Source organism: Musa acuminata, chromosome BXJ3-9 (genome assembly GCF_036884655.1).
Source record: "Musa acuminata AAA Group cultivar baxijiao chromosome BXJ3-9, Cavendish_Baxijiao_AAA, whole genome shotgun sequence".
Lineage (NCBI taxonomy): Eukaryota > Viridiplantae > Streptophyta > Magnoliopsida > Zingiberales > Musaceae > Musa > Musa acuminata.
The window spans coordinates 831,028-1,109,043 of record NC_088357.1 but is presented as its reverse complement, the minus strand read 5'-3'; the positions used below and the strand labels follow the sequence as shown (position 1 = coordinate 1,109,043).

The window sequence follows — 278,016 nt, the reverse complement described above, 5'->3', positions numbered from 1 at the left end:
AGGTAAAAGAGCATCAAGTTTTCATTTTTGTTTATTGGAGAAAACCCCCAATTTTCTTTGAAAATTATTTAAGAGTAACATACTTCTTGAGCAAATTGATCCCAACACAACACGGTTGGGTTGGATCTGGTTTGCTCACAACACTGGTTGTGCCAAAAGTATCAGTTACGGATTAATAGTAAAGGGGCTCTCAGCCAATATGGGTGATTGCTGCGATATGAAATAAAAAATATGTATATCTATATATTATGTTTGATAGGTGAAGATGCGTTCGAGTAGGATTAGCATTGGGTTTCGGACCAACCCAACCCGGATTTCTAGCACAACCCGAGTCTTAATTGGATCGGATCAGTAACTCATAATACTGGTCCACTGACGGGCCGGGTGCGTTCCGTTCCTCCAACACCCAGACGCTTCTCCCCGTCTTTCACTTACACTGCCTCACTGCTTTCAGCGAAGTCACAAGTGGTGGCGGTATCGCTCTGCTGGATCAACGGATTGGAAAGTAAGAGCAGAAGACCACGAAGAAGCGACCCGAATCGACGCCCACTCCATTCTTCCCCCTTCTCCTTCCCCTCGCAACCCTAACCCTGACCCTGGCGCTCTCGATTCCGATCCCGAGACCCCGACCATAGACCGGAATCCTTTTAAGAGCTTCATCACCACCACCGGATCTCCGATCGGCGATGGCGGCGGCCGCGGCGCGGGCCGATGGCCAGGAGAAGGTGATCGCTGCGGCGAAGCACATCGTCAGCAGCCTCGCCACCTCGAAGAACGCTGCCGAGGACATGATCCGCATCCTTTCCGGCTTCGACAACCGCCTCTCCACCATCAATGACCTATTCGCCCCTTCTTCGGACCGCAGCGGCGGAGGCGCCGACGTTGATGGCTATGCCCGTGACCTCTCCGTGGCTGAGCTCCGCCTCGAGGCCGCCCAGAAGGTGGTTCTTCGCTGGGACGCCTCCGATTCCCTCTTGTGGGAATCCTGCCCTGGGGACGCTGAGGAGTACCTTGCCGCTGTCGATTGTCTCATCTCCCTAGCCGAACTAAGCACCTCCACCGGCGCCGGCGCCGGCGCTGCGGAAGACCTCGTCGGTCGTGCGGAGATTGCACTTCAGATGGCAATGTCCCGCCTTGGGGAGGAGTTCCGCCACCTGATGGTCCGCAACGCCGTCCCCCTTGACTCTAACGACCTCTGCTCCTCCATTCGCCGCCTCTCCCTCTCCTTCGCCTCTGACAGCGGTGATGCTATAGAGGACTTTGAGAGCTCTGTTGACGATGAACATCACCACCAGCAGCCAACACCGCAGCAGGAGGAGGGCAGCCCTGAGGATAGGTCTGGAAGCAGCCTGATGGATGATCGGAACTTAGATCTGATCCATCCTGAAGTTGTTGCCGATCTGAAGGCGATCGCAGACAGAATGATCGAGGCCAAGTATGACAGAGAGCACCGTCATGTTTACTGCACCGTCAGACGGGACATTCTCGATGAGTACCTCTCCATTCTTGGTGTCGATCGGATTAGCATTGAGGAGGTTCAGAGAATCGAGTGGCGGATGCTCGATGACAAGATGAAGAAGTGGATTCAGGCTGTGAAGATTGTCGTTCGTGTTTTGCTCTGGGGTGAGAGACGGCTCTGTGACCAAATTCTTGCTGCCTCGGAGGAGCTCAGGGAGGAGTGCTTTGCAGAGACCACCAAGGGGTTTGTCATGCAGCTACTAAATTTTGGGGATGCCATTGTGATATGTCAGCGATCATCAGAGAAGCTCTTTCGTATTCTCGATATGTATGAGGCCCTCGCTGATGTTTTGCCAGATCTCCATGCCCTATTTGCCGCAGACCCAAAGGACCTCATATGTGACGAGGCTGATGGGATTCTGAAGAGGTTGGGTGATGCAGTAAAAGGGACTCTCATGGAGTTTGGAAATGCAATTCAAAAGGAGCCATCTCGGAAGCCAACACAGGGAGGTGAGATCCATCCCATGACCCGTTATGTGATGAACTATGTAAAATTTCTTGTTGTTTACATCAATACGTTAAATATCCTTTTGGATGATGGTGGAGTGTGTGGCACTGACGAGGGTTGTTCTGAAGGTTGGGAGAACAAAAACACTGATGGAGAGAATTTTGAGAATATGACTCCATTAGGTCGTCGCATGCTTTTGATAATCTCATATTTAGAATCTAATCTGGATGAAAAATCTAAAGTTTATGAAGATGGAGCAATGCGGTATATATTTTTGATGAACAATATACTCTATATAGTCAACAAAGTAAAGGATTCAGAGCTTGGGAGGCTTTTGGGAGACCATTGGATAAGGAGGCATCGCAGCCAAATTCGGCAGTATGCCACAAGCTACCTTAGGACTTCATGGACAAAAGTGTTGTCTTGTTTGAAGGATGATGGATATGGAAGTGGGAGCTCGAGTAGCATCTCAAAGGTTGCTCTCAAGGAGAAGTTCAAGAACTTTAACATGGCATTTGAAGAAATATACAGGGTTCAGACGACTTGGAAGGTTCCAGATCCTCAGCTTCGAGAAGAATTGAGGATTTCTATATCAGAAAAGGTTATCCCAGCTTATCGCTCTTTTATGGGAAGGTTTGGTGGTCAATTAGAGGGCGGAAGGCATGGAAAATACATAAAGTACACGTCAGATGATTTGGAGAGTCATCTTTCAGATTTATTTGAAGGGTTACCAGGACTCACTCCGAGAAAAAAAACTTAGTTCACAGAAGGTAGCAGGTATGTTCTAAGTCTCATCAGGGGTCTTTTTGTGCAGACTTCAGGTATATTGCTGAATGTAAACTTGACAACGATGCTTTGTAGTCCTTGTATTGGTTATGCATAGTGATGGTTACTATATAGTTGTCATACTGACTTAATGTGTTGTGATAAAAATGCATATTTAAGTAAGCTGTAAGTGTGAAATTCTGGAAATTTCTAAAGTTTAAATCTATTGTCAAACAATCAAATGTTGACTGGTTCTGTTTAAATTATTATGGCTTGTTAAACTTTGCATTGCTTTTGTTGAGGAAATATCTGCTTCTGTTTAGTTGTCTTTACTTTCTTATGTGCCATTGTTTTGTACAAAGCTACAAAATGTATTCTTGCGGTTTGCATGATGAAATTTAACCAAAAAAATAAATGGGAATTTTAAGTTTGTTTCTGGTATTTGGTATTCTATGTTTCTGTTGCATCAAAACCAGTCTGTCAGGATTGATTTCATACCTAGTTTGTATTTCATTTCTTCAAAATTTGGGGCCTGTATTCTATGTACCTCTTTTGTGGAATCTCCATATTGTTATTGGTCATTTATCTTTTAAATTGATGATGAAATTTGATTTTTACTTTTTTATTATCACAATCAAAACATTTGCTGCACAATCTATGAACAATGATCTCCATACATGGACAAGTTTGTTCAGTTTTGGAGCTCCAGGATACGCAAGTAAAGGGACTGCAAATTCTGGAGTTGACTTCCTACCAGGACTTTTCTTCATGTTGTTGGTGAAGAATTTGTGTCTTGGTTCTCAATCTTCCTTTGTGATATCCATGTGATGTGGTGCAATACTTGTAGGAATAACAAGTGGATTCATAACTTGGAACTCCTTGGCTGATTCTGGAATTTCTTCTTCTTCATTGTCTTCGTCTTAATTTACATTTATTTTCAAAGTATCCAACAGAAAATATAGTAGATGGTGGATCGTTGCTTCTTTAACATTTGGATATAAGAAATCCATCCCATAAATCATCATCTTTGTCTACTGCCGTAGATCTTTTACTTTCCTATTTGTGAATATGCTATGGAACTTGTCATTCTCTTGTTTATATCAATGGGGTTGATTTTGATGATCAGAGCTTCCTTTCATGACACTTTCAAACGTTCTTTTGATGTTTGCAAAGCCTTTGTTCTCTCTTTTTTTTTCCAGATTGTTATTGGTTCTTGAATGTTGTCATCATCTTTTGTCATGAGGCTTTCATACATCCTTTTCATCGCTGCAAAGCCTTTGTTATTTTTCAACTTGTCATTGGTTCTTGAATGTTGTTTTCATCATTTGTCACTTTGTAGGATGTCTTTCAAGATCTGAATAGGACTTTGGCACTGACCAGTGTGTTGCCTCATGTTGTTGCTTGAAGCCATTTGGCATTCTTTGTTGTTGTAAGTATAATTCAGATCCAATGATTTAAAAAGCGTTAGGCACTAAAAGATGTCAAGGTCTCAAAATGCCCGAGGCTTTAAGCGTTCGCTCAAGCGAAGCGAGATGCTCTGAAATATTAAAATATAAAAAATATAATATAATTTATAAATATGATTATATAAAATTTTTTTTGAAACCCTAATAACAGTTCTAAATAAATAGAAATTAGTAATGTTAAAATCTAACTATGAACTATTATATGATAACAATAGTTAACAATCTACTGTTAACCGTAGATTATTTACTATTAACAGTAGTTCCAGGGGGAAAAAGAGTCACCGATAGTGGAAAGTGGGGAAGGAGAGGGCAGTGGTGATAGAGAAACTTTCGGACGACAGTAGCAACGGTGGAGGAAGCTATGGACGGCAACAACAATGACAGAAGCTGTAGACGGTGATGTCATGGGCGAAGGAAGCTTCTGTGGTGTTCGTCAGTGGCGGAGGAAGCTGTGATCCTCTCCCTCGACGGTGGATGGAGTTGCACACGGAAGTAGCGGCAGCGGAGGGAACTGCACACGAAAGCCAGGTTGTCGAACCCATTCATCAACGACAAAGGAAGTGTTGGTCCTGTGTGTCGGCGGCGGGGCAGCAGCAGCGCTAGGGTTTATGGCTAGGGGTTGTTGGGGGTGGGGGGTGGGTTGGGGTTTATAGTAATAGTATGTAGCTTAGTTAGTTCAATTGAACCAACTAGCTACTGTTTAACTGAACCAGACTTAAAAGTCTGATTTGATTGCTTCGTTTGAACTTTAAGTCTGGTTCGGTTGCTTCGTTTGAACCGGGCGCTCGCCTGAGGTGCCCGGTGCCTAGGTTCAAGCGAGTGCCCAGGCTGTGCTTCACTGAAGCGTGTCGCCTGGTCGAAGCCTAAAGCGCTCGGTCTTCGCCTCACCTCACCCGAGCGTCTAGACGAGCACCCAGGTGCCTATTTAAACCACTGCTAAAATCTAATCAGACTATCACTGAATTGGCCAAAATCAGTTGGTTTATAACTTCTGTTTTCAAAAATGTTGATTGTAAGGGCTGTGAAGAGTAAGAATCAGTACTGAGACTTGAAAAATAAAAATAAGAGGAAGATGAACAAGATATTGATAGCTCAAAAGCAAGCTTTTCACTGACTTCCAACTAATGGTTTTCCATAAAATCCAGCAATATCTCAAGGTATTTAAAGATACTAGTTAATAGCCAAATTGAATTGGTTTGACCCAAAATGGATCCCACAATTCTTGATAGGCCCACCGATGGATACTAGTAGTCCAATAAGGACATCCAGATCATACTTTTAGTGATATGACAAACTTTTGTCATCAACCAGTTCAAGTATATTTTTGATCTGATAGATAGCGATACACCTCATTTGACGTGGCAATGATGACTATCTGTTGTGTTGCAAGCTATCTAGCAGATTTTTGTCACATCTCATTTAAAACTGTGTAGCTGAGCTGGAAATTGTACATTGTTATGCTACACCATATGCGATGTGATAACTGAAAGATTGCTAACCTTGTTGATAGATTGTTAAAATCAAGGATTGAAATATCGTACCGTACCAGAGTTTCGACGTTCGCTCGGTATGGTACGATACTGTATATCGAGTGGTATATCGTTCGGTATATCGCTCAGTGTATATATATATATATATATATATATATATATAAGATTATAAATATTTATATATAAATATTTTTATAAAAGGCGATGTCGCCGAAAAAGGCAATGCGACGTCGCCTTTTATAAATAAATATATATATATATATATATATATGTATATATATATATATGTATATATGTATATATATGTATATATGTATATATATGTATATATGTATATATATGTATATATATATACATATGTATATATATATATATGTATATATATGTATTTCGTTCCGTCTGGTAATGGCCGGTCCGTGTACCGATCAGTTGACGGACCGGTATGTACTGCCTATACCATGCGGTATTATTCGAAACTGCATACCTTGGTTAAAATTATGCCTAACAATTCAACACACTCGATTTATTTTAAAGGTTTTGATCATGTTATGAAGTTTCAATAAAATCTAAGCCAAGGTGCTGATTCCAATGGGAGGTTCTCATTGTTGGTTGGATCATCAGTCTTGACCTTCTTGGTTGGAACACAATGGTTATGTCCGGTTTTACTTTTGTCCAATCTAATAATTGAATCAGGATCAAGAATTAAAAGTAAGAGGTCACTTTAGCACTGTATTTGTGACACCTTTTCACTTAAGACTTCTTAGTCAAACTCTTCTTGAATTACAATATGCTAAAATTTTATTTTCTTAGGTTCCTTTTGGTTTTATTAGGGTTTCATGAAGATTTCCCATGAGACATCATGAATTTAGCCTACCATGTTTAAAATCCCCTTCAAAAGTTTTCACTCCTTGGATCTTATCCACATAATAGTATAACTATATCTCAGCATTCAAATTCCCCTATGATCTAGTAAGAAATGTTCTCAAAATCCTATCCACTAGATGTTGATCTTCAAATCCTTGGACTCATTCCAAGAATCAAAGGTTATCCTTAGAATGTCCAAATCTAATATTTAGCAGATTCCCTTCCATATATCCCATGTTTGAAACCATTGACCAAACACAAAACTTGACTTACTTGAAAGTGAGCTTATAAGTTTTGGTCTAGACCCATCCCAGCCATTATTGGTAGGACCAATATGATTTGGTACATACCGGTTAACTGGCATATGGTGCATCAGCACAATACCTGTTGGCAAAGACCAAACAGGAATAGGGAGAGGAGTAGGAGGGAGGAAGAGGACGCATATTGGAGGAGGAATCAACAATGCTCGATGCTGGACGTGAATTGGCGGAGTGGTGATGTAGCAGGGGGTGACATCGAGGCGAGGGAGCAACAACGGTGAGGTGACAGAGTGGTGTCTGTGAGTTGGTTGAAGGAAGAGGTGAGAGTGATATGGAGAGAGAAAGGAAGACAGAGAGGAGGGTGACAGAAAAAAAAAGAATTAAAATCGTGACCTGACTTTTTGACCCTAATCGGACAGTAAGCTTTTGTTCAAATCAGAACGAGCAGCAGGTGGCGGTCCACATACTGGTTTTGGTTCACACCAGTATATATTAGGCGGCACGTATTGGTCTGCCTGGTATTTAAAACATTGCTTGAAACAACAAAATTGAACTTGGAATTTGGGTTCCTCCTTGGACCTCTTGGAATTTCCAATTCCTGTATCAAGAGGGCATTAAGGAACTTGTTATGATACAAAATTACACCTGAAGCCTTTTTTCTCAGCCCACAAGGCTCACCGATAATATTCTGCAGAAGTTGGAGCTTAATAGTCAAATTGAATCGATTTTGATCCAAAATGGAATCCCACAATTCTTGGTAGGCTCACTGATGGATACTGGTAGTCCAGTGAGCACATCCAGATCATAGTTTTAATGACATGACAACCTTCTGTCATCAATCTGTTCAACTATATTTTTGATCTGATAGCAACACACCTTATTTGATGTGGCAATGATGACTAATCATAGATGGGACGAGCGATGGCAGTATGACATTTCCAAATTAGGCAAAATTGAATCATATCTAGATTGAGTCAATCTAGGGGATGGAACTAGACTTGAGTCAAAACCAAATGGAGCTGCTCTTACTCTTTAAGAGGGCCGAGTTCCTTTGGCAGAGATGTTCAAATGTTGGATTAGAAATTTGCATGTATTGTCATGACTAATTTTTAGAGAATGTATGAAAGGTCTCTAGGGTCCTATTTGTATTAAATTAGTTATTAATTTCTGAAGAAATTTGGAAGTTCTCTAGAATTATATTTATATTAAATTATTGCCTAAAAACTGTGTTACAAATGTAGTATAGGTTAGACTAAGTATTTTAACATTGGCAATCTCACTTTTGAGTTATAGAGTCACGTAATATGGGGATTTTGTGGGAATATGAGATTAACTTTTCTTCCCACGAATTATGTGATAATAAACTCATATTTGAGGGTAAGAATCTATAAGTAAAGAGGGTACCTTTATATTTTTCTCCTTAATCAGTTAAGAGGGAATGACGTTCAAAAATATCAGTAATATGTTTCTCCTTGTCTTCTCTACCACTCTTCTTCTGCATCTTTTTCGTCTTCCGTCTCTTTTTCCTTTATATTTTTCTCTTGGAGGGTACCTTCTTTCCTTTAAGAAAAAGGTCGATAGGAGGTAAACATCATGCAAGAACTTTATGCAAAATTCCACAACTTTTGCTTAAGATTCTAAGCTACGAAAGATTTCAGGCTTCATTTCTTCCAGATTAGGTTAAAAAATGAATTTAAATGTTAGCTTTAGACCAGACAGTATAATATATTTCATCACTACATAACTCAGTCAAGATGTATATGCTCTGTACTTCCTCACAGGGACTCTTGAAATGAGCATTATATATGTCTTTATTTTTAGCATGATGAGCTAGTACATCTATATGTTATTATTTGGATGTATTGCATCAAAATAATATTCTGGTTCTTTCTATTTTAATCGCTTTTGAATATGGAAAAAGTAAAAATGTTAAACTAAAACATAAACTACTGATACTGTGAAAACGTTGGAATTGTTTCGGTTCAATCACCATTAAAATGTTTTAGTTTAATCGCCAGTCGAAACATCAGCAAAAACCTGAAGTTCAACCTCGGTCTCAATGACCTATGGTTGTAGAATGTGGACTTGATGTATGGTAGAGTCAAGACTTCCTAGGATTCCAACTGAATGCATAAGAGGCTAACTGTGCTTTTCGTTACATCTGTGATGATAGGATGCTTGGGGCATTAAGTTTTGATTAACAGGGAATATGCAATTGGGAAAACATGTTCAAGGGGATGTTCATATTACAGGATACAACTTTGCAGTAGTTGATGGGAAGACTAATTGTGTTTTATCTTTACGCAGTCCTAAAGAATTTTTTGGGTTTCATGTTAGTGGAGTTGGGTCAATTTTATTCCTTTGGAGGCGGTGCTTTCTGTAACATATTTCAGTATCTATATTTTAAAATGAAATGTGTGGTGGCAAGATAGATTTGAGGGTGTGTTGGTTAGTGATTCTTGAAGGAGATTCCTCATGTTTTTTGAGGTCTAATTTGACTTCTGGAATAATGATGTTCTGTATAAGAAATAAAAAAAAGATGATTGGTTTTGCTCCAGACCGAAGTACACCGAGTTGCAGTTTGAAAATAGTACATCAGATTTTGTTAATTGGTGTTTGAGCTCTGTGATGGACAGATTTCTTTCCAGATGACCAATTTTTAATTGAAGAATTGCATATGCTGCATTGGAGGCAACAGAGAGAGTTTGAGCTTGCCAAAAACCTTACTGTCTAACGTGCTCTTGGTTTTTTGAGTTGAGAATGAGTTGCGATGATGTTATTTGAACTTGCTGAGAAAAGCCGACCTTTGTGAAACTTATTGCGAGTTAAGGAGTAGTTGATTCAAATACATGGATGATGCATAATATTATTCTATTTTGAAGTGACCTGCTCTTTCGTGATTGCTTGCCTATTAGTTTGCTTCTTTTGGATCAGTATCAACTTTCAGTGCTTCGGTGATATGCAGCTCTGGTGGTGTTATTAGTTCTTTTATTATTATTATTATTATTTTGTATCTGATTCTATGGTTATCGTAGGCACAAAATTATATAGCCCAGAGCAATAGTTTTTCATGATTTTTTTTTTATTACAAAATTTTTTAGACATATGTAATGTAGTTCGATATGCCAATGTAGGAACGCCAAGAGTGTTCGCGTCAGTTTCCGAGAACATCATTTGTTTTGAATTCTTGTTCGGTTCTTTCTTCTCATATGATTATTTTTTGTTTTCGATACTGGTAAGTCTTAACATGCTGTCACATAGATAAGTAATCAAGAGAAAGAGAAGCTAAGCATGCTTGTGTTTGAAGAGGACAACGCCATCCTTTTGATCTTAAACTAATCTTTTGTTTATGTCGTATTCTTCATGGATGATACCTTTTTCGAACCATCTTTTTTATCTTTATTTTACATCCACGCCTATTCCAAAAAATATGATCAAATATTATATTTTTATATTTTTTTTACAGATTTTATATATATATATATATATATATATATATATATATATATATATATATATATATATATATATATATATATATATATATATATATATATATATATATATATATATATATATAGTCATTGCTTGTCTCACGTGTTTACTAGTTGAACTCGTCCATGGTAACGTAAGGCAAGCGGGCGAGTTAGGATTGCTCCGAGTTGTATCTATCTACATAGCTCTTCCATGTCGGCATGATATAAAGATGTGTGTCCTTGATGGACGACCATGATTCATCATCACGTGTAGGCCTCGAATGTGACCAGTCGCGAGATCAGGATCCGATAGGCCTCGAACGTGACCAGCCACGATATCAGGATCCGATAGACCACGACGACCCTTGCATCTGACTTTGTCGATTCATAGTTTTTGGTCATTTAGGATTGCTCAACCCTCTTAGAGTAATATCTCTCTTTTTTTTTCTTTTTTTTTTCCTTGGAGGAGAATTGATGGGGATCATATTACCACCATATCATTACAGTGGTCTAAGAAGATGTTGAGAGTTTTGGATTGTTACATCCAAGAAAGTCTAAATAATTACAAGCGCCTATTTTACATTTTTTATTTTTTTATTAGATTATAGTAGGATTTGAAAATGAGATAAATTTATATTAGCCCTGGACTTAGGCCTATATGAGTTATCTAAGAGGATGTCGTGCATACATCTTAAAATACACGTGATAGAGGATTTTGGAGTGGACGCATGTCTCTATCCTATGAAACCCTAATCTCCTCTCTTCTAGAATATATAGTATTCATACAATGGTAGATACTTATTCTCTTCCTATGGATCCCTACCCATCATTTTTCTATAAGAAAGTATGTGACACTCATCGACACTTATTTTCATCTCGTGGATTCTCACTTCTTTTCTAGAATGATACTTTGTGTTACTCATTCGAGGGACATCCATCTTAATAAAAGCATTGTAAACACTTTAGCCCATTTGGTCAATATGTAGACTAGGTAGACTAACATAGCAACATTAATAATTGACTCATGAGTATTTAACTATGACTTTGAGAGATCGCATTATAAAATGCTCATATTCTCAAGAGAAATTTTTTAGTTCAAGGCTTCTTTTTAAGTCGTTTAAGTCATGGTAAACTTCTCGAATGACTAATCATATATTTTAACTCGAAAATAATTTTTATAATATATTTTTGCCTAAAAACACTATCCTTACTCTCAGGTTTTTCTATCCTTATCGACTGTATTAATATAGATTTGATACTTAGTTAAATCCTCTGAATCTAAATTATCTTAAACATCAAAAGAGTTTTGTTGAGTACACTCTCCATGCAGTTTTACAAAATCTTGGAAACAGTCATTATAATGCATTTTTGTCTAAAAATACTATTCTTACTTTAAGATTTTTTTTATGGTTCTTCACGCTCGATTATATTCATATAAATTTGATACTTGATTAAATTCTTTTAATCTAAACTAACTTAAGCGAGGAGCTTCGTTGGATACATCTTACAAGATCTCGGCTCATATTCATCTTTGCTCAACGTCATATCAGTTAGAGATAGACATAAAATATAATCTTATATAGAAAACATGTCATACAGTACAATATGACCTTGACTATTTTTTATTTAATATTCATGTCAAACAACTAAATCTGAATTGAATTTCATGTAGAAAATAATCTCATTGTGAAACGAAGGTTTACTTTTGTTTTAGGGGTAAGAAAGATTACCTATTTAATGGTTAGAAAAAAATAACTACATCATATTGGAATGTTATTATTCACAAGAGTTTTAACTTCGTGAGGTGATCATAAAAACAAGTCAAAGGAAGCGGGAAATCTCTCTCTCTCTCTCTCTCTCTCTCTCTCTCTCTCTAAATTGCTATGGATTTAAGAGACGGATCTCCTCGTGCATGTATAGAATTGATGACAGTATAAAAAAATCCCAAGTTTTATGTCATAAAATTTCAAGAAGTAAGTTCGAAGATAACGCTATCAGATTTCAAACTACTAAATCTGAAGGCATCACAAGTTAATAATGTTTTGTAAACAGATGAATAACGTTTTGTAAATTGTATCTTAGCAAATTGAGATAATTAACTAGATTTTTTTTTTTGAGAATATTAATTAGAATCTATTAGGATTGTTAATTCCAATAAATGTGAATTACTGTTTTCATAAATTTAAAGAAATTTTGAGACTTGGATGGAGAAAATGAAGTCTTAGAGACAATTGTAAGTAAATAAACACAAGTGAGAGCACAAATATCTTTTGTGCATTTCTCATGTCTATTGGAAACATTAGATTGAACTAACAAAAAAAGGAAAACCGATCGATAAAATCTATAAAGGATTTAATAGTGCTGATTAAAGGATTATTCTTAGAATCATTTTTGAGTACTTTACAAATAGGAAAACTGTTTGCCACTGCACCTTTGAACTATGCTGCGTTTCTCTGTTAAGAATGAGCACATTGTACTTTTAATTATTATTTTCCTATCATCATTATTTCTCGTCATTATGATCTAATTGGATGTAACAAATTGAAATCACTAATAGCAGTCTCAACCATCCAAAAATGAAAAGAATGCATACGTATAAAGATGATTAGCCCGTTCCTAAATGCAAAGTCCACAATGTTCATCCTATAGTTGACAATTAATGCTGAAGCCATTTGCAAGCCTCTTCACTTGCAATCAAGAGAAGCGCATGTAGTCAAGTGTTCCTTGCTGCACCCAAAAACAAAAAAAACTACATGTACATAAAATTACTTGATCCAAGGCTAATCTACTCGAGTCACGTTTCTCCCATTATCTTCTTTGGAAGTTGAGCACTTTGATTGCCACAGCGAATTGGAATGCAAAAAGAGCAGCAAAACCAACAACCATCACCGCGACCACTCCCAAGAAGTCGTGCCTGAATCCGAAGAAGTCCCTCAGGAATTCAACCACAGTCTCGCCCGAGTCGAGCCTTTCGTGAACATCCCCAAACTGTGAAGTAACCAATCCATAGACCGTCCACGAAACAGGGCATGCCCAATAATACCATCTCCACCAAACAGCCATTCTCTGAGGTGACAACAGGAAAACCAGATAATTTAGGTTGCAGATTCATTTAGATAAACGTTAGATGCTTGTATGGGAGTAATGGAGCTGAGCTTACCGGTCGGGGGATAACAAATCCTGCAAAGAGATTCCATATTCCATAAAATGCAGAAGAAACTATGGCAGCAATGTTGTAGTTGGGAGTCAACCCTACTGTCATCATCCCATAGTATGTGAAGTATAGCATCGTGAAGGACAGGAAGAACAGGTACCAAAAGAATTTATCAGCTGTCCATTCGAACCCAATCATAGCATACACAATAACTCCATAAACGACAGATTGGATGAGGACATAGGGCACCTCAATTGCAACCTGCAAATGGAACGACTTGATTACACCACGATGGTTTTACATGACTACTGCAAGAAGCTCAATGATTTACATTACAATCACAAGTACAATCACAAGAAGCTTAAGGATAACTTCAGCTAGTTGACCTCATAGTAAATACCTGTCCAACTGCATACGGCAGTGCTGAATACATCCCTGCAGCTCTCTCTCTGTAAAAGACTGTCCGTTCGACAGCAACAACTGGTTGAACTGATGAAGCATATGTACACCCCATAAAAAGGACAGAAGCATAGACAGAACCCATTGCATTGAATAAATCTTGTCGTTTCTTCCTGAAATGAGTCATTTCAATGGTGCAATCCATTAATTTCAGACCAAGAGAAAGCAAGGTAGCAAGCACATGGATGACAAATAACATGAGAGCCAGTAGGGGTTCTAGAAATTCCTACCTCTTGCTTCCGAGATTCCAAAATATGGTTCCGAACAATAAGGCTATGACTACAGTAAAGAAAAACCTCACTGCGGTGTATGAAGGATTTCTCCAATATGACAATTTTTGTTTCCAGAGGCAAGCCATGCATTGTGTCGGAAAAGACCTTGAGTACTGAGTTTGGAAATAAAGATCACTTGAACCAGGTGGGGGAGTGCTGAGTTCTTTGATCAGCGCCTTGTTCCTCCTGTGATGCAAGACCAATATATAATTAGTCATGATTACAGTTCCTTTTTAAACTAACCTGAAGATGTGGTAGGTTAACGCACCGAAACAGTTCTGAATTCTTGTAGATATCACTAAAATTGACACCAAGAATGTCTTCCTGAGCCTCTGAAGTCACTTCCAACATCCATGTTGCAGGGTTATACCCATCTTTGATCTTCCTTACTCCTTTGACTCCCTAGATAAGATGACAGAATTTGTAACCACCCACTATATTACTGGAAGTATAAAGGAAGGCATACATGTCTAGTCTCTTGTTGTCTCACCTCAAAGTACTTAATTAAGTGACAAGAATGATGGCCTATTGGACCTACATAAATCTCTTCCCCACCTCTCTCCATAAGGAAAAGCTGCAATCAGAAAAGAAAGATATTAAAGAATCATGCATGTTGGCTGAGATTCAAATTCAACTCAGAACACTAGAATTTCGTGACCTTTTACCTCATCAAAAGCATCAAAAATATCAATACTAGGCTGGTGAATTGTGCACACTACAGTTCTCCCAGTGTCCACAGTGTTCCTCACAGTCCTCATGACGATTGCTGCAGCCCTTGCGTCAAGTCCAGAGGTAGGTTCATCCATGAATATTATAGAAGGGTTTGCAACAAGCTCAACAGCAATGGTTAGCCTCTTGCGTTGCTCAGTTGACAAGCCATTCACACCAGGTAATCCGACCAGTGCTTCTCTCAATGATTTCAGCTCAATAAGCTCCATGACCTCTTCAATGAACATCTGTAACAAATTAGCTATGGTAGTTAGTTCACAGGTGGATGGTACTCGGAAAAAAGCAGTCAGGATTCAACCTTTCTGTCATTGAAACTAACCATCCTAGTTGCAGAATCAACTTCAGCAGATAATCGCAGCCATGCCGAGTACACAAGAGATTCATAGACAGTCACGTGTGGTGAATGGATATCATTCTGTTCACAATAACCTGATACACGAGCAAAAGTTTCTTGCTTCTTGGGAAAGCCAGCTACGAAAATATCACCCTCTATGCACCCACCTGTCTTTCTCCCAGCCAATACATCCATCAGAGTAGTCTTACCAGCACCAGTTACACCCATCAGCGCTGTAAGAACTCCAGGCCTGAATGAGCCACTGACACCCTTCAGCAGAAGTAATCTATCCTCTTCGATGCCTTGTGCTCTCATTTCCTACACGCCAAAGGCACTCCAAAATAATGGTTATGCATGGAACTAACAATTTGGATTACTTGCACAGAAACAAGTTTCCTCCTCGAGAAAAGAAAATACCTGAGGCATGTCTACCGAGTATTTTATGCTGTCGAAGGTAATGGAAAGAGGTGTAAATGGCAGGACCATCCCTTTCCTGGCTTGGTTATCACCGGCAGTTAATACAGATGAGGACGCATTTGGATATATTGCAGTATTTCCTGCATTTGTTCAAACAACAGTTAGCTCAAACCAATAAAGGAGCATCTTTTAGTCTAAGCTCTTAGCATACTTTTAGATTTAGTGGGAGGATCAGGATTTCCTCTAGATGAAGGTTCAAAGGGAACTCCTGTTATATTCACATGTTTATCCCTCAATGCTTCTTCAGTTAAACTTGGCTGAGCTTTTCCATACGCTGCAAGCATTCAAAAGAATGGTTTTAAACACAGCTACTCTACTTTGAATTCGTTTTACAATGACATCAGCATGGTGTTTTCTTATCGATACTCACGTTTTAGATATGTCAAAGCAAGAGTGAAGAGACTGTTAAACAGTAAAACGTATCCAGCCAATGCACCTACTCCAATCCAATACCATTTTGCCTCTGGAAAAATTCCACGAGACTTCAAAATCATCACTCCCAGAGCCTTTTCTGATCTAGGCACAACCTGCAATTAAATTTCTGCAGAAATGAGGTCAAATGTTCTCTCAAATGGTTCGTTCTTCGGAGCAAGAATGTCTTCTCTTACTTGTTTCCAACTTTTTGCTAAGAACTCGTTTGTCGAGATTGAATTCTGTGCATACATTAGTGGTGAGATCCAGTAACCCCATATCCACCATTTCTTCACATCATCTGTCAAATAAGAGGCATAAAGTTCCTATCATTGAATCGAACCGAAGCTGGACAATGAAGTTGGTCTAGAATAGAATGACAGACACTAAGCAGAACATACCATGTGATAAGATGAATCCTCCAAGCACTGTCAGGACAAGCAGAGCAAAGGATGCTATCGTATTTGCAACTACCAAATTCCTACCTAGCACAGCCATGAATTTGAAGAGTCCAGAGGCCATCTGATTGACCAATAGGAGCAGCAAATACTGCTTAAATAGCCTGAAAAGAAGGCATTATGCCATTGAGTTCGAGAATCAGCAATATCAGATTTCAACTAGGACACATGAATTTCTACCTTGCAACGCTTGGGTCAAATCCTACAACATAGTAACTCAAGAACACGGAGACAGCAACTTCAATTAATGTTATAGGAATCTTCAAAATCCATGCTGGTAGAGCATAAGCCCATGCTGGATAAAAGAGATAGTCTCGTTGCTTGAAGAAAACAGGAAGCTTTATGACGGTCAAAGCAAGCTCAGAAAAGCCATTATACAAGTGAATTAGGATTAAGAAGTACAAGGCACCCATGTAAATCACCCCGTCATTGACTGAATCATGGTGCATGTTGGTTCTGAGGAATAGAGTCATCATGATAATTGCCATGATCATGAGCTGCAAGAACAAAATCAGAATGTGTTATGATTACAGAATCTATAGACTTATGGCCCTGAGCTGTGCAGAATATATTGCAAACCTGAAATGCTCTAAAAGCATATACAAAGGAATTTCTCTTCATCAGTAATAGCTCTCTCGACATGCATGCTTTCAAGAGTTCCTTCTTGCTGACACCATAGTTTGATGTGGACAGAGCAGCAGGGTGGCTTTTCCTCTTGTCAAATGGTACTGAAAGTTCTCTTCCAAGTTGCTGACCGACATGGAATGACTGGAATGCATCTGCAAATTCCCTGATAGGTACATATCTATAAAGTTCATTGGTTCGCACCCAATACTGCTGCTGATCTTTCATTGACGTTACCTGAAAATATCACCAGGAGTTTTATCATTATAGTGGGGCAAGCTACAAAGTCAACTTTTAAGTATCATGTTACAGTTTATTAACTTACCTCCTGCAAGAAGTCTGCAACGCCTTTCCTCTCAGGACATCTGAAGCCCATGGATTCAAAGAACTCAAGCACATTCTCACAAGGCCCTTGATAAACAATCTGTCCTTCTGAAAGAAGAATTATGTCATCAAAGAGTTCATACGTCTCTGGTGCTGGTTGAAGCAGTGAAATGACACACGTTGCGCTGAGAATGTGAACCGTTTGCCTGAGAGAATTCACAATTTGGAATGTGGTAGAGCTGTCTAGACCAGTGGATATCTCATCCATAAACAGTGCCCTCGATGGCCCAACAATCATCTCACCTGTGTAGTATTGCCAAATTACCAGACATCCAGCACAAATCAGCAAAGATCACCAACATAGGACATCATAGGAAAGATCAGACGCAATTTAAGAAAAGGTTTTGTTCTTATGATGAGTCTGCATATGGGAGTACCTGTGGTGACACGTTTCTTTTGTCCTCCAGAGATGCCTCTCAACATTTCATCTCCAATCATGGTGTCGGCACAGGATTCTAATCCCAAAACCTGTTGAAGTGCACAGAGAAAAAGAATAAAATGAAGGCACTCACTCATGTGATTCTGGGAAGTGAACTTGCTGCATGTGAACACCATGATAAACAATTGATACCTTTAGAATGTAATCAGTTATCACATTGGTTTCCTGTCCATCTATTGAAGTCGCCTGTGAATCAAGAACAGTTTGAATGAATTGAAAATCACATACCAGAATGACGATGACCATTAAATTCTTCAAATATCTACCCAGACCAATATAAATTTATTTCATAGAGATGAATACCAGAGAGCATCAATCTTGGAATCTGAAAAAGTTAACATCATAAGAAGATTATCTTATTTTACCTTCATGAAGATATCAACGTCAGGGTCTGGCTTGATGTTTGCAGCCTTCTCCCGTCTAGATAGCTCAGTTAACATATCTGTTCATAATGAGAATATATATTATAAGAAACAAGTTCAGTTCACCATGGAGCTGTTCATACCCAAATGGAAGGGGTGACGCTTACCATAACGAGAACCGACACCCTGGCACCTGGCAGAGAAAGCTAGGGTTTCACGCACTGTCATTTCCCCTACATGCAGATCATGTTGACTGATGTACGCAGCTGTTCGCCGAGGAACAAATTCGTCCATGTTATGGCCATTGTAAGTAACAGTTCCCGACACCTATTTTGTTGTTGTTGTAAATAAGGTTGATTGGAAATTTTATATTAGTTTCACATGAATAATTAGGGGATCATAACAAAGAGAAAAGAATGAAAAGATTCCTAAGAGAGGGAAATATCTTGACCTTAAGCTCTGAGTTCAGCTTTCCGGCAAGAGCCAACAATAATGTGGTCTTTCCTGACCCTGGGGGGCCTAGTAGCAATGTCATCCTAAAAATTGATGATAGAACAGTTAATGAAGCAAGAACATTAAGTCATACCAAAGATCCAGCATTTGTGAACCCCATTAAAGAAATGCTGTTTCAGTTACCTGTGGGGCTTGATGATGCCACAAACGTCATGGAGGATGCTTAATGGTTTTTTCTTGCTTGGTAGCAGATGAAGATAGTTAGCGAAGGCCTTGATCAAAGAAATTAAAGTGACAACACACATCAGATTTGAGGTTGAAGAATAAAAGGTAAAGGAACTTAACACTTGCTCACAGAAAACATCTAACATGTTATGTACCTCAACGGCATTAAGATACGAGTTAAAGAATGTTGGTAAGCCTCTGTTTCCAATGTAAGCATCAGCTACGATGTTTAGGTGCTGATAACGCACCTCAATGGTAGGAAATTCAAGTTCAACTCTGAAAGAATAGATTTGATAAGTAAAAGCATACAAGGAAGAACCAAGTGTATACTTCTACTTGGTGAGATAAAATCCATTGTTCCTCCAGAACATTAGTGATCTAACTTTATTTATTTGTTGGGCAGATTTGGTTGTCATTGAGGAAGAATACATTGTATAATATTTTCACCGTAAACTCTTTTTCATTGAAAAAGACCTCCTCCTCCGAAAAATCATTCTCTTCTATGTCAGGGGAGGGCTTCATGTTCTCTTCTTTAAATCCCCTCGAGATGGAAAAACCACTTTTATATCCACAATACCCTTGATTAGTAGGGAAGAATAATGGACAAAATCTAACAAGATGAGAGTTGAACCTTTGAGGAGTGATAGGTCCCCCTTTTTGTTTTTCTCTCAAAGATCATAGTCAGCAGTTCTCCAACACAGTAAATAAATGATTCCAAGATTTCAGAGAGAGAGAGAGAGAGAGAGAGAGAGAGAATCAAAATATATCTTTTTCTTTTATCTTTCAAGAACGAACTACAAGATTGAAACATCCAAAGAAATGGGTGGGCATGTCACCTGTGGATCCGCTCCCGGAGCTTCAACAGGAACCTCTCATTGTCCTCCTCAGCAACCCTAACGAGCCTCTCCAACAATCTCTTCCGCTCCTCGAGAGCGATGCGGTTGACATCGATCTCCCGGTGCTCTCCCTCACTCATCAAAAGGAGCCCCCTGCGAACCCGGTCGTAGGTCGGTAGCTTTTCGAGGGCCGCCCACTTGAGGGCCTCCTCGTCGTCCTCCCCGTCGCGGGAGAAGGAGCGCGAAAAGACGGCGTCCTCTCCACGCCTCCATATGGACGAGCTGTTTACCGTCGCGCTACCGCCTCTGTAGGCCTCCACGATATCCATGGAGAACGAGGTCTGCCGGGATTCTGCTACTCTTATGCGGCGAAAGGGAGATCGGGACGCACAAACGGGCTCCTCCGGGGTTCTGCTCCTGTTATGCGGCAACAGAGAGATCGGGACGCGGCGGTGAGTGGGGGGAGTCGTAGAGCCGAAGTCCAGGGAGGAAACAGACGAGGTTTGAATATATTTATATACTTAAAATTGCAGCTCGTCTTAGTCTTAACGGGCTAATTATAATTAGTTACTTTTAATATTTAGATTTTATATTTTAATAATTATATTGAATACATTTAACCATATTTTTCTTCACATCGTCAATTTTATTTATTAGACTCTACCTCACTTTAATTTATCACTATGATATTTTCGAATCGACAACGTAAGAAAAAATATAATTAAATATTTTATTTTTATGAGTATAAAAAATTAATATAATTTTTAAAAATATAAAGATTGATATATTAAAAATAACTAATTATGATTAATATGATTAAATATAATTTATTCTACTTAGGAATAAAGAGACAGCTTATTTTAGTGTGTAGGTGGTACTTTCTTTCTACTTTTGTTGTTTTCATAAGATTTTTAATATCCTTATCATTTAAGGTTTCCAAAATACATGTAGATACGTTATTGAGAAATAAAAAATTAGTTATTAAGCTAAATTTAGAAGAATATGCTGTTAAATGGATGGCGGTGATAATTAATGATTTATAAATAATATATATTTAGACAGTGATAACACATGTAGGAACGATACAAAAATGATAGACAAAAAATTAATTTTAACAATGAAATGATCAGTCGGCATTTGCATCGACATCAATGCAAATGTAAAACAATGAAAAAAAAAAAAAAGATGAGGGATCGAGGAAGAAGAAGAGAAGATAGAGGAGCATAAAAAAGAAAAAGAATGACAACAAAAGATGAGACAAAAGGAAAGAAAAGAAGATGACGACATAGATATCGATGCTCTGTATCTATGTCGACATCTGTCGGTACGGATCGACGAAAGTTCATAATTGTGAAAATTGAGGATGATAATTGATCAACATTATCAACAAATAATGATTGTCATCGATGATTACATAATATATATTATTTATTTTGTTGTATGTGGTTGAAATTTTGACATAGCTTTATTTAGTCTATCGAAAAAGAACAGGAGACGGAAATGGACGGTCATAATGGTATCAACCGTTTCATATTTGGTTGAAGGAGACCGAAGAAAGCCTACGCCATTGCACTCTTTTTTCCCTTCACGATTGACATCTTTTGGAAATCGGGTGATGTATCACATTCACCGAAATGGTTTGCGTGGGTGTGTTGGGAATTATAATACTATTACTAGTGCAGTGAGGTTGGTACTGTACTTGCAAACGGTGGCTACAGCGTGCCCCACGAGCTATGTGTATGTATCGTAACCATGCATGTGAGAGCACATGAAGGCAACGTCATTTCGTTATCTTCTAAATTATTTTTAGTGATATTGTTGTTATTATTATTATTATTGTAAGATTCTATGTAAGTCACTGAAGTCGTAGAGAACGGAAGAAGTGTGATCATGTTATATGGGCAAAGACGACAGAAGCATGCGTTGCTCGCACAGGGGAAGAGGAAAGGGCAGCAAGCGACGTTGCGTTTCCCAGAGGCGATGACTCACACCGACGCCGACCACCTACGGCTGTCGCGTTGACCATCTAGAAAGATTCTCCCCCATCAGAATCTATTTGGGCCATCACATGCTCATTTGATTAATTTAATTTGTAAAGATTTTATCGGATTATTATAAGTTACTAAGATTGCATGCCCATCTTCACTTTATTATTATAAATTAAAAATAAAAAAATATATCTCTCACTAATACGAAAGATTAATTAACACAAATTCAAACCCTCAAGTCGCATAGTGAGTCAAAGCGAATGAGGAGATTGGTGAGGGATAGCTCCTCCGCCTTGCTTAGGCCGGAGACAGTGCAATGGTTTGAGCCATGAGAGGGTTGTCAGCAGCACATATCCAAAGCCCCCCTGCAGAGGAAAAGAGAGGAAAGACCATCAGGTAATATTTGATGCAACTTGTAACATGGCAGTAATTCTTTGTTAAATGATCACCGTTGAAGCTGAAGATAATGTGAATTCTTTCTTTTGGCTTCTTGCTTTAATAAAGTGAAATTGTCTTTTCCAATTGCCTACCACTTAGGTGGGATGCCTCAGATGATGCCTTTTCCTACTTTTTCAAGGTTTGAGTCCATGAGGAATTTATAGTCATCTTTGAAGAAGCAGCTAACATATGGTCGTAGCAGATATCGATTGTCGCCTTTGATTTATCAGTAAATGATGAAACCTATGCAAAATGAACCTTACCATGGTCAGTAAATTTATAGTCATCTTTGTTTAGAGTTGACTAAACTGATCAACTACTGTTAATCAAGCAAAAAAAAAGGGAAACAAACTGCAACAATGTATGGTCAGTAACATCTAGGATTGGCAAAAAGGGGAAATCTCCTCATCTCTTGAATCAAATAACAGTGTTTTTATTGTTGAATCAGGATTTCAGTTGCATTGTCACGAGGCATATGTTTAAGTGCAGGAATTCTATGCCATACAGTCCATGTTGGCAAAGCATGAGTTCTGTGTCAGCACAATCAAATAGACCAAAGTCTATTTTCTTGTAGTGCGAAATTTCTGTACATGAAACCTTTTGACATTTTGTGGAGTCAAAACGGATTCTGTCATGGCCATGAGCTACTTGAAAGAAAATTGCCTCGTACAATCAACAATCTCCTTTGTTCTGGGAGTCATTTACTAGCTGAATGAGCCACAATTATCTATGGAATATATTAAATGGGAGAGGTAGGTTTGTTCGTCTAGAATTGACATTGAGCTTGATCAAACCAAGAATTTAGACTGTGTAAGTTGTTTGAACCAAATACCAGATCTAATCAACATGAAGATGTGGAGATTGGTATATCTAGTTGGCTAAAACCTTGTGTTCTTGTATCAGCTGGTAGCTATGATTTACGAATCAAGTTATTCCAGTCATTGCTTAGTTTACTAGTTCATAAGTAAGGTACACATATCTTGTTTCAAACATAATGCAAATGTTACTTGATGAGTCAGACTTGGAAAGCTTCGTTTTTGTGTTACATTTGTATACCTTCTTGCGAGCATAAGCTATGTATATACATGGATTTAAGCAAGGAAAGCACCAATGCTTTATTACCCAAGAGTTATCCTGTTGAAATCCTTGGTGCATAGTGATTGTTTGTCAGGTGAAGCTTCAGCCAATCTGCTGCTGGTTTTTGGTATATTCGACTTGCTAGAAAGAAATGGCTAGAAAGAAATGCCTCCTACATGGAATTTTGACGTTAGTGTCTGCATTGATTTCATCACAGCCTCATCTTTATTCTTTTGATTGTGGTTTGTTGTCTTCTTTAATCGGAAAGGTATGTGAATTGCTTCATAGGAAGTTTTGAAGTGATGAGGGAGCTTTTGACGGATGATGTGATGAGGACCGAAGACATGGCATCATATATTCTTCTTTTGTGACTATGCTGGCTGTTTTCTTGCGTGAAGTTTGCCGGTTCTTCTCTTCTTCTTTTCCCCATTTTCTTAACGCAAATTCTTTTCACCTTTTAGGATTTTTAGTTTGTCGGCAACATTTTGACACTCGAGTTCCCTTTGGAATTCTACAGGTTGACCATTCAATTTCTTGCCACTGTATGCTTAAAGCAGCACTCTCAAGTTTGTCTTTGAGTGTGTGGTAATCTTTCAGACAGTAACAAGACAGAGAGATCTAAGGTGGCCTTCAGTTTACTAGCTCTTGTGTTCAATGAGGACTATACTTGTTAGGTTTAGCACATCTTGTTGCATAAGTCTCGGCTTTTATGTATTCAATCCTCTTTTGTTGGCATTACTAACCGAGCAGCCGCCACAACCCAATCCATGTGTCATGTTGTGCTCGGAAGCAAAACCTTAGTGGGTTCCCCACCTAATTGTGGGACCTAATTTTGATGTGAACAAAGATGGATTGACTCCCTATCTAGTGCTTCGAATCACCACCATGTCTCTACTTACTTCAAAATTAATCTTCACGATTGATTTTGGTCAAAGGCACAGCATATGCTTTGGCAAGAATGCTTGAAGGCTTGCTTCCATTTGGATTATGAGTGTGCTTCACATGATGTTAGAAATACATGAGCCTAATATCATCTACATGCAAGTTGAAGATCAAGGTTTCGGATGCTGACTCTCCAAACCTCAAGCTAAGCAGCACATAAGATAACTGCAGGTGGCAGACCTACCATTTGTTGCAGCGATGATGAATCCGCTCATGTGCATCTCCTACTCACTCTTCTTGCAAGAGAAGTCAACAGGTAAGTAAGACTTTCAAATCTGGATTGCATTGACTTCGAAGGACAAGAAAACCCTAGCCTAGCCTGACTTGGCTTGCTCTCATGTTACCATAATGATTGTGTGCATGGATGGCCACCAACCAACCTCAATGTCCCCAACAAGGATGAGAAGCTGATGCTTAACGAGTAAGCTTCCAGGTAAAAAGGAGGACAGACCTTTTAATCTCGATGTTGCTTTGTTGCTAAAAGATGAATTATGAAGGTTGAGTGGAATGATTTCCATGCTTTTATTGTGTTCTTCTTCTCCATCATAACATCAGCAATGCAACTCTAGCTTCCATGCCTTTTGTCTTAAACTGATTATTTTGATTCCCTCAGAGCAAGCAATGCTTGCATATCATCTGAATGATGTTTTCATCACATGGTATCATGAACTCATGCCATCTGTTGTCTCCCACCATGTACCTCCTCCTCCCTCAGAACATCTGACGGATCATTTAAAAGGAGTACTGAATCAACACAACACAAGGAAGGGATGGTCTCAGACATGATGCCTGTTGGCTTCAACCGTGCCTCTGCTCTTCTCGGGCATGCAGAGCGTGATATAGTTTATGGTTTGCATGTGGACCGAGAGACGTGGATGCGAAGGAGGTGACTACCATGAGAACAGCACACCGGCATCCATGCAGGTAGCAAACTAAAGTGTCAAGCAACATCTTCACCATTTCCAAACCTTTTGTTAAACACTAAAGACGTTAAATAAATGTTTACTTGACGTAATTCCTAATCCCAAGCATTACATGTATATTGAATGATGCTCATCAAGCATGTGATAATTCGAGCGCACACACACACACACACACACACACACACATATATATATATATATATATATATATGTTCTCCGTGAATGACGAGTATGCGATATGTTCTTCTTTCATTGTTACTACAAGTTTCACAAAATCGTAGATGGATATTAATCGATGACCTATTAAGAGATCATCATTACTTTGAGATCGAACTGATATGCTGTGTTATTCCCTATCGAGTACCACCTTATTTCAAGAGAAGATTGTTCTTAAGCACAAGAATGATGTTTGGATAATGTTCCTTTAGCAAAGATCGTAACAACACCACACGATTGGTTTGGATAGAGGTCGACTTTGTGGTCTGATTAAATAATGAGACAAACTCCATGCATTGCTGAATGATGGTAAGCGGAGATGTAAGCAGATTGATGTCATGACCTGAGATCAAATCTTTCTATTGAGATTTGAATTACTAGATATGGATATGTATGGATTGACTTCGATCAGAGTTATCAAGAAGATTGGATCATCACTTCCTCAGGTCAATAATCTGCGTTGAATACCACCGGAGGAGGATGAAGTGACGGACACGGCCACGGCAAGCGGTCATCACTGTTGGCCACACCAACCCATGCATGGTGGACTGGTTGGCGAGAGACGACGACGCACGACGTCGTCTGCTTTCCATGCACGTAGTCGTCTGCTTCCCATGCACGTAACGTCCACCTTTGGAGCCACGCACCACGTGCGATCACGCACCTAACGAAGAAGGGAAGGGAACAAGAAGCCATATACGTGAAGCAACATCTCATCTCCCCCAATCCCTATTTGTTCCTGCATGCCCTTGTCTCCACAGTTCTCTTCTTCTTCTTCTTCCTCTTCGTCTTCTTGTTTCCGCCATCCGAATCCCGATGCATGCCGATGCTTGACTCTGAAGCTAACAGCATTCCTTCCACTCGAAGGTTTTGGCACAGAATGTGGAGCAGAGGGAACATGATATGGAATATGGAATGAGAATGAAGGGATCGATCACTTCATCCGTGCAGCTGCTGGGAGAATCCCCAGACATGTTCTATTGCATCGGCTTCATCACCGTATGGCTCCCAAGGTTCGACTCGGGCTGCAACTCGATCAGCCAATGGGAGTTGGACGACCAAGCGTGCGGCCAGGATATCTCTACTCCATCAATCACTTTTAATTATGATTAATGTTAATTAAGGATTATACTTTACATTCTTAATATCAATCATCATCGAGAATAATCCTATTACCTCAACTATAAATAATTCACTCTCACTTTTTTTTTTTTCTTTTTTGCATGTATGAAAATCCACTCGATTCGACTTCTCGAATATATCTTCTCGATCGATCCTTCATCGACGACGTCAGATAACAACATACGATTAATAATAAATGATAGATATACATATTAGATAATCCAAAACAATTGGGAGGAGCATATCCCGATCAAATGAAAACACGAAATGTTGTGGCCACGACACCCCGGTTGCATGTCCACACGCGTCTCTGGGGGTGGCACGTGTGGCAACACATGGAGGCACCCCAACCCGAGTCCCAAACCCGGCACAGGAAAAAGATGGCACAGCACGAAAGCAAAGCACATAATAAATAATACGAGTAATACAACACCACGAAACAGTACTGCTCCTTCCACCCTTTCTCGTCGCATTATCTTCCACGCATCCATGCACGTGACATGGAACAGCTGCTGCCCTCTGTGCCCTACCAACGACGCGCGGGCCTTATCCCTTAGGGTTGAAGGAGCAGCGGTACGTGGACAAGGCCAAGGGACTCGGTGAAAAGGGAAGGTGGGGAGGGGCGGGGCTACCTTACCTCTAAGCTCAACTATCTTGCGCTCCTTGCCACATGTCCCTAAGCCTTGGTAGACATGCTGCCCCACCAGAGCTCTGGAAACCTGCTTCCCGATCCAATCAGTGGGGAGTCGACGTTGCAGGTGATCGATTCTAACCCACCGATTTGATCCATTAGGTTTCTCTTGTCTCGAGGGGTTATGGGAAAGCTACTGTGAGAAGACATCATCTTCTATCATGACGATGAACACTAATCTTCTTGTAAGTGTGATTTGACATGAAGACAACGCCATATACCTAATCTTCTTCATCAGGAAGTGGCGAAGAAACATTTAAATTAATCTGTGTTCATCAGGCGTACAAGTACAAGTTTGTAGTTGGATTACCAGAGAGAGAGAGAGAGAGAGAGAGAGTCTTGCACTAGTTTAAACATGGGTATGATGTGAAGTTTTGGCATGATAAGATCAAGTCAGACGGACCTGATAAAGCAGTCAGCAAATGACAAGGGCTTCTCAACATAAAAGTAATGTTCAAGTGATCAGTTTACATGCCACCTACGCTGGAAATTAACAAGCACTAGTTGCTACTTTTGCAAAACTTAGCTTAATCGATGGGTAAGCTATAGATTAAGCCATCTTAGACGTAGCAATAGCACATGGAATTTTCATTCTAAGCATAAGTGTAATGTTAATTACTGTTCTTCCAATATATATATTAAGAGTAACATTACTGTTCTTCTTTAGTAAACAATAAAGAATAAACGGGAGAAGAGAGGGGGGGAAAAGTTGTATCCTTGGATTCCTTGTACCTTCACTTGTACATATCAGTCGTCACAGTAAAAACGAGAGAGAGAGAGAGAGAGAGAGAGAGAGAGAGAGAGAGCACTTTATTCCGGCGACAGGCTCACAAGCTTAACCCCAACGCAAAGGTGAGTTAACCTGGTCCACCTCGTGTGAGTAAAAAAGGGCTTCCTCGCGAGAAACATCACCCAAAGCATGCATCATCATCATGATATGTGTATGTATGTTGTGTATGTAAGAAAAGCTGGTCACAAGTCACGCACGCCACCTTCTTTCTTGGCTTCTCTACTTTCGCTTCTATTGAGAGACATTGGGGCCTACTCCAATGCCATATCCATTTGAGGTGTCAAATTAATTCTTCTTTTACCTACTTTGGTAACAATTAAATCATGTCCACAACCATAGTATATTTTGATATAAATATATATATAACAATTAATTTACCGCTGCGTTATGGTAATATAAAAACATTAAAATTATCGATGATATATACTACAATAATATTATCTAATGTATTTAAACCACCCTTAGGTAATATGATAAACATTTCTAATAATGATTGATACCCAGCCATTTCATTTCTCTTCTCACTATCCATCCCCACGTAAAATAATTACAACATTTAGCTTTTATGTTTTTTGTATCACACTCCATGCTAGAAAACGTTTTTAGATTTATGGAAAAGATGAAGAAATGTACGTTTTGTAACTATTTTTCCTCTATTGAAGTTCAAAAAAAGGATGAACACATAAACTTCTTTTTTTTGTTTTGTTTTTTTGCCTTATGTACAAAAACAGGAAAATACCAAAAAAAAAAAGACAACGAAGAAAGAACAAAAAAAAAAAAAAGAGGAGAAAAAGAAAAGGCCGACCTCACAAAGCTCCTGTATCGTCTCAATTAAATGCCAACTCACCACCGGCAGGCTCCGGTGGAGCTGCGCCGGCGGCAGCGTCGAGCCACCGATCCATGGGAGCGCAGTCGGCCTTGTGCGCCAGCTTCCAGTGGAGCGCCTGGCACGCCCTGGAGCAGTAGTTGACGGCGCCGCAGACGGAGCAGCGCCGGAACTCGTGCCGCCGTGTCTCCTGCCGCCCGCACCCGCCATGGGAGCAGAGCCTCAGTCCCTCCTCCCCCGTGCCGCTGGCGCCCCGCGCCGCGAACCATTCCACCATGAACCGGTTCGCCGGGTGGACCTCCGGCGCCGGTACGTTGCAGCCGAAGTCGCTCAGGAGGGAGCAGCCGGAGGCCAGAGCGTGGCGGTGAAGGTGGTGGTGCTGCCGCCACGCGGCGGAGAGGGAGGAGGAGTTGAGGACGGCGGCGAGCTCGCGCGCGTTGGCCTGGACGAGGAAGCGGCGGCCCTCGGCGACGTTCCGGCGCACGCCGTAGCCGTCCTGGAGGCAGTGGCCGAGCTCCCGGAGCGCGTCGACGTGGCCGAGGAAGGCCGCGCGGGCGCACAGGGCGACCCCTGCGTGCAGGTCCTTGTCGCCCTTGTCGCCCCCGCTGCCGTTGAACTGGATCACCGCCAGGGAGTACAGCGCGGCGGCGTGGGAGCCCATCGCCGACCGCGCCATCAGCGACGCGCCGCTCCCTCGGTTCTGCAGGCAGTAGAACCGAATCTGCACGACCAAATCGCAGCGCAGGATGAGATCTGTCTCCTCTAATCCCTCTCAAAATCCCTCCTTTATGGCAAGAACAGAACAGGGAGACGGCGCCTACCATGCCCAGGATGTAGCAAGCTTCCAGATTCCCAGCATCGGCGCACCGCTTCAAGAACCTGTGCGCCGATTCCGACCAGTTCTTCGCTCTAACCGCCAGCGATTGCGCCGACGCCTTGGCCAGCACAAGGGGATTCGAGCCCAATCCCTTCAGCCTCTTACAACTATCAAAACCAACCCCCCCAAAAAATCAGATTTTTATCACAAAAATCGAAACAAACGAGCCGAATATCCAACTCAAAAAAAAAAAAAAAAAGTAAGAACAGTACGTTATCATGATACTGATGAGATCGGAGGGGGAAGCCGCAGAGGCGCTGACTTTGCTAAGGATGGAAACGACAAGGTCGTCGGGGAGGCCGTCAAACAAGTCGGGCACGTCCTCAGCGACGCCCTCCGTGGCCATCTTCTGGCCGCCAGAGTCCGCTCCTCCTCCTCCTGCAGGGAGCCGTCGCCGCCTCTTCCGACTCCTCTCCTCCTCCTCCACCGCCCTCCACTGGCGCTCGCTCTGCGGCATGCGGTAGCAGAAGCCCCGTCTCGTCCGCATGAGTCTCACAAATCCTTCTCCGTGCGCGACGACGAGAGCAGAGGCAGAGGCAGAGGCGAAGGCAAGGTCGGGGGGACGGATGGATGGATGCAGCGAGATAAGGCTGCCATCCGTATATATATAGCAGAGAAGAAGGGAGACCAAATACTTGGACTGGGTTTGAAATGACGGTTTTGCCACTGGGAAATGGTGGGAATCACGTGCAGCTCACGGTCAAATGGCGTTGACCGGTCGCTTCGGTTGCTTCCCCGGGAGCATGCTTCAACCTCAAGCCTCGAAGCTTCGAATGCTCCCATGCAACTCTTTATCATATCCCTTCGATGCTTGTCCCCTTTCCTTTTGCCTTTCACTCTTCTTCTTCTTCTTCTTCTTCTTCTGTGAATTCTTCTTTTCCTCCAAAACATACATGGCTATTTTGGATAGCAAATTACTCCATGATCACATTTCATCCAAGATTCTCAATTAAAGCAAGCCTTTTAGGATGGATCATGATGATGAAAGAGATTTGGACAAACATTACAGCAAATAAATGTCAGCCTGCATTCCAATAATCTTTATTTTGTGGGAAAGGTGGTAAATGTTGGATTTATTTTGTGGGAGTGGATATATGTTTGGGAAGAAGACACAGATGAGGGAGGAGCTTCTTGCACTCTTATTGGGGGAGTGTGTTTATCTATCATCTGCAGGCCATTTGTTTGGTGGAGAGAATGACAGCTTAATCCAACTTCAACTCAATAATTAACAATGACTGAATAAATACAAAAAAAAATGTTTTAAGTGATTAGTAAGTCATATTTTAGGAATAATGAAAATAATTTTTTATTGAAATTTTAAGTTTTATTAACTCCTAATGGTGGAAGATAAGGAAAGTAGCACCATAATTTTATATCCATGTACTATTTTACTAGCTGGATAATGTGCCATCACTCTTGTAGATCTTCCACAAGACAATGCATCCAATAACTCTTAATTACCAATCCCTTTGCTGAGAGATAATTGTATTGCCTAAAGTTCACCAATGTTTGGTGCTGCATGAAACACATAAATCAATCCTGAAACATATATATATGTCAAGGGAAGGCTCCTATAATACAAATAACACCATTATATCAAATCATGAAATATTGAGAAACTATGATTGTGGCTTAATATATGAAATCTTTCCCTTACATTGTTATTTCTCTAAGATCCAATATGTGATTGTTGATGCAAGATTTGATTGCTTGTTATGCATGGCTCAATCAGGAGCATAATTGTGTAATCAACTTTCAAATATGAACTTTCAATAAGCTCATCTCTCACAAGAGAAACAAAACAGCAAAAATCAAGGAGGCTAATTGTTCTTTGTAGTCAAACCTATTCTCCACTGCAAGGTTGACTAAACAAACAGGTTTTAATTTCTTCAAGCAGAATGTGGGACTGTAGCTTAGTCTCATCTAAACGAGAGAATAATGTTGTCACTAATGCTCGGTCGAGCCACAGACATGCATCATTTTCTTTCTCTATGTTCGATTCTCCATCCGTCCCCATCATTGCATGCTCTCTCGCCTTCTTCCTTTGTGTTGTTTCTGTTCTCATACTCCTGGCTTCCACTTCCCAAGTCCATAAGCTATCCCAATTCCATGTATACATAGATATTTATTCCCATCTGCCCCCACTCGAGGAAGATATTTGGGATGCTACATTTCTCTTTGCGAAATGGATGGTAGAGAGATTTACACGCACCAATGGCATATTTATCGGATAAGGTATGCTCTATTAATTAAATGATTGGATACTAATATGTGAAATTGGAATGAGTCGATTAAGAAAATTGATTTATATCTTAATCGTTTCAAGAAATTGACACCAAACTGGAATTTATAGGCAAAGTCAGTCTGGTAATTATTTTGTGAAAAGATTATTGAAAAATAATGTTCTTTTTCGTGATCACATCAACATATGTCAAAGGAGAAATCACATACTATAAAATAAATAAAGACAGGAGTCGTCGGATTATTATTTCAGTCATAAGGGTGTTTTGTTTGGTGTATTAATAATATCATTCTAATAATAATTATAAATATCATCGGTGCTGTATTCGGATTTCACGTGTCGGTATGCCCGCCGACAGCCGCTGCGTTTGTCGACGTCAGCGGCGGCGCCACGGCTTCAGTTCGGGCCGCACACGTGTTTCGTCCGTCAACGTGGCGGCATCTCACATGGGGAGACCCCGCAGGGGTCAACGGTCTTCACGGAAAGCATAACGCCGGTCCGTCGGTCCGAACCACGTATTATTCATTCCTTGTTGGCTGGTGTTATCGAAGCTTCTTTGAGTGCAGGTTAGCCATCTTTGCAGGTAACGTGCGGCGTAGATAGGCACAGGAGAGAGCGCAAGATGAGGTAAAAGCTGCATCGGGATTCTACAGTAGTAATTAATGGCCATGGATCCCTCGTTTCATTCCTTCCTTCCTTCCTTGTGATCCCATAATCAACTGATCGAAGGAAAGATTCAATAGTTTACCATCTTCGAGAAGATTAAAAGCATTGCGAGGACTGCAAACGGAGGTGTGGGAATGGGCGAAGGGAGAGAGAGAGAGAGAGAGAGAGAGAGGAGGGATGTTGCTTGACGCACTTGACCTGTTCCCTGCATGGACGTGAGTGCAGGCACGTGATCCAGTGCTCCGTCGTCTCCTCCTCCTTGTCGTAAGTCCCAAGTTACGGGCCATGCATTGCATTCTCTTCTATTCTATGCATACATACATACATATATGGTGCTATAAAGCTGGTGATTGGTGAAGGAGGACGCAGCATTGAAGCATGGCTTGTGTCTCAAACTTTGCACCACATTTGATTTACCATTTCCCTTTTTTGGATCACTGGAAGAAGAGTTTGGATGAATATTTGGGAATTGGAAGATTATTTACTGAATGTAGTGTATGAAATTCTTTTTATTCTTTTTGTTATTAATTAATTATTCATTTATTTTATTTTAACTTTTATTGGAAATGCATGTTTCTGCTTTTTTTTTTGCAAAAAAAATCAGAAACAATAAATTGAATAAAATAAAAATAAAAAATCATGATCATCATATTGGAGGCATTTGCTATTAATTCCATGCTGATTTCTTTGGTCGATAAATTTCCTATTCTTCAAATGACAGGAAATATGTTTGTGCTTAATATAATTAGTTACATGTATTAGTTTGATCGGATGTACTAAAAATAATATTTTTTATTTATAAAATACAAGTAATGAGAAGTACTTGAAAACAACAAAATAGAAAAAAATTATAACTTTTTATCTATTTATTTATTTGTAATGTTGAAAAAATAAGTGAAAATATAATATTTAATCTCATGATACTATTACTAATAGTCGATATCCTTATCGACTAGACTTATTAACATCTTTTAAGTTTATCATATGAGGTTTCAAATTCATAATTCTTATTTAGTGGGTCAACTTCATTATGTTTTTGGCTTTAAATTAATTATATTGAAGTTAGAGAGAGAGAGAGAGAGAGAGAGAGAGAGTAGATGGATGTATGCCTTGATTTTTTTTCTATATGGGAGAATACATATAGCTATATATAATTTGAGTGCATGGAAATCTCTATAGGTGGTATTTTGGGGTCATGCGGATGGATATTTTGTGGAAGGTATCTTGACAATTACGTGACGGCTAAGTCGGAGGCAAGTGGGGAGAATTGGAGGAGCAAAAGTTATGGGAGTCCAAGTCAAGGATGAACTAACCACACCCACTTTTCTTCTTAGCTTTCCCTTCTTTTGATGACAAGAAGAAGATTGGGATGGGAAGGGGATAAGAACAAGGCGGTGGAGATCATGGGCCTCATGCTTTGGTGTCGAGGAGATGAAAGGGAGAAACATATCACATGTTGTGGTGGATTGGAGGCGGGGCTTTCCGTAAATCTATTTCCATCATCAATGTAAGGTTTAAGCTATCGTTGCAACTATGTTTTCGTAATCAATTTCTACTAATATATGCAGTCTTACGTCTACACTTAAGAGATTATTTTCTGAATCGTATCGAAAAGGACATGTCGATGTTTTGACATGGAAGAGAGAGGAAGACGAAGGCTTGGGATATGGTTGCAGGGTTTGATGGAGAACGTGTGTCAGGTAGAGATGGCTTACCTAGGGTCACTTATTTATGGGGCCGGGCCCAGCCCAGCCCAGTCCAGCCCATGACACGGACAAGTCATGATGGCCAATCGGATGAAGGATCCTGATTAGGATTCCCTATTCCACGTGTCGGCCGTTAACAGTCTCAGAAGCTCGCCATCCTATCTCTCTAAGATAAGCCCGGACCGCCGACGGAGCATTAAACGGGTGACCCCGTCCTGCACCTCTCACTACCACCAGTAGCAGAGGCAGTGGAGCTTCCATCATGGCATCGCTCTGTGCTTCCTCTTCTGCAGTCGCTGCAGTCGCCAGGCAAGTTCTTCATCATGTTCTGCAAAAATGTTCAGATCTTTCATGCTGTTCTTCTATGGATCTGCTTCAGGTCTCGGAAGAACGGAGCTGCTGCCGTTGCTGCAACCAAGGCATCATTTCTTGGAGGAAGGAAACTGAGGCAGGGGAAGCGGGCGGCACGGGCACAAACTGCACGCCGGGAGCTCTCGGTGTCTGCTGCCGCTGCACCTGAGAGGCCTCTCTGGTTCCCAGGCAGCACCCCTCCACCATGGCTTGATGGCAGGTGAAGACACTCTCCTCCTTCTTCCTCTTCGTTTCCCCGAACTGACATATTGGAGTTGCAGCCTTCCTGGAGATTTTGGCTTCGATCCTTTGGGTCTCGGTAAGTCTGAGCTCGTCGAACCCTTACAGACCACCATGTCATGGTGCTTACGGCAACAAAAGATGAATGAGTGGGTCTTCTTTACACGTGCAGGCTCTGATCCTGAGAGCCTGAGATGGAACCAGCAAGCGGAGATCGTCCACTGCCGGTGGGCGATGCTGGGCGCTGCCGGCATCTTCATCCCGGAGCTGCTCACCAAGATCGGCATCCTCAACACCCCCTCGTGGTACACCGCCGGTCAGCTGCAGTACTTCACGGACACCACCACCCTGTTTGTGATCGAGCTCATTTTGATCGGGTGGGCCGAGGGGCGGAGGTGGGCGGACATCATCAAGCCCGGCTGCGTCAACACCGACCCCATCTTCCCCAACAACAAGCTCACCGGCACCGACGTCGGCTACCCCGGCGGCTTCTGGTTCGACCCCCTCGGCTGGGGCAGTGGCTCGCCGGAGAAGGTGAAGGAGCTGAGGACCAAGGAGATCAAGAACGGGAGGCTGGCGATGTTGGCCGTGATGGGCGCATGGTTCCAAGCCATTTACACCGGAACAGGGCCCATCGACAACCTCTTCGCGCACCTTGCCGACCCCGGCCATGCCACAGTTTTCTCTGTGAGTAGATTCCACTGGATTCCTGTGGAGAAGATGAGTAGGTACATGATTCCATGTTTGACTCTGCTTCATGCTGCAGGCTTTCACCCCCAACTGAGCAAGGATTGGAGAAGCACACGATGCTGTCAAGATAGATGTTGTAATCCTTGTGTGTTCTTGAGCTGTGCTTGTAACGCTTTTTACCTTTCTGCTCATGTAATTATAAGCAGCAATGGACGGTTTACCAGTTGCTTCAAGTTGTTGTCTGTGGATTAGAACAGGTTGAGAGCCTTGGAGTGCTGGATGTGGAAAGATCTGTCACTAGTTTCAGAAAGAACAAGAAGAACATTACAATGAAGATGCAGTGTAGGAATCGAGGGGGATGCATCAATCTGAAACTAGAACTGCTTGCGGTAGCATCAATTCCATGAACAGATGAATTGGCAACTTTGATGCAAGTCAGGAAAAAGAGATCTAATATTTTGCTACCAACAGAAATGCATGCATGCCACATACTGATTGCAAAAGGAAATATAAACCAGGGTTTAAACAAGGCAGTCATCAGAAGCACATAACATTGGATGAAGATTTCCAAGAACAGATACTTGTTTAGGCTCAAATGGGCTAAGACAATGGTTCTACCGGATTGCAACCAAAACAGATGCTTGTTCAGCTATTTGATGTTTTCCCAGTCTGTCCATAAATAAAACATTCAACTTAATTCACTACACAAGTTTGATTAGATTTGACATGTGAATATGTAAATCAAAGAGGAAGTGCAAATGCATAAATACCAATTTAACAGTGAATAAATACCATATAAAGAGTAGAAGCAAGATTCAAACTTTGATTTGGTTATAATTAATCCAGAAGATGCTAGGAAAGGATCTATCCAAATCTAAACTTGATAGCCATAGACAAATTGATTATAGTGGTCTCTTTTCTTTTACCTAATCTTGAGTGCCATAATCAATTTGATTAATGGGTAGGCACAACAGGATCCAATCCCTGACTGCAAGATCACAAATGGTAATCTACTAAAAACATTTCACTGGAAAAGGAATACCAGTAGTCGTTGGATTCAAAAGCTGTGTTGGTCATTCATCGGGGGCAGCTCACTGACCCTGCAGCATATTGCATATTAAGTGTCAATAGCTCCAGCAGTTCCATGGTGGAGTGACTGATGAAAAGCTCAGAGACCAGTGCAGAAGAAGTTCAACCTTTAGAGGTGATTCATAGAAGGACACTGGTTTGATCAAAATATCCAGAGAATGTATGGCTAAGCCATACCTCAGGGAGAGACGGGGGATTGGAATTGGAAGGCTAACACAAGGGCAAGATGGATCAACCAAGGCCACTAACAAATGTGGGAGTAGAAAAAGATCTGGGATCTTGTGGACCAGCAGAATCCTCACAAGGATCTCTCCTTGCAACAACAACACCAGAAATTGCATTCAAGATCTCCATCTCAATCAATTCCAAAAAGAACACCAAAAACCAGAATAAACATCTCCAAGCATTTTCCTCATAATTTTTCACTGCTATTGTGTTATCTTGACAGTCGGTAGATCTGCCTTCTGGATGTTGAAGAAGCACAAAAAACCAACTCAAACTTGTCGAAACTCGTCGTGATGCCCATTGCTAATCAAACCTATGATTTTTGGTGCTTAAGAAAGCAGGATGTATGAGAAGAGTGTGAAGTCTGTATCAAATGGAAAAAGCAGCAAAGATGTATGAGAAGAGTGTGAAGTCTGTACCAGTCATTTGTATACCAAATTTTGTAACAACATTCCAACTAAGACTGACTTGATGAGGAGAAAGCTACAATCACCTGAGCATCAGATCAACTCAACGTATCATTAAGCATCACACACAGATAGATGATGGTATCATTCTACAAAAGAGTCGTCAACACGGAAACATCTGTTCACAGAATCAACACACGGAAGGAAAGAGAAGAGCCACTATCTTGCTCAAAACCTGAGCATATTTTCCATTAAATTATACTGTCAAGTTTATCAGTATAGCAAGAACCACAGCGAGTCAAAGAGAGAGAAAGAAATCCAAAATTATAGGCACCACCAGTTCATGGCCACGAATTACTCGATCTATACAAATACGCCTCTCCTGTCACGGAGAGCGGCCGGACCGCATGGGAACTTGAATCGGGAGCGGCCGGCCAGACCCGGACCCGCCGCAGCTCCTGCACAGCATCATGCCTGAGCCGGCGCAGGACCGGCAGCCGATGTCGCCGTCTGACCACCTCGAGCACAGGCACGCGACGCGGCCCGTCCCGTTGCACGATGGACACCGCGGCCACCCTCCCGCCATGGGGCGGTTCTCCACAACCGACTTCACGATGGCCGCCCCGGCCAGCACGCCCAGGCCGGTGGCCAACTGAGACACCAGCACCAGAGGACCCATCGGAGACACAATTGGGAGAGGAGATCAAGGGAAGGGAGTAGCATACACAACGATGCGGTGAGCTTGATTTTATTAGTAAGAGGAGGAAGAGGTCTACCATCACATGTGTTGGAGGGGAGTTGGTGGTTGCGTAGAAGAACACGTAAACGTGTTTGTGTTGATTTTGAAGACAGAATGATATTGAGTGGTTTGGGTTGCGTGACAGTCGGAAGAGGTGGGAGCGCAGCGGAGTGGGCGGCAAAGGCGGCTCGGCTCGGCCGCTGTCGTCTGGATCTGGACACGCTGTCTCCTCTCCTCTCCACGTGCTGGTAAACAACATTGGAGAATAGGAAGAAGAGGGTTCGTGTGATGGACTTGGGCTGTTGAACTGGTCATCGGGGTATCAATGAGCACCACCGTTTGACCGAAACAATTCGACACGCATAGCACAGGTTTAGTGTCAAACGTGCAGGCAGCATCATTCTTCTTTTTATTTCGATGATAAATATCGATCAATAGAAAAAAAAAATTATTTATAATAAATTTTTTAACATTATTCTTCTAATAACTTATCATAAACCTTATACTCTCGGTCTATAAATATAGACGAAATCTCTATAAACTAGATAAGACATGTTACATATTTCATAGAGACTATGATTGAGAGATAACAATCTAAATGATCCCGTGAAAAAAATAGAAAAAGAGAAAGAAAATCTAGTCCTCTTTATAGGTTAAAAATAATTTTGAATCTAAAAACGATATCCTTGTACATCACATAAAAATCACTTTTTAGATAACAACAAAAGATACATATCGTACAAATAAATATAATATTATTTTCTCTATTACATATAACAGTTTTTATGCTTACATATTTTACTTATCAAAACAAACTTCTAGACCTTTAAAGAGTGACAGTGAGTTCTACAATACATTCAATACTAAGACATCTGTACAATTATTGAATTTAATTAGATACACAAGTTAAATTAGTTGAAACTATCATAGATAGTTATTGGGAACTAGGACAACTTAAAAAGCTAAGGCTTTTGAATTATTGGTTACACCAAGTATTTGGCACCAGCCTTCTTTTTCGATTCTTACCAATCTGAAAGTGTTTCCTAATAAATTAATATTTTGATATTTATGAAAATTCAATCAAGATTTGTCTTATGGTATTAGATTCATAGGTTCAGATCCTATACTTTTTCTCAGTATTTAATTAAAAAATGGCCATACAGTACTCATTCTTTAAATTCAAAATTTCCACTTCTTAACAATGTGGAAATATTCAACCATATTTCACACTATCATGTTTGGTTAGACCAGGAACAATCTAATTCAATGCAAATTGCACAACAAATAGTTAAATGTCCCTGTCAACATTTTAGTGGTATTTTCCACATTGGATTGACTTAAATGAAAAGTTTTCTGGTTGCCAAACAGATTGCAACGTGGTTCATGTGTTACAGAACAAGCCATGGGTAGATCAAAAAAAAGGAACTGGATTGAAGCATAAGTAGGCCCTTTTCTATTATTACTTTGTATGATTTCAGTTATCAAGCTAATCATTATAGAAGGTACATCCTTGGTTTGTAAAAAGTAGAATATAATAAATCACTTAACTATATTGTTGCAGTCCACAAAGGTGAAGGGGTGATCCTTCACTTTTGTGGACTGCAACAATGAGACCTAATACAAGCTTTTGTTGGTGTTATAATGGACCAGCCAGCTTTCGTATATGATAAGGATCATCTACAAATGAATATTTACTCTACTTTGTGGGACAAAGAATCCATTCATTTGTTACCAAATTCATATCCTTCACTGTAGACTAGTCAAAACACCTCAAGTTCTCATATTAGAACCTTAATTATTCACTGCAGTAACAATTCAGAGGTTCTTTCGTCAGTCCCTAGTATATCTTCAAACATCAATTATCCATCAAATGAAACCTAACTAGTGTTGCCAAGGCATCTACAAACAAGCATATGGGCATTTCTTCAAACACATAACCGTCAGACGAAGCACCAATACTCACCTACTAGGCATTTCCACAAACATATGCCATTCAGTAAAGATTAAACCGCACCCATTAGTAGAAGAAGCTGTTCATTCTTTATATATACAATAACTAGCATGCAAACATTTCAAACCAAACACATTAAATCTAAAAAGATCAGAAAGTTTGCAAGAGGAGAAGAGTCGAGTCAAACCACCGAGACGACGATACATCTTCAGAAATCTTCATCCAACTTGAACACATGAATGTCTCCGTTTCCATTCAAGCTGGACATCACTGAGGCCTTCTGGTAATCTCCAACCCTCTTTTCGAAGAAGTTCGTCTTCCCTTGCAGCGAGATGAGCTCCATCCAGTCGAAGGGGTTGACCAACCCAAACATCTTACCATGACCCAGTGACTCAAGCAGGCGGTCGGCCACAAACTCTATGTACTGGCTCATAAGGCCGCCGTTCATCCCGACGAGGGCTACGGGAAGGGCGTCACAAACAAACTCCCGCTCGATGTCGACAGCGTCGGCAACGATGGCCCGGACACGGTCCTCCGACAGCTTGTTGCGGAGGAGGCTGTAGAGGAGGCAGGCGAAGTCGCAATGAAGGCCCTCGTCACGGGAGATAAGCTCGTTCGAGAAGGTGAGCCCCGGCATGAGGCCGCGCTTCTTGAGCCAAAAGATAGCGCAGAAGGAGCCAGAGAAGAAGATTCCCTCGACACAGGCGAAGGCGACAATTCGCTCGGCAAACGAGCCGGAAGATTCAATCCAGCGCAGGGCCCAGTCGGCCTTTCGGGCGACAGAGGGGACCGTCTCGATGGCTCGGAAGAGACGGGTCTTCTCGTCAGGGTCCTTGATGTAGGTGTCGAGGAGGAGGGAGTACATCTCAGAGTGGATGTTCTCGATGGCGATCTGGAAGCCGTAGAAGGCGCGAGCCTCGGGGAGCTGGACGTCGCGCATGAACCGGGAGGCGAGGTTCTCAAGGACGATGCCGTCTGAGGCGGCGAAGAAGGCAAGAACGTGGGAGATGAAGTGGCGCTCGTCGTGGGAGAGGCGATGCTGCCAATGGGGTACGTCCGGAGACAGATCCACCTCCTCCGCCGTCCAGAAGGAGGCCACCGCCTTCTTGTAGAACTCCCAGATGGAAGGGTAAGTGATGGGGAACATGCAGAACCGATCCGGATTCTCTGCCAGCAAAGGCTCGTACTCCTCTTCGCCGACGGCTGCAACTCGAGCAGCAGCAGATGGTGGCATCATGGCAGGCATGGTCGGGCGATCGAGAGCGGGAAAGAGGAAAACAAGGAGAGAAGGGTTTGCTTGGGCGTCGTGTCTACGCGGAGCAGCGATTGATATATAGCGAGAGACGGAGAGAGGGAAGGAGGCTTTTGGGAAGCGCGGGAGTTTTGGACTTTGGGAGGGGTTTCTTGGTTTTCAGGGGGAGGAGGAGAAGGGGCGCCGCTAATGCGCCCCCGAAAGGTGAGGGTACCGCGAGAACACTTGAGTTTGTCACCCCAGATGCCACGTCGAACTAAAATTTGTAGTGGGGGCCACAGATGCTGTCTATCAATCCATCGGGTGAGTAAGCGGTGGTACTCCGTCAGGCGTGCGTGTGCGTGGATGCATAGTCTTTATTCTTTATGTGGGTGGAAGGGGAGAAACGAAAGGGTAAAAGTGGGGCGTGAGTGAAACATTTAGCATCCGAAATGTATAGCATTTGTGTGTCACCTCCCCCGCCTTGTGATTGGACGGAGCAGTGAGTGCGCCACAGCGCGCGGTTCCTACAGCAAAGGCGGGAAAGCTCGTCACGATATTTCTGCAAACAAGGTAATAAACGGAGGAGGGCCCACCGACGAAGCAGATGCTTCCGTCTCTTAAAAACATGTTGACGTCTCAACAAAACAGAGACGGGTTAGTGGGTTGAAGTATTTAGTATTTACGACATGAATGAACCGGACCGGAATATCCCGAATCCGAACCCGCTAACTTCGGGTCGGGTTCGTTTACGATCACTCCGACCTCTCTATCCATGCGGTTTAATTTCTTGGCTTCCGGTCCGGTTCATTCATGGCTTCGGCTGCATCTTTCACGAGCAAACTCCTCCGTGTATCCATCCACCGAAAACATACGACCAGTACGTCAGACAGGATGATCTGCTCCCGATCCTCTCCTCTCTGATACCAGATCTCCGACCACTGCGAGGCAGCCCACAAAACCCCCAAGTGGGATCCATCAGCAGACGGTGGTGGGAGACCAATCGACCGGCCGGCCATCGCCATGACCACCCCGTCGATCCATCTTGGACGCCGAATCGATCGCCATCGTCCCTCTTGTACGCACGCAGGCCATGCAGCGCAGCAGAGTGGTGGAGGAGGAGGAGGAGGAAGACCGCGGCAGGCCCTTCATAATGTCTGGAGGAGCACGAGGTTGTGCTCCCCACCAATCCTCGAGGCCGATCCTTCACCTGCAAAGCCGAGAGGGGGGACCGAGGTTGTGGGTTTGGTGCTTGTCAATGGTGGTGGGAGACCATGGTACATGAATCATTGTCCAAAAAGGGGAGGAGGGCATCCCATCCCATCCCACCACCACCACCACCACCCATGCTGCTATCGGCCTCTCGTGAGAGAGCATCAGCTAAAAAGCTGAGGGCGAGAAGGTGGGCTGCCTCTCTCTCCTACCACATATGCCTCCTCTCCCGGCCCTCTAAAAAAGCAGCTGAACATCACCAACCCATGAGATGTGTGATGCTGCAGCTTTGCTTGCAATGGCAGATGTCGTGTGATGCGATCCCATGGCCGGGCGATGTCGCAGCAAGCAGGCAGCGGTTACAAGTGTCACCTCATTAGCTTTTCTTCCTTCTCCACTAAGTTGTGCTGCGTACGATCCCTGAGGTGTAGCGTGAGGTGAAGAAGACCCACCGAACCATCTCAACTAGATGTCGACTGGAAGCAGTGCCTATTTGTTGCTTGTCAATCCATGGAACCTTTGAACCTTCTCCGCAGCTCACAGAAGGATTGAACACGTAGATGAAGTAGAAAAAGAGGGAGTCCATGACATCAACCAGCCTTTTCCCTCTTGAAGCTTTTGTGCCCATGCATTCATTGCAGCCTCTCCCACTGCCAACCCGTAAAGTGCCAACCCCGGTGGCAAAAGCAAGCAAGCAAGCCCACGCATGCTTCGCATCAAATCCACAATGAACGAGGAACATACCTGAGATGGGGACCTGAAACGGTGATTCCTTCACCCAAGTCTTCTCTCACTCTCTCTTTCTCTTCTCCTGTTTCTCGCGGAGCTTTTCCCCACCCTTCTCCAAAGGAACCATTTGGGGGCTTCCGGAAAGGTAAAGATATATATGTGGGCATGATGGTAAAGTGGCGAGTGGGAAGTCCATGTATATATAGGGGGCTCCTCACTAAACCATGATCCTCTGCTCTTGGATGATCTCTCTTTGGTTCTCTGTGGAAGAGGAGAATCGAAGAGAAGTGCAGCTGCTGCCGTCCCCGTCGACCCGTCTTCCCTCCGAGACGCTCAACTCCTCCATGGCGACCGATGCTTCCGACCATCCTCTGCTCGATCTCACTCTGTCGATGAGCGTCGGCACGCAGCGGCCGTCTCCCGGTGAGGAGTCCCAGAGCCGTGCGAAAAGCCTGCAGGTATTGAGGCATCAAACTGCGGAGCAGATCCGACTTGCTGCCGCGGAGAATGCATATGCTGAGAGGATGAGGGAGGTGACGAGGATGGAGATGGAGTTGGCGGAGAAAGAGTATGCACGAGCTCGGCTGGTATGGGAGCGAGCCAGAGAGGAGGTGAAGAAGGTGGAGAGGATGAAAGAGATGGCGACCGGGAGGATCAACTCGGCGTGCTTGGAGATCACTTGCCACAGTTGCCATCAACGATTCCGGCCGTAGCGGAGGCCGGTCCGACGTGAGTCTTTGTCACTTGTTGGATTATGGGATCATTTATCGCGAGTTGATCGAAACTAAGGGTGTCTTTTAGAATAACAAAGTTGGTGTGGTGATATGAAAGAAGGCTGTTCCAATTGCACGATTGTCAAAAATGTTTCTAGTTGATATATGTATTCTATGGAATCGATGAAGCAGCGATGCGATCATCTTCACCAGAGAAGAGAATTTAGTGTTCTTGTCTCATAAATACGGTGCAAGTCTCATATCAATCAATAATGAAAGAGTGAGTAGGGGTCGCTGTATGTATGTAAACTAGCGACGACATCAAGTTTCTCCCTCGTCTTGACCCACCTCTTTCCTGCCCTTGCTCCCCACCTTCACACCTGCTATTACCTATCGAGTTGCTCCTTCCGAGGATCTGCATGCTACAGATCCTTCTCCGTAGCTACCTCAGGATGCCGACGATTCATCTTCTTTTTCGGATTCTTGACCTGCTGCAAAGGTCTCAACACCCACAATCTGGGCGGGCCTCTTCAGGCGTGCCGACGGCATCGATGCACCAAAAGTTCTCCGTAGGATTGGAAGAAAATTTAACTCGGTATACGGGCATCCTCAAATCTAGAGCTGATTTTGGGCAAGAAAGAAATAGATGATGCTTAGGTCTCTTAGCCTTTATGCATAAAAGGGGATTTCACTAATGTCATCTCTATTCATGCTAATTGGTTCACCTAAACTAATGAACAAATTGAGTCTGCTCGAATCTCTAGCGAACTAATTGGAATGACCACTGTGGAATTCGGCTGCCACAAACAATTATGTGGCGTCTCTCTTCAGCAAGTTAAGATCACAACGATTCAAGAAACATCAACTTATTTCTATCTCGTCATCTTAATATCCCGTCTGTGTCGGCAGTAAACGTTGGCCCCGTTAATGGTGTCACAGAGGGACACATTTGCCGTCTTTGAGCTGCATGGACAACCAAATAACCATGGCGTGGATGTGCAATTGGCTCGTGGCCGTGAATGCTGCAACAAGAGCTCTCCAACCATGGCAGTACGTAGCTTTTTCTTCAAGAAAGACATCAAGACTCACCTACTGAGTCGGTGATGCTGCAGTCTCACAGAACCGATCGGAACTGGAGTTGCCTTCGATCCTGAAATGCCACAGTTTCCCCTTGGTAGAAGCCAGGTTCTCATGACACAGGAACTCCCAAGAGTACCACTTCTCGATGGTGCGATCCGTGTCGTGAACGAGGACGTCCGTGCTCCGCCCAGCTCGCGCCATCACGGCGGCGGTGTAGATCGCGCCCATCCGCCCCGGCGCCTCCGGTCCGTCCCCGCTCGGCCCGTCGATGACCACCACGTCCCATCCGCTCTCGTACAGTACCTCCGGTAGCCCCCTCAGCGCTAGCTCGCAACGAGGTGCGCGCAGGGTTCCTGCTCCGTGTCTGCACGCGGGTCGTCTTCTCGCATGCTGGAGCAGCTCATACGCTCTCCTGGCTTTCTCGTGGTTGCCGAACGGGTACATTCTCAAGCCTTTGGATCGTCCAGATCTGAGCTTTTCCGGATCATCTTCGAGGAACACGGTGGTGCCTTGGCTGTTCAAGGTAGCAAGACCAAGAAACTGGGGTTTGTATCCGAAGATGAGAAGGTTGCAGGGGATTCTTCGGGCGATGATGTTTGAGACAAGCTGGTGCTCTTTGGGACTCAGGATGTCCTCACGAGGGCGATCGACGTCGTGTCTGGGTTTCTCGGGTGCATGAGGAGGAAGGTGTTCTGGAATTGCAGGGATCGAGGAAGTCCATAGAAGCTTAAAGAGCCTAACGATGGATAAGGATGAGAGAAGCAACAAGAAGATGAAGATGAGTTTCTTCGGCCACATGATCCTACCAATGACTCTCCCGACTGCCTCTACTCTTCATCTTTCTTCGGCTACTGGATTTCTTAAGAACCAAGGAACGAGTAGCTGTCTGAGCTTTGAAGCTCTCCTTCCGTGCTTGCTTAGAACTCGAGGAAAACAAATCTGACGCTGATGTTTGTTCTTGCCATCGTTCTATTGATGCTGAAGGTCGAGTGACGGAGAAGAAAGTTCTACCAATCGACCGATGCAGTCGCAAATAATTGTGGGCTCGTGAAATTTACCGGCACACAACAGCTGGCTTCGGCTGTGCCGTGCAGCAACCTTTCATCTCTCTCAGCTATGATGCTGATTTGCGATCAGAAGAGTGGGTGAAAAGACAGCTCGCTTTTCCCTATTCGTGGCTTCCAAAGAAGATATAATTGCTCAGATCGGAGACAATTCAACCCGTACTATTATTGCTGTCGGTGAAATTTATCTCACTATAAATTTTTTTTGACAAATTAACATAGAAATTGAGGTAAAAACACATCAAAATTAGTTGAATTGTGTACAGAGTTTTATCTGTACAATTTTGACCTTATATATATATAAAGGTACAATTCGCACGACCAAAATCGACACTGTTGGTTCGATCGCATTCAAGTCCAACATTAAACGGCAATCCACCAGTGCACGATCTGATGGTGGTGAGGTATGTCCAAGACAATACAGTACACACACACACCAAACTGCTGCACTTATCTCTACTCTGTGGATGCCATTTGATAGCATGGGAGTCACATGGTTTCTTATCCATAAGATCCTCCTCCCTTCAGAATTGGATTTCCCCCATCACTTCGTTGTCAGGAGTATTGACCAACCCCCTTAGTTTGCTTTCTCGATCGGACAATGGATTGGCTAAATCCCTTCCCGTCGTCTTGTTTCTCCACATCGCGCTTGGTTCATAATTAACATAGAAACAGGCTTCGTTCATTCAACCAAAATTAAAATCTTTAAGTCCAATCAACACATAAAGAAATCGTAATTCCTACGAAAAAAGATCGTAGAATAATTTAAGGTGCACGAAGAGAGATGATGCTGCGATTCCTACAAACCATGTGTGTCCGTCTGATCGGGAAGAAGTCCATCGATCTCAAAGCCAGCAAAACCTTCCTGCCTGAACTGCTGCAGGAAGGAGGCGTGCGGTACAACTACATGGCAGATCCAAGAGGTAAAGGAAGGAAGCAAGCGAGAAGTAGCAGATCAGCAGAAGGTCTCTGCGGTGGTGGTCTCGTTGGCTTTCACCGGCGGGATCCTGAAGTGCCACAGCCGCCCGGTGGCGCCCACCCGTTGCTTCTTGCAGAGGAACTCCAGCGCGTACGCCTTCTCCACCTTCCGATCCACGTCGTGGAGGAACACGTCGGTGTCTCCCTCCCCCCGCCGCCCCCGCGCCATCACCTTCGCCGAGTAGATCGCCGCCATCCGTCCCGGCGCCGACGGGAAGTACCCCTTGGGAGCGTCGATCATCACCACGTCCCACTCCCGCTCGTATACCTCCCGCGGCAGCCCCACCAGCGCCAGCGGGCACCCGCCGTTGCTCTGTAGCCCCGATATGCCATCCGCGGCTCCCGGCCGGCACTCCGCCTCCTTCCGATACCCCCGCAGCAGCTTGTCCGCCTCGTCCAGCCGCGTCCGGTACTTGACGTGGTGCGCCCGCAGCATAGGGGAGGTCTTGAGCACCAACTCGTACCACTCGGGATCCTCCTCCAGGAACAACGTGGTGCCGCCCGCGTTCATTGCCGCCCACATCCGGGAGTCCCGTCCCAGGCCGAAGACCAGGAAGTTGCAGGGCCCGCGCCGGCGGAGCACGTCGAGGGTCAGACGTATCTCCGCCCGCGACTGTTGCGGCACCGCCGAGGTGGTCGCGTAGTAGAGGAGCGCCTCCGCCAGCTGCCCCGTGGCGTCGGAGCCGCCGCCGCCGAAGGAGATCCGGGAGAAGACGGGGGAGATGGAGCAGAGGAGGCCGCGGTCGGCGCCGATGAGGAAGCTGGAGACGAGGAGGGCGCCCGCGACGAGGGCTGCCACCGCGGCCGCCGCGAACAGGGGCTTCTGAGGAAACGCCCGCATCGCCTCCCCTCGGCGATGGATGTTAACGGAGAAAGTCAAGCTATCGCTGCGCTCGCTCCTCTTTTCCCCTTAACCCATGTCACATGGATGGTGGCTTCCTTTCGTGACAGTAATACCCCTTTTGCTTAGAATCATTTACGATCGAGTGCGGTATAATCAATGCTAGGGCATCGAAGGCGAGGGGTTGTTTGTACTGACGTGTGAGATCACGACACATAGAGCGACGGATTTTGAGGACGCGTAGGACAATGATGGGCGGCGGAAATGATCCCCGTCTCACGAATTTGGACGGGTGAGAGAGCAAAGGCTGGCGTTTGAGGGCTGTGAATTTTGGACCAGCAGGCTGATCTCACGCCCCCACGTGAGCTGGCAAAGACAGATGTATGTATGACAAGGATCGATTGTATTTTTGTCATCCGCTCGGCACGAGCATGCATACCTCGACAGCTATGCAATTTAAGTGACGAGAGTCTGTGGGGTCCAGAATCCAGACCGATCAGCCTACTGGTATAAAAGGAGTGACGTTGCGGTTGGTGTGCAGATAACAAGGAAGATGACATGTTCTCCGACAAGAGAAGCCATGTATGTCTTTATGATAGGCAAAAACTGCAAGAAAGAGAGAGTAAGCACCGGCATGTCACCGACTCGGCCGATCTGTTCACCCACTTGCCATATTTTTGGCTTTGTAAAGGCAGACATAACTCGCCGGGGGACCAATCTCCATGGTTTGGGACGAACCGGCGGCGGTTCACGGTAATAACGCCGTCACGCAGAGCAGCTACCTTTCTCCGGTACGTACGTGATGCGATCTTTTAGCGAACACTTCCAAAGATAACGTGACACCTCTACTACGCGTTTATTCTCGAGATATCCTTCCCCGGTGACTCGGTGGGGCCCTCACGGCCGGTCCAACCATAAACCGGTATACTTTTGAGTTTTATATGGATACGAGGATGCTAGAAAAAGTGGAAGGAATTTAGTGAAGGTTAGGATCTATGATCGATCATCGAGATTCGGACTCGCGGAAAGAAGAACGAACGAACCTTCGTCGTCATGAACCATCAAAGATCGCTCAGCTACTGGTGGGGCCTGCCACGTCACGTGGTAGGGTGTCACCTCAGTACTTGATATCTGTGAGTATATTAAATATATAATAAATAGATCGAGTCGAGACGAGGCATCGTATAGCGTGCGTGGGACGCACTTAATAGTCGTCGAACGCCGGCTAACTAAAAGACAAGCTTTGTTTATTGGGGGGAGCGTCATGTGCACCGAGCAATCACCATTTTTCCCTCTTACCCTCTTGCATGTAAATATGTTTGTGTACTTATATGAAAGGACCCATCTCCTCGAAATTTGTTGGATTCATTGATACGGCCGAAGTCAACGTTGGCCGTGACCACGACAATCTATGTTCGTAGGGTCCTTCTCCATTTGGCCGGGTAGATCAAATTTTATTATGCATGGTATAAAAATTTATGATGATCATAGTTCAAATCATTTTGTAAATCAATTTTGAATTTTTAGGGATTGGATCTGAAATTTTGGTAGTAGCTACGCTTGTGGGAGCTATAAGCAAAAACAATAAATTAGATCAGCATAAATAAACAATCAATATAGAAAAATTTTTGAGAAACATAATCATTATGGAATGGTGAAATCTTGCCTCACTTAATGTTGGGCCAAAGCCCAATTTTCTCTGGGCCAAGAAAGTGCAACACAATATATGTCATACCAAATGGAGCCACGTGTCGTGTGGGCAAGCAAGTAGATTTCGTGTTTGTGTTTGATATCATTTCAATATCCCATTCAATTTGAACTCAAAACAATATAGAATTCGAGATATATTATCGAGGCATGCGATGCGTACGGCGTATACGTACAGAGCGTATGCTACCGGCGCCTTTGCAGTCGTCTCTCGGGTAAAGGAAAAGAAAGAAAGGCGCAGAACACAGAGGGTCGTACGTACGTTACAGCAGGCCAATCAACGGTTCTGATGCTGCCATCCGTAGTGGAATCAACGACCGCCTGTACCTTGTGTCGATGCAGACGCCAATCCCGACGAAGCACCATCAGACGGCTCCAAAACCTCCACCTCATCCCGAGTTACGCGATCAGTGCTGGAACCCGGTGTTGTCACGCGCGGTGACCCCCGCCATCGACGCAGGCAATAATGCATTCCCGTTCTTCCAAATATACCCTTGCGCAACAGTGTCCATTTTGCCTTCAAACAAGGGGCGGTTTCGACATGTCGGATAAAGTTTAAACACAGGGTCATGAAGTACCGCAACCTCCCCTCAGAGGCAAAACTGACTCGCCCTGTATCGAGGGGCGATGGGAACGCACGGAAAAGCTTCGTGCGAGAAGTTTACCGCCGTTTATCTTTAAAGTTCACGAATCTAAAAGCGATAACTTAACTCACCGACGGCAGATGTCAACTGACGCATATCGATTCGTGCAGTCGATGGATCATTTCTGCTAATTTGCATATTACATTAGCGACCACACTATCCCGCGCTCTCTTCGCTCTCCGTCCTCCGTGGGGTCGCGAGGGAAAGATAAAGGCGATAAAACCCTAATCCCAATCTCGAAGATTTTGGAGTTTGGACCGGCGGAAGGAGAAAGAGAGGAAGAAGAGGAGGGAAGCCAAGGAATGAAGAACCTTTACCCCAAAGGGAAGGGAAAGATCCACCCGTCACCGGCGGACGGTGGCGGGCCGTCGTCCCCGAGCCAGGATGTGCTCGCGGTGCTCAAGCTCCTCCCGGCCGCCATCCTGGCCCTCACGGTGGCGCTGACCTACCAGGATAAGGAAGTGCTGGCGTACCTGATCACCAGGTCCATCCATGGCCCGGCGACGCTCGCCGCCGGCGTGGAGCGTAGGCGGTGCCGTGGGCATCGGCCGCTCTTCGACTGCGGGTGCTTCGACTGCTACATCAGCTTCTGGTCGAGGTGGGACTGCTCTCCCGACCGCGAGCTTATCCACCAAGCCATCGAGGCGTTCGAGGAGCACCTAGCCAGCCTAGAGAAGAAGGCCGGCGGCAGGGGGCGGCGGAGGGAGCGGAGGGTGGTGGATAGAGCCGAGAAGGGCAAGAAGAAGAACAAGGAGCGGAGGAAGGCGGTGGTCGAGGAGGAGGAGGAGGAAGAGAAGTCGGTCGAAGAGTCAGCCATGGCGAATGAAGCCGCGAGTTTATCCGGCGAAGTCAAGGAATCATCGGATATTGTGGAGGCCGCGGCGGAGGAAAACGAGGAGGAGAAGAGCGCAGAAGAAGAGGCGCTGCCGGTGGGCTGCGAGAGGCGGAGGGGATGGCCGGACGTGATGGGGCTCTTCAACTCTCGTTTGTTGAGCCTTTGGGGTCCGGGCGTGTGAGGCTTTTTTTTTTTTTACCTTATCTTTGAACGAGGAATAATAATAATAATAATTAATAATTAAATAAAACAGAGAAAAAAAAAACTAGAGATGGGGGGAATTATATTTGCAGTTGTTGGTTTGGAATTTTAAGTTTCTGTAGTGGTTATGTCTCGAGTTGTGTAGAGTTCTGTAGTCGAGTATGCAATGTGTATGCGACTTATAGTTGACGAAGTAGCAGATGATGTTGGTGGTGTTCATCATCGAGAAAGATGCTGGACAATTCAGATGATAGTTAGATTGATAGATAACAAGAGGCATTCGAGCTTCATATATGGTATTGTAGCATTGAGGACGGCTTACACTACTTGCCCGCTGCCATGGCGTTGGTGTGTAATCCTCTCTCTCTCTCTCACTCTCTCTGTGCTATGATTTGCTGCTGGTTAAATCTGGTGGCCGTCGTGCATGAGGACGGGCTCGAAAGGCCCCATGGGATGTCACGGGACGTTGGATGGGAAGTATACATGTATCGACTGAGATGGCCATAACATCGTCTATAGGTCCATAAATGCGCATCTTTCGACTGTCTTTGTCAGGCATCTACTACTGGGTGGTAATCAATTCATGCATATGGCCACTGCACCAACACAGCATTCACAAGGATTCCCTCGGTGGTTCTGCAATCGCTCGAATGGACATGTAATGTATCTGATAAGTTTTCCTGGTCGTCGTCATTTAAATATAGCATCGAGGTCATAATTCTGAGCTGGTTTTCCTCCTCTTCGTTGATTATGTAGTCCATGCCAATGGTGGTTAAAGTTAAAGCATCAAAAACGTCACCACGACCATCACCTGATTTGTAGGTCTTATAATCAAACTTGGCTACTTCATTTATGCATCTAAGCATAGGACTTTGAGAGCCAATTTGTAGATGTCATTGCTGAGAAATCCTTTGTAAAAAATAAACTATTCGAAAGAACGATACTCAGTATGATAATGAGAATCTTTTGCTTAGTCCTTTTGTCGTTAAGCTATAATGAGAACTAATAAGGCATATTTCAGATCTTGACCACGTCGCACTCCCGCAAATCCAGCATAAGGGCCGTCTCCCTCCCACGCCAAGTCGAAGCTCGTACGAGAAGGTGTCCTCTCGACGAGTCTAGTCCCGGAAAACTCGGGACGGCACCGCACGGCATCGTTCCATGCATACCTGACGAATGCACAAAGGTACGAACTCACCATTCGGAGGGGGTCGGTCGCCACGCCAAATTCATATACGATCGATCTTTAGGCAATAGTATAAAAGCCCCCGACCAGCATCTGGCCATGGGAAAGAAAAAAGAGAAAAACTACTGATTTAATCTACGACGGACCCAAGTCGGGAATCTTCCGACCCGGGTTTGTGTGCAGGAACACAGCCATCCCAATCTCTGATCCAGCTCAGTCTTAACACTTCCTCCAACCGACAGAGAGACGCGCTCTCGAGCATCGAAAACTCGAAACATCGACTCGTGGATCAAGCCGTGTTGACTCCTCGATCACGATACATGAGTTCACCAACTTAAACCAGGAAGATACATAGGGGAGCTGATGCATCTCACCATTCGGCTAATAATTTTAAGTTGGGGATCATATCCACACGATGATTCTTCGTGTTCAAGTAATGACAACTACTCATAACGACATAAGTTCCTACGAGTGTAAGTGGTACATATTTCGAGAATAAAAGGCTCCGAGATACTTCCGGTCAATCTGGGAAGTATGCTCTCAACATAAGCCATGTACGTTCTAACTTAGGGTAGGAGCGGACACTCCCATCAGCTACGCTCTCCCAACCAAAGTCTTGCATGCCACACGTTCGACTTCCACTTACTCTCTTGTGATCCCAAACCAGGTCGACGATATCGCTTATATGACGATTTAAATCCAAGGATGCAATCTCAGGTAAAGTTGATCGAGATGCCAATACCGCAAAAAAATCATCCTTAACTGCAATCCAACTCTCGGGAACGATCGATTCCAGGATTCAAATGGAACACCAAAACGATGACCTTTATGATATGGTCATCCGGTTTTGATCGACAAATTTGACACTGTTTCCCACTTCCACACCTTACCAGAGCAGACATATTTGGTCAGTCGTCTTTCTGGCTTTAAAAGATCAAACTCTTCACGACCCATCTATATCTGTCGTCTTCAAAGATCATGTTGGCAAGCATAAATGTAGATAGGTTCCAAAGAAGTGTATGTAAAACGATCAAAAGTGAGAGAGACGATGTAGGAAGGTCATTTTTGCTGCCACTGTTTAGGTGAGATGGTGGTGTAGGAGGCTGGACCATGGTGTCAGGCAAAGGTGGTGGTGCATGCCCATCCGAAGTCACCGCCAAACCCCCCATCCGCGGCTTATCTTCTCGGTTATTTTTTGGTTGTTCGATTGTTTTGGGCGAGGGTTCCTGCGATGCCTTTTTTCTACCCTTTCTGCTATGTTTTCTAGTGTGATGTTGCCTTCTCTTGCAGGTCCTACTTCGTGCTATCTAGCTTTCAAACGATCACGTTAACCAGTTCATGTCGGAGCTACTTTTCCATTAGCTTTTACTCCTATGTAGTCTTCATGCAGGGAATCACACCAACTACGAGTACTCTAAACCCATGCTCCTAAAAAGCTACGTCACATCAGAACATTTTCGTTTAGCTAAATAATCAACGTCTATATATTTATTTTAATAAATACTATTTATGTGTCATGAAAATGTCACCTAATTTAGTCTCTTCATCATTTATCTTTTTTATAAAAAAAAAAATATTTAAAAATAATTAATTTATGTCGTCGGAGGGAACTCATCAAGCGATAAGAACAACATTATGAGTGGAATAAATGTGGTGATCTGTACGACACATTGACATAAACGTCAAGCCACGTCCATTCGACGCGAAGTGTGATGGCCAACTACTCAATCATGGGAGTCGTAGTCTTCTACTTAGTCCTGCTTGTCGATTGCATGCGGTGTCATGCATGGACCATAACATTTTGTCATCCACAAGCCCTGCCATCGATGCTACGTGTGCGTGAGGCCCAAGTATGTGCTCCGAATGTCGATGTATGGCATGGCTTTTTTTAGGTGTCTTAAAACACTTTCTCAAATCAGATAATACATATATGCAAGATCATCGCCATGCATATGTGTACTTGATAGGCGATGCATTGGATTAACATGTCGTAACCCATGCAAGAGTGGACATGTTCGCCTGCCGGTGGCAAACATCCATGGAATAGCTGTTACGAGTGCAAGCTGTCGTCTAATGGCTGATCTTTCGAGGGGAGAGGAGGACGTGCACTCTACTCTCCATCGACTGTGAGTCGTATGCTACTCCTTGTCGTCTCTCTTCGCCACCTACTGTCAAGTATGCTTCTTCCTGTCCTCGTGCATTTGCTTTGCACAAGTTGTGCTCCCGGCATAGTGAAGTGAACTGGAGTTGGATCCCACCGGAAAACGATTGTGCTCTTTCATTTGTTGGTTTAGCGGTTAATTAGGACTCTTCTTTTCGAGGAGGTTCTCGTTTCAGATTCCAATCGTCGAGGTGGGTTGACTTTGTAGCGAGAGATCACTCCCCCCATTGTTATCATAAGGATCGGAAAGTGATGTTGGTATCACCGAAAGCAGAGAGAGATCATCGCATTAAGTCACGTACCAAATCTGCTTCCATCGACAACTCGGCCGTAATGTGATCGGTTGTCAGTGATGTGAAGAAGCTAAGATTTGCACGATCGCTGTGCCATGACACTGCTAAATCAAACCTTCCTCCGCACAAACTAGTTGAAGAACCGTGACATCTCAAGCAGGAGAAGGAGATCCAACGCGCATGGGAGAATATAATACCCTATCTGGCTTATCCTCGCCATCCTACACCCATGCCGGGCATTGTTCATGCACGCTCGCAAGTGCTTGTGCCCTCTCTGAGACTGCACCGTCGTAGTTAGACCGCGTGACGTCGGTCTTTTGGACGTATGAAACCCCTACACGAATCAGATTCCTGTTCCTTGTTTCCTTCTCTACGTTTCCCTTCTTCACTCATCGTCCTCCACAGTATCTACCCTGATCATTGAGGTGCCCACCACTCCCTTACATCCCAGTCCCACTCTTCCTTTCCCTCCTTTTATTCTCCCTCGCCCTCCTTTCTTTCTCTGGGACAGCAAACGGCTAAGATGAAGGTGAGCGGCTCTTTCGACTTCTTCCCCTATGCACTTCTCTTAGGATCCGTAAATGAAGTCTCAAACTCATGTTCGATTTCTGGATCTGCTATGTTTCGATCGTCTTTCGTCAACATTTGGTTCAATTGCTGGCTTATAGAACTCGAGACTTGCAACTCGATGTTCCTGTACGTTCCTTCTATGGTCTGGTCACTAAATTGCGGTGGTGAATGCTCTGCTGCAGCTACTGGGTTGGATGCACCGCAAGTTTCGGCAGAACAGCGGCGATGTGTTAAAGGACTATGGCAGCGGTACGATTACCAGCTCCTTGTTATTCGTCTCATTGCGCACTATGTAGTTTCTTAATGTGTACCCACGGATACAACGTATTCGGGGACAGGGATCCCGACATGCGTACATTAGCTGGTTATAGGAGAATTGCCTAACCTACGCTGTCGTACGTGGGTTGCAGGCGGCACGTGCAATTGCCTCTCCGGACGTCCGTCTCTGGGCGAGGACCTCCACCGCCGCCGCCGCAGCCAATACGAACCCTTCAAGGCAAGGAGCCTCCGCCTGGAGGTGGAGGAGCTTATCGACGGCGGGAACGGTGGCGGCGGGAATGCGGCGATGGAGGAGTTGCTCGGGGGACTCCTCACTATCGGAACTTTAGGGTCCGGAACGGGGCCGATCGAGGACAAGGAGGAGGCGGAGGAAGAGGAGAATGAGGCGGGAAGCGAGGACGATGAGAAACAGTTGACGGTGTCGGCGGAGGAGGAGGAGGTAGTCGTAACCCCGGCGGCGCTGGAGGCGATCGCGGAGAAAGAGGCGGAGTCGACTACGGAGACGGACCTGCTGGTGGTGAGCGCGGAGCTGGAGAAGGTGCTGACGGCAGAGGCGGAGAAGGGCGGTGGCCGGATATCCTCCGCCCGTTCTAGCTACGCCGGGTCGGCGGCGTGCCCGCTCCAGGGGTTCTTGTTCGGGTCGCCAATCGAGGTGGCGGAGACGATGGCGACGGCGGCGGACGCGCGGAAGGAGAGGCGGGCCTCGCTGGGGGAGCTGTTCATGATAAGCCGGATCACGGAGGAGGAAGCCGGCGGCGGCAGCGGAACTGCAGAGCAGGTCAAGTTCGCCGGAGGGCACGATGAGGACGGGAAATCGACGGCTGAGATATGCCTGATGAAGAAGAAGATGACTAAACGCCGTGGCGGTAAGGGATCGGACGGTGGTGGTCCATCGAATGGTTCAACGGTGGAGACGAAGTTCCAAAAGGTACGGATCTCGAGATCACCGTTCGTATTTATAAGTATGAATCGGACGATAATAAATTCTGCTGCTCAAAATTAATTTGCAAGAAAATAATTTAGTAATTACAGAAATTAGTTCAAAAGTGCAAATTTAGTACAGGAATATATATATATATATATATATATATATATATATATATATATATATATATATATATATATATATATATTTGGCTGATCAAATTGCTGACGAGAGCAAAGTTTATTTGGTGATCTCCTCACAATTTAGACTCTAAAATACGAGCTGCTATTATCACGCTTCAGATCCTTCAGTTCTTTCACAAAAAGGTTCACCCCGAGAGCAGCATCATGAGTAAGAAACCTTCCAAGACCGGCAAGAACGAGAAGAAAGAGTACGCGCATCCGGTCGGAGGCAGTGAACCCGCCGGCACCGACGGCTGCACGGCGGCCTCCGCGAAAGTTGGCCCGTGCAGGAAAGAACACATTCCAGACCTCAACTTCTGCTACAACCCTCCGGCCCACGCTTTCGGTGGCAATGACTCCAACGGCAGTCGGGAGCATTGGATTAAGACGGATGCAGACTGTAAGTACCTCATCGGAATACTCATCTTTCTTAGGTTGAACTCGAATGCATTCTGGTCGATTTAGTCAGAAAGAATAATAACAATAATAATAATGGCTATTTGACAAACACTACTTAAAAGCATTTACAGTGGAAACACTTATCAAGTAGATAGAATATGATAGGCACATAAGGTTAGGGTTGTCTACTCGATCGAGTTGTTCTGCTTCTTTTATTGGATAAGCACATAGCACAGCTCATCACACGGGACAAAATTTGCCTCTGTAGATGAGTTGTCCGACCCCACAATATTGTTCTGTGAGATGAGAGAACTAAACAGATGTTTTGGCAAGAAAACAATTCACCAAAATCTGTTCAACTTACTTTTCCTCTTAATTCTGCTACTGATTCCTGTATTCCTTCGTCGTGCACCCACAGATTTGGTGCTAGAGCTATAGAAGGAGAGGAGTAATCTTTGAGTTCATGGATCCAAAAAGAAGTGAAGGATGTGTCTGTCTGTCTGGTAGCAGAGGGTCTGTGTCAAATCAAATAATACAAAACTTTTTTAAGGGTGTGCGGTGGTGTCTTCTGATGTGACTAAAAATAACGAAACAGTAGTAGCAGCCTATGTGAAAGTTATTTATACTTCTATTATCTACTCCTTATTTGTACTGTGTTTGTGTGTTGGATTGAATAGACTACTCCTAAGTTAAAAGTTCCATACAAGAATGGCTCCCATGCTTTTTTTGCTTCCTGTCGTCAGATTCTCTTCCTACTGCTGTTTTCATGCAGCCATCAAGTTTTATATGTGTAATATCTTTGCAAAGAATGGAAAGAGAGGTAGCAGCAGCTGTAAGATGTTGTGGAGGAAACAGTTTCTTTCTACAACTTTGATCTAAAGGATGTAGGGATTAGTAATACATTAAATATAGGGTGACAATTTAAATTAGTCATTGCTGTTGGAATGCAAAGTCATAAACCCAATCTGATACTAGTAGATTATTCAGCTTCTCTTCTCCATTGTATTATCATTGTATGTGTGTATTATGACCCTATTTGCTTGGAGTACAAGTACCAGAGAAACAAACATGTTTGTGGTACATATTATTGCTCTTCTCTCTCTCTCTCTCTCTCTCTCTCTCTTAACCTCAAAGGAAAAGACAATCATCTCCTCTCCTGGCAAGCTGCAATCAAAATCTTTGGCCTTCTGTGCTGTCCAAACAACACACATATATGTATTTTTTATATCCTCAGCTGGGTGACACAGAATAGTCAGAACAGATGGTCAACAATGTAGTGTGAGAAATTGCATGATAACTCACATTACAGACACCTAACAGATGATGCAATCAAGAGAATTTTAATTGCCCATCCGCATGTGCTTGACTTCTCATTTGGTTCTCTATTTTTGGAGAATAGAAAACACCATGCTGACAAAAGCTCTTACCTCACTTAGCTCTCTGTCTATTCTCATCTATGCTTTTGGATGAGTGCCACGGCATCATTTGGTGTTTACCTTAAACAAGGAAACCGATTGCTTAACCATACACACCCCATTGAAGAAGACCGTAGACAATGGATTGTCATGTTATCAAACTCAAAAGAATTGCATCATGTTGATACTATTTGGTGGGTGTGTAGAATTCTTGTAGGCTTTTATTCAAACTTGGATGACTATTCTCATAGTGTTGGAATTTTACGACCACGTGCGCCTTTAAAATATTCTTGGAATTCGGATGGGTCATCTCAATGACTAATTTATGTGCTTGCAATCCGGAGATTTACTTTGAGAATGCTAGCAATACCCGATTTTAATACTAGAAATAGGCTTTAAGTTGGATGGATAATATGTTTTTTCAAGTAAAATTTTTAGGTATTTTAGATCAATTATTTAGCAAAACGAAGAGATTGACGAAGATATTAGTTGCAGAATAAAATAGGATGATTAAAATGATAGGGGATGTCAGGTATCTTATGTAATCGTCGAATACTTTTTTAGATTAAAAAAAAAAATAGTCATGAGATTAATAATGATTTATTGTTTTGAGCGTTGAGTAATTAAAAAATAATATATACAAAAATTTTATGTTATTGAGATTAATGCGAGAAGTTACTAGAAAAGATAAAAATATATGTATATATTTTTATTCATTAACAATTAGATATCACTTCGATAGATAATTATTGTGATAGTATAAGCATATACTTAAGAGTAGTTAAAAGAAGTAAAATGATTAATATTAGTAGTAAGAGGAGAGCCACAAGAATACCTAAATTGAAACTATCAATTTAAGTACTCTAAGCTTAATTAAACATATGATGTTTTATAGATCCCAATAATAATAAAAGTTGTATATAGTCGATCTTAAATAGTTGAAACTTATTATTTTATTATAGTTATCGAACTAGATTATTCGACAAATCTGTTCATCTAAAACTTTGACTTGTCTTCTCTAGCCTCGCATGGATCAATTTAAAATTTATAGGGATTCGGTCAATTAGGATCCATCTAGATGAAAAAACTGAGACATTCATTTTGGTCAACATGAAACCACCTAACCCATAATATATTTGAAGTCTAAACAAAGATCAGAAGATTCATATGATTCTATATACCATCACATATATTATTACCACTCCAACGACTTATGTTTCAATTAATACTTACAACAATTGGGGTTCTCTCATAAGTACTTAAGCTTCGTATAGAATTGTAGCTCCAATTTGCCTTCTCATCATCATCTTTATCTAATCTAATGTTCTTGTCGATGTCATATGGGAATCGATGATGACGATGCTCGAGCCAAATCCTTTTTTTTTTTTTTAATGGTCGCTCAAATCCATTTTTTTCTTCTTCCCCTAAAAAGATTTTTTTCCCAAGAAAACAAGATAGAGACTCAAAAGAGTAACACGAAAACATCATATTATACTTGAATTTTGCTCGTCCATTAAGCTTAAATCAGTATGCACATAAGACTCGTAACATATTGGGTTCTTTCCTAACAAAATTAAGCTTCTAGGATTACTAAAAGAATCTAATCAAGATCTTTAGCAATTGTATGATTAAACTTCTTATGTTTGGTGTCATAGAATCGAGGCTTCAAACTCTTCTCTCAAGAAAAAATCCCTTCAAACCAATCAATACCACTTGGAATAATAACTTTTACGAAGACTCGAACGATTTCTCGAAAACTTGTTTTAGAAATAATATTGTTTTAATCTATCTAGTCTTACTCTTTCTTTCTTTCTTTCGGGATATATTCAAATAAGTTGAATATCTAAATAGTATATGACACATGCCAAATTGTCAATTCAATGGGATGGCTGCGACTTCCAACTCATCAGTACGGCCATACAAGTTCTGAGTTTTCTTCGCTTCATGAAAGACCATACAAATTTCTTGCTGCCATGAAAAAAGAACCGACCAACGTTTTATGTGTTCTGTGATGTTTGAAAATATTCATGCATGGCAATAAGCACTCATCTTCCTCGTTTAGAAGAGAGCGTCAACCCTGAGAGAAGTACTCCATCGAGAAGAAGCCATCATCAGCGGTAAGAAAAGCATCACGGGATGGTATGTGTTCTTCTTCTCCGTAGAACCAAATGAAAAGTCAAGCACATGGTTGGACATGCAAGATGGTTAAACAAGACGTTGTGCTGAGCATCCACCGAATGGGATAGGTACTGTGAATAGTCCATGGTCAAACTCATCGGTTTGGTGTAAGGAGGCTCTACGTTATCGGAGGAGTAAGGTTGAGTTTGGCATCATTCTAGAAACCTTCGTAAGAAGGAGCACATAATATCTTGATTTGATAAGTCTTATCGTATAAGATTGGGAATTGGGTTATGATCCATTAGAGCTACAATCCATTTCCGTCTTAATTAAATTAACAGTGTTTCTTGAAGATATTTAATATCGATTACTTCCAATCACTCTATTAACATATATCATATCAAACATCAATTCAATACCAAAAATTTAAACTTAAACCTCTCGGCACATCGTGTGTGCGTTTAATCTCGTACGTCAATATTTTCAACACTTCCTTTTACGTGACGATACGATATCTTTCTTTTAAATTTATCCTCATTCTTGGAGAAGTATATGCATGATTTATATGGTTTAATATAAAAAAAAAAATAAAAGAAAACTTCACAAGTGTCCACCTAAATGTCTCTTATATATATTTTTTGTATAATTATGGTATTATTATAATAAAAATCATCTTTTGTGGTTGGCAAATTAGCTAAATAATACTTTAAAAGTTGACAAGAAATGAGACAAGATTTCAAGATTAATTAACAATAGTAAAACCAAAACCTAACTAAAGTCAATTAGTAAGAAAAATATAGACAAAGATTTCATCTTAAATTATTCTGAAAGCAATACAAGTCGATGTATATATAAATCTCGGTTACGAAAAACTAAGATAATAATTGTATTAAGATGACATCTCGGTGTGATGTTTAGGGTCAACTAATTGAAATTTATAGTCTAAGATGCAACTCATATGTATGGCTTTTATGTGACCACACCAAGCTTCTTTCAGATAATCCAATAGCATGATGAGAATTCATCAGCTATTGATTAACGGATCAAACAACAAACAAATTCTTAGAGTTTTAGAAACTCCGACGAATTTAACTCTATGCGATGGATGGAAGATTTGTGTGTATCCATGCAATCTTCTCCTTCTCCTTCTCCATGATATCTCCGACAAGCCCAGAGATATCGCTCTTCTCCTTCTCCTCCGCCTTGCAACGGCACTTGCGATGGTAGCATACGCTTCGATGGCATCGATCTCATGCAAACCTTCGACCGCTTCCTCGTGAAACAACGTATGGTGATTCTCAACGTGGTCCTCGCGATCACCGCAAGGACGATTCCCCCTTCATGATTCTGCGTTGCGAGAAAACGCCGAAGGCTAAACGGACATGATGTTTCACGAGTCAGCGTCATGCATCGTTGGATCGGTACGTGCTGTATGCTTACCGTCAGGATGAACATGCCCTCAAAGTGCGTGATATGTTATAATTATTATAGTAAATTGAAGGTTCCGGCAGCTCTGGGAAGGGGAGATTGATATTCCAACTCATGTTGACTTGACGTAATGGTACAGAGGTTTGATAGTCGTCTCCGTGTACGATGACGAAGGACTGTGCGCTTGATTGTAGCAGCCACCTTCAGTAGACGCCCAGCTTTCTTGGCCACTAAAATTACGTGCCGTTCACGCCTCCTCTACCGTCGCCTCCATTTAGATGGCGACGTGACCAACAGCTCTTCATATCCAAAACCATAGCCGCCATCTATTTACCTTTCCAGTATTCCGTGTATTTATTACCTTCGCTCTTTCTCTCTGTCTGTAGAAAGAGAGAAGGAGAGCATGGAGAAGTATCCCATCCTATTTCCTGTGCAGCAATCGTCTTCCTCTTCTACTTCGTTTCCACAAACCTCCGAGATGCTCGGCAGCACCCACGTCTTTGGCAGTCTCCACGGTGGCAACTCGAGTGGTCTCTTGGGGCTGAAGGATTTTGAGGGCAGGGGTATGAGCCCGCAAGGAGACGGAGCTCACCACATGAAATCCTTGGCTTCGTCGATGGAGAACGAGACGAGGCCTGACAAGAAGAAGGAGAAGAAGGTGAGAAGGCCGCGGTATGCCTTCCAAACTAGGAGCCAAGTGGATATACTCGACGACGGCTATCGTTGGAGGAAGTATGGGCAGAAGGCAGTGAAGAACAACAAGTTCCCTAGGTTAGTCTCTCTCTCTCTCTCTCTCTCCAATCTTCTCAGAGGGAACTTAATATTAAGGTCAAAAAATGGGATGCAAGCAAGCATCCTAAACCACTGCAATTCCTCTATTTCTTGGAAGAATCACGATAGGATTAATGCAATCGATGCACGGTGAGCTGTAAAATTAAGGGAGAAATTGCTGTCTTTGAACGCAAGCTTTTCCTTCTAAAAGAGAAAGGCAAGTGTTGCACTCTTCTCATTCGATGGAAAGTTCAAAGAACCAAATGAGTGATCCTTTCTTCATCTTATCTTCTTCTAGGCGGCTGTATCATTTCTAGAGGACGACAAGGACTCCACACCGATCAATACTTTGGCAGACATCGTTCTCCTAAGGAATAGTTTTTTGGTGGTCAAACTTGACTATGAACACAATCCTGCCCAAGTTTTTTTGTTGTGCACGTATACGTCACGTCCATGTCTTATCTTTCCTCATGTGTGTGTATATATATATATATATAAAGAATCACTCGAGCGAAATTAGCTGTTCTTGCTATATTTGTAGGAATTATTCCTCGAATTCTATTCGTTGATTCTCCTAAGCATTTCTATTCAGCCACGACCTAAAGAACTAGAAAGGGATTCAGATGTATCCGAAACATTCTACTAATTTAGCCTTGTGATTGCGGGGATGTTTATGATCTATTCTCCCTCTTAATTTTTTTTCTTCGAAAAGAAAATTAGAGGATTTTATTGACTAAAGGAAACAATTGCATTAGTGTCTGTGAGAAGCAAAAAAAACCAAGTCGGAGGAAATTGAATTCCTCCAAAGATCAAAAAACTTGTTGATCGTTGCATGAGTGACGATCAAGTTAGCAACTTGGATCCGTCTCCCTTTTGCCGCTTCGACACTTGTTTCCATTTCTTTTCGTTTCCATGCTGAAATGATGCTCGATGTTATGTATCGCAGTTGATTGTCGACTCGACTCAGCATGTTTTCTTGATCTGGTTGCAGAAGCTACTACCGGTGCACGCATCAAGGTTGCAACGTGAAGAAGCAAGTCCAGCGACTGTCGAGGGACGAAAGCATCGTGGTGACGACCTACGAAGGAATGCATAGCCATCCGATAGAGAAACCCAATGACAACTTCGAGGACATACTAAACCAAATGCAAATCTACTCCAACTTTTAAGCTTACGAACAAAGAAAAAGAACTCATTGAACTCTCTGTAAAGAAGAAGGAGGTAGACATGTATGGTAGACGTACGTACGATAATAAGCCGTTTAATTGGGGTGCCACTTGTTCTTTTCTTGATGTATTCGTTCATTGCAATACATATATATGGCTTTGTTGATATTTGCTGATCATGAGACGCAGAAGGCGATGATGGAGAGAGCATTCAGGAGCATGCACGGAACATGGTTTTCTCGGCTGAAGGTGATCGATATCCACTCCTTTAATTGGCTACCATTGTCAAGGATCTTCCAACATGTCTCTTTGTCAACGAACAGAATTGAGGTTATGCTTGTTCAACTGCTTGAAACACTCCCTCTCTCTCTCTCTCTCCAGCTAAGAGAAACACTGCTATATAGCCTTCCATGTATTATAAATGTAGGTAAAAAAAGGGATGGTGGGCATCAACGAATCATAGGAAAGGATGATAGAGGAGAAGAATAGAGAGATTCAAAATCAAAACCTCTATTTCATATCAATCACTTGTGATTTTTCAAATTTCTCAAACTCCATTGTACTCTCTCTTAGTTAGCTCTATTCATCTCTCTCTCTCTCTCTCTCTCTCTCTCTCTCTCACACACACACACACACATACTCAATGCCGATGAAATCAAGAGTTCTACCTTAACTAAGACGAGAATCGATCTCTTATAGTTTAATTGATTACAGAATTTATAGACCTCGAATCAGGCACAAAGTTATCAGCTGATATTTCATATGAATCTGAAACCCAAGAATTGGGTAAAAAAAACCATACGTAGTATTACATATCAGAACGTCTAACAGTAAAATTAGCTATTATTTTGAAACAAAATAAAGATAAGAAAAAGTTTGAATAAACTTTCTAAATTATCAACTAATAAGGTTATTTAGTCTCAGTTGAGAAGTATGGGAACCAAGGGCTCATAAATCAGTCGGATCTCTCTTACCCTCAGATGTATTTTTGGAGCTCACAAGCTCCGAAAAAATAAAACCGTGCGGGTACACCTATCGTCCAATGCAGATAATTCCTCACGAACATATGAGCCGATCAATCAAATAATCCCTTATCAGATTGATGCTAAAAGGAGGTCCCGAGGCTTACACCTTGATTGAGATCACACCGACCGACCAAATAGTCTTTTATCATCGACCTTCTCCAACAATTCTATAGCAAAATAAAAATATTATGCAACTAGCATTTTGCGTCCATAACGTGTCCAAATGATTTAACCCTACATGTAGCGTATGCATGTCATTATCGATTTAACATTTTGCACCCATAAGGTGTCGAGAAAAATGATTTTGGGTTGTTTGATACCCCTGCAATCTCCTGCGTTGCTTCTGCATGTGGGGCATACCAACAGGCTTTTAATTTGAACTAAAAGCCCAACAAATCGTGGGAGAAGTCGAGAGGAGAGATGAGATGGATCAGCACAAGTAGCGAGGAATAAAAATGCAGGAATTTGTAGGCTGTGTCAGGATGTTGGTGTCGACGCTTCCTCTTTTCTTGTGAGTGCAGGGAACAAAAGCTGTGAACTTGGCAGCCTCGCCCAACAACAAGTCAAGTCTGAGATGCAAACATCGGAGGTCTTCATAATTACCTCAACAGGCATGGAACCACGAGGCCCTGCGACCCCATTCTCTGACTTAGCCGACACCACGACTATGTTCTCTAATACCCCTAAATTTTAGATTATATATATATATATATATATATATATAGTGGTTAATTGGATTTTCTAATTGGATATTAAATGAGAGAATTAGTAAGTGGAGAACTTGAGATATGGAGATGTATGGATATGTTATATCAAGATTCCTAAGGGCAGAGCAAATATACTAATTCCATACATAAAAAATATATAAAAATAATATTTTTATTGGTCAGAGAAATATTCGTCCACAACTAAAGTTTGATATTTGGTTCGTAGAATATGACAAGAAGGAATCTATCATATTAGCGAGAATCAAAATAAAAATATATTTTTTTTGAATACTTATTTTATTTTTAAATTATTTTTATTATTTAATATAGTGTATCTCTCTCTCTCTCGTAAGTTTATCGATTCATCTTATGATTTTTTAACTTGACATCAGAAAGATCTTATAAGAAGTCACTCGTAACGAAGATTCGGTTCTAACTCGAGTATTTTTTTCATAGGATAAAAAAAAAATTCTTGCACCGTCAAAATTCATTCAGGATAGGCTAACACTAATCATCAATTTTTTTTTATCTCTAACTAAAAAACCTGGCTACTTGTTGCAATTTCTGAAATAAACTTAGGGATGGATCCATAAAAACACACAACCATCAAGAAGAAGCTCAAGCAATCACATGGTGGTGTTATGACACAGTGAGATGAAACTTAGCATGCTGTTTTGGCCCCATAGTAAGGCTACCTTTGGCTACACCTTTTGTCTCATTTTCATGCTGTTTTTTTTTTCTTTCTTTCTTTCTTTCTTTCAGAGTACAAAATCCTCTCCAAAAAGATACAGTATGTGGAGGACACCAATAATGGCTTCACAGCTCCAATAATGAGCCACTCAAGCAAATGCTTGTTTCAACATGGAAAGCATTTGGCCATGTTTACCCCCCACTCTAACGCCACCCCACCCCAGTAGGAAGCTCAGAAGAACTGACACCCATTTGCACACCACCTCCATGTGGTCTCCTACAATGGCCTGACCGCAAGAGATGGCACTGTTTGATTGGACGCTCTGATCTTTAATGCACACGAGGCAAAGCTCACTCCTCCTCACCAACATGCCTGCTTTGTCAGCTAAGGCAGGCTTACAGCTCTTAGCTGCACCATCACATTGACCGTGTGATCAGATCGGTGATCACCAACGGAGAGCTGTCACTTCCATCATGCGTTAACCCAACCTAACTCGAGTCGCCTTCTTTTCATAAGGGAAACCTTTAGTGACATGTAAGAAAAGAGACATAAATATGCGTGCGATGTGATGGATGGATGATGCGCTGGAGTCAATTGCATCTTGAATTCTACGAAAGCAGCATCGTTTCGCAGACCTTAGGACGGACCATCACTTCCATTTTCCGCTGCAACCTGTAAAGTATGTTAGGGTGCATAGAGTAGGGAGTCCTAATCTTGTAATCACAAGGGAAGGGAGTCCGTCCATCATCAGGAATCTCCCATCTCGATGTGTGTCATCATTAATGCAACGCTTCACCATCGATTTACTAAAGTGCCGAATTAATTACAAGTTAGGCATACATAATTACCACAAAAATGAGATTAGCAAGGAAGGAAGGAAGGTAGCATCGCACCACCCAAAATCCAAACCCTCGGCCATAGGAAACGAAAATTTGATACTCTCGTTGAGAATGCAACCACGGAGAGTATATTTACATAAATTAGTACACTTTCTTGGTAAAGAGCGCCTTCAGGCTGAAGAGGGTACCGCCACCGTCGCCAGCGGTCCGAGCACGCGCGGTCACCCCATCCTTATCGTCACCCCTGCAGCTCCTCTGCCCTCGGTACCCTATGCACGTGTTCACGTTCATGTTGAGAACCCTGAGCCCCGGCCCGCTCGCTCTCTTACCGCCGGTGACCTTATCCCTGTCCCTCAGCTCCGGTCGCCGGATCTGCCACACCGGGCTGGCCCGCCCCACGGGAACCCCGCCCGGCCGCCCCGGACTCGCCGCCCACCGCCTCCCCCCCGCCGCCGGATGCTTGGAGGACTCCCCCCGCGAGTTGCTCCGGGAGCAGGGGGCGCTGCTGACCCGGCGGCCGGAGACCGACGCCCTCGGCCGCCCACCGCCCGCCGTGGCGCTCCCGGCTGACCGGCTCCGGGAGAATGGCCAGATGTTGATGTTCAGCTCCGCAGCGCCGGCGCCGGCCTTCCGCTCCTTCCGCCGCTCCTTCTCCTCCGCCGCCTTCTTCTCCCCGACCCTAAAGATGTCCTTCCACCGCTTCGACCCCGACGCGGGGGAGCAGGAGATGGAAGCCGCGATGTCCGCGGCGGGCGGCGGACGAGGAGGGGACGGATCCGGCGCCGGCTCAGGCTCCGGTTGACTTCCCGGCGGGGCATCCGTCTCTCGGTTAGGCTGGCGGAGGGAGAGGAGGTGGAGTGGGAGGAGGACGCCGTCAGCGAAGAGCTCGTCGGCCGTGAGGAGCTGCTGCGGGGGCTTTCCGACCGCCCAGAACTCGAACTCCGGAGACGAGGAGGCGCTGCTGCTCCTCCTCGGGCTTCCATCCGTGGATCCATCCATCGGAACACACACACACACGGAGACGCCAACGGAGGGAGGACGAGAAGAAGCAAAGAAAGCAGGGAAGGATTTATTTTGGGTGGGCAGAGAGAAAAATATGAAGAAGAGGCCTTTTTATTTGCTGTAATATAAATAATAAGAATAAGCTTTCTGTGGCGAAGTGGTGGTTGGAGCACACAATGTGGGAGGGAGACTGGGTTTGTTTGGTTTCCTACCGGTACTAATTACTGATGTTTCTCTACAAATCCAAGCATCGATGTCAAAAGGACTATCCATCTGTTGTCATCATTATCGCTAGGGTGGGCACATGGGTGGAGTGTGGCCCACACAATAAAGAGGCGGCAATCAATGCAGCGATGGGGAAGAGGGACGCCATGGGGATCCGGAAATTGGAGCGACAGCGAGACGATGGTGATGATCATGATGATGATCAAGATGATGAAGCGGAGGAGGAGGAGAGCGACAACCGAAGCGAGCTTGGGTGTGCGATCAAATCAACTGCGATGATGGATCATATCAACGCCACGTCAGCGGTCTCTTAGAATTTCTTCTCTATCAATTATCGGAGCACTATTTTCTTAGTTATTTTTATGCATATTTAATAAGATCGAATTTCGAAAAAACAAATCTCATAAATATTTTATGAATTATGATAAATAGTAAATTAATCAATATTTTTCACAATAAATAATATTTTTAAAAAAGAATTGATCCTCTTTTGTAATTAATGCGTATGAAATTGACGGGGCATTACAAATAGCGGTGCTTCACAGCATCAAATATCTCATGATTGCATGGTTCGCATGAGGCGTTGACGTTGACGCATCTCCGTGTTCTGTCCATCCGTTGCCGCTTCCTTTGTCAGCTCATTAATGGAGGCCACCTCAACTTTCACCATTCCTTTTAAACCTTTGTTCTCATGCACAAAAGCGTGTTGCGCTTTATACGTTTGCAAATGATATAAACCATATCATCTCACTTTCATTAATGCTTCATTTTCGATCTATTTATTCTCTTTGGCCGGCAGGGCATGGATCGGCAAACCAAGTGGTCGATCAGTGCCGCAGGGCATCATCGTCTTGCAGCTCTTGTGACAGACAGTCTCGCCATGCCTTTTGCCTCGATGATTCACCGGACGACGGTATGAAGATTTGGCAAAGTTGCTGTCGAGCTAAATAATACGATGATGATGGCATACAGATTTTACATGCATATAGTTACTGTGGCCTTTGTTGAGATCGAAAGCAAAGGACGTCGTCCTTTGCAGTATTATCGGTCCTTCTTCTTCTCTTCCTTTCTTTGTTTGCTTGTCGATAGAAAGTTGTGGGTGTTCTTCACATGCAGAAAGCTTTAGAGCTCTTTTACTTCTCTCATGCAAGTCCAATTAAAAGATCAATCGGAGATGCAAGGAATCGATGATAAGTTCTACTTGGATGACCATAGTAATTCCATAACTAATAATGTATTATAGACATAAGATTTCTCGAAGAGATGCGAGGCAATAACACGTAGAAAAACACCCTCATGCTTCATCTATCTTTATGGTGAAATGAACCAAGAAACATGTAAACTTCAATGACTTCCAGGGAAGAAGAGGGTAAAAAATGTAGCTTGAGAAGGTGGAAGATTCCAACCTCAATTGTATCCATCATCACACAAAAGTCTCCTACCAACAAACAATGCAGCATAGTGGTTGCCAAAGGCTGTCCATGAACAGTGTTACCAATTATGTGAGATGGAGAATGAGAGGAATATAATACAATGTTTTAAGTCACACATATGCCAATCAATCAACAAGTTCAAGTTGGCGCAGACCTACCAACTTAGTCATGGCTTCCATCACTGCTATTATGTGACATATTTTAGCTCTTTCAATGAGTGTGGGTTCCTCAAACTTATCCATGCCTTGATAGAACAGTTTGGATGTGTTTGCAATGATGAAAGGCCCAACCTAGGTTATGATGATGGAGAATCAATATGAGCAATCACAATATCATCATGATGGAGGCACTGGTTTGATAGATAGAAAGGAGGAAAATTTGCATCCCACCATCTCATCCTTTTGCTCATCTAAGGTTTTGGCTTAGATATGAAAATGGAAGATTGATATGGTCAAAAACCATTTCCATGTCTAACTCAACTAGCTGTAATCATATTTGTTCAGCATGGATGTAAATATGAGAAGATATACAAAGTTCTGGAATAAAAATTAAAATAGATATACATGTTTATGAATGGGTGCTAATTTTTTTTAAGTGAAACATTAGTCTGATGATGGTGATATACCGTATCAACTTATTAAAATTTGATGGTTCAACATCTTATTTGACAGAATTTAAGGATATTAGCTAACTTACGGTAAAGATTTTAATTATTGATAATTAAATACTTCAAATCCCGTGGAATCTTAAATTATAGTCTTAATAATTCTAAAAATTTATTCAAATATATCAACATTCAAAAGTGTTTTTTTTTTATAGATATTTTATCAAAACCCGAATCTAACTACAACTATTTGTCGAGGAACTTGAGGTCATCCAAAACCTAACTCATATCGACTATTAAGTATCGTTATGCGGCTTAAGCCTGTCACATATATTGGGTTACAAAAATATACGATACGTTAGCGTAGATGTTCGTTCTCCAACTACGAACCTTAGAAGACGAAAATGGAGGAAATTAAAATCGTAAGGATGTCAGCTAGTTTACACCTTCGATCATTTACGGTTGTAAAAAGAAAAAATCCAACTCCTCCACAAGAAGTGGCCAATAAACTGCCAATATTATTAGGGACAGGAGAATGAACTCATCCTTCTCTGAGACCACAAATCCATTGATCTGAAATGAACCGAAGAGCGACACCAGAAACATTCAGAAGACTACAACCACATCGGCACATATCATCATCATCATCATCGTCGTCGGTTTGTCGGTGCAGGTAATGGCGCGTGCGTCCCCAGTTACTGCTAGTAAATGGCCACAAGTCTCAAAACACCTATCTCAGTTGCAGCAGTAACCTAAATCACTTCCCATGTATCTTGTGGACCCTTCTCAGGAAAAGGATTGAGCTGCTGCCTGTGCACCTTAGCATTCAAGAGTCGAGCCAAGTGGAAGATTGGCTTCTGAATCTTATCTCCTTTCTTTTTCTTAATTTGGGTGGCTGACAATATACATCATGATTCTATACTGAAATTTTTTGGATCAGTAGAATATAGAAAGGAGAGGAATGTTTTGTCTTCTACTTGGCTCCATTATTTTTTAGGTCATATCAAGCTACCATTGTTTCTGGATTCAATAATGTTGACACCAACAACACAATAAAGTTTCAGATCTTTTACCACTATTGAACTCTGTGTGTGTGTGTATATATATATATATATATATATATATATATATATATATATATATATATATATATATATATATATATGAGATATAATTTGAACAGAAAAATCAAAGATATATAATTAAGCTAATTGAAAGAAAAAAAAAGGCTTGATAGGTAAAAGCTCCACATATGTTAGATATATTAATCATGGAGATTGAAAGATGATAAAAAATTGGATGCTGATCTTTTTTTTTATACAGCTTGCTCATCACTATCTGTCATATATGAAACACCTATATAATGCCATTTTGCCTTCATGCAATTGTGTGACCACACAGACTGTTTGTTTGTCTTATTCAACATTTTTCACATTCTACTTGCGATTCCCTAAATGTAGCGATATCTTTTCATTCTCTTTTGGAAGTAATAGAGAGACTCTCTCTCTCTCTCTCTCTCTCTCTCTCTCTCTCTCTCTCTCGTGGCCAAGAATTTCTTGCTTGAGTATAGTAGCTTATCGTTCTTCCTGTGCTAGTTAGTATTTACGCAACTCTTTCACTGTATGTGATTCCACTAGGCACTGACCTTGGGCTTCGTTCGGTGAGCTCAACTTCTCAGCTGGGCCGAGTCAACAAGCATATGAGATCAAGCTTCCTAGATCTAGAATTAAACCTCTTAGATCTTGTAGGAATCGTTCGCCACTCGATTCCTACAAGATTCTTCTCATGAATGTAGCATAGCAGATGGAAACAGTTAAAGACTCCGCAAAAGGAAGACACAAACTGAGCTACAAGTGGAAGAATTTTGATTAGCATTCAACATAGATCAATTACTGCCAACAAAAAGGAAAAGTTTGAGAGACTCCCTCCGACGACCCTTCCGGTACATGAAACACACTCTGACAGTGAAGATCGGTGTCAGCACCGCAAGCAAAAACCATACCCACTTGCTCATTCTCGACTCCTGAACAAGAAAAACTGGCCGGGGAAACATAGCTTGAAGCTTGAGAACTCGAATGTAGACCGAGATTGCCGTAGGGAAGACTTGAAAGCAGAGATTGATGCATAGGAATCCTACCAGCCGGCAGCATTTGGCTCAGAGCGATACCTGGATTTTGTGTCGATGATGACAGAAGAGAGAGAGCACAATCCGAATGGACTTGCTGTATTCTGTCACACAGAATTTTGCTGCTGCTCTCTGCTGACGGTGGTGTGTTCTTGAGTGGCTGCAGGCATGTAGATTGTGCCATGGTTGTTATGCCGAAGGCAGTGGCATCGTCTTGTATGAAAGGAAGCTGCCTCCCTTTTCTGTAGCTGCAGAAGGAGCCCGAGAAAGGTTGTTCATCGCCAACATGAAGGGGCAAGTGATTTCGATATAGCATGTCTTCAGGTTGGATGATTCCAGCCCAGTTGAGCTCCTGTATAGGAGCCGGAAGTACATGAGGATACACCAAGCACTTGCGACCTGCAAATACAAGCGTAAAATTCAGGAACTGGATAAATTCTAGCAGCAGAGAAGGGCAACGCATTAGATACCGGCACAGAAATGATGCGAGTTTAGACATACAATGATAAAATCTATTCTCACTAAATTCTTCTATATCGGAAACCCAAATATATACATGGTGGCAAGTTAGTTCTTTGCTCACAATGTAACATCTCAAATAAGAGCACAATTAACTTGTGAATATAAATGTATGCATGTACGTATGTATGTATGTATTTATCCACAAATTAATCTATATCTAATGTTATCAGAGACCAAAGCAAGACGATCTTCGATTCCTGAATTGCATGAAACTTAATCCAACCATGGAAACATCATCAATCACAGGCAATAAAACCACGCATAGGTTGGTGTTTGATTCCTTGAGGTTGGGAATCTGAACAAAAGAAAAATAAAATCTTTGGTGCAAATTTTAGATCCTACAAGCAGAAATGTTCCATGATTGTAGGATTTCTGGCACTCATCAGTGACACCATGGTACTAAAGTTCAATCCATATCAGTGTTTTGAAGGCACACCATGTATCGCACACAAGAACAAAAAATAGTCATACTTATATGCAACCGAGAATTTTCTAGCACTATTCAGACCTTGATGATTTGGAAACAATCTCGCAGGATTAATGGATTCTGGTTGGGACTTTCTTCGGCGCCTATTGTGTCCATCTAAACGTTTCCTACAGCTTCGCTTTACTTCATCAAACTCGACCAGTAGGTGAAACCTGCGGAAGCCAACGACAAGCAGTCACATACTGAAGAATTTTCTTGACAAAGAAAGAGCTAATAGAGCAATGGCATACTAATAGAGCAATTACTTCATAACAGGATAGATAGAAAAGCAAAAGTCTATCGATTTGCCCTGCAAAGCTAAGTTTTCGTGACTCGAGAACGAGAACTGTCTTGTCCTGTTCAGCAAACGCAGGTAGCTGAACTAAGTTGAACCTCGACATTACAGCGAAGAACAACCAAATAAAATTGTGTCCAACTCTACCAGAATTGCTATGATATGTAGTCCATACGTTCGGAATGGTCGAGTCCATTTGTCAAATAGAAACATCTACGGCCGATGAGTGGCGACCATTACTGGTCAGCTCAATAGGCTTCTCTATTAACATTTCAAGTACATGTAAGATTAGATTCAGATAAGAAAAACCTCAATCGGAATCAGATAAGAAAATTCATATTCTTATTTTCTAATTTGGAATATATGGAATTCTGTAACATACCAAGAAATCTCAACAGTCTGACATAAGTCAGTAAAAAATTCGAAGCTATTTGAAGACGCCACTGTCAACAAATGCTATTCATCGATGGGTGGGTGGGAAACGTATTTGAAGGTTCAGGGACTTCGACATGAACTTTGGAGGAACAATGATGATAATGGAGATAAACAATTGGCGAAGAAGGTTTAGACTAGGCTACTGGATATCAGCAATTGCTCAACAAAATCAAAGATTGGACGAGACAGAACAGGTCAATCATACTCTCGCAACATCATGTTCTTAACATCTTCATGGGGACTGGCACACTAGATTTGTGTCCGAATGAGGAGAATGGAAAATAACTCGATGAACAATGAAAAATGTTCTACTTGTATATAAGTTCTTCGTTCACTCACGGAAATCTTATAAAGGATCAGCACAACATACTGCTCGAATTTTGCTATAAACAGGAAATTGGCAATTTCAAAGGCAGTATATGAGAAGACTCAGAAGGAGACTGCTGTACTTGGAAGAACTGTAACGGATAATGGAGGATGCAGATTGTCATATGTTGTGAAGTCGATAAATGCAAAATCATGCACTGTAGGAAAACACAGAGGTCCTTCTTGCGAACAAAAAAAAAGGAAAAAAAATGCAACAAGGAAATTGGTGTAAAAGAACTGTGATCTGACATAGATATGTTCTTACATCAAATGCCAAAGCACTCACTGTATTGCCCTAAAAATTTGAGGACGGGTTCAAAAGAGAAGCACAAGATCAACATATTAGAGTCACCAGCATACTCTACAGGCCATGACACAGAAACTGAAGCTCGATAACTCAGAAAGCAGTACAAGTCCATCAGGGGTTTCGATCTCTGCAGTGATCGAAGGAAACCAAAACCAAGAAATGAGTCGATTGCAGTGAAATAACAAGCTCTCCTCATCGAGAGACCATGGCTTACGACATCCCGAGACCTAACAGAGCAGCTAGAAGAAGGATGATGACTTCACTCAGAACAGCATGTAGGCGAAAAATGGGCAGTCAAATTAACATCAACTGCGTGCAACGACATTTCAGGCGATACCTGCTGCACTGCTGACAGAAGCGTTGCTCCTGACCACCCACCATCACGATGGGAGTCTTGGAATGCGCCTCGCAGACCTTGTGGCGTCTGTGATACTCCCTGGAGTTGCTAAGATCGGATGTGCAGCCGTCGACGGAGCACGACGCGATCTGGCCGGCATTGCCCGGTGCTCGGGCTCTCTTCGACGGGCCGGAGGATGCTACCGCCATCGACATCGTAGGTTGGCTTCCCAAGCTCGCCGGTGACCTGAAATCACCCGAGCCACCAAGCTTGAGATCGACCGAGCAATCCCTTCCGCTACTTCGGCTCCCTAGACCACCGCAGGACGCGACCAAGGAAGCCATGTGGAGCTCTGCGTTCTGCTCCACCTCTGCGAAATCCCGTGAAGGAAGCTTGGGATTCCACTCCATGGAAGCGACCTCGCTGGAACACCCTTCCCTTCTTTTCTGTCCGACCGCACAATCTCAGCTACTCCCCTCACCAACCCGTCACCGAGACCAACTCCTCTGGTTCCTTCCTTTAATTGAACTGAACCGAGGCCAGACGGGAAGTCATCACGAAGAACAAGCGCTCAAGGTCAAAGAAACAAGAAGCAAAATGGAAAGGAAAATGTTAGGATTGCGCTATCACAATTTCAGCAACTCGTCGTTCGATCTCATTCGATGGCCAGAAAGAGGAAGAGGAAGAGGCAGAAGAAGAGAAGCCGAGAAGACTAGCAGGAGATTTCCGAAAGGGAAACAGCAAATCTAACAGAGATCTCGAGAGCCAAGGACCTCAAAGATGCAACAGGAGCAGGATGTCAGGTGATAAAAGAAAGGGGAGGGGAGGGGAGGCAGGAAACGGGCCAAAGTTTATGAACTGAAGACCAGTCAGAAGTCACAGACAACTGCATGCAATGGCAGTCGCAGACGACCGATCCGGCGCTCTCCAACCACTCGATCTCTGACAGGAATTCAATTATTCAACATCTAAACGTGAAGGGTAAGATAGAGAGTGTGGATGTGGAGAGGATGCAGATCTCCTCCTACCCAACTTGTCACACAAGATACGGGTCGCCTGTGGGTGAACATGAAACGTAGGCACCGAAGACACATGCAAGGGCGGAGCTAGCATCATCGGGAGGCGCGGCACAGTGACCTGGATAATGTATTCTATTCAGTGTATTTACAGGTGGAGAGAGAGGGTCGATGTACTCCGGCAACTCCAATGAGGACCCTGGCCCTGTTGCTGGTCTAAAGATCGCTGCAGATCTTTATGAGAAGGAAAGCGGGAAGAGGGATTAAAAAGACGAAAAGGAAAGAGAGAGAGAGAGTGACAGGGTGTGGTTGCTTTCAGCTTTTCGAGCTAGCTTGGGGAGAAGTACCACATTGGAACCACCGTGCTCCCTCTCGCCATGATATGTTTCTTTGGCCGTGGTATGTATGCTGTCTGTCTACGTCCGGGTCGTAATGCACATTACCTGATCTGATCGACCACATCAACCGATTGATTATTGACACGTGGAAGATCCACCAAGAAACACCACTTGTATTTTTCTGAATAAGGGAAAATAAATAATGGGTATCTTTCAACACTCCCCCCCTTTAATTTGACTCGATCAATTTTATAATATTTATTTATATAGGAGGGAAAATGAAACCTTTTATATATATTTTTATTTTGTAGAATGTGTCAACACTATTTTTGAAATTTTATATAATATATCTTTCGATAGTTACTTATAACAACTATTTTTTTCATTAATTCTTGTAATGTTTGATGCACTTTTTAGGATAGGTAGATAGAGTCATAAAACAACTTCAATTCATGAATATGTTTGGTCCTCGAATGACCCACCCCCTCTTAGACTATAATATTGGGAGATTGTAATATTCTCATGAATATTCTCAAAAGTTAGCTTTTGGGATATTAAAAACCACACAATTTGGAGCATCAGCATCATATCTCCATTACCTAAAAGCACATTTTATGTTAGATATTATGCTCATCATCTTTCAACAGTATGCCATGCTGCTTGAGTTGGAGCTATGGAAGGTTAATCATTGCAAGGACAAAGGCATCATCCTCTCCTGTGGTTTAGAACGAAAGTGATTTGGGCGATCTACATCAAGACATCTTCTTTTAACCTCCTCTTAGCCTATGGAGATGTATCCTTTCCTTTGTAGGTGTTTTTGGCTTTGAACGATGTACAAGTCCTATTCTATTAGCTTTCACCGGAAAGATCAACTGAAAAGCCTCATCCTCACTGCAAGACACGATCCAAAAGATGATGATACTGAGGTGCAAATAAAAAGATTGGAATTCCAACCACATGGACCTATTAAGTAGGAAAGTGGATCATCTATATTAATAATTTATTATGAATGATTCATGACGAAAAGCAAATGAGCTTCTGAGCTCGTTGTCAATACAAGAGAGACTGCATGCGTACGACACATTGCTAGACAGCATCTTCTCAATGCTGTTGTTGACGATTGATTCCACGATGATGTCTCCTCCCGTTGTTGATGGTGATTTTAATTTTTTTAACTTAAATTATATGTGTTATTATATTAATAATTTATTGTGAATCAGTATATCATGTAAATAGATTCTAATATCTATTAACTCGGACATTACGGGAGAGACTTACATACTATGTTTTTTAAAATATATAAGTTAGTTTAGATACCAATAGATCATAAAGACTTTAAGTGGTCCATAATTAAAATCACTATGGATAAAATAAACTTTAATTATTTTTAAAATTTAAATTATATATATTATTATATTAATAATTTATTATGAGTTAACATCCCATATAACATATGTTAACAAAGGTTCGATAGAAAAACTTATATATTATATTTTTAAAAATATAAGGATTATTTTAGATATGAGTAAACTAATATAAGTAATTCATGACTAAAACCATATATGTTAAATTAATTTTTTAAATTATTTATTAATTTTATAATTAAAATAATACATATTAAAAAGTAGGATATATACCAGCAATATATTAATCACCACTCTCTTTACGTGGATGCAGCATCTCAATCATCAATAAGTATGGTCGACAACCACCATCAATAAGGGGAAATTGTGTAAGGCAAATGGATTATTTAGTTTCCCTTATCGTACGTACACTATTCTCATATAATTCAATTAAAATACCACAGAATAAGGTGATTGATGTGCATATACATTATTTCTTGACTTGCGATTCAGCTCAACGTAAACATTTTCAAGAGCAACAATTTGTTCTCTTCTATTCTTTCTTCTCTCTTCTCTCTCTCTCTCTCTCTCTCAACTTCGAATAATAACTACAATAATCTCGAACTCACAGGATTGCGGAGAACCGAGTGGCCGGCGAGTGACCACGTCTACGAGATGCATTCCTCAGAAGAGCAAATTATATTAAAACCAATGATGTGACGCTGCAGTCCTCCGGCGATGCCATCGTCACTGTTCCCCGATGGACGTGATCTCACTTTCAATTAACTATGTCATTTCGTGCCCAACCCACAAATCCGGACCGGTGTTCTCTCGAGGCTCCCTCCTCCGCTTCGATATCATCGGTCGTCCTCACATGCCCAGAGTAGGCAAGTCGAGACGTGGCAACACCCCAGCCAAAGAACGGTCGTCTGGATCTTTCCATTGTTCTAGAGGAACAGTCTCTTAGATCTTCGCGTAATCTAATTAATCCCTCCAAGTGTCGGCAGCCATCACCTCATGTCTTCTTTTAAGGAGTCTCCAGATATTCCGCTTCCCGATGGGAATCTCGTAGATCCTTTTTATACTACACGTATTTGCCGCCTATCAGCTACAAAATGGCATGCATGAAACCGCACGAAATCTACTCGCTCCACCATCTCGAGCAAGGTAAGGAGAAACAACCGCAGCGGCAGATGAAGAAGACGAAGACCAAATGGGCCGAAGAAGGTCGAGGAAGGAACTGCTCATGGTCTGCACTATAGTTTGATATACCGAAATGATTTCCTTGGAAAAAACAAAACAATTGACACAATAGATGTAGTATAGAAAAAGGATGGAGAGGGTGAAAGGAAAGAGAGCGAGGTGGGGGTGATGAGATCTCCATGTTGGGTATATCTATCTTCATATATTGTTGATGGAGGAAGCCCTCGGCCCATAGGAAGGAAGGCATGAAGGAAGCCCTGGAACAAGGATTCCTTGATATGGTCATATCTAATAGATAGATCTCTTATACATAGTTTGATATACCGAAATAATTTTCTTAGAAAAAACAATAGCTGTAGTATAGAAAAAGGACGGAGAGGGTGAAAGGAAAGAGAGTGATGAGATCTCCATGTTGGGTATATCTATCTTCATATATTGTTGATGAAGGAAGCCCTCGAACAAGGTGACTTGTTATCCCTGAGATGGCTAAAGAGAAATCTTCGTGAGCTTGATATCGATATGGTCTTCTCATATGCACACCTGTTTGGGACCCAAACGATTAGGATCAATTAGGTCAAGCGATCCGTGATGATAAGAATTTCCAGGACCGTCTCGTACGTTAAGTGTGTGATGGATGGACCACTGCACATTATTATGGTTCACCGAAACATAGACGGTCATTGATGAGAGAGAGAGAGAAAGAGGGAGTTGGATCAGTATTCTGCTATAGCTTCCAATGGCGTGTGACAAAGAAGTGATGTGACATTCTTAAAGGTGAAGTGCCATGGAGAATAATGGATGTGGGAGATGACTTCGGCCGGTGTCTCGCCTTTTGAAGCAAGTTGAATTGACACCACATTAGCCAGCTCGTGTGGCGTCTCCCTCACACCATATTTTGCTTTCGGGAGTGTCATTTGCTTCCCTTCCATTCGATCTCTGTGTTTTCACCATTAAATCTCTGTTGAAAAAACAACTACTGTCAAAAGACAAGAGAGAGAGAGAGAGAGAGAGAGAGGATTGTGAATTTGAATTAAAACCAAAGTTCTGTCAAGTACTTAATCCAAGTAATTCGTGAGACGAATCATCATCTTTAAAAGAAAAAAAATATATAAAAATATATATTATTAAAACATGAATAGATAATTAGTATACTCGAAGACTACATGCATACCGATGTATTATTATATTATATATATTACTTCGTAGTATATATTAACCACATCGATCCTTAATTCTTAACAAAATTCGTTATCGCTTAATCATCGCATGGATATTGAGCGGACCGATCCGTTTGCACTTTGCCATCTTCTTTTTCTTCTGTTTCGCCGAGGAAGGATATGTTTCACGGGCACAAAAAATATTGGCAAGCCACGAAATCCGTAGACCACCAAAGCCCCGATTTATGTCACCGCACCTTTCACGACCAACAAGAAACCTACTACGTCGACTTACGGTAGTGAAATCGTGACTGAAGTCCTTACCGAGTCATGACATAAATCGTAACGATGGTCATGGACAGCATCACGAAAAGCTGTTGCCCATCGATGTCATCCTCGCGACATGATGTGACATGCGAGCGATGGTTTATCGCAGGCATCGACGACAAAAGTTGACGTTGATGGCAATTGCGCATCGGATGTGACCACACCAGCCGTTCGATCGCTTGCCTCCATCTTTTCTAATCGACGATGACGATGACGCGACGAATTAATTTACAAATCCCAAAATATTAGATCCAATCTGTCGCATCAGTATAATCGAAAATTAAAATTATCCTCTAAATTAACAACAATAATAATAATGTTGAGAGTAATTGTATGATCGTATCATTGGTGTGTTTTTTTTGGGCATGAATGATTGGTTCATGTTGTGCATGTTAGGACTGTCACTCATGTTTTGATGATCAAAACACAGTTAACACTCCTTACCTTTTTCTTTTTTCCTTTTTTTGCCATCATGAAAACTAATTCTTTACTCTATAGTAGTAAAATATATTATTATTAGTAAGTGTCGAAGATAAAATTTCATCTTAGAATCGGAATCTTAGTGTTAACTATCAAAGTCTTTACTAACTAACGTAACTAAAATTAAGTTAAATCTTAAATATAAATCCAATTCTATATATTCTCAATCTAAAGAGAAATCCTAGAAATACTCCATGTGTTTTTCTAACATCATTCTTGTACTAAAATTTTCAGATATATACATGATGATATTTATAGAATAAACAGACCCTTAGTATCCAAAATTGTATTTCAAACTTCTTCTCTTTGTCTCTATTTTTCCTCTTTCACTATTATTGTCTTATTATTTTTATCATAAATTTTAACTATAAATCATAAAAATATCTTATATTTTAACATACAACAAAATGGATATATTCTTATGTCAATTATGTCCATTGAAATATCTCTAAATTCGATACAAATCATCAGAAGCTATAGTTTTATCAAAGATTATGAAACCTGTTCAGAAAACAGTTTGCCTTCATCATATTTGGTACCAAGTGTATCTTTTCCAATAATTATAAAGACCAAAGGGGAAAAAAGAGTATCGAAACGACACAAATTCATGATATTTTGTGTCAAACTTTCACATTTATCAGCTTATATAACCTAAATCTCACTTTAATATTTTGTATAATAAGACAGTTTTGGTTTGAGAAAAAGAAGAAGAAGAAGAAGAAACCATAATGAAAAGCAAAAAAAACTATGTTCAAAGATGGAAGTAGAAAATACTTCTTTTCTGAGTTGGAGACTTTTCCTTGTGAATTAGTGCCAAGTCCACAAGCAACTAAATGTGTGTGCGATGCATGTCCTACACATAGCTCTCACTACCTTCTTCTTTCTTCTTCACATGAACAATACGAGACCTTCAAATAGGTAAAGTTCCAAAGCAGTGCAAGTACAATAATGGCTGTGGGAACCCTCTTTTGTTCCTCTGCGGATACTTCTCAGGAAGGTAAAAAAAGCGAAGTTACTTGTGACTTGGCTTGCACTATGGACTGATTGATTCCTAAATCCAAACCCATCACAAATAAAGCTTCATTGAGCTCATCTTCTCCAATCCATATTGGCTGCTCGACCTCAGTTTTCTTTCATTCTTTGTCATCGGAGGAACATGTTCTTCCTCGTAGTTCCACTTCTGAGAATCGACATGTAAAAACTATGCTTCCCCCAAAACCGAGTAAGCTAAAGATGGGGTCTTACGACTGACTATGTTTGTGTAAACGCATGCATGACACAAATATGCCAACACATATAGTCTTCTTGTATTCTGGCAAATTGTTATTTCTTCGATGACAGGTCCCTTAATAATATAGCAAAACAAGATTAATGGTTTACTCATTAACTATCATTAAAAAGATGCAATGCAACACATATTTCCTTATCTTAATTTACACCAAAATTGTTACTCCATTTTTGTCTGTTCCGTAGTCACGAACAAATCTATTCGGATCATGTAAATATATAACACTTATTTCTGATCTTATCGCTCTACACAATTTTTTTTTCTTTCCATTTTTGATATCAATTATGTAAATAGAAGCTAATATAAGAGTTCCCGAGTTCCCGATGATGATCGACTCGAGTAGCTCAAACAAGAACATATCGGAATTAGGGAATGGAACATAAGTTTCTTTATTTTTGACATGATATCTCCTCGGAGATAATACTGATTCTAGAATTTCCTAGATCTCTATATATATATATATCCACATATTAATGAATGTATTTATATTTTTTCTTCATTTTTTTCTGATGGAAAACAGAAAATGCATCGAAATAGATAAAGAAAAAGACTGTGGATTATCATTCAGCATCAAGTAAATTCTCATTAAAATCAGCATCGATTCAGATTAAACTGTAAGGTTAAAATGGTTTGACGGAAATTGTTACCATGTCAATCATATGATGTCTAACAATATTTAACCAAGCAAGATAAAGAAAGTAAACCATCTTTCTTATGAGCTACACACAACTCTCTCTTTTGTACACATCTCATCAAATAGCAAGTTTAGCTACATGTTTACGTCAACGCTTTACTCTCACCAACTCCTCTCTCTCTCTCTCTCTCTCTACCATCTTCTCATCAGCCAATCCGAAGCTGATGCATTCCCCTCCGTCCATATGTCCAAGGTTGGGTCTGCATGATTTGAAGGCCGGATCCGATCCAAGACCGACGGACCAGCACTTTTTACATCCCGCCTCATCGTTCGACACGTACCCCGTCCCGGGACCAACGACTTCAATTCCACTGCCACCGCCACCACTCCATGTCAGTAGTCCCGCACGTAGCGACTGACTCCTCTGCTGGTTTCCGCATAAATGTTAACGTGAAAATGCCTTAATCACCGTTAAAATATCGGTAAATCTCATCCTGAGCGTACGTTTCGTGACGGGAAGATATTTGCTGTGCGGAAAATGGGAATATGGGAGTTTCCGAGGGTTGAAAGGGTGAGGCTTTGTTAGAGGTCGCCTTCGTCTTCCACTCGCCTATAAATAGCAAATGGGGTTTGGTTTCCCCTTCTCTTCCTCAGCGCGAAAGCTCTCCTTTTTCTCCTCCTTTCTTGTTGTTGTTGTTGTTGTTGTTGCTGTTGATCTGGTTCTTTGAGGGGAGGGGTGGGAAGGCGGAGATGGGGAGGGGGAGAGTGGAGCTGAAGCGGATCGAGAACAAGATCAATCGGCAGGTGACCTTCGCGAAGCGGAGGAACGGACTGCTCAAGAAAGCCTACGAGCTTTCGGTGCTCTGCGATGCTGAGGTCGCCCTCATAGTCTTCTCCAACCGCGGGAAGCTTTACGAGTTCTGCAGCAGCTCCAGGTACGTTGGCGCGGAAACGTGACCTGACCTAGAAAAGGTTTGCTTGGCTTGATCTTGGGTCGCTCCTGTTTTGTTGCTTGGTATGATGGGTTTCCGCTTTGGCCGGTTTCCAAGCTTGGATCTTTCTTATGGGTTTCCGGTTTCGTGAAAGAAATGGAAGGTTGATTGGACCTGATGATGAAATAGCACAAGATGGTGCACCAAAGGATTTGTTTTCCGATTTGGTTCTGCTACTTTCCTAAAAGTTTCTTTCTCGCTAGGGACCTGTGGACTGGACTATTTTGATGTTATGAAAATGGATCAGGCCTCTAACAATGAGATCTTTTTTTGCTTGCACCAGAAAAAGAAGCCAGCAAATGATCTGCGAAATGAACTCGCTTCGTCCTTCTCTGCTTCTCTATAATAAGAAATCTCTTTCTTTACTTCAACCTTAGCTTAAATCTTCAGCTGCTAGGCCAGAAATCACACACAAAAAAGAAAACTTTTTTTTTTCCCCCCGTTCCTTGTGCTTTTCACCAGCTCTACTCGACGGAGATTTACATGTGGATCTTTCTGGGAAAGAGCAATTTAAGATGTTATAGTCGATGTTGTTCTTATGGCTATGGTTTAAGGTTTCCTAACATCTTCAGTTTTTTCTATCTATTTTCTGGTGATCTCTCTTGGCACCCAAAAAGATCGGCTTGACTAATTTCTTCGTCTACCTTTGGCAGTTAAGAGAAACGTTTAGCCGAAAAGAAAGTCCAGGTTTTCTCTTTGGATTTTCTACGTATTATTACCCTTCCACATGTTTAGGGTTTCCTTCCGTGTTGTTTGATTCTGATTCAAGACTATTCAAGTACAGATCGGTGTAAGAAGCACAGCATATGGCAAGTATATGCTAAAATAGACCTCGATTTCAGTATGTGACTTGATAATTCTTTCTTGCAGAGTTAAGGTTCCATCACAGCGTCACTGTAGCGAAGAATTTAGGGTTTTAGCTCTTCCTACAAAGAAACCGCCTCATCTATCATTCTGCTGAAGAAGTCATGGCTTTTGAGGCAAACTAATCATCTTCTTGTCCTTTGGTTTTCCGGATTCCTCCTTGCCGTTCATATATACATAGCAACAGTTAATCACACAATTGTTCTGAAGAAACTAGGGTTTTTTGTTCTCTTAGATCCGTGCTGCAAGCCATCCGCACATTCACATCTCTATGCCCTTACAGCTCTTCTGGAAATCGTCTCTCTTTTTTCTGGTCCTTTGCTGTCTAGATTTCAGCGTTTGGAACCAGGCAGCAGTAACCCTTTGGTAAAAGCTTGTGCTTTCGAATTGTATGCATGGCTTCGCCGCAGAATTTCTTTTCCTGATTTGATTGCTACTTTTCGCAGCATTTATTACTGTATTCTTATTTCAAGGTTGTGTTTTGTAATTCGAAATTTCGGAAGCCATATTATATGTTAGCCAGTTTTGAGAATTTTGATGAATAAAATAAACTATCTACATCAACTTATAATATTTTTTTCCCCAAAAGTTAAAATCTTTGACGCAACAACAATTATACACAGCTTTTCTCGATTTTTGGGAAGTAATTCACTGTAGGACTTCCAAATGATGCTTCATTCTATCTCCTGTTCATCATCTTGGATTTCAGCCAATATAGTAGTATCTCAAAAAGAACAAAAAGAAAAACTTCTTTGAGAATGAAAATTTTATCCAATAAAATCTTGAGTTTCATGTAAATTTTCATCATACAAATGGATACCGCCTTGTTTTTCTTGTCTTCTTGTAGTTTTTCAAATATGATGCACTTGGCAATCCGTTTCCTCACCTTTTTTAGAATCAGAGAACTAATTTGAAGTTACTGCTTATCCTCAATAGTAACTAACTCAAACACCATCTAAAAGTTAGGTTGAGATCCTGTTCATAGTTTCTAATGGCCTCAAAGTGTTCTGTGACTATGCCAGGATCAGTAGATTAAATTGTAGTGCAATAATAGGCCTAGATGAAGAACTGGGAGAAAGATATATATTCTCAATTATGTTATTGATTGAATTGATTTTTCACATCTTTACCAAATCTTATGCATTTACCAATCTGTTTCCTCCCCCCTTTTTTTTTAATCAAAGAACTAATTTGAAGTTGCTGCCTGTCCTCAATAGTGACTGCTCATACACCATCTCAAAGTTAGTTTGAGATCATGTTCATAGTTTCTAATGGCCTTAAAATGTTCTGTGATCATGCCGGGATCATTGGAATAAATTGTAATGCTATAGTAGGCCTAGATGAAGACATATTTCTGAAAATTATACTATAGATTGAATCGATTTTTTCATATCTTTTAATTTCCATTTGAAGAATACATATGATCAATATGTAAATGCTATAATCGCTGCATACTGAAGAGAATAACAAAACAAGTAAAGATAAAAAATCATTAACCACAACTATCTACTCTTTTTAAGAAGCTAATTCAATCTTTATAAATGAGTTCACTTTTTTTAAAAACCATTTTAGAGTTTTTAGATCCCCACACTTGCAGTTGAGTTGTATGAACACCAAATCATTGGCTGGTTTGAGGAATCCATATATCGATGTCTTGCAAATCTTTGAGATATTATTTACAGAAAGAGAGAAGAGTCGAGAAACTTTCACCTTTTATCATGATAAGAATATGAAGGGAGAAAATATATGACCATTGAAAATCTGAGAGTAAAAAATGATGAATGGATGAGAGAATAATGCAATATTTTACTCATTTTGCAACTTCGTATTCACTAAAAATTAAACATGTAGCTACATTCTTTTAAACAATAAATATTATGGGAAACTTTATGTTTTTCATTTGCAAATCATTCTTTTAAGTTTTGACAAAGTACAAAAGTTTCATTAGTAGCTGACTCTATTTTCTTTTCCTTTTTGATTGTGGCTACTGAATTTTTTTTTCCATAACGGAAAATGCATATTTTAGTATTTGATTGTTTTAAGTTGAACAAATGATCACAACCAACCATGATTGCACATATATATATATATATATATATATATATATATATATATATATATATATTATTTTTCATATGCTGTTTTCTATTCTAATGACTTGCTTTTGTTATTAATTTTACAGTATGCTAAAGACACTGGAGAGGTACCAGAAATGCAACTACGGGGCACCGGAAACAAATATAATATCAAGGGAGATCCAAGTAAAAAAGTTTTTGGATTCTAAGGATCAGCTTTCTTCTCTTCTTTTGCTTTACACAAAAGTTATTTTTCTCAAATTTGTTCTGTTGGATTTGGTCTATGAACGAACAAAAACAGGCTATAGTAGCCCATCAATTATGCAAAGTTTCAAGAAATTTTGACATTTGAAACCATTTGCCATCATGACATCGTATTAATTGTAGTTGATTAGCCAAAGAAGCTGGAAAAAAGGAAAAATGAACAACTAAATTCTATAGAGTTTTTTCAAAGTCCAACATTTCATCTAAGGTTGGATCTGAATACAAATACTATTAATTGTCATTGAATTCCTTTAAAACTCGTAAATTTGTATTGTTTCTATATTATATAAGATCATTGAAATTAAGTATGACAAGAAGATTGCAATGAGATCCAAGTTTCTCATATAGAACTATATTTTCAGAAAGTTGCAAAGAATTTCAAAGATATCCCAATGGGAATTTGCAAATGCTAGATAGATGGTTGATATGTTTATACCAGTTAACTTAAAAATTGATTGTATGCCATCATTTGCATCAAGTTGCGAGTGTTCTAATTTTTGTAATTCTTTGTCTTATCACATTGTGCTTATTTGGTGAAATGGAAGCGCCAAAAATTAAGAGATCATAGAGTAATAAATTTGCAATCCATAAAAAAATTTGAGGGCCACTGAGATATATGGGGGAAGTGGGTGTTCATGACTACCAACATAGTATTATAGTTTTCATTTGCATACCAACATAGTACTATAGTGTACATTTGTTTTAAGCTCTGAAGGTTTTTGCCTGTCCTCAAAGAATATCATCAATACCTTCTTGGTGCACCTTTCAATTGTAAAATTAGGGTTGCAATTTTAAACTATATAGAAATAACAAACAAAAATTAGTTACAGTTTGTGCAATTTGTCAACCTATTAGCCAAATGTGTGCTTTCTGCATCATCATTTAGAGGATAACACATGCTATTTTTGTTAGTTTGCATGCCTTCCATGAAATCTATTATACTGGTATACTGGTATTATACAATTTTAAGTTAAAAAATGATGCTAATTTTTAGGTTGGCAGTAAGTAGTAAAGAATTTTGCTAAAGACATGGTTATTTTTAAAAAAAATCTCATGATATGCAGGAGAGAAGTAACAAAAAACAAAAAAGAAGAAGGAAAATTAGTAGCAAATGAACTTGTAAAATTTGTAGTGAAATGTTGATGGTGGAATAGCAAATTTCTATTAGGTAAGGGATAATGTAGAAAAATAACGTTATGGTTTCCAAAGAAGCTTTCAGTTAACTACTCTTTTCTTTATTGTAAAATTATATAGGAACATATAAGTGGGCCTTTGATCATTTAATTAAAGTAGCACTAAATTCATTGTTCACTTTAGCTGTTCTTTTTAGCACAGTCAATTAATCAAGTTATGAAATCATTAGATAGAAAGAAATATGAAGTTATGGTCAGTAGGAAGGGACTTAGACTTCTATCACTAGAACCACTATCGATAATTCTCCCATTGGCCACTATTACTATATAGTCTTTGCTATTATCAAGGTTGGTAGACTCACGATCAACATTGGTTCAGGAATTGGACAAATCAAATTGGTAGGATCATTATTGGACAAAATATTTTTAATAATTGTAATATAAACTTGAAATATAAACATTCCTTTACCTATATGTTACCTAATTACGATATCTGATACTTTAAAATGTTACGAAAAAAATATTAAATAAGACAACATATATAAGAATACAGGACATTGAAGAATTTACCTGAGTCATGAAATTTCATGGCTTCTCACCTCCACATTTTCATTATCTCTAGTTATTTTCAGTTGTCTAGCATATACTCAGTTTATTGGCACAGTTTAGATCTTTTGCTCTTCCAAGTTTTGCTTCTTCTTTTTCTTTGTTGATACTAAAATTAGAATGTATTGGGTTATTGAGGAATCAACAAAGGACACAACATAGCAATATCAATTTCCAGATAGAGTTTAAATTTTTAACTTAATTTGTGGTTATTCAATTGGTCAAATCTTGGAAGTTTGTCATATATACGATCTAGTCAGGAAAGAATATGTGATGCACAAATGCTTCAGCATTCAAAGAGTTAAATGCCTCCTTTTCATTATGATGAATAATTCTTCATTTGCTTCCTTTTCATTCAAAGAGTTATATTCTTCCTTTAAATAATTTTTATATGGCCTGTAGTTTATAACTTGTTCTCCTTTTCTTTTTTAAGTTTTACTAGTATATTATTATGTTAATTATATAGCATCTTTTGGTTAAATATTCAGGATTTGATATTGAACCATCAGAATTGCCAGGAACAAAACTTGGGACCATTTTTCCCCTTCAAAGAGGAAAAGAAATTAGTCTTTTTGTGTATATAGAAAGACAATTAAGAAAAAGAAATAAGATAAGCATTTTCAATATGACTATTCAAACAAGAAACAAACTACCATAGCTTTAGAGATAAAAAGTTGGGAAAATGTGAGATTAAAGGGTAACATGACTATTCAACCAAAGAAATTCGAGGCTAGATTTTGTTGTTGACTTTCTTTTAGGTCCTATTAAAACTTAACTATGCTTCTTTTTTTTTTCGTTTATCAATGATACAAGTTAATTTCCATGCTAGGGAAGGTACATTAACATAAGTATTATACTTTTATGGCCCCTCTTAAAAATAGTTTCAAGTTCGACGACTGCCGCCCTGCTTAGGTGTTATATATATGTAACTATTAGTTTTTGAGGTGTATATACTTCAAAATTGTTTGGATTTTCATAATTCTTACCAAAATTTTGCTTTTCTTATTTTATAGATATAAACTGATTACATGGCAGAGAGTTACTTAGGTTGGAATGCATGTTTGTTATGTAAAACTGTGAGCAAGTTATATGTATTAGATAGATGGACATTCCTGTGGGTGTTTCTCTTATGATATATGAACTTAGAGCCATTAAAGCAAGGAAAGAAAATGAATGGACCTCACAGGCAGACCTTTGTCTTTCATTGCATCATCAAAATTGGTCATGTTCAGTAGCCATATGAGCTAGATTTTGCATTCACAGCAACAGCTTGCTGTAGTTGCTGAACTTTTCTCCATCCTGCTAGTTAAAGAAAAGTTGTTCTTTTGGATGTTTTTTTATTCTTGTCCCTTTCAAAGTTTAGTGGAGAAACATGCTAGTGAATGTTGGATGACAAAGCACATACAATTAATAAATCAGTAAGTGCTAATGAGAAATTAGCAAATGAACACATCAAAATGTGAATGTTCTCCGACCACATGAGACCTGTTTTTCTGATTATTGTTGATCTTATCCGTATTCTTGCAACGTCACATTTTCTCCCTTTTCTTCTCTCTTGTGCTTCTGCTGTAGTTCTGCATCTTTCATATCTTCTGGTAATTAGAGAATGAAATAATCTGATGTCTAACGCTTCCAGTTTATTCCATCTTTTATTGTCTTCAGGCTACACCCTTTGTTTATTGAATCTCCAGACAAGAAGCATTTCATTCCCTAGTTTGCATCAAATTCTAAAATCATAAACTAACATGGTAGTCATTTTATTTATGGTATCATCAGAAAATGCTTTGACTTGGGAGTCTAGTCGCCACCATTCTAAGGGTTCTTAGATGTAATACATGCTATCACACGAAACTGGACGAAGAAAACAGTTGAGATACTTTAGAGATTGATAGTAAACCTTAATTGCTTGTATAACTGGAAATTCTCGGATAGGTTGACCATTTTTTTCCTACATGATTTCTCAACAATCAGAATAATATTATTCAGCAAAATGCTGCAACAGTCTGTCTAGTGCCTTCAGATTTCGGATGTGCAAACCAGAAGGCTCATTGCAGTTGCAGCAGTATAGAAATATAAGTAGTTACTATGTAAAGGATGTGCTTCCTCGATGAATTATTTGTGTTTTCTAAGTTTAATGATGATGTTAAATTCAGGCAATGCTGCGAATTCACATCTTGTTTTGGCAAACGCAGACTAGCCAACAGGAGTACTTGAAGCTCAAGGCACGTGTTGAAGCCTTGCAACGATCACAAAGGTGAACTTCTTTTGCCATCCATCCATCAACCTTAGTCTTCCTTTCTCTTACTGGAATTTTGGAAGATCATCAAAAGGAGTAATTGTCCATTTTTAATCTTCTTCGCGACTATAGAAATCTGCTGGGGGAGGATCTGGGGCCACTCAGCATCAAGGAGCTCGAGCAACTGGAGCGCCAACTCGATGCATCGTTGCGACAAATACGATCGACAAGGGTAATGTTCAGTCTCCTGATAGAAGTTGTTGGTAGCGACACTTGATAGGCCTCACTTATATTTTGTTCATCAGCTAGTTAAGCGATTGTTAAGCAAATGCTAAACACATCAGCTATTAACCATGAACTTGTATGATCCTTTGACAGACGCAGTGCATGCTTGACCAACTTGCTGATCTCCAAAGAAGGGTATCATTGCAAAATGAAATGCTTGTGAGCATATTTAGTTCTTACTATGTTTTCGAGTAACATCGTTTTTGAGTTGTGACAGGAACAAATGCTCTGTGAAGCTAATAAAGCTCTGAAGATAAGAGTAAGAAGCATTCTGATGCTCATGCAATCTAATACTAGACAACAGTTGGCTCGCTAATGACTCGAGAAAGAGTATAGTATAGCATACACCGGTCATCACATTGTCATGGTTTTCATGTGTCATGCAGATGGATGAAGGAAACCAGGCCAATCAGCAACAACTGTGGGATCCTAATGCTCATGCTGTGGCTTACTGCCGCCACCAACCACAGCCGCAGGGTGACGGGTTCTTCCAACCCATAGAATGCGAACCTACTCTTCAAATCGGGTAACTCCTGCTCTTCTTCTTCTTCCGTCTCTCACACGATCGCTGTGTATGATGACATCGAAGGCAGAGCAGATTGTCTCTCCATCTCATGCTATTTATTATTGGAGTAAAGAAATGGTAGATTAGAGTACATGAACTAAGAAAATATTCATGACGAAGATTGAAAAAGAAAAGAGAACAGTCGTCACATTGATAAGGTTACAAAGTCGGGGTATTTGATGCATGTTAAACCTGCACAAGACAGTTTTGACTCTAAAACTCATATAACATCATCAATCGATTTCAAGAATGGTTGTGTGTTCCACAGGTATCATCCAGATCAGATGGCGATTGCTGCGGCAGCACCTGGGCCGAGTGTGAGTAGCTACGTGCCAGGATGGCTTGCTTGACAGCAAGATAAGACCGGCATTTCTGGGTGCCTCTAATTATGTGTTGTATGCTAGCGAGGAATGCTCCTATTTCTTGTGCTGATGATTGCTTATATAACTGGCAAACATGATGTCAATTACTGTCGGATGATCTATATGTTATTAATGACCTGCTATAAAGACCTCCTTCGGAGGGAGGTAGTCCCAAGCGTCGTATGTACTCGAATGCTATTTGGTTCTCCTCCTAAGTTGCTGTCAGCTATGATGATTTAGTTTCAAATGCTATTTGGTCCTTGTTTTACGGCGCAGGCAAAGCCCTCTTTTATCTCGCCATGCCCTTCCCCGTCCTCCGCACCGTGAAGGAGAGGGTCTGCTCACCATGAAACATGTGGTGGGGGCGACGACTTCTTCCACCACCCGATATCCACCGACAGCACAGAGGACACCCTCAATGGCTCATCATCGGAGACCGCCGTTAGTCTTCATCACATCACAGCTCGGTAATATGACCAACTTAGTCCCGTATCGGTTGAGGAGCAAGAGAACCAAGGGGTCATAAGACAACCGTGTATCTTTTAAGTTTAATTCCGCACACCCCCAAGGTGCAGCCGTGCGTTGTCGATTGAGAAATTGAGGAGTTAAAGACTCATAAGATAATCGTGTCTCCCTTATCCTTAAAGGCACTCTATCGTACTCATCCAAAATGAATAATCTCTCGAACCCCTAAATAGCAATAGGAATAATATCCCTTATTTTTTAATCTTAAATTATCTATCGACAGTCCAAAGATAAATAATTTGATCTCTTATTTTCATTATTATCACTTCATGAAAAAAATATTCATTTCCATTAATTGAAGTACCAGTCTCTATATATCGAAGCACCAGTCTCTAATCCTCTATCTTTGGGCTATCGATAGTCAATTTAAGATTAAAAAAAAAAAATACTATTCCATATCTTTGGGCTATCCGTAGTCAATTTAAGATTTAAAAAAAAAGATACTATTCCTATTACTACTTATTTATCAATAATTCAATTGATTTGTCAATAATTCGATCGTACTCATGTAAAACAAACAATCCCTCGAACCCTAAAAGATTCGATAACAATAGGAATAATATCCCTTGTTTTTTAATCTTAAATTGTCTATCAACAGTCCAAAGATAAATAATTTGATCTCTTATTTTCGTTATTATCACTTCATGAGAAAATATTCATTTTCATTAATTGAAGTACCAGTCTCTGATCTCCTATCTTTGGACTATCGGTAGTCAATTTAAGATTAATAAAAAAAAATACTAATTTATCAATAATTCAACTGATTTGTTAATAATTCATCGAAATGTGCTCACATGAACTATTAACAAATCAATAGCAATAGGAATAATATCCCTTTTTTTTAATCTTAAATTGACTATCGATAGCCCAAAGATAGGGGGTCAGAGATGTTTTTTGAAGCTCTGTGACTCCGAAAGGACAAAATCGTACGAGTTCGATCGCACTCACCCAAAGCAAACAATCCCTCATCGAGACAGACCAAATGATCTCCTATCAGATTGACGCCTACCGTGGGACCCGAGTGACCCAAACCCTCTTTGACTCCCAACTTAGTCCCACGTCGATTGAGAAGTGAGAGAGCCAAGGACTCATAAGATAATCGTGCCTCCCTTATCCTTAGAGGCACCTTTTGGAGCTTTGTGATTTCGAAAGAACAAAACCGTACGGATTCGACGGATTCGATCGTACTCATCGAACAATCCCTCAAACCCCCCAGGGTTCAATAGCAATAGGAATAGTATTCCTTATTTTTTAATCTTAAATTATCTACCGACAGCCCAAAGATAAATAATTTGATCTCTTATTTTCGTTATTATCACTTCATGGGAAAATATTCATTTCCATCGAATCGAAGTACCAGTATCTATATATCATTCAGAACTTGGTAGATGGCAGTGATGCACTCCACAAACACATACTATAAACCAGAGAGACAACCGAAGGAGATGACGCCTTTCTGGTCATTCGTTAATCACCGAAGCTACTGCTCCCGAGATGAGAGGAACAACAGCAAATCAAGCTCGGCATCAAGCTAATCTCCAAGAACATGTTTTCGTTGACCGTACTCCGACACGACACAACAACGCATCCTCCTCTTAGAAATCCAGATAGCACAAACCTAATTATGACCATCCATCGGAGGTGATGGTGGTGGCGTGTCAGCCGGCGTAGATGTGGACGCCGATGGCGATGAGGAAGATGGTGACGAGAGCGAAGTAGAGGATGGCGTGGACGAGGATGGAGAGGCCGCTCGTCTGCATGTTGCCGAACTCCACCACTCTCGCCCTGGCCGGAAGCTGGATCAGCAGCCCCGGCGACAGCAGCACGAACAGCATCACCGCCACCACCACCGGCCCCCAATCCGCCATGAACCCCTTTTTATGTTGTTCTCCCCTCGCAGCAAGAAAGCATCTTATAGAGACAGAGAGGGGGCGGTTGTGATGTCCAGTTATGCAAGAAAGTGGGCCCAACATGTGTTATTTTATTATGAGTCGGGTAGCGGATGCGTGTATACGAAAGAAACGAGCATAAAGGACGACAGAGGATGGTTCTGGAGCGCAACACGTGGAGAGCTGTGGGAACACGTGGTGGCGCAGGAGGTCCGACGCGGCTGTTCTCTCCACTCACCGATGGCCGACCTCACGTGACGCTTTGGATGATCCCCACGACACCACACAAGTCACGAATTTGCACGGTGTTGGTGGCTTGCCTGTGGCGGACACTAATCTCCACTGCACACGTCACTCTCACGCTTCTGTGGGACTCTGTCGTCGTGTTGTGCACCATTTAAATCGGGTTTAACGGACGAATTTAAATTAACGAGAGAATTCCCAAATAAAAAAAAATCGAGTTTTTTTTAACGAAAATTTTTTTTTACTTAAAATAATATTAGAAGAATGCTATTAGAAAATTTTAAAAATAAAAATAATAGTATGATCGATACCTCATTATCATATGATTAATACGTTCTTATCATATGATTCATATTTTTATGATCAATATTTTCTTTTCATATAACGATATCTCATTGTCGTAAAGTTAATATTTCAGTATTACATGATCAATTCGAAGAAGTATACGTCCGATGATTTGAAATGCCATGATCCTTTAATGAACTTTGGGATAGATTGAGGTACATACAAAACTAGGAATTATTGGGTTTTAGTTCAAGCAAGCAATAGAAAAATTACACATACTCTTCTTCTTCATGTTGTTATTCAAAAAACAATTACATAAAACAGTTAAACGAAAGGTTTCTTGAGATGCCAAAGAGAATAACAATGACAAGTATGCGGACTTAATACTGTGAAACCAAAGCTCTTTCTTGAGTTGATGCCAAAGAAAATGAGCAAAGAATCCGATTCGATTCCCCACTCGCCATAACGAAAGTTGTTGAGCATTATATCGATCGATGGAGAAAGATAGCTTTTCTAACGAATCATTCTCCATCCATCCACTCCTTAATGTTCAACCAAGTTGATTAATCTAATCGAGTGATCCTTCCTTAATCTAAGCCAGTTTTCCCGGCACACACTGATTTGGTATGCGTTGCATGGATCATATTCAATCCAAGTCTACATACAGCACACGTATAAAGGTGGATTCCATGAAATGATTGCGGCGTTCCCCAGCTTTCCCGTCGTCTCTGATGGTGCGCTGAGCATATTGGCATCCGAGGCGGTGGCTTTATGTTGGCTCCTTCTTCCTTCCTTCCTTCCTTCCTTCTTCTGTACTCATCCTTCTTCTGGGAGAGCCATGAAGGACTGGGCTCCCTCCATCATCGCCACGGCTCTGTTTGCGTTCCTGTGTCCGGGCGTCATCCTGCAGCTGCCGGGGAAGCATCGCCCGGTGGACTTCCTCAACATGAAGACCAGCGTCGTCGCCATCTTGGCTCATGCTCTTCTCTTCGGCTTGCTCCTCTTGCTCTTCCTCGTCATCTTGAAGGCCCATCTCTATATCTGAAACCCTTTCCCTTCCCCTTGTATCTTTCAGCTCGGAGATCTTAGATGGTTATCATCGTTGGAATATTCTCAAAACAGTGTTGTATCATCATCTTCTTCTTTTAATGCTCAACGCACGGACACCATCGACCGGTAATTTCGCATCATGAGATGTACAAATCAACACGCACACACACACAACATCTTGACCATTAAAATGTTTCTTGATGAATCTCCTAATGACATGCATTGATATGATTTTTAATTATAGCATTTAGTACAAGATGATAATGCAAGAGAGATATTATATGTAATTAATATATATATATATATAATTAATTATATGTAATTTTATAATTATTTAAAAAATATTAGAGGATATTTAAGTATATTTTGAAAAATAAATAAATTAAATAATAAATAATATGTAAATTAGTCTTTGTTAAGCTGTGTTTTAACCGACCTGCCATTTGGCGGCACGCAAGGAAGCAACCTTTTCTTTCCGTAAATCCACCCAACCTGGAAACACAGAGATGTACCTTTCCCGACCATCTCCATAGATTGGTGGGTGCATTGTGGGTGTTCGGCTTAATGGGCATAACATTTCATGTCAAAGCACTAAAATAAAATAAAATAAACTATTGTTTTCCCCTTAATTTGAGAATGTGAGCGGTGATGGAAGCCCTCCGTTCCGTTCGAAACGGGGATGAAGAGGCGCGATAATAGAAGAAGGACACCGTGACAGCTCGAGTCCTCCGTTCCCCGGTGTGCTCCTAAGCGCTTCCTTGCCCATCTCGCGGGAGATTTGGTACTTCCGGTGGGGATTCGGGCCAACCGGAGATGGACCGCCGAGGCCATTCGAGGAGGAGCTCGTCGTTCAGTAGCTCGCCGGCGAGGAAGAAGCAGCCAGAGATCGGGAACACCGGTTGGAAGGCGCCCATCCCTCGTTCTCTGTGCGCTCCCTCTATTGCCTGCCTTGATTCAATCGGTTTCTACTTACTTTTTGTTTCTCGCAAAAAATGAATATTCTTGTAATGTTTGTGTCAAATTTCTCCGATCGGTGGGTGGAACAGCATGATGTTTTCTTCGATCAATCATTTCGTTGTTCTAATCGTATGCCTCTACTTCTAAACGAATGCATAGAATCACATCAAGCTCTTGAAGAAGATGATTGTTGCGGAAATTTTTGGTCAAAACTTCTAATTCTTATCCTACTCTTTATCTGTTGTACTGCTAAATCAAGATGTTCGCTGATGATCATGATGCTTATGTTGTGAATAAAGCAGGTAATGTGAAGTACGTTCTTAAAATTTTTGGTAGGAGACTGTTAGATTTGTAACTCACCTTGAAATTGATGACATGGGATTAATCATATCGTCAGCTTCCTTGCTTACCTATGGGATGGTTACATTTGATGTGATAATTCAGTACTCTTATACAGCTCCTGTTTCTTCTGGAAGCAGGAGTTTGAGTGGTGACAGAACCGTGAAGAGGCTACGATTGTCGAAAGCGTTGACAATGCCTGACAGTACAACGGTGCTGGAGGCTTGCCGACGGATGGCTGCTTGTAGGGTTGACGCTGCATTGCTGACTGACTCAAATGCTTTGCTCTGTGGAATCCTCACAGACAAGGTTGTTATACCATATTTTCATTCATCAATTTTGGAAAATTAAGTCCCTTAAAAGTTTAGTGCTGGTTTCATATTGTTTGAATTGGAAGGATATAGCAACCAGAGTCATTGCCAGTGAGTTGGTGCTTCAGGATACACCAGTTTCGAAAGTGATGACAAGAAATCCCATTTTTGTTCTTTCTGACATGCTCGCAGAGGAAGCATTGCAGAAGATGGTCCTCGGTTAGTATTGACTTAAAACCATGGGGTATTTTACCTATTCCTATCAAGTTAAAGATTTTACTTCTTCTTCTTCTTCTTCTTCTATTTTCAGGCAAGTTTAGACATTTACCTGTCGTTGAGAATGGTGAAGTAATCGCTTTGCTTGACATTGCAAAGTGTCTATATGATGCTATTGCACGACTGGAGAGAACAGCTGAGAAGGGAAAAGCTATTCAAGTCACCGTGGAAGGGGTGGAGAAGAACTGGGGAACATCTATATCTGGTCTGTGTCGACAGAATATCAACAGCTAATGTATTGTTGATGAATATTCGTATGTGATTTTGCTGGTTTAATGCATATGTTTCTTTTTCACTCCCTCCATCTTCTACAGTTCTACTGTTACTCCCTCAACTTCTTTAATATTTGCTATTTTGTTCATAAAAAAGGGTATTGTTTCTATTTTCTTTTGTGGAAATATTTTATCTTCAATTTGATTACTAAAAATTTTATGTGTGAATTTCACTTTTATCCAGGGCCTGGTACATTTATTGAAGCTCTTCGAGAACGAGTATTTCAGCCATCATTGTCAACAATTGTTCAAGGGAACTCAAAGTAGGTAATATATTTTTTGGGAATAAACCATATCATTAACAATGCTTATGTTATAGATGATTGCTCCACAGTGCCTTTATCATAGATGTTTGTTCAGATTAAACATATTTCTGATTGAATGTCTTTAGAGGATGATCTTCTTATTGTGAAGTTCATTGTATTAGGCATCTTACAGTTTCACCAACTGAGTCAGTTTTAGCTACCACCAAGAAGATGGTTGAATTTCAAATGAGCTCTGCAATTGTAACCAGTGGAAATAAGCCACTTGGAATACTGACGTATGCCCTTCAGTTCTAAATCTAAGTGCGTTTTCTTGAACAGCATCATCTTTACTATCAACCCTGCTGAGAATCTTACTTCCTCCTTTCCTGTGTTTCTTCCATATCAGTTCAAGAGATATTCTGATGCGTGTAGCTGCAAAAAATCTTTCACCAGATACAACTGCCGTGGAGAAGGTATGTGTTCTGCATGGAGCTTATCATTGTGCAATGTTTTCTTATAAGCTTGTTAGATTAGTCCTGTAAGTCTCTGGCCATCTCCACGATCTGCATAATGTTCATCTAACTAGTAGTTAATCTTGATAATGTATAATATGGTAAATGGTTTAGTCCAACACTTCAGTTTTCTGATTATGTAATTCATCAGCATGCATAACTATTTTGAGCAAACTATGAGATTCTTATAATTAGAATAAGCTCCTGCGCTTCATATTTTTCTAATAAATAACACACTAGTCTTTGCCTTTGTTTGCCTAGAAAAAGATAAAAAAAAAACAGAATATGGTTGTAACTACTCTGCACAATGACTCGGTAGAAGATGAATTTATTAAAAGTTATCTGATTAAGACTTTTCCAATGTGTATGTGAAACAATTTAATAAAATTCCGCAGATGCTATTGTCTTTGGATTGAGAGAAATGAATCAAAGAGAAGTATGAGAATCAAAAGGAAAACTTTTCATGTATGTATTAGAAAATACAGTCAAGTTTCGGAGACAAGTTAGGAATTTCTTCTATGTGCCACCAGATCTTCAGATTTGGTCACTTCTTCTTGATCTTCGAATATTATAGTCTATGATTTGTTTGAGAAAAAAGAAAGAAAATTATACCCATGTCAACAAGGATGAGTGCCTCTCCCATGTGTGGAAAATGGCCATTTTGTTCCTCACTAAGAGGGCTTCCAACTATTAGGCTATGGCCTTGTGTCCCCACCATCAACCAGCAATTGCTTCATCATGTATAGTATCATATCCAAATTTGATGTTCACAAAGTGGCGTGGAGGGAGTTCCTGAGTTCTAGCTTAAGTTTGTAGCACGTTTTGTCTATGCACTAATTGTTATATTGTGTATCGCATTCTAATTAGAGCATTGCTTGTGATTTAATTATTGGCCTGTATGCTGACAATAGAAGTTTACAGAGTGGCAGACATATTTAAGCAAAAAGTGAACAGAGAGTTATCTTTAAGAAAGTGTCAATAACTTTTTGCTATTCCATTGGAATTTCAGATTGAGGTAGCAAGATATTGTTTCACAATCATCTTGGTGTGTTGTGGTAGATTGTTAAGACATACCATAACAAATGTCTTATGTTTTTCTTTTCTTTTCTTTTTCTTTTTATCTTTTTTGGATTAGAAGGCAGGACATAGAGTATGTTTCTTAATCAATGGTTCCTTTATTCCTTTATGACGAGTGTGGACCATATCAAAACCGGTGTTGTTGCACTGCGTTTGAAGCTTTATATATTGACTCGAACAAAGCAGACTGATGAAGCCTGTACCTAGTTAAATATTGGCCCAAACAGTGTAGACAAGTTGTTATCAGTTCTGTCTAGGCAATCATACAATATACTAATAGCAGTTCGTTTACTTAACATGTATGGTTCTCATATTTAGGTCATGACACCAAATCCTGATTGTCGAGGCATCGATACCTCGATCCTTGATGCTCTTCACACTATGCGAGCTGGAAAATTTTTACATCTTCCTCTTACAGACAGAAGTAAGCTTTTTCTTTTTATTTTCCTTTCTCCAAATCAGAAGAAAGATGGTCTTCAGAAAGATAGCATCGGACATATTATTATTATTAGTCTTTTACTGTTTCTTATATCTTTTTGTTCATTACAGATGGTAATGTTGTGGCAGTCATTGATGTACTTCATATCATGCATGCTGCATTAGCCACGGTAAGTAATATTTATACTTTCACTTTGGACATTCCTTTGACAGCTCGTTTGTCTCATTGATTGACTCACTAAGCATGATGGTTATACTCCCTAGACTGTATGGTATATACCATTCTACTAGTTCACCTCGATTATGGTTTATAGCCAGACAAGTTAAATAGTTCATCTTATTTATTTGTATACCATGGTTCGTCTTACGAGTTCGTACCAGTGTACTAACAAGTTGTCAGTATGATATGTACTGAACAATACCGGGCCATACCGAGCATACCGATAGATGGTATATGGGGGTATACTGATGTATCGCCCATACGGGTCCCCTATCAAATTAGTACGTACTGCCCATACCGAGCGGTATGTTTGGTACAGCGAACCTTGCTATAAATGAGAGTATATGGTGAAGAGTTAAACTGTTACAAATGGACCAGCCTAAAAGTTGGTCTTACCAAATATGATAGTTGGATCATGAGATGGTGGTAATCTTAAGATATGTGTGGAAGTTAATTACACATATTTATGTATATATGCATGTATAAGATTTTAGACCATGTTTGGAACTTATCTGGCTATTGCAAGATATGAATTTATCTCTTCCTTTTAACCACTGAAAATTTTCATTTCACAGTTGCTTCACAGTGCTAATTTTATGCATACTTATATCACCTTGCCCTTAAATGTTTATTTGAAAGTAAAGAATGTAAAGTATATGTATACATACATATATCTACAAGATTTCATATATCAATCGAACCAGTATGTACTGATCATTATGTACTGGTCCAACCAAGGACCAGTAACAACTTGTATGATTCATTACCAATTGGGATTTAGTTTTCTGTTAAATTTTGGTGCATTGGATGATACAAATTGGTATACCACTTGGTATACTGGTGCCATACTGGTCCAACTGATTATTAAAACCAGTAAGGGACCATGATTGAAATCATTATGTATGCATACACATATATGCATTTGTAAATATGCATATACATATAAATCAACACACACACACACACACACACACACACACACACACATATATATATATATATATATATATATATATATATAAAAGTTAATGCTGAATGGGACTGCTGGTTGTGGTAGATAAGCCATGCCATATCATAAAAATGAGTTGATCTGCACGTTAGTGAACTATATGTATTATGCGAATTGATTTATAATGATCTTGTCTGTGGTTTACTTAATGATATTACATCAAAGATTTGTTTTGTTTAAGTGATGTATATTTTAGTATATGAGATCAATATTTTTCTTATTTTACTTTTTATATTATCTGAGTGTGTGTTTATTTCAGCTACCAGAAGACACTGATGAAAAAGAAGTTGCTTTATTATTGATATAGAATGAGTATCGGAATTGAGCCCGAGTTCTTTCATACTCAATAGATCTGTCTGGAACTTGTTGAACATCAGTCCTGCCTTTGAGATCACTAAGTGCTCACCTTATTAGTGTATATTTGTCATTTTTTTTTTTTGCAGCTTGCGAATAAATTTACTTTGGACTAATTGCAATTTATTTTGTGCTACCAATTACAGTTAGCTAGCTGCTGACAATGTCAAGCCGCGACATTGATAGAATGTCAGATATATTTTGTCATATAAGAATTTGTACATTTCTCTGTCTATTGCATTGCTCATAAAAAAATGTGATCTTAAGTTGGTTCAGGATTTCCATTATCAAAGCATTCAATTTTTGGATGTTAACTATGTTTACCTAGCCTAACATATCTCCATGACAGTATTTAGTTACTTTATCCTATAATCAACAATCTGTGACTAGAATAAAAAATTTCAATTCTGAACAAGCTGAAACTCCTTGTATATCAATTCATTACATTAGGCCTTTGCTTTATTTAATTGAATAATTTTGATGTCTTGTTTATCATCAACAAGTTTGAAAGCACTTCTGCTGTTGGAAATGAGGCTGCAATTTCCGTAATGCAAAAGTTCTGGGGTTCTGCAATGGCCACAGGACCTTTGGAGGAAGATGATAATACAAGGAGGTAACCTGCTTTGATTACACATGGAAAATGCCACCTTACTTAGATATTCCTTCAGGAGGTCATTAGTTCTCAGTCACCAACTCTGGCTGTGTTCCAGTGAAGGATCTACAAAACTGACTTCTGAGGTTACTGACATGGTGGGCTCTTCTTACCCTTCTTCGAACCTACCTGATATGTTTTCTTTTAAGCTCGAGGATAACAAGGGCAGGATGCATAGGTTCCATTGTGGTATATTTGCTACTCTCATGGTCTTTTGAATGCATGTTATTAATTAATCTTGACGTTTTGCCTTTTAGACTGACAATATTAGCCATTTCCATTTCAGAAACACAGAGTTTGACATACCTCATCACTTCCATCCTTGAGAGGGTGGGCGATGACATCAACAAGAATCATTTGGCACAGATTCTGGTATGTGCAGAATGATTCACCCCCATTTTGTGTCAAAATGTATACTTAGCCTGATTTCTCATTTTCAGTATGAAGATGAGGATGGTGACAAGGTCATCCTTGCATCCGACAGTGACCTAGCTGAAGCTGTGGACCATGCAAGACTTGCTGGCTGGAAGGCATGACCACCCAGCATATTCTTTTCATACTGGTCTCAATAGCACACTGCATCCTTTATGATATTGACACACTGGATGATACACAGATCTGTACCATCCTGAGTTAGTGAATAAAATAATATAAATTATCATTAAATAGCCCATGGCTTCTGCTTTCAGTCATAAGCCAGCTGAAATTAATGTATCATGTTGGCTCTTGATTGACCTCAAATATGTTTTTTTTCTTGGCGCAGGGATTGAGGTTACACTTGGATTACTCCGGCACAGGAGGTGGGAAGAAAGGTGGAGGATCAAGAAGAATGGACTTGTTAAACATGGATGCCTGGGCAGCGGCATACAACATGGTTGCAGCAGGAGCTGCAGTCATGGCTGGCCTGGGTATGATGGCTTACTTGAAGAGATTCGGGTCATAAACCGCATCACCAAGCCAAGGAATTCCAAGCAGGGAAGAAGGTGAAACCAGGCAACGCTGGTGTAAAAACAACCTTTGGTCGAAGCCATCACCAACCAACCCAATTCTGACTTTGGATCTCTCTCTCTCTCTCTCTCTCTCCCCGTAATTTCCTTTGACATCTGCCGAACAAGTGTCAATTAGAAGTAGGAAACGTTTTCCTTGGTATCCTGGTGACAGCATAATGTTCTGCCTATTGTCGGGTGCTTGTCGTTCTCATTGTAAAATATTTGTGGCGCCCCTTCTGGATCAAGTGGGTATCGTTGTTAGCCATGTTATCAAGAACGTGGTTGGCTCCACTGTCTCTGGCCGTCTCCCTCGTGTTGTTGTTGCCTTTGTGTTCTTGGAAGGCACCTGTGGTGTTTTCGTTGATATTTCTGTTTTGTGGACTCCCATTAATACATAGTCTTTTATGGGGACGTATACACACACCCACTAAGGATCGCCATGATTTGCTTTGGAGACACGAAGAATGTTTACTGCATGATAACAAATCAAAATAGAAATTTGCATTCATTATCCTTTCATTAAGTTGTAAGTGATGTGTTATATAACTTGAAATCTTCATTTTTTTGTTTGTATAACTATTGTCATTTGACTCAGTAATGGTCAAATAGGGGATCGGATTAATCAAGCCAATAATGGATGCCGAATTTATAATTCAGGAAGAGCATAGATTTCAACAACATTTATGAAATCTGGGAACACTTAAATTATGGTAAGCATGCAGGTAGAGATAGCTTGATTGTTTTGACCATGACAGCGAATCCCCGCCCAATGGTTAAGAGATGTAATAATTTATGGATGTATTTATTAGTTTATAAGTTTCGAAGTTACAGATATACATATTATAAGGGACATAAACAATATTTATCACCATGTGGAGGATACGTGTGCAAGTTATTCTCGAAGCAAACCACACGCAAAACGTGATGGTGTTGTGATGGCCACCACCACCCACCGAGTCAAAGCCAACCATTCAACCACAATATTTCCCCCCCTTTTTTTTCTTTTTAATGTGAGAGAAAATAATGTTTATTTCAATGCTCTGAACATCAATAATAAAATTCTATGATTTTGTTCGGATAAAAATTTCATTCATCCGATCAATTAAAACGATTATAAAATCCTTAGTCATAGATACATTTATATAGATCGTCGATCAACGGGGATGGTTATTGATGTAGGAAATTGAGTTGGACATGAGCTCATGCGGAACAAAGCACACCACACACGTGTGTGTGTATATATATGTATTCTTGCGTTGAAGCAGACAAAGGAAAGTGAGGCAGCCCACCTTTCATCAGGGCTCATAAATATCAGTATCATCACCATCAGTAGTACCATTGAGACGACAAAACGTGGACAAATTCTCCGTCAGTGAAGCAGCAGCTACCATCAGAACTCAAACGCAGTGTTAACTCCATCTCCTTTCGTTGGTGTCGAGTGGGGGATCGAGGAGCGTCGGTGGACATCACCTTTAACATATTTTAGGAACGATTACCGTCGATGATAAGGTGTTGACATCAGATCCTCCTGTCTCCGTTATTTACTTTCATAAAAAAAATAAATTGTTTTTTAATCATTTGAATTCACATATTCATATAAAGTGATTCTATTGCATGTGACATTTGATTCTTTAACTGTGAACCAAAATATTTAAACGGGAGTTAACGTAGTATACTCATCAGACCCTTATAAATTAATCATACATATTGCTCATTTCCGATGTAGGACTAATGGGATGTTACAGATATTGATATTTCAAATTTAGAGGATGAAAAAGATTTTTTGATGACCTGACTTAGAAAAGTGATTTATGCAAACTTAATTTAAGGAAAAGCATGTTTTTTCTAAAAAAAGGAAGAAAAAAAAGAGTTTTCACCAAATTATATTTCACTAAGAAAATATTTTTTTTTTTGACGAGATTATTATCTCTAAAGTAGGATAATGATTGAGATTTGATAAGATTATTTAGTTTAATATTGATTGAGGAGTATAGAAACTAATGGTTCATAAGTTTGTTAGGTCTCACTTACCTACATATATGTCTTTTAGAGACGGACAAAATCGTACACGTACGCCCATTATCGATCGACCAAATGATCGAGTAAGGATTTAGATAGGCCAACACATGAGCCCACCCACCACCATCTTTAGATCTACACATTTGTTACAGTGTGACATTACATTACAGCTAATCCATTGTACTTAAAAGCAACTCTCTATGCGCCGCTCCGCTTGAGAGAGCCATCTTGACTTTTGCCTCCGTGCGTCAGTCTCCCGTCTTTTTCATTTTAAATTGACCTTGTGTTTTTTCACCTCCTCCTCTTCCTCCTCCTCCATCACCTGTTTCCTTTTGGTTCCCTCACCCCGTCCTCCTCCTCCCGGTGAATCGATCAGACCCCGAATCCCATCACTTCTTTCTCACCATCTCTGTTCGCGCCCCCTCCCGGTTTCCTCTCGATATCTAGGTTTTGATTTCGCTCCCCTTATCCTCTCCCTCTTCGCTCCATCGGAGCTGCGTCCGCCGGCTGCTAGCGTCGTCGGAGCTGATCCCTTGGCCCGGAGGCGATGCAGCACGGTACGAAGAGGATCCATGGCTTCCTCTTAGATAGACTGAAGTTTCTCTTTTCTTAGTCTTCTTGGGTTTGTCTTTTTCTGCTTGTTGACGTCGGATCGGTTCTGGTCTGGTACCCAATTTTTTTCGAGGGCGACTTTTGAAGAAATTTTTGAGGGGATGAATAGCTAAAGTAATTTGTTTGCTTTATGTTTCTGGTCTGGAATCGAAAATATGAGATTTTTGAAGAACCTTTATGAAGGACTTGCATCATCCTGTGTTGTTGTTGTTTTTCTTTTCGCTTTTCAGAGCAAAGTTTGTGCTTTGAGGATTGGGATCGCGCGTTGTTATTCATTGTTTCTTTCTACTGTCAAGTGGAAGTTGCTTTTCAATCGGGCACCTCTGTTTATATTGATTTGTCGAAGCGTGGAATTGACTTACTTAAATACGGCGTTCGTTGATTGCATTGAAAACGTTAATTGAATAGTTAAGCTAGCATCAGCGTGAAGCACTGACCTCTTGTTCACCTTCGTTCGCCTACTGCTGGTGTTACTCGAATTGGATGAGTGTCCATTTCTTTTGCTAGTAAACCTGTTAGATAATAGTTTGTCTTATTACAGGTTTTGATATTAATGTGCTCTGCCAAGAAGCTCAGAAACGTTGGCTGAAGCCTTCGGAAGTTTTCTTCATCTTACAAAATTATAAGCAATTTCCTCTCACTCCAGAGCCACCTCATCTGCCACCTAGTAACATGATACTTCTTATAGTACTTCTCAAGTTGTGTTTTTTTTATTAGATTTTCTATGCTTTCATCTGATGCCATTCTGTTTTCTCAACAGGTGGCTCTTTGTTTCTTTTCAATCGTAAGGTACTTCGATTTTTCCGTAAGGATGGCTATATGTGGCGGAAGAAGAAGGACGGAAGAACTATTGGGGAAGCACATGAGCGGCTGAAGGTTTGTTAGAAAATATCTGATACTCGTCTTTTGTGCAAATCAATCGATCAATCTGGTTCATATCTGATACTCATCTTTTGTGCAAATCAATCGATCAATCTGGTTCTTGATTGGACTAGGTTATTTGACAATCATTACTATCAGAATTGGACAACCTGGTACTTCATCCTCTAGTTAGAAAGACCTGTGCTTTGTGCTTTGTAGGCTTATGGACTGCTTAATGCTTCAATATGAACATTTTATTGTGCCAACATTTATAGCCTATCCGGTGTTTCCATTTTAGTAACTTTTAAGCTGAGAATCATACGCCAAAACCAACATTCCATATTTTGGGTTTCTTTTGGTGTTTTAGTTTAGTAATCATGTTGGTAGCAAAATCAGTGCTACTTGAGATGCACTTATAATGCAAAAGATATTATAACTATCTTCATTAGTTGTCATATTTCTATATATAGCCTAATGTTAAAGTTTTAGAAGTGTCTATTGAAGAGGGAGTATAACAACCCAACTTGGATAGGGTGTTCTGTATTACAAAGGGTAAACTATCATATTACCATAGGTAGCGTGGGATCTTTAAGATCACAAGCATTCAATTTGAAGTTATATGACTAGCATGAATGGTTACAAATGGATATTTTTCTTCTTTGTTTTTATAGAACAAGATTTAGGAGTTAACCCTATGGAATAATTCTACAATGGGCTATAATTCAGCTCCTGGGTTAAATTCCGGAGGGCCTTTGAGTTTTTAAGGATTACGATGGTTGTAGGATAGGTGGTGGAATGCTCGCATAACAGAGGTACCCCCCAAACTGACACATATCTTGGTGGGTGGTTTTTCGTTTGTAAAACATATTGGAGTTGTGGTATTTGGTCTAGCAAACTAGCTAATTTGTTGTATCAAATCATGATGGGCCTGTTATAAATCATTGGTAAAGTATATCCGAATTATGGGATTTGATCTAGCAGACTAAGCTAATTTGTGGTAATTGAGTCATGAAGGGCCTGTTTTGCATGTTCATGTCCATATCTGATTGTTCATGACATGTCTAACGCATGGAGTGGACCCAAAATAACATGATAAAAGTCATGATGGTTATCTATGATAGTCGTGATTTTATCATGTGACCTAGGTCATCATATCTGGAATGAAAAAGAAAGAGGATGAGGAATAAGAAGAAGAGTGAGAAATGGGCAGAGTTACAGAAATAAGGAGATCTCTAAAAGATATATAGTTGCAAAAAGGAGGTAAGAAAACTGTAAGTATGATTAAATACAATAGTTTCTTTTGCAAACTAGTACTGGATTTTGGAAGGACACTAATTGGCTTACTAAAACTAGGGAAAGGACATTTAGATTATATTAGGTGTATAAACATGAAGATCAATGTCAATGAAATTGAGACTAGGGAAAGATGGAGTTGTTAACTTAAACTTTCTGTAGATAATTTAGCTTTGGAGATAGAAAATAGTGATAAGATCAGAAACCACAGATTTGTCTATGGAATTAGAGCAAGTGAGAGAAAAAAAAAGCTTTGAAGAGTGTGAAAATTGATAAGAGCATTAGACCTGATGATATTTTTATTGAGCTTTAAATGTTTATGAACCAAGAGCAGTATAGTTACCTAGTTTATTAAATTAATATTAATAGTGGAAAATGCTTGATGAATGGAGAAGCCTTTTTGGTGCTAATATATAGGAAAAAAGGGTATTCATTTTGCTCAAATTTCAGAGGAATTAAGGTATATGTCAAACTATGCAGCTTTGGTAGAGTGACTGAACAAAAAATATGGTTTAAAATGTTCAGTTTCAAAAATTAGTTTGGTTTTGTATTTTGAAATTCAACTACAGGGGCTATTTAATTGGTATAATTTATACAAAATAAAAAGAGTAAGAAATGATTACACATGACTTTTATTGATTTAGAAAAGCCTATAATAAAGTTACTAGAGATCCTTTGTGTTGGGTTTTAATGAAGAAAACAAATCTAGCAGTTCTATTGATGTGATAAATGACATATAATTAGTGTTAAAATTATATAGGAGAGTTTCTGTTTACATTAAAATATAGTGTTATATTTTAGTTCTAAACACACTATAGAGACAAATGTTAAAAATTATATGTAGTTCCAAATTTACTTATCAAAATATGTTTTGTGTACAGACCCTCCAAAATAGCAAATATCACAAATAACCCTTTGAAGTTAATAAAATATCATATATAGCTAGTTTTTCCATTTATAAGTACATAACCATACAAAATTTCAAACTGAAATGGTATTCATGAATTTTTTTCAACTTCAGAGGCCGTTTGTAATATTTTGAAAGGCATTCATGGAAGTTTGTCAAATATAAATGGGTATCTCTGAAATCATGTGCGAAGCAGAGCATCTACGAAATTTTACTAATTTTTCTAGGCTATATATATGTATATATATATATGTATGTATATATACATACATGTATGTATGTATATATACATACATATATATATATATATAGCAACTTTAGCAATGTCTAAAAAAGAATATATAGTTAAGATGGTTAGACAAGAAATCCATAGAGTTCTAGGCAAGGTTTAACTTTTTGTGTCGATCGATGGTGTCGATCGGTCGGTGGTACGACATGTACTGCTCTGTACCAACAGATCGTGTGTTGGTCTGTCGGGGCATGCTGACAGTCCTAAAAAATCTCTAAAAAAATTCAAAAAATATCTGAATAATAATAAAAGTATAAATTTGATTTTTAAATTAGAACTAAATGCAAGTTTAGTTTAATTTCATAAAAAATATTCTAAATTAGGAAGGGATAACAAATTTATTTATTTTTGAGCTTTGAGGAGTAGCTTTGCGATATGTTTCGAATCGTTATTATGTTGATATTGAATTATCTATAAATATATAACTTGAATTGTTAGATTATGAGTTGAAACGTTAAGATTCAAATGAATCAAGTAATAAATGGATTGGTCGATAGATATACCTGGTTCTACCACCAAAATAAATAGTGGGACTCCACAAGTAGTGGTTTGAGGTCATCAATCCTATATATTTGTATATCAACATAGTATGTTTGTCGGACTCAATCTTAAAATTTCTCTCACCACATGGTATATTGATAGACCGTATACCATTGGTGCATCAATGTGGTGACAGTTATAGCCTGATCGTCTTGAACCACACATGTGCAAAGCGATTCTTAGGGCAAGCATGACTGTGGCATGTATTGGTGTGGAAGTTGAAAAATGCCGCAACTTCTACTTTCCTACTGATCTTTTACTCCGTATCAGAAGACCGATAAACCTTAGAAAAGAATGACCAACTATCATCATACTGTTGTTAGCCATAAGATCCTCCATAATATGATGGCTGAGAATACGACGAGCTTCGTTGTGTTTACGTTGTATAGGTTTTGTCGCATGTATAAATGTGATAACTACCTCCTTGAGCTGCATGATTTGAATCTTAGATGGTTTGCATAAGATGCTACTCTTTTATCACTATAAACATGTTAATCACCTACATAAAATTGACCCAATATGGGTCTAATTTCGATGAAATTCGTATTAAATCCACTAATCATGACATTAAAAATTATATTATTCCCTAATTAATCCTCTTTTACCAATATAAACATGTCAATCATCCTAATAGGCATTAACTACAAAGAATTGACCCAATATGGGTCTAATTTCGATGCAATCCGCTTTAAATCCATTAATCACTATATTAAAAAATTGTATTATTGCCTAGTTAGCTTTCTTTTACTATTATAAACATATCAATGACCCTAATAGGCATTAACTACATATAATAGATCTAATTATGTCATAAATTAACAAAAAACTAGAAAGAGAATGCATACATTATGATTGGAGTAATCCTCCTCTAAATGACGTGTTACAATGCCTTAGACGTCCCAAATGAGCCTCTAATTAATAAATTGCAGCTTCGCTTGAGTTGAAGATTTATAAATTGTGAGAAAGAGGGGGAGAGAGAGAGATTTGAGTGTGAATGAGTTAGAGAGAGTGTAAGAGTGAAAAGAAGTTGAAAGAGAGGGGAGGAATGGGCTTTAAAACCTATTCAAATGCTGCCAATGGTCAAATTGACCATTTGAATCAATTAAATCAGATCCGTCGGTCGAAATTCAATCATTATCGATCGACTGGTACAGGTCGGTAACAGTTCAATTTCAGACGTATGGCCTGATACGAGGGGGTGTATCACCCGATAACACCCCTTCCCCTCCCCCCCCAATTCAAACTGCCTAGTATAGGGCGGTCTACATCTTGGTTGCCCGTCGGATCGGTATGTACCACCCATACCGTATTGACTCTACCGAAATGACATTCCTTGGTTCTAGGTATCTTTGAACATTCAATAGGACTAGAAGATTGAGAACATATTATGAATGACCTTTTGGTGAGATGATTAAGGTAAAGATGTATCCAGAGATGTGTGATCATCATTTTCCCTTAAGATTAGAAGGGCTATTTTATAAGATAGTTGTAGGGCTAAGCGTGCTTCATGGATTAAGAAACAAAGTGCATAAAAAGTTAGCATGACTGAAACAAAATGGTAAAAATAATTACTAGAGAATATAGTATAAGAAATGTTTACATTCGTAAATAATGTGATGTAAACATTAGGATAAAATGAGAAAAATTCATTTAAAATGGTATGTGTGTATTCAGCTCTCCTCTGGTCATGTTGATATCATCTAAAATAGTTTCTCATTATTTTACCCTCCATCCGTAGTACTCCATGTTGTTCACATATGTTAACTTCTCTTATGTAAATAGAGTTGATCTGAGTCTAGTATACTACGTTATATGGGCCACTATAAGTGGGTACACAATAACAAGATATAGTGACCCAACCCTTTAGGGATGATTACATGGATCTTTTCCCACCATTAACAGTTCTATTAAGTGCAATGTCATTAACTGTTTAAGAGTAATCAATTTTTTAAAGTAAAATTTTCTTAGTATCTCCCTCTACTTCTCATACAAATAATCATAGTCGCTTACTCATCTAACAATGGTATGTATTGGTCTTCTTTTCATGTGGCCTATAAACAAGGTAAGCCAGTCAGGAATAGTCATGCTAAAAGTGGTACACGGATAAATAACAAAAAATTATTAGACATAGCACAAAAGAGATACCATTTGATTAGTGATATTACCCTAAATAAAGCTCAATGATCTGAATGGTTGGGACATTATGCCTTGTTTTTATTAAGTATTGACCTGTATAGGTCAATATAACACAATATTTGTGCCTATACTGGCCCAGTAGAGGACCAGTATGATTACTCGTATTGAGATTGAAATCCATGCTGCTGGTAACAGTATAATGTTTTTATAAACCTAACACTTATACTACTCTTAAAACATGTATATTTCTCCTGACCTGAATATATACCTTTCTAAGTTTGTTAATGAAATTAATCAGTCAATTCTTTTTTTGGTTTGCTAATGAAACTTGACCATTAATCCTTTTCTCCTAATTTTACTTTATCTTATTTCCATGTTGTGGTCCTTTTGCATTCATCCCGTGCAGGTTGGGAATGTTGATGCTTTGAGTTGTTATTATGCCCATGGGGAGCAAAATCCTTATTTCCAGAGGCGTATTTTTTGGATGCTGGATCCGTAAGTTTGCATTTTGTAGATCAGCATGAATCACTTAACGATTTTGTTAAATTTTCATTCACGAGATATTTTATTGCAGTTACAGTTCTGAAAATTACAACTGTAACTCTTTGATTGAATTCAGGATTATGCCTCCATTCAATAGCATTACAAAATCATGATTCTTGGACACCGAATTGGGTAGTAATCTTCTTCGAATTGCTACTTTTTATCTGGGCAACTTGAATGAACTTGGTTTTCATAGTTAAATAGAAAGTTGCTCTGAGTCGGCATTTGTGCCCACCATACTTTATGTCAATGCAACATGACTTGTTGTTGGTATCATGTATGTGTTTGACTTAGCTGATGCAGATTTGAATTAGTCAGTTCCCACCAATCTGCTATTTCCATCAATGTTACTATGCCATTATTGCTGGAAGATAGAGAAGAAGGGTTGGAGAGGCGAGTGATGAAAAGCAAGAGGCTTTGGGAACAATCTTATGACTTACTCAGAGGGGGGAGAAGTAGAAGATGCAAAGAAGATAAAGGAAAAAGAGAAGTGAACAAATATATAAATTAGTTATCAAAATCAAATACTAAATAGTACCTTTTATTTTAGTTGTGAAGTAACTATCTTGGAAATATTTTTATATAATTCTTAATATTATATTTGATTAGTTTTAAGTTAAAAATATTTAAACATATTTAATTATTTTATATCATATCTTGTATTAGTTGGACCCATATACATGCACATGTATTTTAGATTTGGGCTGCCCTTTTAAGCCATAATCCATGCCAAAATCAAGGATCTAAGGTGGCTGGATAGCTCTAGCTGAATTTTAAACCCTGCAAGAATGACGATTACGAAAAGCCATTTGTGTCATGAAATTCATGCGTTAGAAATAACAAGGTTCAAGACCTTGAGATATTTTCCGATCCGCTCATTATAATTTATAATTTTGATGTGTTGTTTTGCTTCTAGTTTTTGAATCACTTCTGGCATGAAGAACTTTGCAAGTAGTTATAATTTCTTAGTGGGATAACTCCATTTTAACTATATTATTCTTGACTATCAATTTACCATTGTTTTCATTTCCTTTCTTTGGCACCACATGAACGTCTTTAAAAGTGAGAATTTTCACTTAGGAATATTAATTGAACTCCTAATTAAAAGATGCAATCACCATTTTTATGAGTTTAAAGTTACTGATTTTCACTTAGGTGCTCCAGTTAACAAAATTCACTGTTCTGCAGGGAATCTGTCCTATTTCACTTTTTGTACCTGTCAAATGATATAAGTAATTTTCCTCTGCATGACATGATACTATGCTATGGTTTTCTAGAAGAAACAATATTAAGCTTTCTATAGATCTTTATAAATGTGTTCTGCTAATTATTGACCTGAATACTTTTATGGTATATGCATCAGTAAAGTAATTTGACATCTCTTTTCAGGGCATATGGACATATTGTTCTTGTTCACTACAGAGAGGTAGCTGAGGTTTGTCACTGACTCTTTTCAAACATGTTGGCTTTTACAAAAGAAGGTAGAACCATATGTGCTTTTCGGGAACGAAAAGCAAAAATATGATGCAAAGACTAGAAGGAAAAGGAGATAGCACATAACTAGGAAACGAGCACTTTTCATATTACTAGCATTTACAAATTGTTTTAATACAACCATACAAGTAGAAAGGATCAGCTGATGGCTATTTATGAGTTGAAATGATGTGGTTCCAAACTTGCATGTCGATATTCTCTTGTATGGCTTCATTAATCACTAGAAATCCTCCATTTTCATATAAACTCCCATTCATTTTGCTGTAATCTACTAGTCAACAAGCAACCCAACCAGAAATAACGTTCGCTACTAAGCTCAATCAAGTCTTGAATACCTGATGTTAGTGCATGTTAGTTGCAGAGAAACTAATGGAATATGGTTTTCCCTATAAAAACCTATTTTTTGAAGTTTGATTGTCACTATAACCAAAATATCCCTAGGAAAATTTTCCTTTCTGTTTCTCAGATTTTTTTTCTCAGAAAAGAAAAGAAAAGATTTCTCTTAATCGTTCTTTCTGCTTATTTTTTATTGTAATTATCCAAAAAGAAAGCAACTATTTTTTTCTTGCATTCAAAACTTGAAAACGAAATGAAAAAAAATTGTTCTCCGTTCCTTCTCTTGCTATACATACAAATTGTAATTTTGTATTTATTGTATCATTTTGTCTCATCGAAATCCCTTTTCTTCCGTTTTCCTTTAGAACCATATGGACCCTTGTAGAAGAAACATAATTAGAATTGGATATTGTAAAGCTAGTATGAAGCATACACTAATATAAGGGGTTGTTTTAAGGAGTATGTACAGAACTATGACACTATTGGTTAAATTTTGGTTAGCCAAGTACAACAAGGTTGCGAGTTTTTATGTTCATCTACTAGCAAGCATTACCTTATGATTCTTGTGATACAATCTCAGATACAATGTAAGACTTCCAGTAAAGGATATCTGAGGCTCAGTTTAGAAGAATTTTTTAGGGTCTGTACAGAGGGTTTTAACATCAAGACTGCGGTTGATGAAATGCACACAACGAGGTAGACTTAACCTCCAAAATCAACAAGAGACAAATTGGAAACTCCATATGATCTTCAAATAAATTTTATATGTGAACTCAAAATTCAAAGATATGATGATGAGAAAAGACATTTAAGATTTGTTTGCAAAACTTTGTTTGGCTTTTAAATAAATTTTATGTGTGAACACAAAATCCAAGATATGATATTTTAAAAAGATACAAAATATGCTTGCCATGGCCTGACATGCCATGGGGACAAACATAATTAAATGAAGTAACATAATATACCTCCATTATAGTATCAGTTGTCTTGTCACTTTGTAGCTCAAGTCCGTATATCACATCGTGGAGAGCTAGCGAAAATTCCGATTATATGGCCAGGTTAAACTGATATTAATATATGGGATTAAGATAATATACTGCACCATGAACCCAAGACTTGAAAACTGTGCATACTTTTTAAATGTATATTTCATAATTTAAAAGGAATGCAAAAAAATTTTTCCTGCATTGTTGTCCCATCTACAACCAATGATATTATATCAATATAAGCAGATGATTGTAATCATCAGCAATTTTAAAACTTTCCTTTTGTATGTGCTCACATCTCCCTTATTCTAGATGCTCTGTTGATTTAGGAAATTTTCATGAACTTATAGTGTATTGAATAAGATAAATTTTTCTGTCTGCCAACTAGCATATCAGATTTTATGTAAATCACTCTATTAGTTAAACTTGCCTCCGCTAGGAGTCTTATCAGCATAAAGATAACGATGATGACAATAATGGTTATAAGGACTCATGGTAGCTGCAAGGGCTTTGCACCCATCTCCAGGACAATTGTTTTTACTCTAGCCATTAAGGGATTTCTCTTGAAGTAGATAATGGCCCATCTTTTGTAGTCCGTGTTACTTTACCCTCAGTACAGATATCTCCAAAAACAAACATGACTCATTTATTTTGATAAATCTCCATGTCCAAGTGAAAGTCATGCAGAGTTCATTTACTGAACTACATGACTAGGCTGGCCTTGTGTCATTGGATTCTTTCTACAGGCGTCTTAAAATTGCTTGTTTCAATTTTATAAGTTCCACTTTGAATATTCTCTTTGACTCTTGGTTATACTGTTATATCTTCCTTTCACACAAAGTAATTTGAAAGTCAATAACTTTGATATGGTTGTTGATTTCGATTTTTTCACCATAAAAATGAGTGCTGAATCGTTGTTTACTTGTGTCATTCAGGGAAGATATGTTTCTGGATCAATCTCAAACTTTTCAACAGAATCTTGTTCAAACTTGAATCAAACCACTAGTATTATTAATGCCGATAAAGGCATTAATTCTGGAACTACTGAATTAAATGAACCGTATTACAGTCCAGGATCAACAGAAGAAGTTAGCTCCAAGTTTGTCTTAGAGAACTTTGAAGCAAACCGCAACAATCTATTGGATAGATTAGAAAACCCTGACAAAAAACCACAGCCCGAGGTCAACCAAGCATTACGGAATCTTGCAGCACAGTTGAGTTTGGATGATGATGATGATGATGACTCCATTTACTTTCGAGAAGTACTGCCTGCATACTCTACACAGAATGAGAGTACACTAGGCTTAGGACATTTACATTATGAACAAACAGAGTTTTCTCAGGCACATGAAAATCTTCTCCAAGGATTAGAGTTAAGAGGACATGGCGAAATTAATGAAGCTGAAAAGCAGCAAAGTTATGCCACTACCCAACTGCCAAAAGTTTTAGGTACTTTTATTTATCAATCAATTGTTGGATGTCCTTCACATATTTTAATATGTTGTGAAGTAGTTTCAGTGCTGCAGATTATCCTTTTGTTCCTACTAAATGGTTTTATGTTACTTGAAATGCTCAGTTCTGAAGAACAAATATATATATCCAATTCTAATGAGTTTGCTTTTCTCCCAGCAGGAATATTCTTGAGCACATAATTTCTCCTCATGGTGTAAACAAATTTAGTTGTATGTTTTCAAGTGTTTTTCCTTTCATGTTCAAATACTTCTTGGTACTAAGCTATGATAAGGAAATTGTGAAAAGTAACGCAAATGTAGATTCCATAGTAGCGACTTGCAGAGGTAAGGCTGCATCCATTGTTCCTCTCCAACTCCTGCATTGGCGAGAGCCTTGGGTGTTGGGCCATCTTTTTATAATATCAGATTCTACTTATCATAACATTGGTCTGACAGCAATTCTGAAACCTGTTGGATAGGTACAATATTGAGATACCAAGCAGTGCACCAACATTTATTGCTGGGTGTCACTTAAAAATAATAAAACCAATCATTATCTAGCAATATGTTTCATTATTAGGACTTTGTTAGGCCAGTAAATATTGATTGGTACCGTTTGGTATCACTATAATATAAAAATAATATATTTAGTGTAATTGATCTGTCTGGTTCATCATTGGTGATTCATTCGACTGGCAAAAATTGGTTGATATGTACTGATTTAATGGGAACTTTTACTCCATGACTATGACCAATTGACAAAACCTTACAAGTCTTTTCAAAAACTCCACACCGATAGCTTTATATGTTTTTGATTACGTCTTCCATTTTGGCTTAGAATTAATCTTGATAGGTGCGTAGGAGTTGTGCAAGCCTTTACATTGTTAGTCCAACCAAACAAGGGCCAACCAAGGTCATAATAGGTCAAAATAAACTCACGAAGATCTATGGTTGTTCTGACTTGAGTTTGGCAGGGGCCAAATATAAGCCATCGGTTTATGTCATATTGGTTTTAGATTTACGTTTATCTGTTTTTCTGGTTCTTTGTAGGTTTTTTATTTAATGGTGTTATTAGTGGGGCTAATTAGGGAACCTAAACAAAAGAGAACTGGTGGCTGACTTGTGAGATAGTTATCTTTAATTGGTTTTAGCTAACAAATACAGAGGATAAAATAATTTGAATTGGCTGTTTAAAGGGGATTTGCCACCAAAGAAAGCCTGTTGTTGCCTGTAGAAGCACAAAAATATTGATGATTGGGGCTGTTTTCTGGACTGGTATTAGTTTATTGTTCCAGCTGGTAGGTACTGTGGTGGTTTCAGCTTGCAAACAAGCAGAAAATCTACACTTTAGTAAGGATCGAGCTACATAAATGCACCAGGATGCCATATATATAGCATCATGGATACCAAGCTACTATTATTTTTTCGAACGCCTAATGAAGTCCATTCCACAGCTGGCTGGTTGACTATATAAAAATGCACTATTTTGTTTATAAATGTGGCCTCCCAAGAACAAAGCAACAATCATCACTAAAAATTTACTTGGTACTAGTTGAAATATAATTACAGATGAACCCAAGTTCCAAGTACATTAGTTACTTATGATTAACCTAATTTAATTTTGTGAAAGTTCCTTCCTGAGTGTGCACTGAAGCTCCATAAACGATCTGCCAAATTCATCTGATTCGTTCTGAATCAGTAATTGATTGTATCATAAGAACATTGAACCAAGTCTGATCATGCACTGAATCCTCCACCATCCATCCAGTGATTGACAAGAGACTAGAGTTCTAACTGCAAAGATCATGCTGGCTTACTTCTAGAACAGGATCTTGATGGTGTTTGAGCCTTTTTGACATGTGGCATGGCTTGTTGTGATGGAACCAAAAAGAAAATAAATTTATAGAGATCAATTAGAACCCATATCTTTGGCAGACAAATTCTCTGGCACTATCAACTTTAGCTGAAAAATTCCCTGCAGTTGCTGTGGGAAATAAATATCGAAGGCAACTCTTTGAAGAGATGGCCACTGCTAACTGACTGGTTCAGTTTGTTCAAATTCATCTTTGTTCTGCACACTTCTGAAGATGAAAGATGAAATTTAAAGTTTTAGCTTCTGCACAATTAGTCCTATACATAATGATTTGTGTCATTCAAAAAGTTAGCTTGCCCTGTGGCCTCTTAATGATATTTGACCCCATCAAATAATCTACACAGATGCAAATTTCTTGCTATGAATTTTAGAATTGTTCTTCTGGAATAGTATTAGTTCTGGTTGGTTTATTCTATGAAAGAAATGAAATTACATATCTTGCAATATAATTGCCATTATACAGTTGTAGGATTATTGAATTTGCTTCAATGGCTCTGAACATGTAATGCTATGTGAAATGAAACACCACCTGTGGTTGTTATCAAATAAATGTCCATTAGCATGGCCTCTCTCTGATTGTTTTGGTCTTAAATTCAGTATTCATTGTTACCATCAATACTCACTAGGATGTATAACTTTCTTCGAAAAATTACATATAACTCTGCAACTTGGCTAAGACTTTTGAGGCACTCAGTAAATTGTTCTGCTTTATGGGCATTTAGTTCTTAATATAACGTCAACAATTGCTAAAACTTCTGTTTCCCTGTTTGCTCGTTTTTGAGTTGCATAAAAATTATTGATAACTTTACTGTCTACCCCCAAACTAATGCATTGAAAGTTAGAATCAATAGAGGTTTCCTAAATATTTTATGCCTTGTTATTTTAAGTCTGACATGAGATGTATAAACAATTACTACTTTTCGGGTACTTGCAGAATGATTGCATATGCCTGCCAAGACGTTATTGACATGGTGGCATGCAATAATATCTCTAAGAAACTCTTCTGCTCTTATTTTCTAAAACACCTGAAACTAAATTGATTACTCATAATACACATCCAGGTGATCATGGAGCAAAACAAAGTGAACCACTATATCTGGAATCTCCCTCATGGACAGATGTACTGACATCGAGCTCGAGTTCTGCAGGGGTAAATCGCCATGGAAGGAACTCAAATTTCTTGGCTTTAAATGGCATTCTTGATTCTTCCATTCCCAAGGTAAGTGGACTTGAAGCTGAGTTGTCTGTTGTTTTTCTGCAGCCTGGATTGGTGAGGGTTCAAGTTGTATATCCTTTTCTTCCGCTGTTTTCAGTTTTTTCCTTTTTGGTGATAAATAATGTTTTTGTGACATCAGATTGCATGCTAGTTTTTGAGGAGTTGTTAAGTTTATAACCAAAAAATATAGTTATTGTTGTCATGTTAGACTAACAGAAGAGCTGGTTCATGGCATGCGGTCATCCTAGGTTCACAATTTAAGTCTGTAACTGTAATATTCTACATTTCTGTGTGAGTTGTGAATTAAGCTTTTGTGGTTTTCTGGTCATTACTTCTTTATGAGCAACTTCTGATATGGTTTGTTTTACAGGATACACTTCGTCCTTTTTTAGACAGGGAGAAAATATCTGCAAATTCATTTGTACCATCAGAAAATTTGGATTGTTATAAAGCAGTAGATCAGTCTAACGGTCATGAAATTTTGGAGAGTGACTTGCATCTCCAACTATCAGCTACTAGAAGGTTTCTGTTAGGGTCTGAGAACTCTATCGAATCACCATCCTCTGTTTCACATCTTAAAGCATCTGACATCCACCATACTTCTGGTGAAATTACTTATGAAGCAAGCAGTAGAAAAGAAAATAGCACTGATTGGATGGGAACTATTCCTGTAACTCCTGGAAACACCACATACACATCAGAATTCTCAAGCATGTTGTTCGATAATAATCATTTTGGAGCTTCTCTTGGAACAGATTCAAGTTTGACTGTGGCACAGAAACAGCGGTTCAGCATCCGTGAAATTTCTCCAGAATGGGCATTTTCTTATGAGAGCACCAAGGTATGCTTTTCTCACTTTAGAATTTGTTGGTTTAAGGTTGAGCTACCACAATACATGCGATATCACACAATTCTCTTTGTTGGTTTTATGTGTACAAAGTGCCATATATGCATAGATGTAAGTTTATTGTGAAATGCTTTGGTGTCTTAGTATCTGTTTAGTTTTATAATTTTTTAGTTTAACATGCTACCCTACAATTATTAATTTATATTGATTTTGAAATATTGGAATTTTAGATTATGCAGGCTGGAAAGATTTTCATATTTAGTCCTGATGAGCTAATGATACCTGTGCCCCTCCCCCACCCTCCCTCCCTCTTTTCTCTCTTGTTCTCCCTCCTTTAGTCCCTTCCCCTCTCAAATCACTATAACCATTGTTTTTCTATCTTTGTGATTTGAGTAACATACCATACATGTTTATGTGCTGACAGAACAACATGGTATGCAGGTTATCATTACTGGAGATTTTCTTTGCAATCCCTTGGAGTCTCCCTGGGCAGTCATGTTTGGTGACATTGAGGTTCCTTCTGAAATTGTTCAAGAAGGTGTACTTCGTTGCCAAACTCCACAACATAGTAGTGGCAAAGTCACCCTATGTGTCACATCTGGGAACAGAGAATCCTGCAGTGAAGTACGAGAATTTGAATTTCGTACTAAGCCTACCACCTCTAGCTCTGGAGATATATGTACAACTGATGCAGCAAAAAATTCTGAAGAATTGTTGCTCCTTGCTAGACTAGTACAAATGATGTTATGTGGATACGATGGTTCAACAATTGCAAAAGGTGCTATCGAAACTCAACTTGAGAATTCTAGAAAAGTGAATACAACAGATGAACGCTGGCAGCAAATCATTGAGGCACTCCAAATGGGCTGTGATATTTCACTAGACACCAGAGACTGGATCATGCAAGAACTATTAAAAGACAAGCTACAGAATTGGCTGTCATTGAGACATCAGAGCAATGAACAAACAGGTTGTTTGTTGTCAAAGCAAGAGCAAGGCATTATACATTTAATTTCTGGTCTTGGATACGAGTGGGGTCTAGGTCCAATTCTTGATTTTGGTGTTGGCATAAATTTCCGTGATTCAAATGGATGGACAGCCCTGCATTGGGCTGCACATTATGGCAGGTGTGTAGAATTGTTTATCTAACCATCTGTTATTGTCATACCTATTCTTGGATCTATATGGTTCCCCTCTCAGACCAATAGAATATTGTTACCATATATAGCAGGTTTCAATATTCTCAAGTCAGTTGTTTTTCTGGCAAATGTGCAGAACCAATAACAAAAACCTTATATTTCATACAAAATTTGCCTAAATCTTAATTAGTGAATTAAAAGTTCTGTTGCTGATATAGGTGGAACTTTCTTTTTACCTTTTGCAGAGAGAAAATGGTAGCTGCACTTCTTGCTGCTGGTGCATCAGCTGGGTTAGTCACTGATCCCACCACACAAGATCCACTAGGCAAAACACCAGGATTCCTAGCCTCTGCTACAGGTCAGAAAGGTCTTGCTGGATATCTTTCAGAAGTTGCTTTAACTAGCCATCTCTCTTCTCTCGTTATTGAAGAAAGCGAGATATCCAAGGGTTCTGCTGAGGTGGAAGCAGAAAGAGCTGTTGAGAGCATATCTCAGAGAAGTGTTGAAATACGTGGTGGAACTGAAGATGAACTTTCTCTAAAAGATTCTTTGGCAGCTGTCAGAAATGCAGCTCAAGCTGCTGCTCGCATACAAGCTGCCTTCCGTGCCCATTCGTTCAGGAAGAGACAACTAAAATCTGCTTGGAGTTGTGATGATTATGGTATGACCCCAGGAGACATACAAGAACTTTCAGCAGCGTCAAAGGGTCATCGCCTTTATCATGGTTCACATGATCATAATTTTGATAAAGCAGCTCTATCTATCCAGAAAAAGTACCGAGGTTGGAAGGGACGTAAGGACTTTCTTACTTTGCGCCAGCATGTAGTGAAGATACAGGTACTCTAAATATGATGTGTTATTCTCTGTTGTTTATAATCATCAGAGTTTGTTATTCAGTAGTTCTGTGCAAGCATGCATGCATCAATGGCATTCCTTATATTACCAGTGTTATTAAAATTTACATGGTACAAAGGCACAATTAACTTGGAGATTGTACCAGCTTATTTATGAATTACATTAAATGATAATTTGCAATAACAATTATATATCTCGGACGCCTGTTAAAATCTTATTACACGTGTTTTATTTGCAAATCAATTCTGGATGCTGAAGGTAGTCATGTTGGTAGTCCTTCCCGAAGTGGATTGAGAGACACCAAGTTGAAAATCTATTTGTTACTTGTTGATAAAATTTCTGACATGAGATTTTGATTGACACAAGAATTTTTCTGAATAAAGAATAACTCACGAAATATATGGAACAACTAAGACTCCTAAAAATCTTAATACTATTTAATAGTCATCAATTCTGAGTTATTCAAGTGGATGAGACTGATCTCCCACAAATTTGTTCTCATCTCATCCTGATAGGGATATTGTCTCAGTTTTGACATCTATGACTACTACTTTCTTTTACCTAGGTTCTTTTTTTATTATAATAGATTACTATTCTATTATTGAGTATCATATCTAGAATAAAGGATTTTTATATAGCATTAAAATTCAGTTTCCTGTTGAAATTTGATGTTTGATTGTCCTTAAGCAGATCATTCCTCATCTTACGTTCTGTTGTAAATGCAATACTAGGAAATGGGAGGTCTCTGAAATTTAATTGGGAAAGCAAATTGGATACATATATATTGCTTTTAATGGAATAAAGGCTTACAGTTCCCTCACATTCTTTTGTTTCATCAACTTTACAGGCTCATGTAAGAGGCCATCAAGTACGAAAGAAGTATAGAGAATTTGTTTGGACAGTTAGTGTCATTGAAAAGGTCATATTGCGGTGGCGTAGGAAAGGAGTTGGCTTACGAGGGTTTCGGGCTGAACCAGAAATGGTCCGTGATGAGGAAGAAGAAGACATAACTAAGATTTTCAGGAAGCAAAAAGTGGATGCAGCTCTCGATGAAGCTGTTTCAAGGGTTCTGTCGATGGTAGAGTCCCCTGACGCAAGGCAGCAGTACCGCCGCATGCTTGGGCGATACCACGAAGCCAAGGTAAAAAAACCAACCTAGATTGGAACCAGTTACGTGACATACATTGAAGGCCTAGATTTAACAGAGGTGTTTTATTCAATGACTTTATATTTGTTTGTACAATTCCCATGAAATCTGTCCATTGATCAAGTGAAATGATTATTATACCTGCTAAAGGCATCACATCTTGCAAGAACCATTCATTTTGAAAGCATGTACTATTCTTAATGGATTTCTTGCAAATTCATTTTACTGAATAAATTTGTCTAATAACTTTCCTGCACCTATGGTTTGATAAATGGGAGGAACATGAGCTGTAGGACAAAGATATCTAATTCAGTCTTCTAGTGCTTTACAAATTTATGTATATATTAGATAGCATGAGTTTATTTTTTGAAATTTCCTAAATCTCTAAAGTAGATATGACAAATCTGTGGCATACTGAACTTGTCTCTTACATGAATATGATACATGTTTGATATGTGTAGTCCACCGGAAGAGAATAAAAAATAGCAGAAATCCATTCCCCAAAAGAAAATGGAGAAAATAATGTTGTTATAGATCTCAAGTAACATTCCTAGAGTGTCCTGCTAACTTTTACTCAAGTTCCGTATCTTTTGTAATGCATTAAGTAGATTTCAAGCCATGTTTCTGATGGTTGTTTTTACACAACCTGCAGGCTGAGTTTAGCAATTCAGATGAAGCAACATCAAGACTTCGAGATGATTTAGAGGCCATAGACAATGACTTTATTTATTGACGCAGATCAACATCTTGCACTTACTAAATGATGTGAAGCTTGAGAGAATTTAAATGGTTGCTGTGTCGATAATTTTATGGGATTTAACAGCTTATACATAGTGTTTGATGTAAATTATATATACTGTTGTAGATATAAATTAATGACACAATAGCTTGTAAGGCAATTAGGGTGCTGCTTCTGATATAACTGAAATCTGGAAATGTGTTCTTTCTTGTATGTCTATTGAATGCAATGGAAAAATTATTTGTAATGAATCATAGATGGCTCTTTTGTCACTCTACTGTGGACAACATTGAGAGACGAAGAAAGGGTTGTGAATCTTATTTTGCTGCTGTAGCATCTGAGAATAGCCCTATACTATTCAGCTCCCCATATTCGGTGATTTGTGTCAGGTGAGATTTTGAGTTAACTGTCTGCTTTATTTTAACAAAGGACAGTTTCAATGTTTACCAAGGACTAAAAATTTGTTGCTACTATTGATCTTATCTGGAGACATGGTTGCAAGATGAGCTTAATGATATGGGGCATCTCAATCATTGGGGGGTGGCAAAATATTGATCTCAAAGTCCTTTGTGCTTATTAGATTAAAACCATGAATGTTGAGAACAAAGATAAGTTTACTTCTATGGTTATGAGCTCAATAGTCTACAACAAGTATTGGTTCGCTTCTGAATGTATCAGAAAACGTTAGAACACATTATGTATGTACCCATGGCTCATATTCTAAATGGAATAAGATAAATGGAAATAGATTATCTACATTAAAAATAAAAAGAGGAGGGGGATTTGTTGCAAATGCTAAGCATCGTAAAACGATCAAAAGTTAAAAGTTAGGATCAGAGTCAAAAACGCAAAATTAGGAATATGTATGAAGGAGGGCGTAGAGTTTAATTGGAGTTTTTGAAACTATTGACTTCAAATAAAAAAAGAGACAATTTTATCTAAAATGTGAGATTTTATCATCAATCATTTCATCTAAAAATTTAAAGATAAATTCTCAAAAAAAAAAACATCAAAGTTTTCTTCTTCTTTTTTCCCATAGAATACCATTTATTTCTAAAAGATGTGATTACCCTTTCGCTGTAGTCACTTTCTTCACTTCGTCGTGTTGTTAGCTATTGTGGCCACCTTCATCACCTTTTGAAAATTTTCTCCATGGTGATTATGTTGTCAGCAATGCTCTGCCACAATGATAACCCTTGTTGTAACGATTTCCATGATGACAACCTCCATGGTGATGAGCCTCGAGATTTCTCTCTCTTGATTCCCTTGACGAAGGCATGAATGCTAAGATGAAGGGAGGGAGGTCCTTGTCATGTTATAAAGCATGGGGCGTACAACATGTGCGAGGACCTTGCTGCCTCCCTTAGTCGTTGCTCTAGCCCGCCTCTCCCGATCATATTGCATAATCTCTCATCACCGACGACAACGTTCGTGACCTCAAGGGTGTCGAGCTCATTGTTATATGACTCTAAAAAGAGGAGAACGTCTTTACATATGAGGTTCGGGGGGAGGGAGGTGAGCGGGGGAAAGGTAGAATCCTCTTCAAAGATGTCAAGGATCCGGATCTCCATCACACCACGATAGTGTTCATATGGGACAAAGGAGACAATGATGCAATGGATACCAACATCACAATAAGTATTGGCATTGGCCACCAAGAATTGTGTTACGTGAATCCAATGATGTAACGATAGGTCAAGGACTCAATGTTCACATAGAAAAATCCTACCATTGGCCCTTGGTCCGACGACCTCAAACGGTAGTTGGAGATGGATGGTAGATAGCACAACAAGGTAAAGATGGCCACACTGAGCAAATGGATAATATCATCTTTTTAAAAAATAAAATGTGCTATATGAAAATTAATTAAAAAATTAAAAAGTTATCCAAAACTTAAAACCATAAGATGAGACATGATTTATATTATTCATCTTTGGCCTCACCTATAGACGGTCAGCCCAAATTTATTGGGTTTGACTTGTGTGTGGCATTCTTCCCCTGATACAATCTTAAATCTCTTGAACATTGACCTTTCATTCAAAAGTTTATGCCAGACAGACATCATCTCTATTCTTAACAAGCTTCGAGAATCCTTTATGCTGGACGTCATCTATATTCTCAACAAGATTAGAGAATCAATCCTCTTGGATTATTCTTTAATCCATACGAATAGAGAATAATTATTTTCATAAGATTAAGATGAATTCGAGTAAGGGATTTAAGAACTGCACAAGTCCTGCCAGGTGTCAGAATGGGGGGTCAGTTTGACTCATTAAACACATGCTTCGAATCCATCCTAGATTGCATCAGGTTCTGGGCCTCTTTTGTTCTCCAATCCATGGAACGTGCAAAGAACACGAATGAGAAGGTGGAGGTGGTGCACGAGGCCCTTCATCAACTCCTGGAGGAGCGGAAGCGACGCCGCAAGGAGGAGGAAGAGGAAGACCTACTCCTCTCCAACTTGCTCCTTCAGGTTGGTTCCCTTCTTCCTCCCATTCTGTAGAGACCGGCAATTGTGTTAACCTAAGCAATCGATTCTTTTGGAAACCCCCCACTCTTGGAGTTCTTTGGGAAAGGCACTCGCGTTCTCACACAAATGCTAGTATTCATTCCCTAGACAAACAGAAACCATTTATCGAAGGGGTTTCTGTGTGATAAGTTATTGTGTTCATCGCATTAATGCTCACTAGAAACCGATAGTTCAGAATAAGAGAAGAGAGATGCCCGATGTTGTTCTAACCATCATCTGAATCATAAATCAGAGTTTCCTTCCTTTGCCATGAATCTCGTTGATGAAAAGATAAATATCAAGTGTCCATCAGCTATGAAATCATCTGTATTGTTTCCCTGATGTCACAGAATTTCCCAGTGTATCGAACCATAACAAATGGCTTCTCCTTCATCTTACTGATTTCTATGTTAGCTCAAGACTCTGTTTGCAATTTGACTCTCCTGTGGATGTTGCATACATGTTACAGAATTTTCCAATGTATTAAATCATAACAAATTGTTTCTCCATGGTCTTATTAATTGCTAGATCAGTTCGAGATTGTGATTGCAATTTGACTCTTCTGTAGATGTTGCCTTACGTTTCACCAATGTATTAAGCCATATCAAATTGTTTCTCCTTCATCTTCTTAGTTGCTATGTCAGTCTGTAATTTGACTCTTCTGTGGATGTTGCATACATGCCTTAGAATTTCCCAATGTATTAAACCATAACGAATTGTTTTCCTTCATCTTATTATTAATTGCTATGTCAGCTCAACATTGTGTTGCGTACATGTCACAGAATTAATCAACTGTCTCTTCTGTGGATGCTGTATACCAGTTGGAATCCTTAGAGAAGGATGGCATAGCTACCGAAGGGACGAAGGAATCAGCTATCGAAGAAGAGCCTGAATTCTCCAAGCCTGTCAGCCAAAACTGTGAAAAAAGGGAGGTTGGCATGGATGAAATAGCAAGGGAGCTTAGAAAAGTAAAGAAGCAGAATCTCATTACCCATTGCCTTCTATCTGTCATGCTCGTCATTACTGCGGTATGGCAATTCAACGAGGTCTCCCTTCTGCTCGCGGTCTGGGATAAACTGAGCCACCCCCTCAGAACCGTCGGGGATGTGGTCAAGCGGTGTCTGAAAGGAAATGGCAAGAGGCCGCAGATTGAAGCACTTCCTTTGCCACCGATTGCTGTGCCAGAGCTGTCTAATGCGGATTTGCTGCCCTTGACTCTGAGAAGCGAGGAATGAATCTTGTGGGAACATTATCACCGTTGATGCATGTAAGCGTTCTCTTCGTCGCATGATACTTGGCCACCAATTGCCGTGCCAGAGCTACCTAATGTGAATTTCCCATCCTTGACTCTTGGCAGCGACGAATCGATCATGTGAGAGAATGATCAGTATTGATGCATCCAAGTGTTCTTCTCGTCGCATCGAATGCGACATTTCAGTTTCCTTGTGGATCTTGTGCCATTATCCATTTGAAACCTTGCATTGGACATTTCAGTTTCCTTGTGGATCTTGTGCCATTATCCATTTGAAACCTTGCATTGGACAATTTCAGTTTCCTTGTGGATCTTCTGCCATTATCCATCCGAAACCTAAGTATTATCTCAAATTGTGTCCAATTTAAATGTGTAAAGGACATACTTAGCAATCCAAGTATCACTTTTGTCCCCAGTGCTCTTTGCTAATGATCTGAGGCTGGCGCGAAGCAAGTAATGTTAGCAATAGAAATTGATACACCAGCATGCCTGCCAGAATGACAATTGTATCTGTGAATTCATATCCATTCTTATGGGAGACATTTTTTAGTAGGATTTTTTTATTAAATAATCCAGAAATTTGTTCATCGATATGGTTGTTTTCCATGCTTAGCAACTCTATTGGAGAGAAAAAGTATGTTTTATTTCCAATTATTAGTGTGTATGTGTGAATATTTTTGGGATGAGGTTAAGAACTTAAAGGAGTGAATATTATTTCCGTACATGTTTATGCATGTGTGTGTGAATATTATTTCCAAACATAAATTGCAATGAAGAAACTGAAACATCTTAAGAGTGACAACTGAGGTTGTCATGATCATTAAATAGGTTGTAAGGAGGAGTTCATTATGGACAATAAGATATATCGTGCGATTTCTTTACTAATTCAACATTAGAAATGAGACAATCACTTAAGATTCTTTTGTGGTCTAGTAATTATTTAATAAAAAAAAATGCTTAAAATCTTTCCAGATATTGTCTATTTCATAGGGTGAACCAGAAACTCTCTCCAGCTTACAACAGGAATGAACACAGGTAAATTACAAGTTGAACAGCATTCCAAGTAAGCAATTGTTTCAAAGCATGAAGCAGATGTTTGCAAATTGGCATCATGACGAGAAACACAAGTACCAATTTGAATGCACTCCAATCACATCAGCAGCAACCAAAGCAACAAGGGATAGTGTCACAAAGAACAGCAAATTCATGACTAATCTGCATATAAATGTTAACAGAATCAGTCTCATCAAACAAAGGAAGGTTCGGACACGAAGAAATGATCACAGTTTCACTCTTCTGTATCCATAAAAGATTCAAAATCATTTTCAAAAGTCCACCACCCAACCAGAAGGAAAATAAAATAATGAAAAACAACCATCCTTCTTCAAACCATGACCTATGACAACGGCATAGCATGTGCCACTCGGCCACTGCCGCCTCGTGGATATAGTTTAAAAGATTTCTCAAGCATAGTTCAGGCGGAATATGTCATTCAGCACATAGAAACTTCCCTGAGGTGTTGGCATCAGATGAAACATCTACAACAAAAACACACAAACCAATCAGTATCCTTGAGTAATAGAATCAATATGTCATCTGCTGTCATGAATCAATGCACGTAAACAAAATAAAAAAGATGCAAAACCATTACCTAAGCCAAATGAACAGAAAAAAAAAAAAAAAAAAAAGCTGACCAAGTTGCTTTGGCAAACTAAAACAACAAAACTCAATAATGGTAAGCACATTTTAAGTCAAGGACAACAGGATAAGTAGTAGGTATCAAATATCTAAAAGATACAATCTGTGGGTGGAAGAGGGCAGAGAAGGAGAGCAGGACAACAACGTTAATTAAGCTAAATCTTCAAAACATAATATAAATATTCTAAACTTGGCAGAAATGCTACAGTTTGTTATTTTTTTATATATGATTCTATTTTATGCATGAAACACCCATAATAGCCTTCCCTTAGAAGTGTCCCCAAATGTACATTTCACCAATACCATGAGGTAGAAATTGTTATCATGCTGTTAAGACATTTCTGGCATCCTTTTAACACACTGCATAGTTCTTCCATTTGACAACATGGAATATCCAAGCAAGCATCTCTCCTTAAAGGAGCCTCTAGATTCTCTTGATTCACAATGCATTTTAACTAGTAATTATTAAAGAAGAAACAAACAAGCATACATACAAATGATATTGGAATATCATGCTATGCAAGAGTGATAATATCAACACTAATGGTGATAACAATATGAAATACTCTACCCAAGGAATCATATTTCGGTTGTACTGAGCGGTGCAGTCAAGAAAAACATAAGGAGTGGTACTCGATCAATATTTTTTATTATTTTTATCTGGTGATACTGGGTGGTGTGGGTATGTATACCGCTGATATACCCAGTACTATACCAATTTGACTGGTTATTGAAATTGGTACCAGACCAAGCTTCAAATCTTTGATTCGTCCAATAGGCAAGAACCGGGCCATAGGAAAAAAGAACATAACGATATAACAGCAAGGCATGGATAAAGAAAAAGGACACCAGATAGTGCGTTTATCAGATAGCAAGATATAGGGCTTTCATCAATGATATTCCTGAAAATGGATTTGTGAACAAAACCTGCAACAGCTAAAGTGCAGATCAATATCTTTAAAAGAACTAACATCTAACTGAAAAGAAATTACTTCATCAAGTGAATTGAGAAACAACTAAAGTTTTGACATACAAGAGTTGAACACTGTATAAACACATGACAATAAAATACTAGTTTTCACATGATGTTGTACATAGCTTTAAGTGGTTGACAACATCAGACAACAACCTGATTAGACAACAGCCTGAAAGTAAGCATCTTTCTATTCAACTAATTTGGAAGGACTTAATAAGCATTTTGGACAAAATAACCAAAAAGGCAAGGGGTCCAACTATTTGATAAAATTCACAAACACCAAAGGAAGAATGGAAATGGATATGCATTGTTGATGACACTACATGGAAACTTGGACAGAGCAATTTTATGATATATTGGTAAATAGTTTTATTTGCATTTGGTGCTGGCTGGAATCTTACATGTTCACAACCAGAAAACCTTTCATTTCTCATCAAGAGAGATCCAATCATTATTCAAGATGTATTTAGATCAAACCAAAATTTTTCCTTTCCTTTGAACCAATAAGTGGTTTAACCGTGAACAAATTTTATGATTCATGTGAGCCAATTGTATGAACCATGTTGGTTACAGGGGAAGTACCAGTTTGAGGCAAAGGATTGACTATATTAAGTCAACTGATATCCAGCTTCTTAATTAGGATAAGAGAAAAGGAGTTTTGGTGGGATAAGCGAGAGGTTGACAACTCCTCTCTCATGTATGATGTTTTTCTCCTTTCTGCACATGATTTCTCGACTGAAGCTTCTCACTCCTCTATCTGCACCTTGTGCCTGATTTTCTCCTCACGTAAAGGTGATCAAGGTGTGTCACCAGGCTTTTCATTGGGTTTCAAGAAATTGAAACAACTTTAGTTATTCCTCTTCTTGATGGTAACAATAGGAAATTATAATAGAAAAGTAAAATAAATCATTTTCATACAGTGTTCTATCATCAGCTCCAGCCTAAAAATTAGATTACAAGATTCATCCAAACCAATGTTTGCACATCACAAAACTTCTTAGCAATTATCATGCAACAAACCGCATTTCCCAAAACTGTCACAAATATAGTCTACAATATTTGCAGACTTCAAGGTCTACCACTACACATGTGTTTTGTTACGAGATAAACGTTGCTTGATAGGTTTAAATAACAGAATCAAAAAGAGAAGAAGAAAGATATAACAAGTAAAAATAGAGGAAGAAACAAAATAGGAAACTAAAAGTATAAGAAATATCAGACTCTCACTCAAAATTATATAGATGACTTAATCAATATATACATAGAAATTTAAACCTGCTTGGGCTCTTAAGAACAGTTCATATAACAATAAAACAATTCTATATTAAATGGATTCTTAGTCAAACTCAACATAAGAAGACCAAAAGAATGTTGCATCTGATGTTTCTATTTTCTATCAACAAACAAAAATATAAAAATCAAGTGGAAATGCTTTACCAACACATAGATCAATCCTAGACCCAAGGAATGAATAAAACCTAATGTAAAGTCTCAAAGAACTTGACCCAATAAACCTTATTATCATCAAAAAGGAAAATAATTAACAAACAAATATAGATCATCAGATCTTTCTTTAAAATCGAAAAAAAAAGAGAAAAAACAACGGAAATCACGATCCATCAACCGATCAACATGGATATAGAATAAAGTAGACACGCCGATCTGATCGAATCAACCAATCGATAGACGAAAGGCGCAAACACAGAGAGAGAACATACCTGGCTGAACTTGAGGGTGTGGGACTCGCCAGCGAGCTGGAGGGAACCGCTGACAAAGACAAGCATGCCGCCGGTGGGTCCCGAGGGCTGGAAGTCGACAGTGGAGATGGCGTGGGCGCACTGCTGGAAAGGTAGGGAGGTGAGCTTGGCGACGATCGCGGCGGCGCCCTGAATCTTGTCGCCCTCGAAGGTGAGCATGGAGGCGTCGTGGTACAGGCCCGCCAGAGCTGCCCTGTTCCCGTCGAACGTCCGATAGTAGTGGTCAACGAACGCCTTCGCCACCGCTTCCGGATCCATCACCGCCGCCGAAGATACCTCTCGCCTTTCACACTTTCTCCTCAGCCGTAGAGAGAGGAGAAGCGGAGAGGCCGTGCGGCGATAGATACTTTGTCCACTGGTCCGGCCCCTGTTAGGAGGAACTATAAAAACCTAACAAGTCATCGGCTAACATCCTCCATCTGAACCTTCGAATCCAATTTTAAAACGTTACTACTTTAACAGCCCCTTTTTATTGCCTATTATTGATAATTTTTAAAAAATAATAAAATTTTATTTTAGTCACTTAAAAACTTTATATTGAAATATCTATATTATCATGAAATATTTAACTTCATTCTCTCATCGGTTTTACCAACATAGATACACCACATTTAGAAATGATATGAAAACAATAAATAAAAAAAAAGTAATTTTAATATCCTAATTACGATTTTAGTATTGGTGAACGACGACACCACTGGAGGCTACAAGTGGCTGTAATTGATGAGACACTAAGGTCTTGGAGGGAGAGGATGAGGAGGGAGGGCAATGATGAGAGATAAGATAAAGGAGAGAAGGAAGAGGATAATGCAAATGCTGAGCATTTGCTTTTGCATCGCTCGACATGCGCAACGGGGGAAGAAGGATGAGTGATGCTCGGCATCCCCACATCGTTTTGTATCACTCATCCTTCTTCCCTCGTTGCGCATGTTGAGCGATAAAAGGGGAAAGAATGATGAGGGATCAGAGAAGGGGGGAAGAAGGATGAGCATCACCCTTCCGTGCATCATTGTCAGTGCAATATAGAGCAATGTCACTCTACATCTGTGTTGATGTCAATGCGGATGTCAAGCAGCTCTTTTGTTGCTCTATAGATGCGTTGGCGTCAATGCAATTGTCAAGCAGCATCAACACAGATATAAAGCGTTGACATCTGCATAGTCCTCTTCCTCCTTTCCCTTTACCTCATTTCTCATCGTCACTCTCCCTCATCATCATCCTCCTTCTCGGGCAATAAACCACATAAGTCCCTATCGTTCTTATAGACTAGTGTGTCGTTCTCGCCAACCACAACCACCCACAACCGTCAATAACGTCGTCATCCGTCACTACTAAAAACATAATTAAGATATTAAAATTATTTTTTTGCCCATCATTTTTATGTCATTTTTATATATGTTATCATGTGCTATATCTTCCGTCGATATTTCAATGTAATTTTTTTAAATTTAAATATCGATATACTAAAGATGTCTAATTACAATGGATAATGGGTAGAGGAGAAGCAGAGAGGTCCTACGACGATAGATACTTTGTCCACTGGCCTAACCCCAATTTTAAAAGGTTACATATCTTTCGTCGATAGATACTTTGCCCATCATTTTTATGTCATTTCTATATATGTTGTCACGTGTTATATCTTCCGTCGATAAAACCGATGATGTTAGAATAAATAAAATTAAATATTTTATTTTCATAAGTATAAATATTTTAATATAAATTATTTAAATTTAAATATCAAAAATACTAAAGATGTCTAATTATGATGAATAATGGGTAGAGGAGAAGCAGAGAGGTCGAGGTCGTAATACTTTATCTACTGGCCTGACCCCAATTTTAAAAGGTTACTAGTTTGACATCCCCCTTTTAATGCTTGTTATTGATAATTTAAAAAAAATAACAAAATTTTATTTTACTATTTACTACCACTACGATCAATTTTACCGATAATTCAGCACTAAAAACAATCAGATTTAACTTCTAGAGATGTTAAGAAATGTGAGTGTTGACTGTTTTACTAAGAACAATCAGACTTACTAATCCCTGTCAACGACAAGAAGGTGAAAGACAATATGGCGATGAGGTGTCAGAAATAATCTAAACCATGAAAAACTAGTTCATCGTGGCATATAGTTGCCTCGCCCTGTGATCACATAGCTTATGAATGATCCCATCAACTTTATTTAGTGACGTGTTTGCAAAAAGATTATTGACGCAGTAAAGAGGACCACAGTTGCAAGAAAATGATACAACCCCCCAATTCCATAGCTAAAAATTCACACAACTACATAATCCAAATAATACACTGTCAAGTCGATGTTTTTCGCCACTCATAATTTAGTCAAACTTGACCAGAAAACAATTAAACATCCAAAAATTAGTACGCATAAACGTCAGTAAAAAAATATCAAGGATCAATTTCATGTACCTGAAAAATGTGGAAGCATGATAATCAATCCAGAAAGAGCAGTAGCTTTGCCAATCACAATGAACCTTCAAAACAATAAAGGTCATGTGGAGCTGTAGCTACATCTTTTTTTCATCCTAATGATGGGTTAGCAACAGAAGCAAAGGCTAAAAGTACACTAGTTGTTTTCTGTTTCCAGATGGACACTTAATAGATGATTTTGCATAATAATTTACATATCTCCCAAGATTCAATTTCCAGAGCACAAAAAGGAAAATTGAGAGCTTTGCAATGTCTGTCAACCTTGGCCCAGCTGAAGATCATACAGAACAAGGACTCTGCCACATTGCAATGTCAGTGATCAGATCTCGAAGTTGATCAATAAGAAGCTTGAGATGCTTGTTCTTGTTTTCGAGTTCCTACAACCATACAGTGACAGAGTTGAACAGACTTAGAGTATGTTTCTACATAATGTTTTAGTGTGAGAGTATGGGCCAATTCCGTGTTCAGATGACTGAGCCCATAAGAAGTCGTGGTCTAGGACGCCATGTTTTCCGCATTTCAACATTAAAAAATCTGAGCAGATCTAAATTTGGAATATACTTTAAAAGACAAAACTGAATGAATACGGTACGTAAGTGCATGATATAGAAATAAATTCTTCTGCAGAACTTGAAAAATAATGTAACAGCTGGCATATTAAAAAAAAGGAAAAAAATCAAGATCTTGAGGGTCATACTAATTTGCTAAACTTGTCATGTAACTTTGGTAATTATCTTTCTCCACTATTTTTTTTTTTCATTTCATCAGAAGGTGGAGATGACTGTAAAAGGAATTTTGGTGCAACAGATTTAAATCATCAATAGAGAATCTTTTGGTTCATTCTTCTCCAAATTGCACATTTCTCTCCTCACCTAATATACCTGATACTTAGGCAAGCAAGAAATTAGTAGATTCCAGTATAATTTTGAGAAGTATTATAGAACCACAGAGAAGAAAAGGATGGTAGCAGAAATATAAGTAATTTTTTAACTTTGATAGTTTGAGAAGAATGCTGTCAGTCTGAAGGTTCAAATCGACAATTTTTGCTAGCTGGTACAAATAATAGTCGTTATTGTTATGTCGATGTAGAACTCTTAGAATACAAACTCTTCAAACTACAAACATATCATAACCAATGTAAATGTGAACAACCTCTTTATGCAATAAGTGAATTCAAGTTCTCATGTTAAAGGCCAGAAAGATATGCCACCATCTAGCAGCACTAATTTATAAAATCAGAAAAACAAAATTCTTCCTGAAGAGCTACTACTAGGCTATAGTTAATTTTGCATCAGCTACAAAAGGTGATAGCATAAATAAGCTGCTTGAAATTGATACTAAGTCACAGATAAGCACAACTTTCAAAGCTAGGAAACTGGATTATCAACTGTAAATCCAACTTTATAACAGTGATTTAAAAAGCGCTAGACGCCAAAAAGGCACCAAGGTCCAAAAACGCTCGAGGCGCTAGACGCTCGCCCGAACGAAGCGAGACGCTAAAATATAAAAATATAAAATATAATTATTTAAAATTTTAAATAAAAATATGCTATTAAATTAATAAAATCTAAGATACAAAATGAAAATAATATATTATTAATCTAATAAATACAAATACTATTATTAGTATACTGTTAACAGTATACAGAAGGAGAAGAAGGAAGGGGAGTGTAAGGGGGTGCTGACTAAGAAAAGAGGAAGTGACGGCGGCAGCGACGGCGGGAGCGGGAGTGTAATGAGGCAAAGGCAGCGGGAGTGTAAGGAGGCAGCGGGAGCGGGAGAGGGAGCGAGAGCGGCGACAGCGGCAGTAGCAAGCAACGACAGCGGCAGCGGGAGCGGCGACAGCGGCAGTGGCAATGAGCAGGGTTAGGGTAGGGCAGCGACAGCTGATATCGGTGCTTTAGTTGGTTCGATTGAACCAACTAAAGCACCGGAGACCGAACCAGACCTAAAACGATGGTTCGGTCGCCTGGTTTAACCCAGGCGCTCGCCCGAAGCGCCCAGCGCCTGGGATCGGGCGAGCGCCCAGGCGGCGCCTCTTTGAAGCGCATCGTCTGGAAGTGAATCGAGGCACTCGGGCCTCGCCTCGCCTCGCCCAAGCGCCTAGGCGAGCGCCCGAACGCCTTTTTAAATCACTGCTTTATAAGATTATATATAAAATACAATGTCAGAGGTGATGCATCTAAACGAAAAATTTTGATTCAAGGTGGAGAAGAAACTTCCCAAGCCATCAACAATTATAATATAATGATAGGGGCAATCAACAATCAACCTAATATTTTGACCGTTCGTGAGCAGAACTTGGTCATTCATGTCTAAGATCTGGTCTCTGTTGATTTACTCGGTAACATACAAATTGTTTTACAGTATACCTGATGGTGATCTATCTCCAGAATCCACATTAGAGTGAAGCAAAATTAGTTTCAGAAGTATGAACCAAATACTCCAAACCATAAACACAGTGGACAGAATGTAAGGCAAGATTCAAGTCTCAACAAATACAACCTGTTCCTGTGTTTCTGCCATCTTACAGAAAGAAATACTACCAAATTGTAATACTGCATGGTACAGTTGGTCAAATAATGGTCTCTGAGTTACCACAAAATTAAACGTCGACTGTAGTATAATAAAATTCATCATGCTGAATAATACGATGCAAAAGTAAACAGGTAATTGTCTCATCTAGTGATACTTGATTATCATGATTTTACTTGATTGCTCCAGAGATCACGAAGCGCCATATTGCACTGTAGATAAAACTGGTGAAAGAAGCAAGATGATCAACTTCAATAAATTGGTTTCTTGTCCCATTACCAAGCTTTAACTTTGACACTTTAATGCATCCCTCCATAACGCAACAAGTCATGACAATAGGCTGGAGAATAAAATACACCTCCATTTACCCCATGCATTATCAACATCTTACTGCCAAATACAACCTCAGCTACCCAACAGTCATCTATTCGATCAAAACAAGCTACTTTATTACCTTAAAAAAAATCCTAGTTCAAATGATGTTTGATTCTTGATCTTTGAAATTCTAATAAATCATTGCAAAGATCTTCTGAGAACAAGTTCAATAAATTTGGATCAGTTTTGGGATTAGTACTGGAATTTCCGTTTGGGTCACTTGATATCAACTTGATTAGAATGTTGAATTGAAGTTTCAGTTAATAAAAAGGGATAGAGAATCCATATTAAGAATCACAAAATTTAGAAAATAGGAAAATTCACAAAATTTATGAAACTCATGAAATAGAAATAGTATAGGCAAAAGAGTTGCAAAATCAGTAGCATGAAAAAAAAACACAGAATTCTCTTCAACATGTCTTTCTTTCATTATTTTTTCCTATTTGGTTTGCTTCTTGCACATATTTGAGGGATATTGTCACAAGAAAAGGGGAGGTTGCACATAATGAATAATTGAAGTTTTCGTCTTGTTTCTTGGTTGTCAGGAGTCAGGACCATTGCTTTGCAAAAGAATCCAATTAATTTCACTCAGATATGCTCTCCCATGGACAAGTCTAAATTTGTGCTATTTTTCAAATCTAATCCAATTCTGAGACCCAACATCAAACCCATAAATAAAGATTTTCATGGTAGACTAAACAGATTTTGGGATTTACTCATTTCTTAAACCTTGTTTAGGATTTTTCAAACTCCTATATTTATGAAACAAAAATGAACATTTAACTGATGTAATCTCAAAAAACAATGAGAAAAGCATAACCACTCACTTGGGTAAGGCCAAACAACTCTTTACACCGGATGGTCTCAATAGCATATCTTTGTGTCTAGCACCAAAAAAGCATAGTTCACGGTATCAGCCAACGCCGATACAATACATCTAACTTGTGTAAGTATCATCTAAGACCAACCCTATTTTGGTTGATCGGCCTTATAGCTAGAAACAGATTGGATTTTACTGGAATGGATCAGACTAACCTGGAGCTGATTGATTTTTGTCCCACACCTCAAAAGGAAAAAAGGAGAAAGTGGAAATAAAGGAATGAAGCCAAAATAGAAGAAAATACAACCTGACTATAACTATGATAAAAATTACTACTATTTTGTTTGATATTTGTTGTAACCATAATATTTGCCTTTTGCTGCCATGCTGGCAATGTTTGTTGTCCAAATGAAAGAAGAAAAAAATCAAGAAAGAAAAGATATGGTTAAATAATAGTCTCTAACCTCTTAAGATAATAAAAATGCCATGAGATTCATGAATAATCTCAGGCTCCACAAGAACACTCTTCAGATGAAATTTTTAGTTGTCTTTCCATTACTCAATATTTCAACCATATGATGATCAGAGAAGCATTGGCGTTACAATGGGATCTATCACTGTCTTCAAACCTGAAATTGGATTAATTTTAAATCTTTTGTATGACAAATAAAATAATAACCTATATATTATAATCTTTGCATGATATGATCAATAATTTATTTTCTAACAAAATTACATGATAACTATATTTTATGTATAATTCTCCATTCATTTATTGTCTATAAATTCTTTTACATTTTTTATTCATGTGTTTAGGAAGTTGGATATTTTATGAAGTCTGAACATAAAAGGAATTTCTCGTATAAAATTTCAATGGCTAAACGTGAAAGATGAAATAGCAACCATCAAATTCTGCAAAACTGCCTTATGATTATAAAAGAATCTTTGATTGACTAAAAGGGAAGATAGCAATAAATAAATGAGAGAAACACTGATGTTGACATGCTATATAATTGATGAAGAGCATATAAATTGAAAGGTTGGTGCAAGAAGCAAAACTATTATAATAATTAAAATCATAAACCCCAGCAGTGTAAATTTTCTGTAAGGTCTGCACATATAACCACATAAATACCTTTCTTAAAGAAGATGCCCGCTCTTCCAGTCTCTCAAGTTCAACTGCATCTGCTCTGGAATCCAATGCACCTGCCTCCTGCGATTATCAACAACCAAGAAATCATTACCATTTAGAAACCGCAGAACCAAAATGACAGAAATCAGATTTTCAATAGTATATTTCAAAGGATGACAAAAAATCGTCTCGATACTGTGTCAGACACTTGAATCACAAATAGAATTCTTCTTCAAATATTCATCTAACTTTCCAATCTGTGGAAAACCTGAAACGGTTCAAACAGTTCAATTTATGACAAATTTTCACGAATTTTGGCATCGAATCACGGACCTGTGTGGCGCTTGGAATGGCGGCGATACAAGAACGAAGGGCAAGGACCGCAGACTTGTAGCGTAGCCGGGCCTCGTCGAGCACTCCGCCGCCGCTGCCGCCACCCGCTTCCGACGGGTGCGAGGAGTCTACTGGCGCATCGCCAGCACCTGCCAAGGCTGCGGAGGGATGGCCAGGGGAGAGCGTGGACCAGAGGACGGGGTTACAGAGCTCGTCATTCATGGAGGAGAGGATCTGGAACGCCGCGTTGATGGTCTCCTCCAGGTGCCTCTGCCCCTCGACCCCCAGCTCTTGCTTGCTCTTTGCCGCCATCAAACGATCTACAATGCCTCTCTCTCTCACAAAATCTCTCGCCCAAGCCCTATTTGACGTCCCGTCGATCTGGAAAACCCTAATTAATTCGAGACAAAGCGGGAAGACCCGGTGCTGTTTACTCATAAAACTACGCTGCCTCGCCTAGCCGCAAAAATACTCTTCCTAATCGCCTCAGGTAAGCCGAAAAATGAAAGTCTTACCTGCCTTTTGATTAGAGGAAGCAATACATCTAGAGTTGGTCCCAACATGAGGTCATTGCATTCTCCAATCATCAGACAGGTACTCCATTGGGGACACGAAGGTCGGGAAACCCTAGAGCAAGTAGGGGAACCCGCTCACCGATTCCATTTATGAATACTCGCCACGTAAGTAGAACAGTTTATTATTTTTTACTCTGGAGGAATACCAGACCTGGTAAATGAGACAAGTCTACCCGTGAGTCTTCCGCGTCATCGCTCTTCGGAGAGACGCGAGGTGAACCATCGACGATCGGAGAGCTCTTTCTTCGAAGACGCGAGGTGAGTTCGATCTTTGTTCAAAATAGAGATTTTCTTCTCCTTTTAGCGTTACTTTCCTGTTCCTTTCTTCATTTTGCTTCCCTTCTCTGATTGGACACAGTTCTCACGGAGAACCGAAAAGGGGGTTTTCTCCCTTTAAATATGTTACGTATATCCTAGCTTTTTCTTGTTAACGATAGATAGCAGAAAACATGTGAAGTGTTTATTAACAACGGTAGAGGAGACAGAATCTTGATGTAGAAATTTATATGACCATAATCTACAGATCTAGATGAACCTTAAACACGTCATGTAGAAATTGTATACCTGGAATTAATATTTTGCCAACAAATCTTTGGAATAAAGGTGGAATCTTGTAGTTGAGAATTGCGTTGGAAGCTTACAAAATAATTGACAAGTAGGGATATCAGTTAGATTCAAGTAGACTCTGAAGATTGACATGCGTCGAAACAAGGAATTCGATCTGGGGTATCAGACCTGTACCACTCCTGGCTCGGAACTAGAATCGATCTATCTGTAGATCCTGTATCCAAAACCACTGGACATAAGACTGTTTTTAAAGAGAAAAATTAACCTTCTTCTTCTTAATCGGAGCAAGCCCATTTGGTGAAGTCCCATAAAATATTCTATAATGGCTAACTAAATTAATGCTATATGTAAATCTAGTTCGACTAAAGTTGGAGTGATTAGACCCCACCAATCAATACTTTCAAAGGGTTTGAACATATATTGAAAACATAAAAGCATTTGAATTTTTTTAATTAATTTTTACGAGTATGACTACATATTGATTCTTCCTAGGGAGCCTCGTGCACTAGGCCCGTCCATATTCTTGGACTTTGCCAAGTTGCTAGCTACCAAACATTAGGAAAATTATGATGCTGCGATGCAAAACCATTTGGAAGCTTGATAGAAAAAGCAAAGGGTGGTGACCATATAAGGATGTGGAATGGAAGGTGGCTTACCAATGTGGAATTAAACCTATTCCCACATGTCACACTCCTCTCCATTTGCTAATATCTTTCTCCTTCCAAGCACTCGAAAATTAAAACCCAAAATGGTCATTTACAAAAGTCAATCTATTTAAAATTCATAATATATATAAATATAAGGGTATCAGTAAATAATCACTTGTATGATTGCCTATTTACAGGTGGAGATCTTCTCACATATTCTTTTAGCCTAAAGGAGTAGAGGAAGGAACTATAATACCTTGCTATTTTATGTTTAGTCCAATTCTCAACTAGCTGAGACTACTGTTTACTCTAGGGAAAACCAGTAATAGTTAGGTTGTATAGTAATCAAGAAGTCACCTATATGGAAGTTGGGCAAGAGACGTGAGTGGCTAGGATGAGGTAGATATCATCACAGTAAATTTCTGTTCGTTCCATAGTGCTAGGCTGGTCATGTGTGATACTCCTCTCTTCATTACTAATAAAGAACCTGCAATCAACTTTTTTCTGGAAATAAAGAGGACATAGATAATATTACTTAACCATCCAAGAACAAATTGTGATCTATATCAAGAAAGATGCCGCATCAATGCTGCACTTAGGAAAGACAAGAACAACAAGTCAATTAAGAGGCACTGAGTAAGTTCTTACCTGGTGTGGCTCAGTTGAGCTTCCCAAACTGGCTATCCAACATAGTATAGTACCTTTCTGGTCAATTAAGTTAATACTTTTCTGCATATCTGAAATTTTCTTGAATTCACCTTATTTTCAGAAATAAAAAGGAATAACACTATAAGTTTGTTCACTTCAAGTCTAGGCTTAGGGATGGGTTAGGTTGGACTGACTTGGATTGGATTGGATAGAAAAGTTATATAGGGCTAACTTGAACTTCATCGGACTCACCAGTGGGTCAGAAAATTCTTGATCTCAGCCTGACCCATGCAGATAAAGAATTGAGTTGGGTTGGGCCAAGTTTGGTTGAATCCTATCATCAAGAAACATATGACTGACCCATAAGTAACCTGACCGATTAGTTATTTCCTTGTAACTTCCATTATATATCTGCATCACTTACTTCACAGACTATTTCCGTGCAAGCTTCATTTCCAAAGAATTTTTTTTTGCAGTGCCAGTAACACCCAAGGATCATGGCCAAGCACCATCCTGATCTCATTATGTGTCGGAAGCAACCAGGGATTGCTATCGGTCGCCTGTGCGAGAAGGATGATGGGAAGTGTGTCATCTGTGATTCATATGTCCGTCCATGTACACTCGTGCGGATCTGCGATGAGTGCAACTATGGTTCATTTCAGGGAAGGTGTGTCATCTGTGGAGGAGTTGGGATTTCTGATGCCTACTATTGCAAAGAATGCACCCAACAGGAGAAAGACCGTGATGGGTGTCCCAAGATTGTCAATCTGGGAAGTGCCAAGACTGATCTTTTCTATGAAAGAAAGAAATATGGATTTAAGAAAAGATGATCTGTTTTCTCTTCTACTTAGGACTACTATGTTGTTAATGTTGTAACAACTATATGCGGAAGACTAAGCACTTGGTACACAATGCAGTTATGGGACTGTTTGAGAAAGATTAGAAAGGAACTATATGCATAAGCTGACAAATGATATTAAGTGCATTTTCTGTAGTTTGAATCATATATGAACTTTATATGCTTCTTTCTTTCTTTTTTCTCGATTGCTAAGACATGTTTTACCTTTTGGAAAGCGAATATTGAATTCATTTGCACACCATGTCTGGTTGGAACACTTATCCATCAATTCTTCAGTCAGGCCACGGCTGGCCCAAGAAGATCTGCCCATCCTATGCCTCTTCGGATATGTTAAGACCATTAGATCTTCCTTTATATTTTACCGAGTAATCCAAGCAGCATTCATTTCCTTACAGTGATCAGTGGTCAAGGAGTTGGTCAGAGCAACAGTAAAAGCATACCCCACCAGATGCAGGAAGGGCTGCAGAAGGCACAGTGTTTGCACACAGGCTCTCTTCTTCTCGGAACATGATGCTGCACATAGCAACAGGATGGACCACAAGTGCGATGAACAGGAGCTTAATTGTAGCCTTGTGAGCAAGTATGAATTTGTAGCTTTGTGAGCAGTGTTGTGTGAGGACAAGCCTGCTCAGTAGTAGTGGAGCCACAGAAGGGTCAGGATCATCTGCGGCAGTGCCTTCAATAGGAACCACACCACGCAATTCTTGCATCCAAAACATTTATTCGTCTGTGAGCAATCCTATTTTGAATCCGCTGCTGCTGTCACTGTTTGCCTGCGATGGAAAAGCCCTCTGAGCCCTTGAGTTGATGAGGAAAAGGAGAATCTCATTTTCTTTACCTTGTCTGACGAGAACTGTAAGTTTCTATTGTATGGTTGTTTTGAAACCCTGTTCGTCGCGATTTGCTCATGAAGAATGGTAGAGCTCTATTGTCTGTCTTCTCATCGTAGTTGCCTAAGGTCATTCCACCAAATAATATCCGGTGAAGGACTCCAACTATGCAAGGGAATGGGGTTGTCTTCCTTTGTTGAACCGAAAGGACTTGTCATTACGAAGCTGGTCTCATAAAGAGATGATACGAGCAATATAGAGGACAAGCAATCAAGCTGGTCGACAGGCACAGCTCACGTTGGCTTGTGATTTGTGTGGTGCGCTCCTTCGAGTCGAATGTCTCATCCTTTGCTCTCGTCGCATGCACCACTCGGGTGGCATCACCATTGCCCACAGTGCCGAGCTCCATGTGCTGCTACGGCTCAGAACCGGCGATGCCCTTCGCGCGGTACGTCCCTTGTTGTTCTCAGACGAGGAAAAGGTCACCAGAGTCGAGAACATGCTCTCTGTTTGGGTTACGAACAGATGATACAGCGACCTGCTACTGCTGCTCGCAATGATTAGCATTGGACTGGGAAGGAAATTTGTGTTAGAGAAGAAGCTATATAAAATTCGAAAGCTCTCACCGAAATCTCAACCCAACATTTGTTATGATGCTTAGCATTGGATACGAGGGAAATATTTGAGTCTTCGAAGAGGTTATGATCTTTATTTTGGAGTAAGTGCAGATCAAGAACACATATAATTGACAAGAATTAAGGGATGCAAGCCACGTTGGAGTAGACATTAAGATCCCAAGTATGGAAGATATGATCAAACATGCACGCTGAGGATGCAAGCATCGAACGAGTACATCATCAACGAGGCTGATCATTCACACATCAATGGATAGAAATCACAATGTAATACTTGTTTTCATCCTTCAAATAAATGGATACACGACGAATTGCATGTTTTAGTGGACTAATCCATATGATAGTCGTAGCAGTCTTTTCTCGAAACAACACGACTGCTAAAAATTGTAGTAATTCCATCACTGCAGCATTTGGAATTTACGGAATGTTTCTTTGCCAATATCCAAACTCTATAAGTAGGCACAAAAGTGTCATTTATGCATCATGTCGTAAGATATAAGAAATCTATGATAAGAAAATGAAAGAAAGCATAGGCTTGTAAGATATTGAGAGAGTAGCTTGAGCTTATATCTATCTGTTAATCTCTTTCCTCATTAAGCTAGACAAATTTCTCATGCACTTAATTCTCAGGAGCTTATCGTAAAAGTGCGGGTAGGAGAATTCCCATAACAATATATGAAGGTTGTGGTTGAGCCTAGCAAGAGACAAATTATTTTTAGTACTCAAATTAATGTGAGAGATCTATCCTAAGCTCAGGAGAAGAAAGTGTGAAGATTTGAATCCTGAGCTCGTAAATTGGAACCGGTGAAGCTTTGGTTTCTAAGCCCATGAAAAGTAATTGATGTGGATTTGGTTCTGAATCCATGAAGAGGAACCAAAAAGGTTTTGTTCTCAAGCATCAGAAAACAGGAATCCATGTAGCTTCTTTACTTGGTTCTTTGCTTACTGCACCTTTAATCCGATTAGCTAACTCATTACCAAGCTCTTCATATTTCTCATTCTAAAAACTTTGGAACTTGATGAAACAAGTCAAGTTTGATTTGAGTTAAACTATTGAGTTTCGACGAGTCGAATTAACTCGATTGGATTGATTCGATGAGATTCGAAGAACTATGATCTAAACAACAACTCGGTCACTATTGTAATGTAAATTCATTCTATTTACCAAGCAATCAAATAGTTAAATTATATTTGATTCGTCTTCAGCTTCAGCTTCAGCTTCAGCTTATATAACTTAGATTGAAGTCATGATGCAAAATAATTAAATTATATTGCGACTATCCAACAACTGATTCGATCACATCATATTAATTGAGATTGAGACATTATTTGGTCAACAAAAGCTGAGTACTTTCTTTCGACCTCAGCACAGGATATGAGATGATGGCCTCAACCTCAGCAGGAATGATTCTCTCATTATGACAACGATAATTCTTATTGGAATGGTGTAACTGTGTCCATCATGCAAAGTCCTACTCGAGAACTTGTTTTCTTCTCGAGTGATTCACTAAGAACAAAACCCTAAGATTTGAATCAAGATTGCTGTGTAAGATCGATCCATAGGGTTTAGAAAGCTCAAAACAAAGTTGTCTATGAAACAACATTCTCTGGACATGTGCAATTGCATGTGATCCTATTACTAAATGCTTTACTACGTACTGACTGTGTGGATGCATGCCCACTGAGAGACTCTCAAGTTAAGATTAGACTAATTTAATGACTAGACTAGTAGTTAACACTCTTCTATATCACTACTAATCTAAACCCATTCTTTACATATAACCCCCACAGGTGGAGTAGTATCTCAGATTGCACCATTTCCTTGCAGTTCAAGAAAAGAGGCAGCAGCATCACAACACCTTCACACTCATCGATTAAAGAATGGATTCCTCGATACAGCATCTGTTTCTTATTTCCATATGGTTGTGAGCTTACTGTTGCGTCGAAAGAATAGCAATTTGATAGAGAAATTCTTTTTCCAAAAAAAATAAAATGTCGTAAGAATTCTTTCATAATAGTTCTTCTTCTTCTTCTTTTTTCTTCTAATTTTCAGATAATATATATATGGATCGAATTGAGATCCTTCCACAGAGAGTAAGATGGGAGTGAATGTTGCTGCTGTACGGCTATTAAATTGCATGCTTGGCGACGCAGCAAACATGGAGAGATGGTGAGCTTGCAGCGGTGGAATCCACGCGACGAATGGCGTAACTGCGACCCTATCGTAAACGTTTACTACGTGAGCCACTGAACCACCGCGACCGCCTTTCTACAACCGACCATGTAAAGGGTCTCTGGTACGTGCACCGGCATGCGTTGTCCGGCTCTCACGTGCCTCCTCGCACGTGCCCGCTCTCGCCTTGCTGCCGTCTCCTGATATAACTCGGGACACGGGGAGGGAGGGAGAGCCGCGCTCGTTCCCATAGCAGTGAAACGCCTGCGGTGTCGCTTTCTGTTGCCGCCGTTGTCAGCTCGAGCTCCTCGCAGCGACTGAGCACCGAGAGAGGGATGGGGGAGGTGCAAAGCTGACGCCTTTTCCTTTTTGCGCGGAAGATTTCGGGTTTTCTTTGTTTGTTTTTGTGAGCCTCGGTGGATGATTTAAACCCAAAGATGCGAGCTTTCTTGCAGGAAGAGAAGAAGCCGGAGGCGGGGAAGAAGGAGGCGGCGGCGGCGGAGGAGGAGAAGCCCAAGGCGAAGGAGGAGAAGAAGGAGGAGGCGAAGGCGGACGACGGGAAGAAGGGCGGCGCCGGCGAGGGCGAGAAGGAGAAGAAGGAAGGAGGTGGCGAAGAGAAGAAAGATGGGGGTGGTGAGGAAAAGAAGGAGGACGCGCCGCCGCCTCCCCCGCCGCCGGAGGAGATCGAGATGCGCGTCTTCATGCACTGCGAGGGGTGCGCCAGGAAGGTCAAGCGCTGCTTGAAGGGATTCGAAGGTAACGAGGGTGTTACATCAGTCTGAAACTCAAGAATGTCTTTTTTTGTTCGTTTTCTGCGAGTGATTTGAATAAAAATCTGATTTTTTTTTTCGGTGATAAAGGGGTGGAGGGCGTGATGACGGACTGCAGGACCCACAAGGTGGTGGTGAAGGGGAAGAAGGCGGCGGAGGACCCGATGAAGGTGGTGGAGAGGGTCCAGAAGAAGGCCGGGAGAAAGGTGGAACTGCTGACTCCTCTGCCGCCGCCGAAGCCGGAGAAGAAAGAGGAGGAGAAGAAGGAAGAAGAGAAGCCCAAGCCGGAGGAGAAGAAGGAAGAGGTGAGTCGTTCTGTTTTCTGATACCAATCTTCTCTCTTTTGCCTCCGCCGTGAGTTCAAAACTGAAAACTGCATTTTTTATTTTTTTTCCCCTTCTCTTCACGCACAGCCGCAGGTAATCGCAGTGGTGCTCAAAGTCCACATGCATTGCGAGGCCTGCGCACAAGAGATCAAGAAGAGGATACTAAAGATGAAAGGTTCCCTCCCCTGCTTCTTCTCCTTCCTCTCTCTTTCCTGATCTTTAGGAAATACCACCTTTTTAGCAGAATCTAATCTCGTTTAACGAAGTTCCTTGTGCTTTAACTTTGTGATGATACTGATTTTTCTCCATAAGATTCAACTGCTTTTTGGTCTGCTGCATCTTTACAGGATGTATATTCTTTCTTTTCCCCTTTTGCTTCAGCTGCACTCAGACCCTGTTTCACTGAAATATTTGGCTCTCCATCTTGTAAAGAACCTTCACATCTCCATGAGAATTCAACAACCGGTATCTTTCAGGAGTAACCGAGGCTCTTTTTCTCAGGAACAGAAAACAAGCTTATCTTATTTCTCTCTTTTACCTGTAGTCCTCTGTGATTACGGTTTGTGGCTGAAGCTTCCTCTGCTTTTTTTGCTTTCTAATAATTCTAAGTTGGTGGAATCTCTCATCTTCTGTCCTGGTTTTCGATCGATAACGACTAAAAATCGGATTTTTCTTCCAAAACTCTGCGAATCGAGCAGGGGTGCAGTCGGCGGAACCGGATCTGAAAGCCTCGCAGGTGACGGTGAAGGGCGTCTTCGCCGCGCAGAAGCTGGTGGAGTACGTGTACAAGAGGACCGGGAAGCACGCGGTGGTGGCCAAGGAAGAGCCAGTGGACAAGAAGCCGGCGGAGGAAGAGAAGAAGGACGACGGCGCCGGCGGGGACGCTGCCAAGGAAGAGAAGAAGGCAGACGAAGCCGGGGGAGCCAATGCCGAGGGCGAGAAGAAGGAAGAGAAAGGCGGCGAAGGGGGCGGCGGCGGCGGCGGTGGGGACGAGAAGGACAAGAAGGAAGGCGGCGGCGGAGCGACGGAGGACGGCGCGGCGCCGCCCGCAAAGGTGATGGAGCTGATGCGAAACGAGTTCTACCAGTACTACCCCAGATACGCCGCGGGGTACGTGGGATACGCGTATCCCCCTCAGATCTTCAGCGATGAGAACCCTAACGCCTGCTCCGTGATGTAAAATAAAAATAAGAATAAAACCTTTTTTGTTGGGCGAAAAAAAAAAACAAAAGAGAGATTAATTAGTGTATAATGTGATGTTAATTCCACCTTGGAGAAACAGTACAAATATAAGTCTCTACCTTGTTTCGTTCGTTTCCGCCGCATTCGGGGGGTGGATGGCATTTACGATACGTGAGAGGAAACGGTGGTAGCTATGCATACATACATGGCCATGTGACCGTAACATGTCATGTCCGAAGGGAGGGAAGGATGATGACCCTGCATCGAATGGGACATGGTAACTTTTCATCCATCTCTGCCAAATGATTTGGAAATCTCAGTGTCTTCGATTGCCTGTCACCGTATGATGATATGGAGCAGGGTAGTCTCAGGTCCTGTACGCCGTCCGTCGTCGGGTACAAGTGAAGCCTCAGCTTTGTTCGTTTAGGCACACAGACGCGGGCGTTTGCGATGCCACCATCTCAAAAGTGACTGCATTTAATTGGCATTTGAAGGTCGGATAATTTTATAGCTCTTGGATGTTCCTCCATCCAGAATATATATATATATATATATATATATATATATATATATAGTAAGAGATGAAATCAGAATAATTGATAATATTGCTGCAAATTCATCCATTTCTTTTTTCCCCACACACTGACAACGCACGAAGGAAATGAATCCAAGAAAAACTCTTTGGCCATCTCCACCATCATCCGCAAGCGCTGTGTCGTTGTCAGCTATCAGATGATGGCAGTTGAATCAGATGATTAGATTCCCTTCCGAGCCAAAAGAATTCCGAGATCCACAGTGGAGTAGGGCAGCGTGGTAATTGCGTGACATGATGAAGCAACTTGACCTTGGCCATTAATGTACCCCGTCCCCCCCCACCTTCGTACCCTTTTGTCTTCGTTCCCATGAAAAGCCCCGTCAGCTTTACACCCAAGAAAAGCTTCGTTGGGAAACCCAACCCCAACCCCAACCCCAACCTATTGTTTCCTTCCTTCCACACACCACACGTTGATCATCGATCCATCCATCGTCTACTCTTCCCCCGTCCGATTATTAAGCATTTCAATTGATTCGGTGGAATCGCATTCGCATTGAATCCACGTCGATTATCGAAGTTCTACAAGAAACTTGATTTGGATACACCAACTTCTCGTCCTTGCAGTTGCAGTTTCATCCATCAACAAAAGTTGGCAAGACAAATCTACTGGTTTGACAAGGATTTCTGTTTTTGATGCAAAACAAAGTTGGCTGCTTCTTTAGAATTCTTTGGCTTACGGTAAACGTTCATACGCATCGAGAAAAGTTTGCTGTCAACCCTATCGGTTGCAGTGTCAACTCCGAGTAAAGATCACAATCATAGAGGTGGAAGACCTGTGAAGCAAAGGTTACTTTTAGGATACTAGTAGCAGATGAAACTACCACACCATCACATAGGTTTTTTTTTTTGCTTTGAATTTTGTATTACTTAACCACCTTTGGTGATATTATTTTTTTCAAGAAAAAATTATATAAGATTTTAATTACTCAATATTTGTATTAAATCAATATTTTATATAAAAAATTGATGCTTTATGTAAGATTTATTAATTTTTTTTAAAAAAAATTAAATTTTTTATAAAAATAAATATTATATATATATATATATATATATATATATATATATATATATATATATATATATATATATATATATATATATATATATATATATATATATATATATATATATATATATATATATATATATATATATATACATCATCAACGATAAGATATCTTGTTATTCTCGTTCTTTCGTCTCTTTGGCTAATAAGTTACTTTATGCATCCAACAAAAAAATTATTTTCTTGTGACCTATAAAATTATAACTTCCACAACATTGTAAAGTGTTTAATATCAAAAATAATAGTTTCAAATCAGAGATATTAAGAAATTTATGCTAGGTTACATGATTCTTTATAATTAGATAAGATATATAATAAAAATAATTAAATTCTGATGATAGATATTAGCTCACTAGCATGTCCTTATACGAGGAACTCGGTTAGAATATGTAATTGAGATATTATGATTTTAGATTTAAAAATGATGTCTTTACAAATCATATAAATTTTTTTTTTTCAGACGATATCAAAAGGTATACATTCTAATATTAATTTAATATTATTTAATTTTAATACTAACATAAAAAATTGTTTGCATTACATATTACATATTTTACAGTTACAATCTGAGCATTGGATGCTACTTATGGCGCGCATATATATCAAACGTCATCATAGCGTAGCAAAAGTTCTCAACACATTCCCACGAGTTGTTTGGATCGCATCTGTATATAGGATCGGCCATTGGAGACTGCAGTGGGGCCCATCGGTGGCTCCTCCTCCTTCCTGTCGTCGCACCTGTGAATAATATTAGCTCAGCAGCATCCGAGAACCATAAATGGAGATAACATGAGCATATCACGTGTACTGTTTCTCCTCCTTCCTGCAGAAGCAGGGTAGATTAGCTAAAAGAACCCCAGCTTGAAGTCTTCTCGGTGTCCGCAGGTGGAGCAACAAGACTTTCCATGCATCTGCGTGACGAACCGAGGAGATCATGGTCTTGCAGCCCACACCTGTGTCGACGATGATGTTGCTGAGAGCATGCACCCGCGTACGTACTTCCATCAGCATGTAGATATATACATCGAAAAGTTGCTTTCATTCCTTGCGTCGCGTGTGCTATTCCCCTACGTACTGAGATCAAATCCAGGGTATCTGCAGGCTTCCCAAGGCTCAGCAGACGCCAAACCTCCACTGACCGCCACTTTTCCTCTCGAAAGAAGCAGCGTGGGAGGGTGGCGTTTCTTTTTGCCTTCACAAGTTCCGAGGAGCCATGACAAGACTGTAGTGGCGGTGGTGGCGATGGTGGTGCCGGGGAGGGCGACTGCACCATGAGCGCCACATGGGTGCCGTGGTCGGCCTTCGCGATACCTGAGGCGCTCGATGGGTGGAGGGAGAGCACGAATCACGAGGCAGAAGGCGGGTGACTGGCGTCGTGTCGCCATCGCGATGGTCCCTGCCGCCGGCGTGCCGGCTACTGCAACGGATCTTGGCCGGATCCGCCCCCCCCCCCCACGTGACCTCTGCCCCGACCCTCCCCCACTGGCGCCCTCCATCGTACGGCCAGGATTCCTGTGTCCCCTGCCCGATGATGTCTGGTCCATCACACCGAACACCCGAATCACTGGCCGTTCCGCTGCCACGAGGCACTGGCCTTTTTACGTATCCGTCCCTCCAAAGTGTAGAAATAATAGCATCGTCCTCGCAAATTTTGATATTATATTGATTCTATTCACATATATTCCTCTTATTGATTCTACTCACATATATTTATTTACTCACACAACTAACCTCCACTATTATTTTTAATTAATTAAATAGGATATTTTATCGAGAAAAAAAATTTCATGATGATTTTAATTAATTAAGTAAAACATCGAACTATGATGATTTTAGTTTGATGGAAATATAATATCTATAAATAAAACACTGGATGAGTTAACCTAATCGTGATGAGTCTTGTAATACAGGATATGTGCTAAGAATTATTCCTTGAAGAAATTTCTAGAACAGGGATAAAAATTATGATCTTTCAATTAAAACTATAGGTTCCAGTAAATAATATAGTTTTGACTTTTTAATGGGGTTGGCACTCCTAAACCAAATATTTAGCCTCTACAAGGAAATATTTTGCATGAATCTATACTCTTTCTTCCATTATCCTCGTAACTTATCCACCTCTTATTTATAATTAGTCAAAACATGACTCACTCTGTCCCATTCCTAATGCTGCCTTCCTTTTTGCAAGTCAATTTGATATGATGTAGAATCAATATTATAATCGAGACATAAAAGGACGAGGTCAAATCTACTATATATATTTAGGTACTTAAATAATCCTTGAATCATGTGCAAATAGGAACAACTAGAAATTTAAATTTTAAAAAATAACACAAAGGAATCCTAATCGAGATTGAAATAAATATTGATAAGAAAATAATAAAGTTATATATATTTAGTGTGATATCAACTCACGTTTATCTCATTCGTCTTTCGGTGGAAGGGAAGGGAGCTTCTCAAACTAGTACAAGTTACTTCAAATATTCTATACAACTCATTCTCATTGTAAAACAAAAAAATGTTTATTTTTGTATAGTTAGATTAGCCAAGAGAGAGGTGATATTACGGTTGCAAGCTTAAACTTGCCAAGGCATTTCATATACCTTTAAATCTCCAAAAAATATAGAAAAAAATAAAGTACTTAAAAACATATATCAAATATTTGAAAATGAAAAATCAGAGTGATACCAAATTTTAGTACCAACCATAACAAATTTCAATCTTATTTAAGATCCATCTAAGATTTATTAAAACGATATCTATTCATGTAATTTACTACTTCGTATATCTTATCAAGATATATGTAATTTTTATAAAATAAATAAATATTTTTTTATCGATACGAGTGATTTATCTGTCAGCATAAAATTTATAATATATTATATATAATATAAAAAACTTTTATGCCATGAGATCCTATTTATTTATTTATAGACTATAGTTCCTTTCATTGAGGATATCTCCTATGTAATTCTATTATAATATAGATTTATTTTTTATTGATCAATATTATTATCAGAATCTAAATAGTTATATTATATATCTTATCTAATTATAAATAATTATATAATTTTTTTATTATCTAATTATACAGACAAGTTAGATAGACTTTTTTTTATTATCCTATAAATTTTTGTTTCCACATTATATATATATATATATATATATATATATATATATATATATATATATATATATATATATATATATATATATATATATATATATATATATATACGCTAAATAATTAAATGGATGAGCGGTGGGGGCGGTAGGTTCGTTTCCCGACGGCCGAAAGGGACGCGATTCCCTGGGGAATGGGGTGGCCCACTGACAGCCCATGGATCGGACGGTTGACAAAAGGTTCAGATTCCCCCACGCGGCATGTCGGTTGATCTGGCAGGGATGGTGGGCGTCACGTGGGGAGTGTACCCTCGCCTCCGATACGTCCATCATTGCTGAGTCAGATGGGCCCCATCATGTCCTTGGGTTTTCGTCTGTGGCGCCGTCTAAAGTTGGCAAGAGAATATTGGGAGATGGTAGAGAGAGGGTAAAAAGAAAGGAGTCATTCACATACTGCCATATTTAATTGATTGATAGTCGTTTCATTGTTATAATAATTATTTTTTATTACATTAAACTGTCTTAAATATACGATCCCAACATATGATACTGTTCTGATACCATTAATTAAAGCTTAAGATATTATGAAATAACATCTCCATTCGGGTGATGAGATGTCGAGGCAAGAATTGGATTTTTTTTTTTAATCTCTTCTGACATCATCATAAATTTTTAATGCTACCTAATTTCAAATTTGTAGCCTAATTATGTTTGTACGTTTAACTATTAAAATAATCTCATTGACAAATATAGTATATATTGATCTTTATCCTATATATATAATTAATAAATTCATCCATTAGGAATGTAAAATGTTAAATTCTCATATAGATTCTTGATATAATCATATATTAATAAAAAAAATTAATAGATTGAATTTATTTTATATAAAAAATATTCATCTCTAATCAAATCTGAACATGTGACATTCTAACATTAATAAAAGTAAAAAAATATCTTGATCGGTCAATCCAACTTCGCTAACATTAATTAAACGAAAAACATTCAAAGAATATTTTCTAGAAATATTTTTTTTAATATATGACATAATTATTGAGATCAGATACTTCTCACCCTCGCCTACTTAACCTAAATATCAAAGGGATCATGTTAATAACACTCTTCAATACTAGTCTTGATCTTAATAGCACAAGTTGACTCGATACGGTAAAACATATTGAGTAGATCCGAAGATTGCTATCATAAGTCAAATTATAACTAAAGTTGGATCGAACACCTAACCTAAGCCATTTGGCTCTAAAACTATCTTCTTGACATATTTTCTTCGATTATAAAGTGATATATGTTTTGTATATAAGACTCTTCTCTTCTTCTTCGTGTAACTTAGCAACGATTCTTTTTTCTATATTTTTAATAGTTGTATAGGTTTTTGAAGAATCGATAACTGCTCGTCCACTATTATACAACCTGTGTTTGTGTTGCCATTTTGCTCCCTTAAAGCCTTCTCCAAAAGCTTCAACTTTGACACTTTTTAGATTACTTTGTATCACTGTATGTTGACTTGTCAATAGTCTTTACACTATCCTAAATTCTACTGTGTTCAGACCAACTATTATAGCATTCGAAAGGAAGCTTTTGTTTCCAATAATCCATCAATTATATCACTGCAGCAGAAAGAATTATCATTCTAGATTTAATCACTCGGGGAGGTTAATCTACTTCGTAGTATAAACTACAAAATCAATTATATCATCATTTGATTTGACTCTCAAGCTAAATATCATAAATCGATCGAGTGTCTATTTATATATTTTATATTTTTAGATAATTTTATATTTTTTTTCGTATATTTATATTAAATATATATTATTTATATATCAAAGAGGGAATGGAGAGAAAATAAATTGCATATCATTGTTGATATTACCGTATTAGTAAAAAAGAATAAGGTTCTCTTTTAACCTTTGAACTATAAGAACCTATGTAGTTTCAGACTCCACCAACTTGTATTATCTTGTTCTCCACCTTTTTAAAGAATCCATATTATCTCATTTCTAATAAAGTGATAAAAGATTACGATAAAGACACATAGAATAGTATCCTTGTATGAGTAATTGATTTGATTTTATAATTTGAATGTATGATTAAGAAAATTTTCTTTCTCTAAACCTGTATAAATACTCATCATCTCAATGAATGAAATCTATCCCTTTCATAACATATTCATCAATTCTACCTGATATCAGAGCTCCTTTTGCCTTAGCAAGATTTCCCTTTTCTCGTTGTCCGATGATAACAATCCCTCTTCTTTGCTAATTTGTTGTTGTCGATTTCTTCCTTTGCTCAACGATCCTTCTCCTACGCTAATATCGTTCACAGATCTATAATCATCGATACTGCTTGTATATTTGATCTAACTTCAATGATTGCCCCTGCTCCATTCCAACAATCGTGGTGTTCTTACTCACAGATCTAACCTCTTTCTAGAGTGATAATTTTTTGATCCTTTTCCTACTTGTTCTCGTTATCGATCTACACTAAGACATCTCGTTGATCTATTATCGTCACTGTAATAACAATAATGCCCTCTCCTTAGCGAACTATCATGCGAACAAGTTCTTACAAATCTCTTTACCGACTTCGTAGCAAATCTCCCCATCGTAACAATCTTCCCTGCCTCCTTAGATCCGTCGATCTTCTCAAGAGCCTCGTTCTCAAATCATAAATTGATTGAAAATACAAAGAATATAATAATATCATTTGATATGTATCTCTATCATTTTATTATTATTATAAAGAATCTTGACTTTATAGCCTTTTACTTCATTCACCAAACAAGCTCATCTTTATTTTTCTGTATAGGGTTAGAGATGGAGGTAGATCTTGATTCTAGGGTTTTGTGATGATCTAACAAAGATTGATTTACTAACATTTGTTCTTAGGGGCTATGTGAATTTATCAAAGATTGATTTGTCACATGCTAATAATATATATGATGAACCTTTGGCTAGGTAGAGTCTAGGCTCCTGCTCATAAAGAACACAAATAGATTCTTGATCACATCAAAAAGGCATATGAATATGTAATCAATTCTGTGGTCATATGATCGGATGGAAAAACTGGCCCTCCTGTTCTCATATTCACATCATTCACCACAGTGTACATGCTTGCAAAACTGTATTGGCATTCGATGCCTGCTGCTACTACTTTTCCTTTAATCGATGGGTACGATGGAATTCTTTTTGGGTGGGTGCGAGGTTAGAGAAATATTCATGGAATATCATGAACATGACCTTACAGGACTTTGTCACCATCCGTGGAAATGAGCATGGCGTCGATGGGTGGTAGACAAAAGCCTTTATTTATAATGATGAAGACAAGAACAGATCCTCGAGTGTGATGGGAAAGCAAAGGTTTTTGTTACAAAGAGGAGATATTGGTGGTCAATCATGTCCGGTGGATGGAAAAGAAAAAGGTTGTGATGTGAAGAGCATAGGTTGGCCTTTACCCATCAATTACTACTGTCCATTCTCTCATTCGGTGATAGAAACCTCCTCATTTATCGATGGATGTTTTGCACCAACCAAAGTGTCAAACCACCATATCCTTTTCTTTTCTTTTTTTTTGTCTCCCAAAAAAATAATTATGAATTGGTTACAAAAAAAAAAAAAAATCTGATGCTGTGATTTTCATATCTTGAATCTCAAGCCTTGGAATGAATAGTGGTCAATGAAGTTCAAATATTTTCCAGTTACATACATAGAATCACAAGCATGTACTGATCATCAAGTTCATGGCTTGCTGAAGCAAATCATATTGCAGCCTAGCTAGTAATGAACTTTGGCATAACATATATACATTCCTTCTATTTAAATTGAAGGTTTTGATCTCCTCTCATGGGAGGGAGAGAAGATAATAAGTTTGTTTGTCTTTTGGAGGAAACAAAAAATCACTGATTACCTGAGATTTTTATTAAGAGATTAGAGGGCTTTTTTTTTTATTGGTTTAACTATAGTTTGCCGTCAAAGTAAATCATAACATGGAATTACTGTCTTTTACTTGTACTTTTTGCTGAAATGAGACTACTCCTACAGCAAGAAACACATGGTCACGCTTGAGCTGATGAATCAAAACAAAGCAGGAATTGATTACATTAAAATGATTGCAGGGACAGCATTTGTTTCGATTTTCCGTATAATTAAAAGGAAATTGTGTGCTTCCTTTGATTTATGTGTGTCGAAAAGCAGATGCGCATGAAAGAGTCTCTTGTCACAACATGAGCTCCGTTGTCTTCTTATTCTTAGCTCCTTATCTCTTATGATTCCAATGCTGCTTTCTCACTCCTACTGCTCTCCTTTTTCTTTTCTTTTGCATAACTTCTACTGTTATCTTTGGACCAGTCAGATGACATTTGTAATCCTTTGATTCAGTACGACAACAAATAGCAATAAAATAGTAAAATTTTAATTATTTAAGATCGATTTAAGTTTTATAAAATTTATATTCTTAATTAAATTAAACATATTTAATTTTTTAGTAAAATCTTTCTAAATCTCATTCTCTCTCTCTCTCTCTCTCAGTGTATCTGTTAATAGTCTCACATCTTTCAACTACAACATCTTTTAAGCCTCCCTAGCACATATATGTAAACCTCATTCTATCCTCTATCCAGACTACACATAATTATTTATGATTAAAAAATATATTTTTAATCTTTCCTAATAAATAATTCCATGCATCAATCAATCCTTGAATCCTTTGATTCAGTAGAAAAGCTAAACAGTTTTAGGCAATGTTGCAACACCAGGTTGAGACTCCAATACTTACAGAAGAGCGTAAATAATGAATGTTCTCAGGTTGGAAACAGTGAATGTGTTTTAAATGCAAGATGTTAATTTGTTGCCTTGGCTTTCCAAGGTATACCATGGCGTTCTCCATGCTGCATGTGATCTTATAAGCCCAGCCCATCACACTGTGGTGAGAGGAGGCCGAGCGGTGAGGGAGCTCAGCTCACGGGGACAAGTCACTGTGCCGGAAAGAAGATGAACGGGTGCAGCTAATTGCAAGGTCTTCTTCATGGAAGAATGAAGAAGATTGTGGGCAAATCATGCATCAAGAAAATGCAAGAATATATATATATATATATATATATATATATATATATATATATATATATATATATATATATATATATATATATATATATATATGTATATATATAATCACAGACAGACACTAATATATTATATCGATACTTCTCAATCTAACAAAAGATGCTGAGGCATCAACATTCTCTCTCCCCTTAAATGAGATGATGTTATGACGAAAGAATAGATGATGGAATCACGAAGCTTTTTTTTAACGTTATTTTAATTTCCGAATTGATGTTATAATCAATTTCTAGATAAATATATTTCTATATGGATTATTGGAACGAAGAGAAGACTTGCCTTTGCTATGAAATGGATACTTTCTCTGTAACGTTAGCATGAAAAAAAAGAGGAGGAATTTAGAGAGTCATGACAGTTAAGAGTGGCAGCATAGAAATCACATTATATTTAGTTGCTAATAAGGTGGTCAAAAGATGATTTGATAGTAGAAAAGTTGGAACGAAAAGAGTATCCTTTTGGACATTCCATACGGACAAATCTTCTTCTAAAGAACAATTTAGATATGCTCATATGATACTGTCAGTATCTATGCACATAATTTGTCAGTCAAAAGATTAATAGATTTGCAACTAACGAATGAAGCACGCTCTTTGGATAGATATCATTGGTTTCTTTCCAGGCATTTTACGTACAACATCAAGTAGGGTTACCTACTCGTCACATAAAGAAAATTGTTTCATGATGCCAACTGACGATACTAGCAAATGGAGGAAAGATACAAGCAAGAAGAACTTGATTCGACCGTCTGCTATTCGTAGGTCATACTGAACACGCACGCAGTTTGAAGGCAGCAGGCCGTAGGCAATTGTGCTTTCTTTAGTTCTAAGTTGCGGACGACTCATCGGAACTAATCAGACATGGATTCGGTCTGATATCGGCGGTTCTTCTGGATTTGGACCTGTTGGGACCTGACGCTGGATCTGTTTACTCGGTTCACGACGACGGATTCGTTTGACTTGTTCACCTGCTTCGGCCAGAGCCGGTGGTTCTTCTGGATTCGGACCTGAAGGAACCAGACGCTGGATATGTTTTCTCGACTCACCGGAAACCGGTGGTTCTCTTGGATTTGGACCGGAGGGAACCTGACGCTGGCTCTCCACTATGCTTTCCATCTCCTCGTCTTCGTTCACGAGGAGTCGTCGACGGTTGTCGACTTCATCCGACCTATGACGGGACGATAAGCTTGGCTCCTCACGAAGAAGCCTCCTCGCTGCTGCAGCAGTACTACCTGCAAAAAGCGCCAAGACCATCACAACACAAAGCCTCGCTCGTCGCTCCATACCTCGGCTATACACGGTGGGTGGAATTCCTGATGCAGCGGTAGCATATGAAACCACGGTCTTGCTTTTATATACGACTATCGAGAATCTCGTGCTTCTGCCACTGGTTTTCTGATCTCTGATGCGGTCAATATCCGCTTCTACGTATGGGACAATCTTTGTTTGCCGAGCGGATCCCTTTTGCTTTGTTTCTGGCCATCTTTTATGGTCTTCCTCATCCACAGCCACAGTTGCGCTGTACGAAGACATGTATTCCCAATGGGAATACTACCTTGTCATGGACGTCAGCGAAGCAAACAAGGCGAGTGGGAAGCAGGCCAACGTAGGTAGGTTGGGAAAGATGCAGAAGTCCGCTGAGACGCCTGTGATACGCTGCGCAATCATTGCCTGCAAGTCATCGCAAGAGACGTCGCGTATGGAGAGAAGATTCCTTCCTACATCGAGCCCTCACCAAGACAACTTCATCCCATTACGCGGTGTTTGTGACGACGGCCCACCCATTCGTTAATCATTCAAAGCATCTACCATTGCTCAAAGGATCCACTGACAATTACATCTTACAACATTTCTCCTTTGGGGGGCTTTGGGATTTGCAAAATGGTATTAACAAATAATAAAGGTTGAGTTATTAAGTTCTTGTATGGGAATATTGATCAAAAGAATTTTGGGTGAAATTTATTGAATTAATTAATATTATTATTATTTTTTTGGGTTGAAAGTTATTGGAAGGAGCATATGTGGAGGATCATAGTATTTGGATGGAACATATAAGTTATATCAAAATGTATAAGTGCAAATGTATCTTTTTCTTCATATTTTAAAGTGTATATACATTAAAAGGACATTATAATTTTCCAATATGAATGAGTTGGTACCACATCCTTTTCTTTTCAGCCAAATATGCTAATTAACGTCGTAGTCACACAACTGCCGACTAAGTTGCATATCACTAGTGTATAATCTTACTTCGTGATCCAGTAATCCTAATGGATGATCCCTACCAACTTTGCTTGGGAGGCTGTTTTGCATCACCACAACCACTAATTATGCTGCAGCGGTGGAGTTTCCTCCATCCAAGAGTTCACGGACATGCGCGGTCAAGGAGAGATGCAAAGCGCGAGTGCAACTGAGCTTTCCGATCATTGCCCGACCAACACAGAAGGCGTAGCAGAACCTCCGGCGGACGAGATCCCTCCATGGGAGCAGCAGATAACAGTGAGAGGGGTGGTGGTGGGAGCCATGTTAGGGACCTTCTTCTGCATCGTCGAACACCACTTCAATCTGAGGGTAGGCCTGGCGCCGTCCATCAACCTGGCTGCTGGACTCCTCTCCTACTTCTTCATTTCCCTGTGGACGCGCACTCTCGAGAAGCTGGGATTCGAGGTTGCTGCCTTCACCAAGCAGGAGAACACCATGGTCCAGACCTCCATTGTGACCTGCTATATGCTTGCTTTTAGTGGTAATCAAGTAGTAACTCGGTGCCCTCTTATTTCCCGATTGCTTGTCATATCTACTGCCCTACGCTTCCACTGACCGACCAGGCACCAGCTACCATTCCTTTGCTGCTGCACTAGTGAATTGGTTTCCATGCTAAAGTAGTTCTTTAGTGACTTCCGCTTGCTCAATATGTTCTTGATGTTGTTCTTATCGGTTTTAGAAGATGTAGATTCTTTAGGTTAAATGAATCTTAATCATCGTCAGAATAGTATATTTAGGGTGAAGACTCCACTTCTTATCGTGTGTGATTCATCAAATCAATATTAGATCTCTACTAAGGATATTCTCGACTTCATCATGTATAGTTTAGCGAATATGTATATTTTAGTTCTAATGAGTCATGTGAAAACAGGATTTGAAATGTTGCCTGCTGATGTGGTTATGCCATCACCCTCCCATCGATGCTTACATTTATGTGTCAGGTCCACCTCGTTTATTTCTTTGACCGCCGACTCCTATTCCCAAATATAGTGTATCGATAGCTTGGCCTTTCACATCCATCAAAAGATAAAGGTGTTTGTGCAAAGCTATCGACGTGGAGTCGACGTCAAGTTAGCTTAGAAAAAGCGATAAACAAATTGCCTGCTTGACATACATTTGAGGTCTTTTAAACTCCTTCAAATTATGATTATGAGAAAGCTTAGATGCTACTAATACGAGCTAAATGACAATATAATCTTAGTTCCGTTGCAACTTTTTGTGAATGGTCAGCTGGATATTGATGCAAGTAATGTAGCAAAAACATAGGTCTATCCATCAAAATCGTTCAAGTTCCTAAATTATTTACTATTTAATTTTTAATATAATTTGGTCGTCAAAGCTTTATTATTATTATTATTATTATTATTATTATTATTATTTGTAGATGAGGATGAAATATTGGACGGTATCATCACCGTCTAAGCGTCGTTTAGACGATTGGTTTCATCACAAATTATGAAACAAAGAGCCTCAATCATTATTCGGTAACAGTACCGGATGAGTCACCACACGACCAACTACCAGCCAAACGGAAACGCTGACAATGACCGCTTCAGCCGTGACGTCGACCGCCAGAAGGACCAATCGTGTTCCGTCTTTCCTTACGCCGCTGCTACGCTCTGTTCCGAGGAAACCCGCACAACCGTCCTATCGATTCCCCCTTCCGCATCGATTTCTCCACTGCCCACGGTCATCACCGGCGAAGCGATGGGAATGGAGGTGGGCTCCGCGGTGGAGATCTCGGAACCACTCCTGCCGCCGGAGAAGACGGGGGGCCTCGTACACGCTGAAAAGATCCCACCTTGGAGGGAGCAGATCACCGTCAGGGGCTTGCTTGTGAGTACCCTCCTGGGGGCTCTGTTCTGCATCATCACCCACAAGCTCAATCTCACGGTGGGAGTGATCCCGTCGCTCAACGTAGCCGCCGGCCTCTTGGGGTTCTTCTTCATCAAGAGCTGGACCGAGCTTGCATCGAGGATTGGAGTCTCGGCGAAGCCCTTCACGAGGCAGGAGAACACGGTGATCCAAACTTGCGTCGTGGCCTGCTATGGATTGGCCTTCAGTGGTAACTGCTAATGTCGTTTCTGTATTGGGATTTGTTGTTCCTTTTTCGTCGCGTGTCGAATTTGCAGAAATAGGGCTTTTATTTCTCCCCTGCTTTCTTTTCACGTTCTCTTTGATCTTGGCGATGCATCCGGTGATTGGTGTTGTTTTGTGATGAGGCTACGTTGTCGGTTCGCATGGTTAATATGTTTCTGGGGCTATCACAATCTTCTAAAGTTCTGTGTTAGCTGTTGAATGGCACAGTTGATCCTTGTGATTGTGGTTTATGGGTTAACATTTCAGTTAAGTATAACTATTAACCAACATCTCCTTCACAGGGGGGTTTGGGTCGTATATGCTTTCAATGGATCAAAGGACGTATGAACTCATAGGAGCTGATTATCCTGGTAACAGAGCAGAAGATGTTAAAAATCCTTCCTTGAGTTGGATGATTGGTTTCATGTTTGTTGTGAGTTTCCTCGGGCTATTTAGCCTCGTGGCACTACGTAAGGTATTTGCAGCTATAATTTTATCGGAATTTGGTACTAGAACTTAGTTGTGTTGTTGGATGCATTCTATGTATAATGTTAGTTGGGATTTGTTGCAGTGAAATATGCTTTATGTTGGAATATGTTTCATGGATCATGTTAGCTTCTGATCATCATTTTTCTGCTAAGGTATTCCACCACCAATTTGTTGACTGAGGTAGGTAAATAAAGCAGTGCTGCTTTTGCTTTGGTTCCATACACATCTGACGTTCTACATAGTTATTCCCATAACTAAGGAATCAAATATTGGTAAAGAGATCTCAACAGAACGAAAGTTAGCAGCAAGACAGATATAAATTAGTCTATACAAGGTTTCTGCAATTGGGTCCAGTTCAGGATTGAAGAAGGAGATCAAATCGTTGCTTTAATTTTAGTTGTGTTAAATACCACATGATGACTAAAGAGACCCAGCTTGGATCACAAATTGATCAAAGGTGGTTTTAGGCTGGAATAGGCCCTGTAGATTCTCAAATTGACTTAATTTGGATTCATCAAGAACCGTTTTGTGACATGAAGCATATTTGTCATTCTGTTGTTGTCATCACCGAGTCTAGGTAGGACTCATTAACTATCACACTCAATGATTGCTACGACTAAGTGAATATCTCTCTCTGTATAGAATGTATAACTTTTTAGCTTTATATGGTTCAACAATGTTCCAACTTTTTGGGGTTGGTTACATGGATCTTTTCCCTCCAGTAGCTCTAATTGGCATTTCGAATTTATTTTTTTTACTTCTGTTATGCTCAAACCAATGCCGAGGAGCTTCATCTTTATTGTCCATATTTCATCTATTCTGCATGAAGAAAAATACTAGAACATTCAACTATCAACATGACGAAGTATACATACTTAGGAATTAGAAAATATATTTTCTAACAATGATTACCTGTATTGACCCTTCTTTTCCTTACTTTTTCCATTGACCAAAACGAATAAGCTTTAAGAAAAAGAGACGTTAACATGCAAGGTAATATAGAGTTTTTTAGTATTGAAATTGACCAGTGATTTCATTTCATAAACTTCTGTCTGTCATAGACAAACTTAATATATTTGAAAATGGATTAGTTTTAGCTTTTAGTGTTTCATATGAAGTATTTATGTACATGGATTAAATTTAGGTTGTTGAAGCCATGAAACCTCTCCGTAATTAGATTACATATGTTTGAAATGAACTTAATAACTAAATGTATAATTAGGTTTCTGTCTGCAGTAAATATAGACATGCTTGTACAAGTTTATTCATCAATCCAATAGCTTGGCTAGAATGTAGTACGCAAGGAATATGGAGATGTATGACATTGAACCTGTCATCATAGCAGAGATATATATAATTTGGTATTGTTTTGGAAATTGCGTAAGACAATTAGTTAGGAATTGTATTGATGTATTATTGCAGTTTACTATTTTTCTGAAAAACTTTTATTCCAAGAATGCAAATTTCAACATTTGGATTTACTATCTTAACTTTCACTTTACAATTTCTTAGTCCAATGCACTGTTGGATTTTCTTTTGTTTGCATAGAATAAAGTTCTAATCAGTTGTTATCTGCTAGCCTTGAAGTTTCTTTTGGACAACAAGAGCCTGATAAGATGAATAAATGGTTACTAAGTACTGTTGTTGAAAAGCCTTAACTGTTTGGTCTTACAAGCTCTCTGGTTTCTTGATACAGAGGCTGAATAAATTTTTCGTTTGGCAGCTTAAAGAAGCTTTATATTATTATTTTTTTTCTACCTTTGGGGAAACCAATTTAGTTCAACACAAATCAATACATTGTAAGTATCATTTTATAAAAGGCGACAGAAAGCTCGGGGTGATTATCCTTGAACCTCATTTGTGAGAGTAGATCTCATAACGGTCACTTAGACCCTTTCTCATGTCAACTTCTTTGTTGTCTAATGCCTATAAGATTCTAAAATCAACAATCATCTATTGCTTTCAGCCAAAAAAAACATCTATTGCTTGATGATTACCAGAGGTTTTAATCATTTAGAAATTTAGTATGTCCCATCTCAAGTGGTGTTTAAACCTTTTCTTTAAAGGTTTTATTGACATTAATAAAGTATCATTCCCATATATTTACTTGTTATGATGTTGCAGGTTATGGTAATTGACTACAAGCTTACATATCCTAGTGGGACTGCTACAGCTTTGTTGATAAACAGTTTTCACACTACTACGGGAGCAGAGCTTGCTGGGTATATCTATTTCCTTGTGCATCTAGCTTGAGATTAACTATGTTGAGTGCTATTCAGGCACAAGATAGATAATGTAAATGTATGATTTTTTTTTTTCTTTCATTTGATATGACTTTCATGCACTAAATGGCCTCAGAAACATCTCAAACATTCTAGAAAGCAATATAAACAAAGCTTCCACTAGGAAATTTTGGTAGCTTATTTGATTTACTCTGAAGTTTGGTTTTAAAAAAAAAAATTCTTGCAAGGTTGTTAAGTAGTAATGATAAGTTAATTAAGATCCATATCTAATGACATTAAGATATGACTTTCATGCACTAAATGGCCTCAGAATCATCTCAAACATTCTAGAAAGCAATACGAACAAAGCTTCCACTGGGAAATTTTGGTAGCTTATTTGATTTACTCTGAAGTTTGGTTTTTATTAAAAAATATTCTTGCAAGGTTGTTTGGTAGTAATGGTAAGTTTATTAAGATCCATATCTTAATGACATTAAGATATGAAATGGATTTGTTGGGAGAACACAGAATAGTAGCTAACTGCTTCCGAGAACTTTATAGTCAACGTTGAAATTGTTGATGAGATTGTTTAAGATAGTAACTCTTGCCTTGAGTAAGAGAAACATCCATCAAAATGTTAAAGCTGCAACCAAAAAAAGGATCGTAGTGTTATCTGCTGCAAACACTATATGTTTGAAAAGAAAATATGCCATTATTTTTCTACAAAGAAGGTGTTCCATGAGAGTGCCATCATTTTTCTTCTGACCCATGACAGAGGATGTATGCAAGGTAGATGTGCTAATCAAAATTTGAAATTAATAATCCATACACATTGTTTGATTTTCTCCTCTTCCTTTGTATGGTAAAGTGGTGATTGGCTTCTTTATTCTGTATGATCAACTTTCAAGCTCATTTTTGAAGTAGGCCGGGATTTTCGGAGCTTCTCCCAGCTCACACTATGGTAGCAGAGGTACCACCGTTAAGATCTAGGAGTGTGAGCAGCACGAGCTGAAAGGCTCTCATACTGTTTTGGGGGCAGGGGGCATAGATGCCAAACCTGACCCCTATCCATCATCGTAGAAGCTGTCCATTTGAAAGATTATGGTTCTCGGGTATTCAATCAATTCATCCTCCAAATCAAGGGGAGAAATAATATTAACAGTTGTTGCTATATTGGTTTAGGTTTTTTAGTTCCTTCCACAGTTAAGTTGCAACATGCAGAAACAAGAAGATAACTTCTCTAGCAACATGGACTCCATAATTTTCATTAGCTAGACATGTTGATTATTATGTGATATACTGCAGGAAACAAGTTCGTTGCCTGGGAAAGTATCTGAGCATAAGTTTCTTCTGGAGTTGCTTTAAATGGTTCTTCAGTGGTGTAGGAGATTCCTGCGGCTTTGACAATTTTCCCAGCCTCGGACTTGCAGCATTTAAGAACACGTAAGTGTTTCTGCCTCAACTTTTGTCATTATTTTTTCTTTGCATTTGCTAAGTGAAAGTACAAAGAGAAACATTGGATTTTCTGGCTGCATCGTCAATGGCTTTGATCTTATGCTTGTGTCTTGGTCTTTGTTTAGTAGAATATCTTAGCTAGTTTATATATGAATTGACTTTAACATATCTGTTTTTTCCATGTAAGAATCTTTTCTTTCTTGTTTCACCTTAACTGAAAATTTGGAGAATTTATGACTAAAAAACTGTTTGATGTAGGGCTTTGCGTATACACCACTGCAAATCATAATATTTACTTTTGCAATTATGTACTGTGACTGTGTGTGCTTCGATGCATGTGGGAGAGGAGGGAAGGGTAAAGGAGAGTTGATGCAACATATTACATTGCTACAATCAAGTTTTTGATCGTGTCAAATGAAAATTTAAATATTGAGTTTCTACTTTGATGAACATGATTTATAACATTTAAAAAGCTTAGACACAAAACATCATGTGGTTTTAGTACTCTTTTATTTGTTCATCGAGCTAACAGAAAATTAAATGTGAAACTTGCATTAAAGTATGTTATTAGCTATACTGATTGAGGATCCAAAGAATCTTGCCTGCCAAATGTTTGTCAATTCACCTGAATCATCACTCAAATAAAGAAGAAGAACATTAGATATTTGTATATAATGCTGGCTGTTGAGGGATGACAATGGATTTGCATGTCTATTTTTAAACCTCAAATTATTCTCTTTGGTAGTGCAAATGCTAGAAAGAGATCCAATTCAAGCAAGAACCTCTATACCAGAGAGGAAGCACTCATCTATGTTCCATCTGATTATGGTTTACATTCCTCAATGCAGATTTTACTTTGATTTCAGTCCAACATATGTTGGATGCGGTCTCATCTGCCCACACATTGTTAATTGCTCTGTCCTACTTGGAGCTATCATATCTTGGGGTTTCCTTTGGCCGTTCATCGCCACAAAAGCTGGGGACTGGTATCCAAATAACCTTGGTAGCAATGACTTTAAAGGCCTCTATGGATATAAGGTATGACAAAATTTTAGTGTTCTATTTAAATATTTGCTACAGAGTCATGAGGAAATTTCCTATCTATATGAAGCTTTAAAAAATATAAACAAGACATGAGTTCGATGTTGTAGAACTTGTATGGAAGTATGGAACTGTTATTAATGTTCATCAACTTTGTGCTAAGGCATTGAGAACAATTACAAGTAAAGAGTTCGGCACACTTCGCTATAGTAAAGCTGGTCCTGTGGTTGGATTAATGAGAGAGGCTGGCTGAACTGAAAAGAATTTGCACCCTTAACACTCAGAGTTGGTTGTTTATCTTCAATTCTTGATTTTTTTCATCCCTAATTTAAATAATATTTTTTTATTGCTCATTTTTATGATTAATTTGGCATGAGTATTTCTAGGTTTTTCAAATCTTTCTTAAAAGACACTACCAACCAGACTGACATGGTGTTCAATGGGTAGCATAATGTGGCTTACCAAAGAGGCCTTAGAGTTTTTTTTTATTTATTCAGTAGATTTGTTTTTTATAAGTGAAAAGGAGAGAGGAAGAGTGGTGGAAATTGGTCGAGGGAATAAATAAAGCTCTATAACTTTCTTACAAAAAATTATTTTATCAAGGCAATTTCCAATGTAATTATTCTCTTACACACTCAACTTCATGAATCTCTATTTATTTATACTAAAAACATTTATTAAAATGGTTTCATTCAAAGTCATGCACTATTGAAATATTCATACATCATTTCATAGTATCCCTATTTAACATACTTTTAATACATCTATTTTATGGTGTCTCTTTTCCAATATAAGATGTAAGATAAATAAATTAAGTTTATTGTTCAACCATTCTTGCTAGGCAAGTATACTGGATTGGACATTAGCTTCTATTGCTGAGTGAATTTGATTAATCGCTTGTAAGAATTTCAATTAACAAAAAATCATCTCAAGGCTTCGAGGGACATGGGCTTATATAAAGTTCCAGAGTGATAAGTCCATTGATAACTGCATCTCAAGGCATAAAGATGGAATTTTCCCTTCAAATTATTTACCTCAATTATCTCCAAGAACCTAGGTTTGATATATTTATCTAAATGTGGCACCACTTGGTTGTTTTGACCTTGTTCTTTGACCTTATATTGATTTTGTTTGTTTTATATATTTTAAAATTATTTCATGTCAATGGAATTAAATTTTATCAAATAGGGCACTTTTGACTTGCTAGTTTTTTGTCTAGCCTATTACATGAGTAGCCATTTACTCAAGTTTCTAATATCAAAATTTAACTTTGTTCCAGGTTTTCATTGCTATCTCTCTTATTCTTGGAGATGGTCTTTACAACTTGATAAAAATAGTAATCATAACTATCAAGGAATTCTTGAATGCGTGCTCAAAGCAAACAAGCCTTCCCCTTGTAGTGGCTCATCAAGGTAACCTATTTCATTGATGTATTATAGATGCACTTTTTTATTTTAACCTGTATAAACAATAATCCCACTTATTCTGAAAACTGAGACAATAATAATTATTTTTTATATTAACCTTCTTTAGTGGACATCACACGACAAAATGAAAGAACTGAAAATATCAACTAGAGGTCTTGATCTTTGATAGCAAGTTTATGAGGTAGAATCTTGCATTCGCCATGTGCCTTTGCAAAATGAAAAAAAAAAAAAAAGAGACTAAAAGAAATTAGAAATTGAAAAAGGCCTGTTTATTAGATTGGTTGCATGCAGAACCAGAGGCTCATGCCACATACTAACAAAACAACTGGAGTTTTGTAATATATAACATGAGTTTACTTGTAACAACTTGACCTGACAATAGTTCTTAGAAAAACACTGCTCAAAGATATTTGTCTTGGAGCAGTATTGGATGAATTACGGTAAACATGATTGTAACCAAAAAGTCTTCCTGCAGATGTTCTGTAAACCAATCCTTTACAGAAGATCCAGTTACTACCATGTAGTTTGTGCGCATTATCAGATGTTCACAAAATATTACATTTTAACTTTACGTCTTGATCTCTGCTCTATGTAGATGATGAGAGTTCGAAACTGCTAATGGAGGAAAGGCTGCGGAATGAAACATTTGTGAAGGACCGCATACCATCCTGGTTTGCAGCCTCTGGTTACATTGGTCTTGCTGCTATATCCACTGCAACGATACCGTGCATCTTTCCGCAGATGAGATGGTACCTAGTCCTTGCATGCTACATTGTTGCGCCAGCACTGGCCTTCTGTAATTCCTATGGCACTGGTCTCACTGATTGGAGCCTTGCGTCAACCTATGGGAAGATCGGACTTTTCGTCTTCGCCTCACTAGTCGGAAGCAAGGGCGGTGTCATCGCTGGGCTGGCAGCATGTGGTGTTATGATGTCCATCGTGTCTACCGCTGCCGATCTGATGCAGGATTTCAAGACAGGTTATCTTACCCTATCCTCTCCTAGATCCATGTTTGTATCCCAGTTGATTGGCACAGCATTAGGTTGTATCATAGCTCCTCTCACTTTCTGGCTCTATTGGACTGCTTTCGATGTCGGAGCCCCTGATGGAGTGTACAAGGCTCCATATGCAGTCATATACCGAGAAATGGCTATTTTGGGTGTCGAAGGCTTCTCAGCGCTGCCAAAGCACTGCCTGGAGCTCTGTTGTGTGTTCTTTGTTGCTGCGCTTGTGATCAATCTTATGAGGGATGTGACTCCGAAGAATGTATCCAGTTATATTCCGATACCGATGGCAATGGCAGTGCCTTTCTACATTGGAGCATATTTTGCGATCGACATGTTCGTTGGGACCGTGATACTGTATGTCTGGGAATGGCTGAACCGGAAAGAGGCTGAAGACTATGCCGGAGCGGTGGCTTCAGGCTTGATTTGTGGTGATGGAATATGGACCGTTCCATCTGCAATCCTGTCGATCTTTAGGATTGATCCCCCAATCTGCATGAACTTCACTCCTAGCAGCTGAACAAAGGGCAGAGCTGCGTCTGTGGTTGCCATAATGTAGAATGTATGCCACCGTGCCATCCGTAAATGGACATAGCATTTGATGGGCTATTGGTATCATCAGTTCAATTATGCATGTACGAATCAATTGTCATGCGTCAAATAAAATATCTGTATAAGCTTATAATTCTTTCGGGAAAGGTAATTCGATTATATTTTTCTGAAGAACAGTTGTGCCTATTTTTGTGGTTCTGTGCAGTGCCAGAATGTTTCCGCAGCGACAAAGAGGGGATTTGAACGTACTTGTACTTCTCTCGAGGGTTAAAAGCTAGAATTAGACTGCCGCAGGGATGGCGGCGTCTCTCTCTGTGTTGCCTTTTCCTTCTCCTAATTAATCTATTAGTTTTCTCTATGTGGCGCGTGTCCCCCGCTCACACCATTCAACCTGTCTCCGGATCCAGAAACGCACCTCCTCCTCGCCTTTTTAACTCACCTTCTTCTAATTTGTCGGTGATCAAGACTTCTCGCCCTTGTTCTTCCTCGATCCACTGGCCACCTGCGATCTCCCTCTCGCAGCATGGCCATGGATATATGATCGACAGGTTCTTGAACTAGTCCTACCTGCCTAGTACTTCTTCAGGCTTTTGTCGTCCTTACTTTCCTCTCCCTTCGCCGAGGACATGACCCACGAGGTGGTGGTCATCACGGGTGCCTCCTCCGGCATCGGCGAGGCAAGTGTCGTCATCCCCCTCTCCTCCCTACTTTACCTGCGACCTTTCAGTGGTGCATTCACATGCATGCAACAAAAAAAAAAGAGAAAGAAAGCATTAATCTTATCTTCTAGATTGTCAACATATCTTCTGGAAGAATATATAATTTTAATCAGAATTTAATTAATTTTTAATATATCTAATCCTAAGTTAATTGTGTTATATAATCTAATATGAATTGCTCGAAGATCGCTTTGGGGAAGTGACATGTCGCCGCAGGTGACCTGTTCCGATGCCTCAGGTCGAAGCTTGTGTGTGGTGGTGGTGGTGGTGGTGGTGATGACGACGATGGGCAAAGGAGGTGATGAGATTAATAAAGAGAGGTCGAGTGATGATTTCAAGCATCGATCGAGTAGAAGTTTGTGTAATGGAAATCACAAACTTGATCCTTTGTGATTTCTTGTTTGATGATTTGGAAATCTTTCGTTTTTGGGTGAAAGAAATGACGTGTCCAACTGAGACAGCTTCTTTCCGAGTCATATTTGGAGGTAGCAATAAATGATGTTGACTTTACAGAAAGCAGTAGCGGATCAAATTATGGCTCGGTCAACGAAACCTATAGTCATATTCAGGAAAAGTCCAGTCTTGACATGGAGCTGCAGACTTCATGGCTGAGCACTTGGGACCTCAAGATCTTCCCGGACGCTGTTTTCGGGATTAGAGTTCGAGAAAACAACTCTGCGAATCTTCTTGTACAAAGAGATGTTAACAATTTAATCGATCAATAATCTTAACAAATGATATCATAATCGATTTAATAGTGTGTGTAGTAAGAAAGAATGGAGCCAACCTTATTTGGGTCTCATATGTACCATGATAACGTTTGATTCCAAGCCACATTGGTTCTTAACAAAGACATCAATCCCTTCAATGATAATTGAAAAGTGTGTAATACTCCAGTTTTTGTCTCTGTTGAGACTTAAGAATACTTATAAAAACTTAATGAATACACTACGAGATGAGCATAATGGATGTTAGTTGATAGGGCATATTTTAGTACCATCCCACGATAACAGTCAGCAACCACGCCAGCGTCAATATGGAGCCTTAGGATTGATATGGTGCATTGCATCGACGTGACATCTCGGACTTGGATGGGACAATCGCCTGTTCCCATGCTCGTACGAGACGATGCCGCATAGCACAAAGCCACTCTAGAAAGCTCGAAACGATGTCGCGTGGCGTCGATCCGTGCAAATTGATCGATGCTTGCATATGAGATACAAGCTAGTCGCTCGAGGAGTCGATCGCCATTAATAGATCACGTACGATCGACCCTCATTCGCAGATCTAAAAGTCAACCCCTTGATCAGCGTCAATGGGAGGATCTCGAACACTTCAACTCTACTTAACCTCATTCAACACTGACTTTTGTTTTGGAGGGGTCGAGTCGGAAAATCTCCCTCTTGACTTTAGCCTATGTGCAAAAACCTGACGAGGGAGGAAGAGCAACTCCTTGCTCTACCTCGGATCAATTCTAGAGACGAAGCCCAGATCGAATCTGACGTCAACCACCTTCGTTCAAGCATCCATGTAGGCGACTATGTGCACTCGAGATTGGACCAAGTCATGTTGATCCATTAGCCACGACATAAGGTTCCCCAACAGATGTCAGTCATTTCGTTGGACCGGATTGGATCAAATCGTCACACATCACATCTATTTCTGACATGATTATCATGCTCAATTGGTTAGGTTTAGTCTCTCATCTCATCCATCCTAATGTTTGTTAAAGAGGTAAGCGCAGTTTATGTTGTTGTCAAACGAAACCTATGCTCTAGCTATAAGCGGCTTAAGTGTAGTGAAACCAAACCTGTTCCATGCCTCTCTATAAATAAGTCTCCACATCCTAACCTGTAGCCTACAGCAAAGTAACAGGAGGAAAGCATGGCAAACTCCCTCGGACTCTTCTTTGCCCTTCTTCTTCTTTGCATCGTTCACAGAGGTAACATGTCGGCTTCTCCGTAGTCCATATCTTGTATCTCTTCTCATCATATGCACCAACACCTCCATGCAGGCCTGGGAGCAACGTGCGGTGTGTCCGACATAGCCATTCGACAGAGGAAGACCGGAGCGACCGTGGAAGGGAAACCGGAGTACCAGGTTTTGGTGAGCAACGAGTGCAGGTGCCCGCAGTCCAAGGTGGTGCTGCGGTGCTACGGCCTCAGCAGCGTCGAAGCCGTCAACCGCCGCGCCATCAGAGCGGTGGACGAGGAGAGGTGCATCGTCGCCGACGGGCGGCCGGTAACCAAGGGTACTCCTGTAAAGTTCAAGTACGCATGGATGACGCCCCAAGACTTCCCTGTGGTCAGCACTCTCATCCACTGCCACTAAGGGCTGGAACGAGGTTTTCTAGCTTCCTTCTCTTTCTGATCATGGGAAGAATGATCACCTTTTCCTATCGAGTTGGATGTCCAACGTAGTTAAATCCAAGAATAAAACATCGTCTCTCTATAGCTACAGGAAGCTTAAACGTCGGTGTTGTGGTCGAGCTTTGCAGGATGACTGCATTCGAGATCACCTCAAACATCTCTTACCATTACTTTTACGCTCGAACGTTGCCGTTGTTACTATCGCTAATCCTCTCTCCCTCATTCTGATGTCTCATACATTAAATAGCGGACAATTTTGACCACAGAGAAGTAGCACAAAGAACGTTACAGATGTTAACATCGCTAATCTTATCCACCACAAAAAGCTCTGTGGTGTGATCGCACTTGTAGCCCTGGATACAGACACTTTAGTGCTGGTCAAACACTTTTACCTGTAGAGCTCATAGGATGAAGAAGAAATCCCAGAATGTTTGGGGAAGGTGGCTGACGAGGGATTCTATCGAGGCATCCCCCACTAGCCGTGATTTGTGCTCGACTCAGAGATGGGCGCCTCATCTTCAAGTTGTCTGTGGGCAGAGATTTGTTGACTACATGAGTGGCTGTTGACATCATTCATTCCACTTGGATGTTTTGATGATATAATCCACCCTTACACTAAACCTTGGAAACAGGTGGCTTCTCTTTGTTACGGCTACATCTTAGGCATCTTCTCTTTGTTCTCTAACCTGCATGTTTGGTGCTCCATTGCAATAAGTTTATCATATGTACTTCGAAACACTTGCAGTAAATCAGATGGAATATGTCAAATAAGGGATCTTACCATGTGTTTAAGAACCAAAATTTGAAGGATTCCAACAGTTGATATTTTCTCTAGTCCTTTCTTCCAGGGTGATCCCAAATTATGTGTTCCTGTTACACACATCATAAAAGCCCCAGAGAAACTTCCAAAAAGGACAGTTAACCTCCTTTTCTCAACAGATATCAGATACAGTGAAGCTAACATGGAAAATGAAGGGCCGCATGTACTCCACCAACATTATTAAATCCTCGATATGAACTCGTCATGTTTATTGCCTCTAACCACTCAGCAATCCAACAAGCAATTTTATCACCAGTGACACTGCCCCAGCCAAGAAGAGAGATGCAATGGTTGAACTGACAGAGCAAGATTATGCCATCTGCAACTGTGTGGTGATAAGCAGCCAAGAACTGCTAAAACTAATCAGTCAGGATTGTCAGATTTCATACCATGTAAACAGGAACGATTTTTTATCAACTGTAATTGCCTTTGCCTCTTGGAGCTACTCAGCGCTAACTGAAACTGATTACAGATAAGCGGCTTAAGCATCGACATACCTTTACCTTCAAATTGTATGAGTATCAAGATTTTTCTTAATAAAACAATGTGGATTTGCAAAACCCTTGGGCTGCATATGTTGTTGGACACATCCGCTCCCTATATAATGATGTCATGAAAGAATTCCATGGTTGTGCACATTGGTACAACATCTTGCACAACCTTTTCATCATCAGATCTTAAATTATGTGCATTCTGATCCAATCTCAAACCACAAATATGTAAAATTTGTCGGATAACAGACAGAAAATTCAGCAGAAGAGCATGGTACACATTGTCTAGTTCTTTCGATAAGTGAAAAAGGGGAGTGGAAGATCTTCATGTAGGAGAATCGCAGAACTTCTCTGCCTTTCAGAAGTAATGATACAAGCCAAGGTTAAGAGTCAGGCAAAGACCTTGATCATACCATTCTACCGGATGAATGGTCATGTAAAGGTAGTCCCATGTTTAGTTTAATATTGGTCATTGGTCACTTCCACCATCAAATCCCCAACCAAATTCAGTTTATTTTGCACTTATATTAAATAAATCGAAACACAAAGTTTTTGGACAGATCAATCATTCATAACACCAGTAAATTTTATCAATGATATAATTCCAGTAAATACTCTCTCTCTCTCTCTCTCTCTCTCTGACAAGCAAATCCTATAATTACCATTATGGTACATCATGTGCTTCAAGAAGATTGTCAGCAAGATGATTCAGCCACATACTAACTTACCGATCTATTGCAATCTACATAGGCATATTTCCCTGAGGGAATCATTGTAAGACTTATATTATGATCTATCTCTTGTAAGGTTTGAAGTGATAATGTTGGAATTCAGCACCAAATTTTAGAGATTCTTCTTCAACCTTGTTCTTTAGTCTCCTCCAAGTCCTCAACATATCTGACTGTATCAATCCCCGGTACAGTGTCTCAAATGTGACCTTTTGTGGAAGATACCCCTTCTCTATCATCTCCATAAAATACTGGCAAGCTTCCCTCCACTTTTTCTTATCACAAAGCCCATGAATTAACAAGGTGTAAGAATCCAAATCTGGGCCAGTACCGCTAGTAACCATATCATTCCATATTTCCCAGATAATCTCCATGCGATTTAATTTTGAAAACATTCCAAGTAATATGTTATATGTATGAATATCTGGCCCACTTGTTAAGCCCATTTCTTTCATTTTCTTGTACAATTTTGTAGCACCAACCACGTCTTTCCTTCCACGATACTCCTTGAAGAAACAGTTATATGTAGCTGGAGTCGGGCACACTCCATCACGCACCATCTCACTAAGCAATTCTTCGGCTTCTTCCAATCTTCCACATGATGCAAGACACTTGACAAGTGATGTGTATGTTGCCACTGTTGGGCAAATTCCCTTCTCTTTCATTGAGCGAAACATATAAAGAGATAGTTCTGGTTTATGAGCTCGACTGTAAACATGAAGGATGATAGAATAGCTTATCGTATCAGGTTCGATGCCTTTATTGCGCATCTGATTCAAAAGATCCTCGGCAGCTTGGATTGTTCTATCAAACCTATTGTCTGGGTGTAAGCTTGCCCTCCTACAGATCCCATTCAACAAAATATTATACGTAACCACATTTGGTTCTAACCCACGATCAACCATCTCGTTTAGAAACCGTTGTGCCATTTCATGTCGGTTTACCTTACACCATCCATAAATCAATATTGCATATGTCTTTTCATCAGGTTCATACTTAAATTTCCTCTTATTGAATAACTCTGTTGCATCCTGCAACCATTAGCAGAATCAAGAATGCAATTAATTTGCCAAACAAATATAGACATTCTAAAACGAAAGATATGCATATTTTCACAAATGAAGGTAAAAGTTTTCATGGCATACATACTGCAATTTCTATAAGCAAAGCAACAAAGAGTTATGTATCTAGGAAAAGAATATACAAAACAAATAAAATAGGAGAAGAAACATAGGTAAAAGTATAAAATGTCAACAGCTCAAGTCAACAACAAAAACTTTATCATCCCTTAAAGAACCAAAAGGAAGATAACAATGGAAAAGCAGAAGTTTCAAAATATCATGAAGGACAAGATCATCATGCGTCTAAGCACTGAAGGATGTGCCTATCTGATAAGTGAAATTCTTCAAGTTATAAGATACATAGTGAATCAGTTATGACCATATAATTGCTCCATCATACCAAAAAAGATTGTTATTTCAGGCCAACCTGATTCGTGTCAAACACGGACCCTGTAATTTTTGAACACAGATTGGCTGCTACAATAACCTGCATGCTTCTGTTGCTTAACATGCAAGTTTTTCTGGAAAAATAATTAAAATAATAATCAGAGTCTATTATGAAGATGAGAGAGTGAGAAAGAGACAGAAACGAGAACATCAAACCAACTGAAGTAAAATGGATGTGACAGGAACATTCAGTCTTTCTACTTAAAAGATGAATTGGTGTGAAGCAAGAGTGTTTTGGAAAAGAAAAAAAACCCAACGATGTTATATTAAAATGTCATGCAATAATGATAGTTTATAACTCTGAAATGCAACATATAACAATGGCTATTGAAAGAAAGAGGGTGTTCCCGAGACTACCGGTAATATGGGATAGGTCAATGTTCGTATCTTTATATTAGAGAGGCTGTTATTGAGACTAAACCAGGTCACAAAGGAAACAATCGCCAAAAACGTTCTTCTTAATGCGAATAAATCCAACCATGTGCATCAGCAAAATCATCCCTGTTTATCATCAAATGACAATATGCTACATCCCATAAATATATTAAGATGCAAACAATTTCTTACAGCATTGCAATGGAAAAAATCTCAGTGCATAAGGTGTTAGCTTAATCTAACACTGATGCAGTGTTAGTCTGAAGGAATTTGATAATCTAAAACAACTCACCTGTTCATCAATGCGGTAGCATCAAAAACCAAAAGAAGTATATATTTTTATAGATCAATCAAAACTATATCCTTGCAAAAGAAACACATGCTCAGAAAAGAAATGTGGAAGAAAAAGATAAAGGTAACACCTTAGGGTAGCCATACTTGCAGAGGGTGTCGAGGAGCATCTTGAACTCCTCCCCGTTGGGTTCCCTCCCCACAAACGCCTCCATGTCGTCGAAGGTTCTGATGGCCTGTTGCGCCATCCCGGCAGCCACGTACCGCCGCACGAGCACAGCGAACGTCCTCGGGGTCGGCCCGACGCCGCGCTGGTCCATCTCAATGATCATCTGCCACGCGACATCGAACTGCCGGACCTTGCCGAGGATATCGACCATGAGGCCATAGGCATCGGAGGCGTGCTGGTGGTGGGCGTGGTCGCGAGCCCAGACGAAGAAGCCGAGGGCGACCTTGGAGGCGTGGCGGAGGCGGAGGAGGGTCTGTAGGACGAGGGAATCGGAGAGGCCCACACCGGCGAGCTGGAGTGGGGACTCCATGGCGTGGAAGGGGTTGTGGTGCTGAAGGAGGAGGCGGGCAAGGGCATCGGCCTCGGCCGAGGGCTCGATTGGCGGTGGCGTCGGCTTTGCTGGGGCGGCGGCGGCCTCATCGGGGAGTCCAAGATCGGGGTCGAGGGAGCCGGAGAGAGAGCGAGGCGAGGAGGAGGGGATAGGAAGAGGGGGTGCGCGGCGGCGGGCTAAGGTGAGCGACCTCCCGAGCATGGTCGAGTTGCGCCGAGGTTTCGAGGGTTCGAAGGGAGAAGGGGTTTTCCGGTCCGACTCGGAAGACGACTCAGCGTACGAACCCCTCGCCGCATGCTTAGCCTGGTCTCGAGATAAAAAAACAAACGCTAACTTCTTCACGACTTAGGACACTACAGGCTGGCGTGGCGCACAACAAGAGAGCAACAGAACGAAGATATTATAATTATATTCAAAGATAGTATAATTAAGTTTTAATTAGTTCGATCACTTACAAACCTTAAATCAGCCCTTATTATATTTTTTATTTTTAATAAAATAGTTTATTTAAGAGTTTTGAATGAAGTCGAAAAAGAAAAACTTTTTCACATAAATTATAGAAGAAAAAATTAATATCGATGAAAATAATATTCAAATTATTATTTTTAATTATATTTTAATATTATTTTTGACATGTAATAATATGTATGATATTTTTCTCAACAAAATCGACGATGATAGAAAAAACAAGATTAAATATTTTATTTTTTTTTAAATATTTTAATATAATTTTTAAAATTATACGGATCAAAATACTAAAGTTAACTAATTAGTCGATTGATTTCTACAGTAATGAACCAAAAAACCTCTTTAGAGAAACCTAAGCATCTCGATCCACGTTAACGAGCCGCCGATACTGTCTGCGTGAAGCACTTCGACGTCCTTCTTAGCATAGGACGATGATGAGACGAAATTATCGGGCGTACATCCCGGAGGATGCCGTGATGTGTCTGCGCAGAGAATGGCGGCGCCCATCAAGATCTTGACCTGTGATCACTCACTGTTTACTTAAGAGTGAAGGAGTAAAGGGATACAAGGCCAGATTCTCGTCGCCGGAGCGGTGCTGTTTTGGCCCCCAGTGGCCTTCCTTTTGATATCACTAATGGCCCACATGCCTTCGTCTTCCACTCCAAGCAATGGCGGCTTTCAGCATCAATCCACCGATACGTTGTCCTCTTGTATGAACTGACATGGAGTCCTACTTTATTTAAGGGATGGTGGGTAGAAGGACGAATCATGAGTGTCGTCTCAATTGGCTCCGTGATTTAATCACACTTTGTCTTTAAATATATATATATGTATCGAAAAGAAAGATGATCTAAGTCAATGTAGATAATTCTAAATTACAAACTCTAAATCCTAGATCCTAAAATTTATAGGAATATATAAATGATCTAAATTAATTTAAATAATATATTATTTAAATTATATAAAATGCATTTCTGTAATGTCAATACTTTTCACAGTAGATTTACATTATATATAAATAATCCTTGATATAAGAGGTATCTACATCATATCATATAAAATTTCCATTGTATAATGTAATGTTATTCTAAAAAAATATTCATTTAATTTATGGCAAATATATCGTCATTTTTAACACGTTGCACATCTTTAGGAGTAGGATTAGTGGGTTAGTGGCGAGGACGCTGAGGCATTAGGCTTTTTGGTGTCCGTCCATGTTCCTTTGAGCAACAGCGGTGATTAGGTACAAGTCGTTTTCATCATAGAGAAGTGGGTTCATGTCCATCGACTACTCCTAATAATAATGCCATGCATGCATGCAATCTAGCAACTCAAAAGGACGATGTCTACCTTGCTCATCCAAATCGTATTAGATCCACTCGCATGGATCCAAATCCATGGTCTACCTTCGTGATCCGAATCCGAATTATATTAGACCCATTCCCAAAGTCTACCAAAATAGGTGTCAAGGGTATATGCATCCCTATAAATACCCACCCCCTGGGCAGGCCACAATCTGTACTCTTGTCTTTGCTCTTGTGTGTCTGTGTGTCTGTGTGTGTGAGAGAGAGAGAGCAACGCTCTTCGCTCACTCTCGCCTCGCCCTCGATCGCTGGCACGCCTCCTGACGGCGATTGCTCCTTCCCCGTGTGCCCCAAAGGTTCGATATTTCCCCAAAAAAACCCTCCTTTTTTTCTCCTTTATGCTCTACGCTTCTTGCGGTGCTTATCTCGACCGGGTGAGCTGCGACTGCGGGGACCAGTCTTGTGCCCCCTCCTTTTTTGCCGCTCTCGTGCTAATCTGTCGATCCTGGAGAGCTGTCCTCCTCTGTGCGTGGTATCGGGGACAAACCCTCGGTGAGTCGTGAGGCTACATGCCCGAAACGAGAAGATTTGGGGGAGGAGCTCCGTTTTCCTGTTTCGGAGATCATAGGCAGCGATGGAATTGATCGAAATCGATCCCCGCTGCCTGTTTCTTCTGTTTCCTGGCTCCACGCCCGAGACTCCAAGTCAAATCGTTTCTCCATCTTATACTTGTCTGATAGATGGTCTTGTTCACCCTGCTGATTCCTGGCGCCTTCTTGCCGCCTCCCTTTTCTGCTGCAGCAGCGAACAGCTCTCCGAGGGTTACTAAAGCGGGAAAAAGACCAAGAAAATAGGGGTTTCTATCGCTTGGAGCGAGCTCGAGGTGCCGTGACACTCACTCGTCCTCCGTAGACCGAAGAAGAAGACGATGCTTGGGGAAGGGTCTCGGTCGCCAGATCAGCGGAGAAGGGGAGGCGTCTCTGGGCGGCGAATGGCCGTGGCGGCGGCGTCGGCTACGGCTTCGGTCGTGGCACTCCTGCTTCTGCTCACCTTGGGTACGTGTGAAACCAGTCTACCAGCTCTGTCATTTTTTATTCCGGAATAAAATATTTTATGCCGGGTTGGTAAATTGCGTGAACGGTTCGCTTCGGAATATTCTTCTGATTCTTGACGGGATCTCCATCTTGTTTTCTACTGCTCGTTTTTTGATTTTATATATTTTTCTATTAATTGTATTTTCTCCTCATGCAGGGTGTTATTGGCCGCGAGTGGATGGAAGACAGTTCGGGTTCGGATTCCGATTCCAGCAACTCCGCTCCGTCCGTGTTTCCAACCGCAAGCTTCTCCAAGTCGACGCAGGTATTGCTGCTTTCATTCAGCTACCGTAATCGAATATCGAACGGTTGAGTTCGACGGATCGGTTTCTTTTAGTTTCACGCTTTTGGTGATCTGATGTGCCTAATTGCGTCGTGACAAATTATATAACAGGCGCCAAGTCGTCGTCGTCGTCGTCTGCGTCTGCATCCCGGTCGACGGATCGCATGGGTGACCGGTGCAGCGTGGACGACATCGAGGTGAACCAGGGGGCGACGCCGCCGCTGCCCAGCGGGATCCCGACGTACACGGTGACGGTGCTGAACCTTTGCTCGTCAAGAAACGGCTGCGCCATGGGACAGATCCACCTGAGCTGTGGCGCATTCAGCTCCACCCGCCTCATCAACCCCCGCATCTTCCGCCGCCTCCGCATCAACGACTGTCTCGTGAACGATGGCCGTCCCCTCGCCCCGGGAGCTTCCATCTCCTTCCAATACGCCAACTCCTTCTCCTACCCTCTCTCCGTTTCCAGCGCCACCTGCGTCCCCTCCTAAACCATGTGAAAAGGCCTCGCCACGAAGCTTCATTACGATTCCTTTTCCCCCTCTTTTTCATACCATTTTAGCAGCCGATGGTGCCGACCAACTTCTACTTTTTGTTCAACCCTACTGTCTCTTCCCGTTTTCTGCCGCAGACTTCTATAGGTTTACACAACGAGAGCGAGGGGGAGAGAGAGGGAGAGACAGGAGCTTGTCGCTCTCTCCTGTATAGACTTTCTGACACAAGTGATAGATTACTGATGTATGTCTTTGGCTCTTCTTCCCTATCGATGCTGCTCATTGATTTAGAGAGAGAGAGAGAGAGAGAGAAAAGAGAACTATATTGATCAAACAACCAAACTATGTTGGAGTCCACCTCCTCGATACGAATGAACTAAATACTCCCCAGTGAAGCCTTCCGAAGTCCTTCACTGATGCCATCTGCATCACAGGATAGATAGCTTGATTCATCAACCAAACTGCATCTAATAAAAATGCAGAATCCATCAGAATTTCGAATGAGGAAACAAGATCGCCTTGCAATTTTGATCGAAAGATCTATCGCTGTTCAACTTATATATATACCACTCAAATTGAAATTTTTTCCCATAGAGTAAATACACAAGTCTCGTTTGTCCTTCACAAGAAGGCAGGCAGCATAGCCAAAAGAGAACTACTTCGAAATCGTAGGCAAGTGAAGTTTAGCAAACCAGAAGGTGAATATTTGATTTCATGTCGAAGTCGGTTTGTGCAGAAATTAAGTGGTTTCGTCTGATCTCAATTCAGACTGAATAAAATAATTTTATCAATTCCAATGATTTAGAAAAGCAACCAAATGCAGCCCATATCATCTTTTGTCATAAATAAATAATTTTTAATACACACATATACATGAGGGATCAGATGTATTAACATCAGGCTTTCTTTTCTCGTGATTACTGCGTTCCATCTGCACATTAGAATATAGCAAGTATAGACGAACGTTCTCATGATCCTCATCATTCTCATGCTTCCTCCACATATCTTCGCCGTAGAAGACCAAAACTTGGAGGTGACCAGTCATTGCTCATCTATCTACATTGCAGGAGACAAGCGGATGATTGCTGTCGCCAAAGATGTGTTGCTGTGGCCCTCTGTTGCCTTCTCGTGTGGCCATATAATTAGTGCTCTCACTAATTGCTCCTAATCACCACCTTTAGTGTTTGCTTTGACGCATGCAGCAGACAAAGGGAGCTTGTTCGAGGGGCGGTGGGCAGGAAGACGAAGCATTAGTGTCGTCAAAAAGCGCTTCAGGACTAAAACCACACTTTGCGCATCCTTGGAAGTGAGAGGAAAGACTAGTGGGTTGGTGGTGTAGGTGGCGGCGGCGAGGAAGTCTAAAGCTTGGGAGGTAGGCTTCGGTGCAAATTGATGACCATCCATCCATGCATGTTCCTTTTGGAGAAAAAGACTGATGCATGATTTAGAATATTGAAGCATCTGTGAGCACGCAAAAATTGCTTGCAATTTAAAATTAAGCTGTAGTTGATCCCACAGTTATTAGAACCAGATGGACCGATTAGGTTATTATTGATACACTTCTTCTATACGATATGCATACTTAATTATATGGATAATATTTACATGAGAACAAGCTAGCTTGTATGAGTGCCGTATACGCTCATCATCTAGCCGTCAATATGAATGAAGTTTCCAATGCAGCATACTCAGTGCTTTTTTCCACCATTAAAAAGAAATCAAATCGAACAGCGAGATCTAAAACTTTCATGTCATATGTAGTGTTTGCATAATTTTGACAATATAAACAATACTTTTACATCGATCACAATAAGTGGGGTTTAATAGCTTTTATGCCAATAAAGGTGAATTATATATGGATGTCGGTCTCATGGCTGTCCGGAGGAGGACCATGTTCTTGGATCTCTTAGGGAGAAGATGAGGAAGGCGCTCCAGAGGTTGTGGTAGTAGGAGGGAATGGAGGAAATGGGAAAGGAAAAGATCCAGGTGGAGGAAGAGAAGGTGGCATAAACAGAGGTGGCATTGGAGTAAAGGGAGGGAAGGGTGGGAATCGAAAAGGGAATGGAGACGTCGGCGTTGGTGAAGGAAAAATAGGTGGTATTGGAGGCAGCGATGGCGGTCGGTTCGGTGCTGGGGGGAAGGGCAAAGGAAAAGTTGGTGTTCGTGGGGTCGGAAACAGAGGAGGGAACGGCCAAGGGAGAGATGGCGGTGGCGGAGTTTGGAATGGCAGGGGTGGAAACGGGTAAGGCATAGGCGACGGCCAGGGGAACCCAGACGGAGGCGAAGGCGGCCAGAGGAACAAAGAGGAGTTCACAGAGGCAGGTAAGTAGTGCCCGCTACCGGTGCCGCACAGGTTGGCGTCCTTCTTCGATGGCCTGTAGTTGAGCGCGTTCAGATTGTAGAGGCAGCGCTTGCCTTCCCCACCTCTGACCGCCACATGCCCGGTGGAGCTATTCAAGCCGGGGACATCGCACAGAGAAGACGGACTCCCGAGCAGGCTCGCTCGACAGCAGGAGTCCATCACCACGCCCTCCCTGCACTCGAACCCGTCCACCGGCGGGATGTCGAGCTTGTACACCCCGAACTTGTCCGTCGTTCTGTCCACCGTGATCGACATCTCCTCCCTGGACGTGGAATTCGTCACTCTCAACATGCACTGCACTCTTACTCGGACACCTGAAAGCGCACTACACTCTCAGTCGGAGGAAAATAACGCGGTGACGGTGTAGCCTCGGAGTTCTTTTTACCTGCTAAGAAGTAGCTGTGCTCGGAGAAGACATTGTTGGCGCAGGCGTCGCAGAAGACGGTGCCCATCACGGTGACATTAGAGATGGGACTCGGATCAGCTTCCAGGCATAGGGATGTGGCGAGAAGGAGCGCTAACACAAGGACGAAAGCGGTAGAATTCATGGTGAGAGAGGTAGGAGGGAACGCCGGAGATTTGATGGTGGCCTTTTAGGAGACTCTGCTCGCGGATGCCGGGAGGAAACGATAAAGACATGTGACAAAGACATGTGAAGGTCCTTTTCGGCCTTTTATGAGGGATATCAAAGAGGGGGACGCCTGTCACGGGTGGTCTGCGTCGCTCGGTGGGCAGTGCGTGGACGGGCAAAGCGGGCTACCGGACGCCATGGGTGACAAAATAGAAGATGGGGATATGCCATTTGCAACAAGAGCTCCTCGACGTGTAACAGCGTTTGCACTGTGAGTTGTCCTTCGCCTTCTCCTCCATCCGTTTGTCTATTTGCTTTGTACTTTAATTATTTTTTTATTTATTATATTTCAGCTATTCTAATGTTAGATATGTTTGTTTGATAGTCAACATTTTGATATGTTTGTTAGATATGTTTGTTTGATAGGAAAAGATTATTTTTGGATGAAATCAAATGACTCATCGTGACATGAATTCTTCTTCCTAAATAGGGATTAATAAGGTATGTCTCGATAAAAGCTTCTTGAGATTGTGGATGTAGTAATCTTTGGGCTGATGGTTCCCCTTTGTGTTGTGCCGTTCATTGAGAGCCCATCTCTAATGGTGCAGCCTTCAGCTCGAGTCGCATCGTTTACTACTTTGTGAGTGGTACGTACATCTCATTAGAGGAATCCATCACATCACAATCAAGACAAGAGATAACACATTAAATATGAGTATTAATGTCTCAATATAACATTTTATTTTTTTTCAATAAACAAATATCTCTCATACAACCAAAGCTCTTGTCAGTTCAAATGGAATGTTTATTAAGTCTTTATGGTGTATTTGTATAAATAATATTAATATACAAAAAATATAGATCGAAATAAAAAAATAATTTTCAGGCTTATCGAGAAAGTTAGCAAACAAGGCGTATGAGAAATTTTTCTCAATGTGGAACATAAAAATGATATCATTCATGTCTTAGCACTGGCTTAATCGATATCATCTTGGATGTCTAGTTATGTTATGAGCTAAACTCATTATTATTAGTTTATGTGTGACAATTATATCATTCAATAATTCAACAAATTCTTTTATAATTGATTAATGATTCCATATTACATCTCATAAATTAACCTCCTGCTTAGCTTCGACGATCATACAATCTCCTTACAAAAAAAATTTCCTACATGTTCTTTAAATTATTTGAAATAATTTAAATATAGAGTATATACATGTGCCACCTCTATCACACCACCAAAATAATATTCGTGTGAATCTATCTTAAATAAAAAAATTATTGTTCCTCCACGATCAAAACCCATCCAAGATATAACATTTGAAGATATTAAAAATATTAAATTATTATTTACATCGATAAAATCTATACAGATTATAATCATTCAATACGTCACTCGATGATTTCATTAAACCTAAAATCAACTAAAAAATTATTAATAATCACTTATAATCCTAAAAGAGTAAATATTAACACAATCATAAAATCAATCATTTTTTGATTTATGTGATTATACTAATTTTCTCTTTATCATTTCAATTTTATCATATGTTTTCGATGAATTTTCTGTTCTACTATCTTATATATATATATATATATATATATATATATATATATATATATATATATATATATATATATATTCTTATGAAATCTTCCAAAAAAAATTTTCTTTTCTCTCTCTCTCTCGACCTAAATGTATGATGAGATGGGACGGTGGACTCGAATTGATTTCAAGCTGTCGATGATTGAAGCCGTCGATCATCAACGCCAAGCCCTGACATGATATAGAGTCGAGCGTGTTTCCGCTCGTGCTTTACGGGTTTGATTGACACTAAAAGAAGAGGAACGACAAGTGCGCAGTCTTCTCCGTCGTGCAAAGAATGACACGACGCCAATACGACCCAAAGGAAGAAGAGATGCCAAAGCCGAAATGATTCGGCGCCGGTCTCTTTGCATCGACACCACGTCAAGCTTTCATCTTTACACGCATGCTGGCACACGTGTGCACGTGCCGAGCTCCCGAAAGCTACACCTTTATGTTTTCCTCGTCCTTACTCAAAGGTTGCAGCAGAGCAGAGCAGAGCAGAACAGAGCAGGTGGCCTCAATTCTCAGAGTTGGGATGGATGCCAACAACTGCTACAAACAATTCGGCTTCCATGTGGAATCTGGATATTATGTACAACTTGTCGATAGAAGATGAAGGAACAGTTTAGTGTAGTATATGAGATATATTTACCTACTTACAAAAAAGACACAGGGTTTCAAATCTCATCCGATAAATCTACATCTAAGATTTTACTGTCGGATGCCAACTATGTTAGCTGATAGTTAATAGTAAAGTGTAGGAGCAAATGTCAAACAACTTTATCGTACATCTTTACCAAAGAAAGAAGAAAGTTCAGATGGTAAAGATGATAGCAAAATGGAATCCTAGGAAAAGAAAACTTTGCTTCTGGCTGACGGTTTCTAAAGCTCTCTGGACATGGCAAGATTCAATATATCCAGCAAATCCTTCATTGCTAGTCGGCTGCATGTCTTTGTAGCAACAACGAAACAACTTGTGGATATGGAATGATGCCCATCTTTTGCCTGTCTTTAGCATGGTAAGGATGAATGGGGGAAGGTTGGGTGGGGTGGGCCTTCGTGTTGTCTCCCCGTCTCCTTGTTTTGCGAGGTTTAGTAACTCATAACTCTCTGAAACCGATGGAAAGCATTAATGCATCTCCATCCATATATATACTACTTCTTGGATACACACAAGTCTCCGTCTCATGTTCTTCTTCCTTCCTTCCTTAAAAGCAATTGATCTTAATCCAACCATCAACAGAGTATGATAGCTCTACATTCCCAATTTATGATCCAAAATATAACTTAAACTCGAAGATTCTTTTCGTTTTCCAGTCCCTTTTATCATACTCTATGAGGACTATAGACGCTTTTGTCATCAACCACCTCAATCATCTCTACCATCTTCTCTTCTAGAAAGTGAAAATAATAATATTTTATCCGATAAAATTTTATGATCAAAATCCGTTTTTATCGTTTATCCTTTGAGAACACAAAAGTAAGTTTTCTACCTGAAACTTACTATATGAAGCAAAAAAATAATATTATATATTCTTTGGAAACCAATCATATTTAATCTCTTAATTTAGGCTTAGCACATATCTCTCTCTCTATATATGAAGGGTAACATTTATGATTAGTTCAAATATAATCTAATTTTTTTTAATATGCATATGATGATTCATCTAAATCAGCATTGAATTAAAATAAACCATCTAAACCTTGTTTATTATCTTAAATGATACTTTTTATTTTGTGTTATTATTTTATATAATATATTATTTATGGCTACTATGATTTTATATTTTATACTGATATTATTAAATATTTTACTTTCTATTATCATATACTGATATTTGGTTACACAATATATTAGTTTAAGCATACACTAATTTTATGTTGGAAAGGAGGCAAGTCAGAAAATAATTTATGAATAGGTGTTTTCAATTATCCAAAGAAAACTCACTTTAACAATTATTAGCCGTCGCTATTGCTTACTAATTTGAATAAAAATATTTAAAATATACAAATACATTAAGAAAACCTTTAAAATTCTTATATGATAATAGAGCTTGCAATAATAAATGAGGGACATCGATTTCGAGGATATGTATGTTAGCTTTGTGAATTTTACAAGATATGCCTACTAAACTTAAATTTAAAGAAATAAATAAAAATCAATAACTATATATATATATATATATATATATATATATATATATATATGAAATATGTTTGAAAATCTAATTCATAAAATATTTAAAGGATAATTATTTAATAGTATAAATATTAGTAAGAAATATGTTGGAAAAGGAAGGAAGGAAGTAAGGAAGGAAGGAAGGCAAGAAATAGGAGGGCGAGGAGGGGGTGTCAACGTCAGAGGAATGATAGATTGACCACTCTCTCTAAAAATGATCTGAGACAGGAAGGAGACAATGGAAGGAATCGACATCCCCCATTTCCAATCCACATCCGCTTTCCATATCACCAGCCACCAAAAGCTGATCCATTATATTAACAATGGCAATGAGTACCTGCGGATGCAGCCGAAGCTTTGGGCGGCTTCCGCACCTCCCCACTCCCCACTCTATCATTTCATGCCTCTTCTCCCCATGGTTAACTCCTCCTTTCTCCGGATCACGTCTGATTGGATCTGCCACCGAAACATTTGATGCGGTGATTGCGTCGAAATAGAGCAGTGGTCGAGTGATCTCGATGAAAAATCCCATCTTTTGCGGTCATCGTTGAGCAAGTTTGAATCTTTGGCGATATGGGTTGCTTCCCCTGCTTCGAGTCGGAGGAGGAAGCGCAGCTCAGCCATGGGAACGAGTGCGATCGCACGAGAGAGGAGCGGCCGATGGTGGCGCCTCGAGTCGAGAAGTTGTCTTCTGGTAAGCTTGAGCTTCTGCGATTCGATGATCGGGGGATGGGATCCGTAGCTGATGAGCTTTGAATTCCGTATTATCTTTTGATTTCTTTGCTTGATGCTAAGAAACACGACTAACACACGAATGCTTTCTCGTCTCTCGTGTTTTAGTTGAAGTCAGTGTCTATGCCTATTTTTTAGCTCGAAGATCAAAGGAAAGAATAAGGTGCGATGCGCGTTTGCTGCTTTATGTGTAAAGATGGAAACTTGAACTTTTGGTAGCACTATCTCAGACCATATGAGATCAATCTTGCCACATCTTTTTGGACTCATCTAACTCTCAGATGCTATTCTACAGTTTAATTGGGTTCAAGGGTACCTTGGAGACTTTTGTTCATTTGAATCTGATCAATTCCCAAGTTCATTGAGTTGCATTCGATCAAATGATGAACGTTGCTGAGATGCTATTCTACAGATTGACTCTGTGACTATGATCTCTTGTCTTACCTAAAAATCCTCCTATTCAACTTTGACACGCTGTTTCATGAATTTGCAGGAGATGATAGAATGAAAACCGCCAGAGATTTGAGTACAAAAAGGGAATCATTGGGCGCAATAGAGGGGTCTGATTTTTCTATTTCGGCACAGACTTTCACCTTTTCGGAGCTATCGGCTGCGACCAGTAATTTCAGAACAGAGTCTTTGCTCGGGGAAGGAGGGTTTGGACGTGTCTACAGAGGTCGTCTGGAGACTACCGGTCAGGTAGTTTTTCAAGTGTATAGTCTTTTTTGTGTGGTCAATCAGTTTTTGCTTCATGCTTGAGGATTGACTAAAGTTTCATCAGCGTATGTAAAGCCTCACTGAAGTTTTGAAGTTGGAATTCTTGCAATGCTCAGAACGAGAAAAATCATGAAATATGAATTTTTAACTGCATAAAGCTAACGTTTCTTACACTTGGTGATTGGACCTGTATCTTCATATTTATGGGGATGAATGTCTGTATGTGCCTGCAGGTTGTGGCTGTAAAACAGCTTGACAGGAATGGACTCCAAGGCAACAGGGAGTTCCTAGTGGAGGTCCTCATGCTTAGCCTGTTGCATCATCCCAACCTCGTGAATCTAATTGGTTATTGTGCTGATGGAGACCAACGCCTTCTTGTCTATGAGTATATGCCCTTGGGATCATTGGAAGATCATCTACATGGTATGAGTTTACATGGTAGTCCATCACAAGATATGGTTCTTCTGTTTTTTTCAGTACAATGTTCCTTATTTAGATTTATTTTTGCTAAATCAATCATGACATTCTTATGCAGAATCCCCTCTGTGTTTGTTATTTTTTTCTTCTTTGTGTGAACCCAAAGCTAGCTAGAGCCATGTGACATTCAATTAAGTATGAAATTTCAAAATTCGTGGTTGGGCTCATTCTTGTTCCTTTCAAAGAGCTCAAGGTTACCTTGGAAAAGAAATCAAAATAGTCAAAATGGCTTATAGCATCAGGAGATATTATGTGAAATTACTCCTAGTCTGCTGAGATTCTTGGTCCTTTTTATAAGCTTCTTGAGTTAATTAACATTTTCTTTGTTTATCGATGGTCCTCATTCGTGTGGGGGATGCCAATTATCTGCATAATAACTGTATTTTCCATGTGTGTTCACCTTTCCCATGAACATCTATAAAGATTCATAATCTTCCATGCAAATCAACTTTGTATTATCTGTAGGCTATATGATAGTCAAAAGAATTTAGCATTCAGCAATAATTTGTATAAGGTAAAAAGGTTTGGTGATGGGAAAAATAATAAATATTCACAAGAAACACAAATCATTTTTTTCATATTATTATGTTGTAAAAATTGTTCTATTTAATTACAAACCAACAAGCTATTTGCAGAGAAAGTCGAGGCCCGTCAATTACAGATATCACAAGTTTCTCAAGTGCAAACCTGGTAGCCATACTATGGGATAAAGGGAAGAGTTGGACTTTCTACCTTCATACTTTCTACCTTCATATGCATGCCTGTTGCAACCTTCCAAGTGTTAGCAAAAAATTTTCATAGTTGGCCACTTTCAACACGAAACCACACAAGGCGCATTTGTACATTTTTTTTACAAATTTTGAACATCAACCTTCATTTGCTTTTCCCACTCATTTCTCACACCTGCATGGTGTTTTTATGTGCAACCATTTTCTTTGTCACCAACACAATCAATGTTCTAAATACTCACTTCAATTATCATTTTAAATACTCACTAATTACTTGTTAAACGCTAGTTGATTTTTTGTTTGGCCATATAATGGAAATCCTAGGAAAACTATTTTTGTTTCAAATGTTTATGGTTTCTTTGTATGGCTGTCACTAGGATGGGAATCTAGTCAACCTGTATGTTCAGCAAGTGCATAAACCAGAAGGCATACGTCCACATACTCGGATGATTAAATAGGTTATTAATTTTCAGCCATCTTAGTGATAGATATGAGCTTCTGGACAATACTTTGTATCTTTTAGTTTTGGATGATTAGCTTTTAGTGATTTACTAGATAGGTAGAGATGTTATAAATAACCTACCTTTTTGTTTATCTTCAGACTTTCCACCTGATAAGGAACCACTTGACTGGAATACAAGGATGAAGATTGCAGCTGGGGCAGCCAAGGGATTGGAGTACCTCCATGACAAAGCCAACCCTCCTGTTATATATAGAGACTTGAAATCCTCCAATATCCTATTAGATAAGGGCTTCCACCCAAAGCTCTCCGATTTTGGACTTGCAAAACTTGGTCCAGTTGGTGATAAATCTCACGTGTCAACAAGGGTGATGGGAACTTATGGCTATTGTGCTCCAGAGTATGCCATGACCGGACAACTAACAGTTAAGTCTGATGTTTACAGCTTTGGAGTTGTACTATTAGAGTTGATTACCGGACGGAAGGCTGTTGAAAGCACCAAATCACATTCAGAACAAAATCTCGTTTCATGGGTAAGCTTTCTCAACTTACTTTTTTAGGGATGATCATAATGTCTTATTGTTTTTAAGGAAACACTAGTCCTGTTCTTATCTTCAGTGCCTTTCCATTTTTTATTTTCATAAACAGCAGTCTGGCATATAGCTAAAAGGATCAAGTATTGGCACACTTCTGTTCAGCTTCAAATGGTTGCATCTGTTGATTTCTGGTAGAACTGAGACAGTAATGCAACAGGGGGTTGACAGAATTTAGTTTCATTAGACCGATTGGGGAAATGCTCTCACAAGAAACTAGTAGTTCACTTTTTCCCCCATAAAGCTTGAATTGTTAATACATCTTCACTTTTTTTTTTCTACATTCTCAATCTTTCTGGAAGAAATGCTTTGTAATTAGTGGTAAATCTTGTAACGGTCATTTAGTTGTTTAACAAGAACTTGTCATTTACAATTGAAACAAATGCTACAAAGAATTATCTAAGAAAATATTAGAGAAACTGTAGCTGATTCTCTAGTTATAACATTTGACTGCCTCTCTCTCTCTCTCTCTCTTTCTCTCTCTCTCTCTCTCTCTCTCTCTCTCTCTCTCTCTCTCTCTCTCTATATATATATATATATATATATATATATATATATATATCTGCTCCTTATCCAAGCCTTTTGTATCTATAAATGACCTACATATAGAAGGCATAAGTAAGAAGTTGCAAGGCTTCATGGAAGATCTGATATTTGAGGACTTCCATGGAAAACTCAACTTTGTGACTTTCCAACTTGATACAAACCAATATATCTGATGCACAATTTCTACCGATGTTAAATCAGAAACTAGGTTATCAGGTGATACCATAAAACCTTAAAAATGACTCTCTTGGAGGTGGAGTGGCCTGTTTATGCACATCTTGGAAGCAACCTTCTGCAACTGCATAACCAAGAATAGAATCTAAACAAAGATGTGGTGGCTGACTTTACAATCCAATGTCTAACTTCAGAATGCAAAGACATGAAAAGTGAAAAGAAAGTCCAAAGATCCAATGAAATATAAAGCAGTTTTTCCATTCTCCACACACGAAAAGGGTGATAAGGAAATCTATTCTTGGAAGTGTGATATTTTATGGAGACTCTTTTAAGAATTAAGGCAAGAAATGGGCTTGAATTTGGGTATATGGTTCTTTGGGAGGATAAATCTACTAGGCAACTTGTAGAATACATCCATGATGCCACCCTATGATTGATTACTGCAGTGATCTGACTTAACCGTTTGCTCGTATTGTTCAAGATATATATGAGACTGCTGCTACAACTACTCATTTTCAAAATATCACATATACGTGCATCTGTTTCAGGCTAGTCCTATGTTCAAGGACCGCAGAAAACTGGCAAGTCTGGCTGATCCAAGACTACAAGGTCGATATCCCATGCGTGGTCTCTATCAAGCTCTTGCAGTGGCATCCATGTGCATCCAAGAAGAAGCTGCCTCCCGTCCCGCTATTGCAGATGTGGTCACTGCTCTGTCTTACTTGGCATCCCAAGCATATGATCCCGGTGCATCTCCCACAAATAACAATAGACCTGGTGGTGAAAGAAGAAATAAGAATGCAGATGAGGGAAGTGGAAGAAACCCATCTAACAATAACAGAGAGTCTGACCATAATTCGCAAATGAATTGTGAAAACACTTTGAAGGAGAAAGCTGCAACCTTGAGAAGGGACTTTGACCGGGAACGAGCTTTGGCAGAGGCCAAGATGTGGGGGAGGAACTGGCGGGAGAAGACAGAGGCTAAAGACAATGCAGAGGGAAATTGATGATGTCACGAGTGCGATTGGACAGGGATTCACTCCCCATTTGTGTATAAAAAGAGTTGAAGTTGCGGATCATCATGTCCTTCCCTGGAACGCATCTTTCGTTCCTTTATCATTTGCAAGAAGTGATGGAAAATCTCGACTTACTACTGTTTGCGGCAAGTAGGTGTTGTGAGTGGTGAGCAGGGACCTGGCATGCTTGTTGTAAAATGTCAAGAAGAGAACATTTTATGAGGTAGAAGGAAACTATGTATCATCCTGTTTTGCCGTCACGGTTGCAGTAATATGGGTTGGTATCTAATTCAACCTCAGATGTGGAATAGATGAGGACCACTTCCATTCTTTGTCAATTTATTCTTCAATTTTACAAGGATGTCAATGGAATCCTCTTATTGTAGCCTCTTCAGATTTTTTGCTTTGATGAGTTATTAATCAGCATCTGGTGCCTGATCTGTTTGCTACAAGTCTTCCTTCATTATGAAAAATATATCTAGTAGTGTTCAAAATGGTGACTCATGGAATTCCAAGAGGTGATCTTAAATGTGCCAAACACCTCTAGTGAGGGCCCATATGTTTTCATGCAAGGCCAAAATTTAATGACATCTTCCAAATTTCAGGAACAGTCATTGGATTGTTCATGCAAGGCCATGATGGGTGGTATGAAGGTTGGATTGTGCTAATGGTGTTTGTCTGTGGTGGAGATTCTCAATCACCATCAGCTTCCCCTATGAATGCATACAAATATGTTCAAGAACATTGAGTATCAGTATACAACATATCAATAGGGAAGAAAATAGAGCTACCCACCAGGGAGTAAACTTTGGTACCAATTTTTGGGACAAGTATTTTATGAAAGGAGGATTTAATGTTCTTGTCTCTGATATAGATGGCAAATTTTGTACTCGTTCTCTTTTGAAATAGATTCTGGTTGCATTTTGTGGAATAAAAAAGTATTTTATCGATACAATAAAATAAACCAAATGTGTACAATTGCAACGCAGTCATTTAGAACATCTTGAGATAAAGAAAAAAGCAGTCTTCATCACATCCACTCCTACAACTATTTACTAGACCTCTTCGCACCAATAACTATTTTTTTTGATGAGGATGGAAGAGTAGTAGTGTCCGAGTTGTCTACACCAACTACGTCATCAATCTTTGGAAAACAAAATGGCTATTTAAATATAGGGAGAGAGATTTGACTAGGAAGAAAAATAAAGAAGCAACCCTTTATTATTATTATTGACAAGTATTGATAATTCATTAAAAATTATTAAAAATATTATTTTACTATTTTATAACTTTAATATTATTGATTTTATCTCTTTTTTCACTCTCAAAAAAATTTATTTTATCCTCGTTATCAATACTATTCTTGTTACGTCTCCTTGTTAACTAATGTCTCTTGTTGCCCCCTTTGACACCTCTCTTTTTATTGTCGACATTGGCCATCTCTTTGATTCCTATCGTGGATGTTAATATCGCTCGATGCTGTTTGACATCACTCATTGCCCTTTAAATTTTTTAAAAATGAGATGATAAATACTAAAAACGAGATAGTAAATAATAATCTCCAAAATAAAAAGTTCAATAAGAGGATTCATAAATTTAATCATGTTAAAACGATGACATGTGGATGATCCAACCTCACATCGAATACTCTCTTAGCTCAACATGTTAATCAAACGTCATGTCCATATTCCATATCAATCAAATGCCACCTTGGATACCAAGAACCTATCTAGCGTCTAACTATCTCTGATGAACACTTACTCTCTTCCATTACCATTACCAAGAACCTATTATAAAACCCCTAGGTGCAAATTTCTTTTAGGACCTATGGAACAAGTCTAACACACAACACTCCTACCTTTCAAATCCTCCAATTCACAAGTTAAGGAGAGAAACATTTGTTGGTCATATGCATTGCAACATGATTGGATAATGTTGATATGGACGGATTATGTTACAAATCATCCAAGACTTTATTGGGAGCAAAAGATTAATAATAGAGCTTTTGTCTACAAAGTAATTATTTGCAGAAAAATCATTAAGGTAGCATGAAGACCAACAGATGCACCATCAAAAGAAAATCTTAAACAGATTCACTCTGATAGTACCAATAGATTTACACTTCCCCATCTCGCTAGTGTCGATAAAATGATAATCATAAATTCCAATTCCATAACAGTTCTAAGAACAACTTCAGTCACCATGAGTTCAGGTGTCAAATGATCATCACACCCAATTCAAAAATGAATAAATAGAATATAATTAACTTCACCAGTACACTGAGTTAATACAGTGCAATTTGCCTAAAGCTATGCAGTAATGAAATAGATTAATAGACACTTGACTTGTAATACTAAAGATTGAATAAATTCCATGTTCCCATATTAGTTACTGCATGGACTGAAGCTTTTTCATGATGAACATGCTCATGTCCATGAACCGCCGAGCACAATTGCCAAGGCAAGCTGAATCTTTGGAGCTGAACTTGCTGCCAGGAGTCCGACTGATGCATTTATCCCAACATTGGTCTGTAAGTTTCCCGACCATCTGATCGATCATAGCTTTTTGACCCTCTTGCTACAGTAAACCAAATCAAGATGAAACGGGTGAACCATGGAAATTGCTTTTAAAATTACTTACCAATTCATAAAAAATAAATGCAAATTCATACGTTAATTTCCCTTATTGTCTGGCAGGTAATTTAGCTAACGTGTGTATCAGAAAAAGCAGATCATACCACGATCACATTACGAATATATTCACAATATTCAATAAACATCAAGAAGCACATGGGGCCAAATTTAAATTATTGTCAAAAAAGGGCATAAAATATTATTATAGATACCAGAAAATCTCAAAACAATAGAAAAAAGCATAATAAAATGTCGCATCAACATGAAGAGTAAATTGTTCAATTATTGTATGCTATTTAATATTTTAATCAAACAAATGAAAATTTGACCTAATAAACAGATGGTGAAGCAATGTCATCAAACTGCATGAGCAATAAGAAAGGATCAAAAAACACAAATGGAGACCTAAAATTTATGATAATCAGGTAAATGTTTATAACCCACCATAACCTGAATTATCAAATGTTGTGAAAGCTTCTAGATTTGAAGTTAAAGGAGTTTCCAAACATGAAATGGCTCACAATTTATTCACTCTCATTCACAAAAACCAAAAAAGGTCCATAATATCAGAATTTATATTTAAATACAAGTCCCTATTCCAGTATTATCTGAACATGCATATTGGTGAATTGCAACTAAAGCGGAGCCAAATTTGAACTTAACCTGAACCATAATTGTGAAAAAAAAAAAAATCAACTTTAATTTGAATCTAACATGTATCCAGAGAAACAACAAGACTCAAACAGATCAGAAGCACTAATCAATCGTCTAAATTTAAAACATTAGAAGAAGTATTCAGGGAATCGAAATTACATGCAATTCAAAAAAATCCTGAATTTGCGCCTCATACAGTCCACATACACAACCCCACAATAAGCCCCAAAAAATTCTTTTTCTTTTCTTTTTCCAACTATCCTTCCTTGGTCCACGTGTAAAACACCTTTCTCGAACTACGTTGCATCGCATATTTCCATTGCAAAGTCTAGCATCTCACATCATATGCTCTCAAACCAGATAAAAGGAAAATAAATAAATAAATAAATCTTAACAAAGTCAAAATATACACCTCGTTACAGCCAAATAGCCAAAGTAAAAAAAATTATTCATGTGAGCATGATGTCAGAGAGCGACAAAAACGAAAAAGAAACAAATATAAGAGAGCGAAGAGCAGATGTTTCAAACCTTGAGAAACGCTTGCAACTCCTACGAATTATCCATCGTCGCCTACGAACCCCAAAAGAAAACAGACAAAGAACGAAAAGAGCGGAAACCCTCGCGGGATCTCAACGAGCGGAATCCAAAACCCCTTAAATCCTAACGTGTTGGCCGCTGCAAAAAGAGGAGATTTATGGTTGGTGGGAACGGGTTGGGCCGTACGAACAACCTAACTCGGCCGAACCGGCACTTGAATTAACCGACGCTCGCTCGAACCAGGCCCGGTTCATTAACATAGTATCTCTAAAACACGTTGTGCGAGAAGTGAGAAATAAAGAACTATTGTGACTAATTTCTAGCTCCAAAAAATCTGAAACATTAACTAATATGTCCCTCCAATATATTCATGTGAGATTGTAAAATTATAGATAATATAGTAGATAGGTAGGATGTTCGTTAGTGTCCAAGTTAATAATATATAGGGACAACATATACATATAATATGAATAAAACAGTGGAAAGAAGGCGCCTACATCTTAAGAATGGAAGTGGAAATGAATTCATTAAGCTAACAATTTGGCTTGAGTAAGCCCAACTGAGACACTCCATCTTAAAATAATGTGGACAAAGCTACACCAAAACCGCACTCAGTCGCATTTTGGATTATGTATTATTTTTCAGGTCCAAAATGTCCCCTTCGCCTATCTCATGCGGAGACGTATGTAATAATCCTAAATATGAAGGTCAATCAAATCATCTCACAACCGGTGGCGCATACGCTTCGCAGTCGTAAGCATGACATCGTATAGTTATCCGTGCTGCAATGACTAATTGGCCCTTCACGATGCCACGGATAGGCAACCCAAAGGGTTAGGGCATTTCCGGTATACTCAAAATAATTACTCCTCCCGCCGCTCCGACGTCAATTGCCAGCAGGAAAGTAATCCAAGAGTGACGAGGATCAACACAATTTTCTCGTGAAGCATCACGTAATTTCTCTAACAGAGAATAGCAACGTTAATTCAGCTCAATCATGTCGAGTCACACAACGAGAAACCCCTTTTGTTCTGCATATCCATTGGGTTAGACACGAAGGACCCACTGCCAACTCATACCAACGTTGATGTGCCTGTGCAAGTAATAGATTAGCTTCCCAGTGTGTCCAACTCTCGAGTGTTCGATATTAGTTTTTTGTGCGGTTGCTTATCGTGATGGAATTACTCGCACCGCAGGAGTCTGCTCAATAATTTCGAAGCATAAGTCTCCCAATCCCTATCGCCGCACATTGTTTTCCTTCTCATTACATTGCATCAGACTGCTCGAGTTTTCTGCTTCACGTTACTGTGGTCGTCGGCTTCTTTCCGCAACCTTTTTCTATAAAGAACTCTCCCTTTTATCTCCTCCCTTCATCACCACTACTCCTCCTCCTTGTCCTTCGATCCTTCTCTTCTTCCATCCTCTGAACTGAAGGATAAATAAAGCAGCATAACATGGGACTGTGATCTCGAGAAGTCGGATCATAACACACTCAAATGGATCACAAGCCGAGTCCTGTAAGGTATGGAGCTTTGAGGCTGCCCCCCGGGTTTAGGTTCCACCCCAGCGATGAAGAGCTGGTTGTTCAGTACCTCAAGAGGAAGGTCTTCTCCTGCCCATTGCCAGCTTTCTTCATTCCCGATATCGATCTCAGGAAGCACGATCCGTGGAACTTACCTGGTTAGTATGATACTATGTGCATATTTGATGATACAAATTACTATCACAAGTCATTTTGGAGTCGTCTTCGATTCTACCGCTCAGTCCAAGTGATGGCTCCTCCAAATACTCGTGCAGGTGCGTGCCAAGGAGAGAGGTACTTCTTCAACCTTAGAAAGTCCAGGTATCCTAATGGCAAGCGATCGAACCGGGCGGCGAGCTCCGGTTACTGGAAGGCCACAGGGAAGGATAAGCAGATCGTAGCTTCCGGGTGCAACCAGGTGGTGGGGATCAAAAAGGTTTTGATCTTTTACAGAGGAAAACTTCCTGCTGGTTCTCGAACTGATTGGATTATGCATGAGTATAGCCTTGCCGGCTCTGATAACCCAGCCTTGATCTTTCCGCAAAGGAAGAACTCAACTCATGTGAGTTTCTAATGCCAACGGTTGCCTTTTTAGTAATCTTCACTTAAGATTATGCAAGTGCGTGTGCGATCCTAGTCGTTGTAAATTCGAAATTAGCATTGATCTTATTCCGACGTCGGAGTGAAACCATCATCTTCTATCTTTCTACCAAGTAACAGGAGAACAGAGAAGAAAAACTACGTCAGACGGAGATAAATGGAACTGTTTGCTGAATTCTTCAAATATGTTGTCTATCATGCAGGGTATGATGGTTCCAAACCAAGATTGGGTGCTCTGTCGCATTTTTAAGAAGAGAAGAACCACCAACATGGTCGATGAGATTGAACAAGACCGCGACGAGGGCAAGATTAGAAGCAGTGCCGCTGGTTTCATTGATTTCATGCAGCAGAGAGAGAGTGATCAGACACCATCCTCATCCTCTTCGCCTTAGAGGAGCTGTGTCGCTGAGCTCTTCGAAGAAATCATGAGTTCATCTCCCTGAGGAATAGAGGCCAATTATATCAGTTGTTTCGCGTTGCTGTATCAAAGTTTAGTCTGTATGTTCTTTCCCTGATCGGAAACCTAGTGAGAATACACTAAGAGCGCTTAACTCTAGGATTTGAAGTCTCTGCATCTTCTCTCTAAAGTTTCCTGCTTGTAAACACATGGTTCAATAATTAATCCGACCTTTATCCTTACTTCCTACCTCTGATATGGATACGCTTGACAAACATCATCTTCACCAAGAATATTTTGAGCCAGATTTTGCCTTGGCAACAGAGAAGAGCATTTGTTTGACCTCTGATATGGATGCGGCCATGCATTCTTAAGCTGCGGTTCTTACTTGATCAAGGATGGCATACCCTTGTCCATGCTTTATGCAAACACAAAGCTGTCTGTCATCGGGACTCTCTACCACATAGTCCAAAGAATATTTCATTAAACTGCAACTTCATAAGCAATTAATGAACAAGCATTTCGAGGGCATCTCCAAGAACAATGTCCGTCTATGCACAAACGCAAACCATCCCATCTTCAAGTGATATCTACGTCTTTGAATCAAGCATTTGAGGACCATTAGTGGTGATGTGCGATGTGTCCATCTTGATTCCGCAAAGACCGTCTTCCCCGGACCACTTGCAATTAACTTTCTCCTACTCCACAGCTACTTGTAATCATCCAGAGTTTTGGAGGTGTCCATGACGAAGACATGGCCCAGAAATGGACAATCATTTGGACGGTATTAACCGACGAGCTAAAGCTGATCCCACAGATTCTGACATTACCTCCACCTTAGCAACCACTCTTCTACGGTAGGATTATACTTCTTTCCAGCATTAAATTCAAGTTTTCATTCTTCCAGATGAGATTTTTCTGGTCAGTTCTCACTATTGACATCATCCTTATAAACAATATATGAATATGTACACGGGGGGTAGGTTAGCAACTCTTGGAAGCGATCAAGCTCATGAAGCTTCCAACTACAGGTTGTGTCCACCGCCAGTTAATACGAGACAAGGATTATTCTTGTGGAACACACGATACAAATGCTTCCAGGAAGTATCGCATTATCGACGGTGGGGGATAAAAGTTCCAAATCTGCAAAAGGTGGAAGCTCATAATTTAGTCACGAGTCTAATCCAGCTCATAATTTGGATCTAGCATGACACAGAGTACAACCTTAAGACATAATGAGAGTGAAATATGTGATTGTAATGAACATTCCACGCAGTTTGGTTTAATGATTTAGCTTTATTAATTATGGCGGGTACTATAAAAATACTCGTTACGTTATAATATCGTTCCCGGCCGATTACAACTCGGCATGTCTGCAATCGTACTCACCACTTCAAATCTGCTTTTAGCCCAAATCAATATAATTAAATTGTGATTGTGAAGTGGTTGGGAAACCACCATTTGGAACTTAGCACAGCAAAGAAGGAGACATAATATATATATATATATATGTATATATAATTAGCCTGATCACATAAAGCTTGGCTTAGTAAAACATGTATAGATCTCTAAAATAACATGCGGACATAACTGCTTCCCAATTGTTCTTCTGCCCGACAAAGTTTGTCGTGAGTGACGTTTTGGTATCGTCATCCAACGTAAAACCTCATCCGTGACGTAACCCATCGAGTCACCAATAAACTTGGCAATATTTCTCATGAAAACAGTTATTAGATTATTTTCAGGAATCAGATAACGGTGTAATCTTGGATACAATGACGGTTGAGGCCATGCCATTCTCTCCCTTCGATCAATACGTATCGAAGCGTGGCGCGTCCAGCTCCTCGTAGGGCGAAGCGGCATCGGAGTCCCACTGCATCCGCCGCGGCGGCGGATGACTGTCCGCCACCTTCCACACCTTGACGGACTTGTCTAAGCTCCCGCTGTACACCACCCACATTCCCGCGCCGCCGTCGTCAGCGTCCGGCTCCACGGCCAGGCACTTGACCGGCCCCGTGTGCCCCGTCAGCACCGAGAGGCACACGTGTCCCCCTTCCCCCTCCCGCCGCCACACGCATATCGACTTGTCCGCGGACCCACTGAACACCAGGCTCCGCGCCACCGCCAGGCACAGCACCGCCACCTTGTGCCCCCGGAGCACCCCGCCGCACCTGCCTGCTCCATTGACCCCTCTCCGGTCCCACCAGGTGACCCCGCCATCGGAGGACCCCCCGTATACCACCCCCGCCGTCGCGTTTACCACCAGCGCCGTCACCGCCATGTCCTGCCGCACGAGCGTCAGCGCATGCTCGTGCCTCGTCAGGCCGCCTGGCTTCTTCCATCCTTTCTTCTTGTCCGGCTTGGGCACCTCCTCCTTCCTCCACACCTTCACCGTGCCGTCGGCCGAGCCGGTGAAGACCAGCCCGTCGAACCCCACCGCCACCGCGTTGACGGCGTCGTCGTGGGCGTTCACCGACTCGATGCACCGCAGGTCCTCCACGCGCCACACCTTCAGCGTCCGGTCCCACGACCCCGAGTACAACAAGCTCTGGTCCTCGCTCAAGCAGAGGCAGGACACGGCGTCGATGTGTCGGATCCAGACAGCGGAGCGGTGGTGGCGCCACCGGGCCTCGACGTAGTTGCTTGGGTTCATGGAGCTCTTCAGCAGGTCCTTGAGCCGCGGGAGCGTGCCGATATGCTTGTGGACGCGCGGATTCTTGGGGGAGACCTTCCAGACCCTGACCTTGCCGTCCTGGTGGCCTGTGAACACGCGGTGGTCGGCGGAGATGATGATGGCCTTCACGAGGCCGCTTGCCGATTTGAAACCAGAGAATTCCTTCTGCCTCTTCCACACTCGGATGTTCTTGCTGTCTGATCCGGTGTACAGGAGGTCGCCAGTGGCGGCGAGGGAGTAGATGTGGCCTTCCTCGCGGACGAGGGAGCCGACGAGGCCGGTGCCGGAGTTGAAGAGGTCGGTGGCAGTGGTGGCCATGGGAGCAGGAGGGCCGCCAGAGGAATCGAAGAAGAGGTTGGTGGCAGGTTCGTGGTTCCAGGGCGACAAGCGGAAAGGGGAACTGTCGGCGGAGGAGGTTTGTGTGAGCGTGGTGGAGGAGCTGTGGTCGGAATAGTAGCCGGGGCTGGCGGCGGAGCCGTTGCTGTGGCGGGTGGGAAACTCTTCCTCACTAGTGGACCTGACGAGGGGCTCGGAGTGCATGAGCGCTGAGAAGTTGGAGGGCCGGGGTAGGCCACCGCCAGCTTCTTCGAAAAGATCCCGGCCTCTGTTGCCGCCACCACCACCTCCTCTTCTTGATCCGTCTTTCATATATGCAAATGGTCGCAGAAGGGACTCAAAGTGAGAGAGAGAGAGAGAGAGAGAGAGAGAGAGAGAGAGAGAGAGAGGGGGGGGGGGGGGGGGCGGGCGGAGAATGGAGGGGAGGAAAGATGATAGCAAGGCAATGCGAAAGGAAGAGGAGGGAAGGGACCGGGGGGGGGGAGGCGACACGCGTGAGGTGGAGAGGAATCAGAGGGAGGAACGGAGGAGAACTCGGCCCGCCGCAGGAGCGCAGGGAACCACGATGGAGATTCACCTGTATCACCCGCGTCAGGGAACAGGGTGCTCCTCTCACAAGGATGATGTCAGGTAATCCAATCATGATGTCATGCATGGCCTCACTAACTGGCTGCACGTTCTCCGGCTTTGGGGTCGTGAGAATATATATATATATATATATATACAGAGATAAAAATACTGATATCGATATATAAAAATAATATAAAGGACAATAAAAAATATTTTAATTTATGAATAATTTAATTATACATTTCATAAGAGATAAAACGAAGAACATCTTAAGGATGGTATCTGCTTATTTAAGGAGACCTACAAATGTCAAATGTTAGCATTAAAAACTATACATAAAAATTCAAATGTTATTAACCTAATCACAATAAAAGATCCAAATGGCTGACCCAAATAATTAGAACATTATGATTTTTTATTATTATTCTAATGTTCACTAATGGACATATTATGGTTATGTTGTTTTCGAATAAAGTTACACCGGAAAATAACATAATACTACATGAAACTACATAATTGATTCCACACCGTCTCATTTTGTTTTTTCGAAAAAGATATTACTAAAAACTATACATAAAAGTTCAAATGTTATTAATTCAATCACAGTAAAAGATGACCCAAATAATTAGTACACTATGATTTATTGTTATTATTTTAATGTTCATTAATGGATTATGTTATTTTAAAATAAAATAAAAAGTCATTTTCCACTCTTTTTTTAAATCTTGTTTATAATTACATCTTTTCCCTTTCCATTAAGCGCTGAATGTTTATATAAGTAATGTCTACATTATAATTAGATTTCCATCATCAATTTTAATTTATATATTTTTAAGCTATCTTTCCAACTTTTTGACATGAAATATGCCAAATGAGAAAAACATATTCACTGTTTTTCACTAATCTAGTTAGTGAATTCAAATATTATTATTTTTATATAATGCTTAAGTTTTTTAGTTTATTCATTTAAATTATTATATTAATTTACCTATTAGTATTTTATCATGTTTTTATTATTTGAAACATAAAATTATTTTAAATTTATACAATATATTATTACATTCTACAATCGGTTTAATAAAACCATCAGTAAAAAAAAAACTTTAATACTAACGGGTCAAACAACTAATAAAAAAATTATTTAAGGAATTAAAATGGTAAGGAGCATTTTGGAAACTTCTAGAGATTTTTGAATATTATGGGAAAAAATCACTCTTAAGATTAAAAAATAAAAAAAATGCTCTTTGATAAATTCATGCCCCAACTTCCAATAATTCTCGATAGAATTTTTTTAAAATAATAATATTATCCTTATCGATCATCATTTTCGCTCAGTATCATCATCCTCATTGGACCACGTTAGCCCTCGTCGATCTCACCTCTACATGTCTTGTCTTTGTCGTCTCTTGCTTGTTAGCCTCTTACCATTATGCATCTTGCTTTTGTTGTTTTCTCTTAGGATCTCCTCCACTTGCCTCTCCATCACTTAAAGGGCATGTCCAACAGAATAAAAGACTAGGAGAGTTAGGGCAATGATAGATAGCAGTCATTTATGCCATAAGCGAGAACAATAAGAGTAATATACATAGGAACAAATACGATGAGGACCAATATAATTTACGAAGATGAAGGATGATATAAGGAGGTGAGGGTAACAGTGCATGACGAAGGTGATGACGAGTTCTACGGAGACAGAGTAAAAAAAAAGCATTTTCATGCAAAAATATTATTTTGTGAAAAAAAATTAAAATTAATTTTTTCAAAAATTCGCACAAATAAATTTATAAGAATTATGTATATTTACATAATAAAATAAAAAAATAGTTATTTACATGTTGACACCCTCGAGAAGAAAAGAAAGGAAGCCGCGAGAAGAAACACTCAAAATAAGTGCAAAAATAAGATTTATCCCACGCTTAATATCTTTCCCTTCTCTCTCAAATGTAAAGAATGACATAGTCCTTCGTCCTCCGTGCTTCGTTTCAGATCCATCGGAGATGGCTTCGAATCTCGCTCGTCGGATGATCCGTCGCCCTCCTGCAGTAAGCTCTTTTCCTTTTTTTTCCGATTCACTTCCGATCCCCCAACGAAAATTTAGGATCCGCAAGCATTATTCTTTTTTTCTTATCCGGTGGTATTTTGATAGGTTTGTGTGCTACGAGCTAGAGTTTGATTCAATTCGATGCTATATCGTGTTCTTTTTCTCATAAATTATGCGATTTTCCTTTTTCCCTCTTTTGTTTCGTAATTGCGTCGTCGTGACAAAGAGATATAGTGTTGTGCGGTCATAGTGCTTGTGCGGTGTCGTCTGATTCTGGTTAAATTTGGTACCATTTGGATCACTTAGCATACCATGACACGAGATGTGGATCTGGAGGGAGACGATCTTTATGGGACGAGGAAAAAAAGATAATCTTAAGTGACTATCAAAGAGTAAAATCAGCATGATTATTATTTGACATGGGATTGCCGGATTTCAAGATTTGATGTACACTATTCTGAAGCAAGAAAGTCCAGTAGAATTGAGTCTTTTAGAGATGCATAAACTTGTCTTGGAATTTATTTTGAGCCAAAGAGACAGCGACCCTTCAATATTTTCTGCTCATGTTTATTTTTTGGGAGAAATCTTGGGAGATACAGCTACCATGAATCAGGTGAAAGTATAAGGTCCTTTATTTTCTTGGTGGCTTTTGATGTTTAGAGTGGTCAACGTGAAACCATGAAAGCAAAAGCAAGAATTACCTGTTGTTTGTAGGAAATAGTGCAATAATATGGACCAAAGATAAAGTGACGAGTAAGTACGCGGAGAAAGAGCAAGGACATTTAGTTTTAAAAAAAATTGTAGAAGAAGACAAGAAGTAAAATATGGTTAGAAAGATAGAAGGTGTTAAGTAAAGATGGAGGACCTTTAAAAGCTTGAACAAGATTAAATCAATTTCAAGTCCACAATTTGGGTGAATCTAAAATATGGTCTTTCAGTAATCTATTTTGGAAAAGTTCTTTAGTTTCCCAGAACATGTTGCTCCAACTACTAATTATGCACTGATAAAACCCTAGGACTTTATCTAAGAAAATAAATAATGATTTGATCACTTCGAGGGGATCAACCTCCAAGTTGGCCAAAGGCTTTGAGTTGTATTTAATTGTTTGAGAAAAGTAGCCAAAGACATTACATATATATAGAGTTATTAATCCTTAGTCAACTAGGACTAAGGTTTCTATTAAATAGTAATTCCTAATTTGTTATATCAAAGGACTCCTACAACTCAAAAACTCCTACCATAATTAGGAAAAACTAAATAGGAAAATAAAGATTAATATCAAATCCCTAAAATTAGGGACTCTTAAAATTAAGGAATCCTAACATTTTCCGCCTCTCCAAAACAGTCTTGTACTCAAGGTTGAGCAGCTACGAATTCTTGAAACTTCTCCTTCAACGTTTTGTAAGACTCCCAAGTGGCATCTTCAATTGGTAAGTTGGCTCATTGAACAACCACATCAGTGAGAGGATATCTATGATGCATCACAACACGTCGATCAAGTATGGCTTGAGGTAGGATTTGAACCTCACCAGTAGAAGAAATATCTGGCAAATGGTATTGCATCACATCATCCTCACTTAATTTCTTTTTAAGACAAGAAACATGAAAAACTGGATGTATCTTAGAGCTTGTTGGCAAGTCTAAGCCATAAGCAACTGGGCTAATACGTTCCACCACCTTATAAGGCCCAAAGAATTGAGGAGACAGCTTCATAGAAGACCGAACTTTTGTAGAAGTGTGCTTGTAAGGCTGAAGTCGAAGAAAAACTCAATCACCCACTGCAAATTCTCTCTCACTACGATGCTTATTAGCTTGTTGTTTCATTCTAGCTTGTGAGACTACGAGATTATCTCTTAGAATTTAAATAATATTATCCCTATCAAGCAATTCCTTGTCCACTTGATCAACCATAGAAGAACCAGGCATGCATATTGTAATTATGGGAGGAGGTCGACCATAAACCGCTTCAAAAGGAGTTATTTTAGTAGAAGAGTGATAAGTGGTATTGTACCATCATTTTGCCCAGGAAGCCATTTCATTCACTCCTTTGGCTTATCACTGGTAAAATATCTGAGATAGTTTTCTAGACATCTGTTCACCACTTCAGTTTGCCCATCTGTTTGTGGGTGATAAGCAGTACTCATATTCAACTTGGTACCTTGCAAGCGAACGAGCTCCTTTCAGAAGGTACTAGTAAAAATTTTATCTCGATCACTAACAATGGAACGTGGAATTTCATGCAACTTCATTATATTCTCAACAAAAGTGCGAGCAACACTTGCAGCAGTATAAGGATGTCGTATAGCACAAAAATAAGTATATTTTATAAGGCGATCCACAACCACAAAGATGATGGTTTTACCTTGAGATGGTGGAAGTCCGTCAATAAAATCCATGGATATGTCGGTCCAAGCATCATCAAGAATAGGAAGAGGCTAAAGCAAACTTGAGGTAGTAACTATCTCACCTTTGTGGCGCTGGCAAACATCATATTCTACAACAAACTTCTTGATGATTTTCTTCGTACCCTTCCGATAAAAAGGTAGATAGATGCGTTTGTATGTACGAAAAAATCCAGAATGACCCGTAGCTGGTGATGAATGAAACTCCTTCAAAATTATATTATAATAAAAAGAATTTGGTGCCAAAACAATTCTGCCCTTGTAGCGCAAACCTATGAGATCCCAACTATAATTAGGAATAGAAGTTGGATCTTCTTTTAACTTTTTAATAACATCTTGAATTTCAGGATCATTTAACCATTCACTCCTAATAAGTTCTAATGTTTTGCAAGTAGAAGTAGAAATAGCCATTAGTTCAGCTTGTTCTGGAAGGCGAGAAAGTACATCTGCAACTAAATTCTCACTCCCCTTTTTATAAATAATCTCGTAGTTGAAACCCAATAGCTTAGTGACTCATTTTTGCTGTGCTAAAGAAGAAACTCTTTGTTCAAGAAAATAGCTTTCCCTTTAGGATCACTTGCTTTCAGTTGATAAAAAGCTTCATAATTAATTTAGAAAAATTTCAAAAGATATCGCTCAGAGTTAATAACCACTCAATTCCAAGCACAACCTCATGGTCCTCCAATGGTAGTAAGAAAAAAATTCACGAGCAATTCTTGGCCCTCGAATTTATCAGAACGTTCAATACAATAGGTCAATCACATAGCAACCTTGTTATCCATAAAATTCTTGGTGTTACTAATATCAATTAAAACAGTAAAAGGTTGGTGTTTCAAAAACCCTTCAACTTTCATAGTTTAAGGATTATAATAGCCAGCTAATGCATGAACAGTATGTGACAGGTTCAATAATCTCATTGTTATCAATACCTTTATGATCAGAGTCTACTGTCTCAATCTCTCGTTTCTCCTCAATTGGTTCAATCATCAAAAGTTTTTCTTGCTTACATCGATGCTCCCTACTCCACGTTTTATCATAATGTCAGCACAAGCCCTTTGTTGATCATTCTTTGAGTTCCTCTTGGGTTAGTCTTCTAGTATTAGAATTTCGATTAGGAATGGTTGGAGTAGTTGAATTGCTAATCACCTGTTTATTAACACTCCTGGTTCGACGATTTTCCATGTTAATTTTTTTTCTTTATGTAATCGTGCAAAAGAAATTGCTACTCTCATAGTGCGAGGTTGGCGAGCCTTAATTTCACAATGAATGTCTGAATTAAGACCTTCAATGAATGCTCCCACCAATTGTTTTTCAAACCAATCTTTACTCCGATTTGATAATTGTTCAAATCAACTTTGATACTCTAACACAGTAGAAGTCTGGCGAATCTTGGCAAGCTGCCCATCAACATTCTCATATTTGGATGGTCCAAAACGAATAAAAAGCCCTTTCTTGAACTGCTCCCATAAGGGAACTTCATGACAAATTTTATGCCAATCATACCATTGAATAGCATTCTCATCTAGTTGGATTGAAGCTATTTCTACTTTAGAATCTTCTAGAGTTTTATGAAAGCGAAAAAATTTCTCTACTCTAGAAATCCAACTCGTCGAATCTTCATCTTTCCATCTAAGAAATTCTACTTTCATATGAGGGTAGTTATTTTCATGCTCGTGGATGCTCGTGGTAACTTCTTCTTGTGAATTCAGATCAGTCGGGTTATTTACTTGTAGAAGTCGAATTTCCATTTTGTTGAATTTTGCTAACACTCTCAAGCAAACTATTTTTGAAATCATTGATAGTTTCTTGTAGCCTGCTCTCAATTTTTACTTTTAATGCTTCAAATTTAGCTTTCATAGAATTGTTAGTAGTTATTGCGTATGCTTGTAAATCTATAATTCCTAAGTTTTGTTTATGATTTCGGATCAAGGGCATGAGCACTGCTTACTTGGCGTTGAAGGTGAAGTCATTGTTGGCAGTGTGGGCGTCGGGGCTTGTGGCAGTGTCGGAGAGGAGATTGAGGGAATGCCGAATAAGCACCACAAGAACTTTAAGAACGTCGAGGACACACCACAAGAACTTTAGAAACATTGAGGACACACTGCTCTGTTATCAGATGATAAAACCCTAGGGCTTTATCTAAGAAAATAGATAGTGATTTGATTGCTTCGAGGGAATCAACCTCCTTTTGATCACTTCAAAAGGATCAACCTCCAAGCTAGCCAAAGGCTTTGAATTGTATTTGATTATTTGAGAAAAGTAGCCAAAGGCATTACATATATATAGTGTTATTAATCCTTAGCCAACTAGGACTAGGATTTCTAATAAATAGCAATTCCTAATTTGTTATATCAAAGGACTCCTAAAACTCAAAAACTCCTACCATAACTAGGAAAAACTAAATAGGAAAATAAAGATTAATATCAAATCCCTAAAATTAAGGACTCCTAAAAGTAAGGAATCCTTACATGCACTTGTAAACTTGGGGCATGATGATTTCACAAAATTTTCTAACTGTACAGAATGCAGCTGATTTTTAAGTTCTCTTATAGTTACAAAGGACTATGTAATGATTATTTTCTGAATTTTCTGAAAATTTTGGTCATGACACCAATCCCACTTTACTATGCTAGAGTATGATTTATTTTTCAGCAAGAAATTTGATGTTTATGCTTTCTTGTTATTGTGGCTTTGTATTTTTTTCCCCCAATATGTTCCAATTACTTCTCTTTAGAATGCTGGTGAACTTGTTTAGGTTCTTTTGGTCAAATGCACTCATACTGTTGATTTCTGATTTAGAAGCATATATAATGCCTAACCATTGCCAAAGTGGATTCTACTGTGTAACTTGATGCATTTACTTTGATTTTTTAATCAGTTTTCTATAGGTCCGTCAAGGCACCGAATACTCTTATCATCATCACCTTTCTTGCAGACATTGTTCCTCTTGAGAAGTAATGGACATGTTCGGCACTTTAGCCATCAGATTCTCCTAGGTGATGATGTTTCTATGATTAATATAGTTATCTCACAGTAGTAGAACTTGAGCATTTTATATTTATAATGATTTCAGGTGGCTCTATCTGTGCAAAGCCTATGAGGTTAGTGGCTGGAAACTTTTCAAATTTCTAACCTAATTGTTTACATACTTGAGAATTCTGCTTCCTAGTTGTTTTACATAGTTTTGCATGAGTATTGCAGGGAAGCTACAACATTTCTCCCAAGAGCCTCCTCTTACCTATTATGGAGTAGGTCATTTGCTTCTGAGAGCGGTAAGATTTTTCTGCTCCACCAGCTCTGTTAAGTTTTAGATATTTCTTGTTAGAAACTGATTTTTTTTTCTTCTTTTCTCTTCTGTTGAAGGTGACCTTGTCGATGCTGTTGTTCCATTCATGGGTGAATCTATAACTGATGGGACTTTAGCAACTTTCCTGAAGAGTATGTATTGCACTCTCCCCTTTCCCCAAACAAATTTCTTTTTTGCATGTCTGAGAAGACATGTACACAAAAATTATGTCTATATGCATATGTATCAGAAGTTTGCTAAATTGTGATTGGGATTGGCAGGTCCAGATCAGATGATCAGGATTGATCAAGATATGAAAAAACCCTATAGAGTAAGAAGATTAAAATTAATAAATATATAAAGAAAAGTTATGTCAACTGTCCATTAATTTATGTGACCAAATTAATAGTTGCTCCATTGAGAGTAATCTAACATTCCTTGTGTATGTGCAGACAAAATTTACTTCTGGAAACACCCTCACTGCACATTCAGTCAGTTAAAAGTGAACAATCAAATATCTTGTTCCTGCAAAACAGCAACCTATTTCAGCCAGAGACTGAACCATGATCTTGATCAAAGCATATAAAATCATAAACTAACTTTGGGGCTCTTAGACCCAAAGAACTAGATAAGTTGCTTTTCTTTCTAGTATGGTATAATGCATGGTCAATGACTCAATATCACCAAATTTTTTTATAAGTTTTTGGGTGTAGGCATTTTAGTCACCATCAATCACATGGAATTATTCAACTCTAGAGTTCAGTTCCCTATTAATTAGACCACAAGTGAAAGGTTTCGCCTTCATGTCCTGTGCAGAGCCTAGCAGTCTGTCTATGACCTGTGTGCATATTCTCATAAATGCTTGCATGCTCTCTTTGCCAAATGTTCAAAGAAGTTGGATTTATGTCAGTTCCCTTCATATTATGAGACTGTCTCTCCCTGAGACAGAAACTTCTAGGGATGGGTCCAGCCCTTTTGTTGTGGGTCATGCATGTCAAGATGCACATTATTGTTCAAATAGTGCAAATTTGGCTCTTACAGTGATGATATTTGGAACAGAACCTGGTGATAGGGTTGAAGTTGATGAACCAATTGCGCAGGTTGAAACTGACAAGGTAATACTGCTCATAATTTACAACATTTTGAGTTAGTTAAGGTTACAGAGTGGGTGAAGCTGAAGTCAACTCATTTGTTTTGTATGTATATTTCAGGTGACTATTGATGTAGCTAGTCCTGAAGCTGGCATTATCCAAAAGGTTGGGGACCAATTTGTGCTGCTTTAGATAGTATTCTTTTATATTGTTTTCTTGGAATTCTGGTTATGATTGTGGAATATTTAGTGGCCATATGTTATCAACAGTTCATTGCCAAGGAAGGGGATACAGTCACTCCAGGAACAAAGGTTGCTGTTATCTCCAAGTCTGCTCCAGCAGACACTCATGTTGCTCCATCAGATGAAAAAGTAGGTAAAGATACCACATCTCCTGCCAAGAAGGAGAAAATCAATAAACAAATGCCAAAAGTGGAAGCTCCCATCAAAGAGAAGCCAAAAACACCATCCCTCCCACCTCCCAAAGCTTCACCTTCAGAACCTCAGCTCCCTCCTAAAGAAAGAGAAAGACGAGTAAGTCTCATATGAATAAAGATTTTAAAGTTGCATGAGACAGTGAAAATCTTTCATAGGATGGCATTTCCCATTTTTTGAACCTATTGCAATTGCAGGTTCCTATGCCAAGACTAAGAAAAAGGGTTGCAACACGTTTGAAGGATTCACAGAATACGTTTGCAATGCTGACTACTTTTAACGAAGTTGACATGTAAGTATTTGTGTTCTTATTTAATTGTTGACCTTGCTGAGATGTTTGTCTGACCTGGCATAATGCATGTTTTCCTTTTACCCTTTTTTGTGTGATATCATATTGCTGAAATCCCAAAAAGGCATTACAGCTTGTTTTTTGTTGTTGCTGTTGTATTATATTATTGAATCTAGATTCATGAATGGAGAAGAAAAGTCATATGACATTATAGTAATTTCATGAATGTCACATGGACATTTAGCTTAAAGGTAGTTTACATATCTTCCATCTGTTATGGTACCTTATTTGCTAACTGGCAGTTTTTCCCATCTGCTATGTGCAGGTGACCAAAATAATTGTGTTAAGAAAAATTATTAAGTTCATTTGGTTGTTATATTATCTGTGTACATACTTGAAAATCTTAATCTGCTCGTTCAACATACTCAATCCTTTATGCAAGACAGTTTAAGTTTGATGAGATGTTGATATCAATGTATAAAAGAAGGAATAATTAAACAAAAAGTATACCTGAAGTTGACATGGCCATTACCTGAAGAATGGACTCATGCTCTTCCGAATTCTTTGAAGAAAAAAGGATATGGCATCTCGCATATATTGTAAGTTACGATGTGGCAACATATCCAATGCTTTTGAGTTTCTTATATCATTCAAAGGGAAGAAAAAAGAAAAAAAAAGGAAAAATCAAAAAAATCAAAATCTAATTTTGATTGAAGATTATGAATCTTGATTGTGAATTTCACCTCTAGATCAAAGATTCATCATTCTACAAAGATGAAAAGCTATCAATCTTGAATATAATAAAAAATAAGATTATGAAAATTAAATCTATTTGAAGAAGGAAAGAGTAGATGTTTATTTGATTTATGTAATTGGAATCATTAATTGATTTCTATATTTTTCTTTTTATCCTTGTACTTCGTGTCTATAAAAAGGAGAAAAAGATATTGTAATTGGATCAAATGATGAATTAATAAATTGAAGTTCTTTCCCGCTCTATATGCGAGTAATGTGAGGTTACCTCCTTGAGGTAGAGCAGAGATGCGATCTTTCTTCTCTCATTTTCCATTCCTTTGATATTACAAAAAATATATATGTTTCCTCTATCCATTGCGAATGTGTCTTGCATCACACAACTAAGCTAAATTAAATTTTGAAGAGTTGATTTCGTGCTTTACTGATGGGTGCAGTAGTTTTTTTCTAAATAAGTGCTGAATATCTAGAAGAAGTGTGTCCATTGAACTATAAGAAATGAAATCCTCAACAAGAATCTGATCTGTTAATAAAGAGATTAGAAAATGACAAAAGAAAATTTTATTCTCATCAACTTATAGTAGTACTTATAGAACATATTCTGAAATTATGAGTGCAACACCGACTTTAACAACATTCATGTCTGAGAGAGTTATTCTGTTGTCATCAGTCTTAAAGTTTTCCTTTTTTAATTTCTTCAGAGCTTTGGTTGTGGTAATTGGATTGTTGTTCTTTGTTTTGAGTATTCACTAGAAGCAGATAAACATGTCTGAGGGTCATCATTCTCATGGTTTCACAGGCATTAAATGATTTGACAAGATGATTTCTTTGCGTATGTTAAGGTGGGTACTTGACATGACCATCAAAAGTGTCTTAACAACTAGTTCTTATGGATTTTACTGGAGCTTGAACATTACAGTGCAGAATCCAAGGCTTCTTAGTAGTTGCAGCACCCTACTTTAAGTTATGTTTAGCCCTTGTGTTGGAGGCAAGGGCTATACCAGTGTTGTCCTCCAGCAACTGGATTCTTGAGGGCAGGGGAAGGCAAGGTTCTTAGAACAAGAAAAAGAAGGACTCGAAATCGATAAATAAGTTTGCTTTAATGTAAAAAAAAAAAGTGTTTTTTTTTTATTTTAAGCAAATGCGAGTTCATAGATCATGTGGCTTCGTAAACTCAATTTGTGTCTTAATCGATAACATTGGCCCCCAAACCAAGCAGAAGTTTATTGATCTAACCTAATTTTCTACATAAAATTGTTATGTTTCTCTGGAACAATCAAAACTGATATTTGAGTGGATAATAATGAATTAATAGTGAAAACCAAGAACAAGGAGAGCAACAGGAAGGAGGGACTGGAAAGGAGAGATGAAGTCAATCAGAGATCAGGATAGGAAAACAGACCTCACTGATGGTCCACATCTGGCCTTGTGTTGGAGGCAAGGGCTATACCAGTGTTGTCCTCCAGCAACTGGATTCTTGAGGGCAGAGGAAGGCAAGGTTCTTAGAACAAGAAAAAGAAGGACCCGAAATCAACAAATAAGTTTGCTTTAATGTAAAAAAAAAAAAGTATTTTTTTTTTCTTTTAAGCGAATGCAAGTTCATAGATCATGTGGCTTCGTAAACTCAATTTGTGTCTTAATCGATAACATTGGCCCCCAAACCAAGCAGAAGTTTATTGATCTAACCTAATTTTCTACATAAAATTGTTATGTTTCTCTGGAACAATCAAAACTGATATTTGAGTGGATAATAATGAGTTAATAGTGAAAACCAAGAACAAGGAGAGCAACAGGAAGGAGGGACTGGAAAGGAGAGATGAAGTCAATCAGAGATCAGGATAGGAAAACAGACCTCACTGATGGTCCACATCTGGCCTTGTGTTGGAGGCAAGGGCTATACCAGTGTTGTCCTCCAGCAACTGGATTCTTGAGGGCAGAGGAAGGCAAGGTTCTTAGAACAAGAAAAAGAAGGACCCGAAATCAACAAATAAGTTTGCTTTAATGTAAAAAAAAAAAGTGTTTTTTTTTTCTTTTAAGCGAATGCGAGTTCATAGATCATGTGGCTTCGTAAACTCAATTTGTGTCTTAATCGATAACATTGGCCCCCAAACCAAGCAGAAGTTTATTGATCTAACCTAATTTTCTACATAAAATTGTTATGTTTCTCTGGAACAATCAAAACTGATATTTGAGTGGATAATAATGAGTTAATAGTGAAAACCAAGAACAAGGAGAGCAACAGGAAGGAGGGACTGGAAAGGAGAGATGAAGTCAATCAAAGATCAGGATAGGAAAACAGACCTCACTGATGGTCCACATCTGGCAGTTGACAAAAGACACTGATTACCTTAATGCAGAGAGTGAACTGTACCCATTAAAGGATCTTTGATTCTTTAAATATCGATGATTATCCCTAATAACAATATTCAGATTTCCTCTTTCAGATGAAAGAAAGAATAAGGATTCACTTCTCCTTTTGCTCAAGCCACTTCTCTTTTTGTCCAAAGTCATCCTATTTGTGGTGCACAATTTCATGGAGGTAGCAGTTATGACTGCATTAGATGTCTGCTTTTGGGTTGGGCAGTAAGGGTTGGCGAAGGGCAATCACTCGTCTTAAGACTAGAGTTGGGTGAAAAAGAGAGGGAGAAGCATGAGTGGTAAGAAAATCTCTAGGATAGGTGAACACTTTGATGAATGAGGCTGGATGGCAATCGTCAAATCTTGAGGATAAAATTGGAAATCTAAAAAGTTCTAACCCTTCCATCCTGAGTTCACTCGATATTTGCTGACAGCTTTCTAATGTATAGATAATGTTAATCTTTTCCTTCCCTTATATTTTTCCTTCTCATATCTGTACTTTGCTTACGGAAGCTTCAAGTGGAGATTCTTTCCTTTATGTTTTTCCTTCTCATATCTGTATTTTGTTTATGAAAGCTTCAAGTGGAGATTCTTTCCTCCCTTTTCACAAAAAAAAATATGAATCAATTTCCATATGTTCTGCTTCATTATCATAATGTATTTTATTTTGTAGGACTAATCTGATGAAGCTCCGTTCTGATTATAAAGATGCCTTTGTGGAAAAGCATGGTGTGAAGTTGGGACTTATGTCTGGTTTTGTCAAGGTATTGTCATGTGAACATTGTGTATTCTTTTTGTTTACCTGTATATTCATTATTATCTTGTCATCGTGCTAGGCTGCTGTTTCTGGACTTCAAAACCAGCCAATAATTAATGCAGTCATTGATGGTGATGATATTATATACAGGGATTACATCGATGTCAGCATAGCTGTTGGTACACCTAAGGTCCTGTGCTTTCTCGTCTATTTGGATGATTCGATTGAGCAATTGATATATATACATGGTGTCCTACATTTATTGCTTTTGCATTATTGGCATCCAAGCATTGGAGCACTACAAGACACTAAGAGTTAAATTGTGAATTTCATTTCTTAATTTTTTGCAGGGCCTTGTGGTTCCAGTAATCCGTAATGCTGATAGAATGAATTTTGCGGAAATAGAGAAGGAGATTAACACCCTTGCAAAGAAGGCAAGCAATGGGACAATATCCATAGATGAGATGGCTGGAGGAACATTCACAATCTCCAATGGTGGAGTCTATGGAAGCCTTCTGAGTACACCGATCATCAACCCCCCACAAGTAATACACCTAAACCTCAAGAAAGATGGGAACTTGTGATCATGATGTACTCTGACCTCACATAACATGTTTCTGCAGTCTGCGATCTTAGGCATGCACTCCATAGTATCTCGCCCTATGGTGGTTGGTGGCAACATTGTCCCGAGGCCAATGATGTATGTTGCACTGACATATGATCATAGATTAATTGATGGAAGAGAAGCTGTTTTCTTCCTGCGACGTATTAAAGATGTGGTTGAAGATCCACGAAGGCTTCTCCTTGACTTGTAGGCACATCAGATTACTGATGGCACGAGAGAGATTTTTTTATCACTTGATAACATGTCTAGAACCAAAAGAATTGGTAGGCTTCTCGGTGCATCATTTACGAGTTCATATACAAGCTCTCGGCAACCACAATGAATTGCATCATGACTTGTGTTTTTGCTAAAGCAGAGGTCTTTCATTTGACTCCCCGTGGAATTTGGATTCCACCGTCACATTGAACATCGATTTGTAAGATTGTATTTACTTTAGCTACAATTTGTTCAAGTTCAATATCGAGTGAAAGCACAGCACGGGCTCATTCAGGCTTTCACACTCGATGTTTCTTAGCATTGTACAATCGCTTGGTCGTCCAAGTCTGTAAGGCATACTTTGAGCTGCAACAATTACACGTACCCCTCCCTTTCGGGGCATGATAATAAAATTGCTGGTTGTCGAAGGTAATCTCTGTATGTGATTAGTTTCTTCCATCCATGTCCAATAAACCTTTTACATTATTGCTTGGTTTATGATGTAGCAGTACAGTGAAATCTATACATGTCCAAGCCAATCCGTCTCGGAATGGTGTGTCGTTATGCTATCACCGAACTTGGTATGAATGAATTAGGTAAGATGGTAAGACACATTAGAAGATTAGACATAATGTTAGGGGAGCCATTTTCATCTTATCAAGTAGATTGGGCATAATCTTTCTCGTATGCAAGATTTCGAAAAAGGAAAAAAAAAAATCAAACGAATGAAACATGATTACGGTGAAATTATACAATCGTTAGTATTTTAAAGGTCAGGCCATCGCTAGGATTAAAGGACTCCAGGTGTGAATACTTCGATCGAATACGATAACATTGTTGGATACAAGATGGACCAGAAAGTGTGCAAATCAGAAGTGTCAATTTCTTGGTCAAACTCTTGTGTCTTGCTCCGCAGGAAAGGAACACAATTCTATTGAAATTTTTATGAGCAGAACGGGATACATAATGGTCATAACTTCGTGTTCTGGTTGCTCTTCTGCTTGCACCAGTACCAGTGCAAATGGAACTGGAACTGCTCCAGTCTCCTTGTAAGGGAGATTTTGGTGATCGATATAGCTGGGTACTTTGCATGTTTCAAACCATACTTGAATGTTCAGCACAATTGACACCAAATTGTTTGACCAACGAATGGACATTTGTAGAGGCAAAGTTGGGGTCACAAGGATTTGATACGGGAAGAGGATATGAAGGTGAGTATTTTTAAAGAATATACTATAGTGTTACTATTCAAGTTATTACGAAGGAGAATAAAATTGACGTGAGTCTTACAATATGATGATAGAGGCGAGTTGCAATCTATTTTTCATCGACCAAGGAAAACTATTCGGTGAACATAGATGTGTTGAAGCAAAGTGGTCGAAATGGGTGAGGAAACGATGGTGGATCCAAAGTGACTTAGCTACCTAAAACCAAATATCGATTAGAATAGAGGTGGATTCGAAATGGTATTACAATATTGTAGAGGTGGACTATCGATCGTAAAGAAAAGATATACAAATGTGAGGCGACGGGTACTAGGGCCATAGTTATGGCAACACTATGATACCGCATAAGTATGACTTCCATAAATTTATCGATCCCTTGTTCTTATGGAGGGAGAGTACTTAGTAATGAAAGAGGTCAAGGAGGTAGAGAATGTAGAAACAAACTCCAAGTATTAAGATAAGACTGAAATGCAAAAGCCAGAGAACTTCATAAGACCGATGGCAATGAGCTTCTTATTAAAATAGCCAAAAGTAGGAGACTATAGGTCAATACAAGAGTGCTCGTCCAAAGAATGAAGTATGCAGTGCCATACATTTTCTACTTACAAGAGTAGGCTGCAAAAATAATGGAAAAGACGGTAGAATCATATAGGCTACCAAAACTATTAGACTTACTCCAAGTTGGCACAAAACTTTATATTTTTTGTACAAAACTTCTTATATTACAAAAGTTTGGTAGTAATGAGAAGGCGAATCGCAATAGCTAACTCAACGTAAGGAGTGCAAATACTTCGAATACTTCGAAAGTGTGAGCAAAGAGTAAGCAAAGACTAATAACCAATACGATGCATAAAGTTAAGTAGGCGGGCGAAGTTGAGTAAACTTTGTCTTCTCAACTCTTCAGAGATTAGGTGAAATTGAGTATTCTACTTCTCTTATTTATTTAGTAGAGGAGCTCGGTATAGGTTTATAAACCCTTTGAAAAAACTTTGTGGAAGACAACAATTCTTGAATCATCAATAATGGCAATCGATGATGCTATCGAGAATAGACTATCCACTTCATTTCTTAACAGAATGTCAATCGGAAATGAAAGTGATATAGACCTACTTGGATGTGATAACTACGTAGAAGAAGAATTGATGGACAAACTTTACAAAGGAAATACCTAAAAAAAATGTTAAAGTCTATGAGATAATATTCATTAAAGCTCCAACCAATATCCACATAATTCAAGTGACATAAGATGTTTAAGATACTAAGCACATAATAAGGAAGGTTTTTTCCTTTATTTGAATGATTCACAAGAATCAACAAAGATCAACATAATTCTATCAACCCTACACTAAAGTCAAGGCAGAGTCATTGACAATTTGAAGTAGCATAACAGATCAAATTTTGATTGCATAACAACAACAATGATGAGTAGTTACGAGCCAAGTGGCGTGTTACAACTGGAACAGAAGATTAAAGATTCAGTAAAGACGAAGAGATGCAATGCCTACAAAGGCTTAGATAATGATGTTTAAGAAATAAGTGGGGGAGAATGTCATGGACAAAATTATAAAGTGTTTGATATAATACTCATGTATTTTCGTATCTTTTGATTTTATTTATACTTTACACATTATGCAGAAGGCTTCCAATAGGGTTGGTAGCCCCTTTTTGTTAGCTTTTTTTTGACCATTTCAGACTTGTAAATAGATTGTATGCAATCATTGCACAAAGGCAAAGTTGTCCAATAAAAGGTCATCCAAGTAGTCATTTTGAGGGTTTTCTATCTCCGTAGAATAGTTGGATGGACCTTTGGGTTAATGTTTAGAGTTGATTCGCTACTTTATTCCATAGCATTATCGTGTGTACACTTGTGATAACTTTTGTCTGTGACAAACCACCTTAGACTCTTTGTAGAGTGACTGTTTAGAACTTACGAAGTCTATGTTTGTAATTTTCATTGCCTATCAAGTGTTTGTTGAAATAATTACTTATGGATCCTGCATTAAATATTTTCTCTAACTCGTTTTCTCTTTTGCAAATCTTTAAGGAACCATAATGACTAATCCTTTGCGGATATATACACAAGGGTGTCACATGACTTAAGCAAAATTAACTAAATTTGTAATAAAATATCAAGCATGTTGACATATTTCGGTAAGCTTAATGTGTAAACTTATAAATTTAATCAATATCAACACTACCCCAAACCTCCATCCAACCTTATGCCACTTGCAAGGTTTTAGGGTGCTGAAAAGGCTTATGTTTTGGTTTGCACCATAATCTACAGAAAAAATAAACTATAACACAAAAACTAAATTATTTCCAGATAGTTTTGTTCATTCTTACTCTGTGATCCTACAAACTATTCCTGCTCATAATTTTGAAGTAAAAAAACATTGTCCAACATATATAAAAGCAAACAAAAATAACGAACGATCTGATCATCCATGACATTACGATAATAGGTTCATCTAACACTAAAGCTTTTAAAATGTACAGGTTCTTAATAATGCAATGCCTTTCAACAAAATTATCTCATGCAAGATCATGCGACGACTCCACGTTGCTTGCTCGGTCTGTTGAGCTTTATGGAGTTGTTGTCTTGAGATACTCCTCAACATGTGCGGTCTGTTGCACATGATTCTCCCTCTAGAGAATCAGAACTCATCCTTTCAAAGTATATGTCCCGTTGGAATAACTTTTCTCTTCACATCCTTCCCTTTAAAAGTTTCGGAGACTACCATCTCATTGTACCACTTCACATTATTGAACAAACTATGCATTGTTCTGCCCACACAAATGCACTTGCTAGATTGGGGCTCATCACCAATACAACCCTTGCTACATCCCTTAAGGCCTAGCAACATGCTGAACTCGTTGCACACATCAACCTCCTACGGACATATCATTCTCATGCCGAAGAGAAAGTTTTAATGCTTCGTGACATCGAGTTTCGATCGCCTTGGAATGGCCACAGACATTCCATCATCCGCATATAAGTCCTTACATGAGTATTGAATTCTTTGAGTAAACAATTCTCCTCACCTTATGAGCTTTGCACAACTCTTTCGGTCGTTGAACAACACATTCCACTTTGCACGGTTTCATCATTTACCAAGCGTCTCGCTTACCTTGAGCACCATCAAGTATGGTTGCCAACGTCGAGTCGTAGCTCAAACTCAATCATCCCAACCTTTGTATGCAATGCATTCTTCTCAAGTTGCTTGTTCTCGTAATACCTTTTGCATGAAGGGTTGGTCATTCCTCTGAATGTCAATCTCAAATGTTTACTCCTCTAAGCGACTCATTTTCTTATACATCTCTATTCTTGTTTCCCTCAAACGATCGCGCGTGCTAGTTGCTCTCAACGCAGCCTCACTAGATCCTCCACGTTTGCATGCAAAGTATTTATATGTGTGTTTGTCCTGCTCCGATACCATATGTCACGTTCTTAGCTGGTTTTACTAAGTCATGCGGTACCCTTGCGTGTTTGTCCACAAAGATCAGCCTCCTCAAAACCTCCTATGGTCTCTTAGGACTTACAAAATAGAAAACGAGTTAAAGAAAACGTTTCACTCGGGATCCACAAGCAATCATTTCAGTAAATACTTCATATTCAATGCAAATTAACTTTACAAGCTTTGAACGATCGCATAATAAATGATCCAAAAAAATCCATTACAGATCGAAATCCTCACAAATGTCTACATGACACAACCTATATTTGTAAACGTAGAACAACTACCAAAATCAAAGAAAATGAGACTTCTAAGCCTATTATCAATTTTTTACATACTATATAAAGCAGGAACAAAAATCTAAAGATAAGAACATACATAATCGTTATATTAAAAAAAGGATAAATACAAAATCGTCGTCAAAGGGGACGAAATGGGACAGCTTAAAGTTACCTTGGGTGGACGGCAAGATGAGAAGGTGAAGAGTCAGTCCTTCGTTGATTCCGAGACCTGCTCAAAGTTTTATCGATGGACGTAACGAGGTGGAGAAGAAGCTCCACAGTCTTCTTCGATGCAACAAAAATCCCTCTTTTCTCGTCCTTCACCCCCACCCACACATCGCCGCCACCTTAAGCTCGACTTCTCTTGCAATCCTATACTAATATATGCTGCAGCATTCTTCCACACAGAACACTGCCTGCCACACTCGGCATCAAATTGAATCATCTCTTGTCAATAAGAAAGAATAATAATAATTGCAACATCAGCAGCCCAAGTCATGGTGGTTGGCAAAAACTGATAATACCTTTTGCATTTTGTTTATAAGCAAGGAAGTCAGTCATATCTATCATATAAATTCTGTTTCCTCAGTATTGTAGATTGTCATGTTTGGACCCTCAAGTTGTTAGAGCTGCAATTGAGCCTTATGAAGATTCAATATGTAAGCCGATCAAGATAAGTAGAGTTGTGTCAGATGTTCACACAAATTAAGTCTAACCCATTAAGACCTCAACTCACTTACAATAAGTAAAAGGAGACAAAAACATTCGGCTAAACTATGACATATCCTATCAAGAATTAAAAAGTAAACCAGAAATACCTATTTAATTTAAACTTTATATCACATAATTCAATAATCTGTATTTCAAAAAGGAAACAAACGTATAGGAAACCAAGATCATACAAAATAGACAGTTGATATATCAAGCTTAGTTCATATACAAATGGTCTAACATGTATGGACATCATCATAATAACGTGAACTAGAACATAGTGTTGATAAACAGAGAAACAAGCACGCATCAAAGTTATCCAAAAGAGAACAAAACATGATAACTTTGACGTCGCAGAACGGTGGTCTACTTGTTGGTGACTCAGACCTTCGAGGAGGTTGATACGGATGATAGAAGCTCTTCGTCCTCAGCAAACAATTGGAGGTTTTTGGTCTTCAACAGAAACTCCACAGCATCTTCCTCAAAGTCTAACAAGCAGCCCAACCTAATCAGCTCAGAGAGTGCAGCAATCTGATCAGACATTTCAAACAACAGGCCCTGTGATATTACATCTGCAAAAAATGTGGCGAATTGGATGCTGCCTCTCTTTCTCTTTGAACCATCGATGCTCTGTACGAACAACTTAGCATTGTCCTTCTCCCAGCGAAACATTTTGCTAGCCTTCACAATCAAATTCTTGCCTGTGGCGAGTGACAACTTGTAGCTTACCGTAATGGGTTCATCCAACTCCGAAACTTGTAAATTGCACAGGTTATTAACAATGCGATGCCTTTCAGCAGAACTTGTAGCTAAAGAAGTATCACAGAGAAATGCAAGAACGATCCTGAGCAACCCATCTTTCGACACCAGAGATCCTGGATCAACTTCCCTAACATTGGCGCCTTCTGCTGTGAAGGACTCATCTTTTTCTACAGCCTCCGAAATTGTTCTGGCACCAATACTGATATAGATCTTGTTCAAATTTGCTCTAGACAGTGCAGGAGTGCTAGTTGAAGGATACCATATGAAAATTGCTTCATCAGAACACTTGTCGAACAGATCCTTCAGCAAGAGGTCATCGGGAATGAATACATCTTGCTTGTTGGACAGCATTATCTCATTATTCTTTTGCACTGGAAGCTTTGATATGCAGCCCAGTAGCAGCTTCTCCGTCTTAGCATTCCAGTGCTTTGCAATGAACTCCCAGAAAGCAGAACATTGCAAGACTGTCGGGTGGTGCAGTGAAGCTTCCCATGAGCACCAGAGTTTGCAGTAATCCTGAATATTTGGACCATGCCGAACCCCAAGAATCGTGGTAAAGAATCCAAGAAGTTTTGTCTCATAATACTTGTCCAAAACACAGAGTTGGGAGCCAAACATATGATTTTTATCGTAAAGTATGCAACTGCTAGAACTCACCCATTGGCCACCACCACTTCCACTTGGGATCCATATCCAATCTGCAGCTTCATTTTCTGGCTCCCATTTAAATTCACTCAAGTGCATGTAAACTCTGGAGACTGCAGTAATATCAGAATGAAATTTGATATGACGTGCAATTAACAAGCATCCGCCAGTGGCATCCACAATCACTCCAATTTCTTTAAGTTGATTCTTGTAGGATGTAATCTCTGAGCCATAAAATTCATTATCAATGAAGGGCCCATCTTCCCTTTGTAAACCCCACTTTGGATCAAAGAGGAGACACTCTCCTGGAGATTTGTAGCCCGTAGTGGTCTTTAGCCAACTCTTGCTTATGCTTTTCATGAACTCATTAGGAAGAACCTCCATTTTCCCTTTCAGATTGTGGATGCACTTCAGCAAGGAAAGAACATTTGCCCGGGTGATGACTGAAGGATTTTTGGGAATGCAAATACCCTTTATAACAAATTCTGCCCCCCTTTTGAAATCCATCACAACACCAAAATCCTTGAGCTCATTTTTGTAATTGTAAATTTCATTAGAGTGACCATAGAATGAAGAATTGCCATCGATGAGGGGAAGACTGGCTATCGATGAGATGGACTCCCACTCTGTATCTAATAGGATCGAATCCTTGGGAGATCTGAAGCCCAGCCTGGTATGTAACCATTTCTCATGATGGGTAAAGGCCAAAAGATCAGTTGGAAATGTTCTACCCATCTTTCTGTAACATGCTAGTAAAGCAAGAACATTTTTGCTTGTAACAGATGATGAAGCTACGAGTTGCTTCAGTTGGGTAGCAATAACTTTGGATAGATCATCAATATCGACACCAACTCCTATTTTCTTCAGCTCTTCTTTATATGACCTGATTCCGCTGCCATAGAACCCCTCATCAATTATTGGCACACCATTGACCACATTTAGTAGACACACTTCTGAAGCAACCAGAAAAGATTCTCTTGGTGTTTTGTAGCCAAGATGGGTCTTCAACCATTTCATCTGCCTTGTTTTTTCTATGAGCTTATCAGGGGCACGAGCATGTCGAATACACTTGAGTATGAAAATAGTAGCATGAGAAGATGTAAAACTTGTAGGCATTTTAAAATTATCAACCACTAGCTGGAAATTTTTGTTAAACCCAACTAAAACTCCAAGTAAATCAAGCTCAGTCTTGTAGTCAACAATTTCCTCACCATATAAGTTAGTATCTATTAAGGGGAGACTACTAACTTGTGATGCAATTGTCCATTCTGAATCAAGCAGTATGGATTCTGATGGGGTCTTGTAACCATGGGAAGTCTGTAACCATCTACCGCCTTTGACGCTCTGAATCAAATCCACAGGCGACAACTGCTTCTCTCTCAAGTATCTGATCAACTTCAGCAATGAATAAACATTTCCTCTGGTCAAGGTGGAGTGAGCCGCTAAATCCATGAGATGCTGGCCAATATATTTTGATGCCTGCTGAAATTCAAATCTGACTCCGATTACTTTAAGTTCTTCAGTGTAATCCCATATATTTTTTCCATAAAATTCTTGGTTGATTAATGGTATGTCAACGAGAACTGAGGAAATTTGTAGTAAATTTCCCCATTCTGAGCTCGGAAGAAATGACTCAGAAGGTGGCTTGTAACCAATAGATGTCTTCAACCAGCTTCCAGTTCTGATGCAGTTCAGAAATTTCTGCAGTTTGTTAATTCCTCCGGATTTTATATTTCGAATCCATTCAAGTAGCAAGAATGCATTTTCCTTTGTCAAAGGAGAGTAGACAGTAGTAAATGCAGCATCTGGAGGATAAACAGAAGGGACATCTGAGGCCTTTACGTGAGTTTGTAGGAAGCGCAAGATCTGTCCTCCGGATGTATAGGTGCCAGCAAACGCCCCTGGGGACAAGTACTCTGTGGACAATACAACATAACGCTCTGCTCTCCATGGATTTGAACCCAATAATCCTGCCCACTTGCTCACTTTAGCTGGCATGAGCACCTGTGTCCTTTGAACAGTCACATGCCCATAGTCATCTACAATCGGCAGGGAAGAGCACAGCTGTCCGATGTACCAATCGGAAGCATAATCATTGATAAGAGAATGATATAGGAAGTGAGTGAATGCAATTACAAGCCTTCTATCAGTCAGTGCTTTTACCACCTTCGATCCATAGTCTTCAACACTAACAAGCTGCAGATTCACAGACTCCTGAAGCCAATCAAGAACTCCTCTAGACACTCTCATAGCTTTTTGTGTGCTTTGAGGCATAAAACATAGATTTGAGGCAGACATCAACTCTTGGTTCCACTTGATAAGCCAAGAGATGGAATCATCATCTTGTGCAATACATAATCTCTGGCAGCCATTTGTTACCTTCCGTACACTCAACAAAGAAACAAAGCCACTGGCATCAAGAGATTTCAGGAGTGGCAAGTCAATAAAACAATTGTTCCAATTGTGAGCAATGAAATGCAGTAGGACCACATAAATATCATCAGGCACTTCCTTTGCAAGATTAGAACACTCAATAAACTTTCCATACCATGCTTTTTCAACGTACTCCACCCCCAGAAAGCCCAACACTTGATCATACTCTTTGTTATCAAAATAAGAGTTCACAATATACCTTCCATGCGAATGGAGGCTCTGTATATCTACCCCAAACTTCTGTGCTTTGATCAGCACATTCCAAAAGGCTGGAATCAGCCGGCTAACCTCACTGGGCTTACAAAATATCCTTTGAGAAGTGTAGGGTTCACATGGTATGATATGCTCAGCAGCCACCTTTTCTTTAATGGACAGCCTCACTGAATCCAGCTGTGGGATAGAGGAGCTCTTCACTGGAATGAAATTAAACAGGTAAGGAACAGAAAATGAGGGTGCATCATCTGCTCCTTTAACCAGTGTAACAAAAGCATTTATAAATGCAGATGGTACACAGCTAAGAATCCCTTGGTTCCATGGGCTATCTAAAAGTATGGACTCCCTTGATGAAACTAAAAGGAAATCAGCCTGAATTATGAATGGAAAACCAGTCACCATCTCGGTGGGAAGAAAGGAGAATATTCCAGACAATTTCATCCCTCGATTCAATCGTCTTCCAGAGGGAAAAGCCAGAGTAATTACCCATTCCTCAACTTCCATCCTCTTCTTCACAATGCTTTCGGGCTTAACAGGGAACTTTTGCTTCCACATGTAGTAGGAGCATGCTTCTTCATCATTTTTGTCAACCTCATGAGCGGCAAGATGAAGGGTGTATGATTCGGCATTCAAGTTCTTTCTCATCTGGTAATTAGCTTCACTTGATATAGAGATTTGACTGACAGTGTTAAGCTTTGGATCATCATTGTCTTCCCTCACAGATAGTTGTCTAACTTTAGAAAGGAATAGTAGGACCTCTGGATGTAAACTTGACAATTGTTTTTTTACGGTCGACTCCTTCTCACTCTTCAAAGGCAAGATTATAGTAGTTGAAGGAAGGCTTTTTGAGGAACCATATATATTTTGTATGTCAGAGAGGTTTGGGTTCGACTCAACCCACTCAGGCACGATGTAACCTAGGTTGCAGTCGGGCGATGGTTCTTCATTGAACCTTATCTGATACCCATTGCTGAAGATGTGGGGTTTGCTGGAGATCAGAAACACACTTTTAAAGCCTATTCCTGTAAGTTCATTACAAAAACACTTTTAGAATCAATGTTTTCCTGAAAAAGATTAGTCATCAAACTAATGTAGTTACAGTATCAAATTTAGTTTAGCACTAATTCTAATACACAGTGCCAAAACTGTCTAGCAGGAAAATAACCAGTATGAAGAATTGGTAAATGTACTTCATTAAGGCAATAAGGAGTACATTTATTTCATTTCACAGAAAGAAAATTTTATTCATTTCCAAATTAAACATGTTGAACGAAACAGGCTCCCATTAGCATGAAGAAAGAAGATCTGATCTAAGTTAACTCACATTATAAACAACCAGATTCTTAAGTTTCAACACTGGATCTCATGCATGAATAAATTTCAGGCAGTTATCCAAATAAATGTGATGCAGAATCTAGCTTTAAGAGATCCTACAAATTCTTTACCCTTTGGTTTCAAAGTCACTTACCATCACCATAATTAATGGTATATCATAGGTTTAAATTGGTTATGCTAATAATGAATGCCTTCCTAACATCTTGGTTCAAAAATTCTTGTTGTTCTGGAACTGAATTTTCCTAGGCATAATGGCTTTTATTTGTTATATCCTCAAATAAAAGGGTTTTGAGAACTATTTCTTTCACATACTTGCCCTTTGTCAGAAAGGAAACCCAGATAGATCATATTAAATTTTGCCATATTACTATGTCAACTTTGTGCAGTGTATGCAAGATCAAAATTGACACTGAAGAACAATGACAAACATATCCAAGATTCTGTTTATTTCTGCAGATTAGCTTGAGAGGTGAATGTGGAACCAAGAAAAATAGCAAACTTTACTTCTAGTCTTCTACAGATGAGATGCTGAATAAAAATATTGGTTCAGCATTGTAATCAAGTGAGACATAGTTTTTCTGATTCCCCTTTCAATTTGATGCAATTCATAACTTTGCCTTCATGCAAATGATTAACCAAAATCACCTTTGAGGGGCACTTGGATGTGTATTATGGTTAACCATGAAACAACAGATACATAGTGCTGCCCAGATAACTGACCAGATCATGTCTTCTGCATATAGTTTTGTGAGCCCACCTTTCTACAACATAATAATCGATTGGCATGATAAAGTTGAAGATCATACCTTTCTCTCCTATGTAACCAAGGTGTCGCCTCCCTTTCTTTGTGGACTTACCAATCCTACAAATAGAATCTATGTTTGCTGGGGAGAATCCTATCTCATTGTTGAAGAGAAGAAGAGTTGAGCTGGCACCAGTCATTGTGATATCTTTGGATGTAATAACGAACTCCAGGGATGGAGTGACTCCCTCTTTGTACTTGTTATCCTCTGCATTCTGTTGAAACAAATTGATGCATAAAGTTAGATTGAACATGGTAAGTATGCATTTTTACAACAATAGAGAAGTAGTCATCTTGATGTTGATAATACCAGTCTTTAAGTATTCAGAACTTAAGAGAGAAAAAAAAAAGGTAAATATTCAAATTGTTATTGATAGAATGAAATAATTTTGATCTCTCAAACAATCACAGCAGACTGCTATATTTTCTGAAATGTCATCCAGGATTCGAATTCGATTACAAGTTGCACCTTACAAGCTAATTTTGCAGCTTAAATATTTATAATAAAAAAGAATTTTAGCCAGCCTTTTTTCAACGATATTCTTTTACAAAAAGCTAGCAATGAGTGTTACAAATTGATAGTTAACTGTAGTTGCAATTTAATAAAATTAGTTTGTTTCATATGTTATACATGTGGCGATTCTTTAATTAGCATTTGTCTAAATCATCAAAGAAAAGTATGCATTTTAAATTAATTGAATTACGTTAAAAAGAAACTGTAGGTTTAAAAGAAGATTGACACAATTTTCTTAGCTATTCATGTATGAGAATGACCAATTAGGTATCCATTATTTATTAGGTCATATGATGACAAAAATTTATTTATTTTCTAAAACATCTATTTCAATAATTTTTGTTTTAACAGAAAAAAATCCAGAATTGGTATTGACATTTAATATCTGAACTCTCTAAGTATTCCATAATAGTTCATTATTACCAATTTGAAATTTTCTTGGTTTACTTGGTTTTTGAAGATCATCCTTGTATTCTCTTTTTACTACGAACTCTTCTTAACAAATTTAAGCAACTTTGACCATAGAATAAATGAGATATTAAAGCTTGACTACTTAAATAAATAGAAATTTCAAGAATTATTGAATTTGTAATTTATCCACAAATCATATGATATAAAATTATAAATAAGTTATGGACAAATTTTCTAAAAAGATCCCAAGTTCTTGCTTTTTCCCGTAGAGTGCCCTTTCTTGCTTTATAACTATATGTAGATAACCCCTTATTTTCTAAAAGATGAGATTACCCCTACTATATGTCTCGTCGATCGTCACCTTCACCTACAAACCCTCTTCCTCGTCCCCCACAGTGCCACCATTGGGCAATGGCAAGGCCGAGGGTTCTAAGGAGGAGAGAAGGGGCAACTGATGGAGAAGAAGCAAAGGTTCTTCTCGGAGCCAAGGGAAGAAATGGTCATGAGGCCATCATCAACGAGGGCGATGTCAAAGAGCGCACAACAAGGCATGGCAATGCTATCACCAACTTGATGAGGAGTTGATGGTGCCACGATCCAATAAACTAGCTCTGCTAATAGAGGAGCTGAATCCCAAGATAGCATAGGGACAAGACGCATGAGGGTGGGGGCAGTGGGTGAAAGGCAAACTCTCACGAGCACGATCCGGCTTGACCCACTTCCTCATCCCCCACCTTGACAATGTCAGGCAATGAGGGGACTCATGGTGAAGTGGAGGCAGCCATGCAAAGGCGGTGGGCGACAACGAGGGTGGAGGCGACCACAACAAGGTGGCATGGCGACGGAGCAATGGGGTGGATAAGACCACAACATGTTGGAGGCCAAGGGTAATCTTATGTTTTAGCCAAAAAAGGAAGCAATCTATGTGAAAAAGTAGAATCTTGGGACTTTTATCGAGAATTTGCACATAAGTTATTTTATTTAATATCATTATTGTTTAATTGATAAGCATATGCACTGTTTGCTTTATAGATAAAAACTTTAATGCGATTATAGATGCATATATTTTGACATCATAATTCCTATGATTGGAACAATACCAACATTACTTAGGGTGATACATTTGGATGAGTCAAGAAAATAATTAAAGAGCAAAAAAAAATTAATAGTAATTCATTAGAAATGAAATATTAGATTAAATTTTCAAAAAAAGTAAAGGTACTATATGTTAACCAACTCTTATCTTCATATTTCAATATATTATTACTTTAAAAATAAAATTAAAATATAAAAGGTCAATAAAATAATAGAGAATTATCCATCATAAGGGCACCACTCTCATACTAGGCCTTGGGGAGTATTTCTCGTTGCAACTCAATTGTAACTTATTCAGGCAGCAAGATTTGGCCTTAACCTTCTTTTTTCCCTTCGACTGAAAAGAAGTCATAAGGGCCTTACGAACCTACCTCCACTATAAACACTCCATTTTCGGATGATGTCCATCATACAAAAGACATTTATTAGACTTCAAGATGTTCCTTCTAGATTTATATCTTACCTACCTGAGCCCCTTTCTTTATCGTGTCCTTCCACTCAAAAGATTTTGGAAAGCCCTTCTCTGCTTCGTACTTCTTCTCAAAAATCTCTATAAAGAAGTTTGTAAGCCATTCCATTGTTCTACCTCGATGATTGCACTTGCCAACTTGCAGACATTTCAACGGTGCAACTCTTGTCGAGCTCACACTTCAACTTGTCAAGGAAGCAAACAAGTTTGTCTAGAGAATGCTTCACACACTCCTGATCAATCAAGGTTTGGTGGAATTGCCTTAACTGTAGAGTAACGAATTCTCTATTCTATATCATGATCTAAGTTTACAATATCCTCATTACGAATTCCCAAGTATTAATGTGACTCATCAACCTTGTTGCAATTGTCTTAACTATAGCTTGAGAAAAGATTCTTTCAGTCTCAAGCTAAGAGATACAAGTGGACAAGAATTCTAGTTTATCATTGGAAATAGTAAAGACGCATAATTATATACATGCATTAAAATATTACGAGCATCAACATCCATATAAAAAACCAAGGGTTGCCATTTCAGTTATCGGACCCATGTCCATCCATGGTTGGATCGATACAATTCCCACCAATTTCGATGGTACCACCAGAACACATTGATATTGTGATACTATTGGATAGCGAGAATGGCGAAGAAAGAAGGAAGAGGAAGAGGAAGAGGAAGAAGAAGGAAGAAGAGAAAAAAGAGGAGGAAACGGATATACCGAAGTGGGTGGCAAGCATGCGAGCTACACATGAGGGCACCAATAGGTGGTGGGTGTCTAGGAAGCGACGGGTGAAGATATCCCAAAATAAATTATATTACATTCGACCCAGGTTCATACTAGATTCAAAGAGAATAATGTGAATGACTAGACACCCTTATTCCGGCTCATATTCCCTAGGAGTGGCTTATCTTGGTGTAGATATCCCTATTTTAATTAAAGTTCTTACAAGGAGTGATCGTATTCTGTTTACATGAGCTGGTTGATAATTCAGTCCTCTTATTCTGAAATTTTTCCACCATGACTAAGATTGTTCTGCCCAACTCTTACAACAAGTAACATTGGGGCTGGACAGGAATGCAACTAAATTGCTTTATATTAACCCAAATTATGGCATGATTAGACTGAAATTGAGCAATGCTGGACCAGACCGTATGCTAGCTGCCCAAGGTAATTTGGGTCTAGAACAGGATTGGGCTGGTTCAAATCTGACATAGTTTATTTTGCGATGATCTAAACATAACTAGTGATCATGCAGAAGCACTTGGCATGCTCACTGCTGATCTAAATTATATTGCACACTTGGAGCACATTGGAGTATGACAAGATGGTCTATTTTTATTTGACATGACTGACTGAACTAAATAAGCTGGTGGTTGAGCCTGACTCGAGTCCACTAAATTAAAGGAGAATATGAGTTGGTCAATATGAGAATAGTCTAGCCTAGCCAAGTTTAATTGAGTTTGGCATAGGTTTACCTGAACAAGATTGTTTGACCTTTGCTTTTGGTCTAAGCTGGAATTTGAATTTACTGGGTTTTATGATCAATCCAAGCTTGGTTAGATGGTTTTCCTCCACTAAGTTTTACTTTGTGTTTGAGCTAAGATGATTTTACAATTAGTTTGGGTTTGTCTCAATTAGCTAAATGATTCCTGATCTAACTCAGTTAAGTTTGAGTTTAATTGGTCGAACCCACAGGACTAAAGATTTGGTTTAAGGACAGGCCCATTTGTAAATGTTTCTAGGTTAACTATTTATATTAGGATGATTAAGATTACTAAATGCTGACCATTGGTCACCTAATCAGAATGGAACTTATACCGTTAGAATCCAATTCTGTTGGCTAAATATACATAATTGCTTATTAATCATGTAATTCAAATCATCAATATGAATCAATAAGAGTTCTCAAATCTTAATCAATGTGCTTGCATGTAATAGCTTCATATACTTATTGCCGAAACTGCGTGATTCTACCACCTTTCTGGAGGAAGACTGGGGAATTGCTGATCAAATAATATCCATCTTAACTTTTGGCCCTCTGATACATGTTGGACTCTAACTAGAAAACATTTGACTTGCTTTTGGGGTTCCATCTTAATCTCCTACGTGACGTGATGAGTTAAATCTCAATCATCCTCTGGACATGACTGCAGTAAGTGGTTTAGAACTCATCGATGCGATGAGACGGAGCCTTTGATTTGAGTTGAACAATCCACATGCAGTGGCCACAGCATGTGACCGAAGTCCGTGCAGCATATGCAATGGATCTCAACGTTTTATACCGAATTCATCCTATCCATTGTGAGCGCTGCTATGACAGCGAAAAGACTAAGCACCAAGAAAATGTTTAGCGCAACCTTAAAAAAGGAAAACAGAGGCAAAAAATTAAAGAACAGTCGAAATTTCTCTGGAAAAGGGGCAATATGTTGAAGCAAAGTTTGTTTCCATCAAGTAAAGCACACATGTATGCAGCATCAAGAAGCAGTGGGGTATGAGAGAACAATTGTGCATAAGGACATCACAAGCATCACACACAGTGTGCATCGAGAGACAATACAAGGAAGGATATAAACACTGTAGGTATGAAGTCATATGTATATATGTGGATAGAGATATGTACGAAGGATGAATACGACCTGAATAAGCTCCATGAGAAAGTGGACATCCTTGGAGTAGAGCTCCTCGGAGAGGTAGCTGACGGCCTGATGGATGTCTTCTGCCAAGGGGTTCTTCTCCTCTCTCCCGATGTAGTATCTCTCCCTCCTGATCCTCTCGATGTGGTCGCGGGGACCGGTCGACGCAGCAGCCATGGTGGAACTCGATGGCAGCTCCTTTCTCCGGCACAACCCACAACGGAAGAGTTAAGAAGAAGGAAAAAGGCATGTACGGAAGCTTTGCTCAGATTCTTACTTAACGATCAAGAAAGGGAGGAGGAGAGGAAGAGACGGAGAGAGAGACAGAGGAAACAAAGGCGGGAGCCGAAAGGGCGAGCTTAAAGTTACCGTCGGTGGACGGAAAGATGCGAAAGCTCCTCTGCTGGACGTAAGGCGGAGGAGGGGTGCAACGAGTGCGCCATTTTCCATTATTCGCCCAAATTACATATATGTCCCTCCGAAGCTTAGTAATTTTCATATTTACCCCTCCATCCAAATAAAACATTTTTTTCTAATTACAAAAGAGTAAAACGAAGATTTGTATATAAACATATATATATATTACCATTAATTTATTTACAAACCTTTGAAATGAGCATTAAATAACTCGTCGGCGATGATATGCTCAAACTTACCTCGATTAAGAATGTTCTCTTATTGATGGATGAAGCAAAAAAATGTTGAGTGCGAAAGAAGTCGATCGAAATATCACAATGCCAACGCTTAGAGGCGAAGTCATGCACTGTCTGTGAATCGCGGCAAGTACATCCGTGGAAATGCTTTATGAATGGAGAGGAGACAGAAAGAAATGGAAGAAAAAGAACACCACAAAAGCTAATCGACAAACAGGAAGAAGAAAGAGCAAAGGAAGCTGCAATAGCAACGCACATTAGCGTGTTCTCATCTTTCTTCTTCTTCTATTCTTTTTTCTCCTTTTACATTACTTACAGATGATAAAAGCAAAGAGAGAAAAGTTAATTGTTTAACTCGGGGAGCATTTATTTTCTTTTAGCTTTGTTTTTGGAATTCTACACTATCTATCTTAATGGTCGATGATTTCTTTAAATCAATCATAAAAAGAATTACAGAAGTAAAAAAGTAATATAGGAAATATAATCGAGAAGACGAATAAGAGAGAAAAGATCGATCGACATGTATGAACTTCATTGTTACATTTGTTACTAGCTCATGCGTCCGATTAATATTGTTACCTTAAAGACTCTTATGCCTCGAAAATTCCTAGAAGAACAGAATTGATCATTAAGGAAGATATTTCTGCGTTTATTTAGTATTACTGATTTCCATATTCATTATTGTGAAGCTTACGATGATTATTAGTCACGATATTTTTTTCATTAATATATAGCTTCATTGTCGATGATAATTTTCAGGTAGTCATTGGTGATTTCACACCAACAATGAGTGTGATAACATCGGTGCAACACAAACACATTTCTTGTGATGTCCATGAATTTTATGTGACATTTACCTGCTCTAATTAATCGGTGAAAGGAAACTTGATCATTATGAATGCGGCATAGGGATCGATGCTTTTCCAACGATAAAAATCAATGATTCATTCAAGATCTCTGAGCACACCTAATCAAGATCATCACATTTCAATTAGCTGGTCCCTAAGTTGGTGGCCGATATGATAAGCAGCATGAATAGATCGGAATACAAGAAGCAGCACTAACTAAAGCTTTCGATCAGAAATGTAAAGAAAAGATGATTTATTATGTGTCAATTTGGAATTCATGATGTATCACGCATTGAGTTCGTAACTGCGGACTCCATCTTTCTCTGCATGGAAATCATGTTTTCGTTTGATTCTGAAACATCCAGTAATGTACTTTCTTCATCGTGAGAAAATAGAGGAAGCGACTGCTCGAACGAATGCGAATAAATACAGGCAGGAATCATACATGCAGACGAGGGAGTATTCTGACAGAAAGAGATGGAGCACAATGCACGGTGCTAATCGTAGAAAGTATACTAAACGAGGGATAATCCACGAACGCCATTACTCCTTCCTCGTGTGAGGATGAGATGCATTCGATTCGAACGTCGAGTTAGGAAGAGTTGTATGTCTGACATGAGGGATAAGAGCCACTTAGATTAGCCAAGGAGACTGCCTGTAAAACCACACAAAGACCTCCGTCATGGTTGCTCAGAGTCGCATGCAAACCATCGAGAAGCTCTTCGAGAGGCCGTAGGCAAGTCATCCTTGGCTAACGAAGCACGATCTTATCCCCATGTAAGACATCTCATCCATCACTGCACTCTCTCATCTGTGTTTGTGATGGTATGTTTCTTGCTCGGTTTGCTCTCTATTTATAACCCTAGATGGAGAAGAAGGTTGATTCAGCCAGCCAATCTTTTTGCCTGCTTTCGACATTATTCTGCTCGTAGAACATATTCTTGTGGTCTCTTGGGACCTTTTTCTACAGTAACATGATTCCAGTTCATTTCTCGGTGTAATTCCACAATCCGGCAATATTCTTTCTCAACATTTCAGCCATAATGAGCCCTCTATTATCACACGAATCGCCCACCGGATACATGATCATCACATTGCTTGATCGAAACAAGGATACCAGCATGAGATCTGTGTGTCCTATATATGATGGAGCCCAGATTGAAGGTGTTCATGACCTCTAATTTCCTTCCCTGCTTTGTGGTCGGTAGTCCGATCCACATAGAAGTCAAATCCTCATACCACTGAGCAAAGCTCTTTTGTGGGTTTGGCTCCGTGTCTACTAGCAAACCAAGGTTGACAATTTCGACTGGTAGCAATTCAAGCCAAGAAATTACTCTTAGCTTCTCCAATCAAAAAGCTCTTTTGGACACTATCATCTACTACTACTTGTTCTTAGATTGCTGGCCTAACAATGGAAGGGGGGAAGAGACGAGCATTAGATTCTTCCAAAGGTGTGCCAAATTTGTTGTGAAGGCATATTCGAAAGGCGAGCTACCGACGTCTGGTTAAATATTGGCTGAATCTAACGCATGCATACTGGATTAGATCTCCTGTACTCTTGCGGTGATCTCCGTAAGTTCCATCTGGTTTGAAATGTCTCAACGTATTCTATGAATTGAATTCTTGGTTCAGAGTACCGATACACATACATGTTCTTTTCATCCACAACCCGAAGGAAGAGTCCATGAACATTCATCCAAATTTACAGGTTGACGGATCCTAATCAGTCAGCAGCAGTCTACCCACCGAGCTTTCAGCACTTACAGATTGTGCATCAGTTCACACCAAATATATATATTCTATTGCATTCCTAGTCAAATTTCCCCCCCCTTTTTTTTTTCTTTTTTTGTTTTGATAGATGCTAGCTAGTGAGTCGGCAGCAGTCTACTCAACAAAACTTTCAACTCTTTGTGCACTTACTACGATAACCCTCTTCACCACCCATTCCGTTGACAATTTTGGGGGTTGTGTTTCATGAGGCTGAGCATATCTACTTTTTGACTTGGCATTTATATTCCGGAGAATCTAAAGTTGAAGAGCTAAAATGAGAATATATTCCTAGTAGGAAAAGGATGACTATGATATCGATCTAATAAATTATCATTGCTTTTAATCATAGGAAAATGCCTTTGAGAATAACTAGCAAACGTGACTGCTTTCAGCAATCACAGACTGTCGGAAGTGGGACAAAAACTTAAGCCACCACTCGGTCGGTCGAGCTTCATATGCATCGTATTAAGGTATTTAACCTCTATCTGTAGAAGGCTGTGTCTGATGATCATGTTTGAGCAAAGTATGGATGAACTATGACTTCCCTATTGGCTTCACGTACTCATGATGATGAGAGATCACATTGTTCCTGCTGGTAATCGATCGTGTCATGAGTGATTAATTACTTCACATCTTAACTATTATAACTAGAGACATGCAAAAAGAAGTTATAGATTGAGCTGGATCAGACAGATGTGTTTGAACAAAGTAACCTGGATCAATCAAATCCTTCTCACATCATTCAAATGGTAGCAGACAAGTGACTCACAGTAACACATCTATAACGATTCACTTGGGACTGTTTGAAACTCTGTTTCCATGTAATAATTTACTTACAGACCCATTAATGAAGAACTACTTACTGTTCAAGGATGGTGAAGCAAGATGAACATCACACGACCAACTCATCATGCAGGGACAGCAAAACTCTCCTCATGCCAACGTGGCATATCCACGACTAAACACGGGTCTGATTTCTTGAAGTCGGCCACCTGTGACATTGGAACTTCGTGAGCAGCAACACAAAGATAATAATAACAATAACAATAATAATGACACATGCAAGAACAGTTTAATTAGAAAGATGTGAATTTAACCTTTTGTCCACAGCTAGGGCAGTAATGATATTTGTGCCATAGGCAGTCCATCGAGGGGCAAAGGAAGCAAACACCCAGCATAAAGGGCATCATGCAACCGACAACAGCTGCCAGACTCGGTTTTGATCTGTACCAGTGAAAGTTTTCACACAAGCATCAAAAGTGTCCTTAGTATGCGAAATGCCTTACAAATTATGCAAGTTTGTCAAAAAAAACTCAACCGTTCTTAACTAAAACCAAATAGAGAATTGAGATTAGTCTTGATGAGATTTTTTCTTTTTTAGAAAATCATATTTAATTATAAAAATACAACAAGTCCTTTGTTTTGTTCTCATATTTATTGCAGCCTAAATCTTCTAAAATTGCTCAAGCTTCTTGTTCCACATCAGTCTTGATGCTAGAGTCTCTAATTTAGTCAATATGTGCTATCATTGAGGATGATCCAAAGCCTACATTTCAATGAATATTCATTCTTGACATGTACTTTCTTTAGTGACAAGCAGGATTTGCATAAATCATATCAATATTAACTGCTCTGGATAGATACCTTAATTCATATCACATTAGTGACAACAAGAATCTGATTTATCAAGGCAAAGCTCCAAGGTGATGCAAGAAGATGAATGGAATGTATCAAAACTATTGAAAAAAATAACAGTGTGGCTTCTACAAAAGCATCAGAGAACAAGTTCCATGAATGGGTAAGACCAGGATCTACAGCTTGTCATGGCACCCAAACGAAGATCAAGAAATGAGTGCCCACACAAGTTTGTTGCTATTGAAGAAGCACCAGATCTAGATGCAAGTGATCACAAGTAAAATCTAACTGAAGAAAAGTGCTGTAAAGACATAACAGAAGTTCATAAAGACCTAAAGAGGATGATAGTGCCCGAGAGCCTTCAGGTGCGAAGATTTTTCACACCAGAGGGGTCCAAGTTGAAGAGAAAGATACAAAAACACTATTATACTTGCCAAATTTTCAGTTGAAGATGTTAAAATTGAGCAACAAAATCAAAGTTTCCACTATGTTCTAAAAATTTATTATTTTATGGCATACTCATAACCAATTGTTGGCAATCAAAGATCAAAGAATGAATTTTCAACTTCATCTACAAGAAATCGAGGCTACACATAGGAAGTGTTTGACATAGGCATCGACCAAACTAATCCCACTTTGGAGTTATAATTTAGATTAAAACTAGTGTAGTTTTGGGTCAAATCATATTTTATTTTTAATTTCTCTCTCTTTTATGGTTATTTTTCGTTCACAATAGTGTTTTCTATATCAGAAAGTGATGAGTCTTATTTTGACTTTTTTTCTACCTAGTTTTGAATCTTCATGTAGATAGGGATGAAAAAATTATTAAACTGATAGGAATTACTTTTCGACAATCTTAAACATCTAATTATGTTAACTTCATTTGAGTCTTCATTTAATCCTTGTATATCCATAAAAGATGTTTTCTTGATGTAATTGATAACATTGCCTATGTATTTAAGTTGTGAAGGAACTATTGAGGTCAATCTTGTTGTGTGAAGCATGAGATGGTGGTATGATGCTACCAAAATTCTGGGGGACTCCTAAGCAGCAAAGTGATTCCAAAATTATCTCTTAAGAAACAATTTTGATAAAATTTTTCAAAGATTAAATCATGTTTTTTAGAAGAAGGATGTGTAGGTTAGTCACTAAACTTCACAGAAGTTTAAAAAAATATGATGTATCCTACAATACTATCTGTTTAGCATATTGATCATAGTTTCGGTACAAAAGAATTTAAAGATTCAGCAGGTGCATAGCACCTGTTTAGCATATTGATCATAGTTTCTGGACAAAATCATTACATTAACTATTGTTATTGCCATGTTCCTTGCCTTCATCTTAGAGAAGGTTCCTTACCACAACAAAGAGATACTGAAAAAGAGATCAATCGATTGAATAACTTCATGTTAAATGGCAGAGATCCAGGACAATACAAACTTTTGATGAATTATAGAGGTGCCGTCCTTTGTTGTTTCTAGCATCACCTGCCTCGAAATCACTAACTATTGCATAATAATGATGATGCCAGAGCATTGTGCATTTATCTTAACCATGTACGGTACTACTTCTCTAGGTTATTCTTCACTTATAGAATGATACATTGTTCTTAAAAATTTTCTAATCTTTAGTGTACGACTATTCTAATATGTTTAAAAATTTATCATGCACAAGGGTGTATCATCTAATCTAATTAATCTGATACTCTTTTATAACTTCAAATCTACTAATCTGAAGCTAAATATTTTTATATACATTACATTGTGTCTATTGCTGTTTAAAACCTAAAAAATCAAAGTCAAAATCGCTTCGAAGGACAAATTTCAACTGTTAGAGGAAGAAGAGAAAATGTTTTTTGAGAGCAAACATCATAACAAGCGGTTTTTCTTATTATAGAATCACTATATAAGTTAAGCTACAGACTACGTAGAAGAGAATAATCAATGAATGCAATGCCAAAAAGCGATAAGCATCAAAGTGCAAGCTAGTCTATTCTTGTTGGGATCCGGTCCATCTTTTTCCTAAACAAAGAGAGTTCTCAAAGATGGCCCCAGTGGTGCTCGATCATATTGTTGGAACTAATCAAAGATTGAAGCAGGAAGTTCCTGAAATTCCACAAAGTTCTCCCCGTTCAGAGAGATATTAGCGTTGACCAACAAGAGACCTGGCCATTCAACATTGCTCAACAGATCAAACACCAAATCTCAAGCATCGGCCGCAATCTTTAACCTCGTAGATGAGGATCCATGGACAATACACCATGAGAGAAAAAACAACACAAATTAAAGCCAAGAAACCATCCCGATCGCCAAAAATAACCGACTAAATCGGGATTTTAAGAATTTGATCGTTCGTCTCAGCAATCGGAGTCAAGATCCAACACAAAACGATCCAAAACATACGGGGAGAGGAATTGGGATGGAGCGAAAAGATCCAAACCTGACGGTGGTGATGCCGGAGGAGCCACAATAAACGCACTGGAAAGGGGCGGGCGTGTCTCGAAACATCGTCTGCTGCAACGGGATCCCCTTCGGATCGCCGAACACCGCGTTCGGCGGGATCATGCCCGCCTGGTACGGGTTCTGCCCCACGTAGTACATCTGCTGCTGCGGCGGCGGCGGAGGAGGCGGCGGCGCCGCCCCCTGACCGTAATAGCTCGCCGGTGCGTAGCCATAGGGCACCCCCAGCGCAGGCTCTTCTCCCATCCCTTTAGTCGCCATCGATATCCGGCTCTCTCTCTCTCTATCTCTCTCTTCGCGAGGGGGAGTCGTCAGAGGTATATAGTTATTTACTCCGTTATGTTGACAGGTTTGTCCCGACCAGAGTTCGAAATAACATATTTGTCCTTCAAGTATTTGATATTTAAATTGTTGTTCAATTATTACGCTATGAAGCAGATAGTATTTAATTTTATGTCTCAAAAAATAAAAACACTCAGAAGCGAGGTTTTGGTGCCATATTGCTAAGCCTATTCTTGAAAGGGATATTTTGGTCTTTTGAAATGAAAGCTCCTTTTTAATGAATATTTGTTATTTTTCGATTTCTCAAAAAAAATATTTGTTATTTTTTAATGAATAATATTCGCTAAGGTCTAGCGTGTCGGATCCGATGCAGAGGATGGGGGAAGTCGAACCTTATTCTGGGGGTGAAAAAAAGGTTTGATGTGATCTCAAGAAACTTGGCACGCAATTCACAGATTGAGCTGGCGCGTGATGAGGACGAGAGGACTGGTTCGTTGTACTGCCTATGGACTATGGTGGGATTGGCGTTGTGGCTTTAGCGGGTCAAATTATACTTCCATGAGAACGGTCTAGAAGCTTCCCGGACCTCGCACGATGCAACGGGATAACGAGGAGATATCTTCTTCGACAAGCAACGGCGATTCGATTATTTTATCGACACAAACGAGGGATCGTCTTCGTGCATTCAACTGCGACCGAGGAAACTTTCAAACCTCGCAGTCGAAAGTGTGTGCTCGACTGCAAGGAAACTTCGCCCCTCGCCGCCGTCGTCATATACTTCGCTGAACTCGTCAAAAGTTCAATGCATGTGCAATACGCCCAGTCATTTCTATATGCCACATGCGAAACATTTCGAGTGTACCCAATAAAGAGGAAAACGATGCATGTATGAGGTCTTTTTATGGCGAGCTCGGTTGAACATCGAATTACAAGTGATGAATTAGTTAATCTGCGAGATAGTTACTTAAAATCATCGATTATTATTCGACCGTAGAGACATGCAACGAATCTGAGAATGTTAGGATTGCAACACTATGGTTCATACTAATGTCGAGTGTCCCGGATGATGTGTCCATCGATATGAATAGGCAATTCCTATTATGATATGAATACGGCCGCCGATTGATGAGTCAATTTAGCTTAATTCAGTGCCGAAGGTGCAGATTTTTGCCCGTGGCGGAGAGTTGATGTGTGGTGTCGGCATAGAGAGCTTCTCACACGTGGAGAGAGCGAACTGATATAGGATGATGGATCATTTTGCCTGTGGAGAAGTCGTCTCATAACTCCTTTTCAATCACACCGGGGATCTTACGTGATAGATCGGGATATGAGGAGGTCTCGACATGAACCATCGATGCTTATGTCATAGAGATGGGGAAGGAGTGAGTTAGATGTATTCAAAAGAGTATAGTATTCACTCGCTTGCCGTTGTATGGCTTGGGATTTGATTTTTATACATGGGTGTCCGGTGACGAGGACATGAAACAATGAGGGTCTCTTCTACACTGTTCGTCATGTGTTATTAATGGAGGTGGCTTATCGGCTTATCAATGCGTTGTACTGAGGCTAGAGTCGACGATGGGGCATTGGGATGGCATTCTCTCCTTTTGCCCCTTTGAGCCAAGTAGGAAATAGTCCATTCTTCGATCATCCAAAAGGGGGTGCGGGGAAGGCAAACCATGCTGTCGACCATTAATGCAGAGACGTGGCCCTTTCTTTAGTCGTGGTGTCAGGATTAATTTTTACAAGTTCTCTTTGGAAAGCCAAGATAGATATGGATCATAAGCCAAGATAGATTGGTGCAAGCTCTTCATACTTTTGCTTAGGTAGCCTGCTCGACTCAGGTGATGTTAGTGTAAACAACCTTAAGCCGTGGCCTCGGGGCCGACGCGGCTTGGTTCGGGTCCGGATGATGGGGGATCTCCTTGGGATGTTCCTTGGGACCGTTGAGGTGGTCGGCCGCGGTGGTCCGATCAGGACGGAATCGTCGCTTTCTCCAGGAGGGAACTCCTCACCTGGACACGCGGAGGGAGGCGCCTCGTCCTTATACCTGCACACAGGTCGGGTCGGGGGAGCTCGGCCCGACCCCTCCGATGATCAAGTTAGTGAAGAGTAGAAGGGGAGTTGTTTCTTCTCCCTTTTCTCGTCTCTTTCTTCTCCTCTCTTTTCTGTTTTGTTCTCTCCCACTTTTTTGTTTTGTTCTCTCCCCCTTTTCTATTTTGTTCTCTCCCTCTTTTCTATTTTGTTCTTTCCCTCCTTTTTGTTTTGTTCTCTCCCTCTTTTCTGTTTTGTTCTCTCCCTCCCCCTTTTTCTCAGGGCATGAGTGTTTTTATAGTGAGAATTACCATTGCCCGATATGCCTACACGCAGAGAGCAGGATCGTACTCCTGGTGGCGTCTGACATCGCCGTTGGCGTGGCGTGAGGGGTTGAGCCTGAGCGGAGTGTTAATGTACCTTGGTAGGCATTCCGGTCCGCGTTGACCGGGTGTCGTCAACCCAACAGAGATGCGGGGCGTCATCTGGGCCAGCTGGCGTCACCCCGAGTCTTATTGCATTTATTACCCTCATCATATTCCCCCCTCTCCCCCCCCAAATGAAGCTATGCGTCGGTCGCCGTGAGGGGGGGTCCGAGGCATGGATTTGGTTTTAAGGAACCATCTATGTCGGGCGGTAGTTGGTACGCTGCCATGGTGGTGGGAATCGTGGAGTTCAACAATTGATGAGGGTTTGGATGTGCAGTGGTGGCCCTGGGTAGCGCGTGGCTGAGGAGCACGGCGGCCGAGGGGCTGGACTCAGGCGGGCAAGCCGCGCAGGCGTGGTCTCGGGCGGCATGTGACCGAGGAGCACGACTCAGGCGGGCAAGCCGCGCTGTGGTCTCGGGCAACATGTGGCCGAGGAGAACGGCGCAAGCAGTCTACGGCCGAGGAGCTGGGCTCGGGTGGGCAGGCCGTGCAGGCGTAGTCTCGGGCAGCATGGGGCCGAGGAGCATGACTCAAGCGGGCAAGTCGCATAGGCATGGTCTCGAGCAACACGCGACCGAGGAGCACGACGCAGGCGGGCTGCGGGTTGGGGGCGAGCTGGAGCGACTCGGGCAAGAGCTGACCCCATGCGCCGAGCGGTTAAGCTCGGGCTCGGGCTTTGGAGCCGGCGGTCGCAAGTCGGGAGCGAGCTGGGCCGGCGCCTTGCCACGCTCCAAGGGTAGACCTCTTGCCCCAAGCGGTTGCTACGGTAGACCCCTTGATCGTTCTGCCCTTGGCCTTTTCCCATTCATGCACTTTCCTACCACTAGAGCTTCAGCAACAATGTACCGATTGACGCGCTGCAACATCTTAGGGATGGTTGTCGGCGTGTTCTCGACCGGTGACCAGAAGAATCTGGAAGGTCGCAGGCCTACCATAACCGCTTGGATCAACAGAGAGGGGTGAGCGTCCGATAACCCCCGGATTTGTGTTGCAAAGCGGTTCATAAAATGGGAGAGGGGCTCGTCCTCCCTTTGGTGTAGTCCGAGAAGTAGTGCAACGGACGGTTTTGGCCGGGCGTTGGCCAGGAATTTGAGCTCGAAGTCTTTGACGAGCTGGTCGAATGAGGCGACCGTCCCGGTCTTCAGGCTGTTGTACCACGCACGGGCTGGTCCTCTCAGAGTTGCGGGAAATGCCCTACACATCAAAGCGTCAGAGGTTCCATAGAGCGCCATTTGGGCGCAGAAGGCGGCTACATGGTCCGCTGGGTCTGTAGAGCCATCATATGCATCTAAAGAGGGGGGACGGAAGTTCGGGGGGACTGTTTGATCCTGTATTTCAGGGATGAATGGAGGTCCCTGGCGTGCATCCTCCCCGAGCTCTCCTTTTGACCCGGAGACCTCATTCTGCACCTCGTCGAGCCGCTGACTGACGAGGTGCAATTGGGCTCGCAGGGAGTCCGTCGAATCCAAAGATAATGCCTCGGGTTCCATGTGGCCTCTCTGGTTTGCCGCCACTCGATCCCCAAGTGGGGACGACTGGACCCGAGGCGAAGCGAGAAGCTCCTGGGGTGGCGTACGAGCCTGAACGGGCGGCTCCTGTTGCCGCAGCGGTTGGGCGGCCGGCGGGTGCAGCGAACGAGAAACGAGTGAAATAATGGGCTGCACCATATCGGTCAGAGCTCGGACTTGATGAGTGAGGTCGTGAAAGGCCTCAGGCGAGACAGGCGACGGGTCGACAGAAGGGACGTCGGGCGGCGATAAGCCCAGGTCGTTGAATATCCGCGAATAGCGCTCTGAGGTCGTGGTGGGGTGTTCGTTGCGAAGACCCCCATGCGGGGGATGTTCCCCCGGAGCTCCGATCGGGTGAGACCCTTCGACTGCGGGTTCGACGGAGTCGATCTGACGATCCCTCGACATTCGGGCCCTCCTTCTAGCGTCAAAATGTTAGTGTAAACAACCTTAAGCCGTGGCCTCGGGGCCGACGTGCCTTGGTTCGGGTCCGGATGATAGGGGGTCTCCTTGGGACGTTCCTCGGGACCGTTGAGGTGGTCGACCGTGATGGTCCGATCAGGACGGAATCGTCGCTTCCTCCGGGAGGGAACTCCTCGCCTGGACACACGGAGGGAGGCGCCTCGTCCTTATACCTGCACACAGGTCGGGTCGGGGGAGCTCGGCTCGACCCCTCCAACGATCAAGTTAGTGAAGAGTAGAAGGGAAGTTGTTTCTTCTCCCTTTTCTCGTCTCTTTCTTCTCCTCTCTTTTCTGTTTTGTTCTCTTCCTCTTTTCTATTTTGTTCTCTCCCTCCTTTCTGTTTTGTTCTTCCCCTCTTTTCTGTTTTGTTCTGTCCCTCTTTTCTGTTTTGTACTCTCCCTCCTTTATGTTTTGTTCTTCCCCTCTTTTCTATTTTGTTCTGTCGCTCTTTTTTGTTTTGTTCTCTCCTCTCTTTTATGTTTTGTTCTCTCCCTCCTTTTCTCCCTCCTTTCTGTTTTGTTCTCTCCCTCTTTTCTGTTTTGTTCTCTCCCTCCCCCTTTTTCTCAGAGCGCGAGGGTTTTTATAGTGAGAATTACCGTTGCCCGATGTGCCTGCACGCAGGGAGCAGGATCGTACTCCTGGTGGCGTCTGACATCGCCGTTGGTGTGGCGTGAGGGGTCGAGCCTGAGCGGGGTGTTAATGTACCTTGGTAGGCGTTCTGGTTCGCGTTGACCAGGTGTCGTCAGCCCAACAGAGACACGGGGCGTCATCTGGGCCAGCTGGCATCACCCCGAGTCTTATCGCATTTATTACCCTCATTAGGTGATAGGATGAGTTGACGGCACTAGTACTTTTCTTATTACCATGTGGTAGGACGGGTTACGGGTTTTCTTCTTTCTAATTAACGAGAGTCAAACATCATTACTAATTTTGCAACTAATATATTGAAAAAGAAATTATTATACTTATTTTATATGTTTGACTTATAAATAAAAAAAATATTTTTTTTAAAAAAAACATAATTAAAATTCATGGTCTATTAACAAATCAACAACACAACTATAACTATTAATAAATTAACTTATTTGGCTTCTTGTGGTCGAGTTACATTTTTTATTTCTTTTTTGAAGGATGGGATTTGATTCTTATATCTTGCTATCAAACAGTTTAAGTATTTTGCCAATGTCTAATTAATCAAGAGAATTATGTACGTATCCTTTAAAAAAAAGAATAAAGAAGCGTTCTACCCCAGAAAGGAGAAAATAAAGGGATATCCCAAACCCATCATGTCTCCCTGTTTATGGACTCCGATCCAAAGTTAATGAGGAGTAAGTATGATTTGATTAGATTCTTCTAATTCGACAGGAATGATTTGATACAACACCATTCCATTCACCTGCAACATCAGGAAGGCCCACTCGCTCGCGGTGTGGCCACACCAGCTGACAAAGACTCCTCATTTGAACTTTCGACACTACACGCCTCCTGCAAGAAGAAAAGAAGCACACACAAAAAAAAAGGAAAAAGAAAGAGCTGCCCAATTAGCATCGTGGTGTCGTCGTCCTTCTTCGGTACCACCTTCCTTTGCGCCTGTGGAGGATGATCGGGTGGCGCGATGCGGGCATGCATCGTTTCGGTATGTGCGTGTGGGCGGATCGGAACGTCCACAAACGTTATCGTAGACGACTCCATCGATTGGAAGATCACTTTTTTGTTATTGTATATTTTTGTTAATTCGAAGATAAAAAGTCTTCTCCTATTGCTGGGAGAGTTTGGGAAGCACGACATAATCCTTTCCGAGTGATCGCTCTCCCACAAGACATCATTAGCCACCACAATCGACGATGCCTTTTGTCATCATCTTCTGATATTACATATAATATATATAAATGTGTATTTGATAGAGAAAGTTTTGGAGGATATATTGGGAAGAAGATCGCGTTAAAACCGGCATTGCGGATTACTGCTTGCGTGGATACTTCCTTCCTTCCTTCCCAAAACATCCCCCAAATGGCTTTTCCTTGATGCTTCCTCGCCTTCCCAGCTCTCGCGCACCTCCGTTCGGACCGTGCTTCGGGCGATGACGGCGCCCAACATCGAGATGATCGCTGCTTTGCTCAGGAGCTGCAATCTGGGGAGAGGCGGAGACAGGGTGTCTCCGCCGTCGGCTGCGGCGCGTCGGGTCGAGCCGAGCGACGAGAGCGCGGGAGAGGTCACGGTGGAGCTCAACTCGGAGACGGCGCTCCCTTACCACTGGGAGCAGTGTCTTGACATGCGGGTATGCGGCTGCTCCTTAAATGCTTCTCTCCTTTCACCAATCATTGATCATAAATGCACCAAAAAATGCTGTTTTGGAATCATTTCCGGCCATCAAAATCCGCCCCACCCATTCGTGCCATTTCCTCATCGGAATCCTTCGTCGTTGTAGCTATCTGCCTTTGCTTCGCCAAATCTGCCTATATGCGAACGAGCGAGCGGAGAGTCATTCATCGCTTTTAGCTCTTCTCTTTTCGAACTAGTGCTATTTCTTTTGATCTGAGGAGCAGCAGAGAAGAAGAGGGAATCATTTCTGCAAAGCACTGGAAAAGCCAGGCAAAGAAGTTTCTGTTGATCCATGGACGACACATATCCCTTCTTCCTAAATCTCGAGAGGGCTACTCCTTTTTTGATTCTCTACGCCCATTTCCGTCCTGCTAAACTTCCCCTGTTTCCGTGGCAGACAGGGGAAGTCTACTACATCAACCGGGAGACGGGAACCAGGACGAGCAAGGACCCGAGAACCGCCGTCGCTGCCGCCACCTATTCATCGAGCTACCACTCCGAGGAAGACGTCTCCTCTGATGATGACAGCTGCTCCGGAGTCGGCGGCAGCGACGACCACGAGGACAGCGTCGACACCGCCAACTCCTGCCTCACCTCCCTCTCGTCCACCTCTACATCGGATACTAGCGCGGAGCCCAGCGGTGGCCATATCCTCGTTTCCGCCGGATGCAGGTCCTGCTTCATGTACTTCATGGTTCCCAAGAGCATCGACGCCTGCCCCAAGTGCGGCGGCCGCCTCCTTAAGCTCGGCCGCGACGGCTGCGTCTGAACTCCCATGTATTTTGGATCAATCCAGCGAGAAAAGATCGAGCTTTTATGACCGAGTTCAAATTTTTTTTAGCTTCTCCTGCGTTATCTTCCTACTCTTAGTTAAGATTAGATGTGAATGACAAAGTGCCGATTGATTGAATTAGAAGCACACGCTCTCTGTCTCTCTCGCCGTGTTTAATTCTTCTTCTTCTTCTTCCTGTTCCGAGCAGCAGCAATCAATCTCTGTGCATGGTGGGATACGGCTTTTCCTCGCCACTCTTTATCCCAACATGGGCTTCAGAATAAAGGCTTTCGCTTCTGACACTCCTCCCATCACCTTTCCGTGACCGCGTCCGGTTTTAATGAATGCTAAACAACAACGACAACAGCTACTCCTCCTCATTTGCTTCATACTTCGATACCATTAATCCTAAATCCAACTCATAATCAAATAATATGACCTTGTCATCACGGTCGAAGGTGCTTCGGCTCGAACCATCATTGTGACCAATGTTTCTTTCGTTACTCTGCTCTGCAAGGACATGGAACCACGCACATACACATACCAAGTAGACATGTCAAGGTCTCGCCTTGGACTGAGAAGGGAATAAAGTGGGTGGGTGAGGGTTAACTGCTTCGGACAAGGAACCTTTCCTCGGGTTGGCAGAAAGGAATCTGTGACAGAGGAGGAAGACAGTGGGCGGGCACACACCACGCCCCTTTCTTTTACTCCCACCAGAGGAGAGGAACCAGAACCAGAAATCTTACACATTGTTCCCCAGCGACGAGCTAGTCTTGCCTCGTGAGAGCCCTACTAGCCTTTGCAGGCCACAACCAGAGAGCATTTATTGTGACGGACAGCCGTCGTCACAGTGCAACCGAACCGAGTTACCCACGCTTTGTGCTGTCATACCGTCTTCTCCTCGGGCCCAAACCTTATCGTTTCCCATCTCCTCGAATGGAGCTCTCCATCCATTTCGCTGACTCTACGTTGCAGCGAAGTTATCATGACCTTCGCATCTCATTTGAGGTCCAAAAAGAAATGTGTTTAGTGTAACCATGACCACCCAATTCTGCATGTCAAATTAACAGGAAGAATCCATCAATCCATACCCCCACGCAAATTGTTTATTCGTATACATAACATCAGACGCAAACATATGATGACACGAACGTAGGAAAGGCTGCACAAAAAAGAGGTAGTTCTCTGCATCTCGCTGGTTCTTCTAAGTGGTAACTCGACTAACCCCGTGCTCAGCTCCATGAGAGGCCGCTGCACAGTCCGACACGTCGTTCAGCAGATGCTCGGATGCCTTCTCGAAATGGACGAAGCCCATGAACCAGAAATCATGCCCATCCACCGTCGCAATCTGGATGTACTTGTGCGACGGATTCTCACCCAGTGTAACTGGATTCACGGTGGCAATCTTGATCAGAGGGATCATAACCTGCAAGATCATAATCCGGATTCAGAAGCTCTGGAGATGGACAAGTCTTGCGGTGCTGTGGTCTACCTTGTAGTAGCTCCAGGCTTGCTGACCGGAGGGTGCCGTGAAGGAGAGGGGCCGATCGCTGCAGAATGCGACGTTGACGTTGGAGAGGTAGAGGGTTCCCGCGACCGGTCCGGTGGTGGTCGAGAGATAGCAAGCAAACGTCTTCTTCAGCCTCTCGGTAGGATCGGTTTGGAAGGTCTGCTTGTAGAGAGACTCGAAGCCGCCCTCGGCGAAGGCTTTCGCTGTCAGGCTCAGCTTCCCCATTGCTGCCTCGGTTTTGGATGGTGCTGTCTTCACTGTCACAACATATCCATAGCATGCATCAGCCGACCACTACATCTACCGAGAGAGAGAGAGAGAGAGAGGATGCTTACGGTTGTGCCAAATGTTGTGGGCGAGGTCCTCTGCTCTCTTAGCCCAGGAGTTGAAGAAGTCTAGTATGCTCTCCATGGGGCTGCCACCGGGGCCTCTGCTCACCGGCTCACGCTCCAGTACGTAGGGCGGCCGCTCGTCGTCGCCTCGGGGGCTCCAAAGCGCCGCTCTCTGGTTCTCTGGGTGCGCCGATGGCGCAGCAGGTGGACCCATCAGCTTCGTTCCCCACTTGGCCTCCTCCGTGACATGAGCCGCTTCGTTCGCCTCCTTCTCCATGGCCTTTGCTTCCTTGAGGTGCTACGCGCACGGATCGTACCTAATCAACAAGATGGAGTAGTTGGAGGAAGAGAGAACGCCAGAAGATGAAAGACGAGTAGATGGACGATGGATTATATAGAGAGAGCAGAGCAGGTTTCGTGCCTTAGCGAGGAAGGTTTACGTCTGTCGGATGCCGCACGCGTGGGGACGAGTAGCTTCGCGACGGAGACGACGTGTCCACACAGAGAATAGTCATTGCTGCCGTGTCGAGTCGGTATTATCTAATACTGCTCATATTAATTATCTTTATTTATCCTGAAACCCTTTAAATTTTGGAAACGGGAATAATAATATATTATCATGAGATACAGAATAAATAAAAAATAAAGAAAATAAGAAAATGAAGGAAGGAGAGCAATCATGGTGAAGTAGAGTCAAATACTAATAATAATAATAATAATAATGAAACCAAATAATCATTATAGGCAATGTTTAGGATTCTCTTTTAAGTCTTCCTTTATTTGATTTGGGATGGTTATAATGGTCAACCAAATCCTATTTTAATTATTTCGTGCCTCCTTGCAAAAATAGAAATGCTTTCTATAATCTGAATAAAGTGCAATGAAACTGTATATAATTTCAAAAAATAATTAGCATCGATGTTAATTAATTAATAATAATAATATAATAATATAATAATAATAATAATAATAATATTATTACTATTTGGATGCGCGACGACAACATATAATCTGCACAATCATCTCAGGAAACTTAATGTGTACTTAGGAAAAGAAGAATATTGGTTATCTATTACAGTTCGAAGTCCCAGCCAAAATTTCAACTTGCTAACATTCATGCCAGACGAAAAGAAGAACCGAGCAGCCGGCACAGCCGACGTCGACCGGAGAGAGAAAAGCCGGTCGCCTCTGAGAAATAGTCACCGAGCAGAAAAGAAACGGCGAAGCAATCGTGACCAAACAACGCAGAAATAAAAACAAGAAGAAAAAGGTGCGAGGGAAGAAATGATGATGAGTTTGGACACATCGCTCCCGCAGAGGACACAGACGTAGTCGCTACGTGATACGCAAAAGACGAGCTTATCCTGGCTGGCAGCACCGCTTGCATCTCCAACCCCCTTCCGACGATGCTACCGAGTGCTTGGACGACTGCATCACAGTCACAGGGGTCATCTGCAATGACATGGTGAGTGTTTGTACATTGACTGTATGATGCCAACAAAATGATACGAACTGTCGCCCTTTTTGTAATCCACCGACGGATAAAATCTGGTGGTAAAAACTGTTTAGAGTCTGCACTGAGAGAGCTTTTTCTACATGTTTGGCCATGTTGGTTCAGAACTCCATCAACACCCACAAGCAAAGCACATGAACACAAAAATCAATATGCTTTCCAATCTTGAATAGCTCGAAGTTCTTTCCATAAAAGGAAAAACATTAACCGATAATTATTCTAAACTTACCATTACAAACAAGAAGCCTCTTGTAGCAGAACCAAAATCTACAAACTGGGACTTTGTGTTCTTTCACCCTAACTTCAACCTACAAACATAACTAGGAAGGATCATGGTACCACTAAATGAAATGAAAAAAAAAATTACAATCTCAATTAAACTACCTTTTACGCTACTACCGACCATACAGCCATGCTAGCAGACTCTATAATGTCCAGACGAAATCCGGTGCTTCGTTCCTTGGTCCAGTCAGAGTTCGATACACGTACATTTTCTCCACCTTGTGTGTGTCGCTAGGATTTTCCTCCATCTCAACGCTTTCATCCCATTCATTTATGACCTCCACGTTTAATCTCGGCATCTTTGCTGCAAGTGCCTTACAACCCCCCAAGGTAACATCACAGGATGACATCCAAAGGGATCGCATTGTTTCATACTTCCCGACATTCTCCAAAAGTGCGGCATCGCCAAACGGACTGTCCCTTATTTCTAGCTTCCGGAGATTCTTGCACCCGTTGAGTACGTAAATCATTCCCTTATCGCTATCACCGGCAAATGCAATCGAAAGCATCTCAAGACGTGCAGCATACTCACCGATATACAAGAAAACCTTGTCGGTTAGAAGACCTGATAATGATAGTCTCCTAAGATCTTTACATGACTGCACAATAGCCCCAAAACCTTCATCCAGTGGCTGATTAGTGATGGGATCAGGCTTCCCTGGATCAAGGATGCACAGCCTGAACCGTATGAAACGGGGACAGTTCTTTGCGACGGTGATAAGTGCAGCATTTGTCATCTGGCGGCAGAAATACAGCAGAGAGTTCATCTTTGAGCAACCTGAAGATATAGCGACCAGGCCTACTTCGGTCACGGCAGCAGTGCCAGTTCCATAGATATCAGAAGGAAATACCCTCAACTCCTGTAACTGTTTACAAGTGGATGCCACGACGGCTAGCCCTTTGTCTCCGATGCAATCTAGTACCTGCAAAATCACTCATGTTACAATGTAATTAAATCACAAGAAGAAAACGAGGCAATTACAAAGGGGAGCGGCGAGGCCTCACCCAAAGCTTCTGAAGTTTAAAACAGTGACGAATCAACTTTACTTGATCGGCACCCTGGATTGAGGGGGCATAGCTCAAGTTTAATACAGTAAGGTTTGGGCAGATTGGATATACAGACTGCAGGCAGCGTGGATCAACATCCCAGAAACCCGACAGATTCCTCAGCGACTTGCATTTGTGGAAGGCATTTATCATCCTCCGGTAAGCTTCAGTGTGGTGGTCGACTGTTAACGAACCAGTTCCAAGTTCCACCAGATGCGAAGCTCGGTCAAGTATCCTGGTCAGCGATTCTACAGATACAGCACGGTTAAGCTTCAAGCCCCTGAGGCTCGGGCACCTAGCAACGAGTCTCTCGAGAGCACCAGCATTCACCTCCCCTTTGAGGCAAGAAAAATTCAGGGACACTAGGGAAGTACAGGAATCAGGGAAGCAACTAAGCCACTGCCGGCCATAATCCTCCACCTCATTTTCCTGTAAATCTAGCTCCCGAAGACTCCTAACGACGAACAAGCAAAGCAAACAAACACGAGAAATTTGCAATCAGTAATTTGGCACCTGAATCAAGTACAAAAAGTGAATGCTTCCCATATTGTGCAGCAAAATTGGCATGGTTAAGTATATTACATCAGCCGTGCATGACAATACTAGTTTGTTGTTCCTCCAACATAAGAAATAACTTCAGGAAATTTAATCCCTACCAAGAGAATATCACTACTCTCCATTAAGCATCATGCTCAATCCTTCTGCATCCCATGATTTTTATTCAATTGAAATCAGGCAAAACAGTAAACAGATATATCTACGTACAAAAATACAGTAACAACTTAAATTATAACACAATTCACCGGTCAGAATCTATAAAAGGAGCTACTCAAAGGCCAATATTTGTCACCAACAAAAAAACCCATGATTAAGAAATGCTTCCCTTAATAAAAAGGATGCAACAGGGAACAAGAGATGCTCACCTGCAATGAGTGGCAATGGCAGCAAGCCCATCAGTGCTGAAGCCCTCGCAGCTGATAAGAACAAGGGCCTTGAAGTCGGGGAAGGAGCGTGCGAGGAGCTCAAGACTCTCATCAGACACCACCATCCTCTTCAGCCGAAGCTCCTCGAGACCAGGGCAACCGTGGGCAGCGGCCTCAATCCAAGGCAGCGCAAAGCCGCCCCAATCGTGGGGGACCAAGTTGAAATCGGCAAAATGGGGCTTCCCCTTGACGACGAGGCACTTCATTCCAGGGAACCTGGTCATTACTCGTTCCGGCAGCACCGCATAGCAGTTGCCGACAAATACGCTCCGGCGGCTGAGCCGCTCTACCTGATACCATGCCTTGCACACCGTCGACACGGCGTTACGGTCCCGGTGCGAGACGAGGAAGTCAAAGATGTGCTCCACCACTTCCTCCGGGAAGTAAGTCATGGCAAAACAAGACCTTCTTCTTCCCGAGCTTAGTGTCAGCAGCAAAAAGAGCACAACACCCACCCAGATCTGTAGCTAAGTTCCACTGAACACCACCAGAAATGCCATAAGAACCGAGCTAAAGATCCCACCTTTCATCTAGCTCTCGCCACCGACTCCACCAGAAATGCACCCGAACCCAGATCTACTCCCGACCTAGATAGAAAAGTAAAATCGCTGTTTTGGCGAATAAATCCAGGAAAGATCGGATATCGAAGCCGGTAAATCAAACCAAAACCCATCTTTTTGTTCTCTGATCACATCGGGAAGACACCAGCGACTGATTTGGGGCAAAATGCACCCAAATCACACCAGGAAAAATCCAAGAAGATGAAAGGAAAGATTTTCCCCAAACTAGTTAGACCAATGCATCGAAAAAAACCCACTAAATCAAAGCAAACAACAGCAGGAGAGAAAAGAGTGAGCAAAAGGCGTGATCCAGAGAGCAAGAAGGGAAGGGGAGAGGAGGACCTCAGCTTCTGATGCCCTTCTCTCACCACTCCTTTTTGCTCGCTCCAACGCTCGTCCGTTCCTTGGACCAGAGCTAAGAGGGACCCGTCCGTGGTTCGTTTCCGGAACCCCCCGGTTCTATAATCCGACCGATCCGGCTCGGTTTGTCGGGTTCTCGTGAGCCAATCGGAACCGTCGATCTCCTTTCATGGGTCCTCATCCGACGGTCGCCGGCGGAAGCCCAGCATGGGAAGAACCAAAGCCCTCGGGTTTGGCACTAAATGACGATTCTGCCATCGCAAGCGGTCTGTATTATTAATCGTGAGATCACGGAGTCATCACCCCACAATGATTCGATGGAAAGTGTGACGTACAACCTGATGTCTTCTGATGCGCGAGTTAGTCCGTCGTTGTCATATATCGTATCGTAGTGGTTATTGTATTATCGTCCAACGCCATCAATCTTAATGATTAGTATATATTATTATTATTATAGTGTCAAAATAAGAATGATTATTTTTATTGAGATATAATAGTGGTTAGTGGATTGTTATTCTATAATTAATGTGTCCCACGTTCCAATTTATATGAAAATATTTTATTTGGAGTTTAATATAATGAATACAAATTAATTTTAAAACAATAATAATAATTAAGAGACCTAATCTTATGGTTAGAACAAAATAGAAAATGACACTACAACAAATTATATTTGTAGCTATGGTTTTTATTTATATTTTCTATAAATTTTAACTGTAACAAAGGTCTATATAAGCTTAGTAATGGATTTTTTTAATAAATATACAAATATTAATAGTTCATATATCACCGTGGATCCATAATTAAGGTAATAGATAATTTTATCCTACGAATAAAAATCACAATATTAATTTAGTTATTGCTATGATTATTCAAGTGCAATAATATATGCTTTTAACCTGAAAAAGACAACCATTTAATGGTTACTATAATTATTTAATACATATTTTATTATTATTATTTAATTATATAAATAAGTATATTTATCCAATGAAGGACAACCCACAATAGTATACAAATTACTAATTTAAATAAGTATATTTAACCAAATCAATTTATACAAAAATCGTAGAACCAGTATTGAAGTTTATGCAATGTTATATACAGATGCAAACAAAGAACTTTTCTCTTGAAAGTTTTAAATAGCACAATATCAAAAAATAAAAATAACAAAAATCATAACATTGCATATATCTTGATTTCTCTGGTCCTAATATTTGAGAGATGATATCTATCTTCAGCTAATAGAATACTAACTGTTGCTAGTTTAGGATGTTGTGCCTTAATATTCTTCATTTATTCCTATAATAAAATCAAATACATTTTTAAATAAAAAAACTAAGGTTAAAAAATAATAAAAACACCATAATAATAATAATAATGAAAAGATCAAGTGTTACATACAATTACTCTCACTGCATCCTCATCCATTAGCATTTTTTTCTTTCATCACTAGTTAACTTCTAAAAGATAATAGTTACTAAATATAAAAACACATCAAATGTTTATGAAAAATTTAGTATATTGTATTTTTTCACCCGTTGACTTTATTTATCTCGCTAAGATTATAAAAATATATCGTAAATGCCATAAAAAATAATAATACAAAAGTCAACATTTTCTTCTTCTTCTTCTTCTTCTTCTTCTTCTTCTTCTTCTTCTTCTCTTTTACTCCCAACTAACCAGAATTGAGTCATGGCAGCCCCAACCTTCATGCATCTGCATGAGAAGGAATACAGATTTGGATGGTGGTGGGTCAACTGATCCAGCTGCTCAACATCATCATAAATCATATCAAATGCTTGTCTATACTATGCACTAACAGTTTTTATGATGGACAGCTAAAGCTAAAGCTAAAGCTGTCATTTGATCAAGGCCTTTATATTTCAGAAATTTACTGATCTCAGAACATAAATCATCAATTCTGTTTCATGTTAATCACATTATTATTATTATTACTATAATTTTAGGAGGAAAATCTTACCATAAGTTCCCAGATAAAACGTACTTGTTGCCAAAAACCCGACCAATCCGAGTAAACATTAAGATAAACAACAAGAGAATATGTTGGAAATATAAATCGTTTATGTGTTGGATCAAAGAATCCCAATAAAAATGCTCATGTTCTGGTGGCATGATATTTGAATCTGTTGCAGATAAATAGCAACAGATTCAACCAAGTCAAACGTAAGATTAATGCATGTTTATCCTATTTGATACGACTCAGAACAAGCAAAAAGATGTCATGTATTTTGAGACTCTCCTCTTGAGAACCACCTGCTTTTCCTGCACAGTGCAATAAATACTTGTCTTGTAACATGAGATATAAAGAGAGAGAGAGAGATGCCTTCTCAAGGATCAATATACTCTTCCCTGGACTGGTTCTCCATTTCCTTGAGCTCTTCTTGGTACGTCGATATCTATTTGGAGTTGGTAAGTCCCAACTCAAATAGTGCTGGAAAGTTGAGAGTGGTGTCATGACCCCATAGTTGGGGTTCTTCCTGGTGGCGGTAGTGGGTGAACGGCTTCACGGCCGTCGGCGGCAGGGAGAAGGGGGCGGAGAGGACACAGGGAAGGAGTGAACGGCGGCATCTTGAGCATCATTTGCTAGAATCGCAGCCATGCAATGAGAAAAGAGAAAAAGGTGGAAGTGGGTGGCGGGATTAAGGTATCCAAAGGTGCAACAGACCTATTACAGAGGTCATTAAACTAAGGATTTCTAGACGACATGACACACGCTATGGGACATCAATCGGCCATCCTCTCACCAGCAGGAGTTAGAAAGAATAGTTTGAAGATTCCAATCCAATTACTTTATGTGTACAAACTACAAATAGTCAAAAGAATTATATTATAAAAAGAATGATCTCGCTCTTTTAATGTCTGAATATACACCATTTTTATCTTTATTGAATATGGAAGAACCAATATAGTAAGTAAGTTTTCAAAATTCTTGACCTTTTTATAGTGTGTTAGGTTGGTCATTGAGTTGAAGCGACGATAATGTCAAGAATAGTTACATCGATGAGTCGATGAGATTACAAGTTAAATCATCAGAACTATGGTTATGAGGTAATAGCTTGTATAGATTTAACATCCAATATTATCGACAAATGTTATTAATAGGCTAAGTATCATATCGATATTAGAAGAACTCGATAGAGGTTGTGAATCTAATAAAGGAATTCCATGTAGTTTGTAACCGATCATGTATTACCTTTATTCGTTTTCCTAACCAATATATGCACATATTGAAAGGAAATATCAGAGACTTACTCATATTTATGTCAACTAAAAAATTGCATATGAAATAAAATAAAGAAACAATAGAAATTCAAGAACGAATGAATTGAGTTCTTTTTCTGCGTTACGAGATCATATTTTTTTTATTAATATTTTTATTTTTTATTAATATTTTATTATCTTTTAATTATTATTATTATTTATAACAAATCGTGCACTTCTCGATTCAGATTTCCAATCTATTCTGTGATATTATATCGGTCGATATCTCTGTTATGTTGGCTTTTTATCACGTGGTCGGTCGTTGTTGTCGGTCTCATATAGGCTGAGTAGTCCACGTTAGATGCTGTCATCATGTATAGATATGTTTGTTGAATGGACAACGGTAGGCTTTAGCGACTTTGATGACGAGTGGCACCTCCCAAGCTTTTCTTTTTCCTTGCGGACAGACAGAGATTTACTGGAAAGAGGCGACTTTCCATGGTTTCTTTGCGGCCAGTCAAAGGTCGGAAAAAAGGGGGCTCCTTTATTCGTCGGTAGGAGCGATTGCTCTCATCTTTCACCGTACCAGTTGAAAGAAGAACGCGGTAGGAAAACGTGGCCATGTCATGCCGCTTTGGTTGCGACCTACCGTCCGTCGGTACCTCCACTTGCTTCCCACCTTCGCGGCCGCGATCGGCACCTTCTCGCCACCTGCATCAGACGACTTATTTTTCTACTTCCCACGCGGAAGACGAGCTTCGATCGTGCGTCTTCCGAGCTCGAAAGCTTCGTGCATGGTTCACCACCGCCCGTTGACGTCTGCTGTCTTTTCTGCGGTACTGCTGCAGTACATTAATGACCGTTTCCTGACGTCGCCGCTATACGCGTCCAATGCCCATTCCAACACGTACGTCCTCGCCACGCACGTTTCTCTGGTCGTCGGCATGACGCCCTGTCCCCTTCCTTCCCATCTCCAGTCCCATTTCAATTATAAAAGGGTACACGAAGTCCATTTCAATTATAAAAGGGTACACGAAGTCGATAAGGGCTTGTTTGCGGTCTATCCTCCTGCAGGCTGCAGCTTTCGTTCTGGTCTCGCTGTCAGAAGCATCGGCTTTAGCTTTTCCCACAGCAGGTCCGGCGGACAAGATATCGAAGACGGAGCGATGTCGAGAGCCAACACGATGTTCGATTTCTTCGCGATGGAGAAGACGAGATCCTGCGCCCGAGGTCAGCTGCCGTCTCCCCTTTCGCTTCATCTATGCGATCGATCGGCTCATGGCTTTGTCGGTTGGATTACGTTTCAGGCGCCAAGCTGAGCGCCATCTCGAGGATCGACCCGCAGCTCCTGCGTAGAGTGATCGCCTCCACCCTGCCGCCTCCGTCGAGCCAGCTGTTCCCCTCGCCGCCGCCGCCGCCGCTTCCGATATTGGATCCGTCGTGCAGGTGAGCGTTAATTTTTTTGTTCTTTCTTTTAATGATCAAAGCGAGATTCGAACCCATACATAATCTTATCATAACATGTCAAAGACTTTGGGTTCTGAATTCGAACGAGGGCCTTATGACCTCTCTTCGAGTTGTAGATCCATCCGTGTCACTTTATTACAAAGGATAAATGATCAAAGCGAGCGAGATTCGAAAAAACATAGGATAATCTGTCAAAGTCTTTAGATATCATCTTCTCGCCGCCGCTAGCTTCGAATGCTACTTGTTTTACGCGCGTCGACCAACCTTCAAAAAGCTCGTGTGCTCTTCTTTTAGGTCAGTCGCCACGGCCGAGAGCGATTCTTCATCGGCGCCACTGACGATCTTCTACAACGGCACAGTCTCCGTTTTCGACCTCGCGGAGGATAAGGTTTTCTTACCCTCCCTCTCTTCCTTTTTATCCTCTACCGAAAAGAAACCTTGTTTTACGTACGGAATACGACGCAGGCGGAGGCAGTGATGAAGCTGGCGGAGAGGACCATGGATTACAGGCTGCTGGCGCAACTCAACGAAGGTAAATGGCCGACGGCGTGTACATCCCCGAGTAAGATTTCTGTGGGTGGACTCAAATCGAAGCCTTCTTTTTGTTCGCAGAGCTGCTGCCCATTCCCCGGAAGAAATCGCTGCAACGCTTCCTCGAGAAACGCCAACAGAGGTAATTATCGCTAACTATATAGTATTTGGTGTTGTTATTATTATTTTTGTGTGCTTAATTGCGTTGCGACTTTTGAGATACGATCATACCGCTTGCGTTCACATTAATCCGAAGGGTAAGCTGAAGTTGGCCAACCTTTCTCTCTCATGATTGAGGAGAAGATTTGGTCGGTAAACGTCGTCGGCTTGCGTGCACTTTGACGAAGGACTCCAGTGTCGACGTCACCGTCCTAGTTTTGATTGATGCTAAACGTGCAGGTTGACCGCGAAGGCGCCTTACACGGCGGACCACGAGGCGGCTTCGGCTAAGACGACGGCTTTGGACGCGTTGACCCATCCAACTTCTGACGCCTTTCCTCGTCTTGCTATTATTGGTGGGGCAAAAAACAGTACAAAATACTAATTAAATCATTTGTTTCCTTTTTTATTTATTTTCCGTTGCATGTATTATTTTTTTCTTTCTGAATACATTGAAGTTAAAAAGTGTAATCGTCTGTTGATTTCTATGTTCTCGATGAGCGATTCTACTCTTTCTTTAAATCCTTTAAAGCATCTCCGAATCTTACATAACATGAAAAGAAACACCGTGTTGTGTTTTCTGAGTGTATGGATTATGATGAGAACAAAGGAGTTAAGAGTTCAAATACAATAAATTAATAGCATGTTATGTTTAAATTGATCTTAGAGCGAATTATTAAAAAAAACTCATCTTTTTGGGTTTTTCCTATCGACGGATCCCTCGTTATTAAAATTGCCTAACAGTGTCATTCTTTTATCTAATACATGTAATACATTTTTCCCTGTAATACATGTAATGTAGAAAAAAAAAAAACAAAAACCATAACATAGTGTTATGGTATAAATTTTGTAATATGTTTATAAAATTTTAGTTTTTTTCAGGAATACTAAAAAAATATTACAACACAATACAAATACATTTGTATTATAATGTTTTTGTTTTGTGTTGTAATGTTTTTCCAATATTATCGAAAATATTTTAATGCAGTGATCAGGTTTTCTCAACTCATGCATCTCACGCATATTTAGCCTCGTGTCTCGTAGCGGATTTATTTCAATGTAGATTGTGTTTTCTCGACTTACGCATCTCATGTGCATTTGGTCTTATTCCTCTATCATAACAAATTTTTCGACTCATGTATCTTGAGCGCATTCGACCTTACACTTTTGCCGCAATAAATTTATTTCAATGTCAATCAAGTTTTCTTAACTTACACGTCTCGAGCATATTTTGCCTTGTGTCTCCATCGTAGCAAATTTCTTTTAGTCCCGATCGGATTTTTCTAACTTACATATCTCGAACATATTCGGCGTTGTGCATCCATTGTATTGATCGGTTCACCTCATGTCCCAAGCCTATAGAAAAAAATAGAGAGGGGGGGGGGGGGGGGGGGGGGGTAAGTGAGTGGAGGTATTTTTAGATATTAGACAAAAGAAAGACAAAAAAAGGGAGAGTGTTGTTAGAGAATTCTAAAAAAATTTTGAAAATAAAAAAAAAGTTTTTTCTTTTGGGTGAGAATTCACGATCATATGGAGTTAAAAATGGTATGAGTTATGATGAGAACAAAGGAATTACATCAAAGAATAAAGTAAAAGTAAAGTAAGTAAGCTGCTGGCGGTAAAGGTAGAGTATCTTTTGGTGCCAGTGTTGCTTGAGAATGGAATTGCTGAATTCACTATCCTTTTAAGTATCAAGTTACGTAGCAACACTACTTTCTGCTTCCAAGTCAAGTATGTTTGCTGTCCTTAACAAAAAATCATTATTATTGATATAATAGTATCAATAAAAACTTCTTGCTAACAAAAACAAACATATCAGAGTGGCGCAGCGGAAGCGTGGTGGGCCCATAACCCACAGGTCCCAGGATCGAAACCTGGCTCTGATAATATTAATCTTTCTCATTTACATTTTTTTTGGTTGGTGATAAAAAAAAATTCATATAATAGTATCAATAAAACCTTATTGCTAACAAAAACAAACATATCAGAGTGGCGCAGCGGAAGCGTGGTGGGCCCATAACCCACAGGTCCCAGGATCGAAACCTGGCTCTGATAATATTTATCTCTCTCATTTACATTTTTTTTGGTTGGATATAAAAAAAATTCATATTATAGTATCAATAAAACCTTATTGCTAACAAAAACAAACATATCAGAGTGGCGCAGCGGAAGCGTGGTGGGCCCATAACCCACAGGTCCCAGGATCGAAACCTGGCTCTGATAATTTTTCTAGTACCCCACAAGTGTAAATAAGCAGGCTCCTATATTTTAATATTTTCGAGCATAAGCAAAAAGTGTAAATAATGTCATAAATTTTTTTTCAAGACGAACGGAGATTTGCATCACTGAAGAAAATCAATTTGACTCGCTGAAAGTCAATTTGGGCCGTAATCATTCCATCGTCATCAAAGAAAACGAAGGGCCATTATGCCCGGTCTTGAACGTCTACCCACTTTGAAGATGCCCAAAGGGCGAAAATATAGGGCACTATAACACCATGTTCAAAAATAACTGTCACGAACAGTGCTTAAGATGCTATATATGCATCATCTTCAACCTGATAAAATGCCAATGACATCCAAAAACACCACTCCCTTTCATATGTTTGTATGAGAAAGAAGCGGACAAAAGGGCGTTTTAACAAAATGGAGCCTTTTCAAGCTCCACACCCATGATCACAAAGGGTCAACCTAAGCATCATTACTTTCCCTTTCTAGCCCTCTTCGGTGCAGGGCTGCTCTGCTTGCGATAAGCAAAACCTTTGGCTTCACTGACTTGGCCAGGAACATGTTCCTTGATATCTTGCTCCATTTCAGAGCTTAAATTGTCAACCTTTACCTTTCCAACGGCATCAGATTTCTCAGCATTGAAGGACTCAGAGTCCATAGCAGTGGCCTCTTCGTTCTGTGCCTTCTTGACACCTGATGACCGAGAAACAGCATTTTTTCGTTTGCATGAAGACCGAGAGTTTGTTCCACTTGCCTCGTTAACTGCATTTGCATTTCTCAGACCTGCTTCCTCAGATTCAGAATTGGCAACATTAACATCTGAGTCACCATCTATAGATTCAAGATTGTTTTCTTCCACACTGTCCCTGCCTTCTGCGCTCCCAGTTGCTTTCTCTACATTGTTGCTCCCACCTTCGCTCGGAAACTTTTCCTCCATAGCATCAGATTCATCCTCGCTGGACTTCTCTAGTATGTCACTGCTCTCCTCACTTTGCTGCTCTTCTGCAGTCTTCTTTTGAAGTGACTCTATTAGATCCATTAACTCCCTGTTGACCTGGAGCAAACATAATTTTCAGCAATTGAGATTCTTGCATATTTTTTATTATGCAGCAATACATAATTGCTTATGGTTGACTAAGTTACCTGGGGATTTTGTAAAAAGTCAGATATATCGATCGGACAAGATGGACATTTTTTAACAATTTTCTGTGCTCGAAGGGAACGACCGCCTTCACGGGTCCTTTCACGGACAAAGGACTTATCAGCATATGCTCCAAGCAAGCAAGACTTACAGAAATTGTGACCGCAAGGAGTAGTCAGTGGCAGAGTCATTACTTTCCGGCACACAAGACAGCTAAATTCTGCAAGTTCAAAGGAACTGCTCTAAGTACAATAAATGAGACCAATATATAAGCAACACTTTCTGAAATTTGCAGACCTTTCAAGAGCCTCTCCCTTACGGACATATTCTGGACATGCTTTACAGCCCTCTTGGCAGATTTTCTTTCATCACCACTGAATATAGGCTTTCTACTAATTGGTGGAGGCTTCATCCATTTCCAGCCATGTTCCTCCTGTTAAGGCAGTAGGCACCATTGAGAATAAATTCAAGCAGCTCCATAATTTATACTTAAGTAAAATACAAGAATTACTACTTGCTTTTTTTTTAAGAAAACAAAAAAAAATTGACACATGCAAGTTAAAACACATCTCATGACTTATTCCTGAAATAGGAATTGAACGGGAGTGATAGGCAGGGAGTCAATAATCAATCAAACCAAGTTCACTGCCAGAGAATGTAAAGGTGAAAAAGAGAACAAACTCATACATCATAATCCCATGCCGGAGTTTCCTTCCTTACAGCAGCATCCGTTGCATTTTTTAGCTCTTTAATGACTGGCAAAGGCCGAGGGCGATCACCGTGTTCGTCACTAAATTCCAAATACAATGATTTTCAGTTTAAAGGAGAAAATTCTAGCACATGAAATTATGACACTGATAGTGTATGCGTAAAACAATGCAGAACCTGGTCCATGGTGCTGGCTCATTATCACATCGAACAAAAAGATATCTACAGACCTTGAAGCCCTATGAAAACATGAACACTATCAACTGTAGAATAGTTGCCTCTACTAGCTCAACAAAACAAATACTAATGCTAAGAAAATACAGTGTGCTAATATGAAGTAAACGTATACTTGAATCCCAACTTTTCGCCAACATTTCTCAATCCTGTATATCCCATCATAACGTACACCAGTTTCAGGAGCATATGATGAGCGCTTCTCCTTGTGAGACCTTCCCAGAAAGAAAATATGAAGTCAATGAATAAATTGAGAATTGCATCTAGCAGACTAGTAGTACAATCTTATAGATTTAAATTAACTACCCTATTCTATGACCACATTCTTACACCACCCTGATCCAACCAAATATTTGGAAGTACAGAATTAACCAGTAAAGATGTGACATTCAAACAAACCCATTAACAAAATAATCTATGTAAAACCAAATTCTTCGGAAATAATGCTCATGTGAATTCACAAAACATGAGCAACAGAAGAATACAAGAGGGCAATTTCCTGGACAGCAACACTTACCTCACCACTCGTACAGGATATCCTTTCAAGCAACTAACTCTTAACGCTGCATTAAGTTTTTCAAACTTTTGATCAAAGGCCTGCTCCTTGTTTGTGCGCTTGTTTCCACTTAAATCTCTCCCACCACTGTCAACTTGCAACAAGAACATCAAAAGAGCACATATATGGTATAAAGTTGCAAGTAAAAAAAGACAATTGAGAGTAAAATCAGTGATGGATTTGTTCGTAAACTGAAACAATGCTTGTTCATATTTTACATCAAGTCATGGAGGAAAATCGAAAAGCACTTGCATATTAAGTTTAACTCATAGTTCACAATATGAGAATTAAGAACAAATTTGGTCAACGGTTTTATACAAAAATAATAATAATATCATTATGAATTTTCCTAATTACTTTTTCTTATTCGTTATATAGATGTTTTGACATGTATTATATGAAAGGCATTTGACACAAAAAATAATTCATATTGTTTGTTTATTGTTTGAATTATCCAAAAATTGTGACCACAGCATAGCGATAAGAAAATGCAGCAACTTAATAGCAGCAAGTGGAGAACACGGAGGGGGAACAAGTATTCTTTCTTTTTCTCTACTTTGGTTAACACCAAGTGAAATGAATAACTTCTGAAAGTAAAATTTCCCAATCCAGAAAAACCAATGCCAATATAAAATAGTCAAATTTGAAAACTATGTTTTGGACCAAGAATGTATTGCCAATTGAACACAGAGAAAGCACCTGCCAGTATAAAGGAACCATTCTCCGTGATCTTCATCATCCTCATATCCTCCGGAAAGTGCAACAGATTGAGCACCATAATCACACTGCCCAGAAATCCCTGCCACGTGTGGTAAATGAACACCCCATTGTCTGCACTCCATTCGATCTTCCCATGTTTCACCAACCAAAACACCTTGATGTCTTTTTGGGTCGTATTCAGAAAGTATGGGACCAAAATGGTCAGGAGGAATGGTAACAAAGATCTGCCCACTGCATGCATTTGCTTTGCCAGCCTTCTTAGCTCTCTCAGTAGTAAATGCCTTTTCAGGTCTGTTTTCATTTCGAATGAAATGATACACAGGTGACGAGACACCACTGGTTGACTTTGCAGTCTTTGCCATACGAATAGCCACAACAAGTGCTGAGTTGATTCTTGGTTGCATTGCCATCTTAGATGGGATAGGAGAACGGCACTTTGCGCATGTGAGTTTACCTTGACCAACCCACTTTTGGAAGCATTTTAAACAGAAATTATGACCACATGGTGTCTGCAAGATCAGAAAAAGAAGAGAGAAAAGGTATGTTATGTTATGTAAAAAAAACATTACAGTTAATAATATAGGATAAACAAGCTTAGACATGTATGTAAGGGAGCAGTCAAAATTCCATGTGAGATCACTAATCATGAGACTTCTTGCCATCCCAGTCTTACTAGAATCTAATATTGCCAAAACATATATGGAAAGTATTTACTCTCATTACAGTGGCGATTAATTGAGGCAAATCAGCCTTTATCTTCACTGGCTATCAAGCAGTCCTTGAGAGGTAAACTTATTACAATGATGGACATTACGAACCTACAGATATCAGCACATTTCAAATTTCAAAAAGATTTAAAATCAACCGTAATAATATAATTATAAGCTTTGTGAACAACACAAACAAATTCAAGGAAATTTCAAGACTTCTAATAACAAAATATTTATCAAGAAATACCAATGTGGTCTCTATTTTATTTACAGAAGCAACCAAATGAATTGCATAAATTCTTGAGCCAAAGTCAGGCTTTTCTCAGCTGAATTATAAGTATCATTGTTGTGAACATATTGCAAAAAGTTTACAAACTGAATAACAATAGCCAAATTAATCACATTATCCACTTGGAAGCACGTCAAATGCCACATAATAATACAATAAGTGGATCCCAAATTTACAATATTTGCAATTACACATCTGGTCTGATGAAATTATAAAAAAAAAAACATTGGCCCAAACCTTACCAAGAAGGGTTATTCAGTTTGAGATTCTTATCAGATACTTCAAACTAAATGAAGCATCATAATAATACAATATAAACTCAGAATTTACTATAACCATAGCCATCAGATGGCCAGAAGACTGCAAGTAATGGATGTAGTCTAATACACAATACTGACCTAGGCTCATTCCTTAGCCCTTCTTTATGAACATGATAATCAAAAGCACCTGCCAGATGCATAATTATTGATGTCATTCAATACATAACTCAGTCAAAATGACATAATAGGTTCCAAGACAACACTCCAAATTACACAAGCATGTCATGCTTGTATAAATAAATATAGTTATTTTCATTATTATTTATCAAATATGAGAGAGACCATAACTCACTTGCTTCCATAATACTAGTGTCCTCGAATCAGTTTGAGTGATATAGTTTGCACAACTGAAAAGAATATATGGTCATATCAATGCAAGGAAACCCAAGGAGAAGCATGAGGTCATGGTCAACTATTTGTTTGTTCCCATTACTTTTTTTTTTTCCAGGTATTGGACTTCTTGTTTTGATAGCCACAAACCATGTTTTATCAATATGTTTTTGCACATCAAACACACAGATGGGATACACCATGCCAAACATTGATTGACATAGCCGTTGCCGGCAAGAAAGCCATTAACAAGACCTAATATGAAGGTCTACATCTATCCTACCCATTGAATATGGCTAAACCAAAAATTGTGCTCACGGACCAAACAAAACAATTATAAGAAATTAATTGAAAGAATTTCATTTACAGTAATCGAATAAAAGGACACATATATACATGGATCCCAGAATTCATTTATTTCAAATGAATCAGCAAAGATTACTATAAAGGATGAAGAACGTTTACACGAGGCTAGAACAAACTGAAAGGAGGGGGAAAACATAGAATCGAAAATCTTTAAATGTATTGCTCCATGAAAAAGAATAGTCAACATGTAGAGCAACAGCTAGACATCCCCATCTTTAACCAGGTCTTCAGCATTCATGAAGTCAACAAATTTGGCATGAAAATCACATAAACAGCGGAAGAAGTTTTCTCACAGTTACGGGGCGCTCCGGCAGCTGCATGCAGAAGGCGCAATTAAACTTCTCGTCGAGTAGCTCAAGAACATCGTCACTCGCTTTTCCTTTCTTCTTCTTTGACTCCTCCTCATCGTCAACCTGCGCGGCAGCCACGCCGCCTCCAAGGAGCGCCTGCCTCCGCCTAGCCTTCTCCGCCTCCGTCAACAGTCCATCGGCCTCGATAGCCCGTATGCCGGCGATGAGTTCGGCGTTTCCGCCCGACGGAGCGGCAGCCGGGGCAGAAACGAAGCCCTCTTCGGGCGCGTCGCAGTCGGGACACTGCCACCGGGCAACGACGGCCATGGACTCGGGGGGCTTGGACAAGCACTGGGCGTGCCAGGGGGAGGCGCAGGTGCAGCAGTGCACCATTTCCGCCTCCGGCGGCGCCGCCTTGCAAACCATGCAGATGCCGTCGCCGTCGCAAGGGAGATCGATCGTCATCGGAGTGGTGGAGGTGGAATTGGGCGAGGTTAGGGTTTGGGGGGAAGGGGAGAGGGATATAAAGGGACGGAAATGGGGAAAGGAGATGAGAGGGGAGAGAGAAAGAGAGAGGAGGAGGAGGAGAGAAGGCGCGGGGTTTCGAAAAGACAGGAGGGATTTGAAAATTTTCCTTCGGCGGCTCGAGACTCGAGGCGGGTGAAGGCGGAAGGAAGGCCTTTTATCCGATGCCGAAGTGGGGCCCTGATGGGCTCCACATGATATCACCATTTATAAGCTTTGGCAAAGGTAGAAATAAGTCTTGTGTGATTTACTAACAAAGCCATGCGGTGCTCGAAATGAGGATGGTTACGTGTAATAATAATTCTGGATGAATTATACACACAGTGATTTATTGTATTTATTATTATTATTATTATTTAAATATCACATAACATATGCTGACTGACTGACACAAAATAAAATTACCTCCATAATTCTTTTTTTGGTTCTTACGTAGTATAAATAAGTGATGTAAATTAAAATTGACGGTGACTCTTGTCAACGAATGTCATAATTGTCTCGTTAGTCATCGATAGAAAATTCTAAATAATGCATGGTTGCCTCTTTTAAATATTTTATAAAAGTTTCATTATCTGAAAATATACTGTGTTTTTTTTAGTAAATCTAAAAAGGTAAGAGAAAAGATGAAAAAAATATTTTGAAATTTGTATAAAATGATGTGCGTAGGATTTTTTCATGATTGAGTTTATAGTTAATTTGATAGAATGAAGAAAAGGAATGTCAAATCATATTGAATTGATTGTCAAGTCAATCGATATCATGAGTTGATCTCACGTTTGTAAAGAATTTCTTTTTTATGGATATAAATAATTAATGTCAAATCATAGACTTTCGGATTTCTAAAATCATTAATCTCTCCCCAATAGCGTATAATTGTCGTGATTCATTAAGGCTTCATGTTTTCTAACTTTTGACATGGTAATTATCATTTTTTAATTTTTATAATTTTTATTGTAAGAAATTAAGCATCTTATTTACCGCCTTTGTGTATAATCAGAACGATAAGAAGTTTTATTAAGGAATAATTTCGGTTATCTTTGATTTTTTTTATAGTTTTTATGTATATCTTCGATCTTTTTATTGCTTTATATCTGGACATTGATGTAATTGTTGAGCGTCGACATCTGTATCATCATCATCCTCATCTCATTTTGTTTCACCTTTTTTTATTGCTCTTCCTCCTCATCCTTCTCCTCCCTCCACGAGAAGCTATAAAAGCTTTTAACATTTTGTGTTATATTTAAAACATGTAAAATAGTTATAACTAGTGATACCATTTAATATAGGAAGAAGTCATTGATGTCATGGTCAGCCTGACGTAGTCCAAACTCGTATGCATAAGGTTATCTGATGTGAAAACGTCGAGCTCACGAGGTACCACTTATACGAAGACTTAAGGTTATGAGAGGTTTCCCAATTCGGCTCATCCGACGCCTAAGTTATTAACTCCCGAAGTATATGAGTGTGGACGCAAATGATAAAAAAAAAGTGATCCTCCCCATTTTATTATGTTGAAGACGAGTTTTTTACCCGATTGCAAATGATAAAATATTATATGGAATATTCTACATGGAGGTAGCTTCTAATTGTCTTTAACAACTTCCCCTTTGTCTCATATCTATAAGGCGACAAGAGAGAGATGGTTCATAACTGTTTGTCTTGGACTTTTATTTATATGGATAGACAAGTGGAGGGCGGTCTCTATCTTCTCCTTTTACCCTGAACATGATCATGTCTGATGTCGATTAGCTGACAATGTACTCACTATTAGTTATCCCCTCAAGGCATGCTTCAAGGCTCTTGCAAGAGAGATTTAAAATATGGTGTTTAGTTTGTTCGGCACATCAAACTTATACCTCTTTGATCCCTTGTCAATCTTGTGGCACATTTGGTATATCTAGTTCATCATGCCTGAGTGCTACTAGTGACGATCCATCGTCGACCTACCCCTCGTATCATTGAGGGATGCACCTTGTTGGACGTGGTTAGGTTTTTCGACCTCCTTGTATCTTCCTAACCTGGTCAGGTTTGTTGACTACCATGGCTTCACAGAGGAGGGGATCAGGTTTTTTGACCTCCACGCCTTAGGAGAAATGTTTAGGTGATGTTGAACTACGTTGAAGTCAATTTCTAACATGTCTCTCAACAACCTCATAAGCACCTCAACCTTTCTATCACATAAAGGTGATGAGTTGCAATTGTCTCATTCCAAGAAGTGCTATCCTAATCTAGACAACTTGATCAACTTGGACCTTGGGCAGCATAACTCGAGTCATTCGTTTCTCCTTCGTCTCTTGTGTGATCACTTTTGTTTCGGTCTCTTATGTGATTCCTCACTCTCACTCGAGACCATTGTTTAAACGATAATATATTGATTGACCCTTTAAAGTACTTATGGTATAGTCATTGGTGATCTCTCTATCAATGACTGAAAAAGGCAATAGAGCTTGAGCCCCATCATGAAAGTCTATATTATGAACGATAGATATGTATTTACTATGCCTTGGATTTTATTTGTGAACTGAGCGACAAAGTCTGTAAGTGGTTCCTCTTCCCCTTGGTTGAGTCCAATAAGTATTATTGCTGATGGCCTCAAATGCACGTTCCTGAGGAAGTAAAGTTTAAAATCCCTCATGAGCTGGGCAATATAACTGATGGAAAGTGACTTTAGGCAAGTATACATTTCTCATGTCGGGACTCTTAGCATGGCTGAGAAGGTGCGAGACATTAAGGCATTTAAAGTGCTATACAATGATATTTGGGTATGAAAAGCTACAATATACTTCGTCGGGTCGGCACTGCCATCGATTGCTTCTAATGAAGGGAGGGGAAAGTTCACCAGAATCGGTTCCTCCTATATTTTTTAAGTGAATAATGACCGACTCGTAGTGGGGTTGACCAATGCTTCCCCTTTTGATTGTTGGAACTCTTATCGTATCTCCTACAAATGCTGGTTCGTTTATCATAGTTAGATTTGTAAAGAATCCTCTATCGAATCCATCAATCGGGTCTTAGATTCAAGCAAGGAGAGTGATATTGTGGTTTATTGAATTCCATGGTTGAGAGCTGAAGTGCCCTCTCGACTCGTAGTTAGATGAGTCTTGGGCACTCATAGGATGTCGACACCATGTCAGGTGGGGGAACCTCGACAGGTGTTGATGCTAGTAGCGATTGAGCTAGTAATCATGGCTAAGCTTATGACATCTCTTATTGATCTAATTGGGGCAAAAGCAGAGCAACATCTGCACTTGCTGAGTGCGATTCAAGAATATCTCGACAAGGATGAGAAGGTAATTTGAGATAGTCCCTAGGGGTGAGAGACCCGGGTTATTGAATAGACACTAGTATCATATTAACATTTATGATGAGATGAATGCTTTTATATGTGGAAAGGGTGGGTGAGGTGTAAAACTTCCTTGCTCGAGTGTTTGGTGAAAGCGTTAACAAGCGAGCGTTCCTACAATATTAAACCCTCCTTTTAGTACTAAAATGATACAAAAGAAGTCGTTGATGTCCTGGTTCACTCAATAAAATCCAAACCCGTATGCACAAGATTATCTAAAGTGCTTATGAGGTGAAAATGTTAAGCTTTTGAGATACTACTTGTATGAAAATCGAAGTCGGGAGAGGGTTTTCGACCTAGTTTTTCTGACACCAAGTTAGTAATCCCAAAAGTGTACGAGTATGGATGCGAGTAGTCACAAAGGTGATCCTCACCTTTTCATTGTGTTGAAAATGAGTTTTTATACCTAGTCGTAAAGAGATATAATATTCTATAAAATATATTACGGGAAAATAACATTTAATTACCTCGAACCGTTTCTCCTTATTCTTTTATCCACGCGAGCGATAAAGAGGAATGACCCATAATCACTTGCATTGGACTCTTGCCCATATGAAAAGATGGGTGGAGGGTGACTACCTCAATCTTTTCCTTCTACCCTAGGCACCACATGACAGTTATGGGTTGGATGACGACTGATTGACAAAATACTCCATATCACAATCCAATAAGACATAAAAAATATTATATAAATTAAATATACCAAATACTTTTCAAAATGAGTAAAAATACACTGTAACCTCAAAAACTATATAACCATATTATAAAATAAAAATATATAAAAAATATCACAATCATATTAAAAAAACAATAACCAATGTTGTAACTCATATAGAAATCAAATAATTTAAATGTTTAAGTTCTTAAATGAACAACTATACTTAATTTGAAACTCAAGGAAGGTTCATAAGCCTTTTATAATATATTTTGAATCAATTTCTCTCTGTTTTCTAATTGAGTTATATAGTACTTTGAGTGTTTAACCCTATGGACCGGTAGGTCGAAATAATCAGAGATAGGGAGAGAAAAAAAGAGAATAATTTATTGGTTATCAAATCAAGAATATATTTAAAATAACAAAAATACTACTAACAAAATCTAAAAACACACACACACACACAAAAACGTTC

The 278,016-nt window shown here is 39.9% G+C and overlaps 39 protein-coding genes, 1 long non-coding RNA gene and 3 other non-coding genes across 60 annotated transcripts; 25 read left to right on the top strand and 18 right to left on the bottom strand.

Moving 5' to 3' along the window:
• Window positions 1-406: 406 nt before the first annotated feature.
• Window positions 407-2,973, top strand: LOC103996670 (exocyst complex component EXO70B1). The gene has a single exon (XM_009417632.3). The coding sequence runs from the start codon at window positions 687-689 to the stop codon at window positions 2,724-2,726; it is 2,040 nt and encodes a 679-aa protein (XP_009415907.2). The 5' UTR covers window positions 407-686; the 3' UTR covers window positions 2,727-2,973.
• A 9,935-nt stretch (window positions 2,974-12,908) lies between these two features.
• LOC135649344 (ABC transporter G family member 44-like) lies at window positions 12,909-20,367 on the bottom strand. Of its 2 annotated transcripts, none has more exons than XM_065167610.1 (24): window positions 19,905-20,367; window positions 19,224-19,344; window positions 19,027-19,115; window positions 18,842-18,926; window positions 18,558-18,717; window positions 18,394-18,470; window positions 18,161-18,214; window positions 17,967-18,057; window positions 17,531-17,832; window positions 17,161-17,442; window positions 16,762-17,078; window positions 16,525-16,685; window positions 16,321-16,424; window positions 16,083-16,239; window positions 15,864-15,986; window positions 15,653-15,792; window positions 15,200-15,553; window positions 14,838-15,128; window positions 14,663-14,746; window positions 14,441-14,574; window positions 14,131-14,358; window positions 13,842-14,013; window positions 13,448-13,702; window positions 12,909-13,353 (listed from the first exon to the last, which is right to left on the bottom strand). In XM_065167610.1, exons 1-24 carry the CDS (start codon window positions 20,231-20,233, stop codon window positions 13,096-13,098), a joined length of 4,368 nt encoding a protein of 1,455 aa, XP_065023682.1. In that variant the 5' UTR covers window positions 20,234-20,367; the 3' UTR covers window positions 12,909-13,095. The 2 variants fall into 2 exon arrangements, with proteins under 2 accessions (XP_065023682.1, XP_065023683.1); XM_065167611.1 differs by having other exon boundaries at window positions 15,221-15,553.
• An 8,399-nt stretch (window positions 20,368-28,766) lies between these two features.
• On the bottom strand, window positions 28,767-30,379 carry LOC135650230 (F-box protein At1g67340-like). The gene is made up of 3 exons (XM_065169484.1): window positions 30,007-30,379; window positions 29,739-29,901; window positions 28,767-29,638 (listed from the first exon to the last, which is right to left on the bottom strand). Exons 1-3 carry the CDS (start codon window positions 30,279-30,281, stop codon window positions 28,919-28,921), a joined length of 1,158 nt encoding a protein of 385 aa, XP_065025556.1. The 5' UTR covers window positions 30,282-30,379; the 3' UTR covers window positions 28,767-28,918.
• Window positions 30,380-34,558: 4,179 nt separating this feature from the next.
• LOC135649801 (chlorophyll a-b binding protein 7, chloroplastic-like) lies at window positions 34,559-35,922 on the top strand. Its single transcript, XM_065168631.1, has 5 exons — window positions 34,559-34,717; window positions 34,788-34,979; window positions 35,041-35,078; window positions 35,172-35,686; window positions 35,766-35,922. The coding sequence occupies exons 1-5, from the start codon at window positions 34,671-34,673 to the stop codon at window positions 35,781-35,783; spliced, it is 810 nt and encodes a 269-aa protein (XP_065024703.1). The 5' UTR covers window positions 34,559-34,670; the 3' UTR covers window positions 35,784-35,922.
• Window positions 35,923-37,614: 1,692 nt separating this feature from the next.
• On the bottom strand, window positions 37,615-38,198 carry LOC135649802 (uncharacterized). The gene has a single exon (XM_065168632.1). The coding sequence runs from the start codon at window positions 38,087-38,089 to the stop codon at window positions 37,796-37,798; it is 294 nt and encodes a 97-aa protein (XP_065024704.1). The 5' UTR covers window positions 38,090-38,198; the 3' UTR covers window positions 37,615-37,795.
• Window positions 38,199-40,141: 1,943 nt separating this feature from the next.
• LOC135648292 (ribonucleoside-diphosphate reductase small chain-like) lies at window positions 40,142-41,653 on the bottom strand. The gene has a single exon (XM_065165813.1). It carries the CDS (start codon window positions 41,344-41,346, stop codon window positions 40,309-40,311), a length of 1,038 nt encoding a protein of 345 aa, XP_065021885.1. The 5' UTR covers window positions 41,347-41,653; the 3' UTR covers window positions 40,142-40,308.
• Window positions 41,654-43,496: 1,843 nt separating this feature from the next.
• LOC135649969 (protein indeterminate-domain 16-like) lies at window positions 43,497-43,985 on the top strand. The gene has a single exon (XM_065168974.1). It carries the CDS (start codon window positions 43,497-43,499, stop codon window positions 43,983-43,985), a length of 489 nt encoding a protein of 162 aa, XP_065025046.1.
• Window positions 43,986-44,835: 850 nt separating this feature from the next.
• Window positions 44,836-46,106, bottom strand: LOC135648293 (arabinogalactan O-methyltransferase 2-like). Its single transcript, XM_065165815.1, has one exon. The coding sequence runs from the start codon at window positions 45,861-45,863 to the stop codon at window positions 45,075-45,077; it is 789 nt and encodes a 262-aa protein (XP_065021887.1). The 5' UTR covers window positions 45,864-46,106; the 3' UTR covers window positions 44,836-45,074.
• A 708-nt stretch (window positions 46,107-46,814) lies between these two features.
• Window positions 46,815-48,052, bottom strand: LOC103996662 (arabinogalactan O-methyltransferase 2). Its single transcript, XM_009417622.3, has one exon. The coding sequence runs from the start codon at window positions 47,946-47,948 to the stop codon at window positions 47,085-47,087; it is 864 nt and encodes a 287-aa protein (XP_009415897.2). The 5' UTR covers window positions 47,949-48,052; the 3' UTR covers window positions 46,815-47,084.
• Window positions 48,053-50,463: 2,411 nt separating this feature from the next.
• LOC103996687 (uncharacterized) lies at window positions 50,464-51,629 on the top strand. The gene has a single exon (XM_009417648.3). It carries the CDS (start codon window positions 50,602-50,604, stop codon window positions 51,313-51,315), a length of 714 nt encoding a protein of 237 aa, XP_009415923.2. The 5' UTR covers window positions 50,464-50,601; the 3' UTR covers window positions 51,316-51,629.
• A 3,673-nt stretch (window positions 51,630-55,302) lies between these two features.
• Window positions 55,303-58,039, top strand: LOC103996661 (protein LAZY 1). Its single transcript, XM_009417621.3, has 5 exons — window positions 55,303-55,504; window positions 55,728-55,794; window positions 55,956-56,752; window positions 57,052-57,331; window positions 57,749-58,039. The coding sequence occupies exons 1-5, from the start codon at window positions 55,499-55,501 to the stop codon at window positions 57,766-57,768; spliced, it is 1,170 nt and encodes a 389-aa protein (XP_009415896.2). The 5' UTR covers window positions 55,303-55,498; the 3' UTR covers window positions 57,769-58,039.
• A 4,575-nt stretch (window positions 58,040-62,614) lies between these two features.
• On the top strand, window positions 62,615-64,396 carry LOC103996660 (probable WRKY transcription factor 43). The gene is made up of 2 exons (XM_009417619.3): window positions 62,615-63,062; window positions 64,054-64,396. Exons 1-2 carry the CDS (start codon window positions 62,695-62,697, stop codon window positions 64,229-64,231), a joined length of 546 nt encoding a protein of 181 aa, XP_009415894.1. The 5' UTR covers window positions 62,615-62,694; the 3' UTR covers window positions 64,232-64,396.
• Window positions 64,397-72,595: 8,199 nt separating this feature from the next.
• Window positions 72,596-76,681, bottom strand: LOC103996686 (squamosa promoter-binding-like protein 16). Its single transcript, XM_009417647.3, has 3 exons — window positions 75,608-76,681; window positions 73,910-74,040; window positions 72,596-73,278 (listed from the first exon to the last, which is right to left on the bottom strand). Exons 1-3 carry the CDS (start codon window positions 76,015-76,017, stop codon window positions 72,644-72,646), a joined length of 1,176 nt encoding a protein of 391 aa, XP_009415922.2. The 5' UTR covers window positions 76,018-76,681; the 3' UTR covers window positions 72,596-72,643.
• A 7,437-nt stretch (window positions 76,682-84,118) lies between these two features.
• LOC135648951 (agamous-like MADS-box protein MADS4) lies at window positions 84,119-93,022 on the top strand. The gene is made up of 8 exons (XM_065166988.1): window positions 84,119-84,328; window positions 87,432-87,510; window positions 91,520-91,581; window positions 91,696-91,795; window positions 91,942-91,983; window positions 92,066-92,107; window positions 92,235-92,374; window positions 92,682-93,022. The coding sequence occupies exons 1-8, from the start codon at window positions 84,144-84,146 to the stop codon at window positions 92,761-92,763; spliced, it is 732 nt and encodes a 243-aa protein (XP_065023060.1). The 5' UTR covers window positions 84,119-84,143; the 3' UTR covers window positions 92,764-93,022.
• On the top strand, window positions 84,335-87,318 carry LOC135648952 (uncharacterized). Its single transcript, XR_010501146.1, has 3 exons — window positions 84,335-84,939; window positions 85,039-85,175; window positions 85,256-87,318. It is a non-coding gene; the product is annotated as an uncharacterized LOC135648952 (long non-coding RNA).
• A 1,709-nt stretch (window positions 93,023-94,731) lies between the features above and the next one.
• LOC135650159 (uncharacterized) lies at window positions 94,732-95,209 on the bottom strand. Its single transcript, XM_065169347.1, has one exon. The coding sequence runs from the start codon at window positions 95,166-95,168 to the stop codon at window positions 94,959-94,961; it is 210 nt and encodes a 69-aa protein (XP_065025419.1). The 5' UTR covers window positions 95,169-95,209; the 3' UTR covers window positions 94,732-94,958.
• A 1,232-nt stretch (window positions 95,210-96,441) lies between these two features.
• On the top strand, window positions 96,442-96,907 carry LOC135648734 (uncharacterized). The gene has a single exon (XM_065166652.1). The coding sequence runs from the start codon at window positions 96,556-96,558 to the stop codon at window positions 96,760-96,762; it is 207 nt and encodes a 68-aa protein (XP_065022724.1). The 5' UTR covers window positions 96,442-96,555; the 3' UTR covers window positions 96,763-96,907.
• On the top strand, window positions 96,764-104,839 carry LOC103996655 (CBS domain-containing protein CBSCBSPB5-like). Of its 5 annotated transcripts, none has more exons than XM_065166651.1 (14): window positions 96,764-96,893; window positions 98,204-98,372; window positions 98,461-98,593; window positions 98,685-98,855; window positions 99,107-99,185; window positions 99,350-99,463; window positions 99,574-99,640; window positions 101,075-101,180; window positions 101,306-101,364; window positions 103,281-103,390; window positions 103,488-103,618; window positions 103,716-103,801; window positions 103,870-103,959; window positions 104,193-104,839. In XM_065166651.1, exons 2-14 carry the CDS (start codon window positions 98,259-98,261, stop codon window positions 104,370-104,372), a joined length of 1,440 nt encoding a protein of 479 aa, XP_065022723.1. In that variant the 5' UTR covers window positions 96,764-96,893; window positions 98,204-98,258; the 3' UTR covers window positions 104,373-104,839. The 5 variants fall into 5 exon arrangements, with proteins under 5 accessions (XP_065022723.1, XP_009415889.1, XP_018686919.1 ...); XM_009417614.3 differs by lacking the exon at window positions 96,764-96,893 and adding an exon at window positions 97,052-97,693; XM_018831374.2 differs by lacking the exon at window positions 96,764-96,893 and adding an exon at window positions 97,052-97,693 and having other exon boundaries at window positions 98,201-98,372.
• A 1,831-nt stretch (window positions 104,840-106,670) lies between these two features.
• LOC103996654 (calmodulin-binding transcription activator 4) lies at window positions 106,671-125,955 on the top strand. 2 transcript variants are annotated; one of them, XM_009417611.3, is made up of 12 exons: window positions 106,671-106,994; window positions 107,591-107,716; window positions 107,810-107,925; window positions 113,482-113,570; window positions 115,008-115,053; window positions 117,370-117,883; window positions 120,820-120,977; window positions 121,345-121,815; window positions 122,263-122,948; window positions 123,206-123,797; window positions 124,663-124,956; window positions 125,615-125,955. In XM_009417611.3, the coding sequence occupies exons 1-12, from the start codon at window positions 106,985-106,987 to the stop codon at window positions 125,693-125,695; spliced, it is 3,183 nt and encodes a 1,060-aa protein (XP_009415886.2). In that variant the 5' UTR covers window positions 106,671-106,984; the 3' UTR covers window positions 125,696-125,955. The 2 variants fall into 2 exon arrangements, with proteins under 2 accessions (XP_009415886.2, XP_065022356.1); XM_065166284.1 differs by lacking the exons at window positions 106,671-106,994; window positions 107,591-107,716 and adding an exon at window positions 107,718-107,736 and having other exon boundaries at window positions 125,615-125,914.
• Window positions 125,956-128,028: 2,073 nt separating this feature from the next.
• On the top strand, window positions 128,029-129,698 carry LOC103996685 (uncharacterized). The gene is made up of 2 exons (XM_009417646.3): window positions 128,029-128,174; window positions 129,032-129,698. Exons 1-2 carry the CDS (start codon window positions 128,040-128,042, stop codon window positions 129,443-129,445), a joined length of 549 nt encoding a protein of 182 aa, XP_009415921.2. The 5' UTR covers window positions 128,029-128,039; the 3' UTR covers window positions 129,446-129,698.
• A 948-nt stretch (window positions 129,699-130,646) lies between these two features.
• On the bottom strand, window positions 130,647-134,308 carry LOC135648646 (nuclear transport factor 2B-like). Its single transcript, XM_065166518.1, has 2 exons — window positions 133,855-134,308; window positions 130,647-131,000 (listed from the first exon to the last, which is right to left on the bottom strand). Exons 1-2 carry the CDS (start codon window positions 134,149-134,151, stop codon window positions 130,926-130,928), a joined length of 372 nt encoding a protein of 123 aa, XP_065022590.1. The 5' UTR covers window positions 134,152-134,308; the 3' UTR covers window positions 130,647-130,925.
• Window positions 134,309-136,286: 1,978 nt separating this feature from the next.
• Window positions 136,287-141,983, bottom strand: LOC135648885 (mediator of RNA polymerase II transcription subunit 30-like). 3 transcript variants are annotated; one of them, XM_065166886.1, is made up of 3 exons: window positions 141,538-141,983; window positions 141,208-141,285; window positions 136,287-139,217 (listed from the first exon to the last, which is right to left on the bottom strand). In XM_065166886.1, the coding sequence occupies exons 1-3, from the start codon at window positions 141,973-141,975 to the stop codon at window positions 139,050-139,052; spliced, it is 684 nt and encodes a 227-aa protein (XP_065022958.1). In that variant the 5' UTR covers window positions 141,976-141,983; the 3' UTR covers window positions 136,287-139,049. The 3 variants fall into 3 exon arrangements, with proteins under 3 accessions (XP_065022958.1, XP_065022959.1, XP_065022960.1); XM_065166887.1 differs by having other exon boundaries at window positions 136,287-136,719; window positions 141,538-141,971; XM_065166888.1 differs by having other exon boundaries at window positions 139,075-140,136; window positions 141,538-141,979.
• Window positions 141,984-142,256: 273 nt separating this feature from the next.
• Window positions 142,257-145,003, top strand: LOC103996651 (PHD finger-like domain-containing protein 5A). The gene is made up of 2 exons (XM_009417608.3): window positions 142,257-142,370; window positions 144,451-145,003. Exon 2 carries the CDS (start codon window positions 144,472-144,474, stop codon window positions 144,802-144,804), a length of 333 nt encoding a protein of 110 aa, XP_009415883.1. The 5' UTR covers window positions 142,257-142,370; window positions 144,451-144,471; the 3' UTR covers window positions 144,805-145,003.
• A 3,659-nt stretch (window positions 145,004-148,662) lies between these two features.
• On the top strand, window positions 148,663-150,880 carry LOC103996650 (heavy metal-associated isoprenylated plant protein 7). Its single transcript, XM_065166916.1, has 5 exons — window positions 148,663-148,815; window positions 148,927-149,227; window positions 149,332-149,546; window positions 149,655-149,742; window positions 150,266-150,880. Exons 1-5 carry the CDS (start codon window positions 148,807-148,809, stop codon window positions 150,745-150,747), a joined length of 1,095 nt encoding a protein of 364 aa, XP_065022988.1. The 5' UTR covers window positions 148,663-148,806; the 3' UTR covers window positions 150,748-150,880.
• Window positions 150,881-164,462: 13,582 nt separating this feature from the next.
• On the top strand, window positions 164,463-173,366 carry LOC135650145 (probable metal-nicotianamine transporter YSL6). The gene is made up of 7 exons (XM_065169318.1): window positions 164,463-164,988; window positions 165,305-165,477; window positions 167,616-167,713; window positions 169,019-169,156; window positions 170,017-170,206; window positions 171,489-171,621; window positions 172,232-173,366. The coding sequence occupies exons 1-7, from the start codon at window positions 164,631-164,633 to the stop codon at window positions 173,158-173,160; spliced, it is 2,019 nt and encodes a 672-aa protein (XP_065025390.1). The 5' UTR covers window positions 164,463-164,630; the 3' UTR covers window positions 173,161-173,366.
• A 2,339-nt stretch (window positions 173,367-175,705) lies between these two features.
• LOC135648347 (uncharacterized) lies at window positions 175,706-176,726 on the top strand. Its single transcript, XM_065165969.1, has 2 exons — window positions 175,706-175,853; window positions 175,926-176,726. The coding sequence occupies exons 1-2, from the start codon at window positions 175,796-175,798 to the stop codon at window positions 176,240-176,242; spliced, it is 375 nt and encodes a 124-aa protein (XP_065022041.1). The 5' UTR covers window positions 175,706-175,795; the 3' UTR covers window positions 176,243-176,726.
• Window positions 176,727-178,096: 1,370 nt separating this feature from the next.
• On the bottom strand, window positions 178,097-181,341 carry LOC135648346 (pentatricopeptide repeat-containing protein At2g13420, mitochondrial-like). The gene is made up of 2 exons (XM_065165968.1): window positions 180,625-181,341; window positions 178,097-179,350 (listed from the first exon to the last, which is right to left on the bottom strand). The coding sequence occupies exons 1-2, from the start codon at window positions 181,252-181,254 to the stop codon at window positions 178,385-178,387; spliced, it is 1,596 nt and encodes a 531-aa protein (XP_065022040.1). The 5' UTR covers window positions 181,255-181,341; the 3' UTR covers window positions 178,097-178,384.
• Window positions 181,342-183,045: 1,704 nt separating this feature from the next.
• Window positions 183,046-184,965, top strand: LOC135583229 (TPD1 protein homolog 1-like). 3 transcript variants are annotated; one of them, XM_065165766.1, is made up of 4 exons: window positions 183,046-183,181; window positions 183,630-183,880; window positions 184,077-184,184; window positions 184,314-184,965. In XM_065165766.1, the coding sequence occupies exons 2-4, from the start codon at window positions 183,754-183,756 to the stop codon at window positions 184,691-184,693; spliced, it is 615 nt and encodes a 204-aa protein (XP_065021838.1). In that variant the 5' UTR covers window positions 183,046-183,181; window positions 183,630-183,753; the 3' UTR covers window positions 184,694-184,965. The 3 variants fall into 3 exon arrangements, with proteins under 3 accessions (XP_065021838.1, XP_065021836.1, XP_065021837.1); XM_065165764.1 differs by having other exon boundaries at window positions 183,627-183,880; XM_065165765.1 differs by having other exon boundaries at window positions 183,077-183,377; window positions 183,627-183,880.
• A 1,454-nt stretch (window positions 184,966-186,419) lies between these two features.
• Window positions 186,420-187,948, bottom strand: LOC135648275 (leucine-rich repeat extensin-like protein 3). Its single transcript, XM_065165763.1, has 2 exons — window positions 187,444-187,948; window positions 186,420-187,372 (listed from the first exon to the last, which is right to left on the bottom strand). Exons 1-2 carry the CDS (start codon window positions 187,604-187,606, stop codon window positions 186,603-186,605), a joined length of 933 nt encoding a protein of 310 aa, XP_065021835.1. The 5' UTR covers window positions 187,607-187,948; the 3' UTR covers window positions 186,420-186,602.
• Window positions 187,949-191,646: 3,698 nt separating this feature from the next.
• Window positions 191,647-197,236, top strand: LOC135648274 (serine/threonine-protein kinase PBS1-like). Of its 2 annotated transcripts, XM_065165762.1 has the most exons (6): window positions 191,954-192,093; window positions 192,240-192,294; window positions 192,427-192,830; window positions 193,082-193,271; window positions 194,655-195,046; window positions 196,375-197,236. In XM_065165762.1, exons 3-6 carry the CDS (start codon window positions 192,636-192,638, stop codon window positions 196,831-196,833), a joined length of 1,236 nt encoding a protein of 411 aa, XP_065021834.1. In that variant the 5' UTR covers window positions 191,954-192,093; window positions 192,240-192,294; window positions 192,427-192,635; the 3' UTR covers window positions 196,834-197,236. The 2 variants fall into 2 exon arrangements, with proteins under 2 accessions (XP_065021832.1, XP_065021834.1); XM_065165760.1 differs by lacking the exon at window positions 192,240-192,294 and having other exon boundaries at window positions 191,647-192,093; window positions 192,625-192,830.
• Window positions 197,237-201,913: 4,677 nt separating this feature from the next.
• LOC135650034 (NAC domain-containing protein 83-like) lies at window positions 201,914-203,427 on the top strand. The gene is made up of 3 exons (XM_065169101.1): window positions 201,914-202,346; window positions 202,464-202,750; window positions 202,992-203,427. The coding sequence occupies exons 1-3, from the start codon at window positions 202,163-202,165 to the stop codon at window positions 203,178-203,180; spliced, it is 660 nt and encodes a 219-aa protein (XP_065025173.1). The 5' UTR covers window positions 201,914-202,162; the 3' UTR covers window positions 203,181-203,427.
• A 1,460-nt stretch (window positions 203,428-204,887) lies between these two features.
• On the bottom strand, window positions 204,888-206,574 carry LOC135648430 (protein JINGUBANG-like). Its single transcript, XM_065166125.1, has one exon. It carries the CDS (start codon window positions 206,505-206,507, stop codon window positions 204,996-204,998), a length of 1,512 nt encoding a protein of 503 aa, XP_065022197.1. The 5' UTR covers window positions 206,508-206,574; the 3' UTR covers window positions 204,888-204,995.
• Window positions 206,575-208,619: 2,045 nt separating this feature from the next.
• Window positions 208,620-221,425, top strand: LOC103996643 (dihydrolipoyllysine-residue succinyltransferase component of 2-oxoglutarate dehydrogenase complex 2, mitochondrial). 2 transcript variants are annotated; one of them, XM_009417595.3, is made up of 13 exons: window positions 208,620-208,807; window positions 214,145-214,205; window positions 214,283-214,310; window positions 214,411-214,481; window positions 214,573-214,647; window positions 215,555-215,610; window positions 215,707-215,751; window positions 215,856-216,119; window positions 216,218-216,312; window positions 220,094-220,184; window positions 220,257-220,367; window positions 220,528-220,722; window positions 220,801-221,425. In XM_009417595.3, exons 1-13 carry the CDS (start codon window positions 208,763-208,765, stop codon window positions 220,990-220,992), a joined length of 1,329 nt encoding a protein of 442 aa, XP_009415870.2. In that variant the 5' UTR covers window positions 208,620-208,762; the 3' UTR covers window positions 220,993-221,425. The 2 variants fall into 2 exon arrangements, with proteins under 2 accessions (XP_009415870.2, XP_065021900.1); XM_065165828.1 differs by having other exon boundaries at window positions 214,088-214,205.
• A 5,433-nt stretch (window positions 221,426-226,858) lies between these two features.
• Window positions 226,859-238,462, bottom strand: LOC135648851 (uncharacterized). Its single transcript, XM_065166823.1, has 3 exons — window positions 237,988-238,462; window positions 232,865-233,075; window positions 226,859-231,745 (listed from the first exon to the last, which is right to left on the bottom strand). The coding sequence occupies exons 1-3, from the start codon at window positions 238,159-238,161 to the stop codon at window positions 227,052-227,054; spliced, it is 5,079 nt and encodes a 1,692-aa protein (XP_065022895.1). The 5' UTR covers window positions 238,162-238,462; the 3' UTR covers window positions 226,859-227,051.
• Window positions 238,463-241,911: 3,449 nt separating this feature from the next.
• On the bottom strand, window positions 241,912-245,651 carry LOC135648819 (GSH-induced LITAF domain protein-like). The gene is made up of 3 exons (XM_065166787.1): window positions 245,330-245,651; window positions 242,353-242,479; window positions 241,912-242,247 (listed from the first exon to the last, which is right to left on the bottom strand). The coding sequence occupies exons 1-3, from the start codon at window positions 245,608-245,610 to the stop codon at window positions 242,164-242,166; spliced, it is 492 nt and encodes a 163-aa protein (XP_065022859.1). The 5' UTR covers window positions 245,611-245,651; the 3' UTR covers window positions 241,912-242,163.
• Window positions 245,652-251,821: 6,170 nt separating this feature from the next.
• LOC135648716 (protein CURLY FLAG LEAF 1-like) lies at window positions 251,822-253,209 on the top strand. Of its 2 annotated transcripts, none has more exons than XM_065166622.1 (2): window positions 251,822-252,341; window positions 252,783-253,209. In XM_065166622.1, the coding sequence occupies exons 1-2, from the start codon at window positions 252,144-252,146 to the stop codon at window positions 253,152-253,154; spliced, it is 570 nt and encodes a 189-aa protein (XP_065022694.1). In that variant the 5' UTR covers window positions 251,822-252,143; the 3' UTR covers window positions 253,155-253,209. The 2 variants fall into 2 exon arrangements, with proteins under 2 accessions (XP_065022694.1, XP_065022695.1); XM_065166623.1 differs by having other exon boundaries at window positions 252,201-252,341; window positions 252,492-253,209.
• Window positions 253,210-254,233: 1,024 nt separating this feature from the next.
• LOC135648715 (GEM-like protein 5) lies at window positions 254,234-255,372 on the bottom strand. The gene is made up of 3 exons (XM_065166621.1): window positions 255,003-255,372; window positions 254,650-254,924; window positions 254,234-254,583 (listed from the first exon to the last, which is right to left on the bottom strand). The coding sequence occupies exons 1-3, from the start codon at window positions 255,274-255,276 to the stop codon at window positions 254,362-254,364; spliced, it is 771 nt and encodes a 256-aa protein (XP_065022693.1). The 5' UTR covers window positions 255,277-255,372; the 3' UTR covers window positions 254,234-254,361.
• Window positions 255,373-256,038: 666 nt separating this feature from the next.
• Window positions 256,039-259,797, bottom strand: LOC135649726 (transport inhibitor response 1-like protein Os04g0395600). Of its 5 annotated transcripts, none has more exons than XR_010501377.1 (5): window positions 258,765-259,797; window positions 257,800-258,295; window positions 256,742-257,717; window positions 256,513-256,619; window positions 256,039-256,427 (listed from the first exon to the last, which is right to left on the bottom strand). XR_010501377.1 is itself a non-coding variant. In XM_065168432.1 (4 exons), the coding sequence occupies exons 1-3, from the start codon at window positions 259,214-259,216 to the stop codon at window positions 256,938-256,940; spliced, it is 1,728 nt and encodes a 575-aa protein (XP_065024504.1). In that variant the 5' UTR covers window positions 259,217-259,797; the 3' UTR covers window positions 256,648-256,820; window positions 256,897-256,937. The 5 variants fall into 5 exon arrangements, 2 of the variants coding, with proteins under 2 accessions (XP_065024504.1, XP_065024503.1); XR_010501378.1 differs by having other exon boundaries at window positions 256,039-256,619; window positions 256,742-256,820; window positions 256,897-257,717; XR_010501376.1 differs by having other exon boundaries at window positions 256,039-256,619.
• A 4,182-nt stretch (window positions 259,798-263,979) lies between these two features.
• Window positions 263,980-265,648, top strand: LOC103996636 (protein TIFY 9). The gene is made up of 6 exons (XM_009417586.3): window positions 263,980-264,199; window positions 264,277-264,415; window positions 264,731-264,824; window positions 264,902-264,968; window positions 265,049-265,109; window positions 265,367-265,648. The coding sequence occupies exons 1-6, from the start codon at window positions 264,136-264,138 to the stop codon at window positions 265,509-265,511; spliced, it is 570 nt and encodes a 189-aa protein (XP_009415861.2). The 5' UTR covers window positions 263,980-264,135; the 3' UTR covers window positions 265,512-265,648.
• Window positions 265,649-266,940: 1,292 nt separating this feature from the next.
• On the top strand, window positions 266,941-267,012 carry TRNAM-CAU (transfer RNA methionine (anticodon CAU)). Its single transcript has one exon. It is a non-coding gene; the product is annotated as a tRNA-Met (tRNA).
• A 97-nt stretch (window positions 267,013-267,109) lies between these two features.
• On the top strand, window positions 267,110-267,181 carry TRNAM-CAU (transfer RNA methionine (anticodon CAU)). The gene has a single exon. It is a non-coding gene; the product is annotated as a tRNA-Met (tRNA).
• Window positions 267,182-267,277: 96 nt separating this feature from the next.
• Window positions 267,278-267,349, top strand: TRNAM-CAU (transfer RNA methionine (anticodon CAU)). The gene has a single exon. It is a non-coding gene; the product is annotated as a tRNA-Met (tRNA).
• A 354-nt stretch (window positions 267,350-267,703) lies between these two features.
• LOC135649464 (E3 ubiquitin-protein ligase ORTHRUS 2-like) lies at window positions 267,704-273,636 on the bottom strand. Its single transcript, XM_065167832.1, has 9 exons — window positions 273,022-273,636; window positions 270,693-271,222; window positions 269,955-270,080; window positions 269,553-269,652; window positions 269,381-269,442; window positions 269,183-269,285; window positions 268,793-268,928; window positions 268,498-268,715; window positions 267,704-268,408 (listed from the first exon to the last, which is right to left on the bottom strand). The coding sequence occupies exons 1-9, from the start codon at window positions 273,481-273,483 to the stop codon at window positions 267,827-267,829; spliced, it is 2,319 nt and encodes a 772-aa protein (XP_065023904.1). The 5' UTR covers window positions 273,484-273,636; the 3' UTR covers window positions 267,704-267,826.
• Window positions 273,637-278,016: the final 4,380 nt, after the last annotated feature.

Excerpts from the sequence above, each read along its gene's own strand:
- LOC135648274 (XM_065165760.1), top strand. The coding sequence starts at position 191,973 with ATGGGTTGCTTCCCCTGCTTCGAGTCGGAGGAGGAAGCGCAGCTCAGC. Across the intron at positions 192,831-193,081 it reads GTCTGGAGACTACCGGTCAG|GTTGTGGCTGTAAAACAGCT; the intron begins GTAGTTTTTCAA and ends ATGTGCCTGCAG. Across the intron at positions 195,047-196,374 it reads AACAAAATCTCGTTTCATGG|GCTAGTCCTATGTTCAAGGA; the intron begins GTAAGCTTTCTC and ends CATCTGTTTCAG.
- LOC135649344 (XM_065167610.1), bottom strand. The coding sequence starts at position 20,233 with ATGGATATCGTGGAGGCCTACAGAGGCGGTAGCGCGACGGTAAACAGC. Across the intron at positions 16,686-16,761 it reads TTTGACCCAAGCGTTGCAAG|GCTATTTAAGCAGTATTTGC; the intron begins GTAGAAATTCAT and ends CCTTCTTTTCAG. Across the intron at positions 15,554-15,652 it reads ACTCGGTAGACATGCCTCAG|GAAATGAGAGCACAAGGCAT; the intron begins GTATTTTCTTTT and ends TTTGGCGTGTAG.
- LOC103996687 (XM_009417648.3), top strand. The coding sequence starts at position 50,602 with ATGAAGAACCTTTACCCCAAAGGGAAGGGAAAGATCCACCCGTCACCG.
- LOC135648734 (XM_065166652.1), top strand. The coding sequence starts at position 96,556 with ATGAAGGACTGGGCTCCCTCCATCATCGCCACGGCTCTGTTTGCGTTC.
- LOC135648293 (XM_065165815.1), bottom strand. The coding sequence starts at position 45,863 with ATGTGGCCGAAGAAACTCATCTTCATCTTCTTGTTGCTTCTCTCATCC.
- LOC103996655 (XM_018831374.2), top strand. The coding sequence starts at position 97,581 with ATGGACCGCCGAGGCCATTCGAGGAGGAGCTCGTCGTTCAGTAGCTCG. Across the intron at positions 99,186-99,349 it reads ATTGTTCAAGGGAACTCAAA|GCATCTTACAGTTTCACCAA; the intron begins GTAGGTAATATA and ends TCATTGTATTAG. Across the intron at positions 103,391-103,487 it reads GAAGATGATAATACAAGGAG|TGAAGGATCTACAAAACTGA; the intron begins GTAACCTGCTTT and ends GCTGTGTTCCAG.
- LOC135648819 (XM_065166787.1), bottom strand. The coding sequence starts at position 245,610 with ATGGCGACTAAAGGGATGGGAGAAGAGCCTGCGCTGGGGGTGCCCTAT. Across the intron at positions 242,480-245,329 it reads TCCGGCATCACCACCGTCAG|ATCAAAACCGAGTCTGGCAG; the intron begins GTTTGGATCTTT and ends TCACTGGTACAG. Across the intron at positions 242,248-242,352 it reads GCCCTAGCTGTGGACAAAAG|GTGGCCGACTTCAAGAAATC; the intron begins GTTAAATTCACA and ends CCAATGTCACAG.
- LOC135650230 (XM_065169484.1), bottom strand. The coding sequence starts at position 30,281 with ATGCGGACGAGACGGGGCTTCTGCTACCGCATGCCGCAGAGCGAGCGC. Across the intron at positions 29,902-30,006 it reads CTCATCAGTATCATGATAAC|TTGTAAGAGGCTGAAGGGAT; the intron begins GTACTGTTCTTA and ends TGGTTTTGATAG. Across the intron at positions 29,639-29,738 it reads CTTGCTACATCCTGGGCATG|ATTCGGTTCTACTGCCTGCA; the intron begins GTAGGCGCCGTC and ends TTGGTCGTGCAG.
- LOC135648851 (XM_065166823.1), bottom strand. The coding sequence starts at position 238,161 with ATGGCTGCTGCGTCGACCGGTCCCCGCGACCACATCGAGAGGATCAGG. Across the intron at positions 233,076-237,987 it reads TTCTCATGGAGCTTATTCAG|AATGCAGAGGATAACAAGTA; the intron begins GTCGTATTCATC and ends TTGTTTCAACAG. Across the intron at positions 231,746-232,864 it reads TGGTTACATAGGAGAGAAAG|GAATAGGCTTTAAAAGTGTG; the intron begins GTATGATCTTCA and ends ATGAACTTACAG.
- LOC135650145 (XM_065169318.1), top strand. The coding sequence starts at position 164,631 with ATGGGAATGGAGGTGGGCTCCGCGGTGGAGATCTCGGAACCACTCCTG. Across the intron at positions 164,989-165,304 it reads CTATGGATTGGCCTTCAGTG|GGGGGTTTGGGTCGTATATG; the intron begins GTAACTGCTAAT and ends TCTCCTTCACAG. Across the intron at positions 171,622-172,231 it reads CCTTGTAGTGGCTCATCAAG|ATGATGAGAGTTCGAAACTG; the intron begins GTAACCTATTTC and ends TGCTCTATGTAG.
- LOC135649802 (XM_065168632.1), bottom strand. The coding sequence starts at position 38,089 with ATGGGTCCTCTGGTGCTGGTGTCTCAGTTGGCCACCGGCCTGGGCGTG.
- LOC135650159 (XM_065169347.1), bottom strand. The coding sequence starts at position 95,168 with ATGGCGGATTGGGGGCCGGTGGTGGTGGCGGTGATGCTGTTCGTGCTG.
- LOC135648292 (XM_065165813.1), bottom strand. The coding sequence starts at position 41,346 with ATGCCTGCCATGATGCCACCATCTGCTGCTGCTCGAGTTGCAGCCGTC.
- LOC135583229 (XM_065165766.1), top strand. The coding sequence starts at position 183,754 with ATGCTTGGGGAAGGGTCTCGGTCGCCAGATCAGCGGAGAAGGGGAGGC. Across the intron at positions 183,881-184,076 it reads CCTGCTTCTGCTCACCTTGG|GGTGTTATTGGCCGCGAGTG; the intron begins GTACGTGTGAAA and ends CTCCTCATGCAG. Across the intron at positions 184,185-184,313 it reads GCTTCTCCAAGTCGACGCAG|GCGCCAAGTCGTCGTCGTCG; the intron begins GTATTGCTGCTT and ends ATTATATAACAG.
- LOC135650034 (XM_065169101.1), top strand. The coding sequence starts at position 202,163 with ATGGATCACAAGCCGAGTCCTGTAAGGTATGGAGCTTTGAGGCTGCCC. Across the intron at positions 202,347-202,463 it reads CGATCCGTGGAACTTACCTG|GTGCGTGCCAAGGAGAGAGG; the intron begins GTTAGTATGATA and ends ATACTCGTGCAG. Across the intron at positions 202,751-202,991 it reads AAAGGAAGAACTCAACTCAT|GGTATGATGGTTCCAAACCA; the intron begins GTGAGTTTCTAA and ends TCTATCATGCAG.
- LOC103996660 (XM_009417619.3), top strand. The coding sequence starts at position 62,695 with ATGGAGAAGTATCCCATCCTATTTCCTGTGCAGCAATCGTCTTCCTCT. Across the intron at positions 63,063-64,053 it reads AAGAACAACAAGTTCCCTAG|AAGCTACTACCGGTGCACGC; the intron begins GTTAGTCTCTCT and ends ATCTGGTTGCAG.
- LOC103996662 (XM_009417622.3), bottom strand. The coding sequence starts at position 47,948 with ATGCGGGCGTTTCCTCAGAAGCCCCTGTTCGCGGCGGCCGCGGTGGCA.
- LOC135648885 (XM_065166886.1), bottom strand. The coding sequence starts at position 141,975 with ATGAGTAAACAGCACCGGGTCTTCCCGCTTTGTCTCGAATTAATTAGG. Across the intron at positions 141,286-141,537 it reads CCATTCCAAGCGCCACACAG|GAGGCAGGTGCATTGGATTC; the intron begins GTCCGTGATTCG and ends TGATAATCGCAG. Across the intron at positions 139,218-141,207 it reads GGGCATCTTCTTTAAGAAAG|CCTATTGTCATGACTTGTTG; the intron begins GTATTTATGTGG and ends TTTATTCTCCAG.
- LOC135648347 (XM_065165969.1), top strand. The coding sequence starts at position 175,796 with ATGGCAAACTCCCTCGGACTCTTCTTTGCCCTTCTTCTTCTTTGCATC. Across the intron at positions 175,854-175,925 it reads TCTTTGCATCGTTCACAGAG|GCCTGGGAGCAACGTGCGGT; the intron begins GTAACATGTCGG and ends ACCTCCATGCAG.
- LOC135648951 (XM_065166988.1), top strand. The coding sequence starts at position 84,144 with ATGGGGAGGGGGAGAGTGGAGCTGAAGCGGATCGAGAACAAGATCAAT. Across the intron at positions 84,329-87,431 it reads GAGTTCTGCAGCAGCTCCAG|TATGCTAAAGACACTGGAGA; the intron begins GTACGTTGGCGC and ends TTAATTTTACAG. Across the intron at positions 91,796-91,941 it reads GACAAATACGATCGACAAGG|ACGCAGTGCATGCTTGACCA; the intron begins GTAATGTTCAGT and ends ATCCTTTGACAG.
- LOC103996650 (XM_065166916.1), top strand. Across the intron at positions 149,228-149,331 it reads CTGCTTGAAGGGATTCGAAG|GGGTGGAGGGCGTGATGACG; the intron begins GTAACGAGGGTG and ends TCGGTGATAAAG. Across the intron at positions 149,547-149,654 it reads CGGAGGAGAAGAAGGAAGAG|CCGCAGGTAATCGCAGTGGT; the intron begins GTGAGTCGTTCT and ends CTTCACGCACAG.
- LOC135648646 (XM_065166518.1), bottom strand. The coding sequence starts at position 134,151 with ATGGATCCGGAAGCGGTGGCGAAGGCGTTCGTTGACCACTACTATCGG. Across the intron at positions 131,001-133,854 it reads ACACCCTCAAGTTCAGCCAG|ATGTTTCATCTGATGCCAAC; the intron begins GTATGTTCTCTC and ends TTTTTGTTGTAG.
- LOC135648275 (XM_065165763.1), bottom strand. The coding sequence starts at position 187,606 with ATGAATTCTACCGCTTTCGTCCTTGTGTTAGCGCTCCTTCTCGCCACA. Across the intron at positions 187,373-187,443 it reads GCACAGCTACTTCTTAGCAG|GTGTCCGAGTAAGAGTGCAG; the intron begins GTAAAAAGAACT and ends GTGCGCTTTCAG.
- LOC135649726 (XM_065168431.1), bottom strand. The coding sequence starts at position 259,216 with ATGACTTACTTCCCGGAGGAAGTGGTGGAGCACATCTTTGACTTCCTC. Across the intron at positions 258,296-258,764 it reads GCCATTGCCACTCATTGCAG|GAGTCTTCGGGAGCTAGATT; the intron begins GTGAGCATCTCT and ends GTTCGTCGTTAG. Across the intron at positions 257,718-257,799 it reads TTAAACTTCAGAAGCTTTGG|GTACTAGATTGCATCGGAGA; the intron begins GTGAGGCCTCGC and ends GTGATTTTGCAG.
- LOC135648346 (XM_065165968.1), bottom strand. The coding sequence starts at position 181,254 with ATGCTCGGGAGGTCGCTCACCTTAGCCCGCCGCCGCGCACCCCCTCTT. Across the intron at positions 179,351-180,624 it reads GCAAGTATGGCTACCCTAAG|GATGCAACAGAGTTATTCAA; the intron begins GTGTTACCTTTA and ends TAATGGTTGCAG.
- LOC135649969 (XM_065168974.1), top strand. The coding sequence starts at position 43,497 with ATGATCCTCTGCTCTTGGATGATCTCTCTTTGGTTCTCTGTGGAAGAG.
- LOC135649801 (XM_065168631.1), top strand. The coding sequence starts at position 34,671 with ATGGCATCGCTCTGTGCTTCCTCTTCTGCAGTCGCTGCAGTCGCCAG. Across the intron at positions 34,718-34,787 it reads GCAGTCGCTGCAGTCGCCAG|GTCTCGGAAGAACGGAGCTG; the intron begins GCAAGTTCTTCA and ends GATCTGCTTCAG. Across the intron at positions 35,079-35,171 it reads CTTCGATCCTTTGGGTCTCG|GCTCTGATCCTGAGAGCCTG; the intron begins GTAAGTCTGAGC and ends TTACACGTGCAG.
- LOC103996636 (XM_009417586.3), top strand. The coding sequence starts at position 264,136 with ATGTCGAGAGCCAACACGATGTTCGATTTCTTCGCGATGGAGAAGACG. Across the intron at positions 264,200-264,276 it reads GACGAGATCCTGCGCCCGAG|GCGCCAAGCTGAGCGCCATC; the intron begins GTCAGCTGCCGT and ends ATTACGTTTCAG. Across the intron at positions 264,825-264,901 it reads TCGACCTCGCGGAGGATAAG|GCGGAGGCAGTGATGAAGCT; the intron begins GTTTTCTTACCC and ends AATACGACGCAG.
- LOC103996686 (XM_009417647.3), bottom strand. The coding sequence starts at position 76,017 with ATGGAGTGGAATCCCAAGCTTCCTTCACGGGATTTCGCAGAGGTGGAG. Across the intron at positions 74,041-75,607 it reads TTCTGTCAGCAGTGCAGCAG|GTTTCACCTACTGGTCGAGT; the intron begins GTATCGCCTGAA and ends TGGCTTCCGCAG. Across the intron at positions 73,279-73,909 it reads ATTGTTTCCAAATCATCAAG|GTCGCAAGTGCTTGGTGTAT; the intron begins GTCTGAATAGTG and ends TTGTATTTGCAG.
- LOC103996685 (XM_009417646.3), top strand. The coding sequence starts at position 128,040 with ATGGAACGTGCAAAGAACACGAATGAGAAGGTGGAGGTGGTGCACGAG. Across the intron at positions 128,175-129,031 it reads TCTCCAACTTGCTCCTTCAG|TTGGAATCCTTAGAGAAGGA; the intron begins GTTGGTTCCCTT and ends GCTGTATACCAG.
- LOC103996643 (XM_065165828.1), top strand. The coding sequence starts at position 208,763 with ATGGCTTCGAATCTCGCTCGTCGGATGATCCGTCGCCCTCCTGCA. Across the intron at positions 215,611-215,706 it reads CGCAGGTTGAAACTGACAAG|GTGACTATTGATGTAGCTAG; the intron begins GTAATACTGCTC and ends TGTATATTTCAG. Across the intron at positions 215,752-215,855 it reads AAGCTGGCATTATCCAAAAG|TTCATTGCCAAGGAAGGGGA; the intron begins GTTGGGGACCAA and ends TGTTATCAACAG.
- LOC103996670 (XM_009417632.3), top strand. The coding sequence starts at position 687 with ATGGCGGCGGCCGCGGCGCGGGCCGATGGCCAGGAGAAGGTGATCGCT.
- LOC103996654 (XM_009417611.3), top strand. Across the intron at positions 107,717-107,809 it reads GCCACCTCATCTGCCACCTA|GTGGCTCTTTGTTTCTTTTC; the intron begins GTAACATGATAC and ends TTTTCTCAACAG. Across the intron at positions 123,798-124,662 it reads AGCATGTAGTGAAGATACAG|GCTCATGTAAGAGGCCATCA; the intron begins GTACTCTAAATA and ends TCAACTTTACAG.
- LOC135648715 (XM_065166621.1), bottom strand. The coding sequence starts at position 255,276 with ATGGAGAAGGAGGCGAACGAAGCGGCTCATGTCACGGAGGAGGCCAAG. Across the intron at positions 254,925-255,002 it reads CCACAACATTTGGCACAACC|TGAAGACAGCACCATCCAAA; the intron begins GTAAGCATCCTC and ends ATGTTGTGACAG. Across the intron at positions 254,584-254,649 it reads AAGCCTGGAGCTACTACAAG|GTTATGATCCCTCTGATCAA; the intron begins GTAGACCACAGC and ends ATGATCTTGCAG.
- LOC135648430 (XM_065166125.1), bottom strand. The coding sequence starts at position 206,507 with ATGAAAGACGGATCAAGAAGAGGAGGTGGTGGTGGCGGCAACAGAGGC.
- LOC103996661 (XM_009417621.3), top strand. Across the intron at positions 55,795-55,955 it reads GTTAAAGGACTATGGCAGCG|GCGGCACGTGCAATTGCCTC; the intron begins GTACGATTACCA and ends CGTGGGTTGCAG. Across the intron at positions 56,753-57,051 it reads TGGAGACGAAGTTCCAAAAG|ATCCTTCAGTTCTTTCACAA; the intron begins GTACGGATCTCG and ends ATCACGCTTCAG.
- LOC135649464 (XM_065167832.1), bottom strand. The coding sequence starts at position 273,483 with ATGACGATCGATCTCCCTTGCGACGGCGACGGCATCTGCATGGTTTGC. Across the intron at positions 271,223-273,021 it reads TGCCGGAGCGCCCCGTAACT|ACACCATGTGGTCATAATTT; the intron begins GTGAGAAAACTT and ends CTGATCTTGCAG. Across the intron at positions 269,286-269,380 it reads GAGCCAGCACCATGGACCAG|TGACGAACACGGTGATCGCC; the intron begins GTTCTGCATTGT and ends TTTGGAATTTAG.
- LOC103996651 (XM_009417608.3), top strand. The coding sequence starts at position 144,472 with ATGGCCAAGCACCATCCTGATCTCATTATGTGTCGGAAGCAACCAGGG.
- LOC135648716 (XM_065166622.1), top strand. The coding sequence starts at position 252,144 with ATGACGGCGCCCAACATCGAGATGATCGCTGCTTTGCTCAGGAGCTGC. Across the intron at positions 252,342-252,782 it reads AGCAGTGTCTTGACATGCGG|ACAGGGGAAGTCTACTACAT; the intron begins GTATGCGGCTGC and ends TTTCCGTGGCAG.